General features: G+C 38.1%; 13 protein-coding genes across 24 annotated transcripts; 6 read left to right on the forward strand and 7 right to left on the reverse strand.

The window, feature by feature from the left end:
* Window positions 1-404: 404 nt before the first annotated feature.
* psmb7 (proteasome 20S subunit beta 7) lies at window positions 405-6,766 on the reverse strand. The gene is made up of 8 exons (XM_053479275.1): window positions 6,634-6,766; window positions 4,384-4,477; window positions 4,155-4,252; window positions 3,923-4,063; window positions 2,874-2,989; window positions 1,106-1,164; window positions 871-1,022; window positions 405-585 (listed from the first exon to the last, which is right to left on the reverse strand). Exons 1-8 carry the CDS (start codon window positions 6,693-6,695, stop codon window positions 474-476), a joined length of 834 nt encoding a protein of 277 aa, XP_053335250.1. The 5' UTR covers window positions 6,696-6,766; the 3' UTR covers window positions 405-473.
* Window positions 6,767-12,387: 5,621 nt separating this feature from the next.
* On the forward strand, window positions 12,388-36,680 carry aggf1 (angiogenic factor with G patch and FHA domains 1). Of its 3 annotated transcripts, none has more exons than XM_053478606.1 (15): window positions 12,388-12,817; window positions 13,098-13,511; window positions 14,347-14,446; window positions 22,835-22,998; window positions 23,698-23,835; window positions 25,042-25,254; window positions 27,173-27,707; window positions 28,650-28,752; window positions 28,844-28,895; window positions 29,235-29,336; window positions 34,475-34,640; window positions 34,787-34,866; window positions 34,953-35,077; window positions 35,787-35,886; window positions 36,133-36,679. In XM_053478606.1, exons 2-15 carry the CDS (start codon window positions 13,116-13,118, stop codon window positions 36,316-36,318), a joined length of 2,460 nt encoding a protein of 819 aa, XP_053334581.1. In that variant the 5' UTR covers window positions 12,388-12,817; window positions 13,098-13,115; the 3' UTR covers window positions 36,319-36,679. The 3 variants fall into 3 exon arrangements, with proteins under 3 accessions (XP_053334581.1, XP_053334580.1, XP_053334582.1); XM_053478605.1 differs by having other exon boundaries at window positions 12,388-12,721; XM_053478607.1 differs by having other exon boundaries at window positions 12,388-13,511; window positions 28,653-28,752; window positions 36,133-36,680.
* A 3,744-nt stretch (window positions 36,681-40,424) lies between these two features.
* Window positions 40,425-53,566, reverse strand: wdr41 (WD repeat domain 41). 3 transcript variants are annotated; one of them, XM_053477851.1, is made up of 14 exons: window positions 53,507-53,566; window positions 52,632-52,710; window positions 51,682-51,800; window positions 51,010-51,058; window positions 49,399-49,527; window positions 49,133-49,195; window positions 48,362-48,473; window positions 48,194-48,256; window positions 46,323-46,424; window positions 43,516-43,700; window positions 43,309-43,430; window positions 42,466-42,551; window positions 41,761-41,897; window positions 40,425-40,736 (listed from the first exon to the last, which is right to left on the reverse strand). In XM_053477851.1, exons 2-14 carry the CDS (start codon window positions 52,677-52,679, stop codon window positions 40,596-40,598), a joined length of 1,356 nt encoding a protein of 451 aa, XP_053333826.1. In that variant the 5' UTR covers window positions 52,680-52,710; window positions 53,507-53,566; the 3' UTR covers window positions 40,425-40,595. The 3 variants fall into 3 exon arrangements, with proteins under 3 accessions (XP_053333826.1, XP_053333825.1, XP_053333824.1); XM_053477850.1 differs by having other exon boundaries at window positions 53,385-53,559; XM_053477849.1 differs by having other exon boundaries at window positions 53,304-53,559.
* Window positions 53,567-57,066: 3,500 nt separating this feature from the next.
* Window positions 57,067-63,792, reverse strand: nr5a1b (nuclear receptor subfamily 5, group A, member 1b). Its single transcript, XM_053478561.1, has 6 exons — window positions 63,691-63,792; window positions 63,167-63,308; window positions 62,350-63,026; window positions 59,953-60,072; window positions 57,771-57,918; window positions 57,067-57,320 (listed from the first exon to the last, which is right to left on the reverse strand). The coding sequence occupies exons 1-6, from the start codon at window positions 63,790-63,792 to the stop codon at window positions 57,067-57,069; spliced, it is 1,443 nt and encodes a 480-aa protein (XP_053334536.1).
* A 3,147-nt stretch (window positions 63,793-66,939) lies between these two features.
* On the reverse strand, window positions 66,940-69,231 carry LOC128507736 (cytochrome b-c1 complex subunit 9). Its single transcript, XM_053478811.1, has 2 exons — window positions 69,063-69,231; window positions 66,940-67,250 (listed from the first exon to the last, which is right to left on the reverse strand). The coding sequence occupies exons 1-2, from the start codon at window positions 69,201-69,203 to the stop codon at window positions 67,206-67,208; spliced, it is 186 nt and encodes a 61-aa protein (XP_053334786.1). The 5' UTR covers window positions 69,204-69,231; the 3' UTR covers window positions 66,940-67,205.
* Window positions 69,232-71,383: 2,152 nt separating this feature from the next.
* On the forward strand, window positions 71,384-75,354 carry rpl35 (ribosomal protein L35). Its single transcript, XM_053477768.1, has 4 exons — window positions 71,384-71,470; window positions 72,280-72,416; window positions 72,918-72,999; window positions 75,161-75,354. Exons 1-4 carry the CDS (start codon window positions 71,468-71,470, stop codon window positions 75,308-75,310), a joined length of 372 nt encoding a protein of 123 aa, XP_053333743.1. The 5' UTR covers window positions 71,384-71,467; the 3' UTR covers window positions 75,311-75,354.
* A 2,815-nt stretch (window positions 75,355-78,169) lies between these two features.
* wdr38 (WD repeat domain 38) lies at window positions 78,170-83,483 on the reverse strand. The gene is made up of 9 exons (XM_053479060.1): window positions 83,355-83,483; window positions 81,760-81,880; window positions 81,547-81,663; window positions 81,304-81,401; window positions 81,001-81,081; window positions 80,290-80,412; window positions 79,073-79,225; window positions 78,929-78,976; window positions 78,170-78,722 (listed from the first exon to the last, which is right to left on the reverse strand). Exons 1-9 carry the CDS (start codon window positions 83,421-83,423, stop codon window positions 78,522-78,524), a joined length of 1,011 nt encoding a protein of 336 aa, XP_053335035.1. The 5' UTR covers window positions 83,424-83,483; the 3' UTR covers window positions 78,170-78,521.
* Window positions 83,484-86,508: 3,025 nt separating this feature from the next.
* On the forward strand, window positions 86,509-89,394 carry LOC128507787 (proteinase-activated receptor 3). Its single transcript, XM_053478890.1, has 2 exons — window positions 86,509-86,700; window positions 87,735-89,394. Exons 1-2 carry the CDS (start codon window positions 86,643-86,645, stop codon window positions 88,796-88,798), a joined length of 1,122 nt encoding a protein of 373 aa, XP_053334865.1. The 5' UTR covers window positions 86,509-86,642; the 3' UTR covers window positions 88,799-89,394.
* Window positions 89,395-92,369: 2,975 nt separating this feature from the next.
* Window positions 92,370-111,435, forward strand: taf1c (TATA-box binding protein associated factor, RNA polymerase I subunit C). Of its 2 annotated transcripts, XM_053479013.1 has the most exons (15): window positions 92,370-92,770; window positions 95,185-95,296; window positions 95,580-95,632; window positions 96,304-96,399; window positions 96,503-96,558; window positions 97,858-98,096; window positions 98,626-98,754; window positions 99,977-100,094; window positions 101,217-101,288; window positions 101,700-101,835; window positions 102,043-102,165; window positions 102,383-102,560; window positions 103,144-103,275; window positions 103,684-105,108; window positions 110,740-111,435. In XM_053479013.1, exons 1-14 carry the CDS (start codon window positions 92,636-92,638, stop codon window positions 105,102-105,104), a joined length of 3,000 nt encoding a protein of 999 aa, XP_053334988.1. In that variant the 5' UTR covers window positions 92,370-92,635; the 3' UTR covers window positions 105,105-105,108; window positions 110,740-111,435. The 2 variants fall into 2 exon arrangements, with proteins under 2 accessions (XP_053334988.1, XP_053334989.1); XM_053479014.1 differs by lacking the exon at window positions 92,370-92,770 and having other exon boundaries at window positions 95,211-95,296; window positions 96,284-96,399.
* Window positions 108,942-113,786, reverse strand: ccng2 (cyclin G2). Its single transcript, XM_053479018.1, has 8 exons — window positions 113,700-113,786; window positions 112,738-112,879; window positions 112,258-112,392; window positions 111,850-112,100; window positions 111,459-111,537; window positions 111,267-111,365; window positions 110,753-110,949; window positions 108,942-109,812 (listed from the first exon to the last, which is right to left on the reverse strand). Exons 2-8 carry the CDS (start codon window positions 112,840-112,842, stop codon window positions 109,707-109,709), a joined length of 972 nt encoding a protein of 323 aa, XP_053334993.1. The 5' UTR covers window positions 112,843-112,879; window positions 113,700-113,786; the 3' UTR covers window positions 108,942-109,706.
* Window positions 113,787-114,781: 995 nt separating this feature from the next.
* ccni (cyclin I) lies at window positions 114,782-127,412 on the forward strand. The gene is made up of 7 exons (XM_053479016.1): window positions 114,782-115,018; window positions 116,405-116,561; window positions 117,362-117,496; window positions 120,267-120,341; window positions 121,690-121,830; window positions 125,420-125,650; window positions 126,177-127,412. Exons 2-7 carry the CDS (start codon window positions 116,448-116,450, stop codon window positions 126,519-126,521), a joined length of 1,041 nt encoding a protein of 346 aa, XP_053334991.1. The 5' UTR covers window positions 114,782-115,018; window positions 116,405-116,447; the 3' UTR covers window positions 126,522-127,412.
* Window positions 127,413-127,619: 207 nt separating this feature from the next.
* On the forward strand, window positions 127,620-133,611 carry LOC128507880 (ankyrin repeat domain-containing protein SOWAHB-like). The gene is made up of 2 exons (XM_053479015.1): window positions 127,620-127,693; window positions 130,803-133,611. The coding sequence occupies exon 2, from the start codon at window positions 131,026-131,028 to the stop codon at window positions 133,264-133,266; it is 2,241 nt and encodes a 746-aa protein (XP_053334990.1). The 5' UTR covers window positions 127,620-127,693; window positions 130,803-131,025; the 3' UTR covers window positions 133,267-133,611.
* Window positions 133,612-136,857: 3,246 nt separating this feature from the next.
* shroom3 (shroom family member 3) lies at window positions 136,858-219,499 on the reverse strand. Of its 7 annotated transcripts, XM_053478420.1 has the most exons (12): window positions 218,956-219,499; window positions 197,995-198,149; window positions 173,684-173,725; window positions 170,288-170,395; window positions 157,943-158,077; window positions 154,463-157,499; window positions 152,901-152,953; window positions 150,881-151,615; window positions 149,503-149,862; window positions 147,834-147,939; window positions 147,372-147,653; window positions 136,858-139,478 (listed from the first exon to the last, which is right to left on the reverse strand). In XM_053478420.1, exons 1-12 carry the CDS (start codon window positions 219,061-219,063, stop codon window positions 139,140-139,142), a joined length of 5,460 nt encoding a protein of 1,819 aa, XP_053334395.1. In that variant the 5' UTR covers window positions 219,064-219,499; the 3' UTR covers window positions 136,858-139,139. The 7 variants fall into 7 exon arrangements, with proteins under 7 accessions (XP_053334395.1, XP_053334396.1, XP_053334397.1 ...); XM_053478421.1 differs by lacking the exon at window positions 173,684-173,725; XM_053478422.1 differs by lacking the exon at window positions 170,288-170,395.
* Window positions 219,500-242,145: the final 22,646 nt, after the last annotated feature.

Here is a 242,145-nt window from a genome sequence, read left to right on the forward strand (position 1 = left end):
GAGTGGCCAGACGGAAGCCACACCTTAATAAAAGGCACATGGCAGCCCACCTGGAGTTTGCCAAAAGGCACCTAAATGACTCTCAGACCATAAGAAACTAAATTCTCAGGTCTGATGAGACTCTCTGGCCACTCTACCATTCTAACAATAGCAGTTAATGTCTATAGTAGCTAATCACAATTTGGGCAAAGACAGCATTCATTTAGCTTAAACATGTTTATAATCGAATGTGCTGCTTTTAATTGATGTACTTTAGTGACAGTAGTTTTTGTGCTGACAAAAAATTATTTCGAAAAGTCAAATGTTTTCTAGCACAATTATACCACGACACATTTTATCTAATTGTGCTCAGACAAAAATATCTGGTTTGTTCTTCTTCCATTATCAATAAAGTGACTCACATCAAGGCTTTTTACAACATATTTTATTGTAAACAGTGGAATAACATGGTCATTCATGAGATACAACATGCTTCAGGAGGTGTCCATGGTCTGCACAGACTCATCCACCACTTCCATCAGAATTGGGGTCACTGATGAGGTCAGAACACCAGTGGTGCCTCGCTTGTACTTGTAGTCACCGGTTCTGCAAGAGAAGGAGAGAAAAAAAAGAAAAGAAGTTGGTATAGATCAGCACATGTGCATACTGAAATCCTTACACCATGGTTAATGGGTTGCAAAGGACGTTGGTAGACACAGAAGCACGGTTTTTGGTCAAGCCAGGAATAGGCAATAGGTAAAAGCTATCTGTATAAACAGCTAGAATTACACAAGTAGAAGACCTCCTTCTCTTTTAGTGTCAAAAACAAAACACTAGCATTCAAGATTAAAAATTTAACAATTGAGTACTTAGAATATAGTAATGACTCACCTAACACCCTTCTTGTTGGCTTCATCATGTGGTCTCAGGTAGTCCACCTTGCCTTTGGTGATCACACACAAATCAATGTTACTGCCTGAGCCCAGATCATTGAATATACCAGCTGCGATGGCATCACGCACCAGAAGCTTCGCCTCCTCCTCCTATAACAAAGAAATCATTTTTAAGAAGTCCTTAATTGAGTATGAAAAAGGCAGATCAAAAGACCAATAAGAAAAAGACCCACCTCCATGTCAGGTCTGTATCGATCTTCAAACACAGCCATAGCAGCCAAGGATCCAGAGCCTAATCACATGTACACAAATTAGACACTACCAAATGAAATCTGAACCATAATACCTTATCAGAGAAAGAAAGTTGTTTAGCCACTTATTGAGAAGATCTGAAGACAAGCTTCAAACCTATGAGTTTGAAGCTAAAGTGGTGTCACCTTTTACAGAAGATAAGGGCAACCATGGTTGTACTCCAGCTCTTGAGCATGGATAAATTTACACATTAGACTAACTAATGCAACTCGTCTCGATTTACTATATACGATCAAGTTTAATTATCCCGTTGTCTACAGCAACTTGCGATAGTTATCCCTACTTTGAATACTTATGAATTAATATCACTAGCGACGGAAACAAGTATGTTAAGAAAAATAAAAATACTGGAAGAGACAGTGTTGTGGCATTCTAAATGTCAGTCCACTTTTGTGTTTGGGTATGACGGGCTTGCATATTTAATTCAAACCATGCTTAAGGTCTCTGTGCCATGACTGTGTTCATATTACATAAATGTAGTGGAACTTGGGTTCAACTGTACAGGGATCTGTGGATTAGCCCATTTTGTGAAAGTGGATAATATCCACCACACTTATGAGAGAAAAGGATGTATAAAAGACATTTCTTGAAGAGTGAAAGTAGACTTAAAATTGGTTTCAACTGCCACATCCCCTGTTTTTTTATGTTATGCAATAATTTACAACAAGCAGTTTACCTTTACCTGTATAATGTGCTTGGTGTACAAAATCTCCCGTCACAGTAATTTGTTTACCATTTAATAGTTTCTTTTCCATTTTCATGTCTCACCATTTACTTTGTACCTCAATTTAAAAGTAGAGATATATGATGGCTTTTTTTAGTTTGCTAAACTTGATGTGACGTGTCTGTAAAGATTTTGATCTTCTAGAGTTGATTTGAGTGACCTATACAGAGCCCTGACCTGAGGCCCTGTGAAAAGCTACAGCCTAAATTGGAACGCTGACCACACCTCTCATTCAAAATCAGTGCCTCGTGTCACTGTTGGTCTCGTCAATTAACGGGCCAGACCCTCATATACTGTTAACTGTTAAAAGCTCAGCCATTTAAAACAGCATTCCCTGATCATATTAACTAATCACAATAGTTTTAAATGCTATTTTAAATTAAAATGATAAATTTTGTTACTTTTATCAACAGCTTGTCAGCATCTTTGTAAGCAAGACGGCTTATGTAGATAGCATAAGAACAGCTGCTGTACCAGCTCCACAACAGCTACATAAGCAAGAAGGCTTATGTAGATAGCATTGAAGTAGATAAATTTGGAGCAATACATAGCTTACATAGAAAAACAGATTATAAAAAACATTAAGTTTTTAATAATGTTAAGTTTGACTTTTATTAATGTTATATTTACAGTATCTTGCCCCTTTCTAAAAAATACAAACTGTGCAATCCACCCCACCCCCCAAAGAATCCATCTTTGTCCTTTTAACAATGCATGCATTTCAAAAAGTTAATCATTAGCCTGCTAAAAGGCCTAAAACAGGAACAGTATCTCAATAACATTTTTTTGAGCCTATAAAGAGCAGAGTAATGGGTGACCTTGCTGCTGGGCATTTACATGGGTATGAATTTCAGTCCAAGTTGAATGCCTAAGTTTGTGAGTGATGAATAATAAAGAACACCCTGGAGTACAAGATATGTTGGAGTACAAGACATGTAAATAAAAGAAAAGTATTCAAGACTCACCCATGGTAACATAGGGTAGCTTGTCTGTTGAGCCATGAGGGTAGATGCTGTACAGGTGGGGACCATTGCAGTCAACCCCACCCAACACCAGTGCTGCCCCAATATATCCCTGGTATCTGCAAAAACACACCCACATTCATACATTCAACAACCCTTACAAACAGATGATTAGAATAAAAAAAAAAAAAAGTAAAAATATATATATTTAAAAAAATGCATGCAGTGATTTACATGAAGAATCAAGAGCATTTATAAAATTACATTAAAATGGCACTTGTTAGTACAAGTAGTGCACAGCATTATTTATTTGCTGTGTAGACAGTCGAATATCAATCTATAATGATGTTTTTTGACTGTTTCAGAAACATCACAATGTAGCTATGGCCCAGACATAGGGCTGTTTATGTACAAGATCTTTGCACTTTCCTAATTTAATCATGGACAACGGACGACAGTCCAGCTAAACACCCTCTAGCGGACACTATGCTTAACTACAACCAAAATAACAATAGGGTTAAGTTAAATACAATTTGAGAGGACAATTTGGAATATATAGTATCAATTTAATAACATATGATGCCATCATTTATTTGCAGGAAGAACAAAAAAAACTCCATTACCACAGGCATGTTGAGGTTTTCATTTAAAGTAGGTTTATAATTACTTAAACACTGGTCTTAACCATAGGCAACTTCTGTTTACTGAACTCACAATCCCCAGATGGCAGGTCAGTAAGACACCTATGTTGTGACAGAAGTTTATGTTAATAGCTTTTGTTTGTAGCTCTTTAAAAATGCCAATGTAGACTGATCAACATTTGGGTTGGACCAGATTTAGATGCTATATTTAGATGGTATGAATAGAATTGAGTGCAATATCATTGGTCTCCAAATTATTACAGAATAAGGACTACAGTAGAATAGAGCCATATCTTTATTTAATTGCTCATACAACCACTTTTTAGGGCATCACCATGTTATATACACCATATGCTCAATCATAATACTTTTGCAAACTGTTGTATATAAAGGAAGAGTTACGCTAGTCACCTGAAGAGCATCTGTTTAAGCATGCGGTTGGCAGTGGCAACTCTTGGAAGGCGATTGGTGGAAAGAGAATGTAGCTCCAAATTAGAGGAGATTAACTGAGTTGTCATCTCAGTGTCTGCTGCTGTACCAGCTCCACAACAGCTACATACACAAACACACAATTATATTGGAGTAAATATGAGTAGAGAAGCAAATAAATGAAAGGTTACATAGGTTGTTATTGAGAGCTCACTAGATGTTAGGAGAGATGTAGTGGATCTTGGAACAATTCTTATCTGCTACAACCATTCCTTCAGTTGCTCTTGTGTCAGCTCCAAGAACCACACCATCCTGGGGGAAGAATTTATATATATAAAAACATATACAGATAAATCATCTGGACTGTAATACTAATAAGACAACTATAATACAATCTGAAGATACCACACTTTAAAGTTGCTTGTAAGTTATAAAATGTTCACCTTATAGACAACCCCACAGATAGTTGTGCCGGTTTTGCGTGCAGTGGGGATTCTGCATCCAAGCTTAGTAGCATTACTTTCTAGTTGCGCATTTCTAAAGAAAACACAGAAACAGTAACTTCAACACAAATGCAAACAGTTCATAATACAAACATATTAACTACAGAAAACTGGTAAAACCTTTTAATTTAGTGAGATATGAAGAAATTAATATTAACTGTGAAAGTAAGCTTTTGTAGTCTTTACAAAAAAAGTACTTCCATATAAAATTACCAATAACTAGGAGAAAGTGTAAATTTAATTTATAGAGAAATTACCGGGATAAAAAACAGTTCCATTTTTTTTTTTTAAATACTTACACATTTTCAAAAGCACTATTCATTTACTGTGTTATTCATGAACATATACATGTGTATAACCACAATTTTTGACTAGCTTTAGCGCTTTTTTTGAGGCAGGGAAGAGTGCGACTAATACAGAGGACTCAACGCTGTCATGAGCCCTACTTCCAGCTACACCAAGTGATTTGTGTGCAAAACCTTGAGGACAGGAAAAAAAATAATTCTCTATCTCCATAGATTCATTTTCATTTACCACCTTCCCATATCCACATGCACTTCATGTTTAGAAGAAATTGCTAATTTTAATAAAAAATATGAATTTAATCAATTGTATACATCAGGTTTTTAAAAGTTCCTCAAATGAAGTGCATCCCTTGCTAAACCCACATACAGTATATTAATCAAGTTTTCTCCCTATTCTTGGAAGTATTATCAAACAATATATCTAGTTTATTCATATAATTAATGTTCAAGTTTGGTCACTTTTGTCTAGTTGTCTCATCAATTATGATTTTGAGTAACTAAATAAGTGCTTCTGGGATTTGTTTCTACCTTCATCCCTATTCATTCTCTAGACTGCTCATTATTTTCAGGGTAGCAGGGGGCAAGAAGCCTGTCTCAGGTGACTCAGGGCTCCAGAGAGGATAGACCCTGGACCTTGGCTGGTACACAGGCAAACACTATGGGCAATTTAGAAACACCAATTAGCCCCCTGTGCATGTCTCTGGACCATGTTAGGAGTGTCCAGAGGAAACTAGGAATGGGAATCACAAGTCACCTCCCAATATGATATCACGATACCTAGGTGCCGATTGGATTTCTGTGCACCAGACAAACCAATTTTCTGTACAATTTATACATTATTTGAAAATTAAATTCTATACATTATATAACTTGTATATAAAAACATCTTTTTGTTAAATTAAATTTTATGGTAAATAAATTGTTTCAATGCAGCCATTTGTTTTTAAGTAAGGGAAATGAACATAATTATTACATTTATGGTTAATTAATCTTGTTCAACTTCATAGTTTTTCAATGTTTTTAAATATTTATTCTATTATTGTATAAAAAAAATAAAATAAAAAAAAAGAAATAGGGGGGAATATAATATCAAATGGGGATATAAAATCGTGATACTTACAGAACACTCGGTGATAATTTATCGGGAAGTGACTGGTGATTCCCATCCCTGGAGTCCAATGTTTACTGTCTACATGTTTGAGTTTCTAATTAATATGACACTAAATGTTTCTCGTCATCTTCTGCTAAAAAATTATTACCCAAATGGCAAAACTCATCACCCTTTTCTATATAACGTGTTTTCGGGTAAAATGAGCTCAAACGATAACGTTACGTGATACACCCGCTGTCTGTCGCTATGAGTTTTTTAAATGGAAAAATTACCAAGAAAAAGCAAACAGATGTATTACATATACATTATTGTTTTAGAAGCATGTTACTGTTAATACATAAGTCAACCTACACAAAAAAAGTCAATAAACTCTAAACCCAGTAAGCGCTCCTAATTCTAAAGGGCCCTCTAGAAGCTTTACATTGCGTGGAGTGACCATAATGTATAGCATGCGGCTAGCGCACCGGTACAGGCAGTGTGCACAGTCTGAGGTTATGTTGATCTTAGGAACAAGCAGAAATATATTTTATATCTGATCAATTAAAGAAAGATTTTTTTTTCATATAATAGACATGGCGCGCAAATTTATTTCTAACTAACCGCAATATGATTTAGTTTAAAGAAAATCTGCTGAATCATTCATACAGACCGCTAGCATGTTAGCAACTTCTTTGGCCAATAATAAAAACGCAGCGCAATAGCAAAATAAACAACTTTAAAAGCACAAATATAACATGTGCCAACTGCCTGTATTTTATATTATTCCGCACTTACCTTTTACAATTTTCGAAACTGAAACCTCCGAGCTGAGGCTTGCATACACACACAGCCGCCATTACTGAAACTCTTACTTCCCGGAAACGCTCCGCTCTGGGCTCGTGCTCTCACTCAACTGAATACGCTTTTCAATGCGCTCTCGGCCACTGGCAGCATCAGCCAGGAAGTTCGTCACACCTACGTCACAAATGAGTAGAAAAAGGTGAGGATGAAGGGCCTATTCATTATGGGAATTTATCTCCCTTCTTAAATCTCTTTAAGCCATTAGGCTACGTTTACAATGCAGGTCTCGATGCCCAATTCTGATTTGTTGCCCATATCTGATTTTTCTGACCGTCTGTTTACACGTTCTTTTAACTATGACTCATATCCGATACACGTGTTTACACTTGCCATACCATCTGAAACATTGCGCATACTTAAAGGGAGGTTCTTGCACTCCACACTAGCCAAGATAGACGAAGGTGAAGTATGCTTGACGCTCTGCGATATGTGCAACGTTCGCAAACGTCTCCATGGTTTTAATGAGAATGAAAAAAACGGCATAATTGCAATTGCAGCCTGCACATATGCTTCATTCACCAAATACTGATTTCTTAATGTTATATAACACAAATAAGTTTTAAATGGGGGGGCGGGGGTGCTTTTCCTTTTCCATGTCACCTGCGATGTTATAATTCCACACGCGCTTCCACCGGAGAATAACATTACGTCATTAAACCGCGAAGAAGTCGCAGTTTTAATGACGTACAGAACACAATGACTTAGGAAATCCGATCTGTCTGTTTACACGACAATCACATTAGCACATATCTGATTTATATCTGATTTATTTCCACATATGAAGGAGGCCTGAAACCGATCTCGAAATATCGGAATGCGATAGAACATATCCGATATGTGTCACATACGAGCAAAAAATCGGAATTGGGTCGCATTTACCCGACAGTGTAAACGTAGCCTAGACGTCAACATTTGCATAATGTTGTTTTAACTGGAGAAAATGTGTCCCTTGGTAATACCTCCCTCTTTGTTTCTTTTCATACCTATTCTCTCGTGTCCTTGTCCTTTTTAAAAAAATATATATATTCTCTTATATTACTAATACTTTAGTATTGTTTTTCGTTTGCTGTAATTACGTTGTTCCCTGTGTGTTTGTTGTATTTTAAAACTATTGTAATAGGAAAGTAAAGAAGAGGAATTTCACATTTTCAAAAATAAAAAGTTTTTTTTAATTGTTAACTTGCGATTTAATTATTTTTCTCTAAGTAAAGCTTTACAATGAAACAATGCTAATACTACCATTCATAAAAAGAAACATTTTTCTTTCCAAGTGGCGTTATAAAGTTTACATATCTTATATTGTTACTTGATGGTTTAGGTTTTATGCTTACATATGGACATTTCATAGGCAAATACGACTTTCCCATTCCTTTTAAATAATTTACAATAGTGATTAAAGCTGTTGTAAGTTTCTTATTGCAATTTTGTAAATCTGTGAAATAGTAACTATGCATGACAATAACCAAGCATCATATTTAAGTTAATTCCATAATTGCAAGTATGTGGACATCACAGATCTATGCAAATTTTAGTAGCCAACAGAAAGAATGTATTCCTAATCTTTTTTACTTGAACTCAAAATTTATATTTTTTATCTTATTCATTAATCTTAGGCTTTCACTTTAAAAGATATAATTATATTTTCTGCCACTGATACATAAAATTTGAATAAATTGTCAACATTTATTTTTTAATGTCAGAATTCTACATCCACAATTGTAAAATTTTTTAAACATATCCTGAACTATTGCCGACCCTCTTGCACTCTTTAGACCTTAGAAAACCACAAATCTTTCCTGTTGCTGCCTTGAATAAATGAAACTGTGATTTTTTTTTAACTTAGTTCTTTATTTATTTATTTATTATGTTAAAGGTCCTACACATCATATTTTTCATTAAATGTTAATATGATCTTTAGGGTCCTAATGAAAAGTTTGTATTATACGTTAATTAAAAATTCAAAAGGATTGTGTAAAAAAAACACTACTTTTACCTGGTAAAAACTAGCTCTGTTCTGTTTCAGTACATGCTAATTTAAATGCTCATGACCTCTGCTGAGCCCGCCCCCCCCCCAGTTCCGTGGGGCGTGACACGTGGGGTATAGCCACGGAAGTGTAGTCCAGTGCGGGCAATGCTTTGGACTGCATTACCCACAAAGCATTGCCCACAACGCAGGGCTTTGTGGGTAATGCAGTCCAAACTGGAAAACTATGGAATATGGAGCCCGAGCCTGTTTCCTTCAGTCGTTTTTGGTTTGATTTAAGTACGGAACCTACGCAGAAGTTTGTAATATCGCCTGACAACGCAGAAATTAAAAGAATGGACATGCATCGACTCGATTTGTCTCTCATCACTGCATGGGCATGAATTAACGGGCTGTTGCGCTGCCGCGAGCAACAACAACAAAAAGCGGAGAAACTTACCGAGAGAGATACGAACGCGATGTGTTTACTGATGTGTTTACATGACTTTTTAATCTTCGACAGACATCGTTATAAACCATCTAACGTAACAAAGGTAAGCATAATATAGTTTTCCGACTACATACACAGTTTGCAACTAGACAATCACCTTAATGCATTGTTTATTATAAACGGGTGATTAGGGATTATATAGAGACGGATGTACATAGAGAAGAAGCCATAACCATGTTCTATAAGAGTGTAAGTTAACTTACACTCCGCACTCATCGTGATTATTAGAAAGGCGATCTGCAAAGAGTCATAGTAAAATAAATTACACTCACCTGTTGAAGATGAAGCAGGAACACGAAGCGTTAGTACAGATCCATTTTTAGGAGCAGCTTCCTAGTAAAACCTGCTTTATATTGACCCGCGTTTATAAAGCAGTCTGGTGAAAAATGATTATCGCAAACATGAACGCATTTAGGTAAATCGGCGGGGACGTTAGCTTCAAAAACTAAATTCAGCCACTGCGTCCTCAGTGGCTCAGATACCTAACCCTAGGTAGGTACCCTAGGTCACTAACCCTAGGTAGTGAATGACGACTGCTGTGTTCGCTATTACACCCAACAACTGTACACAACACTCGCTTAGGCAACATTTTGCTCCAGCGGCGAAAAACAATGGCCGACAGCTTCTTCTCACTCGGGGCGGGTCTTTGCTAAAACACCAGTGTCAATCAACTTGTGTAGAAGCGTCCTCTGTCGGTGTGGCGTCACATCGACAGGCATTTGTGATTGGCCTGATTTCAAAAGGGGGATGTTACTGTAATAAACGAAAAGAAAACCACCGGGCTGCTCTTTATCATCGTAGAGTGGTTGTGTACGCACTCTCCTAACACACAGTTCAGTCCAAACAGCTTAAAATAGTGCATGTAGTGCTGTATGACCCCTTTAAATATTCATATTTATTTACATATTTTTGGTAGGCTTGCTATACTCCATATCTTCAATTCATTCGTTCTATTGTTCTATTAACTGTGGAGATTTGACAGTGTACCTTAATTTTACATCTGAATCTTGTATATGTTATACTTCCACTATAACATGTTTCTATTTGTTATTCTTTTTAATGCTAAAAAAAAAAAAGTAAGGAAGACGGGTGACAACAGAGGAAGGGCTTCAGTGAGTTTCAAAGATTAACATTAGTGTTTTGTGGCAGGTTATGTGATCTCAATGATAATTGACAAGGGATTTTAACACACAACAGCCTTTAAGACTTTACACAGAATGACGCGGAAAAACTAAATCATCTGGTCACATGCAGTCAGAGGAAAATGGACAGACAGGTTCAAGGTGACAGGAAGACTACAGTAGATTAAATAATCACTTTACAGCCATAGTAAGCAAAAAAGCACAACATGTCGGGCCTTGAGGTGGATAGACTACAATAGAAGATCACAGAAAAGGATGCTACATTTACATTGGGCACAGATCAAAAAAAAATCACAGACTGACAATGCCAGAATCTCTTCATTGCCACAATTCTCCCATTTTATTATGTTACTTCCAGCATAATAGAGTTAAACTCTTTCATTTGATAAAAGTTGTCCTTAACTGGTTCCTTGAACATAATGTCTCAGTCACCAAAATCAAATTCAAGACAGCACCTTGATATGAATGTGGAAATGTATGAAATTTTTGCATCGGCAGCAATTTGGGCTGCCTACAGTGGCAGCCCAGCAGCGTCGGGCCTTGAACCATCAACATCCAGGTTCAAGCCCCGACTGACCAGCATTCCAACAAGTTAACCACTGAGCTACCCATGCCCAATAAAATTAAAGGGTATAATAAGACAATAAGACATTAAAGGGTAAATATGCCTATAGTGAGTGATCTTCAAAATGACAATTTGGAACAGAACTTTTGCACAGAGTGTACAGAAGACAACATGAGAAAGCTAGAAAGACAAAAAAAATTAAAGAGTTACTGTGTCGGCCCTCAAGGTAAAATGGGCAAGGGCATTATTGTATTATATTTTGGCCCTTATTTTAATGTCAGGATCTAAATTAATGTGAATAAGTAAGTACTATGAATTTTACAAATATGAATAAAACATTATGACTCTATGAATAGAAAGAAATGAATTGGTCTCTATGTATTTTGATACCATAGAACATTCTGGCAGATAAATTGCATTAGCTACTGTCAGTATATGAAAGCTCTTGCTATTACTGGAACAGATGCCTTCTTTTACTGCAAAGTTTGTACAATCCACAAGCAAACCTGTGCGGTGTGAGCAGTTAAAAAGTAATAGCTGTGTTACTAATAGTAACAAACAAGCGGTTGAGACAATAATATTTCAGTCAATATTTCATGGTAATTGTTAAGTTTAAATCTGAGGAAAGAATCACTTCATGTTTCTGCCACACCTCAATTTGCTTTCCGTTCACATCTACCATGTTTAACAACCTTGACAAAAACACAACACACCCACATGATGGTGCCAGAATGTTCTTTCTACACACACATACACACTTACACGCTCATTTACACGCTTTGGGCAATTTGGGAATGTCAATTAGTGCTCTAAGGGAGGAAACCGGAGTACCCAGAGGAAACCCAACAAACACAAAAGAAAGAGAAAACATTCAAATTTTATTTGTCACATATACAGCCTTACACAGTATAAAATGCAGTGAAATGTAACAACCTCCCTTGACCTAAAAATTAAAAGAAAAATAAAGTATTTTAAATAAAGAATATATTTAAAAATGATAATAATAAAAAGAAAAATAGAGTATGAAAAAAATATTCAAATGAGGAATAGAAAATAGAAAATAAGAATATAAAAAAATGACAGTATAGAAAAAAAATCTGCCTGTAAAATTTACATTGTGTACAAGTAATAATAATAATAATAATAGAATTGAGATGAAACTGAGGTGGAATGTCCAGTCACGAGCGCAGCAGCATAACAGTGTGCAAAGTACAGCATATGCAAATGAGTTAAAAGCAACATGCAAACTCCATGCACACAGACCCGAATCAAACCAGGACTCTGGCAGTGCTCGCCAAGTACAGGGAAGCAAACACGCAAACTCCATGTACACAAACCCCGAGGTGGGAATCGATCCCTAGACCCTGTGAGGCCAGAGTGCTAGGCACTAAACCACGTGCTGCCCCTGGGCTGAAATATGGCTGAGTGCAGGATGCAGCCATGTGCATTAGATGGCAGTATGGCTCACTCAGAGTAGAAGTTGCTGGTAAACCCAAAGAAGAAGAAGCGTCCATTTGTTTAGCTGCAAATGGCGGCATTTAACGATATGGAATATAAATACATAAAGTTTCTTTATTATAGCTCACTTTATCATTAACCAGAATTGTATTTAAGTAAGAATTGTAGGCAGGCGAATCATATGGCGTTTATTACTGGTTTAGAAATGAAGCGAAAAAATGAAACGGCTAGAAGTTAGGCTGAAAACTGATTGTCTAGGGTGGTGTGTGTGTGCGCGCGCGCATGTGTGTGTGTTTTGTAGCTGAGGGCCTTGTGTCAAATTGGTTATGTAGTACATTACATACTGCATAGAGACTATTGAGACAGATAGCACTGCTGAACAGGTAACGTTAACCTCAGCCCAGCTACTATACTGTGTGATTACATTACCGGGAAGATAGTCAATTATCAGATACTATATTCAAGCTATTTTGACCAAGGTGAGATTAATGTGTTTGTAATTATGAAGCAAAAAGGTGACTTCATCTCTTGTACATACTCACCTGCTCTAAAAAAGAGCCCTAAGATGGGCAGGACCTTTTATGTTCATTTAAAAAATTTCTTTATAGTACTACTATTTGAAATAAGCAGTTAGCATGTTATAAAAATGGATGCTGTTAATAAAAAATACATGGCCACGGTGAAGAGGAGAGGTTTTGCTAAGTAATGAGAAAAGAGGAGTGTTCAGAAGCCAACATTTACTCCTCTACTCACTGCTAGGTTCAGAGTGTCTGGAGCATGGAGAGGGAAACAGATATCACTCTGCTGATGGAAGAAAAATCAGTTTCTCCGAAGGAAAAGTGCGAGCCCGAACCAGAGGTTTTCCATGAAGATGAGATTCCGGTCCAGCAGATAAAGGAAATGTCTGAGTTTGAGGGGACAAACCTGAAAGAGGACGATGGATCGAAATCTGAGCAACCAATTTTGCAGGAAACATGTTTGGCGTCTAAGGTCGCACGTCAGCAGATGGAGGGCTGCGGGTTAGAGGTATCTGATCTACAGATAGAGATGAGGAGCCTGCAGCAGGAATTGGTGAAGTGTCAGATTGAACTCAAGAGAGTGCAGAAGCAGCTGGACCAAAGTTTAAGGCTTCAGAGGAGCACAGAGAGCTTCAACCATGATCTAAGACAGCAGGTAATACAAATGCTTCATTGATCCTCAGATACTCTCCTTATAAGTAGGTGTTGTTCTCCAACTATGCCTTACAATATCGGGCAAAAGTCTTACGACACCCGTCCTTTTTTGATATTTTGATTCCAATGAGCCAGACTTTCTTTTATTTTTAAATGTAGGCTTGAGGAATAGTTCTGCCAGGCTTGATTCCCATCTCTGTGTGCATGGAGTTTGCATGTTCTCGCCGTGCTTGCGTTTCCTCTGGGTACTCTGGTTTCCTCCCACAGTCCAAAGATATGCAGTTTAGGCAAATTGGCGTTCCCAAATTGCTCGTTGTGTGTATGCCTCCTGGGATAGGCTCCAGGGCCCCGTGACCCTGAATACAGGATAAAACGGTATAGAAGATGAGTGAGTGAGGAAAAGTTCTCCAGACCTCTTGAATGACTTTTTTGGCTCTCAGTTTCAGAGGAATAAGTAATGATTTTTGTTTGTTAAGCCACATAGTGACCTGTGAATAAATCTTTTAAGCATAAAAGGTATCTACCTTTAGGCATGAACCGGTGAGAAATGGGTGCAGATGATGACATACGATCAGGATGGTGATTAGTATACAGGTGATGCTGAATGCTTAGTGGTTGGAACAGACAAGAAGGGAAATGAGCTTGCTGCTGAGGGTTACATAAACAACCAGTTTTTTAGTTGTATCTCTACGCTTTGTCAAAGCCTAACACAGTAAAACATTTGTTCAATTTCTTAAATTTAATCTACATTATTTAATTTTGTTTAATATAAAAAAATGAGGGGTGTCTTAAGACTTTTGTACAGTACTGTAGTTCTGTGCTTGTATGGAATGCAGGTTGAGGAACTGAGCGCCGAGCTTCATGAGCGGAAAAAAAAGGAGAAGAGTCGAGTGGAAGCTGAGACTCAGACTGAAGACTACACCCAGTATGAGACAGGTGCTGTTACACATATGCACACTGTTCTAACTCAAGGACTAATCTCACACCAGGAATGACATTTTATTCAATTCAATTCAATTTTATTTCTATAGCGCTTTTAGCAATTTTCATTGCCGCAAAGCAGCTTTACACAGTCAAAAGAATTATTTAAGTTTGTATGAAATGTGAATTTGTATAAATCAAAATGGTCAGTTTGTCCCTGGTGAGCAAGCCGAGGGCGACAGTGGCAAGGAAAAACTCCCTGAGATGGTAATAGGAAGAAACCTTGAGAGGAACCAGACTCAACAGGGAACCCATCCTCATTTGGGTGAAACAGAAAGCAGTAAATGATCTGCATTTATACAGTGTGTAGGGTGGGAGGCAGTTCAGCTATAATAGCTGATGTTAATTGATGTTTATATGGAGTCCAGGTAGTTATTGAAGACCCAGGTAGACTTGTAAGAAGTTCCAGTCCTGAACTATCGAACTGTCAAGTCCCCAGAGAAACAGTTGCCAACACCAGTCAAGGCCAGAACCATTTTCTAGGTAGAGAGAACCATCCCCAGACACCAGACGCATCCCAGAGAGACACACGGGGCATCCATGTGACGAGATCTTCAGCCAGAAGCGGGGCACCAGGATGGGTCAGACAGGTCCGGAGGGCAGAGGGAGTCTGGATCACTGGCAGCTCAGGAACGACATGTGTAGCTCGACAGAGAGAGAGAAAGAGTGAAAGGGGGAGACAGGAGGAGAGAGGAAAGAGAAAGGGGGGGGGGAGAAGAAGAGGAGAGATGGCAGTTAGGTATGGTCACACAATGTATAATGTGAATGTATATTAACTGTAGAGTGCAAGCAGAGACTCCAGCAGGACTAACTATGACAGCATAACTAAAAGGGAGAGCCAGAAGAAAACACAAACATGAGGGCTTCCTGACATGTAAAGCAAACAATCACCTCACCGTCAGCAAATGAGAGTGAGGAAGACAGCATCCAAACATACCAGTTTACCATAATACTCTACGTCCATGAGTCCCCCAGATCTGCTCCTTTACCTATGGCAAATCTATTTATAAAAATGCTTGGCTAAATAAATAGGTTTTTAGCCTGGACTTCAACACTGAGACTGTGTCTGAGTCCCGAATACTATTTGGAAGACTATTCCATAATTTTGGGGCTTTGTAAGAAAAAGCTCTGCCCCCAGCGGTATTTTTCATAATACGCGGTACTGACAAGCAGCCTGCATCCTTTGATCGAAGTAGGCGTGGCGGTTCGTAAGACACTAGCAGTTCGCTCAGGTACTGCGGCGCGAGACCATTTAATGCTTTATATGTCAAGAGTAGTATTTTAAAATCAATGCGAAATTTCACAGGGAGCCAGTGCAGTGAAGATAAGATAGGGGTGATGTGCTCATATCTTCTGGTTCTAGTGAGGACTCTCGCTGCTGCATTCTGGACTAGCTGAAGCTTATTTATGCATCTAGCTGAACAACCAGACAGTAAGGCATTACAATAGTCCAACCTAGAGGTGATAAAAGCATGAACTAGTTTTTCTGCATCGTTTAGCGACAATAAATTTCTTATCCTGGCAATATTTCTGAGGTGAAAGAATGCTATCCTGGTAATATTATCAACATGAGCTTCAAATGAAAGGCTGGAATCAATAATCACACCAAGGTCTTTCACTGTTGCATTTGATGGAACAGAAAGGCCATCTAAAGTTACGGTGTGATCTAAAATTTTACTCCTAGCTGTATGCGGTCCTATGACTAGAACTTCTGTCTTATCCGGATTTAGCAGAAGGAAGTTAATTAGCATCCAATTTCTTATGTCCTGCACACATTGCTCAATTTTAGTAAGCTGTTTTTTCTCATCAGGTTTTGCTGAGACATATAACTGTGTATCGTCAGCATAACAATGAAAACTAATACCATGCTTACGGATTATGTTGCCCAGAGGAAGCATGTAAAGGGAAAAAAGCAGTGGACCTAAAACTGAACCCTGCGGATCGCCAAACTCCACTAGAGAACATGCAGAATAATCACCATTTAAGTCTACATACTGATAACGATGGGTCAGATAGGATCTGAGCCAGGAGAGGGCTGTACCCTTAATTCCTACTACATTTTCTAATCTGTGAAGAAGAATAGCCTGATCAACGGTGTCAAAAGCTGCACTGAGGTCGAGTAATACAAGCATAGTTACACAACCCTGATCAGAGGCCAATAGGATGTCATTTACTACTTTAACGAGCGCTGTCTCTGTACTGTGATGAGGCCTAAATCCTGACTGATACAGTTCATGTATGCCATTTCTATGTAGATATGAGCATAGCTGCTCCGCTACTATCTTTTCCAGAATCTTAAAGATAAAGGGGAGGTTTGATATTGGCCTGTAACTGGACAGCTGACAGGGGTCGAGGTCAGGTTTCTTAATTATTGGTTTGATAACTGCTAATTTAAAAGATTTTGGAACATAACCAATGCTGAGTGAAGAATTAATTATTCTCAACAGGGGTTCTGTTATTGCTGGTACTATCTGTTAAAGAAAATGTGTCGGTACAGGATCTAATATACAGGTTGATGAATTTGCAGAAGAGATGAGTGAAATTAGTTCATTCTCTTCAAGGGGAGTAAAGTATGCTAGGTTCTGATTTGACATGGCTAGATTAACATCTGCATCAATTACATTGTTCGGTTTCAAAACCTCAATTTTATGCCTAATATTTACAATTTTATTATTAAAAAAGTTCATGAAGTCCTCACTAATGCATGATGTTGTTGTGGAGATTTCTGCAGTGGTCTTATTTCTGGTTAATTTGGCTACAGCATTAAATAAGAATCTAGGATTATTTTTGTTATTTTCTATAAGAGTGGAGAGATATGTTGATCTAGCTACACTAAGAGCTTTTCTATAGTTCAGGATGCTCTCCTTCCATGCTATTTGAAATACTAGCAATTTAGTTTGACGCCATTTACGTTTTAATTTCCGAGCGGTCTGTTTCAAAGTGCGCGTGTGATCGTTATACCAGGGAGCAAGTTTCTTATCTCTAATAATTTTTCTTTTGACTGGAGCTACATTATCTAAGGTATAGCGAAATGTCGACTCTAAATATTTAGTCGCCTGATCGAGTTCTGTGGGGTCAGACGGTGATCTAATCGAAGTTGGGAACTCTGGGAGATTACTGATAAAACTCTGTTTGGTAGTTGATGTGAATGTACGTTTCATACGGTAGCACGGCGCTGTGCGTACATTATTACTGTGGCACACTTGAATTGAGACAAGATAGTGATCTGAGATAACTTCAGATAGTGGAATTGTGAATAAATTTCTTATACTTAATCCGAATAATATTATTAAATCTAAAGTGTGACCTGCTTTATGAGTGGGTCCTACTACACACTGATTTACTCCTACTGAGTCCAGTATGGACATAAATGCTGTTCTCAGAGGGTCTTCTGGGTTTTCAAAATGAATATTAAAATCTCCAGCAATTAACACCCTGTCTACAGAAACGACTAGGTTTGAGAGGAAATCTGCAAATTCACTAAGAAATTCAGAGTACGGCCCTGGAGGTCTGTAAATGACAATTAAGTTCAAGTTCAAGTTCAAGTAGGCTTTATTGTCATTACAACCATATACAGTTAGTACACAGTGAAACGAAACAACGTTCCTCCAGGACCAAGGTGCTACATGCAACATAAATTTACGACATAAATTAACATAGACACTAAACTAGCTAACCAAGAGGCCTAGTTAACTGGCTAGCAGAGACAGGACAGAGAGACCTAACATAAATTACAACATAAATTAACAATAACTAACTAGCTAAGTAACATTTTTATAGACAACATAAAGTGCACGTGCAAATGTGCAAACAAGAGCAACAACAAAGTGACAATGCGCAACCACGACATAACCGAACATAAAATATGGTGTTGAGGTAGTGGGTAAACATAAACATTCCTTAAAACAGCAGCAAGATTTGAGGAATTAGTGCAAAAATGTAGTCCAGTAATGATCATTGTGCAAAAAGATTGTTAAAAACAGTGAAGCATTTACAGGTTGGTGTGTACGATAATTTGGTGGTGTAGGTCAGTGTGTCTGCACTTGTGTTGATTAGTCAGTCCAGTCTCAATATTTTGAGGTAGTTGAGTTAAGCTGTGTGATAATGTTTGTGTTTGTGTGTGTGTGAGTGTGTTTGTGTTTATCAGTCCAGTCCCTTTTTGTTGAGGAGACGGATGGCTTGTGGAAAAAAGCTGTTGCACAGTCTGGATGTGTGTGCCCGAATGCTTCGGTACCTTTTTCCAGATGGCAGGAGTGTGAAGTGTATGTGAGAGGGGTGTGTCCGATCAGCCACAATGCTGGTGGCTTTGCGGATGCAGCGTGTGGTGTAGATGTCTTCAATAGAGGGGAGAGAGGCCCCGATGATCTTCTCCGCTGTCCTCACTATCCGTTGTAGGGTTTTTCGATCCGATATGGCACAATTCCCAAACCAGACAGTGATGCAGCCGCTCAGGATGCTCTCGATAGTTCCTCTATAGAAGGTGGTCAGGATCGGTGGTGGAAGCTGGGCCTTCCTCAGTCTTCTCAGAAAGAAGAGACGCTGTTGGGCTTTCTTCTGTAGGGAGCTGGTGTTGAGGGACCAGCTGAGGTCCTTCTCTAGGTGGACACCCAGGAATTTGGTGCTTTCGACGATTCCCACAGAGGAGCCGTTGATGCTCAGCGGAGAATGGTCGCCTCGTGTCCTCCTAAAGTCAACAACCATCTCCTTTGTCTTGTCAACATTTAGAGACAGGTTGTTGTCTTTACACCAGTCTGTTAGCCTCTGCACTTCCTCTCTGTACGCTGACTCGTCGTTCTTGCTAATGAGACCCACCACGGTTGTGTCATCAGCGAACTTAATGATGTGGTTCGAACTGTGTGTTGCTACACAGTCGTGAGTCAGCAGTGTGAACAGCAGGGGACTGAGCACACAGCCTTGTGGGGCCCCAGTGCTCAGTGTGGTGGTGCTGGAGGTGCAGTTCCCGATCCGTACTGACTGAGGCCTACCGGTCAGAAAGTCCAGGATCCAGTTGCAGAGGGAGGTGTTCAGGCCCAACAGGTTCAGCTTCCCAATCAGTTGTTGGGGGATGATAGTGTTGAATGCTGAGCTGAAATCTATGTACAGCATTCGAACATATGTGTCCTTCTTGTCAAGGTGTGTGAGGGCAAGATGGAGTGTAGTGGAGATGGCGTCGTCCGTTGAGCGGTTAGGACGGTACGCAAATTGCAGTGGGTCCAGTGAGGAGGGCAGCAGGGTCTTTATGTGTCTCATGACGAGCCGCTCGAAGCACTTCATGATGGTGGGTGTGAGTGCAACGGGACGGTAGTCATTGAGACAGGACACAGTAGACTTCTTGGGCACGGGGACGATGGTGGTGGCCTTGAAGCACGTGGGAACGACGGCGCTGCTCAGAGAGATGTTAAAGATGTCGGTGAGAACATCTGCCAGCTGTTCAGCACATTCTCTGAGCACTCTGCCTGGGATGTTGTCTGGTCCAGCAGCTTTACGTGGGTTGACTCTGCGTAGAGTTTTCCTCACCTCAGCTGTAGTGAGACACAGCACCTGGTCGTTCGGAGGAGGGGTGGTCTTCCTCGCCGCCACGTTGTTCTGCCTGTCAAACCGAGCATAAAAGTTGTTCAGCGCATCTGGGAGGGAGCCGTCACTGTCACAGGCAGGTGATGTCGCCCTGTAGTTTGTGATGGCTTGTAAGCCCTGCCACATGCGCCGTGTGTCACCGCTGTCCCTGAAGTGATTGTGGATTTTCTGGGCGTGTGCGCGCTTTGCCTCTCTGATGGCCCGAGAAAGTTTGGCCCTTGCTGTTCTGAGGGCCACCTTGTCTCCCGCTTTGAAGGCAGAGTCTCTGGTCCTCAGAAGTGCACGCACTTCCGCAGTAATCCACGGTTTCTGGTTGGGTCGTGAGATGATGCTCTTGGAGACAGTGACGTCATCGGTGCACTTGTTGATGTAGCTGGTCACTGATGACGTGTACTCCTCCAAGTCAGTGAAGTCGCCGTAAGTTGCAGCCTCCCTAAACATGTTCCAGTCAGTGCACTCAAAACAGTCCTGAAGAGCAGAGATGGCTCCTGCAGGCCAGGTTCTCACCTGCTTCAGAACCGGTTTTGAGCGCCTGACGAGTGGTCTGTATGCTGGAATTAGCATAACAGAGATGTGGTCTGAGTAGCCGAGGTGGGGGCGGGGGCGGGATCGACTGAGCTGACTTAATATAGTTAAATACACTTATGTTACTATAAAGAATTTTAAATGAATTAAATTTGTGTCCGTGTTTTTGTACAATAGTCAGATTATCATTGTGAATAACTGCGACGCCTCCTCCTCTACCAGTTAGCCGTGGCTGGTGTATGTAGCTGTATCCAGGAGGACTAGCTTCATTTAGAGCTAGATACTCGTCCTGTTTAATCCAAGTTTCTGTTAAACAGAGTATATCAAACTCCTGATCTGTGATAGTTTCATTACCTATAACTGCTTTAGATGCGAGAGATCTAATATTTAACAATCCTAGCTTCAGATCAGAGGTGCCGGCTGCGCACTTAGTCTGATCCAAGTTTGTGGTCTTTATGTTAATTAAATTACTAAAACAGACTTTCTGAGTCTTTCTAAATTTGTTTTTAGCTCGGGGAACAGACACAGTCTCAATATGATGAACCCTGAGTGACGACTCTATGCAGCTAGCAGACGGTTGGTTTAGCCTGTCTGTCTGCTCCCTGGCCTGGGCTCTGGATTGTCACCGATTAACTAGGCCTCATCTGAGACTATGAGCTATACTACAAGAAATGAGAGCAGCACCTTCCCGAGTGGGATGGACGCCGTCCCGCCCTAACAGGCCAGCTTTGCCCTCAAAGGTCTTCCAATTATCAATGAAGCCCACATTGTTTTCGGAGCACCACCTGGACATCCAGCGGTTCAGTGACCATAACCTGCTGTAAGTTATGTCACCACGTCTCATTGGGATGGGACCAGAGCATACTACTCCATCGGACATCGCCTTCGCTAATTTAAACACCTCTATAAAGTTATTCTTACTAACCTCTGACTGACGAAGGCGTATATCGTTAGCTCCAGCATGTACCACTATCTTGGAGAACCTGTGCTGTCCTAGAGCCCTAAGATTACCTGCTATGTCCGGTGCTCTGGCTCCCGGGATACACCTAACCACTGCCGCTGGCGCCCCTAAAGGTCGGGCTAGCCTTAGCATTAGCTTTGGCTGAACGAGTATGCTGCCGAGTCGTCACCCACTCGCCCCGCTGTGAGGGCTCTAATGCCTAAGTCAGGGGCTGGTTATCTCCGCCTGCGGCACCCAGACTGTCCGCTACAGGAATAACACTGCTCTCACACTCTCTAACCCTCTCTAAAGTCTGGATGCACTCCTCTAACGCTGATATCTTCTCCATCAGAGTGCTCACTAACACACACCTATCACAAATAAAATTACCACTAACGACGGAGGAAGAATGTCTAAACATCCTGCACTCCACACACTGAACGAGCTGAATGGTAGACATGATAACGTACCTGAGTCGGAGTTTAGTTGTTTGGAGGTGAATTCCGTTTGTTGTTCTTAGAAGAAGAAACTCGCGCGTTCTCCGAAAAGCGCAGAAAAAGGCGAAGCCAAATAGTATGAGATGTAAAAACTAGTTGCTAGTTTTGCATTTTATGCCTTTTCCTTTACTACTGGAGAGTACAACATGATGTTTGAAGCTTGATGTACAGGTATTAGAGATGAGAGTGTCATAATGGTCAAAACATGCACATTTTATGTGACTTATACATGTCCTTATACAATGCTTGTTTTAGCGCCCATGGTGGTGCCTTGATTATTGGGTCACATGATCGCTCTGTATAGGCTATACCTAAACTAGAAACTTTTGTTAGTTGTTTTAACACATCAAGCAATTAAAATGCTGTGTATGTTGTATTATTCCATGTCTTAAACTCTTAACAGTACTCGGTTGTGTTAGTTTCGGTATGAGATGATGATAAAGAGCGAGCAAAATTTCCCACAGGATCTTTTAGAAGCTCTTTATCAGTTTGGACAGGAGTTATGTTACTGGGGGTTATTTCTACTAATCGTTTTAAGAAGAGGTAAAATAATAGTTATTTTAATCTTGTGTAAATTATTTACATGATGCATATAGGTCATACTAAAAACTAGACGTACTCCAGTTATATTTACATTATCTCACCACCTCATGGTAAACTAATCCAAGCCAAATAAGTATTTTTTTTATTGTTGTTCTTGACTGTGTTAAACTTTTGCAATGATAAAAAGTACAATGTGGAGCTTAAAAATTGAACTTGGTCAATAAACTGATTCTTCGTATAACTGTGTTTATCTTATTTTTTTAGATTACAGTTATTACTATAGTGGATACTATCAGGCTGCTGCAGAATCTACACTTAACACCGATACTGAAATCCAGGAAACCCATGATGCGTATCCTGTTACAACAGAGGTAGAATCAGCCAGTGTACAGCAGGCAGATGAAGTGACCAGTGTGGATGAAACTGAGGTAACAGGAGTGTATGTGCTGTTATAGTGAATGTATACACACTAATGCTTTATAAAAAAGCCTGGTTCTGATTGGCTCCTTTTGATGCTCTCCATGTCCCTCAATTGAACATCATTGTGTCAAGAATTGGTTAAATCATTACATTGGTCAAATTATTACAATTCCCTTAGTTCATATGTTTTGCAGCTAGTATATGTTTTATCATTGCATGCATTTTCATAATTATTTTTTATCTCACACGCATACAAGTGTCCCAGCACTTTTTTTTACTTGAGTGCAATAAATATTTTGGTTGAAAAAAATAAGACTTATTTGAGGAAATTTTTGATCTTAGTTCAAATGATTTCATAATTAAATAATTTAGTAGACATATAAGTCTAGTCATAAGTGTCTTGTAATACTATATTTTTAAAATGGGTTTTGTTTCAATGAAGTAAAATCAGTTACACCGTTTTTTTGACAGTATGTGTACACACTGACAGTTGATTGTGCACTGGTCTGACTGGTATGGTAGAGATGTGTTACATATTGTAAATTAACAATAAAAGTCAGAACAAAGCAGTAGTTTCCACACTTTCTTCTTTAAATAAATACAAAATAATGTGGTTATTATTTCTTTAATAATTGATTAAAACGTACGGACAAGGGTTTTCTTATTTGAAGGTAATTAAACATTTTGTGTGTGTATGTTTATGAAAGGGAGCTGTCGACAGCAGCTCATCTATAGCAGCGATGTTAAAAGCCACAGCAGAAGAGGCAGTCACTCAGACGGGCTTTGTTTTTGACGAAAGCTCAGGAATGTATTACGACCATTCTACTGGCTTCTACTACGACTCGGTATGCTGCTTTTATACAACACTGACAATGCCAAACTGTATATGTTTACTTCTGAATCTACTCTTGTAATATACACTTTACTGTACTGAAATTCTTGTACTTGTTACTTGTGAAATATTTTCACTAATCTGTAATTACAATTAAGACATTCAGACTTATTTAATGGAACCATTCATTTCCTTTGTTATATCAAAAAAGAGTATTTACTTTATTCCCATAAGAAGTGATTTAAAAATATTTCAGCTCTGATTTTACTTTGACATTTTCAGTGGGTCACAAGATTTTATACATCTTCTTAGTGTTTGGTAGCACTGACTTTAAATAAATATGAATGAAATGCTTGGGGTATCAAGCTTCTCACAACATTTATAATCTTTGGCCATTACTTCTCTGGTGTTTGTCAACTTTGTGGGTCCTCTTCTCTGCTTTTCAGGCTATTGTGTTGTAAGATGCTCTTAATGGAGGATGTACACCATGTTGTTTCTTTAATTCCTTCAGATGTTTATTTCACCTTTATTACTTGTGGTCTTAATTTTATTTCTATGGTCTTGGTGAGATTTTACCATGGTATCAAGGAGAGAAAGACACTGTTTATAATAGTACATTCTGTCATACGAACACATGTACTACTCCCAATTATGACAGTTAGACAATCAGAATCTTCTGAAAGCCATTACAGCAGTTTCTAGAATTTTCTAGAATATTCTAGACTGTTTAAAGATTCAGTCAGCTTACAAAAGAATATAAACTTTTAAGCCCCTGAAATTATGACACTGATATAATGTAATAAATTTAAGCTGAAATAAATCTGTTAGTTATTATTGTAAAATTATCTCTGATGTAAGCAAAGTATGGAGAGAGACTGATTGACTCGCTGAAAGAGAAGTATAGCAACATAGATTAGGTGGAGTTATGAAAAACTTAAATATCTTTACTCTTTACTCTTGTTGTATGTAAACATTTTGCTCAACAGTAAAGGACAGAGTCCCCGGAGTCTTCTGCCCTTTATCAGTTAAAGTCTCTGTACACGAATAATGCCAACTTTTTTTAAACATTAACAGCATGTTTCATTTATGATGGGTAGAGGGCTTACTGACCCTTTAATTGATGATAATTAATATCTTTCACACCATAATATATTAAAAAGCATATTATTATGGGTAGGAATTTTCTAATGAACCTAACAGGTGAATTATCTGTTTTCAGAACAGTCAGCTGTACTATGATGCCAACACAGGGATCTACTACTACTATGACCACACCAGTGGAAAGTATCAGTTCCACTCTCGAATTGAGCTGTCCACAGCTCAGTCAGGGCAAACTGCCAGCGATCAGGAGAATGTCAACCCATGGAAGCGTAAGAGGGCCGTAGAGGGACCAGAGAATACAGAGGGCAAAAAGAAATGCAATAAATCCCAGGTAAATGACACTTCCATCTGAGAGAGAACATTTTGCAGCAACAGATCCTCACAAGATCACCAGTCTTGGAAGCTTTGCACTCCACATTTTTTTTTTTTTATACCCACAACACATCCGCTTTAGCTCATTAAGGGCCTAATTATTAGCTGATTAGCTGATCCGGTTATGTCAAAAGTAGGGAAAACTTAAAACTGTGCAGGGCTCTGGGTTTCCGAGCCTGAAGACAAGTACCTCTGTTTTGAAAATCAGTCCCCCTTTTTTATTTCCACTCACAAAAGCCCTTGTTAAAATACGAGAAGCGTTCACGTCAAACCAGGACTTTCAATGCAAATTCTCATAATGATGCTGTAAAACTAATAGACATTTACAGAAGACTACAAGCATGTTACAGTGATGAGACTCTTGGCAGCATTAAAACATTTGTACGGTGTTTGTACAAATGTCTGTAAATGATGAGTTTCTGGGAGGCCAACATTTCAGATGTGAAGCAGGCAGTCCGATCACTGCTCCAGCATACTGAGAAAACCTGCACTGGAGAAACGCTGGGATAAGTGCGTTAGTGTAGCAGAAGATTATATAGAGAGATATACGTAGTTTTCATTATAATCTTATTATGTGTGTATATATAAAATACCTCAATATTTTCACACACTTTCTCTCAGTCATTCATCGACTATGCTGCTTTATCCTATATACAGGGTCACGAGGGCTTGGAGCCTATCCCGGGAGACTTGGCAGGGTGCCAATCTATGGCAGGGCACACAGACACGCACTCACATGCTTATTTACACACTACGGGCAATTTGTGAACGGCAATTAGCCTAATCTGCATGTCTTTTGTCTGTGGGAGGAAACCCACTTGGTATTTTCTAAAACCTTGTATGAACAGATAAAATAAGGTATACAGTAAAACCTTGGATTACAGGTTACTGAATAAAAATGTTTAATAAATTTTAACGTAATAAACTAGCTTGGTTATGCAATACGAGTAGTATGTATACGATCTATCTGCCGAGCGTCACGTGATCACAACTGAACCAATGGCGCTGCAGGATTGTGGGTAATCGTCTCATTGTGCGTGTCACTTGTATAGTCAACATCCGTGCGCGCATGTGCTGTTTTCTATAATATTGTGACCACGTGTGTGCTTGCACAGAAAGCTTTTTTTTTTTCGTTTCCAAGTGTAGTGATTGTTCTTTAGTAACTGTACTTCAACAACCTCCTAATTAGGAAGATTTAAAATGCAGTGCGAGCGATGACTCTGTTACATGACAATGCAATGTCACATTTTTGCAAAATCCTTAAAAAGAGGCAAAAGAAAGTGTCATTAAATAGGTTCTTTGTTAAAGTCATGCAAAAATAAAACGTGACCCCTCTTTCATCTCACTCACATACAGCACGATTCTTTTCAGTGGTAAAGAGCAGGTTAATTTGTTTAATATATACTTTATATTTTATATTTATAATTTTTATATGGGTACTTGGGGATTGCGGAACGGATCATCTGAATTTCCATTACTTCTTATGATTCATTGATATACGAGTGCTTAAAAGCACGTTTTCCGGAACGTATTATGCATGTTATGTATTATTACGTTTTCCTATATTTATTATATTTGTTGTTGCTAAGATATCATTTGCTGCATAAACAAGGAATTTAAAGAAGTCTATTACAGTGGGGCAAAAACGTATTTAGTCAGCTACCAATTGTGCAAGTTCTCCCAATTAAAAAAATGAGAGAGACCTGTAATTTTCGTCATAGGTATTCCTCAACTATGAAAGAAAAAATAAGAAAAAAATTCAGATATCACATTGTAGGATTTTTTAAGAATTTATTTGCTAACCCATAGTTCTGAATCCCAAATCCCAAATCCCCGAATTCTCTGCCCTAATTGGTTTACTGTCTCCTACCTAACAGAACAACACTGGAGTGAAGGAAAAGCCAAAAGCTGTAAAAGATCCGGAGGAGGACAGCTTAGGAAAGAAAGGAAGACGTTCGCGTAGCAGGACACGACTATCTCGTTCGCGTAGCAGGACACGTCTGTCTCGTTCGCGGAGCAGAACACGCAGGTCTCGTTCACGGAGCAGAACACGTGGATCTCGTTCACAGAGCAGGACACGCGGGTCTCGTTCACGGAGCAGGACTCGTTCAGGGAGTAGGACACGCAGGACTCATTCACGTAGCAGGTTGCATAAAAATAACAGAAGACATTCTGAAGACAGGAAAAAGAAGAAAAAAAAGAAAAAGAGTAAAAGGCAGTCACATTCACACAAGGATTGGAGCTCACACTCTGCATATATGGACAATGAAAGTGAGCCAGAAGAAGGAGAGATCTTGCAGTCCAGGACAAAGGAATATCCTTCAACATCATCCTCATCAGCATCTCTGACTTCCCCCCCAGTTACCTCTCCAGTTTCATACAGCCCGGAGAGAGACATGCAACTAATGGAAGGTGAGGTAGATACCAGAGGTGACGCATTTCCTTTTAATTTCTTATTCTAACTGTGGAGATAAGTACGTTTGTTAGCATTAAGTGTAATTACTGTATTTAGATTTTAGACTTGGTGTTACTTGGAACACTGATTCTTGGTCGTGATATATACAGTGGGGCAAAAAAATTATTTAGTCAGCCACCAATTGTGCAAGTTCTCCCACTTAAAAAGATAGGAGAGGCCAGTAATTTCCATCATAGATATACCTCAACTAAGAGAGACAAAATAAGGAAATAAATCTAAAAAATCTATGGTAAAATAAGTATTTGGTCACCTACAAACAAGCAAGATTTCTTTATTTCAAGGATAATTTTTTTCCTCACTGTATTTTACTGTGATTTTCTCACAATAATTTTTCACTGTAATTTTAGTGGTTGTCATGAATATAGCATGTACTTGTCATGAGGATCTGCCCTATTTTGGCATTCAAGGTAAACTAGAGTCTGGCACTTAAAGCAGCACCCGTTAACGTCTGGGGCTAAAGACTGGGAGAGATACAAATAGATATTAAAGGAAAAATAAGAGTGTTGCGTGTTCTTGCCTTTGGTAATACTATAGTATCCTAAAACAGACTAGTGGCAAACCTGACAAGCACTACTGAACGATTTATACTTATTATATATTGGAGGGGTGTTCAAGTAAACCTGTGATGAAATTTCTCATGAATGAAGGGATAAAACCGATTCAGATTTACAGAAGACACAGTATAATGATGAGAGTCTTCGCCCCATTTGATTGGTTTTAAAGATTCCGTCCATCTCTAAACACTGGTCCCGGTTGAGATGCAAAGTCATAAAATGGTGTACATTGTATTGTCCCTTAGACTATTTTACTGTGTTTAACCAAGCACCTATAAACCTTACTTCTCAGTGTCCTTTATAGCTTGTGTGTATGTGTTACAGAAGGATGGCCCCCGTGCGTGAGAGTAACTGTGGTCCGCTCTCCTGTCCTGCAGCCCGGCACTCTTTTTATCCTCACAGCTGACAGCATCGCCACTATCGGCCGGTCAGTAACATGCCAGAAAGTGCCGGCTTTGTGTGGTTTAGCAAATCATTATTTTATATGAATTTATTGTATGATGTTTGTGGATTTGCAGGGAGAAGGATATGGATCATGCCATCAGGATTCCGGAGATGGGAGTCAGTAAGGTATAAACTGTCAATATTAAGAAGCTTAGATATGCTATTTAACTCCTCAATACCTTAGATTTTGAGTTTAAGGTATAAAACTAACAGCCGTTGGATAGTCTAGTTTGTTTTAGCTTAAATGTAGAATGTGAGTTTTGAATATTTATTAAATGTGTTTCACAAATTCTTAATCCATATTTTTAAAATTGGGTTCCACATTGGTACAATTCCATTTAGTAATATTATCCTGTGAATTTTGTACAATGTGTATATGTGTCTGTATGTATACATACATACAGTATATAGCCTTTTTTTATTCATGCAAAGTTGTGATTTGGTTTTGGTTGCGTTTCTGTGTAGAGTCATGCAGAAGTGTATTTTGATCACGAGCAGCAGTGTTACATGTTGGTAGACCTGGGGAGTCAGAATGGCACAGTGCTCAATGGCAACCGAATATTACAGGTATTACACCTCATTAATACTGTCTTATACACTGGATTTGTTTGCTTTTTCTATTTTTATACAGTTTATGTGGTATACATGATGTCTGCTGTTAGCCGCTTCATGGAATATTTGTATGGAAGTGGTCAATAACACAATTTTTATTATATGAGCACCTGGCTTCTGGAGTTCCAACCCGTTTAGAAGAATTTCACTGAGTGTTCTGATATTCTAAGTTCAGCGATAGTGTGTTTTGTGTTTTTCTCACTGTTTTCATCTCCTGCACTGCTACAGCCTGTTTATCTTTTTTTTTTTTTTTCAAGACACAAAATATTTTTAAAAATGCTTTTTACGGGCGCACACACACACGTGGACTGATCATGGGAGACGATATGTTAATACAAATTGAGCCATTGGCTCAATTGTGATCACATGATGCTCGGCAGACAAAGCGCATGAGTACTACTTGTATATCAAGCCCTCACTCATTTATTAAGTTAAAATTTATCTAAAAATTTTGCTCGTCTTGCAAAACACTCACAGACCAAGTTTCTTGCAATTCAGGGTTCCACTGTACCTTATTATGAAACACTACTGATACACTCATCAGCAACTTCATTAGGTACACCACTTCAATTTTTTGTTAAAGCAAATATCTAATCAGCCAATCATATGGCAGCAACTCAATGCATTTAGGTATGTGGACATAGGCAAGACGATCTGTTGAAATTTAAACCAAACATCAGAATGGGGAAGAAAGGTGATTTTGCAGGTGGTATGGTTGTTTTTGCTAGGCAGGTTGGTATGAGTATTTTCTAAACTCATTGATTTACTAAACATGTTGATCCCAGAGGTCAGATGAGAATGGCCAGACAGGTTTGAGCTCAAGGCAAAGGCAAGGTACTTCAAATAACATCTTGTTACAACCAAGGTACGTCAAAGAGCATCTCTGAACGCATAACATTTACATTTAGGCATTTGGCAGACGCTCCTATCCAGAGCGACTTACATTTTTTTAATCTTATTATACATCTGAGCAGTTGAGGGTTAAGGGCCTTGCTCAAGGGCCCAACAGTGGCAACTTGGTGGTTGTGGGGTTTGAACCTGGGATCTTCCGAACCGCAGTCCAATGCCTTAACCACTGAGCTACCCCTGGCCCTAACCATAACATGGTCAACCTAGAAGCAGATTGGCTACACCAGTAGAAAACCACATATAGTACAACTTCTGTGAGCTAAGAGCAAGAAGCTGAGACTATGATTTGCATGGGCTCATCAACCTTGGGCAATTGAAGATTGGAAAAACTTTGTCTAGTCTGAGTCTCAATTTCTGCTGTAAAATTCTGAGGGTAGTGTCAGAACATCATGAAGGCCTGGATCCAATGCTCATGACCATAGGTGAGGGTTGGAACAAAGATCGACCAGTAGATTGAAAGCTTTGCCTTTTGGCTCAACTCTCTTTTTGTCACAACAGTGCGGTAAAGTGACTACAATACTGCCCCCGCTGCTCCGATTCTCCAGCCAACCTCACGTTCCAATGTTCCATCACACTTCATTTGGGGTAACATCTCGCGCCTTACCTGGAGTAGAAAATCCATCGGTTTCCTGCTGAGAACCATGGCCACAGATTTCGAGGTGCTGATCCTCATCCCTGCCGTTTCACAATCAGCTGCAAACCGATCCAGCAAGCACTGCAGGTCACAGACTGATGATGACATTAGGACCACATCATCTGTAAAAAGCAGCGCCTTGATATCCTGTCCATAAAAATCACAAAGAGAATTGGTGACAGGGCTCAGCCCTGGCGGAGGCCAACACCCACTGGAAACGAGTCTAACTTACTTTGGGCATAAAGGGATGGGATGGTCCTGAGAAGTGACCTCCTTACCCCATACTCCCACAGTACCTCTCACAGAAAATCCAGAGGGACCCGATCATATGCCTTTTCCAAATCTACAAAACACATGTAGACTGGATGGGCATATTTCCAAGACCCCTCCAGCATCCCCCTTTTTGAAAAGGGGAACCATCACCCCAGTCTACCACTCCTTAGGGACTGTTCCGGACTTCCACGCAATGTTGAAGAGGTGTGTCAACCAAGACAGTCCCTTAACATCCAGAGCCTTCAGCATTTCCGGACGGATCTAGTCAATTCCCGGGGCTTTGTGTCTGCAACAGAGGGTGAATTAGTCGGGTTCAGGAGTTCCTCAAAGTGCTCTTTCTACTGTCCGATTACCTCCTCAGTCGAGGTCAGCAGTGTCCCATCCTTGCTGTACACAGCTTGGGTGGTTTTCCGTTTCCCCCTCCTGAGGTGCCGGATGGTTTTCCAGAAGCACCTTGGTGCCACCCGAAAGTCAGGAGTATATGGATCCAGCCCCAAACTGATAACGTTCCACCTCCAGCACAAGCTCCGGCTCCTTCCCCCACAGAAAAGTGACCACGTCCCCAGAGCCAGCTTCTGCCGCCTGGGTCTGGTCCGTCTAGGCCCTCGGCCTTCACTGCTACCCAAATAACAGCACACCCAACCCCATCGGTGGGTCCACGAGACGGGGGGGAAAACAGGGGTCCACGTTGCTCTTTTGGGCTGTGCCCTCTGTCCAGGCCTGGCTCCAGACATGAGCCCCTGACTTCCTCCAGGCAGGGTCACTTTACTCCCTCCTCTTTTTTTCATGGGGTTATGATGTAATAGTGTGGGGGATATTTTCTTGGCGACCATACCTAACTGTGCTTGGCACACTGAGATGGTAATGGGAACCAGACTCAACAGGGAACCCAACCTCATTTGGGTGAAACAGAAAGCAGGAATTGATCTGCATTTATACTGTGTGTTAGGTGGCAGGCAGTTCAGCTATAACAGTTGATGTTAATTGATGTTAATATGGAGTCCAGGTAGTTATTGGAGACTCAGGTAGACTTTTAGGAAATTCCAGTCTTGAACTATCTAGCAACTGCAGCCAAGTCAAATTCTCTGAGAAACAGCTGTCAATACCAGTCGTGGCCAGTACCGTCTTCATGGTAGAGTAAAACCATTCCCAGACACATCACAAAGAGACATACGGGGAGATCTTAAACCAGAAGCGGGGCACCAGAATGGGTCACACAGGTCCGGGGGGCAGAGGGAGTCTGGATCATTGGCAGCTTAGGAACGACGTGTAGCTCGACAGAGAGAGGGAGAAGAGAGAACAGAAGAGGGGAGAGCAGCAGAGAAGAGATAACAGTTAGGTATGGTCGCAGTCACATAATGTATAATGTGAATGTACATTAAGTGTAGAGTGCAAGCAGAGACTCCGGCAGGACTAAATATAACAGCATAACTAAAAGGGGAGAGCAAGAAGGAAACACAGACATGAGGGCACCGTCAACAAACCTGAGTGATCAATGGGAGTGGGGAAGACAGCATCTAAACATACCAGTTCACCATAATACTCTACATCCATGAGTCCCCCAGATCTGCCCCTTTACCCAAGACAAATCTCCTAATTAAAATGCTTGATTAAATAAATAGGTTTTTAGCCTGGACTTAAACACTAAGACTATTCCATAATTTCGGGGCTTTGTACGAAAAAGCTCTGCCTCCAGCTGTAGTGTTCATAACACGGGGTACTGACAAGCAGCCTGCATCCTTTGATCGAAGTAGGCGTGGCAGATCATAAGACACTAGCAGTGGAATTGTGAATAAATTTCTTATGCTTAATCCGAAAGATATTATTAAATCTAAAGTGTGACCTGCTTTATGAGTGGGACCTATTACACACTGATTTACTCCTACTCCAGTATGGACATAAATGCTCTACGCAGAGGGTCTTCTGGATTCTCAAAATGAATATTAAAATCTCCAGCAATTAACGCTTTGTCTACAGAAACAACTAGGTTAGAGAGGAAATCTGCAAATTCACAAAGAAATTCAGAGTACGGCCCTGGAGGTCTGTAAATGATGATTAGCAGGATCGACTGAGCTGACTTTATATTTGTAGCTACACTTGTTACGTTACTAGAGAGAACTTTAAATGAATTTAATTTGTGTCCGTGTTTTTGTACGATAGTCAAATTATCATTGTAAATAATTGCGACGCCTCCTCCTCTACCAGTTAGCCGTGGCTGGTGTATGTAGCTGTATTCTGGAGGACTAGCTTCATTTAGAGCTACATACTCGTCCTGTTTAATTCAGGTTTCAGTTAAACAGAGTATATAAAAGTCCTGATCCATGATAATTTCATTAACAAGAACTGCTTTTGATGCAAGAGATCTAATATTTAACAGTCCTAGCTTCAGATCAGAGGTGCTGGCTGCACATTTAATGTGATCCGAGTTTGTGGTATCTATGTTAATTAAATTATTAAAACAGACTTTCTGAGTCTTTCTACATTTTTTGCTTAGCTCGGGAAAACAGACACAGTCTCAATATAACGCCTCTATACAGCTAGCAGACGTTTGGTTTAGCCTGTCTTTCTGCTCCCTGGCCTGGGCTCTGGATTGTCACCGATTAACTAGGCCTTTTCTGAGACTATGAGCTATACTATAGGAAATAAGAGCAGCACCTTCCCGAATGGGATGAACACCGTCCCGCCCTAACAGGCCAGCTTTACCCTCAAAGGTCTTTCAATTATCCATGAAGCCCACATTATTTTCGGAGCACCACCTGGACATCCAACGGTTCAGCGACCATAACCTGCTGTAAGCTGTCACCACGTCTCATTGGGATGGGACCAGAGCATATATCATATAGCATATATTAATCCAATTAAGCACCTTTGGTATGTGGTGGAAGGCTTGGTTGGCATCATCGATGTGCATTTACATGTTCTTTACTGTACAGATATTAATTTTACAGATCATGGCTAAATGATCATTTAAGCAGACAACTGGTGCACTCTATATAAAGCATGACTGTTGTTGATGTAAGACGTGTGCTGTAGTTGAATCCTTTTTTGATAAAGAAATGATCAATCAAATGACGATGTAAGAAAATACTTTTAAAATAATTGGAATTCTTGTTAAATAAACAGTAGCTGTAGTGTTGCAGTTATCATACTTATCAAACTAGAGACACAATCGATTTTCATTCGGTTTCATTTGAACAGATATTCTGACCAATTATTGGTCTTTTATCATTTGGGAACATTAATATAACTGGCTTTGTGTGTATGTGTCTGTCTGCAGCCTAAAGTGCGCTGTGACCCTTGCCCTTTAACACATGGTGATGAAGTGAAGCTGGGTGAGACGGTTTTGTCTTTTCACATCCACATGGGATCGGAAACATGCGATGCCTGCGAACCTGGACAGGTGCTAGCTCACCTAAGCCATCGCCGCTCAGAAGAAAATATGGGTATACGTGATTATATATGAGTACATACTTTAAGGAATTACATGGTGTTGCTTAAAGCACATTATTTAGAATAACAATTATAATGAATTCAAAATATGAAATGAAAAATGTTAATGTTTATCTGATGTGTGCATGTTTTTGTTTAGCTGTTGTACTGAGTAAAGAGGACAAAGAGGTGCAGAGACAAAGACAGCTCAAACAGATTAAACTTAAATATGGCCTTAAAGTAAGTTTGGGTGTGCATATGTGTCTTATGAACATTTTCAAATCTCATGAAAATTTGACATTATAAAAATGTGTGTATGTGTCTAGAACAGTGCATACGAAGGTGGCTGTGTTTCCAGCAATAAGTATAAGGACCGAGCAGAGAACCGGAGACAGGTGGTGGGAAGCGAGGGAACTTTCTACAGAGACGATGCGCCGGCATCTGTTCATGTGTACGTCACTTCAATGCCTCCATACACTTGTGTTAACCTAGGTCACTGCTATAAACCATATGTCAAAAGTTAAAAAAGAACAGTATAAAAGCTGAGACTGTACATGGAAAAATACTAGCTGAAGTATTTTACTAGAAAGTTACAACAGTTCTATAACAAGCCAGAGCTAATGTATTTGCTGTACCTGACACTCGGTATAAGGTTTCACTTTTTCACATCAAAATACTTACGCATCATGAAGAATTAAAGCCGAAACTGCTTTCTTTGTAGCCTACAATGTAGATTAATGCTGTGATTTAGAATGCACAAAAAGCAACACGTACCCAGACGTCATATTTGTTACATTAATGAAGGTATAACGTACTATACTAAAGGTATAATGGCTTGTCCTTTGAATGTCATCATAGCTATAACTGCTATACTTGCGCACACTCATACAGTATGAACCTTGATGCACTTGGTTTATGCTCTTACCCACTTTAGAGCTCTCTTATTTTATTTTTTTAAATACATTGATGAGTTACCTGAAGGATGAATTAAACGGTCAGTAAAAACAATGTTATAGTGTAATTACACTATGATAATACAGTACATTGCAACATTTATACATCATAGTTAGTTTGTAGTTCTTTCATTACAGCTGTTCCAGATGATTGACATCTTTTTGTAATCATTACTGAAATCTGTGTGTGTGTGCGCGCGCGTACAGGGAGATCAGTGACAGGAACAAGGGCCGTCAGATGTTGGAGCGAATGGGATGGAAGAGCGGAGAGGGACTAGGCAAAGATGGAGGAGGCATTACCGAACCTGTAAATACACACACACACACACACACGGAGCTAGTCAATAAGGAATGGTTGTTTTGCAAACTATACACCAGTGGGTGTGTCTGAATAAAAGGAATACATGTTTATAGAAATGTAACAGATTAATGTACTATAAAACCCCAACTAAACAAGCAGTGGGTATAGAATCAGCAAAAAGATCCTGTTGAAATATTTACACATGAAATCTTTTTCAACACATCACCCATTTCTCTTTCATATTCTGCTTAGGTGGGGGTGCAGGTTCGGACACCTCAGTCCGGGCTGGGCTGTGGAGCAATTTTTTCAGTGGATGAGGTTCCTGCTGACCAGAGTAGAAGACAAAAGAATTGGGAGCACGCAAGGGGGCGTTTTCAAAATGCAGACCTCAGTCATAACAGGCTTGAGTCTGAAGAAAGCCTACTGAGCGACCCTTGAGCCTAGGTTTAAAGGAGTCATGGTGATTCTTTTTGAATGCACAGCTCCAGAAACAAAACTGATTCGAAGAACTGAACTAATGAGAGAGGAATACACAATAAATTTTACATCGAAGTAATTCTCTACAGTTTCTATCTGGTGCCTGTATAGTTCTGTTAATGAATGTGCAACACTACATTCTGCTCTGTACATTTCAAAGATGCAGAATGTGGCCCGATGTATAATAACAATAAAGTGTAAAATAATGTTTTATGTAATTCTGTAATAATTGTCAAAGTCCGGCCAAAGTCCTTTTAAGAATTTCTTAATATTAAGAAAAAGAAACAAAAACTGTTACACGTGGAAAAACATATATATATATATATATATATATATATATATATATATATGGAAATTATTGTACTGTATATGAAGGATCAGTGATATAAAGATTATCTGAAATTCTTTATTGGGATTAATAAGCTTTATTGTATTTGAAAGTTATATGAAAATGAAAGAAAGAATTTACATTTTTTATGGACAGTTATTTTTCCATAAAATTATACTGTATATTTTTAAATGTTAAAATCCCACTGTGAAGCAAGGTGCGTAACTTGTGTGACCGGAAGAGAAACTTGACTATCTTCTGTCTTGCCCACTGTGTATTGAATATAAGATTGTCCAGAGATATATAAGAATGTTCAGAGATGTTCAGACATCCTCTAAAGCCTGAACAAGCTGTTTACTACCTAATATACAGTATTTCCACATTTATCTTTAATGGCTGGAGTGTTTGTAAACCTATTGTTTGCGAAGATGTGAATATTATCATAATGTAATTTAATGATTTTTTTTAATTATTTGGCTTATTTTTATTATAGTTTAACAACCAAAGTTTAGTAGACTTCATGACCTGATGTTTCAGTTACATTTTCAGCATTGTGCACATGGTAGGGAATCCCTAAAGAAAGGATAATGCTACAGCATAGCTCATATCATCTGTACGCAGCTTTAAATCTAAAGTGTGGTCTAAACATATATGGTGTTTATTTATTTATATCTATCGAATCTTGATGAATAGCTTATTCAAGTTCAAATCTTTATTAATGTACATTGTATAATTTAAAAAATACAGGCCTTAGAAGTGGTGGCCACGGTGGTGTAGTGGTTAGCACTGTCGCCTTGCATTTCCAGGGTCCGAGTTCAATTCCTGGCCAGACTCGATTCCTGGCTCCGTGTGCATGTTCTTCCCGTGCTTGGTGGGTTTCCCTCCAGGTACTCTGGTTTACTCTCACAGTCCAAAGGTTAGGCTAATTGGTGTTCCCAAAGTGTGTGTCCTGTGATGGATTGGCACCCTGTCCATGGTGTACCCTGCCTTGTGCCCTCAGCATCCTGGGTTAGGCTCCAGATCCCTGCGACTCTGGATACAAGATAAAGCAGTATAGAAGATTGAGTAACGAATTCTCATAGAACCATGGTAACTTATAATGTTGCTCAAAATAATGTATGCATGCTTCTGATTAGTCAGCATATGGTGTCCTTGGAAACACCCCCCCCCCCCCCCCCCCTTTCATGTCTGTTGTAGTACTTGTGTCAGATACATAATGTCCTTAAATAGGTGCTTAAATAGATTTAGGTCAGAGGAACATGTGAGCTAGTCAGAGGCATCAATATAACCATTCATATGAGGCTGGGCATTGTCCTGCACCAGAAGGAACCCAGGGCCAACTGCACCAGCATAAGCTCTAATAATTAATCTGAGGATTTCATCCCATTACAGACATGGAGGTCTGTTTGGCCCTGTCTGCTACAGTGTCACTAGGCTTTTTCACATCTGTCACACTTTCAACCTGCTCTCACCTGTGAAGAGAATGGGGGCCACTGGCAGATCTAAGAGTTCTGGTGTTCTCTAACAAATGCTAAAAATTCAACTTAATTCATATATTTTTAAAACAATTCATGTTTAATGGTCATTGTTGCAAAGCAGCTTAACAGAATCGAAAGAAAAATTGGGAAATAAGTATGAAATGTGTGAGAAAATATGTATAAATTAGATTTCCCAGATTGTCCCTGTTTTTACTAATAAAGCTGCATGATGTTGGGATTTCGAGCCCTCATGGAGTCTGTTTCTGACAGTTCACAGGTCAGAAACATGCACACCAGTAGCCTGCTGGAGGTCATTGTATAGAGCTTCCTCTTCCTCCTTGCATAAAGGAATTGATACTGGTTCTGCTGCTCGGTTGTTGCCCTTCTACAGCCCTATACAGTTCTGGTGGTAACTGCCAGACCCTGGTATCTCCTCCATGATGTTCCATCCTGGAATAACTGTGCAATGTGACTGGGCTGCAGTAGAGCCTCAGAAAGGATATGGTGAGAGCATTTGTTTGTCCCTATGTGCAAGTACATTTTGCAAGTCCCTATGTGCAAGTACATTCCCTTTTTATGGGTTGTCTTGCTTTTGCCTTTCCATTGCACCTGTTGTCACTTTCATTTGCACCAAAGCAGATGAACAGAATGACAGATGAATATCACTGAAGTTTAACCAATGTAAACAAGTCCCAATATAAACAAACTAATTTAAACCACAATTACCCTGATAAGACTACGTTAATATGACCACAAGTTCATATTAATAACTGCCTTTGTTTGTCCTATGAGCTTCATACTCAAGCCCAAATAATATTACAAGAACAACTTACACTAGCAGTACCTTTTGTCCAGTGGGATCCCAGTTTACCCCACAGGCTATTGTAAAGGCTTCACCGTAGGACTGACACACTGTACAATCTAGTTTTGTCTAAATTTATATGGAATACTGAATTTAGAAATGGATATCATTCATATCTGCATAAATGTACATAAGCTGTTGCCATAGTGATAATCAAACGCAGATGTTTCACACATTTTACCCACCCAGTCAACATAATTTGTTATAAACCACACAAATGCAGAAGAAGTTTTACAAAAAATGATGTTTTACTTTACTTAATTTTCAGCATTTGTGCTATAGCTATTTGCAAGGAATCCCAATTAACCATAATAACACTGGTTTTGTAAAAGCAAAGTTTAACAATGCAAGATGTATAAAAGAAAAAAACATGGCATTTCTTTTTGAGTCACACTGTAATAGTAATTTATTAGGCGAAGCTGTCTTTCAGTTACCTAGTCAAGACTTGGAGCTACATGAAGCTCACCTGTGGCCCTTTGCACATTGTGTACTCCTGGACTCTTCTTAAAAAGTGCTCTCCCAAATTTTAGGCAGCAAGCTAAAGTAAGCTGAATCTTACTATTAAGCTCAATAGTACCCCCTTAGGCTCCCTACTCACACAGCTTGACAAGCCCTTGTTAAAAGCATGGGGTTTTTCTTCTTTACCTGGTATTTATTGCACTACACCAAAAAACTGATATTACTCAGTCATCGTTCATATACAAATTCACAACCTCATTCACATTTATTTTTAAATTGGTGTTGCCAATCCACCCACTGATGTATTTTTGGGAGTTGGAAGGAAACTAGAGAACCCAGAGGAAACTTGGGAGTTCAATAAGCCAGTAATATTAACACAACAGTACCATACAATCATTTAGAAGTAGCTCGCAGTAGCAGTTGTATACACCACCAAAATTCTTCAGTCTTAAATTCATAACCTAAAAAAATAGCACAACAACTTTAAAAAGTAAACCTTTTTCAATTACTTCTTCCCAAAAATAGGCTTTCTTGTATAGCCATTTATATGGTTAATATATTAACATTTTAAATTACCTTGTATGCAAGTATATTCACATAGACATATTTAAAACCTGAATTTCAATGTAAAGAATTAAACTCATTCATTGAAAAAAAAGGGTTAAAAAAAGGCGATACAGTATGAATTGTCAGAAATGCTAAAGAACGAACAACAGTTTAGCATTTTAAAAATTAAGCCATAACTTTTCAATAAAAAAATAAGCATGCTCAGTAACAGCTAAGACAGTACATTGTTCAGTCACAGTTATTGTCACATAAAATGCAGAAATAAAATGGCACAATATAACAATAATCAACTCTTATTATACAGCAGGCACATTTTGAGTGAGATGCTGATTGTGGAGCTGAGCATTCAAGTACTAACTAACTTTTTTTTTTTTTTTTTTTTTTTTTTTTTTTAAGAAGAGGCGTATGCTCATTCTCTCTCTGTCTCTGAATGGCCTTTTCTGTTTTTCAGAAGACCTCCTGTTCCTCACCTCGCCGTATTGATATCAAATAATTTCTTTAAGGTGAGAATAGGAGTGATGAGTGAAACGCGGAGTGAGAAGGTTTAGAGGCACCCTTTCTCCTCCAGCTTCAGGAACAAAGCCAAACTGCGCAAATGTGACTCTCTTTCTCCATCCTTCCACAAAATGAGCAGATGATCAGCTGAGCAAGTGACCACTCTGCTGTTGCCAAAACTCAGAAACATCTGTAGCACAGAAATACATAAGTAAAACATTTAAGCAGTGATTTCAGGCAGAGTGACCCATGTTGGCTGATGATGCGTTTTTGTTCTTTCCTTGGTAACTCTTTAAATATAAACCAAATTCAACATTCAAACATCAACATGTTTACACTTCACTATGCATTTCCTGTGATAAGTCACTTACAGCACATTGTTTAATTTCATTATAAGTAAAAAAAAAAAAAAGCTAAGATTCATTTCTGTTTTTATTTCATATTTTCATATACTATTTTCAATGGATCACAATGGAAAAAACTTTGTTATTATTGGTGCCATCTCCTTTTTAATTGTTTTACTTAAATCAAATCAAATCAATTTTTTTTATTTATCTTACGGCATCTAGGGAAAAAAGGCAGTCCCTCTAAACTTAGGCACTTTTACAGCCACGTGTGTGCTCCTGATTACCTGTTAATATTGCTAATATACATTGTGACATCAATTTATGGAATCTTCCAGCCTGTTTAAAGATATAATCAACTTTATTAACTTTAAGAAAGGACAAATACATTATTTTTGGACATAATCTCCTTATTTTTTAATATACTCTGTCCAAATGTTTTAGGCTGAAGTGCAAGCCACAAATGTCCCACTGTCTTCAATTTTAAAGTGATCTTTGCTCACATAGGGGACTATACAGGTGGAAGTCATTCAAGATCAGGACTATAGGGAGGAAGTTTTTGCAGAATGTTGAATGTGTGGGCAGAAATGTGTGGAAATGCATGGTCATGCAGGATCACAATACAACGGGATAGCAGTCCTCTGCTCTTAATCCAAAGTGTAGGCTTCAATAAATATCTCACTGTAATGAGCACTGTTGATTGTTGAACTTTTTTCCTGATAATGTTTTAATACTGGCCCTTGAGATTCGCAGAAAATTGTAAGCATCAATGTTCCCGCTGATAGAGAATATTACATTGACGGTAAGATTCAAGACGTATTTAACCTTTCCTCTTTAGATTTGTTAATGTGTGTAATGTGTATAGAGTACCTGCACAGCTCCAGAGTGACCAATCAGATCTCCAACCAACTCTAGCGAGCACAGACCAGAAACTTCCAGAAGCTTTTTAGAAGGAACACTACCATGTTTATTGGATCTCCCAATGGTGCCAAACAAGCCAAAAAAGCCTGCGAGAGAGAATGCAAATAAGTGAATAATGCATTAACTGTTTTTTTGTGGCTCCATGTTTAATTTCCTCTTTCAATTGCTAAATGGACCAGTTAGAATATATGCACCTCTATACTGTTAAGAATTTTCATCATTATTCATCCTTTAACCAGCAGAGAGAGTGTAAAAGCGCTTTAAAATTCATTTGTAGGAGATATTGCACCCACAGCACATTCTGTTTTCCCTGTATTTATGCTGAGCGTCATGCTTAATTTTACAGGATTACACAATATTGTGCACTGGATGGTAGCATCAACACCCAGAAAGACATGTGAGATCCGGTAAAGGTTTGGCAAGGCCTATGTTTTTACCCCTGTCAAGTCATGAAGGATCATTGGAACAGAATAAACTGGCCCGTTACAAGCATCACAATTTGCTCTTTTTGCCACACTTTGAACTGATTCTGTCCATGTTGCAGAGTGCTTTGTATATCCTCCTACCTTGACTGCTCTGTGATCTGAAGACTGTTTTGGTATACACAGCATATAAGAAAATACTGTCAGAAATCAGTAGGTGTGTCTTTCTCACCTGAGGAGGCAGGCTCTGCAGGCAGGGGGAGCTCCTGTAACTCCCAGATCCTGACACTGCCATCCTCCGAACAAGACATCACCTGTCTTAAAGATACCACATACACACACGCACACACACACAGTGTTTCTTTCAGGTGAACTCAAACATGTAAAATTGTGTCAAAAGTTTAAAATATAAAGGCCTTTCTTAGACCACCCCACATAAACTGATCGTAGCCATAAAATTAGCACCAGGCCATGTGAATTAAATTATTCTTTATACCACTCATTCCGTACAGGGTCATGAGAGTCAGGGGACTTGGGGCATGAGGCGGGGGAGTGCCTGGACAGGGTGTCAGTCCATTGCAGGGCACAGATGCACGCATACATTTACATTACATTTAGGCATTTGGCAGACGCTCTTATCCAGAGCGACTTACTTTTTTTTTTATATATATATATACATCTCATTATACATCTGAGCAGTTGAGGGTTAAGGGCCTTGCTCAAGGGCCGAACAGTGGCAACTTGGTGGTTGTGGGGTTTGAACCTGGGATCTTCCGAACCGTAGTCCAATGCCTTAACCACTGAGCTACCCCTGAGACCCAGTAAGCATACAAACTTACATATGCACTACGGGAATATTGGAAATTCCAATTAGCATACTCTGCATGCTTTTGGATTGTAGGAGGAAAACAAGGTACCTGGAGAAAATCCACCAAGCACAGGTAGAACATGCAAACGCCACACACTATAGTACACGAAAAATGTTAATGGCCACCCAATGCTCATCTATGCATAAAAACTGTAACATTATATGATACTTTCACCAGCTAATGGACAAACAAATGTAAATTTGTACCTATTGTGCAGCACTGTGGTGTATAAGACATCAGAATCGTGAGCAAACTTCCTATATGCCACCACTGTCTTCATCCTTGTGTTATACACAAACAGCCCACTGCCCACTGCTGCAACAACCAACTGTGTGCAAAAGAGAGAAAAAGATGCTGACCAAATATAAAAAAATTCTAAATTTAATCCAGTCACCACTGGAAAGGAGCCCCACCTCTCCATCTGAGTGAAGGTGCTGAATGGATGCTTCACTCTGTTTCTGCTGCCCCATTCTGATCTCTGATTGGCCCTCTCGATCTGGTTCCTCCCACAAAATACGCTCGTAAGATTGAATTGTCCAGTCAAGACTATCCCAGAGGATGACCTCTCCAATGTGAGAGCCACTAGCAAACATATCATCTGCCAAACAAGAGAACAATCAGTTACTGCACAAAATCAACTGCCTTAAAAAATATAAGCATTGTTCCCTACTTACAAAATTAGTAAAGTAAAAAGATAATCTTCTTATCAAACAGTTGCTTTTATTAATACAAAGACAACATTCGCCTAATTTTGGTGTCTGCTTGTTTTTAGAACAAAAATACAACATATTAAAACCAAATTATATATATATATATATATATATATATATATATATATATATAAAATAAGAACATATACTTAAATTATTTTCATGGGCCCAAACAAAAGCGTAATGGGCAAGAAGCATTTGTTTTGCATTTTTAAACTATGTTTTTTGTGTTACACATGGCTAACACGTTTACAGCAAGGTATTAATACATGTCCAAATTAGACATTTATTAAATTCTGGTATCTCATAAAGTCTTAAAAGGTTACTGCAAAATAAGACAAAGATCACAAAGACAATAACCTAAACAACAGCATATGGTTAAAAACAGTGCATTCACTGTAACTAAGGGTTCCAATCCTGTTTCTGCATGACAAGCACAGTGAGGTCCATAAAGACATAGTTACGAAAGTTGTTATAAAACAATGTAAGTGCCCTGCACAAAAAACTCTAAGAAGTAGAGCAGTAAAAAGAAACCTTGAAAGGAACCAGACTCAACAGGGAACACATTCCTTTTTTTGGAGTACAACGGATAGCAGGGGTGATAACACATCCGTGTCCAATCTATTGTCCTCTTGTGGCTGAATGAGCACACATCCGCATAAGAATGCTACATACTATAAATTTGATGTTCAATGATTTGGCATCCACATACTTTTGACGGACTGAAGCACATCTGCTGCTCTGCACAATTTATAAGTCATCACTTAATCAATTTAAAAAGACCAGCATAGGAACAAAAATCATTGACCATTTTTAGACTTAAAGCACAATAAAATAGAAGGATAAGATGCAGGTAAAAATGTAACCAAAGTGTCAGTGATACTATGTTTTTTGTTTTTTCAGATTACATTTTTTATTTAAAAAGAATGATGTAGGTATGTGTATAAAAACTGCTTGTCTCCTGGGAATTTCACACACAACAGTTCACACAGAAATGTTAAAACCATTATTTAAGGATTGAATATCAAAATAGTATGTGCGCGTGTGTGTGTGTATATATATATATATTAGTGCTGTCAATCGATTAAAATTTTTTTTACTAATTAATCGCACAATTTTTTGCAATTAATCGCGATTAATCACAATTAAAAGACTGAAACTTTTTGGATATGTAAATGTAAATAATTAATGTAAACTCAAGACAATTAAACTATTTAAATTCAAATATGATTGTTTATTGGAATTTTTGTTTAACTTGTAACACAGATTTTCTCATGTAAACAACATACCTGCAATAAACCATCAATATTCTCCAAATTAACTGTTGGCTTGAAAGCCATATTTATTACAGAAATAAAAACACAGGTATGTGCCATTTGTGTCATTTGAATTTCAAAACAAGCAATGCAATTTACATTGGCGAGGCCCTGTAGAGATTGTTTCGGTGGGGTGTTTTGCTTTTAAGTGATATGTCAAAGACGAATCTTCTCTGGTATTTAAATTCAGCTTTGCAAAATGTACAGATTACTTTTGTTTTATCCACAGAACCATCCGGCAGAGTTTTATACTGAAACTTTCCGTCTAAAAGTCCTTCCTTGGTCTTATCCATACTTCTTTGCACGTTGAACACACGTCGGCCACAACAGGAAATAAAAAAAACTGCAACCGCGTTAATTGCGTTAATTTTTTTTTATGCGTTAAATATTTCAAATTAATCGCATGCGTTAACGCACTAATTTTGACAGCACTAATATATATATATATATATATATATATATATATATAAACATGTATATATAATGTGTAAGACTCATTCTCGCCTAGCATAATGCTTAGAAATACAAAAATAGGCTCTGCCTAAAAATGCATTTGTGTCTTATAAAATGCTTCTGCCTTTGGTTGCAGAAATCAGTATAAAAGAGACCAAATCCAAACAGACTTAAACACTGATAGTAATATTTAATAAGTATTTTACCTTTGCTCATCAGGTTTGTTAGCGTATTGTGTATAGAATACCTACACAGCTATAAGAGAGACCATTCAGATAGCCAACCAAGTCTACCAAGGTGAAGTTTTTTTTTAATTATAGTATGTAGGTTAACAAACTTAAGGTTAACAGTTTTTTAAATATCAATATAAAGTATAGACATATGCAGAAGTACACAAATCCAAAGTAAAAGTAGAGGTAATCCCAGGTAAAATATTACTCAAGTAAAAGTCCCCAACTTTTAGTATGATCGAGCATTGTATGAAGGAAACCAAACGGCACAATTCTCTACAACAGTCAGCAGGTGGCAATATTACCACTTTAAATTCCGCACATAACTGTGGTTATGTAACAACACTATGCACAAATGTACTGAATGCAAAAATTTGTTGCAGAATGTAGTGGAGCAAAAGTAAAAAGGATACCCCTAATACAACAAGACTGTATATTCTATTAAAAGATGCTTAAAGAAACAAGCTTTAACCTGAATTAATCTATGTTTAAACTTCATTAATGAGCTCACCATTGACTCTGATGAGTGTCCGGATAGTGTCTTGATGGTCAGTCAAATGGCGAACAGCCAGGATGGACATTTCGTTTTCAGACAGATTAAGCTTAAAGATTACTGAAATAATCAAAAAGGTCAATGTTTTTTACCAGAATAAACGATACACCAGTCAATAATCAGTCATATTAGAAGCCATTTTTAAATACTTTAAAATGCATTATTAATGTCAAAATGATAATACAATAATAATACAATAAGATCAGTAATATTAGCAAATCAAATATTGCAAAGGTATATTATAAGCAATCACTGTTATAAAAGTGTGTTTATATAATTACTGTGCATAACAATAACATTTTTCTTTGAATGCGTCTTGTCAGGTGCATATTTGGTCATATAATTTTAAAGCGTATTCATCATGCTGCTTAGTCATCAAAAGTGTACCCTCATTGAACACTAAAGGAACACCTGTATACCTGCTACAATTATGTCATCAACAGATCCTGTGGCTGCAGTGCATAAAATTCTACAGATACGAGCAAGGAGTTTTATCCATCAGAAAGAAGAAAGAAGAATTAGCTCAGTTACCTTAATAACCAAACTGTAGCTGTTTACATAAACGTACACCACCTTGAACTCCAAGATATCTATGTGAGGATGCTTTGCATGAACTTCAGCTCGACCTTCAACACTATTATCGCAGGTAGACTGGTCACCAAACTTGCTAACCTAGGGCTTTCCCAATCATCAAAGTTTCCATTATTTCTTTGTGGAGTTTCCATTATTTCTTTGCTTTGATATACAAGCATACTTCTGGAACAAATTATGCTCGCAATCCAAGGCTTAACTGTACATATTTTTGTGTTTTATGGCTTACATGTTTACAGCAAGGTATTAATACATATATAAATTATACATATATTAAATTATCTTGTATCTCATAAAGTGTTAAAAGGTTAGTGCAAAGTTGTAATATATAATACTATATGCAATATATTGGACTCCATACCATACATCAAAGTATATAGACTCCTAACCTAAACCCCTAACACCCATATATTGTTTAAAACACACAACTGATTAGAATTTTTCCCTATGTTATACAGTAAGTCTCTATTCACTGGAACTAAGGGTTCTCCATGACAAGCACAGTAAGACATGGTTTAACAAAGTTGGTATAAAAAAATGTGAGTGGTCTGCACAGAGAACTCTGACCTCCACCCCACTCAATACCTGGTAGACTGGTCAACAAACTTGCTAACCTAGGGCTTTCTTGATCCAACTGGTGCTACCCAACAAATCACCACCAGACCATTAGACTAGGCTGCATCCTATCCTCCAGTCTTACATTCGTCACATCATACTGTACATGCCTGCACGTTAAGCTGCTTTCTCTATGCTGCTTCTCTATACTATATCTAAACAATTCAGTTTATTCCTTCACTCTAATTCTCCACCGTTCTCTCTCTCCTACACCCCTATTAATTTAATAAAATAAAAACCCTTTAGTGGGATCTTGCCATGTATCTGTGTCTCTGTGGTACCCCCAAACCAATCTATTACATCTGTTATTCTGCATAATTAAAAGTCCCGGTTTGATAACACTGTCCACACAAATATATTTTGCTCCAACATTTATCATCAATTAACTGCCATTGTGCGTGTGGTTTAAGTAGTAAATTATTAGTTTTTACAAAATACAATACAAACCCAATGACCATGAGGTATTTAAAAGCTAAACTTAAGAAGATCAATTATTTAAGTAATGGGTTATTATGCTTTAAAAGATTGTCAAAACATTACACATTTGTCTTTTTAGAAATTAGGAACCAGGAAATATGTGTCTTTGGTATGTACAAAAAGTCTCACATTTAAGGGTGGCTTACCAATCTCTTTGTCTATGGCAGCAGCAACACAAGATTTTGGCAAATCCATCAACGCAGTGATGCCTATGTAAAGGAATAATCACACCATCAGGAACAGGTACTTCTACTGTCCGCAGTAATTTATTTATTTTTTACTCTGCCTGTCTGTGTGTGTATGTGCGTACTTACCTGAATCTCTGTAATGTACCGCCTTACACTGTAGCTGAAAATCTTGATTCCACACACACAGCTCATTGCCTCCAGAAAGAAACACATCCAGATGATCTAGGACCAGTACACACTGTTGCAGAGAGGACACACACACACACAAACACACAAAAATGAATTTTCATTTACAGTATCAAACAAAAGTTTAGACCTTCTAATTCAGTGGTCTTTTCTGAGGTATATTTCTTTCTACACTGTAAAACAATACATCCATGAAGGCGTTCAAAATATACAATAATCTCCTTTGAACAGTTGATATTGTGATGCATCAGCTACTTATGCTCTGTAAAGCCTTCATAACGCCTCTAATCCGAGGTGATTAGATTATTGGTCATTTCTGAGGCTAGTAACTCCAAATAAACTTCTCATCTGCAGCAGTTTTGGTCTTGCTTTTCTGGGATGGTCTTCAGGACAGCCAGTTTCATCATAGCGGTTAATGAGTTTTGCAAATGCACTTAAAAATACTGTCCTTGCAACAACTATTGCTATAACTATTCCAGAACAGATGACCTTTGTGTCTTAAAGTAACACCAGGCTGTTGTTACTTAATCACTTAACTTCATATGTTATTTCCTAGTTTTCGAAATCTCCAGTAATGTTCTAGAATGTAGAAAAATAAATCACAAAATAAAAAGCTCTGAATTAGAAAGTGTGTCCAAACTTTTGACTGGTACTATATCAGAAGGCATGTTACAATTTAAAAATAAATTAGCTCATTTGTAAACAGAGTACCTTAACAGAAGACTGTAGATTAGACACAAGGTGTAGTCGCTGTCCTGTGTCTGCATCCCACAGCTATATCAGTGTTAAGGATTAGACATTACACTCCACTGCAGTATCATACAGATAAAAGGTGTGTACATGTTTTTATCTAAAGTACATACTGTACATGTATACATGCATACATGTATATACTGTAGATAAACACATACACACCTTTTATACACATATACACATTTGCATATGCACATACACATTTTATACACATATAAGGATACACACATCATGCGGTCTGATGAAGCTGTTATAAGGGCTGAGAGGGTTTTTTCTGCGTTGGTGCACGTGTACGCCGTCAGTGCTGTGATCTGTTGAGTATGAGCTCGTAACTCTACCAGCCGCTCTCCGGTCTGTCATTCAATTCACACACACAGACACCATTTTGACACTTTTCACTTGCAGTCTTGCATTTCAGAATATACAAGAGACTTTCTTGAACAGAACCATATTTTTATGAAAATTATTTTTTTCTGTAACACGTATGCGATTACGACAACCCATCTGTTGATTTAAAAAATATCCTGAGCTGACAGGCAAGCAAAAACTTTTATCTACCTCTACCTTGACTGTACATATAGTATTCTGGTGTTTACAGTTAGGATCTGCACTACCTACTTACTGACTAGGTATACATACCAGTTCACTGATAATGTCACTATTTCAGAAGGGTCAAATTATGGAGCAAAGAAAACAACTAAGAGAATTTGAAATTACTGTAACTGGGTTGAGAGTACTTCAATACATTATAGAATAGTGCTAAACCATCAACTTTGCAAAAGAAATGTAGGTTTTTCATACACAATGTGAGGATAATTCACAGGATTGGGACTAAACAGCTGTGTGGCCATAAGAAAACCACTTGTTTGTGACACGAATTAGAAAAAAAGGCTTAAATGGATTATTGAAAAAAAGAAAAAGGTCATGTGGTCTGATGAAAAAAAAAATTAATAATAATAATAATAAAAAAATTAAAAAAAGGCACATTAGAAGGTTAAAAATCCATTTTCTCCCTCAGACTCTCTTACAGTATGTGTGTGCGCGCACGTAATTTGACATCGTGCCGATTCACACACTCTCTCTCGGGACCAGAGGGGCTTCACACACACACACACACACACATACAAACACATACACACACATACACACACATACACACACATATACACACACATATACACACACATATACACACACATATACACACACATATACACACACATATACACACACATATACACACACATATACACACACATATACACACACATACACAGCACCTGCGCGCATAAACGGAAACACTAGTCTGTCGGTATTTATTTCTACCTGGACATGGGCTGACTTAAGCAGGGGAACCTTCCAGGCGATGCAAGATTTTAAGCCATGACGTCTTATGTGTACAGTATTACTAATAGTAGCCTTGGAAACGATGGTCCCAGCTCTCTTCACAGCATTGACCTCACTGTATATATAATTTTTTAATTAATGATTAGTAGATCTGTATGCTGGAAATAACTTGCTTATGTGAAAGTGAAAGAAAAATGGTCAGCCTAATTTAAGATAAGAGGAAGTTGTGAGTTTGTTGTAAAGAGGGTTACAGTAATTCTAGAAGTCCAAAGTCTAAATGCACACTTAACAATTTAAATCTTGAGGCAGATGGGTAATCACTTTGACCAACAGTATTATTCACATTAATGTTGTATTCCGTTTTTAAAAACCCTGGTGCATTTTTTTCATTGCGAGCCAGTAACTAAACAGATGCCTAGACTGGTGTAAATAAAATACGTGAAGCACACAGCACATATACGCAAAGTCTACAGGCAAAAGTGTCCCACCTCAACATTCCATACAAACACCATCCCATCATCTCCTGCTGATGCAAATCTGAAATGAAGGAATCAAAGGCCTGTTTTTAAAACATATATGACAAATATACTGTCCGCAATCAGTATTACATATTAGACAAATACATATAACACAATGCTGCAGCCATCATCTGCTCTAAAATAATTGGTGTAATGCAAAGAACTTACACATATCCAAACTCGTCACTGTTTATAAACCTGCTCTCAGAGATGATATACACTAAATGCCCAAAAGCATGTTCATCACTCCCATCCAAGATGTAGTCCCTCTTATCGTAATCTCCACTCTTCTGGGAAGGATTTGAACAAGATTTCAAAGTGGTCTGCAGGTGATTTGTCCGGGCTTTAATGTTCTTCCATATTAACTCTGGCAAATCTTGCTCATATTGACCTTGCTTTAAGCAATGTCATGCTGAAATATGTTTGTCCTAAGTTCCCCAGAAATAAACTGTAATTTAAGGTATACATTTTAAGGTCACCTTTTAAGGCTGTGTGCTTTAAACTTCTTAGTAACAGTTTGGGGAAACCCCAGATAATGTGTGAGCGTCAGGTCCATAGTTTTATCAGCTGGATAGGCTGATGAGAGAGCGAGGAAGACAGATAGAGAGAAAGAGAGACAGAGACAGAGAAAGAATTGTTTACCTGATGTCATCAATCTGCACCAGAAATCGCACAATGTCGAAATGACCTCTAAGCACCTGCAGTTCGGTGTAAGAGTTTTTGGGCTGATCCTCTCCAATACAAAGTGCAGCATAGCGGTTCTTTAACACAACACAAAAGAAACAATCCAGCTTCATTTAATCCTTACCTCACCACCTACATATCAAACTGTTTATGTTAAAGCAATGGACACTGTACATTCTAACCCTTTTATCAGAAGGTGTATCCAAAATTTTCTCAGGCATGAAATAATGGAAGAATAATACAAGAAAAATTGTCCATATATATATATATATATATATATATATATATATATATATAAAAGGCAAACACACCTGAACACGTTATTTGCATGTCATTAACATGTAGGTCATAGAGAGATCCGGAGGCATACAGACGATAAGAAACATATTAGCATTTTTAAATAAGAAAAAAGGGTTCTAGCGGACAGTAGATATTTGCATGTATATTCGTCTGGACAAAGGCTACAGGAAGTAGAGATTGTGAAAAAAAAAAATGATTAAGTTATTAATTGTGATTCTGTTTTGGTGAAGATTCATGTATCACCACACTGACTTAATCATTAAACTTAAAATTGTAGTAAAATTGTCGGAATATAATATCAAATTAGGATATCTATAAATTTTTTATGCTTATACAGTAGAATCGCACCTGGGTATCATGATAAAATCATGACCGGTGGTTCACATCCCTAATAAGAAGGGTTACCATATCTCAACGTGGGGATTGTTATATGGGCATAGAGGCATTTAAAAGTACAGACAATATCAGAAATCCATACAAATACATTAAAGTAATTTTTGACTGAGGGCTTGCCTTGAATCCGCTTTTTGAACCCCCTCTTTTTAACCCTAATTATTTACACTTTGGGCTAAAGTACACACTGGTCTACCCAAAACTGGGATTGTTACCTCAGCCGAGCCATGCGAGCCGCGAGTGCCAAGAATCCAGCGGAGCATCACGTGCTGCTTTTATGGAAACAACCAAATTCTGAAAATACAGAAATAGTTTAAACTTTTGTCTAAATGCATTATAATGAAACTAGCAAGTCAAGCACGTTTTTTTTCATTAAAAGAGATTTTTTTTTTAAGATTAGAGCACTTTTACACAGGTATTAGGTTAAAACTATATGAAGTTTATTCTCTTTTTTATTCTGCATTCTAGAATAAATAAATACACAAATAAATGCATAAAATAATGTTAGCAAAATCAAAACAACAGTGAAGACAGTGTGAATCCTTGTAACGTTATCACAAATACTACTGGGAAGCTGCAGTGCAAAGGAGCATGAGAATCAATCAATCAATCAATTAATCAATACAAATGACCAAAAGTTTGTGAACCCCTGACCATCACATCCAGCACTATAACTAATAACACGCTTGGGCTTTTATTCTCAGTGAATGAAACTGAAAGATTAATGCTACAGAAACATTCTACACTGTGTGCTTTCAGCTCTGTGGCTGCAGTTTGGGGAAGAAAACATAGTGGGTGCAAAGGGCAAATGTCCTACATACACATATACATCGTTAAACTGTTTTAAAGTACAGATTACGTGTAATTCGACACACACACACACACACCGTTCGCTGGACAGATCTAAATCTGAATCCTGAGCTTTAGGACCGTCTACAGCCTCTGACAGCCTTGACACCCACACACACCTTCACTCGTTCCGTAAACAGGCGTCCAGCACCTGACGTTATATTCCGTTTTTTCATAAAACACAAATTAATCACTTAATTATTCGTGTAAACATTACCCCTCGGTTTAAAATTAAACGCACAGCGCGAGCAGCAACGCCGAATTAAAAATTTCCCAATTTCTCAAGCATTGTGATTCTCCAACGTTTAGCCACAATAAAGTCTCCAAGTCTGTCAAAATAAAAGTCTTTCAGTGTTGAGATTATTATGATAGAGTTGCCATTCTATATTTTCCAGATAAAAAAAATAAAATACAAGTACTGTACATAATTAAGTGAAAACGTAAATGAAATGTAAAAAAATTTTTGTTGAGACAATTATTCATAAAAAGTAGACTTAAATCTGGCACAGACAAAAATACTCATATAAATGCCTTGATTAAGTTAAAATATTCAGTCAGTTAATGCCTTGGGGAAATGGCCATCAGTTCGCTCTCATTCTCACTCACTAATTCCTTATATATTCAATTCATTTTTATTTGTAAAGAACTTTTAACAATGATCATTGTCGCAAAGTGACTTTACATAATCAAAGGAAATTTGAGAATTGTGTGTGAAATGTTTAAGGAATTATGTATGAATCAAAATGATCAGATTGTCCCTGATAACTAGAAACACACACACACACACACACACACAGCATAATGCATAACAGCATTTAAAAAAATGTTCCATATAAAAATATTGCTGTTAATAAGAACAATAAGAACATGTATTGATGAAACAGATTAACAGGTTTTTTTAATAATAATGTCATTATTACAATACAATAATTACAGCACAAATGTAAAAACTAATTTCTTTTTAAGATAATATAGATCATCTAAAAAAAGAAAAATTACACAAATAATAAAAATACATGTTAGAAAAAAATATCTTTAAAACAAGCGCATAGAAAAAAATATAGTCCTTTCATTGTAAGATCTTGCAAAGCCTTGCAGGGGGAAAAATATAGTTCAATCCACAATTAATTAAAAAACACAATTTACGTCTTGCCTTCATCTTGTAGATTTCTAACTAATAATGGACAAGACTGAACTCTTGTAACTAATTATAACACAGATAGTGGAAATTCTCAATCTCATTCGAGCTTGCTAACAGAAGTTGGCCAACAGTTGATCAGCCTTTTAAGTAGTACCCTTTGAACTAAAGACACTGACAGTCGTGTCTGCAGGTGTGCACCTTAAGATTGTTCTTACCTATCCTCCCTTAACGGCACCACTGTCTGGCTGAGCTGAACCTTTCACAATAACCATAACTGCAGTGACGAAGCTAAATACACATGAAAGTTGCTGTCAGTAATGACATCGTATTCTCACTATGAAAGAGGTTTCATTTCAAAAAGGTTAGAAAAAAAAACTTACAACACCCCCAAAAACTTGATTTACATTAATCTATTTTTAAGATGCATTTTAGAAGTCTTTAATAAATCACAATTTGGACAGAATATAATAAATTAATAAATTAGATTTGCCATACAGTATGAAAACTGTTAGAGTCGCTGTTGAATTTTGTCTGTAAGTGTATATAAATGCCACAAAATAATTTCAACACAAAATTACATTCAACACTAAAGACACAGCAGGTAGTTTTCCTGCCTCACAGGAAATTACATAATTATATGAAAATAATATAATATTATATATTATAATATATAAAATAATAACTGCGAGGATTTTTCATAATTTCCTTTTATTTTCATCTGTTTCCTCCAACTTTATGGTAAGTGAATTTACTTCTCTACATTCCACTATAGGTCTGAATGGGTGCTGTGGTGTCTTGTTCAATGTTCTGAATCAAATAGAGCCCTGACTAAGGTACAGGAGTTACTTAAGTATTGGAATTTTAATAGAAAACAGAATTTCAGAGGAAACCCACCATACACATGAAAAACATGCAAACTCCATGAACATAGACCCAAGGGGGGGATCGAACTCTTGACCCTGGATGTGCAAGGCCACATTGCCTACTACTACTAACTCTATAGTATTTAGGAAGACTTTACAAAGAAATACCCTTGAAGAATTTAAAATATATGAATATGTAAAATATTTTCCACATAAAGATTTATTGACAGGGTTAAACAACTGCACTAAGGCTTCCATTATAATGAGATGTAAATGGGTAGGTTTATGTTATTTTTAAAGCACAGGGAAAGATGTTAGAAGTATTTTACACATGTTAAAGATAATTACAGCTCATAACATAACCCAGACATACTGTAAATAAGACTACCATTTCAGAACCATTTAATAGTAGTAAAAATTAGCTTTTTACTAGTGAATTTGCATTTGAGGTCTTTATAATCATATTAAAATTATCATTACATTTTCTGTCAATGTTATTTACCTTTTTCAGGGAAACAACCCTGTCTCCCAAGCACTAAATAATATTGCTTGACTCTACTTATGCTAGAGTTGCAACTAGTCTGATTGGTTGAAAAGTGCATTACGTGCATGATTCAATCCTGGTTTATTCTTCATTAGAAATGCTTCCAAGTAGAACTTAGAAAAATACAAACCCTGAATAATCAGTCTTTTGGAATATTAGGAGGCCTTTAGTTGTCCATCAAGCCAGGTGCGGGTACATTTGACAATGGAATTTTGTATAACTTCCCTCTAACCCCAAAAATTATTTTCAAAAAAAAAAAAAAAAAAAAAAAAAGATGTCTCACGCGCCAAACATTTATCTGAAGAAACTGTCCCCTCATCTGTCTCACCCTGATGCTATGCTTCATGTTGGGAATCTCACTGGTGGTATGCTTGGGATGCTTGTTGTGACTATGGACAATTCCAGTTGACCATGAAGATGATTTTGTACTTGGCTGATGCAGACAGCTGTTCTCTGATAATTTGTGACTGTAGTCACTCAATTGTTCAGAACTAAACTAACAGTAACGAAAGAAAGTTGACTCCATACTAACTTAAACACCTCTCCTGTTATACTGAACTTTCCAGGCTCAGACTGCTGATCAATTCCTGCTATAAATGTATCACCCAAATGTGGATGGGATTCCTATTGAATCTGGTTCTTCTCAAGGTTTCTTCCTATTGCCATCTCAGGGTCATATATTAATTTATATATTTCCTACTCAATTTTATTTTTTATTCCATAAAGGTGACCAATGTTAAAAGCAATATATACTGTAAATAAAATTTTAATAAATTTAATTTAATTTAAAAAACATAAATAAAGCATGTACTTTCACCTATTCCTTGCAGTTTGGAATGATCTGAATATGGCCTGTTAAATGTGAGCATGATTAATCATGCAATAAACTATAATATTTAAGTTTAAACAGGTAATAAACTTGAGAGAAGGAACCATTATTTGACCTTCGAACAATCTTCAAACAAATCAAAGAGAGTTGGAAAAAACATTATGTAATTGGCCCCAAATTTACATGAAATCTTATCTATGAATATCTGCTGTAGAGCCCAGGCCTTCTCTTATAATTTATCCAGATGATAACAGTTCATTGTTAACTAAGACGTGCCTGTCCATTACTTATTACATTTAAGATCTGCTTAAATGTTGATTCTTCTACACATGAATCGATTTTCTGTGGTCATAGAGTTCTGTGTGCATAACAATAAGAGTATATGTTTGTGTTCGTGATGGTGTAGTGAGTTTTTGTCCATGTGTCAGACACAGGCTCTCTTGGCGTGCAGCATCTCGATAAGCAGTTTGGTGCATGGTACTTCTCCATTTGTGTGTTTAAAACTCAGGTAATCCTCAGCCTGAGAGCTTAGAATGCGTAGCTCTCGCAGTTGCAGCAGCAGCTGACTGAATCTGTCCACATGCTGCGGATACACACACAGTGTGTATTCCAGCAAAGCCCCACTCACCCGATGATACACATTTTCCACATATTCCTGGTTTTCCAATAGCTTCACATCTGGCAAGAAAAAGGGAACAGAGATGAAAATAAATAAATAGCAGAGAGATTGTCTCTGTTTATTGTCCATTTATTTATAAAAAACACTGTAACATAAGCATAAATTCACAATATAAATCATAATTCTGACACAATCCCATTAACTAACCGTAATCCAACTGTCTCCATCATAGAGCTGCAATGTTCCTAACCTAGATGGCACTGTATCATAGGACTTCATGAATCATAAGAAAGGCTGCACGCGTCTTGCAAGACAGAACACTCCCAATGCAGAACACCATCACATAATAGTATTGAATAACCAAGAAACCATTACAAACTACAGTAGGAATGGAACTATGGTAAAATGCATGGTATGGCAGCCAAAAATGCCCCAAATCAAAAGATTGTTTATGCCACATTATCTGTGTTCATTTTCTAGTCACAAGAAATGTGTAATTGTAGTCTCACCGGGATTGAACAAGATGAGGTACTTAAAACAGGTGATCTCTCTGTAGTCTAACTGTAGCTCCTGAAGACTCAGAGCCAGTTGCTGTGCCCCTCGCACCAGCTCACCCAGGGTTGCCCCTGCCTGAGTCAGTAAAGAAGTCAGATCCACCTAACAAACATGCATACATATGGGTCACCCTAAAAATATCAGTTAAAATGTAACTATAGGAGAAGATAATCGCTAATGTTAATTGCTTCATAATTGCTGGAAAGTAAGCACAGGTAATGGATAGGGTCATATTTGTCTCATGACTCAAAACAAAAGTAGTAAAGATTAATTATGTGGAAAAGGAAACTGTGCTGTTTCATTGTAAGGATAATTTACTTTTTTCTGTATAGTTGACAGTTATTTTATGCTAATGAATTATTTTTCTGAAAAAATGTTTATCAGAACTTTTTGTGAATATGAATAATGCTTATTATAGAAGCAGCAGACAAAAAAGGTGGGCATGAAACAAATGCAGCAATTGCAAGTTTGTTCGTAAAAAGTTCAAAGGGGCCAATCACAAGACCAAAGGGGCCAATCACAGTTTGGTGGAACCAGCGACAGGCCAGAGTACATAACAAAGGAGTCGTTGTCGCTATCACAGTCCTGTAGTGGCAGCAGGCCAGATTTGAGCATAGAAGCCAATCTTCAGCAGCGGTGTAAGCAAATCCAGAATTTGGAGTGAGGGGGCCAATGTGGCTGTTACAGTCCGGTAGTCGAGGCAGTGGCCGCCATCTTCACAGTTGCTGAGCCCTGAGAGCTCCCACTAAACTAAAGCAGAATTACAGAGGCAGCGGTCACGGTCCATCAGCTGCTGACCCTCTACAAGCTGCCCAGTAGTGAACAACGCTCCTCAGTGCTGGAGCCCAAAAGAGCATGCAAGCATACCATGGCACGGACAGCATGTCTCATCTCTGTTTTCAACCCAACTCTGAAGCAGGACTATCACCGCCTCATACTAGTTGGTAAAAGAGAATCAGAGGTCTGAACTGAAGATATGCCACAAGCCCCAGTCCTTAATGAGCTCACTAGCTTCGTTTTTTCCTTCTAAACAAATAGCAAAAAATTATGGCATGCCCTAGTCACGGACACAACCATGACAACCTCTAATTTCGAACTTGACAGTCAAGTGTGACTTTCAACCAAGGACACTAAAGTCACCCTAGCTGTCTGTTTAAGCCGTTAAAAATTCTCTAAAAAATTACTGAAGTAAACTCCCACACTTTCTGCCTCGTCCTATTGTCACACCAGTCGGACTATGTGCCAAGGACCAAGACCTAGTGGCAGGCCTTGGAAACCCCACACCCTGGAAGTAGTGTGAAACATTTTTTTGTCACATGAACTCTAAAATTGGCACCACAATATTCTTCCAGAGAAGAACAGAAAGATGGCCACCATGAAATACAACAAACAAAACATATACATTCACAGTCACCATTATACTCCCCTGGCCTATATCATGTCACTTGTCATCAAGTAAATACAGAGACAACCTAATACCGTAGTTCATTCCGACATCTACACCCTACATCTCAGTGTCCTGAGCTGGTGTGTCTTTGATTCTGTATGTTTGGTGGCTTAGTGGTTAGCACTGTTTCCTTGCACCTCCAGGGTCTGGGTTTGATTCCCACCTTGAGTTTGTGTGTGTGGAGTTTGCATGCATGTTCCAGGTGCTCTGGTTTTCTCCCAAAGACATGCAAATTAGGCTAATTGGCATTACCAAATTGCCCACAGTGAGTAAATGAGCATGTATATGTGTGTGTGCCTTGCGATGGATTGGTACCCTGTCCTGGGTGTACCCTGCCCTGTGCCCTAAGTCTCCTGGAATAGGCTGCATGCCCCCGTGACCCTGTATAGACAATGATTGTGTGACTGAGTAAGGTTCTTGCCTTGCATTGTTTAGACTGTTTGCTATTAATCTGGTTAATGCCAGTTTCCTTGCTATTTTGATCTGTTTGGAAGCTTCCTAAATCAAGCAGTCCATACCTGCACTTGCATCTGTACCTGCTACCTGACATTTTTTGCTTATTTGCAGATATTAGTGTACATTGAAGCATATTAATATTTTCACATTAAGCAGAGGATAGTATTTTCTCTGATTGGGTAATACAAGTTACAGTTTTGTGAATGTTAGAGGGTTTATGTGTTTAACTGTACCTTTTGTCCAGTAATAAGCAATATAGTGTCCTGTTCATCATGATGTACCTGTCTGGAAATATAATCAAGTACCAGCAGTTCACTCCAACAACTATGTAGTAACTTCATTTGATCCCCCACCTGAGAAAGGACAAATGGAAAGGGGATGGGGGTTTAAACCTTCTGGTCAAAGGAATACCTACACACATGTATCAGACATAATGTATACTGGCATCCAAGAGTAATACTAATACCATAATGGACATTGGCATTAGGAAAACCAGACACTTCCCAATTAGACTGGCTGATTGAAAACCTTGTTTTCAGAGAAATTCCGACCAGCTCAACCTCATGCCATTAGAGTGATGTTTAATAAAGTTGATCTATGCAAGATGTGGAAGTTCTCAAACACAATAAGAAACACTGTTAGATCACAATTAATTCTAGGCAGCCTTCGACACTGCCTGAAAACTCAACCTGCAACTTGACAACCTCCACTCACTAGAACAGTGAGTAATCTCAACTGGGGTACATTTTTGGTGACTCCAGGTGCATCTCATATCTTTCTCGCAAGGCTTTATCCAGTTCTCAGAATGTTTTTTATCACTTTCCATGAACATATAAAAAAAGAATCAAGCCATACCAAGAAAGGTTGACAAAAGGTTAGAAAAACATCTTGTTTAAAAAAAACTACACTTGCTGTCTAGAAGAATTTTCCCCACATGACCAATATTGACATGACCTAAGATTATTAGGACACTCTAGGATCATAACCCCATACACCCTTGACTACACATATTAAAGGTAATTGCTCATATCCGGAAGTTGTTTATCTGTTAGGAAATTCAATATGTGTATTCAGTTCACCTGGCCAGGTGTGACAATATAAGGCGGAAACAGTCCATCAGCACAGTGAAAGCATGCTCTCACAACCATTATTACTGAGCTGAGCTCAACTGCATCTCGACTAAATGCAGATAGATTTGAATGCAGCTGGGCATATATTTTTTGCTAGTGATGACTCAGGGATGACAGGACAGTCTATAGCAGGCAGCAGTGTGTGTACTGTATGTGTGTGCATGCATTTTAAAAGTATCTATTGTACTTTTGATACTGTTTAAGTAAGCACCATTCTTTATAAGAAAACTCTGTGTACAGTATACGACTGATGGCTTATGTAAAAAAAAAAAAAAAAAAAAAAAAGAAACATGACAATTTTCAGCTTAATTAGACATTCAATAAATAGTCATTTGAACTTATAGCTTTATGGATGATCATGTACTAAAGTTGACAGACACCCTCAGAACCTTTCCTGAATCTTCCTGTAAAATCTCATTATCCATGCAACAGATTATAAGATCATCTAGTAAATTTAGCTCTGTTCTATTAGAATTAATTGGTACGTGGTTATTAAGTGGTCATTAATTGGTAGTGATAAATGTCAACATTATTAAGATATTTATTCTGAATCACAACCGAGTATTTTAACACTGATTTCGTGAAAATACACAAAAACTCCTAAATCTAGGTTTCATGTAATGTGGAATTTACCCATTCATATAATTATAAGAAACCACAGCATCCTGATCAGAGTCACAGTTGTTCCAAAGCCTGTCCAGGAATAACTGGGTGTGAGGCAGGAATACACCTGGATCTCCAAGAAACCATGCACACAGCCTGTTGAGAAGTTGAATGTCATGTTCCATAAATGTTAATATTTTGTTAGAATTTGTCATAATTTTTTTTTTTTTAAGCAGCCCTATTTTATATAATATACTATATAAATATATCTTGCTTTTTCCAGATAATTTAGTTTGTAAAAGTACAGCATATACTGCAAAATTATGTACCGTAAACATGAATATTTGTAATATAGTAAAACCTTGAATTGCAAGTAACTTGGTTTGCAAGTGTTTTGCAAGATGGAGCAAAAATGTTTAATATAAAATTTTAACTTGATAAACGAGCGAGGTCTTAAAATACGACAGTATACACTAGCTGCCGGGCGTCACTTGATCACAGCTGAGGCCAATGGTTTGTCTCTCCCACTCTCTTCCACTGGGATTGTGGGTAATCATCTCCTAAGATCTTGCTCAGTGCAAGTGCATCACTCTTATAGTTAACATCTTTGTGTATACTGTTGGCTATAATGTGACCATGTGTATGTGGACGCGTAAAGCATTTTTTAAATTTGTGTCCATGTGTTGTGACCATTCTTTAGTAACTGTAGTGCAACAACAACACTCATTAAGAAAAAGGTTTAAAAGGCTGTGGCAGTGCAGGAGATTAACGACAATGCGATGTCACTGGCTGATATTCATATTAAGTGGTTAAGAATCAGGAGATGTTTTCTATGTTATTGCATTGTAGGACTGCTCCACCTTTACACACCCTTCTCGCCATGTGTTTCTCCCTTACCTTGAGTTCTTTAAAGAAGTTGCAGCTTCGTGCCCACTCCACAATGAAGAATAGTGTTTGGTCTGCGATGTGACACATTAGGCCAAAAGTTGAGAGTGGTTGAAAGTTGCTGGAGTTCTGGTTTTGTTGCAGACATGCCAGGTGTGTGCTGATTTTACTCCTCACCAGCAGCTCATCCTGTTCACAGCGCACAAACTCCAGAACCAGTGCAGGCAACTTCAGGCCTGTGTGAGGTGTAGGTGGGCTTACAGTCTGATTAATATAAATGTGTCCCCCATTCGAGCCAGGTGAGCTGTTACTGGCGTGGTGGTCAGGAAACTCAGATTTAATGGTACGACAAGGCAAAGATTGGTAGGCATATTGAGAAGGCAGTGGGCTGTGGGAACCCATACTCATGCAGACAGGTGTGGTGTCCAGGCCTTGCTCATACTCTGCAGACATGGTGGAAGAGGGCATATTTAGGAGGATGTTTTTAGGGATAGAAATATCTGCCATGCTGGCCAATGTGTTATTAAGTGAATAGTCTGTCTGTGCAGGTGACAGGACAGGTGGCAAAGGCTCCATCTTTAGCTTGCTTTCACGGTTTAAAGCTTTTTTCTGCTGCTTTAAGGCCCGGTCTCTCTTGTACATCGGCCCAAACTTATTTCGACCACCTCGCATTCTGTCTGCTCGAACTGCTGAAAAAAAGCAAACAAAAACTTCTGAAAATCCCAAGAAACTTTAAAAAAGCTCATGTTTTTGAAACAGATCTCATTCAAGGCTATTGCACACTGTTTATGGCTTTGATTTGAAACATAATGTTCACTTCAGTGCTTACCTTCGAGTCGCATACCCACGGTGAGACACTTCTGGAAGCGACAGAAAGGACATCGTTTTCTCTGTGTTTTGTCAATTTTACATTCCTGGCTCTCTGCGCAGGTATAGTGCTTATTGTTCTGTACTGTCCTCTTAAAGAAGCCCTTTAAACACAGATTTAAGTCATATCAAATTCTCGATACAACACTATATCAACTAAGCACAAAAAAATTGCTAATTAGGTTCCACTGTTTTGAATTAAAGCTTCTAGAGTAGGGGTGTCAAACTGGACCCAGAAATGTGCATGTGGGTCCAGACTTTTATTTTAACCAAGCAGAAGCCACGCCTGTTTAATTAGTCACCCTTGGCTTTTGATAGACTTTCAAGTGTAACTTCTGTTTGGTTAGAATGAAAGCCTGCACTCACATGGCTCTTTCTGAATCCAGATCGACACCCCTGCTCTAGAGGTTGGAAATCATTTAAAATATATATAGCATGTTTTACACTAGCTGTAATGAAGCCCTTTTAAAAGGTGTTAGTTTGTACCTTGCAGCTTTCACATGTTAGCAAACCATAGTGATATCCAGACACATTGTCCCCACACACTGGGCACAACTCCTCCAAATCCACACCATAGTTGCATTCCATCCTGATTCTCAACACACAGCAACTAGAGACATATACCAAGTGTTAATGCTAACAGAAATCAAATATAATCTTTTAAATATTTTTCAAAAATGTATTATTTTAATATTATTTTAAGATGATCAAATAAATAAATGAATTTTTCAAGAATTTTTATTTTATATTTAATGTGAGCTGTTTCTATTTAATATTCTGATATATACATATTTTTAAGCATAATTTCTGACTCATAAGTTCTGATAAACCATATTTTATTAGCTATTTTAATTCATGATGATGGAAAACCATCAATGAATAACATCAAGCATACAACACAAAAAGACATTCTAAACTTTTTTTAGGAATAGGCAAATGAGGTCTATCTATAATTGTGTTACCTGACTTGTAGAGTCACCGGTAATTTCCTCTTCGCAAAAGCCAAGCAGAAAGGTAGAAGCTTTTAGCCGTTAAAAGAATTAGCCGTATTTCGGAGAAAAAGGTGGTTTGCAACTGCTGGGATTGTAACACCTATGTAGTCTGATGGCTCTAAGTCACTTGCGTGACAGCTCTTTATATTAACCACACACACATGTGGACACAGTGAAAGACACAGTGACAGACATATTGACAGACACAATGAATTACTTATCTGCAACAGTTAGAGAGAGCGCGAGGTTAGGGAGGGGCCGATCATTTGCATATTTGATACCTAACATTTAATGCACAACTCATGGCCAATGAATAATCATAACTGTAAAGGATCAAGGGTTTAATCGCTTTCTACTGTATATTAATGTTTGCAAAACACGTGACACGTGAATACATGATTGGCATGGGGTATTCACTGCCATAGTTTCTCCTATTTATAAATGACATATGAGGTACTGTATACAGGTCATATTTTAAAATGCATTTATTACAACATACATTTCAAGAATACTAATACTGATTATTGTTGTTGTTGTTATTTATGTATATTACCACAAACATAGCAAATGAAATTCAAATGGATCCATAGGCTAAAGTAGTACTAAAACTACAAATAGACAATAAAGACCTGTTACTTAATACAGTAGTGTTATTATTAAATATTTATTTTATCAAATATTATTACACATATATTAAGTATTAATAAAAATACAACTTGGAATTAGAGTTATAGAAACTAAGCAAATTTTCTGTCACTTAATCTTTTAGTAAAGCTATGTCTAAACATTCATCTGCCTCTCTTCTTAACCTGATGCACCCATTACTCTAGAACAGTATAGATCCAGACTCATCAGATCACATGACCTTTTTTCTAATGCTCCACAGTTCATTTATTCTGCTCCTTAGCAAATTGAAGCCTGTTTTGATTAGCCTCACTAAAAAAAGGTACACAGCTGTTTAGTCCCAATCCCATTAGCTGTCTTTGCATTGTGTGTGTGGAAATTCTCCTACTATCTCTATTAAACATAGCTGTAGGACTTACTGTTCTTTTATGACTTGATTTATAACTTCTTTTATGATCTCCAATCACACTCATTCACAATGCTTTTCTGACCACCCTTCAGGTTTTAATAATGTGTTGCACGGGTTCTTATCCCCATTCTAGAAGTTTCATCAATCACATTACTTAATTTCTTTTGATGCCGAAAAAATTAATTGACCCTTCTGAAACAGAGTACAGTAACGTATTTGCCACAACCACAGGATAAGTCTCCTGTCATGGTTGTTTAATAAATGAGAAGTGCCACGGCCAGCTCGTTCCCGACCATCACATAAAGAGGAACACGTATGCGAAAGAATATTTAATTTACAAAAAATTTTAAATAAATGTCTATGGATTTAAATAAACACACAAAAAAATGCCCAATGGGGTAAAGAATATTGAAAAAACAAAACCAAAAATAAGTTGGCACGAAAGTCCAACTTCTTGGACCAAGATCCAAGTTCCACCTGCCCCATTTCAGATGATTAGTCATGTCTTTTATACTCGCCGCTCAAAATACCTTTAATTGGCAAGTGATATCACCCATAGCCATAACCCTAACCCTACTCACTGCAACAGTTAGAGTTCAATAACTTGTTGCCACTGAACCATATTAATAACTACCCGCATAATTGGGTTCATATTTAAAGTCTATGGTACATATAACACAGTATTAATAATACATTGTAAAAATAGGTCTTTTGATGTATTGATTTTTGCCTCTTAACTTCACCATATATGTATATGGATTTTTATACAAATTAGCAAAATGTTAATTCTAAATCAAAGGGGAAAAACATTATTTCTCCTTCAGTATCTAGTATGTGCTTCTTTGTATCACTTATAGGAGTTATACTATTTCTGAATACTGTATTATATACAGCACATTACAGCAACATTAAAACCTCTGCCAGGTGAACTGAACAACACCGATCAACATTGAAAAAGGCACCAAACACACAGCGCACCACTGCCACACACGGAGCCCAGCAAACAAAAAGCACAAACTCCTCAGATTCCAGTCTAATGGAGCACCTATGGGGTGCAACACACAGGATTCACTGCCAACTTCCTGGTGCCAGACACCACAGCACACACCCAGAGGCCCTGAAAAGCCACACCCAAGGGAAACCCAGAACATAGGTGGTTTTAATATTAACAGATTTAATGGGTGATTGGTGTATGTATCCCTGTAGGTTACGCAGTCACACAGCATACTAAGGAGTATAGTTTTATTCTATACAAGTATACTAAGGAGTATAGTCATAAATCTTTACATTTGTATTTGTAACACGCATGCTGTTAAACCTTGACAACAGAATCCATATAAAAAAAGTGCAGCAACTCATCACAAATTAGGATTTGAAGCAATCCATTTTTAAGATAAACCAATATTCTTTTCACATACTGTATGTTTGTGCTCTGAAATTCTGAGAATATGTATACCAATTTTCTGCTTATTTGAATGGTTTATAAATACCCTTAATAAATCATATGCCTAATCTAAATATGACAATCTGTGAAGAAAAATCTGACAGGGATTGACATTCATTACATGACCAACAGTGTTTACAACATTGATTTTTTTTTTTTAAACAAATACTGATTAAATATTTAAAGTTTAAAGAAGGACTAGGAAAAATAGATACATGTATTTTCCTTGTATTGTACACACAAAGAAAAATGAGAAGATTCAAAGGTAACATATCATGTCAAATTTATTAACACAGACTTAATTTAAGTACACATTTACAAAATGTGAGGAATACAAGATCTATGATGCAATATTCAGAGCGAGTTAATGGTACTCAGATCTATTCCATGGTGATCATAAAGTCTCTCTGGATCCCAAGGCCACACAGGATGACGTCTTCAAGAGACAAAGGACTGCATCTTCAGGAAACGTGGCGTTCGGGAAAAGTGGTGGCTGGGCACTCCATCAAGACATCACCAGATGACATCCTTCTTATTCCTCATTTTCATATTTGTGTTTAATATCTTTCCATAGTTTCTAAAAAAATATAATTAAAAAATTAATGAACTAACGTCAAGTGAAACACATTAGGCATACAATCCACTAGACACAGTTTGTTCTATGTATGAGTCAATATTAAGATTATAACCTGTTATAATTGTGATGTTATAATTGATTCATCTAAATGTATTTCAATTAGTAAGTTATTTTAATAATTATTTTTTCCTGTTTAATGCTTTGTATTTAATGGTATTAATTAACCATAAAGTCTACCGTTAATCTTATAACATGTTATTGAAGCAGTTTCAATATAGAAAAATTGCTATAGTGTCTCTTCCTGATAAAAAAAAAAAAAATCAGGTAAACACTTAACATTAATTCTATTAATTATAAGGTCAACTGCTTTTGTCAGAAAGGCTTAAGCATTTATCCTACAGTATTGTAACATGAAATCTATGGAAAGGAACTTTAAAATAGTTAACTTTCATAAATTTAATGTTAAAATATGTGATGTGTAATTTAATATACATATATTCAGATTGTTTAATTACCATAGATAAGTCTTGTGTAGTGTGGCATATTATTTACTTTAACAGCTAGTGTGGAATGATTGTAAATTAAGCTTAACCACTCTCTGTGCCCATTAATCGGTGCCATACCAGCCACAAAAATTAATTACTTTTTGCTTTTACACATGCATAGCATGCTAACTTCAGTCAGCACTGACAACGCTGGGATTTCACTTTAATAGTGGAGGACAGTGGAGAAAGTAATGGTAAAAGTAGTGGTGAGAATGTGAATTTGGCGATTTAGTAAATACTAGAGGAATACTGCAGAAATATAGCAGTGTTTGAAATAATTTCACTGAACAAAGATGCATTGATGTGTGATTGATGTCTTTCAGAGGACAGGCAGGTCCATATAAAAATCAGATAAAATTCACTTATGAATGTGAACTGCCACAAATTGCAAATCTGATCTGACCAAAAAATAAAAATTGGACAATGTGGTGTTCTAAGACTCATGACTTAAGATTTGAAAACATCACGAGATGTACACCAGACTTATCATCTGTCTGCAGTTGATTTCGTCGAAGGTGGAACGGGAGTTAAACATACCATAGATCAATTCTGTCTTATAGGGTTGAGGGTCATAGCTAGACATGCGCTGTCTTTGAGCACTAAACTTGTTTAATTTGTCTCAAGCAGATACACTTCAGTTCTACACTGATTCTGAGGTATTCAACACTATAAAAACTATATAATAAAACACTGAAATGCTGTGTAGCTGTAATTGTTGAGTGACTTTCCAGTCCAGTCTTCCTCAAAAACAACATTAAACGCTTTCTTCCCCGATCAGTGTCTCACGATTTTAAAACATTGCTTTCTTCTCCTCCTAGTTCATGGATCTGTGCCACCATACCTAGCCTCCTGCATGTCATGCACAAGACACTTGCTTGACAGTCCCACTTTCCTGGAATTCCTCACAAGTGAAACATGACATGTTCGGTGTTTACCTCATATAAGTAGACACACTACACATAAGTCAGTGTATCCACTGTACAGGTACCTTAGACATAGAGGGCATATCGATATGATTACAGCAGGGTGCTTTAGAGTTTAATGTCTGACGTACACGTACTGTTGTACTAATTAACTCTAACTAATGTTATTTATACTCCCTTCTGCTATTCTGCATACAGAAGTGATTATAGAGTTATCTGGGACAGAAGCACGACCTCGTCCTCTGACGCGTACACTAAGGTCAGTCTTCCGCTAGCGCTAGCGTTAGCTTTTGCCGGATGGATCGTCGTTAGTTGAATTAAATTCCGCACGCGCTCACACTTACCCCCCGGTTTAAACCCTCGAATAGCGCGTCGCCGCCCTGGTCAAACACTCGCTCGAAGAACACGGCTCCCACCATGATGGTGACGGCAAAAGTCGATGTTCTTTTAAACAGCAAGTTGTAGATGTTCCTTGCCAGCGCCATGATGATCAGTGTGTTTGCGAATGCGGAAAAGGCGGGAACTTCAACGAGTCTCGTCCAATTAGAACAAAGAGAGTAGCGGAAATCAAACCCGTCAGTGGAAAACCGTCTCCCTCATCCTCTCTCTCAATTCAATTGAATTTATTTCATTTTAGTTTTCTCTGCAGGACTGTTGCAGCGTGGATGTTTATGACACCGTGTATGACAGACACATATTAGGGCTATCAAGAATTTTGTATATAGAAAAATGGAAGTGTAGCATTTCTGGATTTACTGTATATGTTGATTCCCAGTCAGGTTCAGTTCCCGTCTCTGTGTGAATGGAGTTTGCATTTCTCCCCGTGCTTGGTGGTTTTCCTTGCACAGTCCAAAGACATGCAGATAAGGCTAATTGACATTCCAAAATTGTACACTCCCAGAACCTCCTCATCAACTTTTGTGTCGTACTATGAGGTAATATTCCTTCAGAGAACACAACTACTTAGGTTTTTACACAATTACTAATACTGTTTGCACTGTTGTCACTTTGCCACAAATAAAATTGCACATCATGACTGAACTGCAATTAACTTTTAATTTTTAAGTATATGCTTCACTATATACTCTTTATATATCTTGACGTTTTCTTTCATTGCACTAGTAAATTCAAGTCAGTTCTCACATTACCCTGTATGTACAGACTATTTGTAAGATATACCATGTGCAATCTACAACCTGTCTTTGTGTTACTGTCTCTATGGCTGCTGGATATCTGGAATTTCCTTTGGGATCAATAAAGTATCTATCTATCTACTATACATAAACTTATTTAAATCTTAAAAGGAAATGGACAATAAATAGCTAATCACCGCAAAGACAGTTTTCCAGATGTGGCTTGCTGAGATCTGTCTGAATTAAAAGAAAACAATTATGAATAAACAAATCATTTTACAGATGGATTAAATGACTGGGACACACAAGAAGTGTACACATATTAAAACTAACATTAATAAGGCTACATATACTAACTTACTAGTTAACACATAGCTTAGATACACACATACTGTACAGGACATAAACAGTAAACAATGCAAACTAGATAGAAAGACCTATTATAGGTTAGTATTATAATTACTATAGTATCCTGTAATAAATTGTAGTATTTACTATAGTAACATATTAAACTCTGTAGTAACTATAGTATTGCTAGAATTTATTAGAATCTATGTAGAATTTATTAGACTATGTAGCAACTGGAGTGCTTACACCAGTAATATACTACATTTGATAGTAACTATAGTACTTGCTGTGATAATTTACTACATTCTGTAATAAACTGTATTCTCTCTTTACTAAAATCATTAACTCTACTCTAGTGCTTACTACAGTAATATACTACATTATGTAGAAACTATAGTACTTGCAGTAGTAATTTACTACACACTGTAGTAATCCGTAATCTTTCCTATAGTGATTTACTATACACCATTGTAGTAAACTGTAGAAGATACTATGTTAATTCACTTAACTTTTTATAAACTGTGGAATATTCTATAGTAATTTACTAAAAACTTTAGTAAACTGTAGAATATACTATAGTAATTTACTACACACTTTAGAAAACTGTAAAAAAAAAATACTATAGTAATTTACTACATGCTGTAGGAAACTGTAGTGCTTACTGGAGTAACAGTACCGTGTGTAGTAAATTACTATAGTAATACTACTGTAGTATAACTGTAGTACTTACTACAGTAATTTACTACATGCTGTAAATTGTAGCATGTAAGCTAGTGTTTTCCTGTGTAGTGATTGTAGTTTTTACTATAGTCATTCAAAACACTCTGTATTAAACTGTAGGCTCCTTTTTAGTTACTTCACTCTATAATAAATTGTAGCTAATAGTTACTATTTACAGAACCCAGCATAATAATACTAATATACTACTAATAATGATAATAATAAAATTGAATTAAAATCCCGGGTATAAATACATTTGTGGATATACACAATTTTAATACACATCTTATTTGTTTTTTTAAACTAAGGTATTTTAAGTTTTTATTAAAGTATCTTTATTAAACGAGTACACAAAACATCGGACATTTAAATAATGATATTTATTAAATCTTATTGGCCTCAGTCGCTGGTGACGAGCTGCTTCAGCTCTGCTTCCTGTTACAAATCCCCCTGCCTGGATAAATGCAATGGTACGGTCCATCCGTAACCCGGTAGAAGTTCCTGTCTGACCTTTTCTACTTCCTTTCTTGTGGCGGCTGTCGAGTAAAATGGTGAGGGTTTAGAGGAGACTTTTCAATCTAACGTAATCCTATCGATTTAGAACCCAAAATCTTTCAACAGAGAGCTTTTATATATTACTGTTTCTTATCTTAAATGACGCGATGTTATATTTTTTGAATTGAGTCTGAAATTGTCATAGTTTATAACGTTTATTTATTGCTTGTAGCTTAGCTGCGGTGTGTAGCGCAGTCCGGCCCGCTGTGCTGCTCTGTGGCTCCTCATGTTAATCAATAAAGAGCAAAATATTAATGTATGCGTGCGGCCAGTCTATGTATAAACTTCACAGCTCTTATAGGCTCTGTCATGTATAACTCTCATAAATAATTTGAAGTTTAAAGTCTCCTAGCAGTGGTAAGGTGGTAGCGTTAGCTAGCGAGCTGTAAGTTCTGTATAGTGTAAACCTGCATGAACATGTGTAGAGTCTTTTAGCTTTAAAGCTTTTGTACACATTGTCTAGAGAATTCTCACACTGGAGTGCCTTTTTAATGTATATTTTGCTCTGAGTTAAAGTTACTGTTTTAAGGGTACTATAAAGTTTGTTTCAAAATATTCAGGAAGTGTGTACCTGAATTGGACTGGGAATCAATTTTACAGTTGATACAAACATTTAAACAGAAAAATCCTCTAGTTAGAGTTTAGTTTTCATCCCTGATCCTGGAGGGCCCTTTGCACATTTTAGTGTTTTTGCTGCTCTATCACACCTGCTTTAGTTCACATTAAGGGCATGAAGTTGAGAGCTATTGGACTAAAATGGGAGTATGGACCAAAATTTGGCTTAAACTTGTTTTCTGTGTTCTAGGCAAAAATCAAGGCCAGAGATCTGCGCGGTAAGAAGAAGGAGGAGCTGCTCAAGCAGCTGGATGACCTTAAAGTGGAACTTTCCCAGCTTAGAGTGGCTAAAGTCACTGGTGGTGCTGCCTCCAAGCTTTCAAAGATGTAAGCTGTGTGTGTGATTGAATGTCTTCCTTAGGTATTGTAACTTGGTCCAGTGGTTTTCCATGCTGGTTCTGTTTTCTGCTGTATTACACTCACTTCTTTAAAAAATGGGTTTTAATTAGCTGATAAGTTAGTCTGCTGGGAGCTGAGAAAACACTAAAATGTGTAGGGTGTCCTCCAGGACCAGGGTTGGAGGACACCCGGCACATTTTAGTGTTTTCTCAGCTGACTTGGTGTCACCTAACATGTGGTGTTTTAACATGACCTGATTACCCCCTTTTTTAAAGTAATCAAATGCTGTTATTTTTGTCCTTTATGTAGATCTATCAGGTGTATTTCATTATACATCTGAGCTGTTGAGGGTTAAGGGTTGTGGGGTTTAAACCTGGGGCCTTCTGGTCACCTTAACCAATAAGCTATTCTTATCTAATTATTGATGAAATATCTGCTTGCTGGATAGAATTCAGTGACCCCTATATGACTGTGTGTTTGTCTTCCTAGTCGTGTCGTGCGCAAGTCCATTGCCAGAGTTCTCACCGTCATCAACCAGACACAGAAAGAGAATCTGAGGAAGTTTTACAAGGTGAGTCAAAGAAAAACGATTTTCACTTAGGGAAAAATAAACATTTGTTTAATAGTGGTTATCCTTTAATTGAGAAATTTCAGTTACATGATTTACCCATGTCTAGAAAGCACACAGACACCAAGCTTTCTTTTAGCACCAACAGTCAAAATGACTACTTTGAACATTAAAGTTGAGTTCGTTTTCAAATTCACGCTTTCAGACTACTTACTTCACAAAAGATCAATTTCAGTTACCTGCTTAAATTCTTCTTTCTGCCACCTCCTTGGTCCCACTGATTTTTACATCCAGCCCAGAAAATAACTGCCAGGCACTGCAAAACAATGATTGCTAACGGAGATTGCCAGTGTATCCTTTGGGTGATATTGGTTGTGGGGTGGGGCCACCATGGAATGTACATGTTTGTCTGGTGCGTCCTGTGGGTGGGTACTCAATTAAATTGGACTCCATTGGCACAAGGGAAATGTAAATCCCAGGCGGTTTTAATGTTAAAGGATTTAATTTTTGGCCAATTGGTGTATAAACCATTTATCTAGCAGCCAGCACAGTGATGGATGACAATCCCCATAGTCTGAGATAAAGAGCAGGTGGTGAAGAGCACGCGGTCCATGATTTCTGGTTTCAGTTAAATTGAGCTTTGAGAAAGTAATCTGATGGTGTGAGAAAAGGAAGAGTGAGGTTGATGAGGAAAAGAGTGTTGACCATAGCTATAACAAATGAGAACAGGAACTGACTAACATTTCACAACAATAAATCTAACTATTATAGATGCACCGATTTATTGTCTATACACCATTGAGACAATATTTACCATGTTAACTGCTTTCTGTAAATTAGTTGTTCACTGATTGCAGTGGGAACTGTTTCTTTTGCGTTGCATCAGATTATGCTGGATACATGTGTTGGTTAATTGTGGTCTGACTGGGACAACAGTAGCATGTCCTGCTGCAGCTTTGGGAAAGATCCTCTAGCTGGCAGTATACCACCACCCAGAACAACCCCATTTGCCATGATATTCTAATACAGCATGGTGTAGAGTAAGGAGGTGCTGGGAGCCTTTACTTTTCAGCAGCTCCAGGATAGCCAATTAGCATAGAGATCTGAAAATCTCAATCGCATCATTTTCTGTACTGGTCATGTATTCTGACAAAACATTTTTCAGATGAGTCCAGTATCCATGACTCTACATTTACTACATGACTGGAATATAGAATACAACAGTCATTCCCTACAGTGTTTAACATGGAGGTTATTTGGAGCAGCCCAGTAGCACTCTTCTGTATATACATTTAAGTTTACTGTAACTAAAAAAGTGGCATTATTTTGAATTATCGTATATTCACATTATTAAGCTTTTGGTTGTTACATGTGCATAGTCTGTATGGAATACAAGAGCTGTAACCAAACAACAAAACATCAGACATCAGAAAAATTATTTTAAACAATTGGTGCATCCTTACTAACTTAAAGGAATGTTCCCGAAAAAAATAAACGTGCTGAAAATGAATAAATGCACTTCTGGTGGGGGTTGTCATGCAATTCTTTGTTTACATTTTCTAACCAATTGTGTAATTCAACAGTGCTGTGGTACAAAATGTCACCGCATTATTTTATAATTAGATATTACTTGTGTATGTTTAAGATAGGGAAGAACTGTCAAGGTTTGACAGCAGTCTGGTAGTAACAGATGTAATATTTAAACACACCCTGCTGATAAAATGTTTTAAGCAAGACGATCACCCAGCGCTGCTCCTGCATCTGTGGAGTTTGTGTGAATACTCTCTTGCTATAATAACCATGGCTTCTTACTGCAGCGTCTCAGACACACATCTGCTGTGGGGGGCCTACAGTTGATCATTTTGGCCTAATTTTAAAATAAAATTGGTAATGGTGAGGTTGAAACTTGTTAAAATGCAATGCTGTATTCATTAGAAAATGGTGTTCAAATCCCTAATTCTATAGTCAGTCATGAACAAGAGTTGAAGAGTGCAGTGATTTTGCTAGTTGGATGAGAAGGTGTCAGTCAGTGCTGTCGATGTTTAAGAACATTTGCAGACCTAGTCGAGAGCTCATAAGAAGTAACATCAGTAACGAGTTTGCCAGTGTGTGTGCGTATGTGAGAAATATATGCATAACCCTTTTTGCTATTCCTTTTTTTTAGGGCAAGAAATACAAGCCTCTGGACCTGAGGCCCAAGAAGACTCGCGCTATCCGCCGGCAGCTCACCAAGCACGAGGAGGGCCTCATGACCAAAAAGATGCAGAGGAAGTCACGTATCTACTCTATGCGCAAATTTGCTGTCAAGGCCTAAGGCTGTGTTTTCTGTTTAATAAACGCCCCACCTCTGGACAAAGATGTACATGTGTCCTCTTGGTTTTTAGGATGTCATTTTGTGGGCTTCTTTGCACAAATTTTTACATTTATTTTTTTTATTAGATGTGAGACCCCCCCCCCATTTGTTATATTATGTGAAACGGTGAGACGACTAGTGTTTGGAGGATCAATTAATTCAGGGTCAAATAAGAAACAGTTGCAGAGCATTTATGATATGGATTTGAGCAGTTATTTTCATACCCATTTATTGTATACTATTTACAGATATCAAGACTTTAGGCAACATTACTGTTCCTGGTATCATTCCTGGTAGTCAATGTGTAACAACCGACCTGAGAACCATGTACTAAACATGCCTTCAGTGTAAATTTAGTTCCAGCTGTTTAAGCAAAGACTTGGTTGTGGCTGTATTGTTTACAAATCTCTATCAATCATTTTTGTTTAGTACTTTTAAAAATTCTGAATATACAGCAAAATTCTAGTAGTTTGCAAAAAATCTACTTATGTAATTTTTTGGGGGGAAAAAATCTGTTGGTGAGAAGCTTCATGGGGTATGGGACAAAATGCCTATCTCTTCATTAAAATACTACTAGTGAGCTAAACAAGTATACACTATCTCTAGATAGCTACCACCTATGGTTAAAACTAAAGCATCATATGACCTTTGTTGCTTGGACCAGTAAATACAGTACATAAGTCCATTAGGCACATGAAAGCTCTTGACCTGGTGATAGCTGGAATCAGTTTATTTTTGATGGGCTTCACACTGATGTTTGACAGTATGTTAAATGAGATGAATAAAACCATTACTGTGCTCTGAGAGTTCATCCACATAGGATTTCAGTAAGGGAAGGCAAGGTGTTAGCAAGTGCTTTAACCAATTTCTGGAAAGTTACACAGTTTAACATGAGACTTTCTGATATCAGTACAATTCCATTCCTGGAATAGAGCCAGATAACACTTCCTTGTGATCAGGTTTATTTCCAACATAACTGGTCTACAATGTTTCTTAAGAGCTTAACTATACTTTCAGAACAGATTAATATTTGTAGCCTTCTATCAAAATCAGACATGTGACATGGTGGAATCTGTAGGATAAGGATACTGTAAAAAGAATTTCCATACTCAAAGAACTGGTGAGGTCTGTGCTTAAACTGTACCGCTACAGATCATGCATTTCAGTCAGTATTCAAGTGAAATACCGAGATGAGTGGAATGATCTTAGTGAGCATGCCATAGTCGTTCATACTAGATAGGCTGGTTTAAATAGTTCGGAAACCGTTGATCTGCGTGAAAAATGCATTGTTGACAAGGCAGGTGTTATGTTTAAAATCTGAGGGATGAACTACTTGAAGGGTCTGCCATGCTTTGATACACTTACAATCATTTTGTCGACATCCTTGATGACTACACAATAGGTCGACACCCTTGATGACTACAAGAGAAACACACATGATGTCTGAATGTTCGCTTTAGTTTATTCAAAGAAAATGAGCCATATAACCACTTATCCATTACATCAAAGCCAGTTGCGTGTTGTATAGGGATTTAGGGGAAACAAAGGGTTCTGGGGAGCTATAGGAAGAAATGCCATATAAGGAATGAGGAGAAAGAGGGAGTCCTATGGAAAGAGAAGCCTAGAAAATTTGACACGGTAGGGGGAAATGTAAGAAGGCAAAAACCCAACAACAGATATATCTTATAATTATTTTATATAACAACATAAGTGGTCAGACTGATTTGATCTAAAAAGAGGCAAACCATCTTAAAATGTGTAAAACCTTGAGGCAATGGGCTACAACAGGAGAATCCGACTCAGGTTGTACTTCTGTCAGACAGCTGCAGCTATAACTGGCACATTTTCACTGAAATTGGAAAAACATTTCAGGATGCTGACTTTTTTTTAATGTAATATGATTAGATAACATGGTGCCATTGTGGATTTTTAGGATTTTAAGTATGTATCCAATGTTGTAAACATTAAAGCACTTTTTGTAAGTCGCTCTGGATAAGAGCGTCTGCCAAATGCCTAAATGTAAATGTAAATGTAGGTCTAAACAGGAGATGCCATCTTGTGAAAACTGGCAAAGTAGATATGACCAGATGAAGAACGGTTCTACCTCTTGCACGTTTTAGTGATAGGCATACTGACATTATCTAAAGTGCAACTGGAAGTGGTGCTTAGACAGCCTTAAGATCACTCATTCGCTGTAACACTTTTCCTGTACAGGCTAACCGGGGTTCTGGAGCCTATCCCCAGGGACTCACTACGGGTAATTTGGGAACACCAATTCGCCTAATCTGTATGTCTTTAAACTGTGGGAGGAAACCGGAGTACCCGGAAGAAATCAACCAAGCACAGGGAAAGTGTGCAAACTCCATTGTGGCTTAGGCTACCTAATTAAAGCAAATTAGCAAGTACAGCAAGGTATAACTTTTGCTCCTGTAATGAATTTACTTTTGTCAGTTTTGAGTCATGACTGATTTGCTAGCTATTTGACATTGTTTATGATATTAATGAAGTAAATTTAAGTAGCTGAGATACCAATTGAAAACGTACTGGTAAAAAGCAGTCAACACAAATATGTCAACCACTTCCTTTAATTTATCATTAAAAAAATACTCCTATAAAACGTATCTATTGTGAGAGTAAAAATCTGCTAAAATGTAAGGCAATAATCCGATAAACAATGTTCCTAAAGGTAATTCCTGAAGCTCCAACTTGAAAGTTTGCATTCTGCTTTAAAGAAGGAGGTGGCGTTGAAATTGTACTTTAATCAGCCACTAGAGGGCGTCAGAGACACTCACTCATCTTCTATACTGCTTTATACTGTATTCAGGGTCGCAGGGGCCCAGAGCTAACCACACTACGGGCAATTTGGGAAAGTAAATTACCCTAATCTGCATGTCTTTGGACTGTGGGAGAAAACCAGAGTACCCGGAAGAAACCCACCAAGCACGCGGAGAACATGCAAACTCCATGCATAGAGACTGGAATCGTCCCCCTTCCGTTCGACGGAACCCGGACCCTGAAGGTGCAAGGCGACTAACTACTAGTGCTAACTACTACACCACTGTGAAAGAAAAAAACTAAATATAACTGTAAAGAATATTTCATCTAAACTATCCAACAAAAAAGGAACCAATAATAAAGAGAAAACTGTTTGTACAGAAATGCTGTCAGCTTTCTATTTCCCAAAAAATTTGCAGTGTGTAATTTTTAGTTTGTTTTGTCTTTTCTCTCGGTTGCTGATTTCTTCCTCATCATCATCATCATCATCATCATCATCACTGTTTTCCTCCTCCCCCAGATCTAGCTGATCAGAGCCACTGGTGAGCAAGGCACCACTAGGGCTGAAGACACACCCGTATGCTGAGTCCTTATGCCCCTACATCACACACACACACACACACACACACACACACAATGGCTAAACATATGTATCTTTGTGAACTAAATATTTTAATGGTAAGTCCTTTTTGTGGATTGTTCTCTTGCTAAAGATTGAATATTGTTAAGCCCCCCTCACACACACACACAAACAAAACAGGAAATGGTTTTTAATGCACATGTCAGTCAAAAACACTCGCTCACCTGTAAACACTTTACACACCTTCCATCTGCCATGGCCCAGACTTTAACCTGTGAAATTGACAAACATATTATATATGTGTGTGTGTGTGTGTGTGTGTGTGTGAGAGAGAGAGAGAGAGAGAGAGAGAGAGAGAGAGCTATTACCTTATCCCCTTCGGCAGTGGATGCTAGTACTGATCCGTCTCTAGAGAAAGCCACACACCTCACCCACACACGCTCACCCCCACCCAGCACGAACACACACTCATAGCTCTGCAGTGACCACACATGCACTGTTCCATCCCAAGAACCGGATGCCTGGAACACACACAATCACACCCATCATATTTTTAGTCTTATTCTACCAATTGAATTATTAACACAAACTTGATGGCCATCACATGAACCTAAATTTGAATAATAAATTGAAAACATTAGTTCATTAGTAAAAAGAAATGAAAGTTTGTAATAAATTATAATGTTGTGTGTGTTTTCTTGTCTTTCTATGACGATGAATTTTTGCACAAGGGGCGTTCAAGTCAAACCAGGACTTGTGATGAAATTTCTTGTGAATGAAAAACTGATTGACATTTACAGAAGACGGCAAGCAGAGTGTGGTGGTGATGAGTCTCCCAGCCGCAGTATTACATTCCAATAGTGCAAAAAAAATGACTGTAAATGGCGATCATTTAAAATCGACTGATAACTCATCGCCAACTTGCTTAAGAGACGCATCTCTCTGTGGGAGCCGTACACACTACGTTTACCAACACCACTTACACATTACAGGAACACAGCTGGGAGTTATTGCCATGTACAGACTCGTACAGTCCTGACCATGTCCAGCCATTTCCACATGTTTGGGCCATTAAAGGAGACACTGGGGGGCCAACTTTTCAGGCAGGAAGCAGGCAGTCAGATCATGGAGAACATTCTACCTTGACGGTATCCAAGCAAACACTGGGATGAGTGCATTAGTGTAGCAGGGGATTATATAAAGAAATAACTTTACCCTCATAACTGTGCGCTGTTATTCTGCACAATCAAAAGTCATGGTTTGACTTGAATGCCTGTTGTACATTAAAAATGTATTTAGTCCAAACCGGAATAGCGTTATTTTATACATAACATCTTATTTAGCCTTTCTCTTCAGAAACATCCGATAGGGGGCGGGTATTAATGTTCCCAATCATAAGCAGAAACCAATTTAAACACATCTGGAACGTCCTAGAACAAGAACAGCCATTCCAGTGGTACGTACAGTGGAAAGACTGCGTGTTTGTCTGCTGCTATTTTTATGACATTATCTTAAGAATATTAACACCAAAAAGGTAGCAAATACAAACACAACTCTTCAGAGTTTTGGGAAGACTGAAACTGACCAACAGCCCCGTGTGGGAGAAGCAGAGGCAGGCCACATTCCCCTGATGACCTGTTAAGGTCACGGCTTCCTCATCGCCACTGAGACGCCACACGTTCACAGTGTGATCCCATGAGCCTGTGGCCTGAGATCACAAATCGCACAGTCTTAATCACTATACAAGCATGAAATATACCAAACACATAGCGAATACATGAATTATATCAACAACCATATATGGGTGGTTTTCATAAGGGATTCAAAAGTGAAGCCATAATATCTATGAGGCTCGCATGCTTTTTTAACCCTGTTTGGGGACTAGACCCAAACTTACATTTTAGATTACATCCCTCCCGATATTTCTTCTTGTGATGAACGCATTTGTGGCGGCACACTGGCTTAGTGATTATCACTGTAATCTTGCACGTTCAGGGTTCGATTCCCGCCTCAGGTTTGTGTGCATGGAGTTTGCATGTTCTTCCCGTGCTTGGTGGGTTTCCTCCGGGTGATCCGGTTTCCTCCCACAGTCCAAAGACATGGAGATTAGGCTAATTGGCGTTCCCAAATTAATTATGTGTGTGTATAGTATGTGTGTCTCCTGTGATGGATTGGCACCTCACCCAGGGCATACAACGCCTCTTACCCAAAGTCTCCAGAATAAGCGGTATAAGAAGATTAATTAATGCATTCTGTATTTATTTTAGTGTGTGTGTGTGTGTGTGTGTGTGTGTACCAGCCACTGTGAATCTGTGGAGAATGCACTGCTCTGAACAGCAGCACTGTGTCCACAAAACTGCCTCTGTTTGAGCCCAGTCTGCACAACAACACAATATTTCATTAAGTAAAAGATGTGCACACAGTACCAACAGCCCTGAAGCACTGAAACAGGATTATTAAGGCTGAACACTTTATTAAGACAGTTCATGTTGGATTTCGTTCCATTTGTCACAAGTCGAAAGGTTAAAAACAGCAACAACAAATCAACTATAGACATTGTGGAAAATCACACACACACACACACACACACAACTCTCACCTGGATGTCCCACAGCAGTACGATGTTGTCCCACCCCCCTGATACAAGGGTTTGCCCATCAGGACTGAAGGACACTGTGTCAACGCTCTTCTGGTGACCTGAACAATAACTACTGGTTATTTTGGTTTCTTCCATAAGATTAGATTCTGTCACTCCTTAAATAAACCTAATTAAAGATTGTGCACGTCTTCCAGACTTTTTTTTTTAGGTTCAGGTGGCACCTTTATCCAAATTCTAACAGACCTTTTAAAATCTGGACACACTGGATGGGTCTTGTGCTCCAGACACGTGCAGTACAGTCATGTGATGCGCTCGCAAACTGACAGCCATCCTGGGAAAAAGTGCAAAACTTTACCGGCCCTGTGTGTCAGACAATCACACACACATAATCACTGACTGTTAGTTAAGACTACCTCTCATTACCTGGAACCAAAAAAGTCTTAGCATCTTCCAAACCTGTGTGACCGTGTACTTTGGCCACGAGCTTCCCGTTAGACAGTTTCCACAGGTAAAGGCGTCCATCATCTGAGCATGTGAGCACCAGCTGACAGTCGGGCGAGAATGCGCAACAGTTCACCTGCATAATAATAACAAGAAGAAATATTATCATCTTTGCTTTTTTTTATCCTGTACAGGGTCTTCTGGAGCATGAGGTGGGAGCATGACCTTGGATAGGGTGCCAAACCATCACAGGCTACACACACACACCCTACAAGCAGTTTGGGAACACCAACAGCCTAACCTGCATGTCTTTGGACTGTGGGAGAAAACCTCTCTCTTAAAAACTGGGAAACCCCCAAGCTCCCAAGATTTATTTAATATTTCTGCGTTTTGGGTTTATCATCTGAGAATATCACCAGGGTTCTGGTTTAAATCCCAAATATCATTAAATAGAAAGCTAGTGTGCTGTGTATGTATAATCTCCAAAAAGTGCACTTGACTTTATTTCGGCAATTATTAGGAGACCCAGTGTTGTTTAAGATGACACAACATGATCTGTGTGACTGGTTTTGAATGCGGAACTAAAAGTGTCATTAACAATTGCTAGAACACCTGTGATTCAAAGTGATACATGTAGTTAAACGTCCCAATGCTGTTATATCTATTTATGCTATTTGATAGAAAAGATAACTTAACTGTTGGAAATCACTGCTCTCATTTTACTGCAATAAAAATTTACCTTCAGGTATAAATAAAGTAACATAACCTGTTGTATAATTAGATTTAAAAATGAATGTACCTAATGCATCATTTCTAAATAACATGCCAGATGCAACAGAGGCAAGGAAAGTCCCTGAGACCACATGAGGAATTACCAGACTCAAATTAAACATAGTCTAAGCTTGGTGACATTTAGAATGATCATTTTTTAATATATACATACATGCATGTATACTATAAAATTTAAGTGTGTTTAAATGATTATGCATTAAAAGCATTATACAGTACTGTCATCAACTGTCTTTATGAAAGCAGAAGCAATTTGTAGGTGCATTATCCGGGAAACCCGGGATCGACATTATCCAGGAAGAATTATTAGCTTAAGAAAGGGTAAGACTTTTTTTTTGTATCCTCTACTTTGTGAAGTGCAAATTGTTCAATGAAATATGTGCATGCATTATGAATTATTTTGCTTATGTTTTAGTATAACTCTTTATATTATAAATAGTATATGGGCAACCATTCTCCAAAAACAAATTGAATATGCACATATCATTATTATATTATAATATTATGCATTATTATATATTTTATAAAATAAATTACTTGGTGCCGCCCCTAATGCATTTGTGCCTCCCCATTGCCACCCCATGCCTAAGGGCATTTTACTGTCTAAAAACATACTATCTTTATTCTAAGTTAAAATTATTTGTTTACAGGGCAAACAAGTGCAATGATTGATATCATAGATATAGAGATGGTGGTAAAAACAATTAACAGCAAAAGCAGCAAGGAAGAAATAAATTAACAAATGAATTCACATTTACTATGCGCAGTGCTATAGGCTGCTGCGATATGGAACCAAATGATATAAAACAACCTTCACCCACCTCTCCTCTGTGCCCGGGAAAGTATTTGACTTGCGCAAAGATGAAATCCTTAGTTAGATCCTGTGCCATGGCAATCCATGGATTATTCTACGACTTATTCATATGTAAAAAATAGACTAATTGATTTTTTATTGTACCATTTAAGTTCCAAAAGTAGCTTAAGCTGTAGTTGAAGGTGTTTACGGGTTCATTGTATCCACAGTGACGAGCTGGTAAGCAAGGTGGACTGTGTTGATCATTAACAAGCCGAGGCAGACCCAGAAGACCTTGTTAAGAATTAATAAAAAAAAAAATTCATCTCTCCCTTTGGGGCCTTTTAAACAAATCTTTTATTAGATGAATCATGTAATGATTCACAAACACAAGATTTTGTTTTTTCCACATACAGAAAGCAAGCACATACTTGCTATACTCTAATTCAATAATTAATACAGTAGTAAAGAATAATACAAATAAAAGAATGTACAGTAATAGAAATAATAAAATGTAGCTAAAATATTCTACATCTGAAAATGTGTTAAAATACAATATTAGTGTTAATTTGTTGTATAAATCCACTTGTTGTCTCAAGCAGTAACACTGGGTCCCTTTGTTGGAATGAATCAAATAAGTCAAATGACTTGTAACCCATCATTTGAGTTAATATACAGCATCTGAATTTGAAGATGGTTCATGATGGCATGAGGCAGAGCATTTGATTTAATAATTATAACTGCACATAATATACATAACTGTCACACAAATAATAATATAATTTTCAAACATAATTATAAAAATAAACCTCAAATGTGCAAATACATGTCTCAAAATACGACTCATTTGTAGAGGAATCTTCCGAATTTGTACTCAATTTGTAATCATTCTGTAGTTGTTAGTTGTTAGTCTTTTGGCTGCTCCCATCGAGGGGTCGCCACAACGGACCTGCACACAACTTGGCACAGGCTTTACAGGTTTTGGCCCTTCTTGACACAAACCTCCCATTTTATCCAGGCTTGGAAAATGTACTGCATCCAATGGCTGGTGTTTAGGCATTGGGTGGAAATTGAACCAGGGCCTTCTGTATGGTGGGCGAGAAACCTACCACTAAGCCACCTATAGCCTATGATAATTCTGTAGTCTTTGTGGTAAATATACTTAGCTAGTTAGTTTTTGTTAATTTATGTTGTAATTTATGGTTAGGTCTTTCTGTCCTGTCTCTGCTAGCCAGCTACCTAGGCCTCTTGGTTAGCTAGTTTAGTGTCTATGGTAATTTATGTTGTAAATTTATGTTGCATGTAGCACCTTGGTCCTGGAGAAACGTTGTTTCGTTTCACTGTGTACTAACTGTATATGGTTGTAATGACAATAAGGCCTACTTGAATTTGAACTAAATACCAGAGATGACATCATGGTGATATGTACTTACAACTACAGGGTCCTCAGGTCCATCCAGTTCTCATGTTACTCTCTATGTGGAGTTTTTTATGTGACTCTCTTCCAGGTTCTTTGGTTGTCTTCTTCAAATCAAAACTTTTCCAAGTGACTTGGCTATGTTTCCCCTAGTGGTAAATATACAGTATGTGTGCATCATGCCCTGTCATGAACTAGCATCCCATCCAGGGTATATACCCCCTCATGCATCCATTCCAGATCTGCTACCCTGAAAAATGAGATGACAAAGGTAGTTATTAAAGATGAATGAGTCTCTAAGACTTGGCAACTTACTGCTCTCATGAAGTGCATTTCTCCAGATGTTAACAGCAAGCTAGAGGTGATGTTTTTGGGTCAGTTACAGAATGTTCTCTCTTTAGTAAACTGACCTCTGAGCAGGGATCTCAGATTGGTGCAAGATGCATAACAGCTTTGTAAATACTTATGATGCAGGTTTGTGTGGTTGAATGCTGTTTACCAGAACTAAAACCTTTGTGAGTCAAAAGGGCACCTAATGCGTCACAGATGTTCATAAACATTGAGTTTTCTCATCATCATGTTGTCTTTCTGTCTGGACTTGCTTCGTGTCATATATTCTAAATAAATACTGTATCTAATTATATTTACACCACATTCTCAATTTTTCAATAACTTTTTTTTTCTCAGGTGCTTTTAACAAATTTAAATAAACACTACCTAAAAAACATAAACTGAGGTCAATCATCTTTTCTATTGTTGTTAGAGAAATTATTGTACAAAGCTGAAATATTCAATAACTTTTGTGTTAAATATTCGGGCTAGTACAATGTCAAAAATCTGAGTCAATATTTCTCCACTGATTCACTTATACAGGCTTATTTTTTTGTCACTGATTTTCTATATGGCTGGATCATGGGAATCCTGCAGCCTATCCCAGGGGACTTGGGGCACTAGGCAGGGTACACCCTGGATGGGGTTCAAATCCACCCCAGGCTGCCATAAATCACCCAAATAAAATCAAACTTCAGATGATTTTCTGTAGTGAATAAAATAAGCTTTACAGGATATAAGAACAGTTTTCCATAACATAAAATATATTAACATTGGTACCCTATAATAATATAAAAAAACAATGCACAAATTCAAATTTTATTTTTAACATACACACTGCATACATATGATATGTTCAAGTTCAAGTTCAAGTTGAATTTATTTGTATAGCACATTTACAACAGCCTTCAGGCTGACCAAAGTGCTTCACAGAAAAGCATGATCATAAAACATACCCCAAAAACAATACACACAAAAGTAACACAACCTGTTTAACACACTATATAACAGAATTTATACACTAACGAAAAAAATAGGTTTTAAGCAAAGACTTAAAAAAAGACAGAGAAGGTGCCATTCTAATCTCTAAAGGCAAATTATTCCAAAATTGAGGCCCTGCTACCGCAAATGCCCATGCCCCTCTACGCTTGATATGCAGTGAAATGCTTAAACCATTGACCGTGACCTAAAAGCAAAGATTTTCCTATGATTAAATAAATTGCTATTATGCTGACTGAAAGTGACAGATGTGCTAAGAATAAAAAAGAGAGAGAGAGAGAGAGAGAGAGAGAGAGAGAGAGAGAGAGAGAGTTATGTAAATGCTAAGAAATCTGCCAGTAGTTCCAGGATGTTAGGAGCGAGCGAGAGAAAGAGAGAGAAAGAGAGAGAGAGAGAGAGAGAGAGAGAGAGAGAGAATACACTTTGGGTGATTTTGGAGTCTGTCATTACAGCACATTCAGGCGAAGCAAGGGTCCGGCCTTTTCTTCTGTTTTGTGGACTAATAAGGCTTATTCTAAGAGAACTCCTTACTTAACCTTTGAGATAGAAAGACTGAGCGAAAGAGTAGTCATGGCAAATACCTTCTCCGTCTTCTTGTTGATGTTACTTCTTTTAGGAATGGCACAAGGTAAAAACTTACTTAATTTAACCATTTTAAGCAACTTTTTTTATACTTCACCGAATGATCTACAGAATTATCTGTAATGATTGTAATTGATAAGAATATCATAACCATTTTTTCATTTAATTATTTATATTATATAAAACTAAAGTGAGAAATCTACAGCTATACACTTCACAGGCTCTAAATAAGTGATATGACTTACAGTAATTAACCACACTGTGTGTATTGCACTGGGACAATAACAACAAAATGGAATGATGGCAGATTATTTAAAAACCCAGTTCATGCACAATAAGTGACGTGAATGCATATTCTGTAGCACTAGATTTATTTAATACTAAATTATGTATTCATATTTTGGATCTTAAATTTTCTCGTAAAGGATAATAATAAATAAATCACATTTCTGAATATTCATTAAGGTCTCAGCATGTTTAATGTGGAGATGATGACGACAAGAGTTTGTTTTTCGTGTTGGCTGTTGTGTATAACTGTTCAAACGCTGCTGTCGTGCTAATAATTTCAAGACCAATTTCCATGACTATGGGACAAACATTGGCTGCTGCCAGGTCATGCCAGTGTAAACCATAGCAACGCAGAAGCTGATGAAAGATATTTGCTGACGGAACATCAGGCAGTGGAAGAACTGTGAAGTTTACAAAGAATGAAATAAGAAGCAGGATGTTGGAAAGGGAGAGTTTAGCAACGGAATTAAAACCTACTGTAATTTATGCTTGGAATTACTGATCGTGGAAAATGCCTTGCTTGTAACAAACAATAGTGTTTACCATGATAGGAGAGAGAGAGAGAGAGAGAGTTATGTAAATGCTAAGAAATCTGCCAGTAGTTTCAGGATGTTGGGATCAAGCAAGAGAGAGAGAAAGAGAGAGAATACACTTTGGGTGATTTTTCCATATAATATTCTATTTTTCATTGAAATTGGGTGAGCATCTTCCCACATAAAGCATGCTGAGGACTAATACTATTAAGTCCGTAGAGACTTCACCAAACCCTAACTCTCCTTTCCTTTTGTTTAGGTCAACAGAAAAATGCACATAACCTTACAGAATTTATGAACCCAAGAATTTTCAGGGGTCATTCCATCCCAATTAAGCTTCCTCTTACTCCAAATTCAACAGAAATTCAAACACGTCTTATTGAAGCTGTTGGTCCTGCCCTTGTATTGTTGACCAACAGCAGCGCCTCATACCTCCGGAGTTCACTCAGTACATGGGTCATCCCGTCAATCTACGTTGTGGAAATTGTCATCGGAGTCCCTGCAAACATTGCCATTTTGGTCTCAATTGGCACAAAAGTACGTGCGGTATCCGTGGCCATCTTATGCTGCAGCCTGGCAGCTTCGGACCTCCTGCTCCTGCTCAGCCTGCTGTTCAAGACGCATTACCACTTTTCGGGTAACAACTGGACATTTGGTGAAGCTGCATGTCGTCTCACTACTGCGTGCTTTTATGGCAACTTGTATTGCTCAGCACACACACTAGCATGTGTGAGCATTAAGCGCTACCTAGCTGTGGTGCACCCCTTCTTTTACAAAAGTCTTCCCAAGCGCTCCTGCACAGCCTGGACTAGTATAGGTGTGTGGCTTGTATTTTCATTGGCAATGTTGCCTGATCTTTTAGTACATCAGACCTACCACATACCTGAACTGGGAATCACTACGTGTCACGATGTCCATCCTGTCGATGCCAGCACTTACAAATTTCTGGTGTATTACAACATAGGGTTAACATTATTAGGGTTCCTGCTTCCCCTGATAGTGACTGTAGCATGTTTTGCCTCAATTGTATGGCATTTGAACTGTTCACACCATGACTGGAGTGTCTACATCAAGGTCAGCACGTTAGTCTTTCTCATCTTCGTTATTTGTTTCAGCCCAAGCAGCTGCATACACTTCCTACACTATGTACGCATATACACGAGTGGAGACGACCATTTCTACGCCTACTTTAACATAGTGGTCTGTCTCTGCTGCCTCCACTGCTGTTTGGACCCATTTCTCTTTCTGCTTATGTCTAGGGCAACAGGCTCCAGGCTTTACTTTATGACACGCAAGGGAAACATGCTCAGCGTTTCCACTTGAATTTGGATTTGTAATGGCTTTTTTAAACAAAACTGCAGAGCAGCTCTGTTTTAAATGGAGGAAATGAAATCAGCAAGATATAATGCTTCACAAAAAAAGATTAAAAAAAAAAAATCAGTGAACTAATTCCAAATAAAATAAACACCAGTGTTTTATTGTATATAGTTTGCCAATGAACAAAGATAGATACAGAAATAGAATCAGTTTTAATTTTAGATTTTAATGTTCCCTTTTTTATTCTCTGCACAAGGAGGAAAGTGGAATTAGTATTCAGATCAAATGTGCAAAGACTCAGCTAGTATGTGGTTTTAAATGGTTATCCATTATACATGGACAAAACATGGAGCCGTTTAAACAGTCAAGACTATAAAGGGCACATTGTATTACTGTGATGAATGCTTGTGTGTGTGCGTGTGTGTGTGTGTGTGTGTGTGCTTAGAAAATGTGTATGTAGGGGGGGCGTTTAAAAGGTTCAGGTCTGTATGTATGTATATGTTGCTGTAGATTGCACATTTGATTTACTTTCAGTGCTTTATTTAGTTGTGTTGTAATAGAACCACTGCTTTATCGCACACAATAAATGCCTATCAAGCTCACTGACTGCTTATTTATTTATATCATTATCGCTTTACGTGGTCATTTTATACAGTATGTTTATTCAGCTAATAAAACAATCAGAAATAACCGGGACGAAAAGCCAGCCCGTCTGTTTTTTGGTTACAAATCGCCAAACAAGGTCAATGTCAGCCAGGAAAGAAAGATATCAGAACAACCGGTGCACCACAGCATGTCACACACAGGGCCCAGCAGGCAAACAGCCCAATGCTACTGACCCAGCCTCCAAATTCCCCAGCTGCCAATCCGACCAAGTACCCATGGGATATGCTGGACAAACAAGCTACATTCACGTAGGCCTCACCTCACAAACATGACTATCACTTTGATGTGCCCTACTGATCCTTCCCTCCATTTCAGTCTCTCATCCTCTGTATGTTTATCCATCTTTGTATATTATCTTCTTGTTACATCCTGTTTGTCATGAGTGCAATTTATTTTTATGTTGATAACCTGAAGTATATTTTGACTTTCCTTACCCTTGATCTTGTGTTCTTTTCTTTCTCCATACTTCCTGTGGAGGCCGTTTTTTTCTCCTTAATGTTTTTCTCTCATTTTCTCCACAGGGTATGAGTCAAAGGCCAATGATCATGTAAGAAAAGGATGTATAACTTGAGTTCATTTTACTGGAAAGACGATAAATATGAGATGATAGATCAAAATTTCAGCTTTAATTTCCTGAAATGTACATCTACTTGTGTTAACTAACTTAGAACTTAAAAATCATTCACTGGAAAACATGACTGACAGGTTTCATGATGCCCTGGTGGCGTGTTTAAACAATTGTTCAAACATTGTGGAGGTGTGGATGTCTGCTCTTGTCCTACCTGTAAAGTCTGCATTTTGTTTTAAAACTAAACCAACATAAGGACCAAAGAGTATGGGAGTAATAAGAGAAAATTCAAGTAATTTTGAATCTGAGAAATTGTAATCCATGTAGGCAAAATCAGCAAAACCATGGTAGAAGTATTGGTCATAGTCACAATCACACAATAACACAACCACTGGTGTACTAATAGAGTGAAGCAAAAAAAAAAAAACCTTGCTGGGAATTGAATGGACTCTAATATGAAATTACCATTCCCCCCCAAAAAACACCTAAACACACCTGCACATTCATACAATTATTAAGTCAGCTGATCATGTGCAGTGCACAAAGTTATAATGATCAAATAAATCACACAGACCTTCGACACCCTATTGATCACCTGTGGAGCAACCGTGGGTCATCCTCAAACAGAAGGTGACGAAGCGCCATGTGTCTAAAATCCAGCAGTTCTGCGGGGAGTGGAAAAGGATCCCAGCAACAACATGTGCAGCTCTGATTAATTCCATACCCCGGAGATAACAATGGTACTCAACCAAAATATTAACACTTTGGACACAGTTTTAACATGTTCGCTTAAAGTGTACTCATTTTCATTGCCAGTTATTTAGACAATAAAGTCTGTATGTTAAGTTATTGTTAGAGGACAGTAAATATGTACTGCTATACAAGCTGTAGATCGACTACTCTAAAGTATGGGACCTTGGGAACAACATACTGTTTATATATATATATATATATATATATATATATATATATATATATATATATATATATATATATGTATATTTATGCACTTCTGGTCAGATGCTAACATAATTCTTATTGGGTTTGTACATGTACTTTTACATAATGACAATAAAGTTGAATCGAACCGAATCTAGGTGGAATTGTAGTCTGTGTCAGGTTTGTGTGCATGGTGTTTGCATGTTCTCCCTGTGCTTGGTGTGTTTCCTCCGGGTACTTTGGGTTTCCTCACACATTCCAAAGACATGCAGCTTCGTCTAATTTCATCATCTCCATCCATCTAGGAACATCTGTAATCCAACTTGGAACTGTGTAGGCCAATGGTGACCATTGTATTTATTTTGTATGACCGTGGTAGGATCTTCGCTCAACATTCACACACATTCACACAGTACAGGCAATCTGGGAACGCCATTTAGCCTAATCTGCATGTTTTAGGATTGTGGGAGGATACCGAAGTACACGGAGGAAACCCACCAGTTATGGAGAGAACATGGAGAGAAAACTCCAGACACACAGACCCGATGCGAGAATCGAATCCAGGATCCAGAGGTGCAAGGCAACAGTGCTAACAACTAAGTTCTGCCAATTAGTGTTCCCAAACTGCCCATAGTGTGTGAATGAGCATATGTATGTGTGCCCTGCGATGGATTGGCACCCCGTCTAGGGTGTACCCTCACCTTGTCCCAAGCCCCTGGGATAGGCTCCAGGCCTCTGCAACCCTCTATATATAAATGATAAAGATGGTGGGTAATAATCTAAATCCTGTTATGTTTTACATCTTATGACTTCGTAATAAAATGTATTAATAATAATAATAATAATAATAATAGTAGTAGGCGGGATGGTGGCTTAGTGGTTAGCACTGTCGTATTGCACCTCCAGGGTCTGTGTGCATGGAGTTCGCATGTTCTCCCAGTGCTTTTCTCCGAGTTCCAAAGACATGCAGATCAGATTAATTGGTGTTTGCAAATTTCCCATAGTGAATGAACAAGTGTGTATGTGTGTGCGTGTGTGTGCCCTGTGATGGATTGGCACCCCATCCTAGGTATACCTGTACTTGTATACAGGATAACGTGGTATAGTTGTTGGGTAAGTAATCTAATTAGTAACTGCTCTGGATATTGATATACTTGCCGTTTTAATATTTTGAAGGACTATATAATATTTTTGTTGTGTATTTTAAGTCCTTTTATGTTTGTTTGTCTTATGTGTGTCTTGCACTTTACTGGCCGTCAATACTACAGTACCCTTATTGTCCACTAGGGGCGCGACGGCCCACACTTTGGGAAACATTGACCTATGAAAACTCTCCTCTGCTTTTAGTTTGAAACACACCGCAGTGCATTGTGGGCAAGCTTTTTTTTTTTTTGCGGTGGCTCATCTGATTCTCCTGCACGCGCGTTTGGCCGGACCGCGCGGGTGCTTTGGAGCCGGTTAGCCACCACGTGTTCTGCTTTATTAACTCCGAAACAACGTGGTAAATCGTTTGTCGGTCCGGCGTTTTTATCTCGTCTCTTAGTTATGGACGTGTGGGTGTGATGTTTGCGCGTTTCTACAAAACTGAGCTCACAACCCCGCCACGTGAGAGCCGACGGACGCGAGGCGGACATGCCCGGAACATGTCCCGGTGAGTTTCGCTCTCCAGCATGGATTATAAATTCCCTCATCAGCTTTTCCCACATTTCTACCTGAACGGACCGCCGACCGCCACCGTGAAGCATGATTACGGAGACTGGGGCTCGTACGGGCAGCTGCTCGAGACCAGCAGGGGCGGATTCCAGGTAATCCGGGATTATTCATGATAAACACTGTGGAGTTGATTTTACTCTGACACACTGGTGTCATGTTTCTTCGATTTAATTTTTCATTTTCATGACACAAACATACACGTTTTATTTATACATCCCTGAATTTGGGATGGGAATCACCAGGGAGCAGCCGATACGATATCACGATACCTGCTGGGTGCCGATTCGATTTATATTGCAATCCTGTTAGTCTCACGACTCGATAAATATTTCCTTACGATATTGAATGCGTCTTAGCCTTTTTTATACAGTACTTGTAGACAGACTTAAACCATTCCCTGATTCCTAACACACGGGATGCTGCTGTTCTAGGTGTGTTAATAGTTTAGTGTGCGCCACCTGTAGGATTATAAAGGATTGGCAACATTTTACCGCCTTTAATGCAAACATATAAATAAATGAATGAATGAATGAATAAATAAAGTTTATTTTGCAGTCAGTATAATGATGCATAAATTGCCACACAATGAATCGCGATATAACTGATTTGTTTCCCCATCTCTATTATGTATACAGCTTTGGAAAGAAAAGAGATCACTGCTAAATTAAGTTTCTCAGGTTTTCCTTTTAACCTTACTTTAACAAAAATATGTAATGTTTTTTATATCTTAAATAATGAACAAACAACAAATTCATATTTCTTTTTAAACAGTGCCGTACTAATGTTTTAACTAAAAATGTCAGATATTTGGTGTAAAAACTCTAATTTGCACCTCGGCTTTCATGTGTCTTGACATACTCTCATTCCAGATGTTTTCAATGGACTTTAGATATGGAGCTTGGACTGGTTATAACAGGATCTTGAGCTGGGTGTCCTCCATCCACATCTTGACTGACTTGACTATGTGGTATGAAGCATTGTCCTGTTCAGGGGGAAAAAACAGTCCTCAGAGTATTGGGACATAGTCAGAGCAGAAGGAAAGAGATGTTCTTACAGAAATGCCTTGTACATGGTTTGATTCATGCGTCCTGCGCAAAGACAAGTCTGTCCAGTTCGTGCATTGCTGAGGCACCCCCAGGTTATCACTTCACATTTTATAATCGGTGCAAGCTACTGGGTCTCTTTAGGTCTTCACCCCGTCTAAACATAAGATGATCAGGTGTTGGCTGAAGCTAAAAAAAATCTACTTACTCTGGTTCTCTCTGTAACTTAAAAAGTATGTAAATAAAAAGTATGCTTGCCAATATTTATTTAGCACCCAGAAGTTAAAAAACAAAACTTGTTAATCGCAAGCTCTACATAATATTCCTGACTATATGCAGTTTTTGGCGATTAGGTAATTGTAATGGCCCATATCATGACTTAGATTTTTGTTCAGCACTAATCACAACTTGTAATTGTTTCATTATTATTGTCTCTATGAATGGTACCTGTGATGGCAAATACAATCACCACATGTATTGAGGCTATTAGAGCTCTATATTCCTATACATTCTGTTGGAAGTTTTAAATATCTTATATCTGACGAGCATTCTTCCCAGATTTATTAACATCACTGTTAGATTGGTGGCTCAGTGTTGGGTTTCTCACCCGCCATAAAGAAGGAAAGCATGGTTTCGATTTCCAACCAGTGTCAAAAACTCCAGCCACTGGATGCTAGGCATCGTTAGTGCCAGTTCTGAGCAGAGATTGAATGGCCGGTGTTAAGCTGTGCCAAGTTACAAGAACAGTTGTTGGGTATTAAATGTTAACGGTGAAGTTGGCTTAAATAATATAAATTTTTTAATAACTGATGAATGAAAACAATTAATATACCAGTAATTAAGCGCTTTTTCCCTGTGGACGTGGCTATATGCGTCACTCTACACAGCCAATCAATGCCATAGTTTACAATTTAAAGACATGTACGGAAGATACAGCATGGCTTGTTTTATTTAATTTTTTTTAAGAAAAGCCGACTATGAAAACTGAAACGTGTTTATTCTTCCTGTGGAAAGTTTAAAACCAGTTTGTCTCATATATTCTAAAACCATGACGATAAGAAGCAGTAATGTAAAGCATCACTGTAAAACAAAACACGGGTTGTTAGAGAAACGTATATGCAGTGACAGAGTGAGAGTCAGTCGCAGTCAGTCTTCACACGCTCCTGCACCCCAATTTCTATTTCCCCATGCTTTCATGTTCAAAAGTTGTCTGTGGATGATGCGATGTCAACAATTATATTTTGCTTGTGCTTGTGCGACGACTGTAGAAGTGTCCATCTTTGCAGATGCATGGCCACAGATTTGTCAGCTTTTAGTCAGTAGTTTTACCTCGTATTAATTTGTTCATAGATTTGGCCTCAACTACCATTCAAACGAGCTTCAGAGTCTCTCCATTTCAGTTCTGGTTAAAGTTCACATGGTAAAAACATGTTTCTTACGCTATATGTCTAACTGTGTTCCAGAGTGGTGTCAGGAGAGAGACCCAATTCCTCTTTCAGCCCCAGCGTAAAGTGGATGGAGAGGTTTGGGTCCCAACAGAGCCGATTGTAACACCACTTCTCCCTCCTACCCAAGGTAGTGTAGATCTCGCATGCTGCTTGAGAATATTATAGAATATTAAATATAGGAATCACCAGTCACCACCTGATACAATACAATGATATCTAGGTGCAGATTTGATTAATTTGGTGATTCTGTACAAGTGTCATGATTTTTTTTTTGCAAGTCTGGTATATAATCATTGGTATTTTTGTGCAGTGTAAGATGTAATAATCTTAAAGACTGATGTAATCACTTAGTATGAGACTCGCCTAAATTAAAGCTGTGTGTTTCATTTATTTTCTTTACTTTCACTAAGGTATTAAGCAGTTCTGGGATCGGCCAGTCAGTCCAAATGACTTTCCTGAACATGTAAGTTTACTACATGGTTAACGTTACCTTCATATATGTATTTGGTAATTGTGCATTTATTTATTCATATTCTATCATAAGTAATCGTCGTTGACGGGAAAAGAGTAAGAAGAAATAGTTAAAGGGTTAAAGCTAAAAAAATCAGCTGATCAGCTTTAATGTAATCAGTGATATTATAAAAATTTGTAAGGTTGAGTATCTTATGCATACAAGAAAAGTTGTAGCCCTTTTGTCATCAGCCAGTTAAACTCCTTGATCTGTTATCTGAGAGTGAATCACGAATGAGAAGATGAAAAAAAGGATAAAGATTAAGTTTCGTCTTAAAACAAATTTAGCATGGTTCATTTTTCTAATTGTCTACTGTGTTTACATTAAGCAAGTAGTTATTTTAAAGTAGATTATTAAATCTGGTACATAGTTGATTATAACCTCGCTTTTACTTATCATTTTGCTATCACTTATGAAGCGTGTTAAACTTCAGGAGATATCAAAGTACTGGAAAAGATTCATTCAAAACTGTCTGAATTCCAATTTAAGATGCTAGCCACAGTTTGACGCATGCACAGTTTGTAATCTGGCACAAAACTGCTCATGACTTCCCTTCTGCTAATTTTATCTATTTTCATTTTCAAACTCGTTTTATTTTTATAGACTTCTTTTATTTATTTTAGCTGCAGTATTTCTATGTGCATCACTGCATGGACTCATTCTCTGTGATGGGCAATCTGCTTGGAGAACACTTCAGTTTTGCCAGAAATTGTCCTGAGGTGGGTTTGTGTGTTTTCTAGTGCAGGTATTTTTTTGTGTGTTAAGTCAGTGCCTATCTAGTGAAAAATTGTTTAGGTGATTTTATTTTTACATTTTGTCTAGGGCGTCACCAGGATGGGCAAGATGAGGGGCTTTCTACGCAGTTTAAAATATAAAAAGTAAGGCACCTCTCCACACCACCCAACTGTATAATAATTAAGTAAGCTTAATAAAAAAGAGGGGGGGGCTCACTTAATATTTCTAATATTTCATGTGTATAGATTTAATTCTAGATTTAGTTTTAGATTTTATTTCTGAATTCTTAAGTTTAATATTTTATGAATTGTATTGGAGGTTAGAGTTGCACAATATTTTAGTGGGACTAATGAAGTGAAAATTTCATCACTGTTTGTAAAAAAAAAATAAAATAAAATAAAAAAAATCGATATTTGGCTAATTGAAATCAGCATTTTGAAGTATCAGCTGTGTGTGTTGCGAGTTGGGTTTTGAGGAATCCATTGAAATAGATAATGATGGATGAAGTAAAGATAATACAGCAGTTTAGGGGCTCCCTAAACACAGCAGCATCGCTTTACACACACTATAAGTGTCTCTCAATGGAGTAATTAAGTAAACCTGGCTAAACATTTGTCAGACAGAAATTAGACAGTAGTTGTTGCTCATCAGCTGATAGTTGACTAGATTGCTTCTCGGTTAAGTCCAGGATGAAATTCAGAGTGAGCGATGGAAAAATGCCTCTGCAGTAATATTACACCTATTTATTCACAGCTTACATATTTGAATAGAGGTAAAAGTGTTGTCCATTACGTATGTACATATTGGGGGGACTAACTGTGGAGAGATTTTTATCCATATGTATGCTCTTATCACCTGTACCTACAACAGAAAGCCCATTATTATTTAAAAATAAAGTCACAGTCGTTAGAGAGATTTGACCATATTTTGCACCGAGATTAGCTGTTGCTCATGTAAAGTTTCATGTTTATGGTCTAAAGACAGCACTGGAAACACTGCTTCTTTTTTGGCAAACAGTAGTGTACAGTATGACGTAGTCTAGTCCAAGGTTAAGATTTATCTAATAAGGTCCTTAAGTTTGTCTTTTAGGTATTTCACAAACTAATTAGACTTTCTGCTTTGACAAATTTGTCATAATTTTTTAACCCATTTTATCAGCCGAAAATGTCTTGTGTCCTCTGGCTTATAGAGAAAGAATTGAGATGTATGGTCTGTACAAAACAAAAATTATGCTTTTGAGACAAGGTTAGTTAGAGGGACAGATAGAGGGTGCTGTTTTGTTAAATGATTAATTTAATGCATGCACTGATGTTGCATGTTTCTTTTGCCATTTAAAAATAAAAAAAAGTAGTAAGATCCCAAATATAATGTGATTTTGTGATATAAATGAGATATTTACACAAACTGTGTGTATTTTTTTCCCCCCTCACTTTGCTGCGCAGCTGCGATTTGCTATTTTCAGAAAGGGTGAACCGCTATCATCAACTTCTGGGTGACGTTTTACCTGATATTCCCTCCTCGCTCCTGGCTGAGCTACTGCATGAGGAATTGATCCATCAGAAGGAGTTAAATCACTTCCAACCTGCCACAACTGGGGGTGCTCTAGCCTGCCTCCCAAACCCTGAATGCCAGAATGAAGCCTTCTTGATTTATCCCAGTGGAGAAGCCCTAAACTCCATTAGTATCCTTTTTCTTTGTATGTCCTTGAGAATAGCACTTAATTGGTTTTGGTTTAAATACTAATTATTAAAAAAAAATAACAGTGCTGTCAGGGCTGCTCAATGCATTGTGTGTCACAACAATTGAAATTCTTCGTCATAGCATCTGACTGTTGACAGTAATACCTCTTGTGGCTCTAAGAGGGGAAAAGAAGAGGCTGTGGCTTGCAGTCTGTCCATGAAAGAATGTGATCATGCAACCAGCATGGTTTTAATATATTTTAATTGGACTGGCTGCACAGATCAGGCCCGCTGCTGCACTTGCATTAGATGGAAAATTAATAGAATGCATTGCGATACAATATACTGTAGCATGATGAAGATTGATCTGAGTCAGATTGTTTTTGAATAATCTTGCCAATTCAATTTAGGCCCAAAATTCTATTTTAATGTGATATGATAAATAAGTTCTATGTATTTAGCATGGCATTTGATTTCAGATTTTTGCATTTAAGCTTTGTTAGCTTTCAGTCCTAAATTGTATTTATACAGATTTTCACCTCATGCAGCTGGAATTCAGTGACGATAAACCTTCGGTTGTGAATATGGTCAGTAAGCCTTTGGTGTTCAATCTCGAAGGAGCAGTGAGGCAGGTTAGCGTGGCCCAAGTAGATGATGAAGGTAAGCCTAATACAAAGTGCAATATTTCTATTCACAAGGGATGTGAATGGGTTACTTAATATACCAAGTTAATTTGCTGGAGGCACCAGTGATAAAAGGATTGCAGTGGAACTTTGGTTCATGAACATAATTTTAAATTCTGTTCGTGACCCGATATGTTCATAGATCAATTCAGTTTTTTCTATAAGAATACATGTAAATAGAATTAATCCGTTCCTGATCACTATGAACTATATTTATTTACCTTTTTAATTATTTTGTTCATATCACAAAATATAAAAGTATGAAAGACTTAATTATACAGAAATAATACAGCACTAAAAAAAATATACACGAGAGATTGAATATCTGTACTTTTAAAGTACCTAAAGGGTGGCGAGGGGAGGAGGTTAGTTTCTGGAAGGAGAGGCCCATATTCCATAATAACCCTGGGCATTCTATTTTAGGGTTTTTCTCTTTTTATTTTTATTTATTTATTTTTGTTATCTTGAGGTCTGGTTAGTGCAAGTTAGCCGTTTTCACCAAAAAAAAAAGCTATCCAGAGATTTTTTTGGTCCTGCGTTGCACAATTCTTTTAAAGTAAGACACCACATTATTGTTCATGAGGTGTAGCAATCTATTCAGCACCGTTTTATTCTGATAATACTTCACGGCAAAAGGTTGGACGTCAGTTCACTTTGCCCAAAATTCTTTAATTATGTGGGCGATCCACCTTCACTGACTGAGCAAAACTGATGCTCCTGCATGCCTTTGTTCAGCTGATAGTGGCAACTTTGAATGGCGTTTTCTGGGTCGTGTTTTAAGGAGGAGTTCATGAACAGGGACAAAAAATTTTTAGATCATGAACTGATTTGTTCGTACTGGGGGTCGTTTGCTTCCAATGAGCCAGGCTTTCTTGTGATTTCTTTTTTTTTTTTTTTTTTTTGTGCGGTCTTATTGAATAGTTTTGAATGCTTTCTGAAGGACTTTTGGCTCTCATTTTTAGTTCAGTCCTGTACATTCAAGAATAAATACCTGCAAAAAAAAGCATGCTCTTTTACTGTCATGGCTTTTTGGACACCTTCACTTGGGTAAATGTCGCTGAATTTCTTTATATATTGCTATTGCAAATTACTCTATTTTATGACCCCTGGAGGTGCTAATATTCTGCAAATAGTGATTATTCTCTTGACAGACAGTCATTTGTATTTGTATTTCATTAATGATTTTTTTTTGTGTGTAGCTTATTTAGGCTTGCGTTCAGATCGTTTCTGTGCAGCGTGGGTAATGCAACCTAGAAGCCGCCCTCGTCCATTAGAGGTGGTGCAGTTAAATGAACAAGCTACTAGCCTTAATATCAGGTAGGTATTGCGTACATTTCAATTTTTTTTGTTTTTGCTTTAGTGATCATTTAAATTTAGTTTAGCATTAAAGGCTAATGTGCTTTAAAATAGGTTTGTTGATTCTTGGTATTCAAAAATACAGTAAATCTATATACACAAATATTTTCAAAACAGAAAAGTATTTCACGAATTACTGCATTAATGCAGCATGGCACCAGCACTGCTTTAGGCATTATATAAGACCAGGTTACTTTGATAATAGACCTCTGCTCATCTTTAGTGCTGGCTCGGGTGTTTCTCATCTTTCTCTTAAAAGCTTAATAATAACAGACCTTAATAATCCTTTAGCCACAATTTAAGGTTATTTTACAAGGTAATCTATTATGTCTGAGTGACACATAAACCTACAATTTACTTTGTTGCTAAGTCAGTGGGAAAATTTTATCCCTATTGAAACTTGCATTTTATTGCTAGTGTGCATGTGGAGATTGTTTGATATGAACTATAGCCTTTTTTCCTGATGAAATTTGGGACATACTCCACTCTTGGCAACTTAAAGTAGACTTCAAGGCTTTAAACTTAATAGTTGTCACTCGTACTGCTGTACAAATTAACAGTAAATAAGTAATTTAACATCCCAAACATCTACGTGGAAAGTACTACTACGGTTACCATTTATTTCACCCTATCCTGCATTTCCCAAACCTGAAACCTGGGGAACAAGGACAAATGCCAGTGGCAGTAATTTTAAACACATGGTCTTGCACTGCTAGTGGTTAGTTGTCTCTGAAGATGTTTACTAAAACGACACAATACTGTTTTGATTTAAGTTCTCATTTATATTTTTACTTGTTGTTGTAAACTAGAATTTGTTGTCAAACTTCTGAATGTTCATCAACTAAGCCTATCTTAAACCCTGTACTGTTCAAATGTATTTGCTTCTTCTGCCTTCTCCTTTATAACTACATATTTGACTAAAAAAGTGTCTGTAATTCATCAGGACTTTGTTTTATTCATACGCAGATCAAAATACATGAGCTTGCACAATGAATTTTAGATTAATTAAAATCTAGCTGACTGTAAGTAACTGTAACTGACATTGAACTCCTTGTCCTTAGTAATTTCTTTATTTCTCTGTAGTCCTCATATTTCGGGAGAGCTTGTGGTAGCCAGCGAGAGCGGAGCAGTCCATCTCTGGGTTGTGGGAAAGGGGTGAGTTTGTGCATGTGTGTGTTTGGGAGAGAGAAAATCTGTCTCTCTGTTTATGCAAGCCCTGATCGTTTTATCACTATGTTTTGGAACTGTGCGTGCTGCAATAGAATGTGATGTGCATATCATGCTTGCCCTAAGTACAACAAGCCTGTATTATGGTTCTGGACATTTCAACCAGCATTCCAAGGACATTCATTGCCTAATTAGATGATGCTGACTGACAATGTCTTCTAAAGAAATCATTCTTTTAACCAGAACTTTTAAAAGTACTTAGTGTGATACCTGTGGTGTTATGATGTTGCTATGATTTATTCAAGTTACAAATTTTTAAATACAGATCCATACTAGCCAAAATTGTCCTTTTTTTTTCAGTGTGCCTCATGAAATAAATAGTGTCTTATGATGTTCCAGGTTGCAAAAGGTCCGGGATGAGAAGACAAATCTATACTTCAATGCCAAGTCCTCGTGGCGATGGTGCGAGTTCGCGGCTCATCCACGAATGCTGGTTTACGCTGACAGGACTGGAGCAGAGCTAACGGACATCAGAGTACGAAAATACCCACAACCAGTTTGTTTTTTCCCCATTAATGTACTAAAAATGTTGATTTAATTAGCTGATTTGATGTGAGCATCTCAAATGAGGATAAAACATGTTTAAAAGAAATTGTGAGGATTTTTTTTTTTTTTTTTATTCTTCCAGGGCAATTATTATTTTTTTGTATTATAATCAAATCATGTGATCATGTTTCCACAGAGCAGTGACTGTCACACATTGTTCCGGATCGGTGAAACGGCTGCTTGTAAGAGTGGAGAGAGGATCGTCTTGGGCAAATACCTGACTGAAAGCCATGGCTTTCACCATCTCGTCACCACACAGGTGAAAATGAGTAGTTATAGGTACACACCAATATTAATCCTGCATTTAGTACAGTAGAATAAGAAAAAGTAGTGAAAATTTTAGCTGAGTTGAGTAGACGGCGCATCAATTGTTAAACAATGAGATGTTGTCTCCCCTCCACTCCCCAAACGAACACACATGGTAAAATTTATGTTTATTTATCTAAATAAATTACGTTTCTGTCTCTATCTTGTAGTTCTCTGCGTACCTCCTGGATGAGCGAATGCCATGTGTGCCTGTCCTGAAGTGGGAGCACATGATGGCGTCTCCTCCATGTTTTGCCCATGTTGTGCCAGCTTTGGGTCAAAGCAACACCTCCAAAATACTGTTGGGAGCACAGACAGCGCAGGAAACAATGTTACTGCAGTACTCTGGTAAGGACATGCACATATGCATGCAAAATGTATGCACCTCACCCAAAAGTATTGCATCAAAGTTGTAGGCGCACCATTGTCCATTGTATGAAAGAGGTTTATTTACTGTAGCAGTACTGATTTCTTTCATTGGAACTAAAGCAGTCCAAACCAGTTCCAGCTTGATGATGCCCTTGTGCACAAAGCGAGGTTCAAAATCTAGTGGAAAGCCTTTGCAACAGAACGGAGTGTTTTTTTTGTTTGTTTTTTTTTGCGTATCTGACTACTACAACAGTGTGCCATGAAAATTCTTGCTGTATCAACATATATTGTACAGAGACATCACTGTATTCTATTGAATCTTTATTTTGTGTATTATTATGATGGGCTTTGAACTCCAGCTGTAATGTGCAGTGGAAGAGAGGGCCACAGTTAGCTGGAACTTGTAACATCTTCTGAAGATGCTTTCTAAAGCTGACATGGATGGTACTATTTAGGCTATTAGGGGAAAAAAATTAGTTGGAGAGAAATAATTTGTCTGTAGAGCTTACTGCACTAAAGTTGCTCGATATGTGTTTTTTTTTTTTTTTTTTTTTTTTTAAAGGAGGAAGAGAAAGAGCCTGCCAAGCAGATGGCTTAATTCAAAAGCTCTACAGCCCATGCGAGAGCCTGAAGATTCAGCAGCTGCCGCACAGACGGCACACAGCACAAGCGAGGTTGGACACTCGTGCTGCAGGTGAATATTGCTTTTTTTTTCTTTACACAATGATATATACGTACATTATATGCACAAAAGTCACTTTATAAACATCTACTCATTTTTATGCATGTATCCAAATCTAATTATGCGGCAGAAGCAGGGCAAAAGATTCATTGGTAGTTCATATAAAACATTAGAATAAGGGGAATTTTGTGATTCTCCGTGAATTAAACTGTGGTTGTTGGCGCTGGATGGATGTAGAAAGTGCTAATCTTCAGGGAATTTCACAAGCATTTCTTTAGTGTTTACATGCACTGAGAACGTAAAATGGTTTACATTTTTTGTACTGTTCTGTTCTTGAAGAAATGAACTCTTATTACTTGTGCAATAGTCGAAAATGCTCCCACTTGCAATAAATCAGATCCTTTTTTTTTTTTTTTTCAGGCCTAACTGCAACTCAAAACAATGGATTCATGTGTGTTCTCCAGCTCACAGAGGCTGGGGACATTTTCTACCAGATACTGAAACATTTTGACTCAATTGATTCTCATTCAGAATCAGTAAAACCAACATCCAACACAGACTCTGTACTACAGTCCCGAGTTTTTTTAGGACATGACAGTGACGATGAACGAGAGCGAGATCAGCGCATGTTGAGTCCAATAGTTTTTAGTGACTGTGATGTTGAGAATGGCTCTCGTACATCAGATGAGCATCAACTGAGAATCCCTTCAGAAAAAGGGATTAACTCTGAACCTCTTCAGGGTTCTGCTAAAGGTAACAATGTTCATCCAGTGAGGCCAGCAATGCCCAAAATGGCTAGCCGTTACACAAAGTTAGTCTGGAAAAAATGGTTGGAATCCCTTTTGATGGAGGCTGCAGGAAGAAATAGTCACTGGAGGCACAGAAAACTAAAGACCAGTGATATAATGCAGTGGAAAACCCAAAAAAGAGACAAGCTTGAGGAGGACAAGTTCCAAAGATTGAGGAAAGACCAGGCAGAGATTTTAAAGACCAGGAAGCTGCTTGTACACGGGGTAACATACCTGCCTCGTCTAGAGTTGACCCCAGTTCCAGATGAGGTGGACCCTGAGGACTGGCCAGATGATCTGAGTCGGCGTATAAGTGCTTCATGGCAAGATGGTTGGAGTGACTGGTGGCATGAAAAACTTGGTCTAAACCGGGACGCCAAGATTGAGGCTCTGCGAAGGAAGCGTCGTCAGGCAAAAAGAGCCAGAAACAGAGTTGCTCTTTCTTCAAGCTTTACCTCATCCATGAGCTACCAGGATGATCTTTCTGATTGGTCATCAGCCACAAGTCAGTATTTGGGTTCGAATGCAGAGAGCGTTTATAACTCTCAGAGTGCACCAGAAGACGAGACCATTTCTGACCTGGAAATCCTAGACAAGAGCCCAGGTTTTCACAGATCATTTCAGGACATAAAAGGGTCCTCAGATATGGCAGTGGAAACTTTTTTGAAAACATCTCAAACTGTGAAAAACTCTGAGCAAGACAAAGCCACTAGTGTATCCCATTCTCCTCCAATAGATTTGGAACAACAACTAAGCCAGGCCACAAGTGTAAAAAGCACCTCAGTGCTTTTATCTTCCTCTGTGTCCAGTTTGAAAGTGTTGCGCACAAACCATTCAGAACTGAGATGGTGGCAGCATCAGCAGCAACAGGAGGATTTTAGCAGCTCCCTTTTTGGCTCTTCTCAAGAACCTGGCCAGGATACCGAGGCCTCTACATCATTTGGTTTGGTAGCTACCAGATCTTCTAGTTTTTTGTCACCATCACGGGCCTCATTGAGGACCTTCTCACAGAACGCCCAACCTCAGAAAAAGAAGTCTCGAATGGGATTCTGAATTGGTAAGTCATAATAAACATTTTTTCCTTCAATGTAACATGGTTTCAATTGCTAGATTTCTTTCTATGTTCTGCATGTTAACATTTTGTGTGCTGTTCGTTTCATGTGTGGAAGTTGAACTACAGTTAACCATTACTTATGCTAACCTGGACTCAGTCGCTGTACTTTGTACTTTTCCATTAACTTGATCTTATTTTTATTGTTCAGTGAACCCACAATAAAACAAACTGCCAGAGATTGCTGACTCAGTTCACGGTGTAAAGATTTTTATTTGGTACTTTTCAGAAAGCAGTAACAACAGATCTAGTAGCAAATACATGCATATGAGATCATGCAATAGTTAAATCTTTCCACACCAAAATTGTTTTAAAACTTGCATGTCTTTGATTTTATGTTATGGGCTACTCATTGACCAATAATTAGAAATATGCACTAATTGACTTACAATCTTTACATGCTGCACTGTTAAAGTAAATTGCTGCAATATCATTTTATAAAATTATATCATATACTGTATGCAGAGTTAGGGATATACTAGTTTATAAAATACACTTCTGTGGATTACTTGGCTGCTCAGCAAAAAATGACTGAAAATGAGTCAAATGATTTTGAAACTAAAATGCAGCTCGATGCAAAAACTCCTAGTTTAATGCTGATCTAACTGTGGCTTAATGATTGATGGGAGGATTGGATGTCTACAGCAGGATTGGGGAAGTTTTTCTGGCATGTTGATCCAGGCCTCACTAGTCTCCAAACATAAGTCAATATTCACTGCTACAGAACTGAAATTGGATGTTGACGTGCAGAATGAAGTCCTGAAAGCATTTTCTCTTTAGCATTAGAATGACAAAAAAATTTAACTGTGAAGGAGGAGTTTCATTCTGAGCAGATGTTAGTGAGGTTAAAAACCACATGCATACCTCTCCAAATAATACGAAGTGTTAATCTTTTAAAGCAGATAGTTTTTTGTTGCTGACTGTAGAATGTGCTTCATCTAGTCTTAAAATACGAGGGCTGGACCAAAACTAAAGCAAAAACCAGCATAACTTTTGTTGGTAGAGTAACTCTCCCTTCATACAAAGGCTCTACTCAAGGTAGTGTCCAACAGAAGCGATGCATTTGCACCATCATTAAACCCACCTCCTGTATCCACTTTGAAAATATTTTGTTGCAGGTGATGGTCTCCCATTGCGCTACAGAATGTTTTAAGGTGACAGTGTTGACAAGAGCAATGTGCACAAGATGGATGAAGGTTAAAAAAAGGGGAAACGATACAGTGGGAAACCATCAATTGTGACAAAAGGGATTTTCAGAGGGGATTTGTGATTTGGGTTCAACAAAGACAAAAATGCATTGCTTGTGATGGAGACTATGGTGAGTAATACCTTTTGTATAGAGGATAAGTTACTCTACCAACATGTGCAATTTGAACTTAACACTTAAAACTGTTAAAACTGAAGTGGGGTAGGTTTGTGCTGGAAACAAGACGTTGGTCAATAAAAGAAGGGGGGGGGCTTTTAAGCAAGCCTTCCGGTGTGTTGGGATATGGAGACTTTAGGCTTCAAATAGTGCATTTGATTGTTTGGATATTTAATGTAGAACCAAACGTGTTATGGTTGATTGTACAGTGCCTGTAGATTTTACCACTACCGGAGTAGTATGGGAATGACAAACTGTACAGCCCACAAAATGCTTATTGTTTTTGGGGCAGAGAAACAACCATAAAAATGTGATTATATGGTTTATTTCTTGCTTATGTGATAGTCCAACCTTTTTTTATTATTATTTTGCTCTGTCATGTTTCATAGATTGTTAAAGTAAAAAAAAAAAAAAAACACAATACTGTATATATTAAAACACAGCAACGCAAAATGGCTAAAAATGCTCTGTTAGGATTAAGCGTTAATAAAAAATAATGTCCACTTTTGCATTACTTTTGGTACAGCTCTCATGTTTTTTGCCATCAGTCTTTACCTTCTACCTTAATGTTTTTATTTACTGTTCTAGTCAAAACAACAACTAATGAATTTATTAATTCAATGCCCCCCTTAACCCATATGATTATCCTGACAGTCATGACCAGTCCAAATTATCATCCTTCACCATTGTCCCTTCTAGAACCAGTGCTTAATCTTACCCTGTTGCATTCATGATCTTATGTAGAATAGCGATGCATTTGAATATAAATACATATTCATTATGGATACTTGGACTAAACAAATATGTTCTAGACAAATAAAAAAAATACAGCAGAAGATACAATAAATATATATAGCAATTTTACTTTCTTGCACAGGGCATTTGCATTATCCATATTTTTCTGCTTTTTCAGGGTCTCTGTGGTTAAGATTAGGGTCCCAGTTTTCATTATTTTGGGAAAAGAGTTCAATTCATAGTAAATACAGCAAAAAGTAAGATGATATTGAAAGATACCAGCTTGGTGGGACTGCAGAAGCTTTAAGTAAGTCTTGGCTGAACTAGTAGTAATCAGGTGTCCATATACGTTTGGTCATATAGTATGTGTTAAATGTGTAGCAAATCCTCAAACATCAGCCACTAAACAAACAAACAAGAATGTGTTTTGTACATTTCATTTCAGGACATGACCTTGTTGCAGTTATGCAGTTTCTGTACCTTTTTTATTTATTTATTTTTTTATTTCTTACAAAACAGTGTCTTAACGTTATGTACAACTCCCAGAGGTAGGACACCACAACCTTATATGATTACAGTGTCTGGTTTTCCATGAAACTGCAGACATCTTGCTGCGTAACGCGCTGTCCTCATTAGTCAGGGCGAGGCACTTCCTCTTTTCCACTGTGAATCACCAGAAGCTCTCTGATGTCAAGAGTCAGCTGTGTTAACGTCACAAATGTGAACAAACAGCTGAAAGTTTTTTGTTCATCCTGGTTTGCTGAACTTGTGCAACACAAAGATTTCCTTAGAAGGAAGCTATTGAATAATCTGTCACGTGCCACACACAGGTCTGAATAAGTGTTTAGGAAGTGTACTGTGTTAATAAAAGTATTTTGTTTCGTTCAGCATTCCAGGTTTAAAGGAAAACTCCATGTTGAAACCTATTATCTGTTTATTTTGAAATGTTTTTGATGTGTTTAGTTATTTGCTGCTTATCTGATTTGTAATTCCTATGCGGAATTTGATTCTGCTCTCTGGGACAATACTGCTAAGTTATAATGGTGTTAGGAGAATGGAATGTCAGAGATCTCAAGCATGTGGGCAATAACACGATCAGGTTTCACTGTTGGTTCTTAAACGTAACAGCAACAGGTTTTCCCGTTTCCCAGTTTTATTCAATTTTAGTAAGAAATCCAGCGTAGAGAGTAAAATGTTTGATTTCCACAAGCGAGAATTTACAGCAGAGACTTGGCTCTGCTTAATTAGTGATCTGAAAAGTGGCACTATAGCACTGATCCTGGTTTTAGCATGAATGAAGCTTGACGTTCTGTAACCTGATCAGTTTGAGCATAGAGTACAGATGAGATCTGGACTAAGCAAATCGTAGAATGGCATTGTGGGATGTAATGGAGGAAAGCAAAGTGAACAAAGACTGAAATGTTAAACGTTTTCTAAAATCTTACAAGATCACATGGTAATTATGAAGATTAATAAGCAGGTTTTTCAAGACAGACTCAGCAGACTTGGATTGAATTTAAAAATATTTAGTTTTATATAACATGACAAAAATAACAGTAATAAATAAGTTAGTATCTACAACTTATACAATTTTTTTTTACATTATACAAATTTACATTTTTTTTTATATTGACATTTTTACATTTTGTAGCATTTTTTTTTCCAAACATTTTTTCTCATACATACACACACACACACATACACATTCAGGATTACTGTGTTTTGCTCCACACAAACACTTTGGCTAATTTAAACTTAAACTAATCTGGCAAGTCATACTACCACACTCGTATATAAACCAAAACATACAGACGAGAAAACACAGTTTGACTGACTCGAGCCGAACACAGTCTGAAGAGTGACAGAACCTGACACTTATCCATGACGGCTGTTCTTAAAAAAACAAACAAAAAAAAAACATGCACAGTACTGGGGCAGATGTCCCAGAATGCAACAGTCCTAGGGTGTTTTAACAGCGTCCTAGATACTGACTGATTTAGTCGTCTCCTGGAATGTGGCAAACCTGAACATGCACCAACAATTATTATTATTAAAACACTGTAGATGTTTTTTTTTTTTTTTTCCTTTAAAGGTCTTGGGTTGTAAACTTTAGCTGCCTGTGTTGTGCAATGTTTTTTTTTTAAGCTTAAAACCGTTACAAAAAGGAAGAAGGATCAGTAATGGCTACAGTAGGTACAATGAAATACAATAATCAAGATATTTAAAGTAATAATAATGAAAAAACAAAACGGCCATATGTTCTCAAGTAACATCTTGTGTGGAACCCAGGCACTGTGGCTCTTTAACATGGAGAGGTCTTGGTGGTTGTTGACATCACTCTGAAAGCTGAAGTTTTGTATTGTAAGGCAGATGAAGCTGCTGCTGCCATGTTTTGTGGTTACTTTTTGCAGAATGGCCTCGGATCAGCTGACCATCTTGAGGCAGCTTACTTTTTGCGAAAGTGGGCAGGGAAGTAAGGCCCCTCTGCATCGCTTCCCAACGAGCTGCTTAGAGACTCCTCCCCAGAGCTTAGCTCCTCACCCCAGTCCTCACTAGACAGAAAGAGAAACGTACGTCAGACATGCTGCAGACGACACACACCCTGCCTTAGTCAGCACAGATACTTCTGAAGTCATACCTGCTCCCCCCCCCTTTACAACATGTGTTCTCTACCACACCTATGATCTGAGTGAATGTTTTGATGAATAGAGCAATACAATACACATTGTTGTTTTTGTTCCACTAAGTAATGAATGGTTATTTATAGTTCAACCACATATCCATTATAGTTAATTCGGATTGAACAAAAAGGGTGTCCCTTGGTTCTCTCAGGTAGATGTCTGTTTTTTACACTATTATATATAATTGGTTAAAACGAACTGTTTGTCTATTGATTACTATGGTGATCTGCTTGCTAACAAAATGACATCATTCTTATCCCTTACATACTTGTGGCGAATAAAATGTGTGGAGAGGCAGGTTCAAGCAGTGAAAAAGTGACTGTAATTGGAAGAGAAGGCTAGCGTGTTTATACTAGGGTTGGGTTGTTTCGGTCTGCAGTAACACCTGAAATGAAACTAAAAGCACTGGTGTATTTGAAGATTTCCCTAAATTTCCCCAGGTTACAATAAAAATTCTTGACTTCCCTATATGAATTTATTTATTTATTTTAGTATTTCTTTAACTGTTGTACTCACTCAAAACTACTAATTTGCTAAAATCTTTTGCTGTTTTTCATTTTGTTGGTTTTCAATGACTCTATTGTAAGTGATTCAAACTTGTAATGTGATAAGGATTTGGGTAAAGGATTGCTGATTTGCTAAGAATTAATGGGATATATCCGTTTTAGAGCCAGTTAATCTACTAAAGAACCTGTTCGTTTTTTTTTTTTTCTTCAATATATACCTTGGTTATTTTTTCCTTTGAACATGAACTGTTTAAGCTAACCAAGTTAGTAAACAGAAGAACTCTGTGTGCAGGTCAACTCCATACCTCTCACTCCAGCCGTCTTCAGGGATGGTGGGCAGCTCTGGTGCGCCGCAGTAGCTGCTGTGCAGGTTCTGGGCCGTGCGCCGGGATACAATCCACACCAGCTTCCTGTGATTGGGTTTGGAGCATGTAGGCGAAGAGTACTGCACCAGGCACTGAGCCACCAGGCCTCTCCACAGCTGTAGCTCCGTCTCTGAGATCTGCACATACACATACAGTGATGGTTACATAAGCGGGTGTAGTGTGCTGATAGCTGAGTGTCAGACTGCCACTGAGCATGCCTGGAATTCTTTATCTCCTTAAGAAAGCAGGGAAGATTTGTTTAGGGACAAATAGAGCTTGCCTCACTATTGAGGGCAAATGTTAACATGCACCTTACTTTTTTATTTATTTATTTTTTTTTTGCCATTGAAGAGTTCATTTTTATACCATTGTGCTATGGCTCATGTGTGAAGAAATGTTATTGTAAACAAAGTTGCTAGCTACAATAAACTGGCCAAATATGATATAATTTTACCCGTAAGTGTCTCTGAATGGACTGGGCGATCTCAAACAGCTCAGCTGACTTCAAGGCCTCGATCTCTTGCTTGATGAGTGACAAAGCTAGCACCGATGGCTGCAAATAAATAAGACAAAAATAAAAATTAAATGCCAAATGATGGTACTCCGAAAGCCTAAATTCAGATTGATTTCTAGTGTAAATACTTACTTTTGCTTTGGAGAATACAATGCGGCAAAGGCAGGCTTTAAGCTGGGCTTCTAGCTTATCCAGATTAAGAACTTCTTTCCTGAAAAGAAAAGCAAAAAAAGCCTTATTAGGGCCATCTATCTTAAAGTACACTTTAACTTGTGTTATTTAGAGAGGTTACAGCCTGTATTATAACCAGCCTGTTTGCTATCTATGCCCTTTGGTACATTGCAGTGTGTATCCTGATAACCAAGTTTGATATGTGCCAGGGCAACTGTAAAACATAGCTGCCCTACATAATGCACAATGGACATCTGAACAATACACAAGAGTTAAATGGTATTCATCTGTCTGTTACCTTCTGTTTTCACCTATTGTGTAAAAATGAGATAGACTGCCTCAATTTTCTCACCTGCTTGAGGTATGTGACAGTACAATTGCATGGTACAGGTGCAAGAAAGTTAAGGCGGTGACGGCCTGGAACTGGAAGTTAAGTTTCTCCGAGATGATTTTCTCCATGCGACTGAGGTCCGAGACTGTGAACTTGCACTGGCTGATGCGGATCAGCTCATGCGTTGATGAAACATCACACAAATCCTCTAACACTTTGGCAGCAATGTGGAGGCAGCCAATGCTGATGCAAGCCAGATGTTTGGGTTGAACCTTTAAGGCAGATAAATGATTTTCTTTTTAAATATTTGGCCACTTGATTGTTCTTGAGTATTTTGTTAGCATTACTAAAATAAATGTTGTAGTCAATTAAAGTGATTAGCATCAAACTTATGGATTGGTTATAATAAAAATGTATTACATAAAATACCTTCATCATAGCTAGAAATCTGTCCAGCAGATTAACAGCCAGGACAAAGGTCTCGGTACTGTAGCCAAAGAAACTGGTCAGGCTCCAGAGATCCTCCACTTTGGCATTGCGACATTTTGCTGAAATTCCCTTCCCCTGGTAAAGGAAGAAAATATCCTCTTAGTTAAGAGTGTCAATTTCTTAAATAATTGCATTTTTTTTTAAGATGTAAGAAATCATTATTAGTCCAGAGGGTAAACCATGGCAAAGTATTTGAGGTAAATAAAGGTTAATTCACAAAATAAGTTAATCAGTTATTTTTTACTAAATTACTACTTAAATAGCATTTCCAGTAATCTGTCAAGCAGCTTTAGTTGCAGACTGATTTGTGATTTATGATTCCGGATTAAAACTATTTTTGAAATAAAATATCGTCGTGTTCGGGTCCCAAATGATGGATGTGTGTGTGTGTGCGCGCGCGCGCGCGTCGGGGAGTTTTACCTCAGGGTTCGACTCGATCAGCTTGAGTCCCGACTCCTTGGGCAGATACTGGCTCTCCTGCTCCAGGTTCACCTTCAGCTCCTTCATCAGCCTGAAGGCCTCCATGTCAAGACTCTGTTTTTTTCGGTTATGTTAAAGTAACCTATTAAAACAACGACGACATTATCAATATTCTTCGTCAGTGTTTTCTCGCCCTAGTTAGTTATACACTGCTGGAGACGGAGGGTCAGGGGCGGCCCAGCCCAGCGGCTCAGATTACCACCGTCACCGCCTCCTTCAGCAAACAGCAAAAATACAACGCTGCGATATATATATACACTGAAATAAAAAAGAATTTTGCGCGTAAAACAATAATAGTGAATAGTGCAAAAAGTCCATTTAAAAATCGAATACGTTTCGGATACATTTCGGTCGGAGAGCTCGCGCTGTAGCTGTTGGTTTTTTTTCTCCTTTTGAAAAACAGACGGGGGGAGGGGGAGGGGTCACATTCAGCCTCGGATAGTATTTAATATTTCCGAATCAAACATCATAATCATCATTATAAATAAAACATAATATAAACTTGGTAAATTTATTCGACTGGAAGTAGATTAAATCGACAATTTAATCTTACAACGAGCTTTTCATTTCCTTCTACCGAAAGAAACAAACATAACCTTTATTCTCCTTTTACAAAGTCAAACAAAAAAAATACATATTATTCTCATAATACTTAATACCATAAAAATAGTGTATTATGAATCGTTAGATAAATTTTAAGTAGTGTGGTGAACAAAACTGGCTTTGTACAAATGAAATAACGTTAACAGGAAGGATTTAAAACCCTACCCAAAACACACATAATTGACATTAATCATCCATGTCGTACATTTACATTCGATTATTTCATACACATTTCATAAATACAGTCATAAATACAATCTCGATTTACATGTATAATGCATATATAAAATTAAATTTACCTGAAACGTTAAGCGGACATTTTCTTCCTGCAGCTCTTCTGTCTGTTTTCTCTTCCCGATTATTTTTTTCCCCTTTTGTTGATGTAGACTGTTTCCACGCCTTCCGCGTGACGTCAAAACCTGCACGTACTACGCGTACGCTAGATTTCCTCGTTTTCAAGATGATAATCATAGTTTCTCACTCTCAACTGATATATTTAGTGATTCTTTCATTTATATTCTCATATTTCACGTTATGATTTGTGTATTTCACATGACAGGGCTGATTTTATGAAAACATTTGACAGCAGTATTGACGTTATTTTTGACCAATCACGTTCTTGGCTCTTTCTGCGTTCAAATAGTCCGCCCAAAATACTTGATTCTGATTGGTTGCATCCTCACGTGCTCTATCCGACAGGCTGTTAAATTGCCATTGGTTGTTTTGGGGGTTTTTCTGTGTGATGATGAGAACGCACGTATTTCACAGCAAAGCTGTTGTTTTTGTTGGTTTGTACCAAATTAGTGCGCTGTGTAAAAAAACCAAAACAAGCAAGAAATAACAATAAAAATGTTGATAATATTTGTATGAATCATTTAATGGTGTTCGATATTAAAATTACAAGAAAAAATAAAATTAGGATTTAACATAACGTTCTTCATACGCTTATATCTGATAATGGTGATATTTTGCACGAAGAAATTTCCTGAATGTGAACAAGCATCCTAGGTAAACATATTAATCATAAGTTATACATTTCAGCGTAAAGTGTTTTGTATGTTAGTTATATTTATCTTGTTGATGATGATGATGATGATCATTATTATTGTTATTATTATTTTTTTTTATGGCGAAGGATAGACGCGTTACATAATGGACATTTAAATGGTGCGTTCGCTAGAAAAAGTAGTCCGAGCTCCTTATTCCACCAAACGCACCGCTTATCTTTGTTAGTCATATTAGTCAATTAAATTAAATTAGTTTAAATAATCAGCACATTGGGGGTTATATATATGCCCCCTTAAAATCAACCACTCTTCATTTTTAATGTTTATTATAATATTTTACACGGGCTTGACGCAGTAAGAAGTAGGCGGGACGTTTTCTTTCTTTTTCAGTCCCTCCTCGGAAGTATAGACGCGTTAGTCTATATTCCGTTCATTTTCTTTTTTTCTTTTTTGATACATGCAATAACCCCGCTTAAATTCTTTACACAAAATGGAGACGAAGACGGGATTGTAGAGATGCCTCGATCCGCTCTGTTCTTTTATTTAATCTCAGTTTAATGGACCGGATGATCTCCGAGTCGGACTGCGTTTCCCACAGCCTTGCAGGGGAGGTAACGTTACTAACACACACTCACCGTCTGTGTCGCGCACTTCGAGCTGTTTAATCTGAAATTTGTGTTTTAACGAAAATAAATGTACGAATAATGTAACGGAAAAAAATATGTTGTATTGTATATTTAGGGAAATCACGCTGGTGTTTGATGTAACCGCTTCTGCTTCGCGGTAACAATGCAAGTTACTTATTTCCACCGAGCGAAGCGGACAAACGCTTTTTGACATATTCGGATTTTTATAATTATCCTGGTTTTAACCCGCTTGTTTAAGACCCAGGTTCGGTCCAGGCTTTACAAATAAACTTAATGCTACCGCCAGGTTAGCAGGTTAGCGTAGCCTGTGCAAGTCAGATAGTGAAATTTCTGTGTCTGTATGTAAACGACATTTGACCTTGCCCCAAAAACAATAATAAGACTTTTGACGTCAGCTGACCTCATTTCCGTCGTCCATGAATCAACTTTACAGACAAAAACGATTTATACAAACTCATCTCATCAAGGAGGCTCTCCAGGCAATGACTTAAAGCTGTGAGCCATGGAAATCTATCCGAACCCGAGCACTGAGATACTGCTCAGACTCAAGACTATCAGCACAACGCCTGCTGACACACTGTACAGTGAAGAACACACACACACACACACACACAGCATTTTATATAAACCTTGATGATAAATCTCGCTGATTTACTCGAAGGAAGAAACCTTGAGACTGGCTCATAAAAACAACCCTGTCTTGTTCTGGATTACACCAGATACATCAATTGCAAACCATCACCAACAAACACTACCAAGTAACGGGTTATAATCGCTCTGTCTGGCTTTGGAACCAATATCTCAGTACAATCTGCTTCAGAAATGTCCATGGATCAACCGTACCGTCGAGAACGATTTATACAAACACTCATCTCACCAAGGAGGCACTTCAGACAATGACTGAGGCAGTAAAAGCTGATCCATGGTAATATATCTGCACCCAAGTGTACTGAGATACTGGTTCCAAAGTCAGACTCAACCCCTGCTGAGAGAACGATTATGCACATACACACCTTCATACGATTACGTTTTATTTAAACCCTGATGATAAATCTTTCTGATACAATCTGAGGAAGAAACCTTGAGACGAACCAGACTCGTAAAGACAGCTCGTCCTGTCCTGGATTACACCAGATAGAGAGATTATAAATCCTTACTAACAAATATTACTAAATGTGTTAAAGTTAAGTATGAGCACACTGTGACTTCAAGTCCTGGGATGAGCACAGAACAGAATGCAAAGAGTTCTTGGGTACAAAAGGTACAAATGTTCATTATCTACTGAAGTAAGGGTGAGACTTGGGCACAAACTGTTGAGGGTTTCACACTAGCTTGTTCTGTTTGTTTCAGGTTGCCGTATCCAGTGGGGAGGTAGGCTTTTCCTGGGTTCGCGATGAAGTTTGACGAACCCACGGAAGGCCAGAAGCTGTCTTTTCTCCTGGAGAAGGCCGCTTCTAGGGAAGCCCAGCTGTGGAGAAGCTATGTGCCTAAGAAACCAGCCAACCAGGTAAGCCGATACAGTGAAACACTCACTTATGGTACAGACTTAGCTTTGCATACACTACAAAAGCCAAATTTATAGGATCATTTGTATTGTAAATACAACATATCCAGCCTTGCACTGTTCTTAACACTTTAATGTAACCTGTACTATTTCACTCTCGTTCACCATCTTAAGATGAATAAAAACAAGAACGATTACTTAGAATCATGGATATTTATGTTTTTATGACATCTTCACAATACCTAGGCGAACTCTCTCAAGCTTCTGCTGCTAAAACCTACAGGTATGATGGGGAAAGTTGTGTCCATCAGGAAATCAAATCTCTTTCCATCTGATCCAGTGCTGGGCCAGGATTTCTTTTCCACAACCAGTACCAAATCTTTGATCAGTGTATCTCTAATGGCTGATGATTGGACTGGTTCTCCATTTTGTGGACAGGGTTCATTGATACTGGAATCTCACAGACCCAACAAAAAAGTCACATCGTACAATCAGATATGAAATGCACAAGAGTCAATGGACGACCATGTTTATTAACACGGGAGCGCACCAGACAAAGCAGGGCACTGTATTACATGCTTCCCACATTTGTTCTACATTCGTTCTTGCCTTCCTTTTAAACTAATAGTATGTCCTAGTCCAGGTTGTTCTGATTTGCCCTGACTCTGACACACTGCCTAGCATCTTCATAGCGTAGAATTGGGATGGATATTAAGTCTGTCTACACTGTTCCCTGGTGCACTTGTATTTACAAATCTAGAGAGGCTTGCAGGCTACTAAAGCATGATGATTCTACTCTGCAGGATACAGATATCTCCCCTGCCCAGCGTGACGAGGCCGTGCAGTGGCTCATTGATGTGCACCGGTGCTTGAAGCTTTATCCAGAGACCCTCTGTTTGGCCATCTCCATACTTGACCGCTTTCTCTCCACCATTAAGGTAAGCAGGCTTCACTTTAAGCTGAGATTTTTTAAAATCCTAAAGTTCATTTGCTGGAGTCTGGTTTTGGTGTAATGTTAACTATATTATTCATCTTAAACTTTCAAGGCACATCATTCAAAATGATCTCAAAATATCCTAATTAGAAAATAAAGTTTTTGAAGTTTTCAATTTGAAATAAATAGCAGGAGATAAAAGTAGAGTTCCAAAGGTGTCCTCACATCCTCCTTGTAATAACCTGTGGCCTGCGAGCTGTGTATTTCCATGGACACTCTTTTCAGTGTGTCGGGATTACATAGAGAAGAACACAACTTAAAAGCAAGTTAATATTGTATCTTCCTGTCTCATTGTACTTCACTCCGTCTCGCTACCTGTTTCAGGATGTCTCCGTCAGTCTTATGTTGTGTGTTTAGTCTACCTCACTGTCCCACAGTGTAAATCCCTGAGTCTCACTCTGTTCCTTTTTGTCCTTTTCCCTTACTCTGTCCCACGCTCTCGCTCACATGTCCCCCTGTCTCTTTCATTCCCAAGCCACTATACATACATGTGTCTACGCAGATGTTATAAATGTAAAGGCAATCAATAGGAAGTGGAAAAGAGGAATTGTGTCATGACCCTGGGAAGATTGACCAGGAAGAAACAAAGTGCAATTCCTGATTAGTTATTGGGTGAGCTCATGCGTAACACATTACCCAAGTCAGCGCAGAGCTGCAGAGTTTTCTGTGAAAGTCTGATACAGTTAAAAAGCACATATTACATATTACTAGTAAAAGAACACCCAAAGTGTAGAAACCATCACTGCCACACTCTGCCTTATAATACGCTCACTCCAAAGAACATTTATAAAAAATAATAATAAAAGTGTGTGTTTTTGGCGGTCTATCTATTTCAGTCTGGTGATGGGTGTTTCTTCATTAATTTCTTTGTTGGCTTCATAATCCACTGAAGTGATTCATTCATTCCAAACTAATAACACTTTGATGTTTTAGAATACTGCAAATGATCTCTTTATTGTTTAGATGTTTACAGTATTTTTAGAGGAGGTTGACCTGTTGGTTCAGATTATTGTGTTCGGCATGTTTTGTTATTGTATTGCATGAATCTATTTATAATGTGAAAGCAACAGAATGCTTTCAGTTTTGCTATTTATACAATCAGTTCTGAATATTCTGCCTTGCTGCTGTAAATAATAACAACAACAACAACAATAATAATAGTAATTACATGCTTTAGAATAAAACTTTTGAATAGATTCATATCAGAGGTACAGTAAATTCTGAGCCCATCTCTGAGTCCACACACACTTATTCACTCCAAAGAGCAGTTTAGCACAGCCAGTCCCCCCTCTGGTGGGTGAAAATGGGAGAACCTGAAGGAACTACACATGGACAAGGTGGAACCATAAATAGCAACTTTAAACAGACAGTAACTTTAGCTCAGGGTCGAGCCTGGGAGCTCTGATCTGTACGGCAACTCGACTATCAGATAGACATCTCATTATTCTTTCAAATAGTTTGTAGAATCCTTCTTGGAAGTTTTATGAAATATTATTGTCAAAATGTTATGGCATCATATTATTTAACATCGGTTTATGCGATGTTCATTTCCTGCTTAACAATTTGTTTAATACTAAAGAAATTATTTAATCATCCAGAACTAAGTAAGAAGGCAGGAAGAATCAGTATTTCAACAGGTTTAGGTTTAGGGGGAGTGGGAGAGGGGGCACTTTAGCCAGCTGTGAGTTTGGAAGCTGTTTGATGCCTGTGGCAATCACGAAAAGTCACCCGGATGATCGATTTTGCTGTAATCCCATAGTAATGCACTGCAAACAAAAAACCTAATAATGCAGGTTCAGTTATAATCCTTTTACAAATTTTGATTGTCCCATGCCGCAGTTTAGTACTTTATGGTGTCTCACACATAAAGAAATAAAACTGTGTGTAATTTCCGTTGAATCAGACATTTGTAAACTAAAAGTGTGTAAGATTTTGATCATTAATAGTAAATTAACTAAGTTAAACACGATTGTTTTAATTTCATATAAACAAAGCAAAAAATATTTTCCAAAACCCTGGACTGAAAGAAAGGGTGCATGTAGTGTGACTCTGTAAATATCATTCCAGGCAGGGTTATTAGAGTAAACAACACTGGCAGATGCTTTTAGGTCATTAAAGGACAAATCTAGTATTACCTATTAATAATTAGTATTGCTTATATTGTAAGCGTTCTTGGACATTTTTACAGAAAAACAACCTCTTGCGTTCCATTGCTGCGTGTAATGAAGGGTTAAGACAACATGGCCTACATTGTGTAACATGTGTCAGGGTTTCTCTTTATTTCTTCATACCGCCAAAGAAAGCAGGAAGTGTAGTATAAAGGAAGTTAAACGTAGGTGGTACGCACGAAAGCCTGCAGGGTGATACTGGTTGTGGTACTTTTTCAGCATTGCACCGTTCTAAAACGACTAAATATCCTAACGATCATGTTGCTTTAGATCATGATATGCCTTGTAACATTATGATTCATCCAAAAGAGAAACACTGAGAAACTCATCTGGAGCAGATTGAACATTCATCCGCATGATTACACCGTGCAGTAACACACTTGGCTGATTCAAGAGTAAAGGCGAATTATGCAAATGCTTAAACAGAGTTGCAATAAATAGGATTAGGTTAATGATGACTTTCAGTAACACAACACAGTTGATTGGAGTTGGAAATGCAACAGCTGTAACATCCCCATGTCTCTTTCTCCCCCGTCTCTCCGTCAGGCTCGTCCCAAGTACCTGCGCTGCATTGCTATCACCTGCTTCTTCCTGGCAGCTAAGACAAGTGAAGAGGATGAGGTGAGTTGGGTATCACAAAAGAAAGTCAGAGGTGTAAATGCTGGCCTTTGCATAAATAAAACAGATTAAATAGTAATTGAAACATGTTTCTAAGTCAATAAAAGGAGAAATGCGCCAGTCAGTAAAGCTGAGTATACATCAAGCAAATAGGTTAAAATCTTTAATTATTGTGATAGACTGCTCTTAGTGAAGTTGCATGTTTAATAGTGAAAGTAAAAGCATTTATACACACAATGTGATAAGAACTCACGGGATTGTGATCGCTCTGTGGGGCCATAAGAAAAGTAATTGTTAGTGACACTCATCAGAAAAAAAGGCTTGACTTTGCTGCGAAGCATAAAGGTTTGATTTTGGAACAATGGAAAAAGGCCATGTGGTCTGATGACTTCAGATTGATGCTATTCTAGAACATTGGACGCGTCAGGGTAAGAATGGAAGCGCATGAAGCGATGGACCCATCATGCATAGTGCTTACTGTACAAGCCTCTGGAGGCAGTGTTATGATCTGGGGTTGCTTCAGTTGGGCAGGTCTAGGCGCAGCAACGTTATGTGGCAATAAAATAAAGGCAGCTGAAAACCTGAATGTACCTAATGACCTGTGTACTGGTATTACATCAGTGGAGTTGTAGCTTCCCAGATGACACGGCTGTATGTCATCAATGAGTTTAAAAGACATACTCATCTGTATAAACGGTGTGTTATGTCACCAATGAACAAACAGCTAACAAAGAAGCAGTGAAATAAAAAGCCAATGTCAAAAGCCGAAGATATTTTTATAAAAATGTTGATTATAAGGACCAAACTAAGATGAAGGCACAAACATGCCTGACACATAAACATGCGACAGAAATCTGGGCAGATAAGCGGCTGGACAAATCATGGTGTCACAACGTGTTGGAGGTTTGCTGGTGACATTTAATGGTCTCCGGTATTTTTTAGCCCAAATATATTTGTTTATGATTCTGTTGGCACTTAAAATGGAGATATGCAGACGGTATCTTGGCACTCCCGTCAGTTTTAAAAGATCAAAGGGCTCTCCAGGGTAATACAGTTTAACTGGAGAACATAATTCACAGTTTAGTTTTACATTTGTTCTTGTTTCCTTCAGTGGCCTGTCCAGACAAAAGCAAACATGCATTACCTAGTGAGCTAAGAATCAAAACAAATCATGTTACAGTTATAGGCTAGGTAAAGGTATATGCAGGTAAATGGAAATCCAACACAAAGGTGGTTCCAAAATAGATTTGTACTTGTAATCGGCTTAGTTTCTCTCAAATTTAATCTCCACATTATGCATAAATGTAATAACTGATAGTTAGTTTTGCTTTCTTTGTGTGTGTTTGTGTAGCGTATCCCTGCTCTTAGAGAGCTGATCAGCAGCAGTGCTTGTGGATGCACTCCTTCAGAGGTGCTGAGGATGGAGAGGATCATTCTGGATAAACTCAACTGGGACCTGCATGCAGCCACTCCCCTTGATTTCCTGCACATTGTAAGTAAATCAATTGAAAACACCAGTGATTTAAACACCCAGTTTTACTATGATTTAAAACACCAAGTCCAATACCAAGATTCGCTTGTATCGATGAATGTAAAGATACATATGCAGTTTATTGATCCTGAAAGGAATTCCAAATATCCAGTAGCAAAAGGGCAGTAACACACCAGGCTTTTAGTTATAATTGCATCATGTAGAGCAAACAGCCAAAATACACATAGTACACATGTGGGAGTTGACCCATGCTGCTAAAGTAGAGTGCTCGACTACAGGCATGACTAATAATAAAGGCAATATATTTTTAAATGTGATAGAATAAGTCAAATGGAATGAATTTGAATAAAATAAAAATTGAATGAAATAAAATGTAATAAAGGTGATAAAGGTGTTCAACAGAGGGTGACCAAAAGTAAAAATCTGTGTTTTAATGGTAACGTGACAATGAAATTGCTATCCAACAATCAATATTTAGTATTATTTTTCAAAATGCCTACTTGGCATAGAGTCAAAAAAGACATCTGCAAACTGAGACTGAGATGAAGAGTGTAACAGAGAACATACAGTATAGTAGCAGAGGGACCATCAAGCCCTAAAATCCCAGTCCACAGTGCTGTAGAAATGTGGTTAAAATTCAATGGCCCTGGAGTCAAATTCTTTTTTCTGTCAGTCTGTCATTTGAGCAGTTCTGTAATAAAGGTCCATCACTGAACATGCTCTTACTTGAAGAACGCTCCATACAGTGGGTGGGTAGTGTTGCATATGATGAACAGAAGATTTTCAGGGTCCTCTTTAGTGAGTCCAGCTTTAGTGAGTCCAGCCAACCACCATGGCATTTTTGCTTTTAAGGTACATCACAGAAAAGCGTACTGGCCAACACCGATCAAACATCAGCAGGAGCTTTTTGCAGATGTTAACTCCGTCAATGGAGTTACAGTTGGAGTGGTACAGCGGTCCGGAGAAAACGCTTACCATGATTTCAGAGGTGCCATCTCACATCCTGATGTACTGTACTGTGGTTTCTTTATGATGTAGTCTGTAATCCAGGTCACTAAATTTGATTCCATTAAATGAGATGGACCAACCTTCTCCTGGTAGACAAACCGCAGGGATTCCAGTGCATGATAAACTGTGAATCACTCACTCCAAGGTCTAAACGATGTGAGATGTCCGTGCCCCTTGCTTTAAATCATTAAGCTCTTCAGAGTAGCTCTTTGTAGGGACTGAGTTGAGGCATTGTATTTTCCAGAGGTCAGGGACCCTCCCCAGTTGCAAACTCGGGTTGAAAACATGCTGAAGGGATTTGCTTAGTTTTTTCAAAATCTCTCAGCAGTTTTGCACAGACCCTATCAGCTGCCTGGGCCAGCTGTCTTGCTGGGGTGGAGCTTGCTCAGTTCCCTTTTGACCAGGGGCTTTTGGTGCATGATGGGGGATTGATACTGTAGTTGAGGAGGAGAGGAAGTGAACAGGCAGTAGTAGCAGTGTGGGTCAAAGCAGTCAACCTTGTAGAAACGTTTTGACTCATTAGCTCACTCCACATCCCCATTTATTACGATGCCATCTTATGATTTCTATACCATCCCAGACCTCCCTCATGTTTATTTTCTTCTTCACTTTTTTTTCTGTAAGCTTTCTCGGCCTGCCTTGACTGATCTTTAGTTCTTCCTGAACGTGCTTAAGCTCTACCCGGTCTCCGTTCTGCCTGGCCTTCTTGTTATAAGTTCAAGGTTCTTCATTTCACTGGTAATGCCGAGCTTGTTATTAGGGAAGCAGTGCAGTTTACACAGAAACAATAATTAGATATCAATACATAATTTTAAACAAAATCATTTGCTTTGACTGTTCAAGAAATTCTTGACTGAAAATGTTTGTTTGTGTGCTAAAACTCTAATCATATGCCCACTGGGGGGGAGAAGAGAGCTAATGTTTCTGTTCAGAGAGCACCTGGTGGTGGAGGGTGGTACTGCATGTTGTTGTTGTTTTGTTTTTTTATAGAAAAGCATTTATAATTGTACAATCTATGTAAACTACGTAACCCTACTACCAAAACCAAACTTCACAAATCTAATACAAAACAAGAGACCGTAACATGATACTATAACTTTTCTATATAAAACCATAAATATAATATATACGGATATGTAAATGGATTTAAAATAAATTGCCCAACTGAATTAAACAAACAATAAAAAGAAACAAATGATAAAAAAAAGGAAGGAAGAAAAAGGAAGAAAAGAATGACGAATATAGATGGTGGTGTGTGTGTGTGTGGGGGGGGGGGGATTTCCAAAGAGCCACCAGATGCCACCTGGTTATCAGAGATATGAAGGTCAAAATATCCAATTGCTTTAAGTTGTACTGAGATACAATGAGCGCTACCACAAAAATCACTACACAAGGGCAGACATCCTTATTAGTGTTAAATATTACAGATATAGTTTTGATGTTATCACACCAGAACCTACGTAACGATGGACAAAAGAACAACATGTGACATAAACTACAAGGTGAATGAAAACATCTGTCACAGCTGTCACTAATACTGGGTTAAAGTTAGCCTAGCCTAGCGTTTGAAAACTTAACTCAGTACAAAACTTTAAATTGTATAAGAGCAAGCCAAGCACACATTAAACTTGAAACTATTTCTTTCCATTGCCTTTCACCTCCAGAGGGGGAAGTCAAATATGATTGTTAGCTTTCCATGTAATCTTAGTAAATCCAAATATCTACAGAAAATGCCATCTTTATACAGATCTTGAAAAGACTTCACACCTTTATTCGGTCGTTATGTCAGTAGGATCCATATAAGACAGGAAAAATAGATGATTATTGATTAATGGGGCTTAAAGTTAATCTGATGTGAACTCAAAATGGGTCTAAAGTGACATCTTATTCATGGTGACAGCACTACATGACTGCTTGTAAAGTCAGAGGGTTTGATGAGTAGAGAATACGTCATCAAAGCAAAAAAAGATGATTTGGTCCAACACTGAGCTCCCAACCAAACCCGGTGAAATTAGATCAGTATATTATTTTAGCATTATGAGAAGCCCAATAATATAACCGTTAATGCAAGGCCACCCTGAAATTTACATCACTGAAGTAATTATTTGGCGATTCATGTTTGATCTATTGACCTAAAAAAACTTTAGGTAAAAACATAGTCACATTGACACCTAGATAAATCTAAATAAAATCTTCATCTTAACTGCACTGATTGATAGTCCGATCAAAGGTAATGGTACATTTCTTTATTTATTAAAATTTGGACAGGAAGGTCCTAGAGGAATGTTGATCTCTAAACATTTCAACCCAGATCTACTTATCTTAATAGTTTGTTGTTTAAGCTGTAATGTCAGGTTATTTACTGGATATTACACACTTAAGAATTTTAGAATATTAACCTTTTCCCTTTTAACACTGGAATAATAAAAAGGGATACTGCACCTGAGACGTATTACAATGAATTATCTGCATAAAAAGCCAGAATTGGCATGCAACATTGGAAGCATGTTGGTTAAAACGTGATCGTCTCTCCCACTGAATGACCTGATTATTCCGTTTTTGTTATTCTGTATCGCTTTAGTTCCACGCAATGGTGTTCAGCTGCAAGGCTGCCAGTTCTGGCGTGTTACTGGGACTGAACCGATCACAGCACCTTGCCCTGCTCACTCAGGAGCTGCTGCACTGCCTTTCCCATAATGCACTGCTGCAGGAGCATGGCTCCATGCTGGCCCTCGCTCTCGTCACGCTGCAGCTGGAAAATCTCTGTCCTGATTGGCTCGCTCTTGCTGCCGACCTGCTGCGCAAAGTTCAGGTAAAAAAAATATTCTTGTACTAAATGTACTATAACATGTACTGAATGTAGAAACAGGAGAAGTTAAAAGAAGAAGCACTTTTATTTTTTATGTTTAAAGTTTTGTTAATTGGCAAAAAAAAAAAAAAAAAAACATTCCATTGTTTCTGCCCTGTTTTAATCATCACATCATTTCATGTTTTTAAAGCATGTACAGTTTTCATTTTTATAAATTTTTTAATCATGGTCAAACATCTACCAGTTTTTTTAGGAACACCTCATTCTCAATTATAGTTATCCAAGAATATGAGTTTAAGCAAAAGTAGCTCGGATAACTAGTCGATGGTGTTTCCAACAGCTTGTGTAATGCCATGCTATGAAGACTTGAGGCTATTCTGAGTCATGTTCGTGACCACTCTGCTGTGTTTTTTTTTTTTTGTTTTTTTTTAAGTTTACAATAAATCAATAATGCATGCAAGTGTATGATAGGCATGGCTCTTACACTCTTACTGATCGATGTCTATTTTATTCTTCTGTTTCCCCTCAGATTGACAGCTCCAAGCTGATCGGCTGCCGAGAGCTAGTGGCACGTTGTCTCTCCACACACACGGCATCCCTGCCTCCCAACACTGTGTACGTCTGCCACCCCCTGCAGACCCCACACGACCCTGGCGTGACCTTTCACCCTGTCCTCCCCACTCTGCCACTGCGCAGGAAGCCGTCGACCAAGCGCAAGGTGGAGAAGATGGATGTGGACGAATACTTTGATGGCATCAAACGTCTTTACAACGAGGAGGAACTAGGAGGAGGGGGTGGGGCTAATTCAGGGTACCAGTCCATAGAGGGTGGTTCTCCGCCATGCCCTGCACTCCAGCCTGTAACCGTCTCCTAGCAACACGCCCGGGGTTGAAATGGGGCCAGACCGCAGTTACGTCAGCTTCCCTCAGTCCTCTAGAGCAGAACAGAGCTAACACATACACACACATGCTGCAGTTATTCCATAACCACCTGTCTGTCAGTTCTAATCACAAGATCATGCTGAAAATGTGAAAAAAATGAAACTTCATGTAGGAGGTACTACTCCCCATCCCACTCATGCATACTAAAATGTCTGCCTCTGTATATCAATGTCATACGTCTCACTTATATCTGTGAATTTTTTTATTTAACTGTTTTCTCGTCTGACTGCTGAGTTCATCGCATGTGCTTTTCTTTTTTTTGTCTGAGTGCATGACACTCCTGAATGTTAAATTAGCTAAATTTAATTAAAGCTATGATTTTATAATGCCATGTTTTAAATAATTAGAACTAAAATATATTAAGAAAATTAATTTAAGAATATATAACCATGTTCTCTCTCTCTCTCTTCCCTATTCTTTTCTATTCTGTTGTTCTGTCCTGGCTGTTTAGCCTTTCTTTTCACCATGTCTTAGCCATTTAGGTGTGTGTGTGGTTGAACAGTGATGAGATCCCTATCGCCTCTCTTAAAAGAGCATTAATGAAGAATTCATGTGCACACACCATCCTAATCACACATGGCACAAGAGACTGTAGTGTTTGAAAAGATGATGTATCTGTAGGATCATTTTAACAAAAAAAAACGGTTGGAAAAAAAAATACAAAACCTGTTGAAATGGCACAAAAAAAGTTTTAGACTATTATCATTCCTTTTTCTGTCATAATCTTTCTTCTCTGGCTCTGTTCTTCTCTGGAGGGAGGAGGGGCGCCCGCACTGCTGAAACATCGCCATAAAGGTTGAAATAAATGGAAACCGTCTACTACACTTAACAGGCTGGTGTGTTCCTTTGTGTTTGTGTGTGTGTGTGATTTTATACTTTATAGGCTTCAGTCCACCTGGTTAGGTGGATTAACTGGTTTGACATTGTTGTGTTCTAGTATACACATTCTCATATTCTTAAACTGAGCTCAGATTTTGATCCTTTACAGTGTGATCCTACACAGTTACATTCTTTGCTGACTTATGTGTGGTCTCCCCATGTCGAAGTGGTTTTCCACCCACCTTCCAAAAAACATGCAGATTAATTGCTCCAGGTAAAAATAAATGTGAGTATGGGTGTGGTGCCCTGCAGTACCCTGCCATCCCATACAGGTATTTTTGTTTATTCCTGCTTTGCACCCATTGTCCTGGAATAGATCATGAAGCAATTACAAAATATAGATGAATCAATATCACTTGTATGTGTGTGGAATATAAATTATTATATTCGTTATCTCTCTTGTGTATACTGTAAAAAAAAAAATGTATCATAGTTGGTCTTAATATTAGGCAAATACACTCGCAGACAAACACCAACATATAAAATTTTCACCATGCTATTATTTATTTAACAAAAACGAAGCCAAAAGAAACGTAGACAATACTAAATACCCCCATGATTCAATAGCTTGAAGATCCACCTTTACCCGCAATAACGTGAAGTAATATATTCCTGTGTGACTCTCTTACATCATTCTAGAGGAATCTTGGCCCAATCCTTTTTACAACATTGCTTCGATTCATTGAGGTTTTTAGGCTTACCTTTATGGACAGCAATGTTAAGGTTCCTGACAAAGCATTTCAATTAGGAGGAGTTCTAGGAGTTCGTCTAAAATACTCTAGAATACAATGGACGACTTCTGGAGTGCAAGGTACTCGGGTCCTGTGGCTGCAAAACAGCCCAAATCATTACCTCTCCACTGCCATGCTTGACCATGGGTATGAGGTGTTTCTGCTAAAATAGTGCTGGACATTCAGGCCAAACAACTCCACTTTGGTCTTATCCATGGACAGGATATTGTTACAGACGTCCTGTGGTTTGTTCAGATCCAGTTTCACAAACCTTGGTTGTGCTTCCATTTTCTTTTTAAACAGAAGTGTAACAACACGTGCAATCCGCATAAATTAGTTCAAATCATGTACAGATTTTTTCACATGTATTTAATTTTTTTTTATGAATATATGCAAACAAATGATTTCCTGTGACAGGCTGCAAAGTGCCCACAGATATAAGCAAAAACAAATTGGTTGTTTATGTAACAACTTCAGCCGCAACCTTATTTCCCCTCTCGTCTGTTCCTAACACCAATATCACCAGTAATCACCTGCCTGATCATCTGTCATCATGTTTCTCACTGGTTCATCAATTGAGTTAGATATTTTTATGCTTGAATGATTCATAGGTCACTGTGTGGTTCAACAGAACAAAAGAGAAAAGAAAACATTTCACTGAAACTGCTCAGGTACAGAGACTGGACTGAAAACGGGAGCCAAAAAAAGTCCTTCAGGAAGCCTGGAGAACTAAAGATTACATTAAAAATACAAGAAAGTCTGAAGAACATGAAGAAATGAGGGCTGGCTCCAGACATTTGCATGAATATACACTGATTGCTGAAAGTATAGAGACAAAATCTTTTTAATAATGACAAACAAGATAATATAATTAAAAAAAAATTGTTTTATGTAATGACTTTGCAATCCAACAATCAATATTTGGTACGAAGAACTTTATTTTTCAAAACCTTCTGGATCCAGCTGGGCAGAAAGTTAAAAAGATACTGCAGTTACTGCACTGAAATTTGCCACAGAGGTTTGCAATTCCCTAGTTTTGGTCATTTTGGTGAAGAGGTGGACACCCCGGCCTCAAAAAGTAAAAGTCCTGCCACATATTTGTTCCATCCATTAACTGAACCAACTGATTTTAATTAGCACAACCTTTTAGCCAGATAGAGCAGAACTAATCAGTAACATTACCTGTTAACCCAGTGTATGAATACACAGACATAGTTAATTTTTATTTTATTTTACTACTAATAAAGTCTGACATCATTTCATTTCAGGCCCGTAATGATTCCAAAACTAACAATAAAAGATCAAAAATGAGTGGAACACTGTGTGTGTGTGTATGTGTGCGTGTGCACGCGCGAGAGAGAGAGAGCTCAGTGATTTTTTTTGACCATGGTTTGTTGCTACCAGGCATACTGATACAAACTGCTGATCTTCTGGTGTAGTCACAAAAAAACAACATACCATGCCGTGGGAAAATCTTTTAGGTAGCTTTCAGTTCTGCAGGCAGAAAGTTGATGAGAAGACCAGGGGGAAACGGACTGGTTTGAGCTGACAGGAAGGCTACAATAACTTAGATGAACAGTTCAACCTACATCAGGTTCTATTCATGTCAACCAGGAACAAGAATCTGAGGCTATCAAGGGGCACAGGCTCATCCGGACTCGCTGAAAGATTGGAAAAGCATATTGTGCTGTATCACTCACTCACGCACTGTCTATACTGCTTTATCCTGTAAAGTCATAGGGTCATAGAGCCTGGAGCCTGTCCCAGGAGACTAATGGCACTTGACGGGGTACACCCTGGATAGGGTGCCAATCCATCACATTCACACACTACGGGTGTTTTTGGACTGTGGGAGAAAACCATAAGGAAACCACTGGAAAGGAAAGCCACCAACCACAGGGGGGATGTGCAAACTTCATGCACACAGACCCAAGGCGGGAATTTAATCTGGACCTTGGAGGTGCAAGGCAACAGTGCAAACCACTACACCAGATTACCAGCTCATTGAGTTGTATATATATTTTTATTCTTATTGTGCTGTATTCACATTTTTTTCCCATTGTGTGTTCAAAACAAAAATATGTTAACATAAACAGCCAAATGTGTATTATTTTTTAAAATTCTGATTATGTTTTATGCTGCTACTGCATGACAATAAGTGGCAGCATAAAAGTTGGGATTTAAGTTGGGATTTTAATATGATTTTTTTTTTTTTTACACTATCTGTGCACAGTGAATCTTAAATTGTTCTTATTGTTATTGTGGTAAGAAATTAGGATTGGGCAGGTATTTTTCTATTTCATAGAATATTAGGACCTATTTAATTAATGAATGCACTAAATTATCATATAAATAAATGCAAATAAATATGTTTCATGTCATTTAGTATGAAAAATAAGTCCAAAACACCAAACATGACATGCAAAAAAAAAAAAAAAGGCCAATGCAGCCAGTGGTGCTGACAAGTGCATTTAATTAAATTATTAAATTATATAAATAAAGATTTGTAATGAATCAGAACTGAGAGTATTTAAGTTTGGGGGAGAATGCTGAGAAATGTAACGAAATGTAATGAGTTTGTGTTTTGATTCGGTGTGTGAACAGTAGATGATCCAGGCTCCACTGCAGAACTATCAGCGCCTCCCTGTATTTCAGCTCACGCAGGTGTGCAGGTGGAGCTCGGACCGTGCACGCGCACTGCACGTGGGCGGGGACTGCGCGCGAGCGGGCTGAGACTCCTGGCAGGTTTGGAAGCGCGTGAAGTTCGACGCTGATCGAAACTTCAGGAAAAACTTCGTTTTGTTGTTTGTTTTCTCGGTGAACGAGCATGGCTACCGACTTCACCCAGGAGTCGGTGCTGCGCTTCCTCCTGCGCAACGAAGGAAACGTTCGCAACGCGGATCTCCTGACGCACTTTAAAGCGTTTTTGCGGGAGCATGAAGACCGAGTGAGGAACCGCGACCTGTTCAAGCGGTACGTGAACGCCGTGGCCACGGTGAGGCAGGAGGACGGAGTCTCGTACGTCGTGTTGAGGAAGAAGTACCGAGCGCATCTGGGAGACGTCGCCAGCAGCACCGCCGCGTCAGGCAGCCGAGCTGATAAGAAACAGGAAGGCGGTGGAGGCAGGAAAGTAGGAGTGTGTGCTGGAGAACCCGAGGGACTGAAATCTCAGCTCTCACAAGTACACAAGGCGGATGCAATCTTACCAGTTGCAGGGATTGTAAACAACAACAACAACAACAACGGAAATCATCCTGATATTTATTTGGAGAAAGCCTTTCAAACATCATCTCATCAGCCATGGGAGCAAAGGGTGTCTTCCGTCCCCAGCAAAGACAACACATGCACTCTGGGCATGTCCTCATTTTCCGCAGATTCGAAACGCTCAAGTGGGAGCGGCCAGAGCTCTGACCTGCCGACTGAGGGGAAAGCCGTGAAGGCAGATCCTAAAGACAATGGTGTTCACGGTGCCAGACCCGGACAATTGAGAGAAGCAGATGGCTGCAGCCAGAAGTCCTTTTATCCTCCTCCAGAATATCCACGCTGTGAGGTGAGTGTGACCCCGCCGCCCAAGGACACGGCACACAAACACACCCTGCCTGGCTCTTTCCAGTCGTTTGACGAGAATCTGCCCTGCGTCTGGCCTTTTCCCATCTCTCACAGACAGACGCAGATTTCAGCTTCCAGTCCATGTTTAACTGAAATCTCTAGTGATGCCTTCTCCTTTGATGCTAGTAGACAGGATGTCCTCAGCCAGAGCAATGACAGTCTCCCCAGGCCAGAGTACTATCCTCAGGCCACAGGTATTATCATCCATAAACCAGAGGAATATACAGCCACAGCAGCGACTCCGGTCACTCATGCTCCCCAGCGGCACCAAAATCCTCTGGAAACACCCCACCCACGTGTGGCTTCCGATTACCTGGAGCCAAAATACCTCCAAGGTCTCTCCTCCAGCCAAAATAGCCTCATCCTGCCTTCTTCCATTAACTCTGACTGGCCTCAAACATTTCCTCAGGACAACTGGTCTAGTGATGATGCACTGAATTATGGTGGTGGTGTTTCGTCAGAGGGTGGGCGCCAGACTCAAGCCGACACCCATCATTCCCATCAGGTCAGACTGTTACCCCAGCTACATCGGCAAGACAGCCAGCTCACACCCTGGCACCATTCAACTGGGCACCTTCATGATGAGCAAACCCAAGCGTCACTACCGAGTTTATCAGCAGGTGAGAGCACATGCAGCAGACCTATTGCACGGCGGCTGTCTCGCCACATGCGAAGCCGGATGTGTCGAAGCCTGGGAGCAGATCTGGACCAAGCGTTTCGGGAGGATGGCGACACAGCTCGGCTTAAACGCTTGCACCGGATCACCTCTTTTCTTAACATGTCTTCCAGCCGAACCCACAGCCCCCTGAGTAGTGTCTCTCCTGCCAGCTCTGTTCGCAGCCTGGGTCATGACCCATCGTCCTGTGGACACCGAAGCACCCAGGTTCCCTTGGAGCCTCTGGAACATGAGTGGTTTGTGAAAGCAGCTTCAGGAGTCTGGACGGATATTTATTCCCTTTTCAGAGAGGATCCAAGCCTGCTAGCCAAACGGGACTTTGTGTCAGGTTATACTGTATTGCACTGGATCGCCAAGCACGGAGACCACCGAGTGTTGAACACTCTATGGTATGGTGTGCAAAAAGCAGGCATGACATTGGATGTGGATGCTAGGAGCACGTGTGGGTACACACCACTGCACCTGGCTGCTATTCACGGCCACAAAAATCTCCTACGGCTCCTAGTGCACAAGTTCAAGGCTAACATCGCCCTCAGGGACAACAGTGGTAAGAAGCCTTGGCAGTATTTGGAAAAAAACAATGATAGAGATCTGCTGGAGCTGCTCGGTGCTCCCCCGAGGATAATTGCGGGGGGTGCATGGGTACAGTGGTCCTCAGATAGACCTCAGGTAGCACCTGTGAACAGATCAGCAGCTACAGTAAAGAGACACACATCAATTGCTGCATTATTTAAACACAAGTCCCAACTTCGAGTTTCTGCCAATACAGAGTCCTTCTTGTAGACACACCGTCTCAGGCTTTAGTCTTGGAAAAATAGCACTGTACAATCTAGTATTTTCTCTGCCACAATACGTCTATAAAAAGGTTTTATAGCAGGATGAGTGCTTTCGTCATTTGGGACTAAAGTTTTTTTTTTTAAGAGTTTTTTTTACGTTTGCCTGGCAGAGTTGTTGCTCACATATTTTGGTTATGAATTTCATGATGAAAAGACATTCACATTATCACTAAGCTGAAAGCGGCAAATGGGAAACTAAGGTAAAGGTTAAACAGTATTGAATGTCTCACTTCGTAAGAAAGTTGTATGTTTATCTTGCACAATATATTAAAAGTTTTTGGGTGCTTTAGAAGTGGTCTTTGTCCATTATTTGGATCAGTATAGTTTACATTATCAAAACAGAAGTAAATTGCTGTGTATACTGGGTACTGTTGATTTAATTCCTGTTTCACAATAGAATTGGCCTAATTATTTGCTCATTATTTAGTCTTGTCATTATTTATTAATAATCATGGATCTAATCCTGTATTTCTACTCTACTTGTACTAATCTTTGTATTCACAAGTTTTGCCTCATGTTGAACTTTAAGAGGCTTGCAGGGGAATTTGCTTCTCTAACACGTGCTTCTTAATCTAGGGAAGAATCCTGAGAAGAAAAAAAAACAACAACAAAAAAAACTCCCAGCTTCTATCAAAGCTTTTCTCTTCTACTCTTTCACGCTCCTTGTTTAACTACCAGGAATGTAATAAAGTACCCAGTGTGAAGACTGAAGCTGTAATACCGTCAATATAATTCTTCATAAATTGCCACGTTATCTGATTTAGCTATGATTATGACAGCGTCCATAAAACAGCATCCAGTGCCATTTCCCTCAAGTTTAATTGACGCTTTTATTCAGACATTAGCTTATGTGTTATATTAGGACGTGTAGATGCTGTACATTTTTAGTAGTATTGCAATTTCTTTTATTGGACATAAGTTGCATTCTGCTGCAAGCCTTTAACTCTTAAGCCGTGTGGGTTTAAAGTTTTTCCGTCCGGCCACTGCTTTTATTCCGGAATCCAATGAAAATTAAGAGCCTTGAAGATTTTACTGTTAGAAAAGAACAGTCCATTTCGTTTGTTGCTGTGGTGATACTGTGGCAACCTGTACTTGGATCTATTGTACATTAACCTCCCTCGTCTCTCACCCCTTTCTTTTTCTCTCCTCCTCTCTGTAGTGTACTGGTATGTTGGTGCAAAGCAAATGAAAGGGAATATTTGTTAAAGCTTGCCCAGGTCTATATAGGATTTACGGAAGCATGCTTACGAAATGCTTTATGCTGTTTGTCATGCAAGAAACCAAAACAGAAGAACATTCCTTTCCATGCGCTGTGGATTGTGTAAAGTAGTGACGCGTGTTCCGACACGCTGGGGCCATGTTGTCATACGAGCTGCACTTCACTAGCTGCACAGATGTCACCCTGTGTGTTCTCCATAAATTGATTAATGTTGCGCAACTCCATTACAGGGAAAAAAAAAAAAAAAAACTTGACTTTGACCTTGTGTTTCAACATGGATTTTACTTTCCCATAAGGCAGCTTTTCAGGAAGCAGAGTTTTTAATCCAAACCAGGTAGCACAAGCCTAAACTGTCCAGTGGAATTAGACCACTGCTTATTGAATAAGTTGCGGTTCAGCATGGGTTATCCAGATGAGTTCACCATGTTTATCTAAATCTGCTTCCTCTTTCTTCAATTTGGGTTCAGCATCAAAATAAAAACCGTTGTTATATGGCTGTGACAATTGTTTAACTTACCGTTTTATATTAATGTCACATGTCTAAATATGACACAGTGTTTGTGTTCTTGTCAGGCAGGTTTTTGAGCAAGTTTCTGTGATGTCAGTGCAGTCAGGTTTTGCAACACCTTGCTTCACTTTTTCATGTGTAAACATCAGTCAGGCTGTTTTTTCTATTTTTAAATTAATAAACAGGTTATAAAATTTTTATGTCAAATCAAATTATATTTGGTTATGCATTGAGTTGACAATTTATTAGGTACGTAGGTGTCTTACCCCAACTACATTTAATGATTACTGTTTATTGAATATACACAGCTGAGCCATAACGTTACTCCCACTAACATTAAAACCACCTAGGTTTTATGTTCCCCCTGTGTTACCAGGGCAGCTCTGGCCCCTGAAGGCATGGCTTCATGGGATCCGTGCAGGTGTGTTGTGTGCTGTGGTGTCTGGCACTGGGACATTAACGGCGGATCCTTTTGGGTGCTGTGGGTTTGCAGGGTGGGGCCTCTGTGGATCGGGAATTGGGGAATGTGGAAGCTCTGTACTCTGTACATCTGTGGGTTGTGATGTGCTGTGTGTTCTGATAGTGATGTTGTGGATATTGGGAGATTGTGTCCATGTGCTATGGCATTGGAGACTGTCACTACAGCCAAAGTGCTTTAATCGAGTAGTGATGGGTGTGAATATTATTGTAAATGGGATAATTCAGTTCACCTGGAGGTGCAAGCCCACAGTGCACAATTTATATATATATATAAATTATTGTTATTATTATTATTTTTTTTACATATAAAAAGAAAAATAAATATAGTACAAGACAGACCAGTTTTCAGATAGAAACAAAAAAACCTAATGTACGCTCCTGGGATTTGCATAAAAATAGAAAAGAGCGAGTGTGACAAAGTTACCAGAAGAACTCATATTCTCCAGCAGGCTCAGTAAAACCTAACAGCTGTTTTCTTATAAAACTGCACAAATTTATTTCTAAAACTTTTGATTTTAAGCAATGCGTTTTCACTCCAAATATTGACTGTTTATTTTATTCCTCTTTATTGCTCTTTAAAGAAGTTTCTTTTTTCATAAGTGTTTTCAATAGCATCTTTTGCTAATGCCATATTTTTGTATGTGCCCAAGACTTTTGTCACAGTACTCAAACAGCTGTTAGGTTTTACTGAGCTTGCTGGAGAATATGAGTTCTTCTGGTAACTTTATCACTCTCACTCCTTTCTAAATGATTATATTATATAATACTAACTGATTTTGTACATAATTATGCAGACATGATAAACATATATAACAAAATTGGTACAGCATATAATATGGTGCCTAAGACTTTTGCACAGTACTGTATCTAAAAAAGTTCTATCGGTTTATATTGTATATTCGACAGTTTATTTGAACGTTTTTCTTTCTTGTCCCAGACAATCGACACTGAGTGTCCCAGGCTCGAGTATATATTTTGTTTTGCTGTGTTTGTCTGACGGAGGTCAAATAGCAACAAAGATTTAATATGAAGAAATGTATGGAATCCAGCCTGAGATAAAGTAAGAAGCATTTATCTCTGCAAACAGAAAGATTAGCCTTAACATAATGTACAACTAAGCTCGTCATGTATTTGAACAGCTTATTTATATGATTATTATTACTTGGCTAACTGTGGTAGAAATTGTATGACTTGTGAAACACAGTTTGGAGACAAATGATGACATAACAGCTTCGTGCTCCAGTTTACTCTCTTGAATTTCAGCTCTTCAGAATATTCAGCATGAGAACATGTAAAACACAACATGCCTGCAGTTCAGTTACACAGACAGATTTGCTTTTATACAATAGATTTATTTGTGAAACGTATCCGTGCTTTGTCTTTACTTTTTTCCAAACAGAACAAATCAAGTCAGTGTTCCATTAACCATTAAAAAAACGAAACAAAACAAAAAAACAACGCAGCTGTCAGTTTCAACTCTATCCAAGGCGAAAAGTGTAAAGTACCGATGGTACTCAGTGTTTTACATGAATCTGTACAGGGTTATAATATTCTGTAAATGTTTTAAATTTGCATTCAGTGACATAAAGGTGAAAAAGAAACATTTATGGGCGACAGAGAAAAACAATGTTTTTAGTATGTGCTGATACAGCTGCAGTGGAAATATGAATTACTAACACATACTGTATGGAGGGGAAATGAACAGATGTTTAATTAAAATATTGTTTTTATCCCTAACAAGCATTTACAACAGTTCAGCAATATGTGCACTTTAAAAAATTCTGACTGTGAATATAACATTTACTGACATTATTTACAGGCTGTGTGCACTCTGGGCAAATCTGTTTTAAACACTAAACACTTTTGAGATTAGCACAGCGTATGTACATGTACAAATGACACACATCCTCATAAAAAGGTTATTTATAAATAATTCAACATTCCATGGCAGTTCTTAGGTTTCACTGGGTGGCCGTGCACATGTGTATCTTGTATCTTGCGTGTGTGTGTGTGTGTGTATATACACAATTTATTCAGTATCAGAAGTAGCAGACCAGTCATGAAGTGCTCTGTCGATGTGGATTGCATGCTTAGTAAACACAAATGCATGGGATGTGTTTTAGACTCTGCAGTCACCTTTTGTGTCGTTTACTTGCATATTTTGCAATATAATGCTACTGTCATGCCGTTGCTTGTTCACAGTGGTTTAATACAGTGATACAGAGACTGAGCAAACACTATAAGGGAGAGCTGGTACAGTTGTACCTTTCAGGCTGTATACCATAGGTAGGTTTTGCCTTCCTTCACCGAGTGCATGTCTAACCTTATCATCTCCTTAATTACTCTGCGCGATGATGATCAGCCATACTATTATGAAGCCTAAGAGGTGACAGGATTATGGGCACCAAAGGCCCGTGGGATCCAAAGGCCAGCCTGTCTGGTCCGATCCCGCAGAAAAGCCAATGCAGAACAAACTGCAAAAAAAAAAAAGAAATGCTGGCCACAATAGAAAGGCACCAGGTGCACCACAGGGTTTGATCAGATTGGCCTCCAAACTCCCCTGATCCCAATCTGGTCGAAAGCTCATGGGTAGAGCCGGAAAAACAGGTCCAGGTCCAATCCACAGCTGGTGCCAGACACAGCAGCACGCCAAAGACGTCCTACAAAGCCACACTTTTTTTGTTAGAGGGTAAACAAAGAAATAGTGTCAAACTAGGATAAAGATGTTTACGTAAAAAAAAATGGTTGCAATGTTTCAAGAATAATAATATGATTTCAAAATAGGAAGATATCTTTATAAAGTCTGTCATATCAGTAGAAATTAATCTGTGTGTGTGTGTATTTTCTGTCTAAGCGATGCCACTGTTGGAAAGCGCTGTACAAGTCGGCCAGAACAGCAGCGCCACGGTTTATACCTATGCAACAATCCTACAAACAGAAAATTCTCTGAAACAGTTAGTGGATACAAAAATTGTGTTAAAGTATTAAAGATGTACTTAAGGTTTGTTTTTTTTACTTATCTAGGGTTAGGAAAAAAAGGATTTTTATTTTCTTTACACAGAGAATTGATGTAGTCGTGGCTGTATGTGTGCATTTACTGTACAGAAAACAACTGGACCAGCTCTCCTTTATGTACTTTTACACAGTACACATATTTCTGCGTAGAATATATATTCATAAATAATTATTGCTATGCCCGAAAGCCTTCGAGCTGTTTAAATTAAAGTAAATTTGTGAAAAGAAGTAAATCTGAAGATAGTTCCTCAGAGTTTTTATTTTAACAGTAGCTTCTTCTATTAATTGTGTGTTTGTGTGTATGTGTGACTACAGCGTTACTATTCATTTTGAATCACATCAGAAGCAGGAAAACCGCTTAATATCCATAAAGACAGGCACAGGTGGTGATTTATAGCATGTAGTGCTAACAGATCTATTGACCCTCTCTAAAGCGAGCAATAACATTGTCCTTCATGTTGTTTAAAATTCCTTCACTTAAGGCACTTCCCCATATGTGAGGGGTGATGCAACAATAATAACAGTGAGTCTCTCTTTCTCTCTCTCTCACTTGTTCTGACTGTGTTTCTTCTCAGCAGCTTTCAGGGCTAATAAGCAGTCAGAGTGAGGTCACAGCGGTCGGTCTTGTCGAGCTGAATGAATCACTACAAGATGACGGGGTGAAGCCTGTTTCTGGGTTGAGCTCTTGCTTCGTGATCTCACTCAGTCTGCACAGTTGTTCCTCTCCCTGGCGGATGAGTTCGTCCAGGTGGCGCTGGCGGATGAGCAGGGCCGGTTTGGCGCGAATGTAGCGGCGATAGTCCTGCAGTTGCACGGTGCTCAGATAGCCACTCAGGAACTGGAGCACAATGCGCTCACGTCGGTCCAGGTTCTCTTTCAGCTCACGTGCATCTTCCTGCTGACTGCGCAGCTGCATTTGTTTCTGCTGCAAGGATGCCTGCACACACACACAAGCACACATTTCATTAAAGGAGTATTTTTTTTTTTCCCAATATACAGTGATATCCATATTATATATACAACAGTAAGTTTCGATAAAGTATTCTGATTGGCTGAGAGGCCAAGTGGAGATAAACAAGTGGTGATAATGGATGGTAACAGTATTTGGCTGTGTATGTATCACGCCGCACCACTAGTGTTTTAACTGTTGGTCCTTATATGGGTGAAAGTAGGTTTGTACGGTCCGCCATACTGAGGAAAGAGCAACTGCCTGCCAAAACCCACAATCAAAACCAGTCACAGAAGCACCTTTAGGAAGAAAACACTGTTTGGGATTTAACTTTGGAACACAGAAATTAAAAGTGGGAAAATGTGGAAATATAAAGAGAAACTCACGAGATTTACAGGACTGTCCACCTCCATGTTTTATTTTTTTCAACTTAAAGCTTAATTTTAAGAATTTAAAACTGCTTTCACCCCTGTTAATTACACTGTCGGTTGCTAATAATCAGTCGCCAGCTCCGTCGGTTGTGGAAGGATATGTGTTGTTGGAGCAAAATAACTTGTTAAATAAAGAAACAAATCATGTCATAATGTGTTGCTCCCTCATGCTTACTGTTCATTACAACTTTGCGAATTTCTGTGGCTAATTTTTTAAGGAAATAATCAGGCACGCATGGATTGAGCAAGTGGCACCAATAACTGCAGATGTCCCTTTTGACTCTATGCCCAGCCGGATCTAGCAGGTTTTGAAATTAATAATTAACATTAATTGTTAAAGCAATTTCACTGAAAAAATAACAAATTGCTATTATCCCCATGATTATTATTTTAAAAATTTCTGAATGCCATTAAATCATTTAATTCCACTGTTGTCTCAATACTTTTGGACACCACTATAAAATAGCTATAAAGAACTAGTTTATCTATAAGCATGTCATGTTTACATTTAAATTTACATTTAGGCATTTGGCAGACGCCCTTACATTTTTATCTCATTATACATCTGAGCAGTTGAGGGTTAAGGGCCTTGCTTAAGGGCCCAACAGTGGCAACTTGGTGGTTGTGGGGTTTGAACCTGGGATCTTATATGTTGATAAACATATAACCAAATTTGCAGCAGAAAACTTCTTAAATACTTTTACTCACTTGCAAAATGCTGTTTATGACAGCTTTTAAAAAAGAGGCCAGACAACCTAGTAAAATGACACGTGACTAGTAAAGGGAAGGCTGTGAGTTCAAATCCCAGTATTGGCAAGGTGTTACTTATCTGAACAAGACCCTAAACCCTTATCAGTTCAGTTCAAAGGTGTCAGTTCAAACTTAATAAGCATTAATAAGCACTAAAAAGTCATAATTCATGCAGGTGTCAAGTCATATTTAAAACAATATCAGATTCTGTTTTAATGATGGCTCTGCCTGCTTCCCTTTTGAAACGCTATCCTCCCAGGAACTCCTTTAATGGCTTTTTCAAACATGTGGAAATGGCAATCATTTACCAACACCACTTGCATGTTGCCTGTAAAATGCAAGTGGTGTTGGGAAATGATTGTGTGTACAGATCCCACAGACAGATGCGTCTCATTTGCAAGCTGGCGACAAGTTATCTCCAGGACCTCATCATTGTGATTATCAAAATTCTGACATGACACAAACACTCGTTAAACTGTTACTAAAACTAGTAAGATGGCATAAAGTACAGTACAGTGAATACATTTTTCACCACATACTAAAGCTTGTTAAAAAAAAGATGAGGGCAGAGATCCATTATACAGGGCCCCTGTAACAGTTGAGGATTAAGGGCCTTGGTCAGGGGCCTACAGTAGCAGTGGAGGCTTAGCAACATCCTGACCTTCTGTGCCACTGAAACACCCCTGCCCCAGAATTGACTGAGGTTTAAACCATGATCAAACCTTTTGCATCTTAGGCAAATATAATAACCACCATATTTACCTTTACATTTACATTTACAGCATTTGGCAGACTCAACTTATAGAAGAACTTTGTAGTCTCCGTTTAAAAAACACATCTCATGTTAGTACAAAGAAGAGACAGTACATCAACAAAAAAGTTAGTTGATAATAATAATGATTATAATAATAATAAGAAGCCATGACTTAAGATATACGTCATTGGTCTTTGTTTAAAAGCAGCCAGTGACTCAGTGACCACCTGGGTGTCACTACACAGAGGCATCTTTGAAGGAATGCCAGGAATGTACTCCAGAGCAGGGTTTGGTGCCTGCCTGAATGCAGGTATGACTGATCTGTTTTTGGCCTCGTAGGCGAGTTTCAGTGGATGGAATTTGTTGCAGCTGCAGGAATCTAGGGCTAGGAAAAAAGCAATGGAGTGATGTCTGACAACTCATGGAGGCTGAAAACAAGTCATGCAGCTGCATTCAGACTTTGTTATACAAGTTAGATTAGATGTTGAGCTGCTATGACTTTGTTGCAGTATTTCAATAGGAGTTGACAAGAAACCAGATAGAAATGGCCACCTCTTTTCGATGTTGTAAATGAGAAACTTGGATGAATGAGTCAAGCGAGCAGTGGGAGAAGAGACCGATAGTTGGTTGTCCGGAAGTATGCCATCATTGTGTGGTATCACATGGCCTCTGGACAGATAAACTGCCACACTATGGGAGTATAGTTGCTTGACATTGATTCTGGAAAATGCTATTTTATTAGTATACAGATAGCTGGAAGCTGTCTGAAATGATGACAAACTGAATAATGTGAGAAAGCCTGAAGGACAGAAGTGGAAGTTCTTTTTTGACTCACTTCTATGCTAATACAAATACTGTATATAATAATACGCTATGATTAAATGTTTGGTTGGTAAAACTTCATGGTGAGGTTAATTTGCCTATATTATGGAAAGTTAATGTTAAAAGTTAATGAAATAATATCAGAACAACGTTGAGTACATGATGATGGGACGAACTGTAATATTTCTGAAAGAAAATAAATCAGACAGAAAACATCACAACGCCAAGAGATGTGTGACATGTATTACACGAGCTGAGTGTAAGTAGCTGTGTCCAATCCGAATTCTTAACCTTGTGCAAGTGGATGTTAATCAGCATGAATCTTCATATAGAAGTTAATAATTTGTTGTTTTCAGGTTAGTGGTGTCTTTGGGGAATTCATTCAACATTATTTGAATGTCATTGATACTTTCAAAAACATCACTGCCCATACAGGGAACATCATCCCGATGTTGGTACGACTTACTTACAACGCTCATCCAACGTTAGTGTTCCTGCTGGGATTAACAGTAATATGCAAGTACTAAAAATTGCATCAGCTGAGGCATTTGTCTACAGCTTATGTAGCATTTATAACTGAATCTGACAGCCTCTGTCAGCTGGTGTTTACACTGGTATTGGACACTGAGGTGTAATATGCAACACTTTTTAACAGCACTGGTCACAATGATAACAATAACAACTGCAAGAGAAATTCCTCCAGGAGCAGTAGTTTAAAAACAGTTCTGCACTCAAAGGGATGTTTCAACAAAGGAAAAAAAAATCCTTTTCCCAGCATTGTATTACACAATGTGCATTTGCTATGGAACTGGCTTCCGGTAGTCAGAAAAAATTTTCATTAACTTGTATTTCTTCTACTGCTTGGTTCTCTGCTGTTTTCCTTCCAACAGCCTGACAAGTCGACGGTGTCCTACCGTAGCAACTATTTAACGCAACGCTTAAAGGCAGAGGTCCCCAGAGGAATCCTGAGCTGAACTGAACAACTGAATCGAGCCCTGAATGAGTCAGCATGTTAATCCAAAGGTCTTGCACACATGCAAAGAAAGAAATGCTGTAAAGAAAAACTATTACAGAGTACCTGCAGTAAAATACTATAAAAAACAGGATATAGTCATAAACTAAACAGCGTCAGTACTTGCTGTGACAACCCACTGCTTTTTGAACACGCATCAGTAATCTCATGTACACTTTGTGTGTATTTGTGAGGATTTGTGACAATTCTGGACACTTTTTTTCTTCTCAGGAAATAAAAGTCACAAAGTGAAAATTTGTTCACTCAGTACATTCAGGGCACGAGCTGACTTAATTTTATTGCAGCATAATGTTTCTGAGACTAGACCTGTCCAACTGAAGCAACCCCGGATCATAACACTGCCTCCAGAGGATTGTACAGTGGGCACTATGCATGATGGATGCATCGTTTTATGTGCTTCCCTTCTTACGCTGAAGCACACGTTGCTCTGGAGTAGGGCCAATCTGAACTCATCAGACCTCATGACCTTTTTCCATTGCTTCAAAGTCCAAAGTGTGTGAGTGAGTGGAAATGCTTTTTCTTGTACTATTAAAAACGACTGTAAGTACTGTCCATTTTTAAGAAGCACCTTAACCAAGCTGTTAAATGATTTCTGATCACAGTCATTCAGAATTTATTTGTGACCACGTTTCTTTGTCGAAGTTTATGGTTCACTACTATCCTTCCAAGTTTTAATAATGCCTTGGACAGTTCTTAATAATTTCAACAATCTACTTAGTTGCCGTCTGTTGTTTTCCATGACCACTTGTTTAAGAAACGAGAAGCTAGTCATGGTATCAGCTGTGGTTAAAGAAATTGTTCCCAGCTGAACAACAATTCTTTTTTCAACCAAATGTATCTCTGGTGCCACCTGGTGGCTCTATGCTGTTCAACTCACAGCCTCATGTCACTTCATAATATCTATCTACAAAAACAATATATTTCTATCATTGGGTCAGGAAAACAAAATGCATACTATATCACACAAATATTTATAACTACAAGTTAGTGACACAATGTTTGGTGAATTTGTTTGCCAAAATGTAGTGATAATTTAATTAAATATAATATTTTTAATATAATTTTCTATTGCATGACAATGTATTTAATGAATGGATATTAACATGCATGGAATTTACAGTACAACTTAATATGTAAGCATTAGGCAGCCCTGTTTAATCAACATCATTTTAAAAAAAATTAAAATAAGTTACTGCTGTTTTTTGATTAATTGTTAGTGTTGGGTGATTTGGAATCATTTTATTATCACAGTTATCCGCAAATCAAACAAAATGTAGTCTAATACACATGAATTTTTTAAATATAGTTACATGATGGTCAAAACTGTGACTGCGCTTCTGGTAAAACAAATGCACAAAATAGCAATTTCATTTAATTCAAATATTTTCCAAATTAATATCTCTTCGGATTTAGATATAGTTACTGATGAAAGAAAAATAAAACGGAAAAACAAAAAGGATGTGACTTATAACCTTTCACACAACTACAAGTTCCTTTGCTTGTCTCTAAAATGTGCTGATTCATTCAAAATATGCGGTCCCCATGTCGACAAGCAATGAATAATGGGTGTGAAACAGAACACTAACACACCCATACTGAGATGGGTGTGTGTCTAAATTAAAGCAGTAGCACGCACAATTACACTTCCATTACATCCCTGATGAATCACTGAAACATACATTAGGAGACCAATGAATGTAAATTCCAATCCTGAAACTCAATCTCACATAAAGAAAACCTTCCCACATAGTCTGCTTATTATGCATAGCATCTTGAATTTCTTACTTCTGAATAGTATCAGGTGGTCAGCATCATTAACAGATTACTAATTAGTTGATTAGTCATTATTTATACAAGAAAGCAGGATTTTATTGCATTCTGTCCCACAGTGTATTTTAAAGTGTACTCCCTATTCTCTGCTGGCTGTGCAGGGAATGCTGGGTACAGTAACGTCCCAGGAGACAAGCCCTCCATTCGGAACACCCAGCAACGGCACCAAAGCAGACATCAATTTTCTCTGTGTATAAAAGCGCCTTGGATACCTGTTGCTGCTAATCTAAAAGCTTTACACTACTGAAATAAACCACTGATTCCATATTCAGACAAAAATAGATACAGCCAAAAGAAATTATACAGTACAAGTCAAAAGTTTGGACACACCTTCTATTTCAATGTTTTTGTTTAGCAATTTATTTTCTACATCCTAGACCAATATTGGAGATTACAAAACTATGAAATAACACATATGAAATTAGGTAATTAGGTAACAACAACAACAACAACAACAATCCTTTGTTATTTTAAGACACTCTTCTGGAACAGTTTTTGCAAAAACAGTTTTGTCAAGTGCATCTGCTACATTCTACCTGAGCCTCCAATAATGAACCGGACTCCAGATTAACTTAACTGACTTCCGCCTAACACACATTATGACTGCTAAACAATTCCTGCTATCCGTTCTGCATGCTACCATCTCAGGGAGTTTTTGCTTGCCATCCTAAGGTTGCTCATCTAATCATTTTGATTCTTACACATTTGAATTATTCATCTTCAACACGGTTTTACAATGTAGGAATAAAAACCAGGAGAGACCATGGAATTAGAAGGTATGTCTTTTGACTTTTGACTGGTAAAGTGTGTATATGTGTATATTTATGTATGTATGTTTTTGTATACCTTTTGACTATATACTGGTAATTATTATTATGTGATATTAGTATTATGTTGTACATTATAATATTACAGAAAATAAAGCATTAAATTAATGTGCAAACACAATGTTTTCTTATGCTCCAACAAGGCGCAATTACTGACTGGTTTATCACTTCACCAAACGTGGATAAGCAAAATTACCTTTGTTCACTCGTTCCCTATACTCTTTACAGTTTCCTTTAAACAGAGCAGTTTTTTTTGCCTACAGTTTGCAATCTAAGACGGCTGACTACTCTGTGCAGTCCACGTCAAAGGAAACTTCTAGCTGATCAGAAGGCAACACCAGTCAGTAGGAGACACCTGATGTATATTGTCCATATCATATTAGGTGCTGCATTTTCACACAGTTTTTTCTCACATCAGTAGAAAAGTGAATTGATTAAGTTACACATATTGTTTTAATGTGAATGGCTATTGAAGTATTTCAGAAACCGTTCCTGAAAAGCTCCTGGAAATTTCACACACGGCAGCATCTACAGGTGGCACAGGATGGTGCGGGAAACAAAAAACATCCTGTGTGTGGCAGCTCTATGAGGGGAAATGCATCTTTGATGGGAGAGGACAGAGAAGAATCGCAAGCTGTGCTGAGCTGACAGGAAGTGTATGAAACCTTAGATAACCACTCTTTACACTCTTTACTGGTACGCAGAAAATCATGACAGAATGCACTGCCCATCTGTGTCACAACAAACAACAAACACTGATTGGTGTTTATAGTGTAGTGTGTTTGTGAGTTATTCAACTGTTTAATTTAATTCCAGTAAAACACAATTCAATTCAAAGGGAATTCAACTGGAATTTTGATTACCTGATAGAACAAATGTGCGGAATGATAATTCCTTCATGATGAGATAAGGGTTAGGTCTTCCTATGCATGCAGAAAATATTATTTCCTGTTTATCCACCCAGTTTACGTGCTCTGAGTTTAGGCACTAAATTCCTGTTTAATTCGTGTTATTAAGTGGGATTTTTTAAAAGTGTTTTTTGGAGTTGCTTTATCTCAATATTATATTTAGCACTTAATTTTTTTCTCCCTTGATAAGACACTTAGACACTTTAGATTTTGGGACTTGATTTAAAGTACAATAAACAGAACTTTATAAAGTGGTTAAAGAGTTGTTGTTGGTGGTCTTTCGGCGGCTCCCGGCAAGGGGTCACCACAGCGTTCTGCACATACAAGCTTGGCACAGGTTTGACGCTGGATGCCCTTCCTGACACAACCCTTTAATTTTTTTCGGGCACTCAATCCAGTGGCTTGGGTTTGACTGGGAATCGAACCAAACCACCTACCACTGAGCCACCAGTGCCCCTGGGTAAAGGATAAAAAATACTTTTTGGCATCTGTGCAGTATTTGCATGCATGTGTTTGAATCTCTCACCTTCTCCTCGTCGCTTCCCTTTTCTGGCTCCCCCTGCAGGACGTTAAGGGCGTTCTCCACACGTGCCAGGCGTCCGCTCAGAGAAAGCAGCAAATTGACGATTTTTTCTAGGTCGCCGATGAACATGCGGTACTTGTCAGTCTCATTGGGTTTGCAGTGCTCCTGCACCAGCGCCTCTATCCTGCAGCCCAAAGTACAGTAGCACTGCTGCTCCTCGGCCAGTCTCTCTCTCTCTGTCCGCAATGCCTCTATGCTCGAGGTCAGAACCTGGAGGAGCTCCACCTATAAGAGAAGAGGGTACACTGTAATAAGTGCAAACAACAACTGGAACCCAGCAGAGATTCTTCTTTTTCTTGTTTTTCTTCTTATTATTATCCTGAGGTATAATCTAAATTCTATACTGAAAAACATTTTGGGACAAACTTAAAACTTAAAATTATTATAAATAGATGGGACTCAAACCTTCTTCTCATTAAAGTTGGACTCTTCCTCATCCAGATTAGTCTCTATTTTTCCCTGAACGGGGCTCGCATGATCCTCAGGAGGAACACACACTGTATTCTTAACACTGCATAAGGAAAAACAAACACATATAAAGCATTACTGAGACAAATAATGGTTGTACTGACAATCAGGTATATGTAAGATATGATCAATAATAATAACCTAAAAGTAACCATGGTCGTACAAAGACACACACACTTCTTCATATTAGCTAGCTGCTAAACTAGTCTCACAAGGAAATTTGATTTACATACAATGCTTGACTCTGACTTAAAATGTAATAAACTTAGTACTTACATAAAGTAAGTAGACATTATGCAACTACGTTATGATCTTAACTAAATCAAATGTCTACACAATATTAGACAAATTTCCATTGTATCTTGTATAATAATAATAATCATATGAAACACAACTTATAACCTCTTATGATCAAAACACATCAAGACACTCCGTTTTTATTGAATATGATAAATAAGATATCTTTAAATATCTACCTACACACTGATGTACAGTATTATTCTATTATTCAATAAAATGAAACAACTTTCAACAGACTTTTTCAGTGTTTCATTAAGGCGGCACGGTGGGTTAGATATTATCACCACCTCAAGGGTTAAGGTTTGAAGCATTGTGATTTTCTACGCTGGTTTCCAGCCGCAGTCCAAATGCATGTTTTGTAGGCTGACTATCATTTCCAATTGTAATTGGAAAATGATAGTGTATAAACCGATGTGAGGGTGTATGAGGTTGTTATTGTGCCAGGAGTGTTCCCTGGGATAGGCTCTAGGACCCTATGACCCTATTTAATTTAATAAAATTGATCTTTTTTTAATTATAATAGATTAAAGAGACACACATTTATAAAAGGACCATAGGTAAAGGATCCATATCTCTGTCAAGCAAAAATTTGTTCCAGCCTTTTACCACTAGGTGTTAGTGTTGTTACATTGTTTATCTGATTTAATGTAGAATTACAAAACACTACACAGGACTACATTTTCAAATCTAATAAAGCTTAATTGCATGTAATGCAGTGTAATAATTTGGTAAAAAAAAAAAAATTTAAAAAAGCATTTTTTTATGAGGGACGTTCAGGTCAAACCAGGACTTGGGATGAAATTTCTCACAGTTTTTATTCTCTGTGTTTTATTATTTTTTTACTATCAAAATTTTGTACTATCAAAAGTCCTGGTTTGACTTAAACTCCCCTCGTTCATCCCATGCGGATTACAAAATAAAATAAGTTCTTTATATTATTTTTGTTCTCTTCTATTTTGTATGCATCATCAACAGAAAGTGCCCAAGGTAACATCTGTCCACTTTGAGGCAGTGATTCTCAAACATCTTTACTGTAAAATAACCCCATGGACCTGACTCAACGTCTTTAGTTTTATGAACATAATCTATCATTTCAAGTTTTAGCCTAATTTCTTCAAAGTGTCAAGAATATTATGACAATCCATTACATCCATTTCTGTACAAGCCCAGTACAGAAGATGGTTGCTTGCTGGAAAAAACTTAAATCTTTTGTACATTATTTGTTTATTCCATCCCATCAGACATCCCATAATAATAATTCCCCATGTAACCCCAAAGGAGATGACATGACCATGTTTCACCTTACCTGTCACCCGCATGACTGCTGCCATTCTTGCCTTGGTGCCATGGACCAGAGGAGCAGAAAGGAAAGATGTCCTCCATCAAGTCCAGTGTAGTGGTGCTTGCCCAGATGTCCAGAAGAGGAACAAGAGCCTCATCCCGGCTTACCAGCTCCCGGGCAAGAGTCTCTACCCGGATCTCCACCTCCGTGCGCTCCCTCCTGGCCAGCAATGGCAATTCATGGCTTTCTGAGAGCTCTTCTGTCTCGGCTTCAGAGATCACAGCGATGATATTGGGGTCAGTGGTTACTGACAGGGTTAAGAGGTTATGCAACTGACCGTCTCTTTCTTGGTGGGTGGTTGTGACAGATGGATGCTCAGAGGTGCTGAAATGGATGCATGCAGGGTCATTAGTTTTCCGTTTCATTTGATTATTAAAAAAAAAAAATATCACAATTTATTATATGCATTAAAGAGGTATGAAGACAAAAAAAAAATAAAAAAAAAAAAAATATATATATATATATATATATTAATTTGTATTCAGCACATACTTAAATCTGGTCGCTTGTGGTAAGCACAAGCATACAGGATGTAAACAAGCAATTCAGATGTTTTACGCAAATGTGACACAGATCTGACTTTTTCATGGCTGTCTGAATGCACAAATGTGATGTTTTTCAGTCACTTTCTTATGCGGTCCTGAATCAGATTTATCTAATAGATGGTCATGTGATTTGAATGAGAACGGTCAGATCGAATTCATTCGACTTTAATGTCTTAATGTTTAAAGGACTTTTAGAGCTAGCAATAGTTTTCTTCTTCCTTCCCGACCTCAACAAATAACCGCTGGTCATCCTTTAAAATGAATCCGCATCCATTGTTTGAAATGTATGAGTGGTCGCACAAACATGATGTGTTGTATCTAATATAATTAAGTTAATATGAATAAAGACTTAATGTTGTGCGCATACAATCTGTTATCCAACAAATGAGGCCACGTTAGTCTCATATAAAAGTAACTTGTAATTATAAATGTAAACTGTCATGACATGGAAATCCGATCTGAACAAATAATCTGAATTGTGAAATATGGTTTGTGATGTAAATGTAGCCTAAGATGCGCGGTGATATGGATGGGAGAATACAAAAGGTAGAAAGACATTCAAATTTTGTTATAGGTGTAGGAATTTTTTTTAATCTAATTTTTTTCAATCTGGAACTATGTTGATGTTACTGTAGGATTGAGTGAATATAAAAAAAACAACAACATGGAGGTCAGCAGAGATAGATGGCTGTAATCTTCCAATAGCTGTGGAAACTGTATGGCAGTAGTCATATGTTTGGATGTTTGTGCTGAACATTACATCGGCACTTCACATGCGTATGTGCATTTATTTGTACCTGATCATCTTTTGTGATTCTTGAAACACTGTAATGCCGAGTGCCTCTTCCTTTATTTGGGACTGGTCTGATGGGTAGGGAAGTGAAGGTTCTTCAGATAGGTTTCCTTCTTTTCTTGACAGTGGGTTTAGTGGTGGAGAAGTTGGAGTTAAAAACACATCATCATCCTCCTCCTGTGAAACAGACTGGGCAAAGCCAAGACTAGACTCTGAGATCCGTAGAGAGTGGAGAGACCGAATGGGAGAGATATCTTTGGGAGAGTCTTTGGGAGAAGTGGGCAATCCAGAATGGCATGGCTCGTGAGGTGGGTTGAAAGAGAAAGATGTGAGCGACTCTGCAACTCCTTGGTGAGGAGCTGAAAGGTCATGGTCTGTCTTCTCCAAGTTGTTCGGTGCTTCTTTGGAACTGGTGGCATTGGCAGAATTTTGATTGTCCTTTTCTGAAAACGGAATTGTTTCATTTTCAGGAACAGTGCCTGGGAACGTAATGGCATCAAGGTTGGGTTGGCATTGTGTATTGTTGGTCCTTTGCCACTCCGAAGAGGAGAAAGGACAGGGCAATCCGACAGAAGCTGCCAGGCCTGAGGCGCTGTGAGACCGCGGTCGGTCTGAGTGGCGCTGTCGCTCCCGCCTTATCACGGGTGGCTGCGCCTGATTTAGACCCGGGTTTAGCGATGAGCTCCGTTCCAGACCAACTTCACTGAGTGATCTTTGCTCAGGTGCTACACTTGATGCTCTGTTCCACATATAGAAAGAAAAAAAAGGCTGTCAACATGACTAAAACAACATATTAACATATGTGTACATCTTCAAAATATCCTGTGCATATGTGATCTTTAGAAGATTACCCACCAAAGCACTGGTCATTCAATTAAAATGGTCATGCAATGTTTATAACAAATTGGGTTTTTTGGTTAATTTCTCCCCCCAACTTGGTCATTTGGCAGCTCCATTTTACTAGCCAGATGTCGCATAGCAACCAGAAAAGGTATAACGCTAATGCTTGCTGCCTTTAATACATGTGGAACCCAGTATGCAGTCCAAGGAAAATACTACCTGCCTCCCAGAGAGCATGGCCAATTTGCTTTCTTGGACAGACGGCTGTGGCAGCAAAACTAATGATATGTACAAAAGTTTAAAAGTGCTCCCAAATAACAACAGCAACACTAGTCAACTAAAACAGGTAGAAAATACATAAATTAAAAGGCATGGCATAAAAGTCACTGTTTTTTTTTACAGTTTTCATCCTGCATCACCATCAACTTGTTATATAAGGCATAGAGGTAAAGTACGTCCCATGCCGATTATTCCGTATTTTAGGTTGTAACAAGCTGCTCTAATCTATAATTTCTGTTGAAGATACAAACAATACTGAATTGATAGGAGAGGTAATACTGGAAGGCAGGTAAGCACACAACAGAAAATCTAACGTGAAAAATTGTTAAAATCAAACACAGACATCTAAAGTAGGACAAGGAACTGAACAAGGTATACCATGTGAATCAGGACATAACGTTTCACATAACATTTAGTTTATCAGCATGCTTGTCACTTTCACCTGCACTTAATTTAGTTTACTTGTTGTCTTGTTATGTAATTGGTGTATACACCATGCTTCTATGTGTTACTCGTCCCTTGCTGTTTTTAAGCTGTCTTGCATAACCATGGGTTCTGTGTTCTATGGTCCATCCAACCTTGTTCGCTATGTTTCCTTATTCTGGAGTTCTCTTTGTTTTATTCTTTGTTCCCTTCTTTGAGGTTATTTAACAACCAGTAAAATGACACATGTAACAATAATCTAGTGTTTACGAGATCTGTGCTTCGGGTGCAGCATTCTCTTGTGATTTTTGTGGGTGGAAATGCACTAATCTTGGCCGATCTGCTTCTTTAGAAGACAGAGCAAAATGAATAGACAAAAATCTGCTCATCTTTAACACACACACACACACACACACACACACACATACACATACACACACACACACACACACACACACACACACACACACACACACACATACCTGTTTACTTTAGAAACACTCCCGAACAATCTGAGGTCTTTGGCCAAGGCATCCTAGAAGTAAAAAAAAAGAAAAAAGAAAAACAGAAAACATAATTGGGGAGGTAAACAGCAACAGGGAAATGAAACAGACCAGAGGAAGTTAACCATTATACTGTAATTACAAAGGCAGGAGCCTTCTGGTCCAAACAGGCAGTTTGGTACGGCATTATATGATGACCAAACAACCAATAATGAGAAATATTAGAAAAATCAAGCCAATCTTAGCCATTTTGCTCCCATTTTGCGTTTTACAAAAATTAATGTCATAAAAAACAAGTAATGTGTGAATTTTTTTTTTATTCTGGTTTTGTTTGACCTGCTCCTGCCATTGATTTAGGGTTTTTTGTGTATGTAAAGTTAAAACAATTCCATAATGTAATATACAGTAAAAAAAAAATAGTGATTGGTATTTTAACAACAACCCATTTAAGACTGGAACCTTACTTTATACTGACATAGTGATGTCACAATACTTGACTGCAAGATCAAGGTCCTCACCGGTTGTTGACAGAATTTGCAAACTATCAAAATCGAACCTTTTTTCAGATTTCTGCAAACTGTCCATTAAAATAAGTCATAATAAATCATAACTTATACACTGATGTCTATAGAACTTAATTCTTTCCTTTCTGACTTGCCATCTCTTGCAGTCTCCGTAGTAACTGTCATGTGAAAAATATTTAGGTGCAGGGTAATTTCCCCTAAAGATAAACAGAGATCCTTAACCATGTCACATATTTTAAGCCTGAAACGGTGGCAGATTATCCATTATCTCCCATGACTACTCCCTGTAGTCATGGAAGAACTGCGTTTATCACTTCAGCCCATCTTTCAGAGCGATGCCTGCCACCAGGCTCTGTGGCACCAAACAGGAAGTGAAGAGATTGGAATATTTCCTGAAGTGGGCACCAAGTGGTTTCTTTATAGTTCTTTACTGAGAGAAAAAAGGGATGAGACAACAACCCACTTCCTCCTCAATACAGAGCTCATGAGATTCATTTGAAATCCATAAATATGGGTTTGGTCTTGTCCTCTTAGGGCTAAGTAAAATGCTTTATGTATAAGGTTTATTTACCAGCATTATTATTATTTTTATTGATATTATTACATATTATTTTTATACATATATATATATTTTTTACTTTTTCTAAAATATTTTTATTGTAAGGAAAGGATTAGGGAAGGGAAGGAAATTTTGGAGCACACTGATTTGCATATCAATTCCCTGTATGAAGAACAATGACCTGTTCCTTAAAATCAGCCCAACATGTTAATATTTTACCTATTTTGTTGGCCCTTTGCACCAGTGCATCTAATTAAATCAAGCCTCTACTATATGATGTCTTTTTTCATGGTGATTAAAAATAACCGGGAGTTATTATTTAACTTCAAAGATATGAAGTCATGTCACAAAGGTCCTTCTCAAACCTTTAAACCTAAATAACTGGATATTATCTGATACCAAAGGAATAAAAATGTATACAGTGCTAATGTCTTAAAAACTTAAAGCAAATTTATTACCAGATTGTGGTTTTCCACAGTCGGAGAGGATTTTGATCTGAAGTGCTGAGAAACAAGATGACCTTCTTTGCGATCTAAGAGGTCCTCTGCAGAAGCTGATTTCCCTGAGCTTCTGGCTGAAACTGCTTTTTCAAAAATCTCATCTAAGCTTTGACTAGCAGGAGTATTGTGGGAGTGAGCCAAGTTTGGATCTGGAGCATGATTGGGAATGATTCTCTTTGCTTGCCTTTCTGGTTTCTGTGGTTCTGCAATCTGTGGTCTAAAGGAAGGGTGATAGTTTTCTGATTTTGACCGAGTGTGGCTATTTATTTTAGAGTGCAAAGGATATTGTGTATTGGCTGTAAGAGTGAAAGACTGGCGGTTAACTTCAGAGATGCTCTCTCTTCCTGGTTCCTGAAGAGAGCTCATGCTAGTTGTGGAGGTCCGGCTTTGTGAGTCCATGGCCAAACAGGAGGTTGACTGCATGTAGGCACTATGAGGACGATGAAGACGTCCTTCCATTCGTCGACCAGTCTTACGCTCCACATAATCAGCCAAAGCATCTTGCTGCATTTGCTTTAACTCAGGTTTAGAAGTGCCCAATGTAGTACCTGAACTACGAGTAGCTACAAGTTCAAACATCCTTCGTCGATCTGCAACACTTGTCTCAGGGAGCTGGAATTGCGGTGGTACCTTCCTTTGAAATAAGCTAGACTCTTGATCAGAAGTTCCGACCTCATGAATGTTCTCCGGCTCAGAGTATGACAATTTCTTTTGTTCCATGGTCAATCTTTTTCGTCCACATATTCGCATAACTGTAGGCCCTACAGGAGGCACTCTTGGAAGCTCAGGAGCAGTGGCCTTGTCTGGTAGCTCGATAGGAATAACATGCCGTTCCTTAGGAGTGTGTGGAGATGTGGGTTTGGGGCACGTATTCGTTCCCTTTCTATCCAGGGACATATGCTTCGCAGGAACAGGAGGAGGGTTTATGTTTAAGTCTCGTCTTCTGAATGAAGTGGATCTCAACACCTTAGACTGAGCATCCTTAATGCTGTCTCTGTATGCTCGAGTACAGGTAGTGTCAGGAACTGTGCCTAAAATGTCTTGATGGCCTTCTTTCCATTGTATATCCTTGCTGTTTTCCTCGAGATGAAAAGTGCTCTTGCTCCTATGAAAGTCTTGGCCATTTTCTTCATTTAGCTGGAAAGAGCTCTTGCTTCTGTGTAGGTCATGCGGTTTCCTATGTTGAGCTTGATCAGTGCTAACATACCCTGGCTGTAAATCCTGTAATGATTCTGCATTTCCCTCATGTCTGGTGCCCCAACACCTTCCTTGAGGAACATACCCTTTCTGCAGTCCAGACAGGGACCACTTGATGCTGGGGGTAGCCTGACTTGGACAAACTGAGGAGCTGTAATTGGAGAGGGTGTGACTGTGACTACGTGGTTTGGTCTGCTGTCTCTCAAAGTGACTGACTTTTTCCATTACTGACATGCTACGTTCAATTTGGTTGCTGCTAGTGGTGCTTTGTGGGGTATCACATCTCTGAACCTCTACTAGTGCATTCTCAAGTCGGGTTAGGGGATGATCCAGGTCTTGGTCCCTCTGCTGATAGGTGTTGGGTTCGTTGTGGAACCTACCTGAAGTGTTGATTCTTTGATCATTTCCTTGAGGTAGGGCATGTTCCTGTACAACCTCACATAATGAGTAAAATGGTTGTAGATGGACATTCTGTTCTTGACATCTGCTTAGCTCTTCCTCTCTGGGTTGTCTATAAGACTCCATAACATCCATGCCATGTGAGTATCTGGGTTTCTCTCGCCTTGGCTGAACAGGGGTGTAAGGATCCTTTCTTTCCTGGCCTATGGACAACACTTGAGGCTTGGACCCCTGAGTATGAAAATGAGACCTATAAAAGCCACATTTGGTCTGTGGGTCATCTTTCACTTGGTTTGTCTGTTTAGGTTGCGGAAAAACAAGTGATTGGACAGAATTGGAGTAGGAAGCGGTGCTTTGGTATCCATTTTCTGTTGTCATCCTAACATCAGAATCCGTTTCTCCACAGTGTTCTTTCTGAGGGATAGGTTTGCTCTCCTTGGCAAGTGCTGGGTATACAGTACTAGAGCTTGGGATTGTAGTCGGCATCTGTGCAAAATGGGGCTCTGGCAGTGGAACAGGGTAGATGCTGGTCGGCAGCATGGCAGATCCAGGCTGAGATAAAGGTGGAAGGCTTTGCTTGGGTTTAACTGTTGGGCTACTTTCTGGACTCTTTTCAATTACTGTGTGAAGTTGACCCTCTATTCCAAATGATGGTTTTCCTGATGCCACAGAACCACTAGAGTGATGCCAAGAACCCTTTTGGAGAGCCCGTAAAGACCGAGCCTGCTCAAGACTGGACCAAGAGCTGGGTCGCTCATGATTCCGAGTCGCTGCATAGCTGTCACTACGTAAGGGAGGCGAAGGCGCCCCCTTTAGGTTATCGTAAGAGTTGTCATTGTGTGTTTGGCCCCATGCTGGACCTGCACTATGACGATGAGATGTGACTGTACCACAATGGCTGTTTCCACTACTATTGTTGCTGCCACTGGTGCTGTTAGAACGATGACAAACCCTGTCCTGTGTGCTTCCACATCTAGACTGTCCTTTGGTCTCATTTGTTTTTATCCCTGCTGCAGAAAGGACCTCTTGCTCTGCTGACACACCCTGTTGAGAGTCATATACTGTGCGGACATAACGAATATCAGCCTGATGCATGCCTTCTGTAGTTCTATGTTGAGGGACACTGTCCATGGAGTATGACCGCTCCTTGCTGAATGATGGCCCAGCTGCAAGGTATTCTGGAATACTTGAGCTGGTAGAAAAAGAACTGTATGCAGAATCACGTTTGCTGTGGAGATGGTCAATGCTATTTGAGGATTTGGAGACTGACAGCTGATTGCAGGAACTGTAAGCAGGGTGTGAATGATCTAGGCTTTCCATACTTCCCCTTGAGCTGTACTGGTCTGGACTTTTCCTCAGATATCCTGCGTCATAACTTGACAGGTCTGTGGTAGAGGCGCTGTGATTAAAACATAAACATACAGCTAATTTTGGCTTGTATATAAGGTAACCAGGAAAATGTAGAAACGAAACTCACAAGACATCAAAAAATGACCTAGAGATTAAGATTTAGGCTGAATTTAATAGCAATCTTCTCGGAAAAATGGACAGTGTCTAGTACTACTCCTTGTGTGCATTACGGGTGCTGGTTAAAGTAATGATTGCTTTGAACTTGGATCAACATCAAACAGAGTAATTTAGTTCCTGTTTAAAGATAATAAAATTCGTATCTTTAAACAAGGTGGTATTATTTTCCCTCTTCAAGTGTAACATGATATTCCTTTAAGGACTAGACAGATGTTCGCTTGTTGTATTGTAAACAAGAACAGTGTTATTCTAAATAACTCTCTATACATTTACTTTCCTCATTAGATATTGTTTTAACATCTATTCTTGTCTGACCTGGCATGGTAGCTTTGGTGCCAGGGAGCTCCCATGGCACCCTGGGATATCTGCATCATGCTGCCAGAGTCCAGAGGGCCCTCGCCCACCTTAGCAGAGTGCCAGGAATGAGGACGGGACACAGGCTCACTGCTCCTGAAAAAAGGGATAGATGAGTACAGCTGTTAAGGCACAAAGCAGGTGAGGACAAGGCAATACTGATTAATAACACACAAACATATTTCAAGTTATATTTTAATTATCTAAAGCAGCAGATAAAATCAAACCTTTTTCCCTGATCTCTAGCATTAACTGGTTAAATTATTGTGTTTGAGCAAAGAAAATAACCAAGGAGATTTTAAATTACAGGAAATGAATTAAGAACCCTTCAACACATTATCAAAATCTGGAAGAATTGTGCTGAACCATGAATTGTACTAAAAATCATGAATGGAAATCGCTTAAACACCTGGTCAAGTTGCATGGTGAAACAAAATCAACAGTAAATAATAATAAGTAAAAGAATTTCAATACAGACACAATGTGAAAGGAACTCACAGGATTGGGACTAAACAGCTGTATGGTCATAAGAAAACCACTTGTTAGTGAGAGTAAGATTGGACTTCTCTAGGATTGGAACAGACAGGGTGTATATTTATGTGTACATACAGCAAATGAGCCGTGAGTGCCCATGATCCTGTCATCAATTTACTGGTACGTAATTGACAATCATCGTTAAGGTGTTAATGTTGAGGCTGATTGATATACATTGATAGCTTTTCTTTACACAGTGCAATTTTAGAAATTCTGCATTCACTGTAACAGGAAGTGAGTCAGTGCATCTTTAAAGCGGAGAGTTTAAAGCACCATGCTCATTTTCCACCTATTTAAAAAAAGGCACTTTTATTAATACTTTCTTAACGCTTACCTACGCTCCACCTGCAATTCCACTTGTATACATTATTATTAACCTATCAAACCTAACTGACCTTCTTAACACATACACTTATAAAGTGTTTAAGCTATGCAAAAAGATAAACAAGCCAAATGAATGCCATTTAACCACTCAAATGCCCAAAGACTCCACTGGGGAGGGATGCCTCAAATGCAATTTTGAGAAAGAACATGTGGAATTGTTTTTTTTATCAGACCTAAAAAAAAACTATTACGGTCCTAAAGCATCTTCAAAGAAACTAATAATTACTGTCAGGACATCCTGGACTGAGAATTTCTCCTTTTTTTAGGGGAAATGTATCACATATAATAGTTTCCTATTTAAATCAATTGTGGTGGCTATATGTTAAAAAATAATCGTTTTTTATTTAAACGAAAATGGCGCAGAAGTTCAGGTTAATACGTAATATACAGGGGAAGCAGCAAACGGTCACACAACCACAAAATGCTGGTAAGGCATTGCTTTGTAAAAAGAGTTTTTCAGCACAAACGCACACGCAGTGCATCCCTGATACTGGTCCTGATGCTGGGATGTGGTGTATAAGTTAATCTTACAGTTGCATTGATCTGATTATCCTACATGTCTATCAATGACTAAAAAAAAGGAAACAAAAGGACAATTAAAAAACTGTCTATAAACATTTTTATAAAATAAATACAGTGGGATACACTGGGATTTAGTGCTGAACTCCTGACAAGACACAGGGCACGTAAATTGGGTGGATATAAACAGGAAATGGTCTTGTCTATATACATAGGAAGAGATAATCAGTTCATCTCTTCATGGACAAATAATGGCACTACATTTCTGACATATTTGCTCTATCAAGTGATCAAAATTCCTCTTGTGGTTTTCAGAAAAGGGTTAAACAAAATGTTATATTAAACAATTATACAATACAAAATGTAATGCAAAATGTACTGCAAAAAAAACCCATACAACTCAAACAGTATTGTAAAAGCATATGTACTGCAATAACCACCGCACAATTTACTTTGTGTTTCACAAAACATATTTTAGAATGTTACAAAACGTGCTAGCGTCAAAATAATCTAAGAACAAAACACCAATATTTATCCGTATATAGTTAGTATATCACTTAGCCTATATTACGAAAGTTATAAACACTCATTTCCTGTACTAGCCTCTTAATTTCCTTAATTTTTTTTTTTTTACATTTTACTTTAGTTAGATCAGAGAAAAAGATAAAAAATTTTGTTCTCTGTCCCGAATAATTTCCTGTAGTGCAAAATCGATCACATGGGACACACTTATTTACACCATTTCATCTTAGCTAATCGCATGCTATCTTTTAGAAATAAACCACGGTACATTTTACAGCGATTTACTGAGAACTATAAAGTACTGTAATATCTTAAATATAAATAAATAATATAATAATATATATCACGTTTCAATTCATAAGTCACTTATACTTAAACAACGCTACTTACACTCAATGCACCCTGCTACTGAGGTAGAAGTTAGGGGTCTTACTCAAGTACACAACCAGGGCAGCTAGGTGGGACTGGAATCTAAATACATGACTTTTTAAATCCAAAATTCAAAACCGTAACCTTTGAACAATGTCAACTAGCTTATAAAACCTGCAGTAATCACTAAACCACCTGTGAACCTGGAGAAAACCTGATCGGAGACTACACATCCACACAACATCAAACCTCCTTTAACAACAAAATACAAAAAATATATTTGACTCACAATATAAGCACTGTGTATATTAACTGCTACTATAAAAGCAATAAAATCTTAGATGGAGTACATGAATATAAATTCTAATCAACACTTTCAGATCAGATTTAACAATTCATCAATGCTGGGGAGTAAAAAAAAAAAATCGCAATAACACTTCTGCTGACTTCCCACTGCAATGCAACTTGTTCTTGACTACTTTTATAAGAGCAGAAGGAATTGCCCATGAAGCACCTACTGGCTCTTATTCAGTGCACACACACACACACACACACACACACACACACTATTTTAGTGACTGTTACCTGGAAGTGAACCTGAGGACCTTGGAAATAAGGCCGTTGACCCCGGTCTCTGCCGGTAGCTTGCACAGCTCTCCATCGGACCTGCCGAGCTCTGACCTTTTCTGCTTTTTGCGCAGTTTCCTGCGGTAAAACGACCCGAGCAGCTCCATTCGCAACTTCTCTCATGAGCTCTTGCGTTCAAATGGAGGAGAACAAGCAGTCCCCAGTGTTGACCAACATGAAGATGCGTACCGTCATTCAAACACGCAATTAAACACCATTACCGTGCAATTAAGCATCATTACAAGGCAGTAAACATCCGGACTCTGTGGAACTAACCCTGAGAACGGACAGAGGGGATAAGAGCGAGAAAGAGAGAGAGAGAAAGCGGGAAAGAGAGAGAGAGAGAGAGAGAAAAAGAGAGAAAAACTGTGAGGTGGAAAACAAATAAACAGATAAAGGGATAGAGAAAAATTATTTTATAAAGTAAATCAATCAAAGGATTGGAAGGAAGGATTGTTTCAAAGAGCCGTCACACAATCTCATCATCTCATAATTTCTGCGAGATTTACCCATGGTCACACAGACCTTCCCGACATAAGCCGAGCCACAGGAATGTAGAGGATATGAGACACACACTCAAGTGCTTAAAAACACATTACTCAAAAACACCTTTCTTCCCCTTCTGTCTCTTTCGGCTTCTATCTAAGGCTTTCTCCTGCCACCTCCCTTCTTAATTCCCTCACTCTATCCTCTGTGGTCAAGCTAAAACCGGGTGTGTCTGAGTGCCGAAACTTTATCTGAGCTTTGGGAACTCTGCTCCTTAATCTGTTTTATCTGAGGAAACCGAAACTTGAGAGTAGATTAGACGGAGGGAGGGAGAAACCGAGAGCAGAGCGGATGGGGTGAGGACTGACTGAGGACACGACGAGATACTGTCTGTCTGTCGACATGAACAGCCCTTCCATGGCACTGTCGTGGTCTGGCTGTACAACTCACACTCCTCCTTGGTAATTGTTCCTGACCTTTCACATAAATTTGAGATACGATTGCATTTATAGAACTTTTCAACTTTTCTCTACCAATGTGCTAGGATGTTTATTTGTTAGGAGCTATAAGGCAATCTCTGCAACATATTCCACTCTCTCTTATTATTGCATGTAGATTATATAAAAAAAAAAAAATTGAATGGCCTATGCTCGACTTAAGAGCAAACATTTTTAACTTACATCTAGCAGCTCTCATAAACACCAAAATGTGACTCACTCGTTATATCAAATGCTCATTTCCTAATATTAAATTTAATTCAATTAAATTATGTAGATTCAATTAAAGAAATATGAACAAATGTTTTACCGTGACAGGGTGAAAAGTATAATATTTGTGAGTGTATGTTTAAAAAATATTTACCTTAGGTTCGTACTATAAAGGCTGAGCTGGGCAAGTGGTGCTCCCTTCCTCTATCCAGATAAGTGTGTTGAGAATAAATGTTCTTTCTCGTTTATTATATTTATTTCAGTCACTTCCCTGATATTTATCTGGGCCTTTTTTAAGATCTAAACAAACACACTTTGCCAAATTTAGTTGAATAATAAAAACTCTAGGTTACAAATTGCTCATCTTATAAACCTTAAGGATGAAGGAGGAGCTGCGCTCCCAGATTCGCATTTTTATTACCAAGATGCTCAAATTAAACATTCGCTGTCTGGTCAAAAACAAGTTCATGTGTGACAGTTCATGTGTGACAACGATTCCTCATGCTCCCAGATCCACTCTTGGAGTCACAATGTGAGTCCTGAAACATGTCTGTGCCACCAGGGAAGAAAAACTACATAAATCTGATAACCTGGTCAATTTAGTACATTCATGTCATCAGCTGATTTCATTTTATTGCCACATAACGTTGCTGTGACTAGACCTGAGCAACTGAACCACCCCAGATCATAACACTGCCTCCAGAGGCTTGTACAGTGGCCACTCTTCATGATGGGTGCATCACTTAATGCGCTCCGCTTCCTACCCTAATGCGCCCACGCGTTCTGGAATAGAATCAATCTGAACTCACATGACCTTTTTTCCATCGCTCCAAAGTCCGTCTTTATGCTTCCTAGCAAACTGAAGCCTTTTTTCTGATGCGTCTCACTAACAAGTTTTTTTATGGCCACACAGCTGTTTAGTACCAGTGCTGCGAGCTCTCATCACATGTGTGTATATGGAAATGCTCTCACTTTCACTGTGTGTTAAACATAGATACTTTATGGTTGTTGTTTTTTTTTATCATGCAACTTCACCAAGTGTTTAAGTGATCTTCATTTAAAACTTTTTCTGACTACATTTCTTCAACAAAGTTGAGGGTTCAGCACTATCCTCCTAGGTTTTAATAATGTACTGAAGGATTCTTAATCCAGTTCAAGTAATTTCAATTCTCCTTAGTTCTTTTTTTGTTTTGTTTGATGCAGCCAAATAATTTGACAGCTTCTAAAATAGTGGGGGTTTTTTTAGCCGGGCGGTGGAATCACTATCTTGTTCTTCGTTATTGTTAATATTTCTGCCATTTATTAATTGTATAAGGAATGTTAGTAACATTTCACAGTATTACATAATGTCTAATGTCCTGTGGCCCTGGAGGGACATGAGAGCCCACTTAAAGTTACCAGGTGGTATTTCATTAATGTCTCCAGTTGCATCCAGATTTTCATCATTTCATCATTAAAAACTGGTTTCTCGAGGTTGAACACATTTAATTAATGTGTCTGTTTTCTGACAACATTCAACGTGATTTTTTAGACCTGCAAAATCTGTAAAAATATCCAAATTCTGAATTTTTCAGATTTTTGCAGATCTGACCACATTAATTCCGAAAGGACTCTTGAATGTGTCTGACATTGAGCAAATTCTTATTGCATTTATTTCCACACTGACTCCAAAATTGTTTTTTTTAAATAATTTTTAATGTATAGATGTTTGCATTTGAGGGGGTAAAAGAATGCCATTTCTTTATGATCCTGCAGACCATGCGCTCTCAACTACTCACACACTGGCAGGCAGCACAACATCCTGGACAGTTAGGGTGAATTGTTTGCTATGTTTGTTTAGAATTGTAAGTAAATCTAAACAAAATGATGTGGAATCAAGATATTTATAAAATTGTGTTACTTATAGAATTGCAATACAAATCGAATCAGCACCTAGATATCGTGATAATATTGTATTGGCTGCTTCTTGGTGATTCCCTTCCCTAGAATGTCCTGCATCCTAAATGTGATAAAAATGTCAGTTATTCCTTTCAGCACTGTGACAATATTAAGCCTTACATAAGCAACAAACTACATAATAAATAAGCCCTATTTCATGTTCATGACCAATTACAAAAAGTTTTGGAACATCAGCGGAGTATCATCTTTATGATGTTTCTAAGAAATGTTTTATGTTGATGTAGGTTAAAACAGAAGTACTGTCTCAAACTTTAGGCTCTCTCAGATCACAACATTTTTCACTCTTAAAAAGTTGACCTGTGCCAAAAATTGGATGTATCCTGGGAATGTTGCATACAGTAGAACCATACAATAGAAGTAGCAGTGAAGATCAGTTTTCAGTGAAACTGATCATGTATAGGGACTGGACTGAAAATGAGGAACAAAAAACGAGAGATGAAAAAGTCCTTCAGGAAGCCTAACTATTTCTCAAGACTGCATTGAAAAATCCAAAAAAGTCTGTCTATTTTGGAAATAAAACAAAAAAAATGAGGGGGTGTCCCAATACTTTTGCACAGCATTGTATGTACAAGTACTAAACATATAACTTAACAGACTCTTTAATCAACCCTGGACTATACTTACCTATTTATATTATAAACATGTTTACATTTTTTGTGTGTACATTTGACCACATAGTTTCACATTCCGCTTGCAAGCGCAGGTGCCAAATCTTTAAGCGCAAAAGCAAAACACAAACTAGCTAAAATGTCCATAAAGTAATGTAACATCTCAAACTACAGCACTGCTAACTCCAAGATAAAAGATCACTCTCTGTAATCTGTTGCACGTTCTCTGAGCATGACAAAACAAACTCGAATTAATGGCTACGTCCCAAAGCTTGCTTTTAGGGTTGGTTTTCAAATCGCTAATCCTGACAAGCCACGGCAAACACAGCCAACACACATACCACCCCTGCCAAAACTTGTGATTTTTTTTCCCTTGTTGGGAAACATGTAGAGATACGATATCAAATACCAGACAAACCACACTATTATGGTCCTGGAGAGGAGGGGGATCTCAGGCAGTGACCATAGACTCCCACGAGGACTTCAGATCCTAATCTCCTTCCCATTACAGAGAGATTCTGTCACTACCATGCTCTCCTGGTCCTAGAGGACGTGAGAATGTAATGTCCCCAATGACAGACGACTCCCCAAAATGTGAAGGCATCAGGGTGGGGTCAAGATGACCAGGGAGGAGAAGAAACAGAATTAACTCAGGAAATAACGTGTAGTCTACAGTATTTTATGAGCTGGGTAAAGGCGGTATGCATGGACTTTAGGAATGTATGGATAGTACTGGGCGGTGAACTGTGCATGCACTTCTTGCTGTTTTTTTTATGGTGTTAGTACCATGTAGGGACCGTAGGGGGCATAATAGGATAGTAAAAATGAGGGAGTGAAATAGATGGGTACAAACAGCAAGACGAGAACTGGTAAAAGGAGGGCAGCATGAATGATTCAGAGTGCAGGGATATAGTTTCTGAAACTACAGTAATGTTCGGTCAGGCTGCTCGATTCCAATAAAGCTGGGTTTTCCTCCTCTTTAACTCACAACAACTGTGAAACCAGAATCCTGGTAATGGAAAGTTAATAATAACAACAGTGTATATATAATAACAGGTACATTCGTCTGTTCAGCTGTTTATATTACACAAATACCATCTTACAGGATAAACGACACTCGATGGCCAACACCTGACTATCCCATCCGTACCTGGGCCGCAAATGTGGAAGTGTGCAATAGTACATGATGCCTTTGTATGTATTATTGTTACAATTTGATGCCCAAACCTCTTCTAGCATGACAATGCTTCGTGCATGGGTAGTTAAAGGTCGACTCAAAACAACTCAAATGGCCTGCATGGAGACCTGACCTCAACGCCAATGACCACCTTGATGAACTAGAATGCTGACTGCACCCCAGCTGACTAGTGGTTTTGTGGCGGTAAACAAATACTGCACAACAACACTCCAAAATATGGTGGCATGCCAAAAAAACTTGCCCACAAAGTGTATGAATTTAGTCACAGGAATACAATGCCAGCCTCATGGATGCAATCTCTAACTCCATGGGTGCAGTGGAAACTTTTCAGTTCATGGAGTCTGAATAATATTATTCAATAATATTAAAAGTAAAACTTTTATTACCATCATCAAGACCAGGAGGATCAAGTCACGACATGTCATGAGTGGGTTAACGCCAAGTTAAGATGAAGGGCAAATCAAAACAAGACTGAGTTCAAGATGAAGCATAAAATGCTTTTTGAGATCAAGCGTTTAGTTCAGCATGTTAAATTATTCCTGCATTGTACTAGTGGGTAGACTAGAAAAATTATTTCTTGTCAAACTTCATCCAGACAACCTAGAAATTACTTTTATTATTGCTAACTTCGGGTCAAGAACAAGATCATAATTAGCCAGACTAATGGTTTACGTTGACAGAAGTCCAAATACAAATTCCAATAAGTCTGAGAGGGAAAAAAACATGACAAAAGAAAATATCTCAACACTTCACTTAGGTCTATGAATGTTGACAACACTACACGATTTGCGTACAATCCACACGACAAGCAACAGTGCACCCTACTTCCTTGCCATAATCCTCTATATATAGACACACGCACCACTTCCAATTCCACCCACCCAGTTAACACACCTCACCCAAACATGCCTACGAGTACAGAGAGGAGCTGTTCAATCACATGTTCCAAAAAAAACATCATGAGTTATAATACATTTCAGTAACATCAATAACAGCTGCTGATGTTTGGGCTTCATACTTGCTCCCAAATTGTACAGGAAAGTCGACTCTCTGTTTTCTGGAAGTTGAGTCATGTCACCTGGACTTCTTCCTAGTTTTATAGAAATGTTTCATTATCCATCTTAGTAGATTCTTTAGTCTAAGTTCAGTTGGAAAGTTTTTGTATTTTAGCCCATCAGGGTTAAAGGTTCCTCCCCTATCCGAAAAGGCTTGTTACGTCAACAATGTGGAAGGTGAGAATAGGAGGGAGGGTCTCTGGGGGGGGGGGGGGTGCAGAATGTCAATAGAGAGAGATTAGAGAGAGTCGTTAAGATGCTATTTGGATGAGTAGTGAAATGTTTCTTCTGATCTAGGAATGAGTCCAGTTCACATGACTCGACTTCCACATAACCTCAGCTGGATGACTGAGAATCTTCAAAGGCGACTCTCTGTTTTGTTTTGATGAATATATTAAATACATATATTGGAAACACTGACCTGCCATTAATGATAAGACATTCATTGATTATAGTGGATGATCGGTTGATTCCCTGTGCATTAGAGGCAATCAATTATGACAAATGGATTTTATTTGTTAATAATAATGCCATGTTGCATATTTTTTCCTGCGCACCTAGGCAACTGCTGTTTAGTGTAAACATGTATAAAGTCCAAGGAATGTACATACATACGTACATACTTTCATCGCGGATATGTAAAACACCAAACATGTTTCTTAAAGTAACATGCTATACAATTTTCCTGAAAAAAAGGCCACTCCTGGATGTGGTTTTAGAAAAAATGATACAAGAAAACCACCATCTAAGAAAATCTTGAAATGAAGAGCGTGATATGCAAAATCTGTCATAAGGAGTTTGCGTACAAAAGTAAATGCTACTTACCCGACAGTGACTATGTATAACATTGACAACGTGTCTGTATAGTTAATATATATTTAGTAACAGATGCTTCTGCAAGTAATCTTAGTTGATGTATGTGTGTAATGTACACTTGGTGTAGTATTAGTGAATGTTAGTGGGCAAGAAGCATTGCACACCGTGCGGTTAAGAAACGACTACTAATTGTTCATCGATTGGTTTACTCAAAACGATGATTGATTAAGGAATGGTTACCGACTCATATCAATACCTCATCTGTACAACCATTTCAAAATTAGACATGAATATCTAAGCAGATTAGCATCATCCAAAATTTATCAAACTGAACTTTTATTTGCATACAAAATTAACACATAATTTAAACTTTTGACTGGAAGAGAACAAACATATTAAGTAAGACACTAAAAAAAACAGTAATCCAATAATGGCAAAAAGAAATGCATGCTCATTAGTGGAGGAAAGCCTTGGCTTTGGCTTGTCAAAAAATTAGGAATTAATAATTTTAGTGGAGCTCACGCTTATAAGGCCTTGTTCACATGGGCGTTAAAATCGTTTTATCCAAAAACTTAACGCCTGTGTGAACAAGGCCTAAGAGAATGCATGCTTAAAGCTTAAAAATGGGACAAAAAAAATAAATTTGGTTATGAATCGTGATTCTTGGTGTGTCCAATCATGTATCGTCATACTATTTATTACATGTTTAATAAAGAAGCACCGGTCAATGAGCCAGTGATCGAAATCGGCAAGTTTTCAGCTTCATTAACCATGACCGATCAGCCTTGGGGTTATAACAGATGGGGCAAGAGAAACACATTTTGTAGTCAAAAGTTGTATATGTTAAAAAGTCATCAATCAGCCCTTTTCTCCAAACTCTGCAAAGTGAATTCAACTTTCTCCAAAGTGAATTGCAAGTCACTAATTACACATGGTGTGTAGTGTACATTGCACACTCATTACTCACTCGTTACACCAGTCTCAAAACACCACGAGCGCTAATTAGTCTTGAAACACGGAATCACTGCAATTAGCTACATGCTCACAAATTTGGAGGCTTTTGAGGCAGAAAAACATCACAGTTTCTAATCTTAATCAATCTATAATCCTACAGGGGCTACAAGTATTTACACAATAGAATCCTGTGTGTTCAAAATTATTTGCTAAGTTTGTTTAAAAATATATTATGGTGGATGACAGAGATACTTAGTTAAAATTTGTATTTATTTTATTAATGTGTAGGTAATTTTGTATTGTTTAAATGCTGCGCTTGTTTTTTTTTTTTAAGTGAGAATGCTTTAATGCTCAATTCAGTTGTGAAGCTGGTGAACAAATCTAAAGTATACTTTTTTTTTTTAGAGAAAATTTTTTGGCTGACTTTTTTTTTTTTTTTTAGGTTCAAGGTCCCAAAATTGTAGCGAAACATATATTATTGAATTGGAATATTTATAAACTCATAATACTCAGAATAACAATATTTATAAAATTAGCATTTAGGTATCGTGACAATATTGTGTCAGGTGGTGCTGATTCTCAAGCTCGGTGTGATTTTTTTAGAGGAATGTAGGCCACTATCTACTGTATATAAATGTAACTCCATTGACCTGAACTACATCATCTTTAAGCTTCTTAAGGCATCTTTGCAAGGGACTGCACACACATAACACATGCACAACAAGGCCACATATCTGTGTAGGGGTGATATTTAGGTTAAGGAAGAATCACTCTGTTGTTCTATAAAAGCATTTCGGGAAAGTAGCGTCTTTGTGAACTTCAAACAATTCCCTTAAGGATAATCTTTGGAAAAATTTGCTTTAAAAAATCAAATGTGATGATGCTTCAGAAACAGCAGAACAAATCTAGAACTTTCCGAGCTCATTGCCATAGCGATGCCCCCGTCCTGAATTCCGTGGGTAGGGGTGCTGTGGAATCCAGCTGCTGAAGAATTTGCAGCATGTGACCTTCGGAGCGGTACCTTATTAGGACAAAAGATATTTAGGGACGAGCCACAGCTATATTTACAGCATGTGTGTGTGGTACCAAAAAGGGAAAAGAAAGTATGCAAGAAAAGAAAGATTTTTCATTGCGGAGATATTAATATGTGTTATTATCCAAAAATGTGTCATTTCTAATTTCCTTTTATTTTACCGGAAGAAACGCTGACATCTTGATCTGTGTAAACAGATGAGCCTTAAAATGACCTTCCCACCTGTGGCAGACATGCACACAGGCACACACACACACACACACACACACAGATGCAGACACACAAAAACAAAACAACCTACCTAACTACCGTCAAGTAACTAACGGTTTATTCTTTCCCAGAATATGTGTGGAAACACCCTCAGTTAAGAATATGACAAATTCAAATAATCTATTTGTACTGTTAGAACAGGTAACAAAACTCTATGTTCTTTCATTTTTAAATAATGCACAGCAAATACACCTGGATTAGAGTATTAGCTTTAATGCTACTAAGCCATAGTGGCAGTGAACAGTGTGAATAAACACACACAGACCTGTGTTTGATGCGTATCTGAACTCCTTTGCTGCATCTGTCTGTATCGGCTTGATGGGAAGGTGACGGTGTAAGGGTCTCACTACAGCATAAATCTGCACAGTGCTCTCTATACACACACACACACACACACAGACAGACACACGCACAAGGTTTACTACCAATATATGACTAAAAAACAGACTTTTCACATGGGACACTTTAAACATATCAATAACCACATTCAGAAATGCTGATCTTCAGTAAAACATTTACTTAAACTTTAACATGACAAATAAATAACCTCAGGTAAGTATTGATCCCATGGCATGTGTATACACACATTGTATACACCAGTTAAAACCATTAATATGTAAAAAAAATTCCGAGTTTTTTTGTTTTCAGGGTGTGACTCTGCAGGGACTCTGGGATGTGCTATGGTGTTTGGCACGAGGACGCTGGCAGACGATCCTTTGGGTGCTACAGATTGGGCAGTGGGGCCTCTGTTGATCAGACTTATTTGTCTTGGGCCTCCCATGGGTGCGTGATCAGATTGAGATTCGGGGAAGTTTAGAGGTCAAGTCGCCTCGGGCTCTTTGCCTACTGGGCACAATGTATAGGGGCTGTGGTGCACTGGGTGTTCAGTGTGGTTGGGGTTTGTCTTCATGGACTTTACCTTATGCACAGGCTGAAATTCTACAGCATACAGACATTCTATACACAGTAATCTGTGCTAACAATCAGAGGAAGACCCACATGGGGTAAGATGGTCTGGTGTCCACATACTTCTGGCCATTTAGAGTATACATTTATGTTTTACAAATATATACACCACAATTAGCCACAGCATTACGACCACCCACCTAATAGTACGAAGGTCCCACTTTTGCCACCTAAACAGTAATGCACAGTGCCTTAGACACCTTTCTATCAGAACCAGCATAAACCTGTTTAGCAATTTGAGCGACAGTAGCTCTTTTATTGGCAAGGACTAAACAGGCCAGCCTTCACTCTGCAAGTGGATCAATGAGCTGTGGCCGCTCAGGACCCTGTCGTTGTTTGACTGGTATTCCCTTCTTGGACCACTTTTGCTAGATCCTGAACATCCCACAAAAGGTGCTGTTATGGAGGTGCTCTGTCCCAGTCATCTAGACATCACAATTTACTTTGCTTCCTAATTTATATCAAACACACTTCCAGATGCCATTGTAATGAAATATGGTAACTGTAACTGCTGTCACAAGGGCAAAATTGTGATGGCTAGACGACTGGGTCAGAGCAACTCCAAAACTGTAGTTATTGTGGGATGTTCCCGGCATATGTATCATTAAACAATTCTCTGAGAAGTATCTCAGGACATTTTAATTTATTTCTTTTTTTGAGAGTGGGTAAGCACTTATTTTTAAGTTAGATAAGCCTCAGATATAACTGATTACGTAGCGATCGTGCACAAACTCTCAAGCGGCCATAAGGAAAAGCAATCACCATGTCATCCAAAGATCACGACTTTGATCTCTGAGTTTTATTCCTGCCCTCCAACTGTGTATGTGCAGCAGTTTAACATGATGCGTTTGTCCTGTACTGCTGTCATGTGTTCCAGAGTAAGCATGTGATGAGCCTTCACCCTTCCTGTTGAATTTTTATTGTAGTTGGATTTTTTTGCGCATAGTCCGCATATTCACTACTCAAAGTAATCCTGAAACTTAGCTTTGCTGCTACACCATGCTAAATCTTAGAGGGATATTTAGACCATAGGTTGGTTACCTTTATACCGTCAGGTGACTTTCTGGGTTAAACTGCTTCCAAAGTACACAGACAAATATTCAGGTTAATAGAACGCAGAACTGGTTCTTGGTTATAGCTTTGGCTAGTATTTGGCAGGTTAAGACAGTATTTGTCCAAGGAGGCACCAGTCTGGTGTTGTCACCCTTAATTCTCTCTCTCTCTCTCTCTCTCTCTCTCTCTGCGCTGTTATGAGTGGTGTGTCCTGTATAAAGGATGTGGCAGAATATCTATACCGGATACAGGTTCAGTACTGAGTGTATATGTGACACAGTATGTCTTTTGCTTTGTGTCTGCAGATAAGAAGGCAGTTAACCTGTAAAAGAGCATCTGTTGAAGTTGGATATGTACTATAATCACTCGCTTGCAAATTAGGCAACTGAAGGCAGCTTTCTGACACGGCTTGTGTGAACGCAACGATTCGCATCTCAGGCTAGGGATCAGAACTATCACAGCTTAGCAATCTGTCGTAAAGTGTCAGACAGTGTTTTCTTGGAGTTAGAGAAGTGGACTTTGAGCTGGCCATTGGATCTTGAGAGAGAGAGAGAGAGAGAGAGAGAGAGAGAGTAATCATTTCCAGAAAAAAATTCCCCCCAAGGCTGATAATAAAAATAATTAGCAGAACAAATCCAGGAAGCAGCTACAGTTTAACATGAGTACAATTAAAAACACATTTACTCATGCGGTCAGGTGTAATTAGTGATTAGTTAAAGAATCTACGGCATTTTCATGTGATATGGAATTCCTGATGTGGAATCATGCGTTATTATATTAAATATCATAAGCCTTGTTAACTTCTTGTCTTTGTCTTCTTACATTAATACAACAGATTGGACCATGTTCTGATTTTATCAGAAAGCCATAAACGCAAGACAAGCCCTGTCTCAGGAGGACGTTTCCTTAATGGGAACCTTACTGGTGACACTGAAGACTCCACACATGTTCCTGTGTATGAGCTGTTCCTATAGAAACACTGAAATATGATAAACCTGCAACACAACTGACACTGATGCATGTCGTTTGCTTCGACAGCAAATTAATCAACACCTTTTGATCAATCAATGGCCTTATAATAAATTTGATATTCGAGTGATGTCTATTAGTCCGGGAACTGTACATTTCTGTTTGAAGTTTGTTTAGTGTTATTGCCATGATACACACACACACACACACACACACACACACACTATTCCACGCAGCACCTTGTCACCACTTCTTAAAGTGGTTAGGTCCAAAGTGCTGTGAGAAAGTCGTAAAACTGAATCCTATCTCAGAGTTATCTCTACAAACTTTTGAAAGCTATGTCCTCAGAGCAGGTAAACATGTTCCAGTTTCCTTGATTGAAAAACCTTACACACCTTTTTATGAATACTTATACATATTATAAGTTAACAATAATCACACTTAACACATTCCTCATCCTTGTTCATACAGTTCACAGCCGAAAAGCACTGGTGCTGGTGCTACCTACTCTCTCTCTCTCTCTCTCTCTCTCTCTCTCACACACACACACACACACACACACATTCACACACACACACACACACACACATTCACACATTCACACACACACACACACACACAAATCTCGTTAATAAAACCTGCAGCAAAGAGGATTTTTATGTAATGGACAAACCTGCAGGATTCTGTGTTTTGGCTGCTGCACTCGGCTCTCAACCTAAGAACGAAAAGCACACAAGTGAAATCCTAATCAGCGCTCCGGTGCTGATATTGTAAATAACATTCACAACTCTTTCTATCTTTCCTGTCAAACAGTAACTCATTCAACAATCTCTATGTAAAGTAGGTTTATTATTATTACTAAAGTGTGTTGTGTTATTTGATTGTTGTACAGCAGCTGCAAAGTGTAGGTGCTGAAAAATTTAACATATTAAAAACTGTTCGAGTGAAAGAGTGTGTTTAAAAAGGAATGTGAGACTCATCAAAACTGGGCAGTTAAATATTAAAAAAAGATCAGGTTTTTGATTGAGTCTGTGTTGTTGATGGGCTGATCGTTAATTATAGTTAATAATCGCTTGATTTCCTGTGCATTTCAAGAGATCGACTATGAAAAACGGCAAGCAATTTTAACATCATGGTGCATGTTTTTTCTGCGTCTGTATGATGCCGATAACTGATCGTGCTCACAACATGGTTGTGAACAGCTAACCAGGAAATGGAAAGAAAAGTGTGAAATTAAAACTAAATGCACTGTAATTTTAAAAGATCCCAGCACAATTTAGCTCGCTGGGACTGCGGATGCCTCATATAAGTCTGTGGAATTGTGCTCTGATTAATCGCATCATACTCATGTTCCGGGTGACAAACTTCACAATCGATGTGCAGAGCAGGACAATTTATAACCACCAAGAGTTTACTTATATGCACCTCAAATGTGATTTGTTTTCAATTGACAGATTTATTATTTATTTTTTTAAAAGATGCATCGTGCTGTGTGGTTAAACCAATTGTTAATGGATCATGGTCTGGTTTACTTAAACCGATGAGCGATTATGGAATGGTTATCAAGTCATGGTTATCATCTTTAGCCTGTGCGCACTGTAGCCTTCTGGTTGTTTGTATTAATTAGTACCGTGCCCAGGAACTATTTCTCCCCCCCCTCCTCCCTCCCCCACTGGCCAGTGTTCACATCGTTTTTTGTCTTTAATTCTTGGGCAAGCTTGTGTATTTATGCCTAATATTATTGCTCCTATTACAATATTATTTCGGGAATAATGTCAAAAGCAATACTTTTCGTGCCTTCCCACTTCATCAGCTACAGTACAGGTGTGCAATGACATCGCGTCTAAACAGGGATCTACTTCTATTCCCCGGTTAGTTCATATCATAAACTATGTTCAAAAGTTTGTGGACACCTGACCTTCACACATATTTATGGATCATACCCAAGCACTAGGTTGCCACAAAGGTTGAGGCACATAGTTGTATAGGATTTCCCCCTTGACTGGAACTAAAGAAACAGAATTGAAATGTTGACAGTGCACCGGTCCTTCTCACTTGACACCAGGCCTAGAACTCACTGATGATCTTGAGGCTGAATGGTCAAATCCCCTTACAAACCCTCGACCCTGGATGTGCGAGGCCACAGTATTTATAACTATCTTTGTCTTGCAGATGTTTCTTTTAAATATTTGTCACAGGATTTACAGTGAGTTTTTTTTTTTATAGTGTTACAATAATAATAATAATAATATTAATAATAATAATACCTTTAAAGGCTCTATGACACCAGTGATAAATGTTGTCAATGTATTTCTGGTCCAACTTGCAGTATGTTTACTTTCATTTTCAGCACTGCAAGTTCACATACACATATTCAATTATATCGTATGTTCTTTAGTCCAATTTTCGTAGTAATTATCAAAATAAGTTGTGGTTATTTAAACAAAATCTCATAATCATAACGATTCAAATTCGACTGAGGCATCTGTCTCTTTCCCTTAAAACCATGATTTAGAAAATCATCTTAAATACCGCTTTGTAGCAATATTAATGCGTCATGTGCGACAGCAAAATTTTTATAAAAAACAAAAAGTATGCATTTAGAAAACAAGTGTTGGATGCTGGGAAGCTTGACAGAGTGTGCCCTTTTAAACCCTCTTTGTCAGTCTCTCACACACACCCTTTCCATACTTGTGACTGAGAAAGTCTTTAAAAGGCCAAAAACCAGCCTGACTTGTTACTGGAATGTTGACCTGATGAAGCATATACAGGGAGAAAGATCGAGAGGGAGAGAGAGAGAGAGAGAGAGAGAGAGTCGGAGCAATGATGGTTGGGCTTAAACAGATATAATTCAAGGTCAGAAAAACAAAATTTCTCAACGCTCTAGGCAGTTATGTAAATAGAATGGTACCAGACACGTTAGTATTGACCTTTGACCCTTCTAACCATGCATAACCTATAATATTTTAACACATGCCTTGTTTCAGCGAACCAGCAGCATTTTTTTTTTTTGCTCCATAAAGCAGGACAAACATCAGCTTCATCCATGCAGGGTGTTCTTTAACTTCCCTTTGGAAATAAACAGACGAACAATATTAGGCTTAATGTTTTAGGTTTAATGTGCTCGGTCGGTGCTCATGGGTTGCAAAAACAGGATGCAGCAGTTGAGAAAATACGTCGAGCATCAGTGTGAACATGTAGAGCGTCTGCTTTAAATCATACACACTAAGTTTGCTTCATTCTCATTGGTAACTGACATTGGTATCCTTTACAGTTCGCTGTTAAAGGACATTTTCACACTGATATCTGAATATCTCATCAAATTTAAAATCAATAAAATTTTTATTTGATATGCAGAAAAATTCATGCAGTAAATATAAGGATTTTACTACAATGTAAACATTGAATTATAAAATACAGTACATTTACACTAAAGATAAAAATTTAAGCTGGAAATGTATAAATGTACAAAATTAAATAGAATTCAAATATAAATGTGTACAGTAAGGAGGCACAGAATATGCAACATGCAATTGTATAAAAATGTGAAAATATAAAAATGGCAACCAGTTTACATTTTAAATATGTTTCATTGCAATACTACTACAATACAGCACATGCACCAACCATCGGTACTCTCAATCTCCAACAATAGCCAAAAAGATAATATTACTAAACTGAAGAGATCAACCCTATCTACCCTCTCTGCACTGTCTTAACCTTTTAACATAAAAATCAACAAAAAAATACACTGGCCATTAGAGCAGTATTGCAATTAGAGACAGGAACAGGCCAGATTTAGACACTAGTCCCTCATTACTGACATTGATTGTGTCCTTCCTTCTTTATAAGTGTCCTTGCCTCACACTGTCCTGCATTATTAAGTGGCCCATTGTTGCGTTCCGTATTGTACATTACTGTTCTTGTTCTGTCTTACATGCAACATATAAATAAATTATACAGTACGTTCATTCGTCCATCTGTTGTCTATCCTGTATATATCCTGTGCTGGGAAACTCAATGCACAAGACAGTGTTATAACCCTGGACTGCATACAAATGCTTACACACACCCAGTTCACCCTGTTCCTGTACACTACAGGCAATCTGGGAAAACCAATAAGCCTCCAGAACATGTTTTTGGACTGTGGGAGGAAACCAGACAACCCGGAGGAAACCCACCAAGCACGAGGAGAACATACACATAGAGCAGAGACAGGATTCAAACTCTTATCAAAATGTTCATTGATCATGTGTTTATAAATAAAATGAAAATGTATGTTCATTTATAATCCATGATAAAATATGTTTACTAATTAATTTACTATTACACTAATTAGTTGCATAATTATGTTATAAACTACTGAGCCTCAGAATTTTGTAATAAATGTCTGTAATGTAATGTAATTTTTCAAATTCTGTTTACATTAAATTCATCATTATAGAAGGAGAGAAATGTTACTGTTTATGTGTAAAGCTGTGATTAAAAAAAAACATTGCTGAATTATTCCAATAAATCAGGATCTAGTTGCACTAAATATAACTTTGCAAAGGTCTTAATTCACTCATGCAACATACCAGGCATACCTAGTGATGAACAACTATGCATTATATAATCGATGTGTGACTATGTTAACGTGCCCAGCCCTACTGTTCTCTTATTTTTCTATTCTATTTCTATTTTATTTATACTATATTATCTATTTATACTATTCTTTTTGTTGTTGTGTAAGTGATACATGTTGTGCATGGTGTACGCCAATATTTATCCTCTGTGTTTATAGAGCCTTGCATAAGTAATCACCTTCTTAAAGTTTTCCACATTTTCTAGTAAGACTTTTCATTGTGCAGAATAACAGAACAGTAAGTAAAAACTCTCTATATTTATATAATCCCCTGCTACACTAATGCACTTATCCCATACTTGGAGCGAGGTCAGGACTATACTGGAGATAACGCCCAGCCAAGTTCCTGTAATGTGCAAGTGGTGTCCGTGATTGATCTTCGAGCTAGTGATGCATGGGTCGTCTGGTAACCCGCGGACCCCGCAGGTAACCCGCGGGTCGGGTTGGGGCGGGTAAAGAAATCTTCACTTTATTAGCGGGGCGAGTTGGAGCGGGTCATTAAAAACAAAATTAAATAAAAAAGCCATGTATGTTGCGTGCAATTCCCTATAGACTATATTACATATTTGGGAATATCTATTTTTTATATTTTATTAAGTTCTTTGATAAGGTTACGTCACATGACAAGTCACGAAAGCGCCAAGCAGCTACCGCTGCTAGTCACAACAAAAACAAAGAAATAAAAGACGAGGCGTAGGAAAAATTGAGGTCAGGAATTTACATCATTAAAAGAAAAAAAGGTCAGGCTGCTAAATCTAATGTTTTAGCATTCTTTTTTTGCACAGCGAACGTAAAAACGCTAAATGAACATTTCCGTGTGATAAATGAAAAAAAAAAATGTCAGTGGTTATTTAGCGTAGGCTGTAAACTGTAGGCCTGCCCAATACAAATCTAAAATGAAAAATAGTTTAGCCTAGATTACAAACGCTGCTTTGTAAATGTTAAAATGTGTATCATTATCTTGTTATTAATATGACTTGATTTATCGTTCATATTCATAATTATTAATTATACAATTATATAATGTTGTTGTCAGTTTACAGGGCGATGTTTCCAAGCACTTTCAGGCTGAAATAAAGGCTGTTTTTTTTAATTGCAATGCCTAGTGTGTCTATTTTATGGTCGCGGGTGCGGGGCGGGTTGTAAAAATAGATACAGTGGTGCAGGGCGGACTGGGACGGGCCAAATAATTTTATAAAAGCCGAACCCGCGGGTTGGAAAAATACCCGACCCGCGCATCACTATTCCGAGCCACCACGGTTGAGATCGTCATTTTCGGTCATTCTCGTCTTCTTTTGCCCTATTCAAATGTTTTATGTTACTGTACTGTGATCCTGTGCTCCTGTAAATGTCAATCATTTTTCATATAATTCATATCAAGCCTTCATATATTTCATATTAAGTCCCGGTTTGACTCGAATGCCCCTCATATATCATTAACTGACACAAAATATGCCATAATATTTAAGCGAGACAAATAATCAATATAGTTTGTAAATACATTTGCATTGCTGTGAAGTCTTTAAATTAATCTGGAATCTGTAAATATTAGCAGACACTCCATAATCCTGAGCTTAGGAAAGCCATATCAAATCATGTGTTTAAATCTCAGCAAATATGTAGCTCAAAAAGGTGCACTTTTATTTGATGAGACCAAGACTATACATTAGGTAGAATAGCACTCATAACCAATAAAACAACATTTGTACAAAAAAGCATGGTGGCGGTAGCATGATGTTATGTGGATTTGTAATCCTTAATGGATTGGTAATCCTAGACTTAAACGTATTTCAGTCTAAAGGAACTTGAGACGGCATGAAGGCTCATTTTTCACCAGACAGACAAGCCAAAACATATGGCAGGTGCTACACAGGAGTGGCCCAAAAACAATGAACTTGAACATGTTACAAAACTCCAGTCAAAGATCTTTAATATGACTGTGAATCTGTCTCAAAACTTGAATATTTCTGCAATTACTTATGCATGGCACTGTATATTTTATATTTTACTCTATTGACGTATTTTTTATACGTAATGCAATATATATATTATATGTTATTTGTTTTATTTGATTATGTTCTATTCATTTCCTAATTACATAGTTGCTTAAGAAATACAACACCATACCAAAAAGACATTTTATGAATATTATGATCAATTTCTGAGAAGGAAAAGAAATAACAATATATATCCATAATAAGGTAAAAGGAAAAAAAGTTTTGGATAGTTTGCTCAATCTGTTGTTAATGAAATACCAGTCTAATATAACTGGATTAAAATATCTGTCTTTTGCTTAAGCGATAACAAACAGGCTGAGAGGAAGCATGCTTATCTTCAGCCAATACCCAACAGTGAAAATATGGCCGTATTTAATGCTTATCCATCTCTCTTTACATTTTCTTTGTTCTTTATTCTCCTCTATTCTTGCTTTTTCACAAAGCCACCTATCTCCCTTTGAAGACTCTGTGGTTTCTGGTTCCCTTTTCATTTGTCACAGATGAAAATTGGATATACAGTGAAGAATGCACCCTCTTTATTGCGGTACCTTGCTAATGCACCGACAGTATTGCTATTTCTCCTAAAATTAGATAACACAGGCCTAGTTTTACCTTCATACCAACTAAATGTAATGGATTAAACAGAGCAATATTAGTGCAAAAGTGAGAATTGATTAGTCTATGTAAGACTACCAACTGAGCCTATATTTAAGTAATATCACACGAGAGGAAAGTTCAGGCATGAGGGCGAAGCCTGAATCCCAAATATATTATTTCTTTTATACAACAGTTCTACAAATTACCTTTATTATCCTGTTTTGCTTGTTATTTTAATCACCGACACATATTCTTTCACATTTGGTAGAAATATTGTTGTGTATTGCTGACAACCAACAATATAATTAACAGGGGTTACAAGTACTGTAGTTTAAAATTCTTACTAGTACTACACAGGCCAAAAAAAAAACAATCCACTTTATATTTCCACTTATTCCACTTCAAAATAGCAGCTGACTCCTAGGTTTCTGGTGTTGAAACCTAAAATAGTGTTATATTGAAGGCTAATTTCTAATGTAGGGTGTACGATTCCATGTACTCATTCCAAGTGGATATGGTCAGGAATTTGGGAATCAGCCTTATGGTAGAACCTTGTTAGATTTGATTAGATTTGAAGCTTGCCTTAGGCTTAAATAAAACATCACAGACGGTTCAGAGATGTTCTAACTATTGTTAATTAAACTAACTGTCGGTCGCAGGATGGGTACCAACCTACTATTATCCACGCTAACTGATAGCGTAAGTAACAATTGTTAGAACACCTGTGATGAGGAGCGATTCACATAATTTAATATCCCAGTGCTGTTATGATCTATATCACAACATGTGGAATGCCTCTCGTCCAATTAGATGACTCAGTTGGACCTAACTGTTGTATAATTAAAAATTTAGAATCTGAAGAATTTTAGATGAGAATAAGATTAGATTAGCACAAGCGCCAATGACTGGAAAAACACGAGAATATGACATCATTTCAGAATTGTCCAAAATGTGCAGCAAAATAAGCAGGCAAATACTGCATAAATAAGCGTAAACCCACTAAGTACATCAATTAGAAGAATAACTAGGAGATTTATTTCCCCTATTTGGCCACTGTTCAAATTGAAAGTGATGACTTGGTGGAAGAAGAAGCTAGGCACTAAAAATAAGACTGACTTCTGCATAGCAAGTCCTCCTAATTTATTATTTTTATTTTACATGTCAGGTTATGCGGTGGGGAGGTCAGGGATCTGTGCATTGGTTCAAACATAGCGGGTAGGCAGGGGAACACCCAAGAGGCTGTGATTTACTAATCTGTCCTTGAATGTTAATGTTTTGTTCACAAACCCTTTAGAAATATGTGAGAAATTATCACATTTTAAAATGCATGCAAATGCAATGATGACTTCATCCAATCTCAGCAGTCCGGCCGCACCATGATGATGTCTCACAGACATTACCACCCAACCACTAAAGCTGAACTCCAAGTCCAAGTGAACTCCCCAAGTCAAACTGGCATTGAACGATCAAACTGAAGTTTGTGCAAGTCAAATTTTAGGTGTCACTGAATCAAGAATTTTTATTCCTCGCTTATACTTCATCAGACCGGCTTCTGAAAGCTGACCGAAACAAACTTTTATGGCTTTCATAGTGTTTGGGAACAGTATCTTGAAAATCCATCAGCAGGTAGTAAACAGCAAGTCACGATGTGCGTAAATGCGTGTTTTTCTGTTGTCTGTTTAAATAACATCAGATCAGGAGGCAGCCTGGAGGCACTCACAAGGTCACTGTTGTTTCTGTTTTGACTAGTGTAGTTTATATAGAATCAGGTTATGTGGACCTGGAATCACTGACTGGAAAGCCTGACCTCCATTAAAGCTGAATGTAGAGTGATGACTCTTCTCCAGCGAGTGCTCTGTTATAACTTGAATGAGGATCCTATTCTGGCAGGGAAGAGAAAGGCGTCCTTGCTACTTCAAGACTTCCAGGTGGATATACGTAAGAAACCGTTACAAGAAATCTTTTAAACAAAACAATTCTGTGATACACACTATGATATACACACTTGTGCATCAGAACAGCCTGCAACCCACGCCATCATTACTTCCATCCCCATGTGCCTTGTGTTCTCGGCTCACAAGACTGAAACCCAACATGGTCTTCTGTTGTTGTGGCTCGTATTAATGTTCGATGTGTTCAACGTGCATTCTGAGATTCTCTACTGATTACCACAGTTATAGAAAGCGATTATTTGAATTCCCACATCCTTTCCTGGACATTCTTCGCTAACTTATTTTTTTATCAACAAGACATTTCCATTCAATATTTAAGCAGTTTTAAAATATTCAACCCAGCTCATCTGGCACAACTACAAGGAAATGGTCGAAGTCTCCCTGCTCTAATGTTTGATGTGAACTTTAACCAAAGCTCTTGACATGTACAGTATCTGTGTGAGTCTATGCATTGCTTTGCTACTACAATGATTGAATGCAAATGTATCTAAATAATAATAATAATGTAATATAATGTAAATATGTAAAGTCAATAGTAAAAGTTGTTTTACAGTGAAACTTAATTATTAGACTAAATTATTAGACTAATAATAGATTGTATAATACCGTATAATATAGTCATTACAAATACAGTGATCATTATTATAAGAGCTAATGTAATATATAGTGAGACTAGTAGTTACTATGTTACGTAACTCATAATACCTACAATAGACCATAATGAAGATATAAAAACTATGATAAGCTATAATAAAGCTAAGAAATAATACCAATACAATATACCATATACAATTAACAGACTATGGGCAAAAAACATATATAATAATTATTAGCCTAATTAAGCCCATAGAAAAAAAAAAGGATATACCATAGCAAAATCACATTCAAGTCTTTTTGCACATGTGCATACTTGTGTGTATTTGTGCATGTATCTAGGCATGTGTGGATACCGTGTGTGTATACTGTGCGTGCGTGTGTATGTAAGAGAGAGTTGTCCCACCTGCACAGGTGAGTATGCTTACCTTTCAGATCAGGTGTCCACAGGAGCGGCTCTCCTTTTTTTTCTCCCCCAAAACAAAATGTGAGCCAAAAACAACAAATCATCTACAGAGTGAACTTCAAACCACCTGGAGAAACATTCCTACGACACACTCGCCTCTCCGGGCTATTTCTTCCTCTCTCAAAAATGTTTTTATGCACAAGCTTAATATAACGATTAACGAATTCTAAATTATCTGGATAAACGCTTAAAACAAGTGACCAACATCCTCTGTGTCTTACTTCCTCAGGTTCTTTCTCTCGCTCTACCTCTCTATCCCCAAACACAGTGGATTGAGAAAGGAATCAGATTACTTCCCTCCCCTCGGCCAATCAACATGCAGGAATGGAAATCATGTCGGTGATGTCACATGGCAGGTTAAACATCTCCCTTAGAGGCTCCGACAGTCTCAGCTTTCTCCCTCTTTCACGCTTTCGAGTTATTTTTTTGTAAATTTGAGCATAAGTAGACCTAGGTGGGGAAAAAAAAAACCCAGTTGCCCCATTACCCCGTTTCTGATTGTTTTAATGAAAACCTAAATCTTTCATTCTGCCTTATGTTTTTTCCTGCTCTGTCCTGTTTACATGCTATGAAAATTATGAAGTATGTCCTCAAACATGTAATATTTAGATTGCATCACTAATTACGTTTTGGAGGTTTTTCTCCTCTGACACAGAAGGTGGTAGTGATGGGAATCACCAGGGACCACCGATACAATATTCTCATAATACCCAGGTGGCGATTCAATCTGTCTTGCAATACTACGGCGAGAACACGTGGACTCCACGCCCACAGAGGCGGAGCTCTGGAGGTGCAAGACGACAGTGTTAACCACTAGGCCGCCATAGTATTCGCTTTGTATTTACTCACTCACTCACTCATCTTCTATACTGCTTTATCCTGTATTCAGGGTCGCGGTTGCCTGGAGCCTATCCCAGGATACATAGGGCACGAGGTGGGGTACACCCTGGACAGGGTGCCAATCCATCTCAGGGCACACACATACACACACTCATTCGCACACTACGGACAATTTGAGAACACCAATTAACCTAACCTACCAAAACACAGAGACGGGAATCGAGCCTGGCCGGGAATCAAACCCGGACCCTGGAGGTGCTTAGCGACAGTGCTAACCACTACACCACCGTGCCGTCCTTACTATTTAAAATATGTTAAATAAAATTATACAAAGACCGAACAACACAGCTCATATTCAAAACAGGTAAAAAAGTAAAACTTTCTGATGCTATCCAGATAAGAATGAGTTTACATTTGATGTTTATTCCTCATGTTGTCTCAAGGAGATTTTATTTCCTGCCTAAAACAATTTCAGAATAGAATTCATCTGGGATCTGCCTGTTAGGCTTGCTAACATATTTATTTTTTTACCCTTACCATGCAGTAAGATATTTATTGTTTACCCTTACCATGCAGTATAAGCTGGATACATTCCCTGAGCTCTAGCCCATGTTTCACCATTTAACGTACACTGTACAATATAATACTTTTATGGTAGTTTTTATGTTATACAAGGGTGAGTCAAAATATATTCAGTTATATTAAAACTTCTGTTGGCGCACTGCCTCATCAGCGCTTCCCGTTGAAGGCTACTGTCTGCCCAGTCACTGTTGTGCCGATGTGATCGTGTTACATTAGTTCATTTGTAACTGCTGTTTAAACAAAAGTGTGATATGCATGGAACAAAAGCAGTGCACAGTGATTATTTTTTTTGTGGTCTGAGGGTGTAACTGATGCTGTTACTTAAGAAAGTTTTTTTAATATCTGCAAACACAAAATTTGGAGCGATACTCTAAGAAAGGTGAAAGAGAATCATTACTGGTGATCAGACATGGAGTCATCACTATGAGCCTTAGAGTAAACGGCAGAGTATAGAACAGAAACATCCTCAATCACACACCAAGAAAAATGTTCAAAAGTCAACCATCAGCAGGAAAACGATGCGCACTAAAAAACTGAAGCCTACATTTTAGATTAAACACAAAGGACTGATATCCAAGAGTGTTGTGATTTTGCACGTCCACACACTGCCAAGACTCGTTTTTGAGGTGTTAAAGCATCCTCTTATAGTCCTGATCTTTCCATTGGACTTTCACCCCTTTGGTCCCCTGAAAGCAGCCCTATGAGGATTCACTTCTGATGAGGAACCGAAGACAGCTGCGGGTTAATGGCCAAGGCTAAAACATTTTCTAATGTGAGAATACAAAAACTTACTGACAGATGGATAAAGTGTATTGAAAATCAATGAGATTATGTAAAAAAAAATATGTATTTATCTTTTCTAAACGTAATTAAAAATAAATTCTACAGCCAGAGTGCAAATAATTTTTGACTGAATAATTGATGAATGCGTGTGATGTCAATACTGTATGATAAAACAAAGTGATCCAAACATAATTGGTGCTCTTTTTGATGACATCATCAACACTTCATACTCTGACAAGCAGGCTTTACTCAAAGCGTTTATGGGAACCTCTTGGAAATGTAAGTAAAATGGACTAAGCCTGAGTAGTACCGTTAAAAGCCGCTGTTGTTTGCACTAAAGGCTAGGAGTTACAGCAACTAATTGTTACAGCACGTTGAATTAATTTTTTACACGCCAGCTCATTAGGAAACAAAATTTGCAATGATACAGCAGACCTGGAGCACATAGGGTTAAGGGACTTAGTGGCACTGGCGGAGCTTGAACCTCCAACCTTCTGATCACAAACAGGGAGCTTTAACCTTTAAGCCATCCTTGACCTGTCCATAGCCCTGTTTTTTGTGAACTTACCACATGGGAAATGAAATTTGGTATCATCTATCAAACAAGGCTAGACTTGATTTCTCTGAGTTGTCCAATGTGAATTTATATGCACCATCCAAATGCAAAGAGTGATCACCTTGATACAACACAGTAAGACTGCTTAATTAACTATTTTTAACGGCTTAATTTACTATTTTAACTAAGTTCATTAGGTTGAAAAAAAAAAAAAAAGTTTGGGTTATTTGGGCACCGCATTAATGCTTTTGGGAAACTGTTTATCCTTCAGCTGTAAATGATATTGTCCTCTGACCAGAGACAATAAGAATGACAGGAGCCTAATTTCATGGAAGAAATGTATGCTTTTAAGCACACAAAAAAAGTTTATCGTACACAATAAAAGTAATACACCTGTATGCAGAAAGCAGAAGGGGAACAGAAACCAATCAGAGAAATGAAATGAGAAAGAGAAAGCTCATGGATGTGGGGTAGCCACAGGTGAAAGGGACTGGGGTGTAGATATGGGAAATACACATGTACAAGTGAAACCCACGTTCATGTTAACAAACACAATCCTACACATATATGTTTGTGTGTGTGTGTGTGATGGTGTGTGTGTGTTAATATTTGTGTGCTTTGAGTACCTGCGCTGTACTGCACCTGTCTTCGTATATACACCATTGTGTGCTTTGACTGCTAACATAGCAACACACACACACACACACAAACAAACACACACACACACACACACACACAAACAGTGTATCCTGTGTTTTGAAATACAAAGGCCTCTTAACCCACAATGCACCTGTGCAAAACCACAGAGATGATTTCACGCTGATATTTCAGGCAGACAAAATGCTATACTGCTTAAACCTTTAGCTCTAACCCTAATTATTTATAGGATCATACAATATATAATAGGGTTACATATACAACATATAGATGTATATACTGTATACAGTACAAGGTATACCCAGGTTTTCTACGCTTCTAGTCATAGTTTGATACCCAGGTTTCTTCTACTGTAAAAAGACATTTTTTCACTTTTTTTTCATTTTTTCAGGGTAAAGTTACAAGAAAACCCAAGAACCAACTATAGGAGAAAGGCAACCCATTTGGGGGCTTGGAAACGAGGCCAAAGGCAGAGCCACTGCACATGCACTGAGAATAGAGCAATTTAAAATGAAACAGAAAAAAGGAAAACAATAGCAGTTCATGACAGTGGTAAAGAAAAAAAAAAAAAAACAACAGTCTGTGACATCACTAACAACCTCCACAAGGCAGAAGTGAAGATCTTATCAACAGTAAGAATCTTGGCAAGTCTGGTTCAAAATGAACCTCTACCAAAGTAATGAAAAGCTCAAAGTGTTAAGAAAGATAGAATGTGCGTATGATCCAAAACATACAAGCTAATTTTTACTGACGACTTAATTACTGATGGTGGCAGCACAACGAATTAAAACACTCAATGACAATAACAAACTGACAATTTCCAGAGAAATATATCCGGTCTTACTGAAAGGATCTTTATCATGCAGCAAAACCATGACCCGAAACACAACGAAGGACTTCCTCAGGGAGAAAACTGGAAGGTTTTACATTGGGTAAGCCTATCCCCATACTTTTAAACCAACTGAGCATTTCACCTCCGAAAGAAAGAAAATGATGGCAGAAACAACTGAAAACAAACAGAAATTGAAGGAAGTTCTGAAAGACACCTGAAAAATCATCAGAAAGGAAGAACACAACAGTTCAGTGATGTTAGTAGGTCATCAGTTTGATCTCAAGCAAGCAATAGGCAAAAAAATATTAATTGTTTTTTTTATGTTGATTGCTATTTTCTTTTCTTTTCTTTCTTAAAAAAAAAAAAAAAAAAAAAAATCTTTCATTTTTTTTCTTGTGAAGCTGCTTTGGGACAATGACCATTGTTAAAAGCGCTATATAAATAAAATTGAATTGAATTGAATTTTATTTTAAGACTATCTCTTCCTGTTTTTATCTATTTTGCTACACCAAATTGGATTGTCTGCCATCAAAGGTGCCACATTATAACTTGTTTATCACATCTAGATGTAAATATCAGGAAACAAAAGCTGATATTCTGATAAATAATCTCATCTAATTTTTTTATCTTAAACCTTAAATGTCTTCAGCACATAGCAAAAACCAAAGCATCGGCCTTGCTGATGAGGACTGTATATGAAGTAGATTCGGAGTGCACCGCTTAAAATTTAAAAAGCATATGGTGGTGTCTCAAAACTATGCATTTTGCAGCAAAAATAACGACTGCCTAATTATTTATTCACAGTTACATAGACTGCTGGCCAAAAGAAAATTCACACACTGAGATTTCCTTTTAGTCACCTTTAGCTTTGATTATAGCACACAATGTGGTGGCTGGTTCATGTGTGAAAATGATTCATGTTTTCAGAAGCACTCACAATGTGCTGGAACATGCCTGTGCCATCCGGGAAGAAAAACTACACTGCTTTGGTACCTCGGTCTTCCAGTACATTCAGGTCGTCAACCGACTTCATTTTATAACGTTGCTGAGTCCAGGGGATGAATGGAACCAAAGATTGGCCCTGGACTTCCTGGCCCACAGCAACCCACCACATCCCACATCATAATACATTGTAAATTAATGTGAAGATTAATTTTTAACACCACTTACTAGAATAAAAATATAACGCAATACGTAAATACCTGCTATTTAAACATTATTTGAAGTATCACTGAACATATATTATACAAATAAACAAAGGAAATATTATAAAGACAAACAATATATAAAACTATAAAGACAATATTTTAGTTAGTTGGGGGGGGGAGGGGTCAACTTGATGCAGTGTACGATACACCACTCATCAGTGTAAGCTGCAAGTGCAGCAGGGTAAGTACTGATGAACCAGTGCCTGATGATGATGACCAACACCTCTCCCCTGATCTACCAGAGTGAAAAGGAAATCAGACTGAACAGGTAAACTGGAATAAAATCATTAGCAGCATTAGCTCGTGCTAGTAATTATTATGGCAGTCAATATTAATTCAGAATAACGTTTCTCAGCATTATGTTTTATTAATATTAACTACCATAATAATCAAAATGAGTAACTAGTTTACTAGCTCGAGCTAACGCTGCTATTGATTTTATTCCACATTACCTGTTCAGTTTGATTTGCCATCCTTTTCACTTTTAATCTGTTCATTTGAAGCATTTCATCGCATCTACCTTTTCTTTCTTTCGCGTGACTTTTGAGCTCCACCTTTCTTTTTCTCCCCTTTTCATCCATGGAAATTATTATTAATTATTTGCTCTGTATCGAGGATCAATATATAAAGGATCAATATCGTTCCCTCTGTAAATTAGAAGTGAAAGGTGCCATGTTTCAGAACACGTATGCAATACATTCACATTCACACAAACACATGCTCTTTGTCAGCAGAACCCATGCGATCGACGCACTCATTCATCTGCGCAGAAAAGAGATGCAATATTATTTTCGTTTTTATTATTTCCATCATTTTTTATATATTTGCGTTCTGACTGGGCCGGCCCACATTGGACAGCGGCACACCGGGAAAACACCTGGTGCTCCAGATGGCCAGTCCGCCACTAGGTGAGTCTAGAACTGACTAACCGAAGCAACCACAGAATATAACACTGCCTCCAGAGGTTTGTACAGTGGGCACAATGCATGACAGGCGCATGGTCCTCTGGAATAGGATCAATCTGACCTCATCAAACCACATGATCATTTTCCATTTATATAAGTGATCTCACAACGTTGGCGATTCAGCACAATCTTTCCAGGTTAGTCGTGGCCAATTCCTCCCCATCACTAGGAGGCTCCCACATTAAGGCTACTACTACCACTCAGCCGGGAGCACGAGTACTTCTCATCCCTCCCCCCTGAGAGAGCTCGGCCAATCAGCTCTCTCTGTGCCTCCGGCTGTTAGAGGAAAACAGCATCACACTGGGTTCGAACCAGCGATCTCCGGATGATAGGGCGAGCACTTTACCACTGCGCCACTCGGAGGCGTGTTAAAGGGTTTTTATCAAAGTTTCAGTCATTTCAAATCTCTTAGGTCGTTTTGCTTGATGCAGCCCAATAAGTTAACCCTTCATGGGCAGAGTTTAGTTCTTTAAGTTAACTTATGCCATTTTGTCACATATACATTGCTAAAAAGTGAAATTCTTGGGGTCAGAGTGCAGGGTCAGCCATGACCCAGGTAGGTTTAAGGACCTTGCTCATGCGCTCACAATAGCAGCCTGGTGGAGCTGGGGCATGAACCACCCATGATCAGTAACCCAGAGCGGGTATGATTCCTGGTATGGAATTTTGATATTGTTTGCTGTTTTGTTCTCTAGTGTTTGCGTGTGTGCATGTTTTTACAATAGAGTAAACTGACTTTGTGTTGATATCAGAAATAAAGTACCAGGGTGAAGGAGAGAATAAAGGTGAGGAGGAAATAATGAGAGGAAATAAGAGACTGTGGCAGATGGTGGATGAAAGGAGCGTTGTTAAATATTTATTACTGAGCATAATTATTTTACTACACTGTACCTACCTACACACACACACACACACACACACACACACACACACACACACACACACACAGTGACGCACATATGATTTACATTACCATATTAAAGAAAAATGAAAAAGTACAATTTCTTTTGGTCCTCCTAACGACAAACCAATCAGTTTCATACACCAGTCAAAAACCTAGTAACTATTTATTACATTTAATGTTTTATTTACTGTGTATACTATAGTAACATGAAGGGGTTTTTGTCTTTGTGGTAAATTTGTCTTTTTCTGTACACCACCAGCAGCACAAGAATAAATGTATAGAAGTCTAGATTCACATTACCGGACACTCAATTCTCTGCGTTTTTGGTCAGAATGTATAGCATAAGGGTTTACATTCATACTTACAATTGACTCTTATCTAAATCTACTGTAACGTGGATATGTTTGTCCTCTGAAATGGCATGCATGCGCACATCGATACTAGTGATGGGAAGTTTGAATCATTTTAGTGACTCGGTTCTTTGAATCTCGTTCATCAAAATGAATAAATCTTTTTTTGAGTCATTTAGATCATTTCGTTCTTTTAATAAGAAATAAAATGTTGCATTTTTAATAAACAAACCCCCAATACATCTACATACACAAATGTTGGCTATAGTTCCAGTAATGAAAATATTACAATGCAGCTAATTATATATTATAATAAACAGAATGAGCAGCACCTCTCATATCTTCTAGTTGTTTGTTCTTTTGAATCTATTTCACCGCAAAGTAGTGATGGGTCGTTCATGAATGATTTGTTCTTTTTAAACGAATCTTTAACGTGACTCCGAAGAACGAGTAGTCTCGGAGAGTGATTTGTTCATTTTTTACTGGGGGCGCATGCGAAAATCATCACAAAACCTCCGTAGGTCATGTACAGGAAACAGAATTGAGCGATTCTTTCTCAATGACTCTTCTACTCAGAGTAGTTCGTTCTTTTGACATGTGACTCCCATGACGCTATGCAGTGCAGTAAACAGGAAACAGAATTAAACAATTATCAAGTAATCTTTATCAACGAATTAGTAGAAAATGAACGAATTACTCTCCGAGACTACTCATTCTTCTGAGTCACGTTAAAGATTCGTTCAAAAAGAACCAATCGTTCATGAACAACCCATTACTAATTGATATGCCGTTGCTCGCACCCTCTGAGCTTAAGCACGTCAGGGGTTTGTGTGTCTACTCATTAATTTCAAACAATGAAAGCGTTTTTAGCAAAAGCATGCTTGGGATTTTGCTCTTGAGCATATCAAGCTGTTAGTTGGATGTATTTGTTGAGGTCTAGGAAAAGGAAGGAAGCCAGATGCCTAACTATAGCTGTTTTAACAGTTGTTACTAGTACTGCTATAAAACCCCTGCGCTGCCAGTGCTGGCTGATGTTAGCGGGTGCCCCAGGCATGCGAAGAGGCCAAAAGTTGCATGAATTCCGACTTAAAAACCATAGACCTCTGGTCTGAAAAACATTTTTAAAACCCTAAAAGAAATTAATTAGATCTTTGTCACATTAGGGTAAAAAAAATGTAATTGAGTCAGACAGATGATATGAACGTAGGGCTAAAGTTTCAGGGGTCAAATCTTTCAAAAGACACACAAAGTCTGTTTAAACGCTTGTCTTGTCCAAATCAAATGCTGCCTACTTTAAAGACTTCACCTGGTCCATTTTAAGGGCAGCATGCATACAGTTTTGGCTTCACTGAAATCTACCACATACCCTACAATGCAGCGCCAGTCAGTCAGTCAGACTGTTATAAACTGTTCTGGGAAACACTGGTGATAGAAGGAGGACTTTCTAGTGAAAAAATTTTCTAGTTTTCTAACCGCCAAATATTCATTCTCTTTTTAATTTCTATTTTATTGTATTTTTTTCCAAAGCAACACAGCTTTACAGAATTAAAAAATATATAGGAATAAATTATAAAATGTAGAAAAAAAGTCTATACTATATACTATATAGATGATAACTATGACTTATAAAATTTAGGGCAGTAACCTAGCACTGGGCACGGTCTCAAAGCATTTTCATACAGTACAATCACTTTCACAGATTTTGAAGCTTTGTGTCATAATACACCAGCTTTATGAGACAGCAAAACATCAAGGCATTTAACCCATCAAGGCAGCTGCCTGGGGTTTCAGACACACCTACAGATGAATGAATGGCATTCAAATTAGCATGATGTTTTTTTCATGTTAAACTGTCTGAACGTGTATTTTTGCATTTGGCCTGGGGAGCAGGTTAGACTACATAAATATCTAAATCTAGAGACTAATCTCTTGATTGTGGGTTCCTCCATATCCAGATGCTTGGAACTTGCCCTGTGCTGCTGTAGATCGTCCAGTGTGAATGTGCTTAAGAGTTTCCTTCCTAAAAAAGTGCTAGTTTATGTTTAAGACTCATTCAGTAGATAATCTGATTTGGATACCTAAATAAGGTTTGCACATAAGAACTGCTGCTGTAATCCTAAAGACTGCCTTGTGCAGTAGTCCAGTATCCAGTGTCACTCAATTACCGCATGAGTTTCTTCAACCTTTTTTTCCTTGTGCAATTTGTTTACAGCTGTTTTCTGTGCATTTAGGGATCTATAGCCAGATTTCGTTATTTGGCCAAAAGTATGTGGACAACTGACCATCATACCCGCACATTGTGTTTTTTAAAAAATCCCATTCTTTCAAATAGGTTTTCAGATCATTGCTTTGTATGTTTCTGACCAGACTATTAGGGAGGCCAGGCACTGAAGTTGGTTAAGGAAACCCGGGGTGCAGTCGGATTCAGTGAGTTCTTACACTCCAACCTGGACAAAACATCATCGTCTTCATGGAGCTGGGTTTTGAGCACTGTCATGCTAAAACATGTTCATGCCTCTTATTCCATGAAAAGGAAATTGTAACGCTACAGAATGCAAAGACATTCCATACAACCGAGTGCTTGTAACCTTATAACAACAGTTCGTTAAACGCCTGCATATGGGCAGCTGCAGACTGGCCATCAGAAAGTTCGGGAATTTTAACCAACCCCAGCATTATCTACAGATCAGCTCATTTTAGCTGTAGTTACTGCACATGACTGATGCATTCTATAACAGCAGGCAGCAGTTACCATCACAGCTAAAAATATCTAAAACCATCCAGCACTTGTTGGTGAAACATGGACAGAAAGTGGAAACCCTTGGCCAGTCATGCGCTTAACAAAGTGTTCACCAAAAACAGAAAACGAGTCTGCTGACCGAGTGTACAAGAATAACAGACTGATCTAATCATTCTGCAGGAGATGAGGAGGATGGTGGTGAAGCAGAGTGAACAGGGAGTGAGCAGGTGCTTTGAACAACACAAATAATCTAACCAAAGAAATACATTTTTTGTTACCCTTCGGGCTTCAGTGCTGGAGTTTTGCTGGAGGTTTGATCATTTCCATGGTTTAATTAGATTACTGATCAAAAGCGGCAGCATTGTGGCGTAAATGTTAGCACTGTGTCCTTGCACCTCCTGGGTCGAGGGTTCGATTCCTGCCTTGGGTCTGTGTGTGTGTGTGGAGGTGGCATGTTCTCCCTGTGCAGGATGTGTTTCCTCCGCAGACTCTGTTTTTTGCCCCCATGATACTAGTAGGCTGACTGGAGTTTCCAAATTGTCTGTGGTGTGTGAGTGAGTGAGATTAGATCAAATCGGGATCAGCACAGATCAAATCGGAGGTTCACTAATTATTGTTCCTGTGTGACTGTAAAGCAAATAAGACTATAGCACAACATTTATAAGCTCAGGTTAACCTTTTTTTTTTGGTAGCCATATTTGTGTGCTGGCTATGTGTCCACAAACGTTTGGCCGTACATTCTATGATCTAAACTTCCTGATAAATGCTCAACAAATCTCCAGTTGCTCCTGCTCCGATCTCCAATCTTCTAAGCTGTGTATTCACGCAAAACTTTGAAAGTGTCCTTTACGAGCTCTATCAGCTCAGGAGCTCAGATACAGTACGATAGTTTTTGGGGTTTTTTCATTTCATGAATTCCTGTGTACCTGCTCCTGTGAATGAGGACAACTGTTTGGGTTTAGTGTTTAAAAGCTTGTTATTTTGAGAATTATACATTTTTACACATTCACATTTTTTTCTCGTTATACAGGAGATGATACCCGATGTATGACGGGGACAAATCCTAATAAAAAGGGTAAAAATGTTGTTATTTAATAAAACTTACTGAACATCTTATCTCAGTTAAGGACACAGTACACTGAAGATTATTGGCCTTTTTACCCTCGCTGCATCTTTCTTTCTTGCATAATCACAGCCATTAATAATTACCTGTTATTTTTTCAAAAAAATTTAGGGAAAACATATACTGTACAGAACTGAATGAACCCTCAATGACAACTGTAGGAGCTTAGGTCGTCACCGTCTTGACGCGAGCTGACTCTGGTTCAAAACTTCGGTTAACCCAAATGGGCAGAACAAACGGAGCCTGGCTGTTGGTTAAAACAAGCCCGACTTGTTCACTTTTTTTGTGCCACGCTGTAAAAATGCCTATTTCTGTTGTGAATTCAAGCATGGATTAAACAAGCAGTATATGGGGATTGATTCACTTTTGGAGCCAGATCCTTTCAAGGAATTTTCAAGCAGCGACTAATTTTTTTGAATATCCTGGGATATGCGCCGGGTCCACTTCAACCCTGACTCTGATGTTACTGAAGACAAGTGAGAGAGCTCTTCTCGTAATCTTTTCATGATGGTCAGCAGCCATCTTTTCACATCCTCCCAACTTCTCTCTGTCGTTCTGACACTCTGATCCCCCACTTCCACTCCCTCCCACAGCCACACAGGTGTCACACAATGCCTACCTTTATCACTCTGTTACTGAGCCTGAGAAAGGCCACGTCAATGAGTGTGGATGTAAAAGAGAATGGTGGAGAAGGGCAGTGTGTGAAATGCCTTGTGTGCGAGGATTGTGTGTCAGTGTGTGAATTATGCTACTATGATGTCTGATCTCAAATGTCTGCAGGGTCAGTTCACCCAAACCACCGAAGCATCGCAAACATTTCCACCAATCAGAAACCTAAAGAAATGTCATGTCTCTTTCCACCAATCGGAGCTGTAAGACACCTCATGCTGCATTGTGCTTAGCTGGGAAATGGAAGTGGAGCCTATACAGTATAATTCATTTTAAAATGAGACGTGTTGGCTTTACTGCTTATGCGGTGAGCAGCCATGGTTGTTTAACATCACTTGCTGGTTTGGGAGTTCATAGAAATTTGGGAGTGTAGAAATTCCAAGTTGAGGATACATTTTCAGTTGTTTTTCCTGGGCGTAATTTATGCAGAGGTGGAAGGTAACTAAGTTCTCATGTTACTGTACTTAAGAACATATTTCATGTATATTTACTTTAATTGAATAATTTTATTAGAGGAAACATTTAAATTTTTTACCATTTTTTAAAGCTCAAAAGTACAGCAAGTATCTGTACTTTTACGCCAATACATTTGCACACATTTTTATGTTACCAAACGACCGTGGTGTGTAGTATTTGAAGTAGGAATTTTGCCACCTGCTGACTATGATGACAGGGGTTTAAAATCAGAAGTGGGGCCAATTGCACACAGCCACAAAAACAGCATGTTCACAGTTGGTAAGCAGAAAGAGAGAGAGACAGGTTTTTTACTATGAAAATGGCTACTGTGAGCTAATACAAGCCCAGTGTATTTGTTTTTTGTATTTTGTATTACTCAAGTAAATGAAACTTCTGCTTTTGCTTAAGTAAAATATTCTCTATTTTTATTTTTTGTTCTTTGCCCACCTCTGGACGAATATAAACATACATTGCAGCAGCTTCCACCAATCAGCTTGTAATAAGAGACATTATCACTCCTTTTGACAATTAGCATATCTTAATAATAGGTGTGTACTAATACACAAAATCAAATTCATAGCGTTCAGTACAGGATGTCTGGTCTGGTGCACTTTATGGTCAGAGTGAACTGAGTTACGCTTTAACTAGTTCTGGGAGATTTCCTCCATTAATTTGGTTCATACAGTAGTACGGGTAGCACGTCGCTTAGGACTTTAATATTTAAACATCACTTCCAAGATGTGGAATTTGTACAGGGTCAGATAAACAAGTTTATTTCAAATATAGTTCAGTGTTCCACCATGTTGGCATCACTCTGTAAAAAAATAAAATTTAGGAATAAAACCTCAAGTTAACTTCTTTCCTGGTGGTATTTTATGTGAGACCTCTTTCCCATTGACTATGGCAAGAGAAAAGTGTTTACTGAGTTGTGCAAAAATATTTACAGCACCATTACCAGAAGAGTAATGGTGTTCCGTTCATCGGCCCCTGTTCATAAGTCGGATTTGTTCTTAAGTCAGACAGTGACTACATGTTATATACACGTTATGCATACCAATCCACTTGAATAAATTTGAGCGGTGCTGCATGAAACCCTTTTTAAACATGCCTAATGAGTCAAGAGAGAGGGAGGGAGAGACAATACTACAAGTTGTTTACTGCGCTTGTCTCAGAGCTTTTTTCCACTGTATTAGATTGTGAACTCTGTTTTCTTGTGGAATTTTTTCCGAAATTAGAATTAATCACCAACAGGACAGCATCGTGCTTCCGGACTGATTCATTGAAACCAGTGAGGCTGACTTATTTCTCCCTCCGCCGACACACACACACACACACACACACACACACACACACACACACACACACTATACTGGAAATATTGTATATAATTGTAAATATTGGTATCTGGTGTACTGCACTGTGCATTTATTGTACAATACATGTGAGCTACGTCAGTGATTTGTTCCCATCTATGAATGTTTGTAGTTCCGTGGTCCACTCAAATCTGAGAAAATTCGTAACTTGATGGTTCGTGAGTCGGGAACCTGCTTTAGTTGCTATAGATAGTGCAGTTTCTGTTCTTGAACAATTTAGCGTACCTAAACACTTAGATGTATGTAAGTTTTTAAGAAATACACCTTATATGCATTTGTAACGTGTTCAGGACATTATGACCAGTTTGCTGCTGTTTGCAAGTTTATACGTGTAAATTTGTAAAAAATAAATAAATACATTCCCAAAACATACCGTACCATGACTTCAAAAATATCACAAGCTGCTTCCATCTATAAAAATATCAGGAAACCCAAAGATACCCTACTGTTGGAACCTTTAAAACTTTACCTAATATACACATTGCTGCTCTTTCAACCAATCAAAACAGTGTAAAAAAGTGACAGCACCTGTTTCAGTACTGTAGACTCTCTCTCTAACAGCTCAGTGTTTCCCCTACAGGCCAACATGTGCTACTATGAAAACATGGCAGATCACATCCTACTAAAGAAAACATGGCCTAATATATAACCAAATATTTCATAACTGGAAGTTTGCAGCTTGAAGCATGTGTATGTCAGGACGTGTGTTTTCTGACCTGCGCACTGTGAGTTGGAGAGTCTTGTAGGATCCTTTGACCAGTGAAATGGCCTCCTGTCTGAACCCACTCAACTCCACACCATTGATGATGATGACTTCATCCCCGACCAGCAGGGGGCACTGTAGAGACCCGGCTTTCCCACCCTCCTCTACCTACGCACAAACACACAACATGCACACGTAAACAAAGTGAATGATCTACATACAGAACCTGAAGGTGGCCTTGTAGCCTGCAGGCCTTCCTTCCTTTAGAAGGAATAAAGTACAAAACCTCTAAGGAATGTGCTTCTGGAGCTGTGAACACACACACACACACACACACACACAAACACACACACATAAATAACCTTTTAACAGTCTGAGATTTAAGGGATCTGTTTCTGGAACACAATGTGTACTTTGTGGTCAAAGCCTGGCAAACTTAATAATATTATTCCACAATACTGTTGAATCTCCAATTTAGCGAAGGATGAATTCTGTGGATTAGAAGATGTGCATTAATTTTGCATTACAGCTTGAACAGAAGTTCCACCTGTAACAACAACGATAGGTTAATATTAATGCACGTATTCTAATCAAATATCAATAATAAACAGTTTAAAAAACATGAAACATATAATAATTGACAGTGAGTTTTTGCTGGAAAACATTTCTTTAACCTTTATGGAACGAGGCTCAACTGTAAGTGCTTTAAAACCATCAACTTTCTGAAAGCAAGAAAAACCCTTCAGCACAGAGGGGACTACACTGATGATATTTTATCAGGCCGCATATTTTTAAGAGAAAACCAGACGAAAAGGGAGAAAACAAGAGAGAGAGAGAGAGAGACAGAGAGAGACAGAGAAAGAGAGAGAAAGAAATGAGGGGTGATGGAATAATTCCAGCCATATTATAATTTATAAATCATTTAAACTGCAAAGTATTCAGACAAATGCACAATATGTCATTGGTTGATAAATTAGTAAATCAATGTAGTACGAGTGAAATAATACATACAAGCGAGTTCAAGCCAAAAATGCTTATACTTGACAGTAAATTGCACTGGTATGTTTTACCGTTTTATTGCGGCGCTTGTCTGTGTAGCTAGACAGATTGAGAATTTAACTGATTAAAAGTGCTGTAACCAATAATGTTTGTTTTGCATAATATTTCTCTGGAGCTCAAAAAAGGGGACAGTTCCAGCTCTTGGCACCCTTAATATTGAACCAGGTATGTTTTTGCGAAAGTGCAGTATTTTTGACATGCTCATTTTTTTTTATTGTTCATTTAAACTTCTTGAGCTTCATTAAATTTTCTTGTATAACTAATATTTTCTGATTATGAAGCCTATGAAGTGTCTATTATCATTTATGATTAATGATTAATCAATTATTGGTTTAGGTTTGGAAATTTGCAAACCTACAGTATCTAGCAGCTATTTTCCTTCAGAGAGAACAAAAATTATTTAGTCATATTGTGAAGTGTCAGTTACACATTATTATGTGTTATTTGTATAGTGCATTTTACAAAAGACATTGATGCAAATCAGCTTTACAGGATAAAAAATTCTATATATAAACTGCAAAATATTTACAGTTGACCCACAAAATTCGCAGCGTGCTCTATATTCCTAGAGCACCCGTTACTTGTGAAAAAACATGAATTTTGGATGTAATCAAAAATGTCTATAAATGCCTTTTTTTTATAAACCGTAAGTATGCCCCCAAAACACTTAAATTTTATTTCAATCTCAGCTTAGTACATTACCCTTTTAAAAAAAAGAAAGGTAAACCAGTATACAGTAAAACCTTGGATTGTGAGTAACGTTGTTTGCGAGTGTTCCGCAAGATTTTTAATAAATTTTGACTTGGAAAACGAGCAAGTCTTGGTTTACAAGTACTGAGTATCATGTATCACGCATGCGCTTCTTGTTTTGATGCTGAGCGTCACATGATTACAACTGAGCATGAGCTTCTCACTCTTGTGCTATGGAATTGTAGGTAATCGTCTCCGCCGCTGGGTCTTAGTGCGCGTCTCTCACTGGTATAATTGACATTACTGTGCATGCGTGTACTGTTTAGTACAACACTGTGACCATGTGTGTGTGCGTAAAACATATTTTATTTTGTGTCTGTTTGCGTGTGTGCCAGCCTGCTCTTTGTGCCTGTGTGAGCGCACCATTGGACACCGTGCCATACACACACACACACACACACATACACACACACACACACAGAGACCCCTCCTACTTTCGCCTTCACAGACACACAGACACACACACACTCTTTCCCTCTGCTCTACACAGAAACACTGCTTTGTCACTATTCTTTAAGTGTAAGGTAAAGTGCAGGTTAATTTGTTTTATTTTTATCTTACAGCAGTCATTCCGTTCAAGTGTCAATAGAGAGATTTCTTGTTTATTTTGCAATAAAACAGTGTTTCCGTTGTGTGCGCGCATGTGTGTGAAAAGAGTAGAGGACGGGTAACTGTGAGACGAGAAGGGGGAGACGGGAGAGGCTCCTTACTTTAGCTTCACACACACATATATACACACACACAGTGCCTGTGCGCACAAACGAAAAAACTTATCTTTTGGGATTTATTTTTAAGGTAAAGTGCAGGTTAATTTGTTTTATTTTTATGTTATATTTTGTGTTAATTATTTTTATGTATTCATTTTTTGGGCTGTGGAACGAATAATTTGGGCTTCCATTATTTCTTATGAGAAAAATTATTTGGTTTACGAGTATTTTGAAATATGAGCATTATGTTCGTAATCCAAGGTTCTGCTGTACTGTACAGTACTGTACTGCTATGTGTCCCGCAGTGCTAAAATGTAAAATAACATTGTTACTCCTATATCCCACAGAAATTACTGTAATACTGTAATTCATGCAAGCGTGTTTTCTTTGGTATAAGTCCGTTAAATACAGTAATAATTCTGCGTTTAATAAGCTTTAATAAGCTGTGTAATAAGATGCATAATAAGCTGCGTTTTCCTTTACGGTTGCTTTGTGTTCTCTCTACAGTACTAAAAAATTTAAACAGTACAGGTAGGCATGCAACGCACGAACAATCGACTTACGAATTTCCACAGATAAGAACGGACCCCAGTTCTACTTCCGGTTTAATCACAGAAGTACAAAAAAATGGACACTGCAGTGAACCAAATACCAATATTTACAGTTATACACAATATTTTCAGCAAGGTTTTAACTGAGGCCGCGAACTTTGAACCACGACTTGGCATGGGTCGACTGTGTCCTTAATCAGCAAGCTTAAAGTGACGATGGCAAGGAAAGTTCCATGAGACAAGCATAAGGAAGAAACCTCACTAGGAATCCTTATTTTGGGATTAAACCCGATAGCATGACCATAAATAAACCCCGTCTATAACTATACAAATTTCTTATTTATAAAAATGTTGCATAAAAACAATATCACACCTGCAATAATGCACTAGTAATCGCCCAAAGCAAATTACAACTGGGTCTATATCCAGTTTGTCCAAGCCACTGACTCATGCAGGATTGTTTAAATTTAGCAAATTCAGGTCTTTCATGGTATTTCTTACATGGAGACAGTCTCAGGTTTGCCGGAACATGCAGGAAGGTGACAAGCTGAGACAGAAAAAAAAAGCTAGAAAAGTGAGAACTGTATAGCTGCTATAACAGAAATGATATATTGTCTTAAGGATAGCACAACATTATATTTATTAATGAGGTAAAATTTAAATAGATTAAATTAAATTAGATTGAACTTTATTGTCACTGCACATGTAAGTACAAGGCAACGAAATACAGTTTGCATCTAACCAGAAGTGCATTTTCAAAGTGCAGGATAATTTGCATATGTAAACATTATACAGTGAGGAAGGTAATATTATGGGTGCAAATAAGCAAATAAATTATAATTGGGCAAAATGAATAATTGGGGAACCACAGTAGTATAAGAGGAATAAGCGAGTGCTGTTATGTTTTCCATACAATTTCATATTACATGGGTAATCATCTGGTCATATCAGGGATTTTATTTCCAAAATTTTAATGCTAATTTTACTGTTTTGTGTACAAATACCAAAGGATTTTTGAGATATTCCATCTAATCTATCTACCGATATCAGGATTAGCTCTGGTTCTTTCTTCCGGTATGTTTTCACATGAGCAAGGTGGGATAGAGGGTACCTGCTCAGCTCTTGTGCATGTGCCTTACAGTTCAACCTGCTCAGCTTCAAGCCGAAGTCAGCTGATCTCGTATCAACATTACTAAAAGTGGTCTCAGATCAGCAAAAATGGGCACGTCCGTCCAACACCCACATTGCCCCTGTCTTATCTAAAGAGTCTAATGACAGGAAGCACTCATGCGGTGTAACCGTTCTAACAGTCCCACCGGGAAACAAAGTATGCGACATTTACACTGACCTTAATGGAGTTGAATTCGGTAAAAGCTTTTGGGACCCGCATTAAGACTTGCTGAGACTAAAGCACCATTCAAGCAGTGATAAACACACAGATAAGTCGCCCGCCCAATCTCCAATGTAGGAACAGTGTTTTAGAGTGCTGTTAAAGAAGAATCAAGTATATGAGGAAAAAGCATTGAAACTCCAAAAAAATTCTTTAAGATTCCTAGAATCCTTGAGTTGGTGTTCAAAGTTCTGGTCCGCTTCCAGTGATCACAGGGTCCGTTTAGAATGATTAGGTTTAGTGCTTATCTTCGTAATACATTAGGGTGGTAGATGCATAAATAGCATCTTAGTAAGGTTTATGATTTGTCTGAGAAATCTCGTTGTCTCATAGTTCCCCTTCTTAGAGGTGACCCCTGGCAACTCATACCTTCAGTGTTGGCCATTTGAATCTCACCTTTGGTCTGTGTGTGTGTGTGGAGTTTGCATGTTCTCCCTGTGCTTGGTGGGATTACTCTGACTGCCTACGACAGTCCAAAGACATGCACTGTAGGTTTACAACTTGCCCATAGTGTATGATGGGTGTGTGAGTTATGACTAACCAGTAGGGTAACCAGTGCTGTGCTTTAAGTTTCCTTGGATAGACTCCAGGCCCCCAGTAACCCTGCACAGGAAAAGGACTACAGATAGTAGTACAGTGTAGATGGTTTGTTTCCCTTTTACGTCAAGGGTTCATGGGTGACAAGCTTCACATTGTCTTCACCCCTGATCATTTGTCTATTAATCGACAATTTGAACAATTTCTGCAGTAGCTTTTGAACTTTTAGTCACATTCTTTTCACATTTGTGGATTGCTTTTGTCTAATATCTCCCTGTGTTCTGACCCCAACTATGTGCTCTGATGATAATTTATGAATTGTCCAAAATAACCGTGCTGATTTTATGCACTTTTGTCCTGACTTCTTGAGTTGCATGCCACACTCTGCTCCAATCTGTAGACACACCTGGTTGGTTACCTGGTTTTAAACATACAACGCAAGGCATCCAAAATATGCAATAATCTCCTTGTGAACAGTTGATCCTGAGATATGTCTGCTACTTACAGTAAAGCCTTAATAATGGCTCTAATCTGAGGTGAGGTTTGTTAATTAGTGATTTTGAAGGCTTGTAACATCCCAAATGAACCTCTGCAGCAGACATACAGTAAGTTTTGATCTTGCTTTCCTGGGAAGGTCTTCATGAGAGCCTGTTTCATCTCGGTGCTTGATGGGTTTTGCAAATGCACTTGACATTACTGTACTTCCATGAACTATTCCATAAAGGCAGATTACCGTGCATTTACATCCAACCCATTAAAAACCCATTAATACATACACAAACTGTTCTGTTCTTGAGCTTAGTGAAGGTTGCTGAAGGTGTGATGCTGAGGAGAAGACCTGTTTACATGTCACATAACACTTTGCATACACTAAAACCACAAACTGGGGAAACATTTGTTAACTGGACAGTGACTTTGAAAACTAAAAAGTGTAGTTGCTTCTGGTGAAGTAAATTAGTCATTTCTGTGTAATGCAACAAGTTACACAACAACTACCACTTAAAGAAAATCTATAAAGCTAGGGATTCATTAGTTTGTCTTTAATGGAAAGGTTACATAAATATCCTTGCAATAAATGTTTCTCTTTAACAAAATGTTTCACACAAAAACTATTAATAATCCATCATAAGAAACCCATTTATAGTGTAGAGGAATAGTTTACTCTGCAGTACATTATGTAATATTTCCAAAGTTCAAGAACAACATAGACTAGCATTTTGGGTTATATTGTGTGGACAGGGGAAAAAGGCTTTGAGCTCAACAGTGCCCTCTGGCTTTAAAAGTAAAAGAAGTGCATTTCCAGTGTAAAAAAAAGCATACAGTTCTTAACTGTCCTGCAAAACTCTTGTCCAATATGCCAAAAAGTGCAAAGAAGGTTCCGGCGTGACCGGCGTCCTACTGTTACTCAAAACCCACATCTTTTGTTGTTGTGCTTCACTTCCTGACATTCTTCCTTCCTTTTCTTTTCTTCTTTCCTTTTGTTTCATTTATACACGTTTCATCTATACACGTAAAAAAAAATGCTCGGACAAAAATAATTAACTCATACAAGTGAGCGTGGTGTTTGGGACTGCAGCTATAAGTTATTTTGTTATTAGAATACTAAGGAAAGCAATAAAAAACGCTCAAGAATTTTCTGTTATGAATGATAAATGGAGAATGAAAGAATGTCAGGGTGAATTTTTAAGTTTGTTGTACTCATTCATACTAATCATTCTTTACTTGCATTATTGAGTAGCCTAACTCATACTATTTAATAGCAGTTATTTTTTTTAGTTGTTGCAAATCAAATAAATTGTTGTTGGTCTTTCGGCTGCTCACTTTAGAGTTTAGAGTGATGGGAGCAAAATGGCTCAGCTTTTACCAGTTTACATGATTGCAGGACAGTCTGGTTAAGTTTCCCTTTTGGATGGTATGTAGCCAACAATCCAAGATGGAGGGTAGTAAAACAACAAGAAAACCAAATTGGGCGTTTACTTTTAGCTTCACGTTTAGTGTTTGGAGAATATTTCATCTTTCCACCATTTTATCCTCTGCTATAGAAACTAATCTGCTATTAAGCCTTTTAAAAGTCCTCCATTAGACTCTTAACAATTTTTACCTTAGAAGCTGTTTTTAGGGCTAAGATGTTTCGTGAATCATTTTTATCTTTACTAAGATTTAGTTCTAAATTTAAGGGTAAATTCTAAATAAAATTCATAATTCTAAGAATTTTCTTAGAATTTTGTCACTAGGAGCAACTTTTAGGCTTAAAAAGCTTTGTAAATACGGGACCAGGAGTCCAATTAATAGAATGAGAATGAAGGTGTTGGTTTAGAGCTCAACCTATAAAAGCACTCAAACAGTGTCAGTGTGCTATTCACACACAGCATTGGATGATGCCTTAGAGAAAAGAGATCTCAGAAGACCTACTATCAAGGGTTACAGAGTAATCTCAAAAATGTTTAGGTATCAGTCCATAATTAAATATAATGACTATGAATGGGAACAATTTGGTACTGTAGCTATATACATGGCCGCCCAGCCAAAATCACTCTTAACTCTACAGCTTAAGTTTTATTTTACCTTCAGGTACATTAATGTAAATGAGCTTGTCCCCTGGGGGTGCTGAGTAAAAGTAAATAAAAAATCAGCGAGGTGCAAATATTTGCACCTTCCTGATTTTTATTTACTTTTTTTGTATATTGGCCATAATTAAATTATTCAGATCATCCAATAAATTTCAATATCACACATACAGTCGTACCTCGCATGCGAATTTAATCCGTTCTAGAGGTGAGTTCTCAACAAGACAAAATTTCAAAACGCATTTTCCCATAGAAAATAATGTACTGTAGATGCAGATAACCCGCTCCAGCCACCCAAAAATATAACCAATATTACCCATTTCCAACACTGTAACTATATTTCTGCATATAAAAACAACCAAAACATTTAGAAAACACATGTAAATTAAGTAAAATTTGTAAGTGAAGTAAAATAAATAGACAATAAACCTCACTTAACCTTAATTTATAATTCCTTTGCACCAGCTGCTTTTAAAATGAAACTGAAAGTGGCTCCGTTTTTTTCTTGCTTGATGTGCTTCATGGTAGTGTTATGTCTTTAGTAAATCTTGCAAAAATGCGAAGAAAACCACAAAAGAATATGTAACCTCACTTTACTTGGCTTTCGACTAAAGCAAACCGGATGTACACACGACCAGACGTGCACGTAACAAGAACCGGTCACTCGTATGCCAAAAATGCTTTGTATACTGCAAATAATTGCTTGCAAAATTTTGCAAAAATTCCCAAGGTTTATATGCAGAGTTACCTCTGTAACGACGCGGGTCTCATGAGGGGCAGAACCGGTTAGAAGACGATGCTGCTACAGAGGCAATCGGCGTGGAAACACTTCATCTGGCATTGCGTCTATTTAAGGGTCCTGCTGCCTTTGTGCGATCATTAGGTAGCAAAGGTAAAGGTATCAGGACTAAAGAGCGAAAGTCAAAGGTAAAAGACCCAGCGCCTTCGTCTTCCAAAGCAGCCGTCTTGATTAAGCGAAAGAGAGAGAACATCAGTTTAGCAGGTGTGTGCGCTTTCAGTCTCAGTTTAAGTACAATGCACAAAGGATTCACTCATATAAATCCTTGATAAGGGTGGAGACACCCCGAGAGGTTTATAGAGTTTATTTTTATTTTCCAGAGCTTGGTTCAATCTCAAGGAGTTGGTGGAGCTGTTTATTTTTGTGTTTTAGTCTTCTTTTGTTTGCTTTTAGTTCCCAATTAATAATCTCACGCTATCTCCACACAGGAGACACAAGGGTCATTGACCTCCACAGAAGCCCTGCCTAAGGGCACTTATAAGTATTATTACATCTCGTGGTGTGGCTCTCCAAACCGCACCACGTAACAAATCGCTTCCATAATTTTCTTTTGATTCTGTAAAGCTGCTTTGTGATAATAATCATTGTTAAAAACGCTATACTAACAACATTTATTTGAATCTTTCAGATATTATAAAAATATATAATACATAAATATTATAAAAAGATTGCTGATCTGTTAAGGTCTGAATAAGAAGGTAAAAATATATATTACTATTAGTAGTAATGGTATTATTACATTCAATATAATCATTTTTTTTATTTCAGTCTGGCGTGACTGTTACCTTATTGCATATTTTGGGACTTTGTTTGTAAAGACTGTAGGGATATACCAAGTCTAAGAGTTTATTACTGTATTTTTTGACTTTTTAAATATTCAGTTAAGCTCACATAATTGCTTGTACCTGCAGAATGCTGCATAAATGAAGCATTTAAAAAGCAAGTCAAATAATGGCTACGATTACGATTCCACTTGACTGATCTGATACATGAGCAGAAAGAAAGTATTAATTCCAACAACAGAAAAAACAAGCGGATCGTGGGTTTACATGGATAATATTTACCTACTTTAAGGATTACCAAAGGTTTACACCCCCATTAAATTAGTTGAATCAGGTCAGACCGCTCCAACGGAGGTGTTTACATTGCGCAGTTTTATTCTGATCGGTTTATTATTTCCATTATTAGTAGAATATTCTTTTTAACTTTCGATCCCCCTCGGCTCTGGAGTCAGGGTTAAGTCTGTCAGGGCAGGAACTGAATTTGGACACAATGCAAGAAAAAGCAGCACCTCAAGAGAGAAGCCTGTTTTCAATTATCCAAGAAACATGAAGTGCATGTTTGGCTTGTCCAAGTGTATTTGTCCTGTTGGTGTGTGTCTGTGTCTGTGTGTGTGTGTGTGTGTGTGTGTGTGTGTGTGTGTGTGTGTGTGTGTATCTCTTTGCTCTTCCCATCACGTCTTTTATTTTCAACCAAAAGCTCTTGGAAATTCCTCTGCTGACATTCCTCTCTCCTCTCAACTCCTTTGCCCTCCTCCTCTCTCACTCTCTTAACTCACTGTCATACTCTCTCACTCTCTCTCTCATTCTCTCTCTCTCACTCTCTCTCTCCACCACCACCCTTGTTTTCACCCTGTCTATGTTGGATCCTTGCCTGCATTCCATTCTTCACTTCCCACTTTGTGATGGGGACTGTGTATAAGAGGAATAAATATCATATCTTGGTTGGATTGCTCCGTATCACAGTTGTCATATGCCTTTAGAGAGGATAAAACCGGTTGATAAAGCTGCACTGTTCACCATAAATGACTGCAAAAATCGCACTAAACCGACCTGGACAAGGATTTCTGTGTTTTTGCAGTGATTCATCCACATGCAGAAGCTTTTATCTGCAGCATCTAAAGCGCGTCCCACAGTAACACAGTGCCTAGCAGGAAATTTTGGGTGTCCAAGCGTTGTGGTGATGTTCATTTGACAGCATTACAGATGCTGGGACAAAGTTGGTAAGAGGTTATTTTTGATTGGATTACATTGAAATGATGTTAGTATGAGTTTGTTACTTCAAAACGATGGTGACGGGATGACATTAAACAAATGCTGATAACGCAATGCTGCACTTGGAAACACTGTTAAGACCAAACTCATGGCCTGATCCGGACTCGAACGGCAATCGCTGGAGTGAAAGTGCTGCATGCTGACCAATGGATCAATTCGGAAAATGGTGTCGATCCTCGTAAATGCGTGAACATAACAACGAGTGACATAAACACAAAATTACAGTAGAGTCATTTTGGGAGCTAAGATGCAGCTCATGGTAATATAGTAATGTGACAAGAGAGACTAGAGATGTAAATCACCAGTCACCAACTGACACCATATTATCACGATATTTTCTCTGATATTGTTACAGTAACAAACCTTTGAAAAAAAGTTTAATGATTTATTAAATGTAGGCTGTTTTGATACAAACGTCAAATGCAGGTGTTTAACATTTAACTTAAAATTAAAATGACATTATTACTGAGCAGCACATATCTCTGTAATCCACTACATTATTTAGTCACAGGCCATAGTCTTAATACTCAACTTGAAAGGTAGATCAGAAGCTTTTAACATGTGTGATTTTCGATAATGTAACACCCCAAGTCCTTTAAACACTGAGAGGGTACCTTTATACATGGTGGTTGTTGATGATGTTCTTTCTGCTGCCTCAGTTAAGACGTCACTATTCCATCCAGATAAGAATGTGTCTTTCTTGCGCCACTCGCAGAGGTACAACAAGTTACATTAATGAGTATTTAATATATACCTACTAATATATACAGTATATTACACACACAGACACTCACACACAATAATATATAATTATTATCTTTTTAAAAAAATATATAACAGACATTATGATCGAAACAGTTACTCAGTACTTGAGTATCTTTTCACCAGATACTTTTTTACTCTTAATCAATTACTATTTTGAATGACTACTTTTTACTTCTACTTGAGTAATATTATTTTGAATTACAGCTACTCTTACTTGAGTACATGTTTTGGCTCCTCTACCCACCTCTGGCCACTCGTAAGCTTCTGTACTCGGTTACAGAATCATTTATATCCCAGGCTGATCATATTTTCTAATTGATTCTGGATTCAGTGTAGCAAGACATTGACACAAAAAAAAAGAACTGCAATCCATAACTGAACAGATTGTTCCCCATCTCTATGAGATACACACTCTGTGTGGGGAGCTGTTTTTTACATCCCAATCTCAGATTGGAATTTTACATCCTGTTAGAAATGTAAGAACGTGGATGTGTGAATGGATGTTAACCCTTGGAGCATAAACGTTTTCTGGTTGTATTTGCAGTGTTGCATCATTCATTCGACTTTATCTCATCATCATTTTATCAAAGTCGTTCTAACTTTCAAACACCACATTGTCCCAACGGTGGACATCATCGCAATATTATTACAACTTTATTACTCCGCTTAGCTAACATTTTATATTTAAATTCAGATACCTTGCATATACTGAATACTGTACTAAACATTTTAATTTTTTTGTGTCAGCAGGAACATTTATTAAAAGAGTAATTTATGCATAAGGTATTCATCTTTTTGTCTTTAGTGAACATACAGTATGCCTAAAACAACCCCAAGCTCCTAGGTAACATATGTAACATACAAAATGTTAGATTATGTGTGATTCATGGCTCATGGGTCAATTATTCATCTCATTAATGAATAGATTATTCAACTTTTAAAATAATCGTTAGCTGATAGCCAGATTTTTGGATGTTTTTTAAGCATGTAAGATCTTAAGATTAAGAGTAAGTAACTTTCATGTTTGCTAGTCTGTAATGTATTTTTTAATGTTATATTAAAGATATAATGCTTAAGATACAATTCTAAAACCATAACCTACCTGATCAGTTGACATATGAATAAAACATAAAATAGAAAATGTTCTGATTAATTGTTTCAATGAACATATTAAAAAAACAGAATGCTTTATTTAGTTTTTTAAAAACTTTTTACAATTTTCTTTAGCACAACCTTCTCCAGTGAACTATTACTAAATTATTACTATTACTCAAGTAAGGGTGTTTTGTATATTTTTCACCATGCCTAAAATGTTCAAAAAATACAGCATACTGTATCACGGGTCTACACAATTGAGCAAATCTACATAGAACATACTAAATACAGAACAACAAGGCCCAGTACAGGCAGGATTAAATGGCAAGATAAAACTAAGCAAACCTTTTCCTTATATTCCCAACTGCATGTGGATCGGGGTCTACAACTTCAAGGCAATTGGCGTATCCTTCTACAAGCTCGTAATTTAAGATCTCACTGCTTTATTGTTCTGGCTATTGAGTCATGGAATGAGCTTCCCCTCCACTGTATTCAACGTGCAGTAACGTACTGTATGTGTCACCCAAATGCAATCCTCAATGGGTTTAAACCCAGAATGGACATTCAGAACGACTGACTGTTTAACCAGACAGTCTAACAGGGGACACCTGGGCGACAAGAAACACCCCCATGTCAGTCAAATGTTGCAATATATTTGACTGCTTATAAAATGGATGGGTTCGACTAAAAGGTACCATGATCAAAGTTGTGTAACTGAGCTAGATGTAAGTAAATGAAGCTGAAATCCTGATTTTTATCCTGATGTTCACCTTTTAATCTAAACCCCAAATATTTTCGGTGTATATCGAAAGCGTATATAAGAATAGGCCAATCCAATACTTCAAAAGGGGAGTGTATAAAAGACAGCGTTACCACCAATGATCATGTAACTAATCCTGTGCAAATAGGGTTTTGTCCAGTGGTGTAAAGTGCTTCTTGCATTTCAAACAAAAATCATATTTTTCAGGAACTGGCAGTTGGTTCCTATTCCTAAGCAACATGGCATAATGATTAGTTGCTTTTGGTAGAGGCTGCCAATGACTGTGCTGTATGTACACCATAATGACAAAATATTGATGGATGTAAACGCAAAGTCAAATTTGTGAATTCTGTTTGAACTTCTCTTTAAACGTATTTTCCCCTCACTAAAATGAAAAGCGACTGATCGAGAAGCTTTACACTTCTCGGGTGTACACAACAGTCTTGTGTTTACAGAAATAGAACTCTGTTATTTGCCTCAGCCTTTGAATACTGGAGATGAATGGCACTGCAACGGTGTAGAGTAACAGGATGAACATTCAGTTCTCGACTGAATAATAGATTTTAAAAAGTTTGACTTCCTTAAGCAACCTGTTTCAGGGCACTAGGAATACGGGCCAATACAAATACAGTCCAAATAAGGCTTAGTCTTTAACCCCCTTTGCATTTCAGGCATTTGGTATTAACATCCTTAAAAGAGACAGATTTTCACTCACAATTATGAAATACTAGTATACTCTTGACTGCCTACCCACCACACCAAAAAGACTCAACAAATACTTACATTTAAGCCAGAAAAAAGCTAAGTCCCATGCACCCAGGTCTGAGGGTAGGAGGAGTCCTGGGACACACATTAAGGCCAAAATTATACCAATTGTGACTGACAAACATCCCAATCCACACGCATGGTAGAGTTGCTTCCTCCCAAAGATCTCCTGCTCAGCGAGTTTAGCGTCTGGTTATCAACCTTGGACTAATGGTTAAGTTGAAAGAGCAATCCAACAAATTGGGAGATTCCAGAAGAGTGGTCATGTTTCCTCTTGGGGACAGACTCTGCTTATAATTTCCTGCATTACTCTGCCACACAGCTCACACCCTTCCAATGGCTTCTCATTTATCAACTTCCTCTGTGCCTCCTAGAAGAGTGGTCCCAAAAATCATGGAAGGGGGTAGTGAGTGTGGCTTATATTTGCCCACATCTGGGTCAAGGCTCACTGGCTCATCAAGAATGTGCAAGCAAGCAGCACGTAGGAACATTCACACAAAGGTGGCCGAGGTACTGTGACCTTTTTAAAATCGTTTGCCATATTAAGGAAGTCATAGATAATGTTTATTATGGGTATGAATTCTCATTTAGTTTCTTTATCTCTTTAAATCCATATTACTGGGTCCATCACACCTAATACCATTCACGAGACACCCTTATTCAGCGTGACATTTTATCTCATTTTACATGTTGAGCAGTACAAAGTTTAGGGCCTTGTTTAGGGCCCCAACTTGTTGGTGGGGTTTAACCCTGGGACCTTTCAGTGAGTAGTCCAACACCTTAACAACTGACCTACCCTTGCCCCAACTCCTCTAAACACCGAGGGGGTACCTTCATACATCGTTGTTGTTGATTATGTTCTTCCAGCTGCTCCATTTATGTGGTCACCATGCTACGCTGTGCTGACCCCCCACCCCTGATCCTCAAAGGTCCCACCCCACAACCCATAGCACCCAAAGGATCTGCTGCCAACATCCTGGTACCAGACAACACAGCACACACCCCGGTGGCACAAGCGGAAGGTACGCAATACGTGGCATAATGTTTTGTGCTATAATGTTAAGGCTGATCAGTGAACACATGGACTAAATGAATTTTGGGTGCATTTGGCCCCCAGGAGGACCCGTGACCACACATCTGGCCAGTTACAATAATATTCCTATTTCTTTATCCAACACAGAAGATGCCTCCAGTCTCCAGGTAGCGCAAGCTGATATCGTAGGCAACAAAATATTATTAAAAAGGAACGGTGCAGTGCAGTCTGTGAAGCGTGCTGTGTTTTATTAATTTCCATGTCCGAACTTGGAATTAACTTCCATGATCTCAAGCCAGTTTCTACATCATATGACATAAAGAGAAACATAATTATAGTCCAAATTTCTGCCATGCTTATTTGCGATCACAACTTCACACATTAACCTGGACATTCCTTGCACTCCAGCATTGTGTCCTTTGTTTAGCCTCCAGTCCATCTTTTAACTGGTCACTTATGCCTATCGGTTTGTTTATTTTGATTGTTTGTAATGAAAGCTGAATGTGTGACGTTACTTGCTGACGTAACAGCTTACCTGACAAGTTTTATTAGGAAAAAAAGTTGTTAAACCTATTAAGAAGTGTTAAATAATAATCAGATATGTTTCCCACAAAGGAAGGCAAAATCATCTCCCCCTCTCCTCTTTGTTGAAGTAAGTCATGGGGTGAGGCTGCTTTTGTGCCTTTCACCAGCTGAGGATGGCGCTGACACGTCCAAACACACACCCGGCACTGATTAGAGTGTGAAGCACTCGGAGAATCCACATGGTGACATTTCCATCAGCAAGCCTCTCATTCACCTCCTTAACTCCTTTCTCACGCTGTCAGTCTTTTCTAGCGCTTATTCACGCTGACTCGGGCGTCTATATTATACGCTTACAGTTTTGCTAAAGATCCAAAGATTGCTAAATATCTTTCTTTTCACTTTCCTCCTCTTACCTCATGCTCTGTATCTGACTCTCTCTTCGCCACTCCATCCTGCTGCTGCTGCTTATCTCTTCTGTCGCTCATACACTTAAGGGTCACACTCAGTGTGTGTGTGTGCGTGTGTGTGTGTGTGTGTGTGTGTGTGGTACTCGGGGGGGTTGCTCTGCTATTGTTTCAGTTCTGTTCACCCACTCAGCCCTACAAACAGAACAAAAGCCCAGCCATCCAGCGAGACACCAAAGCCACAACCAGCACAGAGAATTCAGGCTTGTTTTGATGCCATGCCAGTGTGAAAGCTACGCTAAACACTAGACCGACAAAACACACACAGAGCAAATGACACTCAAGCTACAACGGATTTAAGTTTCTGGAAGTTCCAAAGAGGTAAACTGTGTTACGCCAACAGGTGGCTTTCATCAAATCGCAGCGCACCAAATCTCCCCCGTGAACAATGGATGTGCGGCGGGAATGAACTCGGACATTAAAGGACGAGGACACACTATGCGAAAAAAAAGTTAAATTTCAATGCCCCTTAACACACATTCACTTTCACTATTTCACTACCTTTTTCATTTTGTATAATTCTGATATTTTATTTTTAATCTTTATTTTTAATCATTATTATTTTAATAAAAGATTCACCATTAGCAGTTTGTTTCATAGAATTTGTCATTTTGGACACAATTTAAATTACTGGGTGTAAATCTTTAGCCTCACCGCAGATTAATCTGGTTGACTGTTCCTCTAAAAATATTTTCCTAAAACATGAGTATTTTGATCGTGACTTTATAAATTTTTTATTGATCTTTTTACATGAAGTACTATTTACCAGTGTCAAGAATTCTCAAAAACAAAATACATGAATCATTAAACCCTTGATCTGTGAAGTTCATAAATTGAACCAAGTAAGAAATGTTAAGCCAAATTTTTGAAGGATTTTGTCTTATCTTATTAGAAACAGGGAGTAATAAGGTTACATTAACATTATCAGCCTGAAGTGACTCGAACCCTATTCTTTACCCTAATGTGACACAGATATGATTCTTAGAGCTGTCTGAACACACAAATCTGATCTTTTTCAGCTTGGATATAAGTCACTTTCGTATCTGGTCATAGATCGAAAAACATAACTGATGCGTGATCATGTGACTTGAATGACAACAAGAAGATCGGAATTTATGCAACTTTTAGACCGCTGATCTCAGTCAGCACCGGTACCATGGGGATTTCACAGCAGGGCTAGTAACAGCTGCTAAAACAGCTTACGTGAGGCTTTCTTCCTTCTGGACCTCTAATACATTCTGTGACTGCTCACCGTCCACCAGTGCAAAAATCCCAAGCATAGTTTTACTAAAATCGCCTCCACTATTTGAAATAAACAAGTATGATGTGTTTTACCCAAAATAACATGAGCAAAGACATATCGATGTGTTTATGTGTGCCGTTTCAGAGGACAGACTCGTCCACATTATAGCCACTTGTAACTATTAATGTGAACCGTCATGACATGCAATTCCAATCTGACCAAAAACCTAGAAGTGAACAACATGGCTTGTAATGTGAACATGCTCTTATGCTGCATTTGAAAATAATGTTTGTCTTCATATTATCACTATGGTTATATTAGTTAATTAGGAACATCTTACACAATGCCTAAAAGCATGCAGATACAGGTCAAGAGTTTCACGTAGCCCTTAAACCCTCAACACCATGCCCATATTTCAGTAGCAGTAAAATGTACACTTTTTTAAAGTAATGACACTTTGGTTCTACATGACATATACAAAAACCCAAATATACCGTTTGATGTCTATAACTTCTCCGACTTTGAATTGGTCATTGACCAGTGCTGGAAAATGTAATTTTGAAAAGATTCTGAATGTGAGTATTCCTGCACCACATGGAACTTTTTTTCATGCACCACATTAAACTTTTTACAATTTGCACAGAATAGTGCGAAGAGAAGAAAAAAAAACAAGTTTGACAAGCAGCAGTTCTGCTATCTACCCTATTGATGAGAGAGGTAAAATTGCCAGATTGGTTTGAGCTGTAGGAAGGTTTCAGTAACTCAAATAACCTCTCTTTACAACCATGATAAGCAGAAAAGCACCTCAGAACAAACACAATATTATACCTGAATCTAAAGCAACAACGGTCACAGACTCAGGACTGTGTGAATTTCAGACCAGGTGACATTTTCTCCCAAACTTTAACTGTCCAGAGTCTGTAAATGTCGCTAATACAGGCCAACAATAAGGTTCGAATTTGCTTTTAAAAACTTGGCTCCATGAACCCATGGTGGTGATGGTGTAACATTGTGGGGAACGTTTTCTAGCACATTGTCTTGTACAAAAAACACCATATTATCTGTATTACAAATTTTGTTATATATGTTTATCATGTGTTTCCAAAAGAACTTATTCTCCAGCACTCTCAGTGAAACCTAACAGCTGTTTAACTTGTAAAACTGCATGCATCTGTATCTAATACTACTGCCTATTTTCAAGGAAGACGTTTTTACAACAAATATTGACTGTGTTCATTTTATTACTCATTAGCAACCTTTAGCAATAGAAGTTTCTATATTGTAGAAATGTTTTCAAAGATATATTTGCTTATGGCCTTTTTTTTGTATGTTTCCAATATTTCTGCACAGTACCGTAAGTAAAACAGCTGTTAGGATGCACTGAATGTGCTGGAGGATATATGAGTTCTTCTGGTAACTTTGTCTGAGGTCACTTTGTCATTGAGGAGCCTGCATGAGGGTTTTTTCTTTTTGTTTCCATCTGAAAACTGGTCTGTCATGCATGCAAATATTCTTGTGTAAAGTTTATTTATTTATTTATTATATTAATTTATACATTTTGAAGATATGTTTGAAAATAGTGAATGGTTTCGTGCATCATAATGCAGACATGATAATAAACATATATAACAAAACCCATAATAAAGATAATACCGTGCCTAAGACTTTTGCACAATACTGTATTTGTAAATTTATACCAATCGAGCATTATCTGGAAGACACATTCTACCTGAGCATTACTGCTGACCATGTTCATACTTTATGCCCAACTATTTGTGACTTCCAGCATGATAATACACCGAGCTACAAAGCAGAAGTTGTCTCAAACTGGTTTTATGAACATGACAAAGAGATCAGTGCTCCTAAATGACCTCTTCAGGTCAGCAGATCTGAATTGAATAGAAAACCTTGGGGATGTGGTTGAAGGGAGTCATGGTATGAATATGTAGCTGATGAATTAGAATCTTAAATGAATATTTCTGACAGCTAGCTAGTTTTTGACAGAACTAAGACTGCCAGAGCGACGCCATATTCTGATGTTTCTATTAAAGTGCCCTAATAGTTATATCATTATACAATGCAGCATGATTTCTTTGCGAGCAAAACCGAATTGTTCTGAAATTATAACTCTTGTATCACTCTCACTGTATCAGTATTTGGTCCGAGGTCTGATTCATCACTGCACAAACAGTTAATCCAGTTCAGGTTCACATGCTTTTGTTGTTGCATCAACCACAAAGCAATGCAAAATGAAAGGGCAAGATCAGAGATGATCAAAACAAAAGACAGGCACAGAGAACAAATGAGTCGAAATGAAGTGCATTTGTGAATTGCTGCTGGTTTTTTCGATGTTCCCAGTCTTTCCTCTTCCTACTTGGTTTTCATTTAGATGAGTCTTCTCATTTGTAAAGCGACTAGATCAACACCACATGTGCAATGCACAGGCACAGTATGCGTGGCCTATGCTTATCACTGTACACACGTTACACACACATAGACCTAGATACCTAGACACTTACAAACACAATCTGGTGAAAAATTAATTAATTAATTTTAAAAAAGGTACACACTCTTCTTTCAGATGTCACAAGTCAGGACATTTCTTTTTATATTTCGAATCGATAAATCCAGCACTAAAAACTGAAAACAGGCTCGAGTGAAAACACAGACCATTGTAATATGAGATTTTTATGAATGTTAGGATTCATGTTTTGCTACACAAGTCTGGAGGCCACACCAAGAATTTGACCTTGTACTTCTCAATTAGCATCTAGTGATTCTGAGATTTTGCCTCATTAAAGAGAAAAGTGTTGCAGTGTTTTTTTATTATTATTATTATTTAATTTTGTTTTTTTACTTTTCATCCTCACATCTTGAAAATAAGAATTTGAAAGTGTGTCCAAACTTTTGATTGATAAAAAAAAGTTTGGACACACACACCTAAGCAGCAGGTTAGTGTGTTGAACTTGTTGAGAAAGGCTTTCTGGTTACAGTGCTTCAGGTCCTCAGGTCAAAATGTATGAAACATTCTATCTGAATCAGAATTTAAGACTCGGAGGGAACTTATGGGTGATTACTGAGTTAAGACTGATGGGTGTTTTTAAAAAAGTATTTAGACAGGCGGCTGGTTGTTACCCTGCTAGTTCACTAAGCCACCGTGCCACCACCTTCTGACCAATAAGATTTAAATTCAATTCTACAAACAATGTGGTATAAATAGATATAACTAAATATGGTATGTATATACATTCATTGGCGGCATGGTGGCACATCCTAGGCTCGAGTAACTCTGTTTTTTTTCTGTCTTCCTGTGATGGTGCTGGATGGTTCTCTGGTTTTCTTAACATTGTCTCTGCTATCTATACTGCTTTATATTGTACACAGGGTCAGGTGGGGCCTGGAAATTTTCCCAGGAGACTTAAGTCTCTATGAGGCGGGGTACACCCTGGACACAGTGCCAATCCCTACTTGCACATGTATTTCGACTGTGGGAGGAAACCAGAGTACCCAGAGGAAACCCATGGAGCATCACTGGGAGAACATGCAAACTCCATGCACACAGACCCCGAGGCGGGGATCGAACCCTGGAGGTGCCTTTCACAAAATGGTCATCTCGTCCCTGATAGAAAAGCTACACGTGTTCTGCTTTACAGCACTCCCAGTGATATCTTCCTAACAGCACAGCACTAATGATCACTCTATACAAAATCCGGCTTTTCATGAGCGACCCGTATTTTGTCCCGCGCTGACGTCACTGAGCACGCGCGCGAGACCGCGTTCGGGTCACCATAGCAACAAGTGAGTAGAGAGACAGGAAAAGAATAAGAAAAACCTTGGAAATACAGATACCGGAGTAAATTAGTAGTATTTTGCACAAAAAAAACGATAACCAGTAGCCACCTATACGTACCTTTGAGATGATTAACGGTTCGCCGTGCTCCAGGCCGCCTTTGAGGGTGAAGCCCCACGGCGCTCCGCCGCGCAGGAAAGCCTCAACGAACAGCGAGGTTCCGGACATAGTCCCTCTCCGCTAAAAGTCCTGGGCGAGCTAAAACCAGGTCGCGGCGAAGGAAGGATGTTCCTGCGTCCTTTTCTTCCCTTTTTATAAAGCAAACATGTAAAACCAGCAGCGTTTACTTCCGCCGCTTCAGTCATTTCTCTGCGTTAGAGTCATGAAAGGAAACTAAACTCAACAGCATTTCTACATAACGACTAATAAATCATTCCTGCTGTAGAAAATGAACTCAGTTGTAAAAAAAATAAAAACAACTGAGTGAAACACCGTGAAACACAGTGAAACAGTGACCGTGTGCGTGTCAGCCCTTCTCCCAGCTCGGACATTCTGATTTTAACATTACAATAGAATTTGCCACGATCCAGCGCGCGCACAGAAAAGCCTCTCTCTCTCTCTCTCTCTCTCCGGGTGAGTGAGTGAGTGAAAAGTCCTGTCAGAAAGTTTCGCCCAATCATCCAACTCCACAAACAACACACACACCACCTGAGATTTAGTTTTCCTCCCCCAGCCCGTCCTCTGACTGTCTGTTCCTCAGACTTAAGGATGAGAGGAGAATCAGCAGCGCGCGCCCCCTTCACCGCCTCTCTACAGACACTCATCAGAAAGGTGGTTAATAATGCGCATGCGCACTCGCCCGAGCGCGCTACCGTGATTTCCTACAACATAAACATAACTATGAGGTTCATAGAGTGCTAAGAGTAGAGATGAATACTCCATCAGGTTCCACACCCAGGAATACAGAACAGAAATCTGAGGCTACAGTGTGAACAGACTTACCAAAACTGGGTATTTAAGGATTGAAAAAAAAAACAGTTGATGTTGATCAGTCCATCCACCTTAGACATACAGTACACTAACCCTCTGCCACCATGTACCACCATAGCATGTCACATTGGATGTTTATCCTTATGATTGTCAGGGAAAATGCCATGCAAGGTCCTTGAAAATGTGTTCCATGTGGTCTGTTTGGACTGTGTTATGTCCCCTATAATTTCCCTTATAGGAGGAATGTGGCTGGGCTCTTACAGGTTAAGGTTCAGCCTGTTGTGCGTTCTAAAATGTTTTTGCACCTCACTATGACTGTAAGTGGTTAATTGAGTAACTCTAGCCTTTCTGTCGATTTAAAAGAGTCTGGCCATTATCTAACCTCTCTCGTCAACACGCTTTTTCCACCCACAAAACCGCCACTCACACAGTTATATGTGAAATAACTCTAGAGACTGTTGCATGAAATGAAAATCAGCAATTTCTGAAATGCTCAAACCAGCTCATCTGGAACCAAAAAACATTCCAAGGTCAAAGTTACAGAGGTCACATTTTTCACATTGAATAAAAGTTTCAGTAAAATCTCTTGCTATGTTTATGTGTTATGTTATGAACTGCACTGGTGCCACTGCAATGTTGCATGAATGAGCAAGTGAACTTCCTAATAAAGTGGCCAGTGACCATGAATTCAGAATTTGTTTGTTTGTTTGTTTGTTTGTTTTGTTTGTTTGTTTTTGGCTGCTCTTATTAGGCGTAACCATAACAGGTCATCTGATCTGCATATTTGATCTGGCATATCTGAGGGCTGAATTATGTTTCTGTGTCAAGTCTACAATGCTGTCTGTAATTGTGATTCAGAGCATGGATGACTAAAATGAGAGTATGAGTACTTAATTCATGCTCTCACTTTATCAAACTGTGTGCAGGGAATTTTATTTAAAATATATAACAGTTACTCTCTCTCTGTCGTTCTCACACAGGGATCGATAGGATTTAATTGTGGTTTATTTTGAACTTGAGATATGTGGATAAACAAGCTTCTTATCTTTGGGATGCTTTAAGTGTGTTCGATATTCAGTAAAGTTTTTTTATGTCAGTAAATACAAATAGCATAAAAAAAATCAATATGTGATGTAAAATAGTAATGTTTCTTAAAGAAAGATGGAGAAAAGTACAGGAACATTTATTTAGTTCAGTTTTGTTTGAGAGAAGATAAGCTCAGCCCATCTCTATTTTAAAACTTACCAAAAAGTGGCAAAGAAACTGAGCACAGTGGCAAACATACCAGCGCACAAGTGTAGATACTGACAACCCCGTAGGTCACTTGCTTAGCCTATGGCATAGGTTCCACATAGAATTGAGGCAGAAGCATAAATCAGCCTTGAAAGTGCTCTGACATGTGCACGCATCAGGCAATCGAACCAGACAGGCAGAGATATTCCCACTGTACTGATGGGGGACTAAAAGCCCGGAGAATCAATGCCCAATGTGTTCCCTAGGTCCCTACGATTTTACGATTTATAATTATCCCAGAAAGGGATAGGTCACTTTTTAAACTCTGCCTTAAATCAAAATTGAGGTGTGTATAAATACCAAAGGTTATCACATTTTTCCTGTTCTGCACACAGACCAGGAAGTTTGTCAACCAGATAAAAGTACAATGTTAGTGATCAGAGCCAAATTTCACAACCCTCGTTCCTTGCAAAGATGCATTCCATAGTTCATGGTCGGTGTGCAGTGCAGGATAATTTGTAACTAGCAACACCTAGGGTAATGTACTTATATTTACCTCCAGTTTGATTAAAGACTTGAAAAATTCAGAACAAACCCTTTTTGAAACATTTTGTTCATAACAACTACTGTTTATTTAAGAATGAAATATTAAATGTAATATTTTAGATACTCTTCAGTTGGTTGTGTATATTAAAATCCATACAAGGACAGCCACATGAGAAGCATGCTAATGATCTCCATACTGGTAAAAAGATCAATAAGAATACATTTAATTTTAAGGAAAAAATTATTGCAGGTCCATTCATGTCGCTTTTATTCACATAAAAAAGATTGCATCATTTTATTTTGATATAATTAAAACAACAACAAAAATCACCAAATATCAAATCACATCAACTCTAGTGCAACCAATGAGAAAATAGGAAAATCAATGACATTTGTTATTATAAGTTAAAATTTCTTAACAGCTAACAACATTTACTCCTGCAGTAGGAGATCAATGCAGTTTAATATAAAGGGATGAGCAAATCTTTCCCATAGGCTTGAAACAAACTTGTATAATACATAGGTTTAAAATACTACATTGTGTTCTTTCCTTCTTTTTCCCCCCTGATTTCTCACCCATAAGTCAGCTGCTATATCGTAGCTGCCAAAGACTTACTTTTTCTGCATACACAAGCACATTAGCTTCGGCCTTTTAGGAACATTTGCAGTGATACTTACATTAAATTACATTTAATTCCGTGAAATTTCAGTAAAATTATCTGGAAATAAGCATCATGGAAACCAACTTAGTGGTGCTTCACTGCTCCAGGGTTGAGGGTTCAAATCTTGCCTCTAACAGTATAGTATAATGTGTGTGTGTGTGTGTGTGTGTGTGTGTGTGTGTGTGTGTGTGTGTGTGTGTGTGGAGTTTGCATGTTCTCCAGTTTCACAGTAAAAGACATGCAGTGTAGGCTGACTGCTGTTCCCAAATTGTGTGTGAATGTGTGGTTATACCCTAAGTTTCCAAGAACATGCTCCGGTCTCCTCAAGACCCTACAAAGGTAAATAATGATGGATGATTTGGAAATTTCAAATATTTTAGAATGTAAATACAAATGTATCAGACTGAGATTCAGTTTGGTACAACATGTACTACTGACTTACTGTCACACCAGTCAAGGTCTACAGTATGATGCACACTATAATCCAAATCCATATTGTTTGTAAGGAAGGGGCAACGTGTCGCCACAATGAGATATTAATATCTCTCACAGCTGACTGCAAATGAGTTCTTCTATCAGGGGACATTCTACTTACCGGTGCTAAACTGCCTGTCTTTGCTGCATCTTTTTGCACAAGCAGATAACACACAATGTTATATTTAAATAAATAAATAAGAAAAAAATATGTATCATGGGTTGCTGTGGATCTCGAGCCTATCCCTGGGAACAACATCAGGAATACACCCTGGATGGGTCACCACTGTAGGAGTGTTTCATTATATGATGTGTGTGTGGTAAACCTGTTTTATCTGTAAATAAAAAAATAAATAATTAATTAATTAATGAACCCCATAATAGGCATTTAAGAGTCAATAACATACGGTCATCCAGCACATAGCCTAGCAGCGCATTTTGAATCATTTAAAAAATATGCTTAATACAGCAGGTGTAGCTGTGATAACTAATATCATTAATCTGGGTTAACCTGTGTTTCCAGGTTGCAGCGAACTTTCCAACCCATCTACATTTCAAAAAACATTCCACAGCCCTGAAACTAGCCCAAAGCCTTTGGGCATTGGAGAAGGGAGACACATTTTTTCTTAAGTTCTTAAGATGTCACTTAGATGTTCAATAGCAATTCTGTTTCATGTTACAAATTTATAGGTGCTTTTAAAGAATAGAAGTTTTGCTCAGGATAATGTGCACGGTGATGTTTTTGCTAAATGCAGATAATCTGTTGATGCATTGGTTATTTCAGCGTGCCTCACTTGGTTATGTAGCATAGCTGTGTAAAAATGCATAACTCAGATATTTTAGGTCCAGTTTAGCACTTCTTGGTGGAGAACGTTTCAAGCTACTGATGGTTTTAAGTAGTTAAGAAGCTGAGACGTACTACTTAGATTTGGAGGTATATAGTAGAGTACCAAAATTAATTTGGTTCAGGAAGTTTGTCATGATTGTTATAAAAGAAGAAAAGAAACAAGTATACTGTATTTGTCCGTTAGCCGTGTTGTTGACTCGTTCATCCCGATTGGAAATGCTGAGCTGTGGCTTGTCTTTTGAGCAAACATCAGTATGAGATGGCAAGTTGGGGAGAATTTCTGATCCCCTGTCCTGACAACTGAAACCTTCCTTCATATATACACTACATGTCGTACGTTACATCCTGGACCATTGCACAAAGACACTTTAATAACTTTGCACACCTACCTTCACAACTACACTACATTTTACAGTTTTACGTTTACATCCTGGACCAGTGCACAAAGACACTTTAATAACCTCTGCACTAAGACACTTTGTTCTATGCATATTTGCACACACCGTACAGTATATTTCAATTTGCACAGTATATTTCTATTTTGTACATCATATTTCTATTTTTATTTTTAGTTCTATTTTTTCCTAGCACATTTCTGTTTTTATTTCTGTTTTTATTTTTAGTTCTATTTTTCCTAGTTTAATTTAATTTTTTTATTTAATTTCTATCGTATTTCTTTTATTCATATTTATTTCTTATTTGTAAAATTTAACTCTCTTTTAGGGTCAATGGCAGTCGTATAATGCATTTCACTACATTTCGTACTGTGTATGTTTGTGTATGTGACAAATAAAATTTGAATTTGAATTTGAAACCGGTACTTGTTGAGTGAAGAATAATGCTAAAATTGCTAAGAGTAACACTACCTTTCATGTTAAACTATACCTGAGCACAGCCTTTAATGATACCTCTCAGGTAGCCTACTCCTAAAGCACACCTTAATGTAGCGTCCAATGATACTCCTGATACTAAAGCACACCTTGCCTCCACTCGTACCCTTTCCACAGGTCCAGCTGGTAAAATCAGTTTTCAATCAGCCCTTGTGTTATGTTTCTGTGGATTTGGCTTAACAGACTGCTTTTGGTTCTTGTGTTTTTAGGTACCCTGTAGATTTATATTGCCTGTTGTGTCAAATAACTAATTTCTTTAAACCCCATATCACTGCCAAATCCTGTACACAAGGCACATGTGCAATACATTAGAGTTAATGAACATGAACACAGTCTATTGCTTTATCAATGAAACTTTTTTTCCCACAATGCCTTCTGAAGAGATATACAGAAGGCAAAAAACTCATCACACTGTTCAGTACAAAATACAAAGACAAAAAGTACAAATTACACAGATTGACAAATGACAAAACCATACGTTTTGAAAAACGTATAATGCCAAGTGCGGCTTCTCTGTTCACCGTACACGCTATTTTGAAGAGACATGAACATGATATGAGTGACTTCACACTCATACAGAGCTCAACAATTGGCCTAGTCCACCATCTTCGGATTTTGTCACTGTTTCCTGCAGCAGGTTTACTGGTCGTGCCTGAGCAAGGTTCTTATGGAAAACATAGTCTGCATTATGGTATTTGAAATTAATTTCACTTTCTGGAGAATTAGGCATAAATTTATTTATTAATTTTGTCAAACACAAATAAATCCAAATTCAAATGTCTGTGTGTCAAATTCAAAACCCAAATTCAAATGTTTAAGACCAAGACGCATTTAAACATGCATCCTTTAGATGAACAAAACCTGTATGTATATGTATGTCATATTCAAATTGAAATAAGGATTTTATTTGTCTCATACACAGTCATACACAGGACGATATGCAGTGAAATGCTTATACGACTGCCTGTGACCTTAAAAAAATAAAAACTTATTAATAAGAAATAAATATGAATAAAAACAGAAATACAATAGAAAATAAATTTAACTAGGATAAAAAAAAAATTCAGTACAAATAAAAAAAATATAGAAAAATGTTTGTGTAAATAAAGAAAGATGATTGGGGGGGGGGGTGCAAATATGCATGAAAGTGTCTTATTAAAGTTACTTGTGTGCAATGATCCGAGAAATGAAATATTCTATAATATAGTCATGTAATAAGCATAAAAAGTGAAGAAACAGCTATTTGGGATTCAGGCTTACTGGGGAATCCTAAAAACTGTTAGTAAAAAAAAGGCTGAAAATAGGTGATTCTTGTCCACAACGGGTAAAGAAATCATCCGGACACTGTTAGTCTGGTCTGTGAGACTATGAAGATCCCTGAATCTGTGTATTAAACTAAATCTTAGCATCTGATTTGACATTGTATGCTAACACACATGCTAGTCATCCTATTAACAGTACACTCCAAGACTTTTAAGCTAAAACATACCTGAATATAGCGTAAGCACACAGCATTTGGATTTTGTCCAAAACTAAGTAACTCTAAATCTTTATAATCTCTATAATCTTGTGTAAAAACCATTTTGGATTGATTCAAATCAGACAGGTAAATAAAACTGTCAAGTGAATAAAAATTGTAATGTTGTCATTTAAAATGTTTTTATTACTTTTTTTTAATGATTCAAGTTTAACATGATGTCTTTTAAAGCTTTCAATAGCACACCTGAGTCCACAAAAACCCAACTGACTACGACAGCAGGTGTGGCTGGTACACGCTCGGCACATCGCAACATGTTTGCTGATGACCTAATCACATAGATCATTGAACAGGTTTCATTCTCTGGTACACTTTTCATTTAGACGTCATTTGGCAATGATTATAATATAAATACTGGGTGCAAATTCATGACAACAAAGATAAACAGACAACTAATCGATTTAGGAATGCAAGTGATCCAATGCTTTTAAGCTTGTGCGTGTTGTTGTTTTCTTTTATTACGAAGATATTGTATGAAGGAAATATATATATATATATATATATATATATATATATATATATATATAGTAGCGTTTTTACGCCGGAAAGAATGCTGGAGAGAGGAGTGAGCTTATTTGCTGCCCAATGCAATGGCTGGGAGTACTTTATTTAGCACACAGCAGGTATGGCATGAGCAGCACCTTCACTCAGGAGCCTACATCCAATTAAGCACTAGCTTGAACTGGAGCACATTTCACACGTCACCCCACCCTCACACACAACAGGGCCTAAGCCACTAACCAGAACACCTTTCCCCAACATGGTGAACACACACCGACATCCCCGCAAGGCATGCTGGTCGTCAGCCGCCGCCCCGCCCACGCCACAATATATATATATATATTGTGTTTAACTATTGTAATTTATTATTATTCATCTGGTGTGAATCCGTTTAAGATCCATGCTTGTAACATCCTTTTCCATGATTTACTGTTTTTATGGAAGATAATTTGACATTCTTGATTGCAAAAAGTTGCAATATCAAAATGTCTTGAAGATTGTGGAAAGAAGAAAATTTCGTTTTGATTTATCTTTAATTTTAGTTTTTTGTTTTATTTTAATGAATAAACCAGCCTTCAGTTGTCCTTTTGTAAGTAGATAATTTAGTATTAATAATACACTACCGGTCAATATTCAGTATGATTTCTTTATTTTAATTATTTTTTAACATTGTACATTAATAATGAAGACATTCAAACTTTAAAAGATGTATAGAATTATGTAGTAGATAAAAGAAAGTGTACACAGAATATGTTTTATATTTTAGATTGTTCAAAGACGGCTTCCAATTAAGGCATTCTCTCATTAGATTCACAGGTGATATTTCTTTCCTTCCTAATGTGCTTTAGACCATCAGTTGGCTTGTGCGGAGGAAGGGTCAGTACAGAGTTTTTAGCCCTATTAGTGTTAATACAACTACTGTAAAAATCCATAATATGGCAAGAAACAACCGGTAAAGTAAACAGAAAATGAAGCTTACTCACTCTTAATCTCAAACATTTTGAACGCTGCCCAAATGCAGTTTCCAAAATCATTAAACGCTTTGATGAAACTGACTCTAATGAGTCCCAGGAAAGAAAGACCAAGAGCTACCTCTGCTGCAGAGGATAAGTTTATTAGAATCACCAGCCTCAGAAACTTGATTTACAGCATCTCAGATTAGAGCCCACATAAATGCTTCTCCGAGGTCAAGCGGTGGACATATTCCAACATGCACTGTTCAGAGGAGACTGCATGAGTCAGGCCTTCATGGTCCAATAACGGCAAAGAAATTATTGCTTTATAAACAAAGGAAGAGTGAAGGAAAAGCCGACAAAAAGACCTCTACACCACTGGGAACTCCTTCAAGGTTGTTTTAACTTCAATGTCTTCAGTATTAATATACAATGCTGAAAACGATAAAAAAAATAAAGAAGGTGTGTCCAAACTTTTAACTGGAAATGTATGTTCACTAAGTTTTAATAAAAAAAAAAAGTACATATACTAAACTTTCGTGGTTATTTTGTTATGAGTCAAACATAAATTAGTGGCAGCAAATTTGTTCAAGGAAAAAGTATTGAGTTTTATTCTACAAACAAAGTTTTTTGAAAATTATGTGAAACTACCAGTTTTAGTTTCACTTTGGTCGTTGATGGCAGCTCCTTATCATAGTACATGTATGCACTCCATATCATAGTACACAGCGCATGCATCTCATGTCCCTTGTTCACAATCACTCGTGCATATTTCATGCTTTGTAAAATGATTTCTCTGCTTCACCAATGTGCTTCCACTGTATAACAATGAATTTAAACAACATCAAAATCACTTAATATCATGTTTTACAGAACGCATCTCGGATGTTAAGGGATGCATACCTGTCATTCATCACCGCTGAAGTAAATGCAACAGCAATAACAGAATGCAAGCATCCTTTCTTGGCTTCATCATTCTCCAAAAAGCCTTTAAACACTCATGGCAGCTGCTGTGCACAGGAAGTTGCGTAACTTCATTTATCATGTGGCAAAAATGATTGAGTTGTTATGACTCATGACACATAACGCTCAAAAATCAGGTGGATTGAGTGTACAATATGTGTCATGTTTTGCTCAGAATGTGGACAACCTTGTGTGTCAGAGAATAATAATTTGATTGTTGTCAATCTGTTGACTATTTAATTACAGCACATTTTATGCAACAACACACCATCTTAGGGTTAAGTCTTGTCTTTTAAAGTCCGTCACAAAAGTAGGTTGTTCTGTAAGTTTGCTACCATCACGCTGCTACAGTACTGTACTGTATATAGAGCACCATTACATGGTTTGTTCAATTTGCACGATGTTTGTTGACAACACCCAAGCGTTACTATTATTTTCACATTTTATTCCCTCTACACTTCATTATTTCATTCCTTTTTAACAATTTCATGACCTGGCTTTCCTCCAACTACGGGTCACTGTACTTCTCACGCCCTGTATACTCTCATTCCACATCCCTGCGTCTCCAACTGGACCTATCTCACACTTTAGGAACAGCTGAGTTAACACTTTTTTCCTTTGTTTGTAAAAAAATGTATTTATTTATTTATTTATTTATTTTTTATTATTCTGTGTTAAAAAAAGTTTTTTTTTTATTTAAGGCAGGTGATGGAATTACACAAGAGCTGAAAGGGTGGGTCATGCGTGTTGGTTTCATTATGTATTTGTTTGTGTGTATGTATCATGTTTGGGTAGGAGGCGCCGGTGTCAGAGTTGTAAGCTATAGAATAGCAGTGAATGTAGTAAGATCTTTGTGTGTGTGTGTGTGTGTGTGTGATTGAAATCTGAACATATGAGATCACAGAGTGAGCAAGCACACAGCACACAAGGGTAATATCAACAGAGCACATTCCTTAGTGTATTATGTCACAGTATGGGAGGTTTACTTTGATTATATTACCTTAGCGGCAGCAGTGAAGCATAGACTAAATATACAACATTACCTAATCATTTCGGAGAGGAGAAAAGTATTTACCCACCTTTTAGTGCTGCAAGAATGTTGTAGACAATGTTATTGGCAAAAATTATTTCCTACATTTCTGGATCCTTGTGAATTTTTGTTTTGCTTTACTTCCTTAGGTTTCAATTTCATTTCCATCCATCCATCCATCCATCCATCCAGAAACCTCTGTGGACCAACTAGGAATCGTGGAGGCCAATGATGACCACTGGAGGCGACCATCGTATTTATTCCCATTATTCACAACCGTGGGATGACCTCTAATCCTAAGTACTCCTAATTAGCCAAATCTGCATGTTTTTGGACTGTAGGAGGAAACCAGGGTACCCGGAGGGAACCCACCAAGCATGAGGAGAACATGCACACTCCATGCACACAGCCCCTGAGGCGGGAGTCGAACCTCGGACCTGGTGCTAACCACTTCACTGCCATGCTTCCTTCAATTTTATTTAAGGTGTCAAAATGTCAAACTGTCAAATGTCTTGAATTGTTATATATAATTACGCTTGTTTCTTCCTCTTAAGCATCTCCCTCTGTGAGTGTGTGGGGCTAGGGGTCGAGGTGGCAAAAGGACAGGTTTGTATTCACCCCATATCAAGTCCAAAATGAATCTTGAGGTACATGTTGAGTTGTTTCTCTCTCCCTTTGTTTCTGCATGTGTGTGTATGTGTGTACTTGCAACTCTCTTGCATTTTAGTAAGTTGCTGGTATTTTGCAGTGCAGACAATCCTCGTAATGCATATAAATCCACATAACCATATTCCATATCCATATCCAAATTTGTAAAAAATTATATAATTATTATTATTTCTTTAAGTAATAATTATTGCTTTAGATAAGTATGTATATTAATTAATTCAATCATTCATCTTCTACACTACTTATCCTGTGCAAGGTCATGAGGGAGCCTATCCTATCCCAGAAGACAAGCTGGGGTACATCCAGGACAGGGTGCCAATCTATAACAGGGTGTGTTATGGACACACACCAGGGCGATTTGGGAATGCCTATTAATCTAGTCTACAAGTTCGTGAAGGAAAATGGGGTACACTAAAGAAACCCAATAAGCACAGGGAGAACATGCAAACTCCATGCACACAGATCCGAAGCAGGAATCAAATCCTCGACCCTGGAGGTGCGCGACCACAGGGCTAACCACAAAGCCGTCATGCCGTCTATAATCAGTCACTTTATATTAAATCATTCCTTCATTCGTTTTCAGTAATTGCTTCACATTGTCAGTGCTGCTGTGAATCTAAAGCCTATCCCAGGAATTTTAAATAGTTTACACCTGTGGGGGAGGAAGCATAGCCAGTTCACCTACTGATGTGTGTTTGCAAGGTGTGAAGAAACATGAGAAGAACATATGAAACCCCACAAGGAACCTAAGCTCAGATATGATGAAGGGATGCAGGAGCTGTGAGGTGTCAATGGTACCTGCTTTCTTTTGTTCATTCTTTCACTCATTCATTAGTAACTACTTTTTCTAAGTAACAGTCTTGTTGGATTTTGAGCCTGTTCCAAAAAACACTGAGCACAAAGTAGAAGTATGCCTGGTCACCATGCACACAAATACACATGTTTTCCCATCTAGGTACAAAGTCAGTCCATGTACTGGCTTGTTTTGGGGAACTGGGAGAAAACTTTAAGACACGTATACACTTTTAACTGGATAGGGTGAAGTACACCCTCACACACATCCAGTTTATGTCTTGAAAGTCTTTGGACTGTGGGAGGAAACCAGAGTACCCAGAGGAAACCTGTCAAGCATGAAAAGAACAGGCACACACACACACACACACACACACACACAGCCTGGGGGTGAGATTCAAAACCTCCCAACCCTTGAGGTGCAAGGCGACCCTGCTAACCAATAATCCACCGTTCCACCTCAAAGCCTTGCTTGATTGGCACTGGCAGCTATGTCTCTCCTCACACTGTGACTAAACACTGAATATTTATTGCCAAGACTAAAGGAAAACATTTTTGCAGTCCGGGAACTAAAAGCCTTAATGATCCATTTTTGATCATTTTAAACGGCTAAGATCTTTCCAAGCTTGCGCAATACAGCACCTGAGGCCACACTCCTTTATCAGTTCAAGCAGAAATGCAGGTTCAGTGTTAAAAACAGGTTTACGGCTGATGCTAACAGGCTAAATTACATGTGCTTGTTTTAATGCGTGTTATCAGCACGGTTATGGAACAAGGTACTACTTAAACAAAGTGTTTTTCAAAATCAACAACAAAAATGAATCGGATGAGGGCGTTCAAGTCAAACCAGGACTGTTGACTGTGCAGAATAACGGAACGCAATTATGGGAAGAAAAAAATTATTTCTTTATTTCTCTATATAATCCCCTACTACACTAACTGTCTACTTCACATCTGAAACCCTGGCCCTCCAGGAACTCCTTGAATGGCCCAAATATGTAAAAAATGACTTGGAGTGAAGTCTTTTACAGGAATCCCATCATTTACAAGAATTTCATCACAGGTTTAGGGTAACTTGATTTAAGTCTCAGTGTTTTGTATGACTTATTTTGAGAAGAAGACACTATGTGTGGGACTTTAGGCTACTTCGATCACATCCTATTCAGAATTCATGCTTTTCTCATTATTTCCATGAGAACTTTTCACTGACATTATAATCAACAAAATAATAATTCTAGAGATTCTACAGCTTAATCCATGTTAACGTAACTGTAAGTTTGATAACCGAATGGAAGCGTTTAAGCAGTTTTATAATCAGCTAAATGACTCTACAGGGTTGAAAAAAGTGTGTTTTTGGATCTAGCCAGGAGGGGGAGTGAAACATCTCTCGGTCTCTCTCCTTACACCTTCTCACACGCATACACAGTATTTGTACATTCACACACTCACACACTTCAAGTGTATAAATCTGGTGGAGTTGTGCCTGTGGAGGTAGCATTTGTGAAATTATACTCCAAAACCCTACAATCCTGTTCCCATGTAATACTTTATTGAAGTGAAATATCTCTGAGAGTGTAAACTGTTCATCAAGAACACACACACACACACACACGAGCATACAGACTTAAACAACATTCCTAATGAAATCAATCTGTGTTTGTTCATTCGTCCAAAGTATATAATGATTTATTGCAATGTAATATTAAACACGGCTAATTACATCATATACATGCAGACATGTACATTCGCAGCGCTCCACACAGAACAAGAATAACGAAGTACAGATTGTCACATCCAAGCCTTTTACACAATATGTGAAACAAACTTTATTAACCAAAACTGTTCACAGGGGTGAATCATCAGATTGCGAAAGTCATACTGGGCACTCATTTGACCTTTGGCATTATTGCTTTCCCTGATAAGAACTGTTTTAGTTTTAAGGTTATGTAAACCATAGATTTTTTTTTACCCCCCAGAACCAACATTATTCTTGAATCAGCACTCAGTGGCCTCAACATAACACGGAATTGCATGTCTTTCATCATTTTGTCACTTTGCTTCCTATACTCTATCTAACAGAAGACCTCCTGCCACAGGACCTTCAGTAACCACATGTTACCACACAAAATGTTATGTCCAGTATTGTTTATGTTCCCCTTGTTCCTCGTGTGGCTCCGAAGGACTGGACTTGCTTGTCTGGTGGGTGCTCGATCAGATCGGGCCCAGTACATGACAGACTGGGTGTTCTGATGCCTTTCTATGATGATGGTTCTAAGATGGCAGTGACTTTTTTTTGGTGATTTGTGCTGCATTAGCTTTTCTATGGGATCTAATCAGACCTTTGCTTACTGTGCGTATGGGTGAGCCTTGGGTGCCTGTCACCAGTTTATGTAATTAACAATCAATGTTAATGTTACGGCTGATCAGTGTACATGAAACTTGTTTCACCTACTCTACCAGTTAAAAGTCTGTACACACCATGTAATTCTTTTTTTTTTTTTTTTTCGAAAATAAAAGGACAATCAAAATAGGAATAAATAATCGAAATCATCTCTGACTAGCTAGTGTTGAGATGTTTCTGCTGCTTGAGCTCCTTAAGGTATTATTGTAGGCTTTAATCGAAGGTACCTTTAATTGGTGATTTTTAAATGAACTTCTCTTCTGCAGTAGACGTAAGGCTTTGTCCTCCTTTCCTGTGCCAGTTTGCACAAGAGCAAGTTTCATCACAGCATTTGATGGGTTTTGCAACTGCACTTGAAGACACCCTTCTTGCAAGTTCTTGGACTTTCCTGACTGTACTGACCTTTGACCTTCATGACTTAAAGTAATAAAGGACGGTTGTTTCTCTTTGCTTAATTGAACAACTACTTATGTATTATTTCATAGTGTTAATGTCTTCAGTATTGTTCTATAATTTAGAAATGAACATTCGACTGGTATTGTATATTGTACATGCACCTAGATGGTTTACAAACCACAGCTCATTATATCACCACAACACACATTACCAAGGCAGTGTCACTTACACTTGTATATGGTGGCTCTCTTCTTATGCACATGTACTATAAGTGCTACATTTAACTATTCTAAACCAACAAAGTTGTAAATTTTTGCCTGTCCAGTGAGTGGACGAGATCAACGTGTGTAAATGCTCATGCCTCAGCAACCGCTATATGACCCTTATCCACATTCTACACATACAATCTGCCCATAAATAACTGTCATCTTAAAATACTGCTATTTAATTAGGTTTTTTTTGTAAAGTTAGTGGTATTACTATATGTTGCTCAATGTGAATTCTTCATTGATGCAGGTCTTTTTAGATTTTATATTTTGATTAATTTGAAACTTTATTCAGCTTTACTTGTCTGGAAAGGAGCCATTCTTGGACTTCTTGGTAGCTATGGAAATGATTTAAGCTTGTGAGATTTCATTCATTAAAAAAAAGGAGGAAAATGTAAAATTTAAGAGCTACAGTAGTTTCAAGCCAGTTGTCTTTTCTTTTAAACAATGTGCTTTATAGATAATTGGTTATAGATATTGCATAATGGTTAGCATTGACTCCTTGGGTTGAGGGTTCGAGTCCCACCTCAGGTCTGTACTTGTGAAATTTTCATGCTCTCCCCATGCTTGATGGATTTCATAGTTGAGTTCTGCCTTTATTCGTAACATATACATTACTGCATAGTTAAATTCTTTATTCCTCTCATATCCAAGCTTAGTTAGTAGGCAGGGGCCAAAGTGCAGGGTCGGCCGTTATATGGCACCCTGGAGCAGACAAGGTTAAGGACCTTGCTCAAAAACCCAACAGCGGTAAACTAGCAGAGCTGGGGCTTGAATTGCTAAACTTCTGATTAGTAACTCAGAGCCTTAACACACTGAGAAAACTTCTGACGTGTTATCCATTGCGCCACTGGCCCGATTCCTCTGGGTACTGCAGAGTAGGCTGATTGGCATCTGCACGTATAAGAAAGACTGTGCCTTGTCATTGATTGGCACACTGTCCGGGGTGTACCCCATCCAGTGCCCTTGGGATAGACTCCAGGCTTTCTGCGACCCTGTTCATGATAAGCAGTATAGAGAATGATTAAGCTAATAGCTATGATGTACATGTGTGCCAAGAGCTAAATTAGGATATCACTATTTAAAATGATTTTATAAGCATGTATTTAATACTTGAGGATGCACCTGGTAAAAGCTTCTGCTATATAGGTTATTGTGCAGTAGAGTTATTTAAAATGTCTCTCTTTTTTTTTTGGTGTGTGAATTTTAAATGAATTAAAAGTAAGTAACCTAGGTACAGATGTGACATTTATTTCAGTGCTTCTTTTAGTCTATTAGTGCTGCAGTATGCTGCAAAGGTCATCTTCACAAAATAGGGGCTTTCAGGTCGGTTTAGAAGTCCAAGGTACGTAAGAACACACTGTGACTCACAATAACACACAAAAGCTTTTATATCTTGTGAGTGTTTAGTGCAGTGCAGGGAGTGACTATCAGTGCACTGGCTCGCTCCTTTTTTAGACGTGAAGGATGACTGGTCCTATCGCTCGGTGCCGAGAGAGAGAGAGAGAGAGAGAGAGAGAGAGAGAGAGAGGGAATGTTTTATTAATAGCCACCGAGGCACAGAGGAATATCTAATAAGGCCAGTGTGTGAGTGAGTGTGTGTGTTTTGGGGGATAACAAGCATGCAAAGGATATCTTTTCTAGATCGCCGACAAAACAACAGTTTATCTAAATCAGATTTAAATCCAGCAAACCCAAAGGTGAAAGGTTGTGTTTGCACACAGATTTATCCCTCATGACCTGCACACACTTATCTATGCCAACATTACTCTGGTGACCCCCCCCTCCCCCCAAACACACACACACAAATAGGGACTGACCAATGAAAAGTGTATACATAGATACAAAGACAATTGGAATATCAGAATGTATATTTAGTCCTAAAATGACACAAGATTTGGAAATTGAATGAAATCCGATTTTTCATCAGGCCATACACAAGCAGTTGCGCATATTAAATTGAGGCCACGGTGAGAAAGAAATCTGCTACCGATGACCTTTAGAATATTTTATCTCTGCACTGCGTGTGGATGTAAGCTGAACTGAGTTCTGAGCTCACACGTTTTTGCCTTTATTCGGAGAAAATAGTAGCTGTTGCTCAACTACTTGAAGATGAGTTATGTAAAAGTTGGAGCGTGTGAGGGATAGCCTTAAGTTGCACAGCTTTATCAAAAAGCATTTGGACAGATTTGGTAATAAAACTCTTGGTTGTGGGCAGATGACAGAATTTATTCGGTTTTATTTTGGGTCTTTTCCAGAAGCTTTATCGTAAAAACCCTGAGCCATGACAGCAGCATTTTATTATCTTTGATTACAGCTGATTTGGAATATTATTCTACAGTTTATATTCAGATTTTATATCCCATACATGAGCCAACCAAAGAGGGCAATATTGTAAGTTAACATGCATCATTTACTTTAGTCTGATGTCTTCAGTCTAATCTTGGGTTCTGCTTCATCACTGTATACAGTACTGTGCAAAAGTCTTAGGCACTATATTATATGCTGTACCGACGACTTTGTTATACATGTTCATCATGCCTGCATAATTATGTACAAAATCATTCAATATTTCCATATATAACTTAAGAATGAACAAATAAATAACCTTACAGGAGAATATATGCATGACTAGACAGACCAGTTTTTAGATGGAAACAAAAAACTCCTTTTTATGCAAACGCTCCTGGGGTTTGCATAAAAACATAAAAGAGCGAGTGTAACAAAGTTACCAGAAGAACTCATATTCTCCAGCAAGCTCAGTAAAACCTAACAGCTGTTTTACTTTGAGTCCTGTGCAAAAGTCTTGGGCACATACAAAAATATGGTATAAGCAAAAGATGCTTTTGAAAACATTTCTGCATAAAAGAAACTATAAAGAGCAATAAAGAGCAATAAAATAATATTGGAGCGAAAACTCATTACTTAAAATCACCTGTTTTAGACACAGACTTACGCAGTATTGTAAGAAAACAGCTGTTAGGTTTTACTGAGCATGCTGGAGAACATGAGTACTTCTGGTAACTTGGTCACACTCGCTCTTTTCTATTTTTATGCAAATCCCAGAAGCATATATAATTTTTTTTGTTTCCATCTGAAAACTGGTGTGTATTGTACTATATTTATTTTTCTTTACAGCCATGCATATATTCTCCTGTCATGTTATTTATTTATTAATTGTTAAGTTATATATGGAAATATTGAATGATTTTGTACATAGTTATGCAGACATGATAAACATAGATAACAAAATTGGTACAGCATATAATATGGTGCCTAAGACTTTAACACAGTCCTGTACAGTATATACTGACTCATTCTCTATTCTACTTGAGCCTGCTGTATTTTTTCTGAGCTGGTTTTCACTTGTAAACATTTTTCCCATGCAGCTAATTAACCGAAGTTAACGCCATGCATTTTAGTTCACTTTTCTTAAATTGCCCCAGCTTGCTGAAGGTGAAATGAATCATTTATAGAACCTGGCAGCTTATGTTTCCTTCCCTTTCAACATCTCCACACTCACAACGTTTCACTCATATAAACACAGGAAAAGCGTAGATAAATCCAAAGTAAACCGCTTAAAATGCAGTTCATGTTTCCCCATGGAAGTGGCCAAAAAGCAGGGCTTATTGGGCTGGAACCTCCAGGATCTGGGTTTGAATATTAGACCCATCACATAAGCCTTTTTAACGTGAAGACGATATAACTAAAATCGTACTAGCATAAAAGCACAGCCTGTCATGCTATGCAGCTAATGCAATAGAGGAAAACAACTATAAAAATTAATCTTCGAGTAATCGGGTTTAAATACTCTCTTAAATGAATACTGGGATTATTGTCTTCCACTGAGAAACTGCAATGCAGTTTGAACAAATAAAGCCTTCAAATATACCCCCCTCCCCCCCCACAGATTTGAGTTAAAGCCAGGACTTACCAGCCTGAGTCACTGTGCTAATGGGTGTCTGCTAGCAAACAGAATGATTAAATGATTAATGTGTCACAATTGGAGCTTGTTATGACTTCTGAATTGAAAAAGGATATATATATATATATATATATATATATATACATACATACACACGCACACTGATCAACCATAACATTAAAACCAATGAAAGGTGACACAAATAACATCGATTTATTATGTTATATGGCAACGGTCAAGAGTGGGACATATTAACTAGCAAGTGTACAGTTTTCTAAGGTGATGTGTTGAAAAAGGGACAAACAGAAAAGGCATAAGAATCTAAGATACTTTAACAATGAACAAATTATGATGGCTAGATCAGGTCTTGCCGAGAATGCACACGTGAGGACAACCGAAGAACTGGAGCATGGAACATTAAAGGGGGCGAGAGGTCCAGTGAATAATGTTTTTTTTTTTATTTACATCATGTAGAAGGTTGGGTCTGTTTCATGAAGTACCCAGCTCACAACTTTCTTTCTTTCTGTCTTTAGGCAGCACAAGGAGGTCCTACACAATATTAGACAAAAGGTTTTAATCTTATGTACATATATAACAATCAGCCAAAACATTAACACATTTACATTGATCACCAATTATACATAAGCAAGCTGGTGACAGGACCATGGGCACCCAGGGTTCACCCATGTGTGCAGGGATAAAAGGACAGCCTGTCCGGTCTGATCCCACAAAAAAACAAAACAAATGCAGCACAAATTGCCAAAAAAAAAAAAAAGAGAGTCATTGCTTGGCCATGAGAATAAGTTAGTTACCAGAACACCAAGTATACCATAGGCTGCCATGTACAGGGTCCAGCAGGCAAAATGCCTAAGGTTGCCGACCTGCCAGCCAAACTCCCCAGATCCCAAACCAATCGGGCACCCATGGAAAGCGCTAGAAAAACAAGTCCGAACCACAGAGGCCCCACCCACAAACCCCCAAAGGATCCGCTGCCAACATCGTGGTGCCAGACACCAGAGCACACCCCCAGAGGCCCTGGGAAAGCCATGTTCCAAGGGGCCAGAGCTGCCCAGGTGGTACAACAGGATCCTATGCTATTTTGGGGATAATATTTTGCATTGCAATGTCAAGGCTGATTGGTGATATATTACTTTTACCTTGTGGTCAAAACTGGAACAGCATTACAATATGTGGGGCCCACTGGCGGATGACTCCCGCTGCCCATTGCTTTTACATTTTTAGTGGAGAAGGAGCAGTAGACAGGTCTGTTAATGACCAGAGTCATGTTTTACACCAAAATGAGTTAGTTTAAAAAAATGCTCCAAGGATATGACGTTCTTGTTTTACATGAAGGATCAATATAAAATCTAACACATTACTAAAAATAAAGACCAAGTTTAAGTGTAGACAGTGTGTTCATTATGTACCTAATTTTTATTTTAGGTAAGATATATTGCAAAGATTGGAAGAGGGAAAGTTGAATGATAGTTTGGATCATCCCTTAAATATCAGAAATTAGAAGTGTACCACAGGTTTTCCATGCTTTGGTTGTGAAAAACACGTCTCCTTTATTCAACGTTTGTTTTGTTTTTGTGATGTAGTTGGGATGGAAACCTGGCAACTCTGGACAATTATATTTCTTCTGTTTGCACATTGCGTCCTGGTGAATACAAAGGTATTCTGAGGTATGTCTTTAAACGACACAAGACATTACTCAACTGCCTATTACATGCTTAATCTAAAATTTCACTAGACACTAGAGTCTACAATATTAAGTAAGTTGCATGTAAAAGCCTTTAACTTACATTTTTTTGTCAGCCACTTGTGCATTTATGATTTAAATGTTTTTTTTTTTCAAAATAGGAATAACGGTTTTCGTATGTTTAAAACGATTATTTTTTAGGAAGTGATTGTCAATTAAATTTTTACTGATAACATTAGCGCAAACATGACATTAAACATAACCTTTAAAGTTTTTATTTCATTTGACTTAAAAAGCATATTAGATGCTTACACAAAACACACACTTACAATATAAAACACTACAACTAACACTAACTGCAGCAGATTTGAGTTTTTATAAGGCAAAGTTGTGGTAATAAAATACATGTCATTTATTTGTTAGAATTTAGAGCCAATGAAATACAGTCCAGGACTAACATTCTCACTTACATTCACATCAACACGCACCAAGAAGTGCATCAAGCCCAATCATTTACATTACCTCCTCAAATTTGTACAGAAGTTGTTTTTAGTTTTCAGTTCAGAACGTAGATGCAACACCATAAAATACCATTAGCGTTTTTTTAACAGGTTCTAAATTTACGTTCCTGTTATTTAAATGTGCTAGTGAATATTTTGGTTGCTTTGTTTTACTCCTGAATACTTAATCCATCAGATAACGTCCAGTCACTAACAGAACTATGCAATAGTTAACATTATGTAGTAACTCTTAGCTTGTTTAGCTACTGTAGTATAAATCTCCTCATGAAAACCAAATGGTTGAGGAAGCTGAAGAAAACGGATTTAGCTGTAACTCATTGCTGCATTGCTGGTTAACAATCTCTAGACAAGTCGTTCCCTAATTACATCACCATCAATGCTGACATGCAAATCTGATTTGCTCACAAGGGTAGGATATGAGGCACGTCAGCACTGAGCAATTGTGTGCAAATGAAGGATTTATTTTCAAAAACAGATAAATGCCATTTTCAAGTTAACTGACCGGTATGTATAATTCTTTATCCACTGCCTGGACCAAAAAAATAAATAAAGTTTCTGTTTCAGAAAGGTCAAATTATTGGGCTGCATCAATCAAAGAAAACAAACTAATGAGATTGAAAATTACTGAAACTTGATTAGGAGCCCTTCAATACATTAATCACAACCTGGAAGGATAGTGCTGAACTCATCAACTTTGTGGAAGAAACAGAGAAATTGGAGAAGAAAAATAGATCACCTATACACTTAAAGTTGCATGGTTAAAAAGATAAATTCAACAGAAGAAAAATCACAGCTATGTTCGATAGTGAAAGTAAGAGGACCTCCATATGCACAAAATGTCAAGAGAATTACACGATTGGGACTACACAGCTGTGTGGCCATAAGAAAACCACTTGGTAGTGAGACTAATTAGAAAAAAAAGCTTCAATTTACTAGGGTGCGTAAAGGTCGGCTTTTAAAGCAATGGAAAAAGATAGGTTCAGATTGACCCTATACGTGAGCGATGTACGCATCAGGGTAAGAAGGGAAGAGTGAAGTTATGCACCCATCATGCATATGCATAGTGGTCACTGTCCAGGCCTCTGGACATGGTGTTATAATCTGGGTTGTTATAATAAGATGGTTGTTTCAGTGGTCAGGTCTAGACTCAGCACTGTTGTGGCAATAAAATGAAGTCCGCTGATGACCTGAATATACTAAATGACCAGGTTATCACATTAATGCATTTTTTTTCCCCCTGATGGCACAGACATATTCCAGGACACACCTTGTGAAAGAGTGGATCTGGGAGCATGAGGCATCACTTTCACATATGAACTAGACATCACATTGTGTGTAATCAAAGCTGATTGTGACCGAATGAAATCTTAGGATGTGAGACTTTTTTTTTGACCAGGCAGTGTACATGCTACATTCTAAATCCTAAATCATATATGATTTGTGACAAATTGTAAAAATTGAGATATCCCTTTTTTGCAAATGAAGGCATCAAATACTGGCTTTGTTTATACATACTTGTATTTGACTTTCTAAAAGCCTTTACAAATTTATCTACTATTTAGATCAAACAGGATTGAAAAAAGGTACAGAGAAATTGTACTTAATTGAAAGTACAGAAATGTCAAAGCCTTACGTAGTCAGTAAGTCAGAGAGTAAAAGCTGATAATCTTTTTAAATGCACTCAAGGATTTGAAAGTAAACTAAGTTCGTAACTGATGATACTGTTTATGGTGTCTTATCTTGTAAAGAATTTTAATTAATTACATTTTTTTCAGCTGAAATGATTCAACTTTGTTGTGGAGCAACCATTTGCTGTCCTTCCTATGAACTTGGCATTGGCAAAATTAAGTAACACTACCCAGCATGATAAATTAATTTGTAATCAAAGATTACACAATTAATTCGTATTTACCGGTAGCTAGAATTTGACTTGCTGAATATGTTGGCTACTGAAAACTAAATTGGTTCAATTTAGCTAAGTTACTATAAGAAAATGGGTAAAACTTAATTTT

The sequence above is a fragment of the Clarias gariepinus genome, chromosome 19, assembly GCF_024256425.1.
Source record: "Clarias gariepinus isolate MV-2021 ecotype Netherlands chromosome 19, CGAR_prim_01v2, whole genome shotgun sequence".
NCBI lineage: Eukaryota > Metazoa > Chordata > Actinopteri > Siluriformes > Clariidae > Clarias > Clarias gariepinus.

What these genes read in the sequence shown, in the direction of transcription:
- psmb7 (XM_053479275.1), bottom strand. Translation starts at nt 6,695, where the DNA reads ATGGCGGCTGTGTGTGTATGCAAGCCTCAGCTCGGAGGTTTCAGTTTC. An exon ending in CTTAAACAGATGCTCTTCAG is followed by an intron (nt 2,990 to 3,922) that starts GTGACTAGCGTA and finishes GTGTTTTTGCAG; the next exon opens with ATACCAGGGATATATTGGGG. An exon ending in GCCAACAAGAAGGGTGTTAG is followed by an intron (nt 586 to 870) that starts GTGAGTCATTAC and finishes CTTCTCTTGCAG; the next exon opens with AACCGGTGACTACAAGTACA.
- aggf1 (XM_053478606.1), top strand. Translation starts at nt 13,116, where the DNA reads ATGGAGAGGGAAACAGATATCACTCTGCTGATGGAAGAAAAATCAGTT. An exon ending in ACCATGATCTAAGACAGCAG is followed by an intron (nt 13,512 to 14,346) that starts GTAATACAAATG and finishes TATGGAATGCAG; the next exon opens with GTTGAGGAACTGAGCGCCGA. An exon ending in AACTTAAATATGGCCTTAAA is followed by an intron (nt 34,867 to 34,952) that starts GTAAGTTTGGGT and finishes GTATGTGTCTAG; the next exon opens with AACAGTGCATACGAAGGTGG.
- wdr41 (XM_053477851.1), bottom strand. Translation starts at nt 52,679, where the DNA reads ATGCTCCGCTGGATTCTTGGCACTCGCGGCTCGCATGGCTCGGCTGAG. An exon ending in ACCTTCACTCAGATGGAGAG is followed by an intron (nt 43,431 to 43,515) that starts GTGGGGCTCCTT and finishes TTTTGCACACAG; the next exon opens with TTGGTTGTTGCAGCAGTGGG. An exon ending in ACCACAGTGCTGCACAATAG is followed by an intron (nt 42,552 to 43,308) that starts GTACAAATTTAC and finishes GGTATCTTTAAG; the next exon opens with ACAGGTGATGTCTTGTTCGG.
- nr5a1b (XM_053478561.1), bottom strand. Translation starts at nt 63,792, where the DNA reads ATGGAATGCAACTATGGTGTGGATTTGGAGGAGTTGTGCCCAGTGTGT. An exon ending in CGTGGGTATGCGACTCGAAG is followed by an intron (nt 63,027 to 63,166) that starts GTAAGCACTGAA and finishes GCTTTTTTTCAG; the next exon opens with CAGTTCGAGCAGACAGAATG. An exon ending in TGCTTATTACTGGACAAAAG is followed by an intron (nt 57,919 to 59,952) that starts GTACAGTTAAAC and finishes CATGTTTGTTAG; the next exon opens with GTGGATCTGACTTCTTTACT.
- LOC128507736 (XM_053478811.1), bottom strand. Translation starts at nt 69,203, where the DNA reads ATGGCGCTGGCAAGGAACATCTACAACTTGCTGTTTAAAAGAACATCG. An exon ending in TCGAGGGTTTAAACCGGGGG is followed by an intron (nt 67,251 to 69,062) that starts GTAAGTGTGAGC and finishes ATATTTTTTTAG; the next exon opens with AAACTATGGAAAGATATTAA.
- rpl35 (XM_053477768.1), top strand. An exon ending in GCCTCCAAGCTTTCAAAGAT is followed by an intron (nt 72,417 to 72,917) that starts GTAAGCTGTGTG and finishes TTGTCTTCCTAG; the next exon opens with TCGTGTCGTGCGCAAGTCCA. An exon ending in ATCTGAGGAAGTTTTACAAG is followed by an intron (nt 73,000 to 75,160) that starts GTGAGTCAAAGA and finishes CCTTTTTTTTAG; the next exon opens with GGCAAGAAATACAAGCCTCT.
- wdr38 (XM_053479060.1), bottom strand. Translation starts at nt 83,423, where the DNA reads ATGGCACAGGATCTAACTAAGGATTTCATCTTTGCGCAAGTCAAATAC. An exon ending in TTCCCGGGCACAGAGGAGAG is followed by an intron (nt 81,881 to 83,354) that starts GTGGGTGAAGGT and finishes ATTATTATGCAG; the next exon opens with GTGAACTGTTGCGCATTCTC. An exon ending in CAAAGTACACGGTCACACAG is followed by an intron (nt 81,664 to 81,759) that starts GTTTGGAAGATG and finishes TCTGACACACAG; the next exon opens with GGCCGGTAAAGTTTTGCACT.
- LOC128507787 (XM_053478890.1), top strand. Translation starts at nt 86,643, where the DNA reads ATGGCAAATACCTTCTCCGTCTTCTTGTTGATGTTACTTCTTTTAGGA. An exon ending in TCTTTTAGGAATGGCACAAG is followed by an intron (nt 86,701 to 87,734) that starts GTAAAAACTTAC and finishes CCTTTTGTTTAG; the next exon opens with GTCAACAGAAAAATGCACAT.
- taf1c (XM_053479013.1), top strand. Translation starts at nt 92,636, where the DNA reads ATGGATTATAAATTCCCTCATCAGCTTTTCCCACATTTCTACCTGAAC. An exon ending in AGAAGCCCTAAACTCCATTA is followed by an intron (nt 98,097 to 98,625) that starts GTATCCTTTTTC and finishes GTATTTATACAG; the next exon opens with ATTTTCACCTCATGCAGCTG. An exon ending in GCTACTAGCCTTAATATCAG is followed by an intron (nt 100,095 to 101,216) that starts GTAGGTATTGCG and finishes ATTTCTCTGTAG; the next exon opens with TCCTCATATTTCGGGAGAGC.
- ccng2 (XM_053479018.1), bottom strand. Translation starts at nt 112,842, where the DNA reads ATGGAGGCCTTCAGGCTGATGAAGGAGCTGAAGGTGAACCTGGAGCAG. An exon ending in TTGTATTCTCCAAAGCAAAA is followed by an intron (nt 111,366 to 111,458) that starts GTAAGTATTTAC and finishes ATTTATTTGCAG; the next exon opens with CCATCGGTGCTAGCTTTGTC. An exon ending in CCATTCAGAGACACTTACGG is followed by an intron (nt 110,950 to 111,266) that starts GTAAAATTATAT and finishes GTGTATGTGCAG; the next exon opens with ATCTCAGAGACGGAGCTACA.
- ccni (XM_053479016.1), top strand. Translation starts at nt 116,448, where the DNA reads ATGAAGTTTGACGAACCCACGGAAGGCCAGAAGCTGTCTTTTCTCCTG. An exon ending in AGACAAGTGAAGAGGATGAG is followed by an intron (nt 120,342 to 121,689) that starts GTGAGTTGGGTA and finishes GTGTTTGTGTAG; the next exon opens with CGTATCCCTGCTCTTAGAGA. An exon ending in ACCTGCTGCGCAAAGTTCAG is followed by an intron (nt 125,651 to 126,176) that starts GTAAAAAAAATA and finishes GTTTCCCCTCAG; the next exon opens with ATTGACAGCTCCAAGCTGAT.
- LOC128507880 (XM_053479015.1), top strand. Translation starts at nt 131,026, where the DNA reads ATGGCTACCGACTTCACCCAGGAGTCGGTGCTGCGCTTCCTCCTGCGC.
- shroom3 (XM_053478420.1), bottom strand. Translation starts at nt 219,063, where the DNA reads ATGTCCGGAACCTCGCTGTTCGTTGAGGCTTTCCTGCGCGGCGGAGCG. An exon ending in CACCAAAGCTACCATGCCAG is followed by an intron (nt 157,500 to 157,942) that starts GTCAGACAAGAA and finishes TTTTAATCACAG; the next exon opens with CGCCTCTACCACAGACCTGT. An exon ending in CTGTGGAAAACCACAATCTG is followed by an intron (nt 152,954 to 154,462) that starts GTAATAAATTTG and finishes TTTTACTTCTAG; the next exon opens with GATGCCTTGGCCAAAGACCT.